At 38.4% G+C, this 288,358-nt stretch overlaps 1 protein-coding gene and 1 long non-coding RNA gene across 5 annotated transcripts; one reads left to right on the forward strand and one right to left on the reverse strand.

Moving 5' to 3' along the window:
* Positions 1–54,636: 54,636 nt before the first annotated feature.
* On the forward strand, positions 54,637–56,511 carry LOC140874986 (uncharacterized). Its single transcript, XR_012148301.1, has 3 exons — positions 54,637–54,881; positions 55,162–55,230; positions 56,323–56,511. It is a non-coding gene; the product is annotated as an uncharacterized lncRNA (long non-coding RNA).
* Positions 56,512–258,374: 201,863 nt separating this feature from the next.
* LOC140874941 (protein XRI1) lies at positions 258,375–262,114 on the reverse strand. 4 transcript variants are annotated; one of them, XM_073278443.1, is made up of 9 exons: positions 261,859–262,114; positions 261,127–261,182; positions 260,926–261,048; positions 260,532–260,650; positions 259,808–259,871; positions 259,606–259,708; positions 259,489–259,529; positions 259,277–259,360; positions 258,375–258,970 (listed from the first exon to the last, which is right to left on the reverse strand). In XM_073278443.1, exons 1-9 carry the CDS (start codon positions 261,876–261,878, stop codon positions 258,699–258,701), a joined length of 882 nt encoding a protein of 293 aa, XP_073134544.1. In that variant the 5' UTR covers positions 261,879–262,114; the 3' UTR covers positions 258,375–258,698. The 4 variants fall into 4 exon arrangements, with proteins under 4 accessions (XP_073134544.1, XP_073134542.1, XP_073134543.1 ...); XM_073278441.1 differs by having other exon boundaries at positions 260,532–260,656; XM_073278442.1 differs by having other exon boundaries at positions 259,489–259,526; positions 260,532–260,659.
* Between the last annotated feature and the right edge of the window lie 26,244 nt (positions 262,115–288,358).

The raw sequence follows: 288,358 nt of genomic DNA on the forward strand, positions 1-288,358 counted from the left end.
CTGGACACGAAGAATCAGCGTGCCCCAGCGCCTCATTTTGAGCGCTACAGCACTTCTCTGTAGCTCAGAAAAATAATTTTATTCAAAACATAAGCACCCCAACGCTGGTTTTCTAGAGCTCTAGCGCTATACGTCTTTTCGTGAGAAATAAAAACTCGAAATTTCAGCGCCCCAGTGCCAAAGAAGCAGCGCTCCAGCGCTGCACTATCTCAAAAATATGGAAACTTTTCTAGTCGGATGTTTAAGGAGATTTCTTGGCTTATTTTGGGGGAATCAAGGGTTTGCATCAGTTTTGGATGGCTAAAGGGGGCTAGAGACCAAGGAGAATGGAGAAGAGGAATTATTGGCACGAAGACGGAAGAAGCAACTTTCAGAGACGGAGAGGCATCATCTACCTTTGTTTTTATTCTGTTCTTTCTCCTAATTTTTTAATGATGTTCAAGAACATGCTTTGTTTCATTTTTATTTTTGTTATGAACTAATTCCTTTGTCTAGAGGGACGACGTAGCTTGACTTGAGACCGTATTTTTGATATTTTGATTGATATATTAGAATTCTTCTTTTGGTTTATTTGTGTTTTCCTGAATTGATTGCGTTCAATTAACTGATCCCTAGTTGAATTGTTATATTTATTTGAAATCTAGCATTCGAGAGAGGCAATTTTGAATAGGACCGTAGGAAAATACATCGTTGGTGTTTATAGAGTTCGAGAGGCCTATAACTCCATTGAAGCCATCGTAAGAATTATTGTGATGTTTACCGAATTTGATATCTAAACATTCTCATAGCTCTACATATGATTAAGATTTTATTAGTTGCAAATATTTATATAATATCATTTCATTCATTCTCTATGGGATCGACTTGGACTTAATTCCTATATTATAACTTGACATCTTACGCTTGCGAACGAAAATCACGCAACAAACCACAATTTTAATCACAAGCTACTGCTCTTCTCGAGTGGATACTTTCTATAGCAGATGAGTTGCATGCCTTGGAATGTAATGGAACTTGGAGTATTGTTTCTCTTCCTATTGGAAAAACTCCAATTGGTTGTATGTGGGTTTACAAGGTCAATTTTCAGGCATTTGGCACTTTACATTGTTACAAAACACGCCTTGTTGCAAAAGGTTATACAAAAAAGAGGGCATTGAATCTTGAGATGTTTTCTCCTTTGGCCAAGAAAGTCATTGTTAATGTTTTGTTGGTCTTGAGTGATGTCCATATTTGGTCCCTTGTCCATCTTGATGTAAATAATGCATTATTGGATGCTGATTTGATGGAAGAAGTCTACACATAATTACCTAAAGGGCACTTATGCCAGTAAGGGGAAGTCTCTACAACCAAATCATGTATGCAAATTATATAAATCTTTATATGGTCTCAAACAAGCATCCCAAAAATGGTTTGCAAAATTCTCATCTACTCTACTCGACTTGGGCTTTGTCAAATGCCAAGAAGATAGTTATTCATTCCTTTGTTGTTGTGGTGAAGCTAAAACTGAAATCTGAAAAATATAGGAGACCAAAATCGCAACGAGACAAACGTACGTGACCAAAAAAATAATTTTTACTTTACTTTATTTATTTAAAAATAATTAAAATATTAATTTATCTTTTGGATATAACATAAATTATTTATCAACTCGAATTTTTTCATCCCTGGAGTATTCATTATAATATTTTTCGTTTTAAAGGGTTAACTATTTTATTAAATCAAATCATTTCATATTTGTAAGCAAGTGATTCTGATATTTAAAATAATTATATTATACTACTATTCCATTGCACGCGTTGCGTGCTAATACAGCCTATTTTTTTTAATGAAAACAAAAAAATAAAAATAAATTATAAAATTTAAAATTTAAAAAATACAAAAAAATATAGAATTTTCCTAAAAAAATATCACAAAAATGCAATAGATATATCAATTTTATAAAATGGATGATATTTTTGTAAATAAAAAAAATAAAATGGTACAAAGCGAGTGTTATTTTGGTAAATAAAAAAATATCTATTGGCTTTAAACGAGGAAGCTACATGAAATGATCTTTGGGTCATCAAACAAGAGATCGGTGCTGATCAGCAGGAGGTTCGGGCCAAGAAGAAAAAGGCCTCAAAACCACTCAAGAGGAAGATTGTTTTTGAATCCGATGAATATGAGGATGTTATGGATGATTCTCCTCTGTACCAAGTTTTTTGTAGCCCTCACTTGCTCAGGGGAAGGTGTAGCTACTAAAACCAAGGGGAAAGCAAGCGAGAAGCCCAAGGAGAATAAGCTCAAATCATTTTCTGAAGTAATGTCGGAGAATTCGACGATTGGTTCCTATATAGAACATAAGTCCATTACTCCCAAATTCTAAAGGAAAATTTCTTGGCCAACCTGGCCAAATTGGAGAATAGAATGATGTTCACGCTTGCTGGAACAGATAGTATTGAGCAAACTTTGGGCAGGCGATGACTAATAGACTTTAACTCAGAGAAAGTCTGCTCTGTTACATTATTATGCAAAGGGAGTAAAACTTTGACAAATATAGAATGACTGCCCAGATGATTTTGAATCCTTAGAATGGCTCAAACACAATGTCACTTTGGATGCTCAAGTGGTGCATTACATGCGAGTGGAATTTGAATGCACACCCTCCCAACTAATGAATACGTGGATGCCTATGCACAAGAAGCTATGGAAATGTTTGCTTCCATGGGTGTCCAAGAATAAGGAAAAGAAGCTTAACCGGTCTTAATACCAGAGGAAGAAGCATTCTTAGGTCTTAGAGACAATGGTGGCAAGACCAAGAAATCATCTCTAGAACAACAAGATGACAAGGAGGATGTGCAAAAGCCTCCTCCCTCGACTGTTGCATCATCCTCATAGGCTGCTTCTCACACTGATCCAACCACCTCACTTACTGGCATCTCTTCAAGAACTCCACATCAGGTACCTCTCACTCCCATTTCTCTTAAATGGATACATGTACTGCCACTGAAACACCCCTTCCATAAGTACCATTGACCACGGTGGATGATGTGGTATAGTCTATGATGGATTTTAAGCTCTTTAAGGACCAGTCGACACGCATGGAAATAGACGATGGTACTGGTCTCAAGAGCCAATCTCCTTAGACAATTTTTGAAGAGCAGACGCCACACTAGTCTCCTCTCCCGACCATTCCAAAGATCACGCCTGCCACTCCACATGTCATTCCAGCCCCTAGTACTAAAGAAGCTACACCGCCTCGAGCTCAAATATCTTTAGAAGTCACTCCTCCTACTTCTTATCAATATCTTTCTCCTCCTCCAATGGTAGACACAGAGGAAACTAGAGATTCATCGCTTGTTCTCCTTACTAAAGAAGGCACATCTGGTGCTCAAGATATGGAACAGGATGCATATAGTCCCAGCTCTTGCTCTAGCTCTGACTTTTACAATGATGATTATAAACCAGATAACACATGCCAAACTACCTCTCAGGGTCAGACCATAGCCATATTAGATAAAGCACTGGATGAAGCTGCATATGATCACATGGAGACTTTCAAACACATCATTCTTTCTCTGGATTCTCATCTATCATCTACGAATGTAGGAGTATTTGAATCTTGAAAAGCTATCATGCAAAAAGTATCTGTTGTGCTTCAAGAGGTATAAGGGTTCATAAAGCAATTTAAGATTACCAACATGGAAATCAACAATTCAATCGTCATTATTTTAAGAAAATTGACTCAGACAGAACAACGCCTCGATGCCAATATGAATTCAAGTATGGATACTCTCCATGTAGCTTTGGGGGCTCAGATTGATGCTTGCATGGATACCATACAAGCAGCCCTTGGGACACAACTCAGTGAAATTCTTGAACATTTGTCCAAGGGTGATGCCAAACATGGGAAAGAAGAGTGTCGTCGGGTGGACTAAGCCAAGCATGCTCATGAAATGAGGATGGAAGAGGCGAGAAGAAAAAAATAAGCTAAGAGAAGACGAGGAGGAGGCTTTGGAGGCGGTGGTTGGTTTTGGAGATTGTTGTACTGTAGTGACCCGTATCCAGAATTAACGATTAATGAATAATTAATCATGTAATCATGTTTAGATTAAGTAAAACATGATTAAGGAAATTTCAAATGGGTTAAGGGAGTCCAGAAATGGATTCAGGACACTCGAAAATGGTCGGGAAGGTTCCAAGGGTTCAGATGGTTCGGAGGCTCCGAACCGGGTTAGGAGGCTCCGAACTGTATCGGAGGATCAGAACCAAAGATCGGAGGATCCGAATGGTTTCGGAGGATCTGAGCTCGGATCGGAGGCTCCGAAGATAATGCGCCATGGATGACATCATTGATGGGACTTCGGAGGATCCAAAGTCAGGATCGGAGGTGTAAGAGTGGGTGCCCAGTGAGCCAACTGTGTGGCTATGGGCTTTGTTGACTCTTTGTATAAACAATCTTTTGTTTAATATTATTTACACTTTTATGGCAATGACTTTATATTACTTCATATTGTTATATTGTGATATACTATTGTTGTTTTGATAAAGACCTTGAATATACTATAGTGTATGTAAGATGTGGTAGAACATGGAGATGTCTATCATGAAATACATCTTATAGTCACTGTATGTTCTAAAACCGTTCCTAGTCGATTGAGCCGTCCGATAATAAGGATAAGGATCGCTCGAGTTTGAGACTAGCATTTGCGATGCGGAGTACCACGTTTCATTGGTAGGGAACATGGAGATGTTCGAAGCATGCAAATGGATATTCATAGGATGAATAGTCGAACTACCCTATCCGGACTTTCCAAGTGGTTATCACTTATCGAGTGGATAAAGTCCGCGGTTTTGGTTGTACACCATTAGTCCTTACGACTTGAAACATCATGGAGACTCTATATGCTAGTACTGTGCTTTGACTCGTTTACCGACTCTGAGGGGGTCATCAGGTGTCGAGATTGGGTACAGTTACGACACATATAGGAGTCAATGCATTGTTGTCAAGGATTCACCACATACTTGCGAGTGTGGATATCCTATGCGATCTGAGGAGATATTAGTGTGACAAATCTCTGGCCAGAGTACTTGATGTGATTTAAGAAATGGTTTCTTAGTAGCACATGCGATGTCACTAATTTGATCTTCAAGATGTATTGCATAGTTATCGAATCTTGAGCGACTCTCGATATACCAATGGTTGTTGATTCGATCGGGATATATGGATGAAGGGACCGTACTGTACGCTAACCAAAATCTACTGGTTCTTGTAGGCACTATCAGTGATACCTAGGGAATCATGGGGCGATGTTGCTAGGCGCTTTACCATGATTCGTTGGGCAAGTCGGAAAGTGTTGTTCCGAGTCACAAGGAGTTGTGAGCCCACGGCTAGCTGTATCCCTGAACCATTGAGGGTCACACAGTGTAATGGAGTTTTAATCCCCGTTGAGATAGTTAAATTTAAAGAGTTAAATTTAATGAACTAAGGAGTTGGACTTCTTGAATAAGAGTAAGGGAGTAGGATTTCCTAAAATGACATAGGGATGGACATTTTTGGAAACCACTGAATTCGGATTCAGGAAAATTTATTTTGACTTTAAAATGTGCAGAAATGGTTTCTGTGCACATTGGTGAAATCAGTTCATCAATCGGAGTCACGATGAATTTTATATTAATTTCTGAACGAGTGGGCTTTGCTTGTCGGGCCCCAGCTTATGACTAATGGGCCCTAAGGTGTTAGTGGCCTGCATTATAAATAAGTTATTTCAGTACAGAAATTACACACAACAGGTCATAATTTTTGAGACAGAGCAAAAATCGAACCCTAGCCTCTCTCTCAACAAATCGGCCGAACCCTCCCCCTCTGCCCGAGAAAATTCCGGTCTGTGATTTTGAATCGCAGTAAGGAATAACGAATCAAATTCGTGTATTCTCTTCGCAGAAAACTTCTGATAGATTTTCTAGTGCAATCTATCAGAGGGATTAAACCTCTGTTCGTGGACCTGATTGAAGGCGTTCATCGGTTCCAGGGAGAGACAACAAGAGCAGAATTGTTCTGTTGGTGTCCATTAATCTCGTTGCGAGATTTGAGGTAAAATTTATTTAATTGTTATTTAAATTTTACACACACACGTAATTCAATCGATGAACGGTTGATACCCATACCATGGAAACGTTCCATGAAAAATTTTTAAACTTCCGCTGCACCGGGTATCAATCGTAATTGGTCTGGGAACTCGCCAGTTTTCCAACAGTGGTATCAGAGCCAGGTTGCTCAGATCAATCGATTGAATTAATCAATTGTACAAAATTTTTGAGTCTCGGTTTTTGAAACAAAATAAATATTTTTAATAAAAAAATTTTTTTTTCCGGGGGCGAAACCCGGGCAGCGATTGGATCGCTGCCCGGAAGGGGCAACGATGGTCGCTGCCCCCAGGGGCGGCGCAGGGCGGCGCACGGCGCTGCCCAGGGCAGCGCTGTGCGCTGCCCAGCGCAGCGCTGGGCGCTGCGCAGGGCAGCGCTCGGCGCCGCCCAGGGCGGCGCCAGGCGCCGCCAGGGCAGCAAGCGTTGCTGCCCTAAGGGGGCAGCTGGGCTGCCCCGGCCCGCGCCCCGGGTGCGGGCCAACCCGGGAGTGTCCCGGGTGGCCCGCGGGAAAAATTAATATTTTATTAAAAATTAATTTTAATATGTTAAAATTTTATTTTTGGTCCGGTCAAAAATTGTTTTTGATTGGTTCACGAGATTTCGGATCGAATTGTTCGAGTCCGTAAATTTTAAAATTGATTTTGGATAAATTTGAATTTTTAGAAAATTTTAATATTTTATCCGTAAATTGAATTTTGAAATCAATTATTTTGGTACAATTGATGATAAGATATGATCTTATGATATATTGAGTAAAATATGATTTTATTTGTAAAATTGGATTTTATAGATAAAATATGATTTTATTTGATATGGAGATAAAATATGATTTTATATGTGAAATGTGATTTTATATATAAAATATGATTTTATCTTGTTTAAATTTAAATTGCCACAGCATGTTATCCAATAAATTAATTTTGAATTAAATGTTATTGGATAAGGATGATCGATTGCCATGACCAATTTTGTAGGTGTATGTTAGGAATTTACATTTTGTCTTAATTGTTGTTGGTTTTATTAATGGGCCTGGTTTATGGCCCGATATGAATGTCATATGTAATAAAAGTGGGCTTGGTTTATAGCCCGTTCCCACCCCCTAAAAATGTATCCCCTACTTGTCATTGTTATTTATTGTAAATACATTAGATTTAGTGGGAGATCAAGATTTGAAGATGGTGGGCCCAGCAGACAATGAAGACTGAAGAAATGTAAATTGGAAGCATATGTAATAGGATTGCATTTGCATACTGCATATTACCTAGGATTGGACTAAGACCCGTGATTGGCAACCACGGGTCAATTAGAAATGGAATCGATCATCCTATATAATATGTGATATTATGATTGTATGCATGTTTAGACATAAATTGCGTGAATCCGGCAATGCATGCAATAAATTAAATATGATGAGACAAATATTTTTATAAATAAAATCCCTCATTTTAAATATGATTTAAAATTTATATCAAGATAAATAAAGGAAATTTAAATATTGTTTAAATGTTCCTACCTTCCATCAACGGTCAATGTATGTGATGCTACCCGCGGATACGGTCCGGCTCATATTATTGGGGGGGCCCGTCCGTCGGAAAGCTGTACATTGGATCGAAAAATGTTGTAAGTTGGGTGGAACTCCCATGGGATCGGCTCATATTATTGGGGGATCCACATGGCGACCGTCTATCACAACTTAATATTGATGGGTCATCTTGACATGTCACTTTAAACGGCGTCATATTATTGGGCCCTTATTGGACATGAGGTAAAAACATGGGGGTTGCTTTGGAAGCAATTGGGCTCTACCTTTTGAGAATTATGGTTGGCTGATATTATTCGGGACCATAAGTTTGTCAATTGGACTCCATGTTCTCACTAAGGAAAAAGTTTCCCGTTTTCACTAGAGGGTGGTGAAATCGTTAAAATAGTGGGAGTGAGATTCATAAAATTAAATTCGCCTATTTTATGTCTTAGTAAATTGTTAAACAATCATTGATATATGTCTGTTTTCCTTTTCAGTATTTCATACAATGAATTCGCGAAATCCTTTATTCTCGATCCTCGAACAAAACAAGCTGACTGGCGCCAACTATACGGAATGGTTCCGGAAGTTGAAGATTGTCTTAACTTCGGAGAAAATGCTCTACGTGTTAGAGAAAGCACCTCCGAAGGAAGCACCAGCTGACATAAGTCCGGAGGAATTGGCCAAACTTGATGCATGGTGTGACCATGACATCAAGACCAAATGCTATATGCAAGCCTCGATGTCTGATGAACTCCAGAGGCGATTTGAGGACACGGTGAATGCTGCTGACATTCACACGCAACTCAAGGAACTTTTTGGGGCTCAGTCGAGGGCTGAAAGGTTCTCTACTGTTAAGGAGTTGATGACGTGCCGCATGCGTGAAGGGACTTCGGTCCGTGATCATGGGGTACGAGTGATTTGGCTCATACAGAAGTTAGCGACCCTTGATTTGGTGTTGGAGCATGAACTCAATGTGGACTTGCTGCTTCTATCTCTTCCTTCTTCATTTGATGGATTCGTGATAAATTTTAATATGAACAAGATAGAGGCCACCCTTGAAGAGATGGTCAATATGCTCGTTACATATGAATCCACACTTAAGAAGGATAAGCCAGCTTTCTTGGTGGGCTCCTCATCTTCTGCTAAGAAGGGGCCAAGTATGAAGGGCAAGAAACGTTCTGCCCCACCCAAGAAAGTGGAACCCGAGAAGAAGCAAAAGACAAAGGCTTCAAACAATGGAAAATCCAAGGATGTTTGCCATTACTGCAAGAAGCCGGGTCATTGGAAGCGCAACTGCAAGGAGTATCTTGAGCAGTTAGGAACTGCAAAGGGTATGTTCTATATCGAAATAAACATGTCACTTAATACAACTTCTTGGGTATTGGATACCGGATGTGGATCTCACATTTGCAATGATTTGCAGGTGATGACAAGAAGTCGCAGGCTTAGAATGGGTGAGACCCAGCTGAGGCTCGGGAATGGTTCCAGAGTTGAAGCTACGGCCATTGGAGATGTTTGTTTGATTTTGCAGAATGGTTTTAAATTATTGTTGAGAGATGTTTTATTTGTGCCAGATTTAATTAAAAACATTATTTCTATTTCTATGCTTGATAGAGATGGTTATTCTTGTAATTTTGTGAATGGGATTTGCAATATTTACAAGAATGAATGTTTAATTGGAAATGGACAACTTGAAAACGATCTATACAATTTAAAACTAAAAGACGTTCCAGTAAATTGTATTGACAAACCGGCGACAACAAACAAAAGGAAAATCGATAGTCAAAACCCGGCAAACCTTTGGCACGCTAGACTAGGTCATATTTCCTCAAGGAGGATGAACAAGCTAGTGGGAGAGGGCATGTTTGATATGTCTGATATTAACTCTCTACCTACTTGTGAATCCTGCCTAAAAGGGAAAATGACTAAATCTCCTTTTAAGGGGAAGCCTGAGCGTAGTCAAAATCTGTTGGATTTGATCCATACAGATGTTTGTGGTCCATTTAGAGTAGGGACTCAACATGGCCACACCTACTTCATTACCTTTACTGATGATTATTCTAGGTATGGGTATTTATATTTAATGAAATATAAGTCTGAAGCATTTGAAAAGTTCAAAGAATTCAAGGCTGAAGTAGAAAACAAGCTAGGTAAAAGTATTAAAGCACTTCGATCGGATCGAGGTGGAGAATACTTGAGTACCGAGTTTTTGGACTATCTGAAAGAGAATGGGATTCTCTCTCAGTGGACTCCTCCTATGACACCACAGCTTAATGGTGTATCGGAGCGTCGTAATCGAACTTTGTTGGACATGGTTCGATCTATGATGAGCTTCACTGAGCTTCCACCTTCGTTTTGGGGCTATGCGCTTGAAACGGCGGTATTGTTGTTGAACAACGTCCACACTAAAGCAGTGGACAAAACACCATACGAGTTATGGAATGGCAAAGCTCCTAAGTATTCATACTTGAGGATTTGGGGATGTCCTGCTTACGTGAAGCGGACAGTGGGAGATAAGTTGGATAGTCGATCCAGCTTGTGTTATTTTGTGGGGTATCCGAAGAATTCAATCGGATATTATTTCTATTATCCTGCTGAAACAAAGGTGTTTGTTTCACGGAATGCCACCTTCTTGGAGAAGGAGTTCTTATTGGATAAGAAAGGCGAGATGATGGAACTCGAAGAAGTTCGAGAAGAACCCGAAATACAAAATAACGATCCCACACCTCAGGAACCATTGCTGGACACGCCTGCACCTAGAAGATCCGAGAGGACTTCTAGACCTCCAGTTCGATATGGTCTTCTTCTTGAAGAGGGTCAAGATGAACCCGACATTGGATGTGATCCAAGAAACTTCAAGGAAGCAATTTCTGATGCGGATTCGAATTTATGGCTTGAAGCTATGCAGTCAGAATTGGATTCGATGCATACAAACCAAGTTTGGTCTTTAGTAGATCCTCCCGATGGAATTGTTCCGATAGGGTGTAAATGGATCTACAAAAGAAAGCTTGGGCCTGATGGTAAGGTATTGACCTACAAGGCGCGATTGGTGGCTAAAGGTTATACTCAAAGGCAAGGAGTTGACTATGACGAAACCTTTTCACCAGTTGCAATGTTCAAGTCCATAAGAATCCTAATTGCCATAGCTGCATGGTATGACTATGAGATATGGCAGATGGATGTGAAGACTGCTTTTCTTAATGGAGACATTAAAGAAGAAATCTATATGAGGCAGCCTGAGGGGTTCACATCCATGGGAAGCGAGCATAAGGTATGCAAGCTTCAGAGATCAATTTATGGTCTAAAACAAGCATCAAGAAGTTGGAACCAGAAATTTGATGAAACAATAAAAGATTTTGGTTTCATCAAGAACCCGGAGGAACCTTGCGTGTACAAGAAAGTAGTTAAGGATGCGGTGACATTCTTAGTACTTTATGTTGATGACATCCTACTCATTGGGAATGATGTAGGGATGTTGCAGTCAACAAAGATATGGTTATCAGGTAGATTTTCGATGAAGGATTTGGGTGAGGCATCCTACATTCTTGGGATACAGATCTATAGGGATAGATCTAAGAGAATGATAGGACTCACTCAATCAACCTACATCGATACCATATTGAAACGGTTTTCAATGGATGGGTCCAAGAGAGGACATCTACCCATGTGTCATGGAGTTTCTCTATCCAAGTCTATGTGTCCCAAGACTGATGCAGAGATAGAGAATATGACACATGTACCATATGCGTCAGCTATAGGTAGTATCATGTATGGGATGATATCTACCAGACCGGATGTAGCATTTGCTCTGAGTGTCACGAGCAGATATCAGTCTAATCCTGGTCAGATGCATTGGAAAGCCGTGAAGGACATTCTTAAGTACTTGCGAAGGACTAAGAATATGTTCATGGTTTATGGAGGACGAGAACTCAAACTGGAAGGCTATACCGAATCTAGCTTCCAAAGTGATGTGGATGACTCGAAGTCAACCTCTGGATTTGTGTTCATGCTCAATGGCGGTGCTGTCTCTTGGAAGAGTTCCAAGCAGGACACCACAGCGGATTCCACCACTGAGGCTGAATACATTGCAGCATCAGCTGCTGCTAAAGAGGCCGTTTGGATGAGGAATTTCGTCCAAGAGTTGGGCGTCATTCCTGAATTTGTTGGTCCAGTCCCGGTGTACTGCGACAACACGGGTGCCGTTGCTCAAGCAAAGGAACCAAGGTCTCATCAAAGATCCAAACACGTACTGAGGAAATACCACATAATCCGGGAGATTGTGGAAAGAGGAGACATCAGTGTCGAACGAGTGGCCTCTGCAGACAATATCGCTGATCCACTTACTAAGCCTTTGCCAGGACCATTGTTTGACAAACATCGCGAAGCAATGGGTCTACGTAGTATGACTAGTTGGCTATAGGGCAAGTGGGAGATTGTAAGAGTGGGTGCCCAGTGAGCCAACTGTGTGGCTATGGGCTTTGTTGACTCTTTGTATAAACAATCTTTTGTTCAATATTATTTACACTTTTATGGCAATGACTTTATATTACTTCATATTGTTATATTGTGATATACTATTGTTGTTTTGATAAAGACCTTGAATATACTATAGTGTATGTAAGATGTGGTAGAACATGGAGATGTCTATCATGAAATACATCTTATAGTCACTGTATGTTCTAAAACCGTTCCTAGTCGATTGAGCCGTCCGATAATAAGGATAAGGATCGCTCGAGTTTGAGACTAGCATTTGCGATGCGGAGTACCACGTTTCATTGGTAGGGAACATGGAGATGTTCGAAGCATGAAAATGGATATTCATAGGATGAATAGTCGAACTACCCTATCCGGACTTTCCAAGTGGTTATCACTTATCGAGTGGATAAAGTCCGCGGTTTTGGTTGTACACCATTAGTCCTTACGACTTGAAACATCATGGAGACTCTATATGCTAGTACTGTGCTTTGACTCGTTTACCGACTCTGAGGGGGTCATCAGGTGTCGAGATTGGGTACAGTTACGACACATATAGGAGTCAATGCATTGTTGTCAAGGATTCACCACATACTTGCGAGTGTGGATATCCTATGCGATCTGAGGAGATATTAGTGTGACAAATCTCTGGCCAGAGTACTTGATGTGATTTAAGAAATGGTTTCTTAGTAGCACATGCGATGTCACTAATTTGATCTTCAAGATGTATTGCATAGTTATCGAATCTTGAGCGACTCTCGATATACCAATGGTTGTTGATTCGATCGGGATATATGGATGAAGGGACCGTACTGTACGCTAACCAAAATCTACTAGTTCTTGTAGGCACTATCAGTGATACCTAGGGAATCATGGGGCGATGTTGCTAGGCGCTTTACCATGATTCGTTGGGCAAGTCGGAAAGTGTTGTTCCGAGTCACAAGGAGTTGTGAGCCCACGGCTAGCTGTATCCCTGAACCATTGAGGGTCACACAGTGTAATGGAGTTTTAATCCCCGTTGAGATAGTTAAATTTAAAGAGTTAAATTTAATGAACTAAGGAGTTGGACTTCTTGAATAAGAGTAAGGGAGTAGGATTTCCTAAAATGACATAGGGATGGACATTTTTGGAAACCACTGAATTCGGATTCAGGAAAATTTATTTTGACTTTAAAATGTGCAGAAATGGTTTCTGTGCACATTGGTGAAATCAGTTCATCAATCGGAGTCACGATGAATTTTATATTAATTTCTGAACGAGTGGGCTTTGCTTGTCGGGCCCCAGCTTATGACTAATGGGCTCTAAGGTGTTAGTGGCCTGCATTATAAATAAGTTATTTCAGTACAGAAATTACACACAACAGGTCATAATTTTTGAGACAGAGCAAAAATCGAACCCTAGCCTCTCTCTCAACAAATCGGCCGAACCCTCCCCCTCTGCCCGAGAAAATTCCGGTCTGTGATTTTGAATCGCAGTAAGGAATAACGAATCAAATTCGTGTATTCTCTTCGCAGAAAACTTCTGATAGATTTTCTAGTGCAATCTATCAGAGGGATTAAACCTCTGTTCGTGGACCTGATTGAAGGCGTTCATCGGTTCCAGGGAGAGACAACAAGAGCAGAATTGTTCTGTTGGTGTCCATTAATCTCGTTGCGAGATTTGAGGTAAAATTTATTTAATTGTTATTTAAATTTTACACACACACGTAATTCAATCGATGAACGGTTGATACCCATACCATGGAAACGTTCCATGAAAAATTTTTAAACTTCCGCTGCACCGGGTATCAATCGTAATTGGTCTGGGAACTCGCCAGTTTTCCAACAGGAGGCTCCGAACGGGAACGGAGGCTCCGAAGTCAGGAACGAGGGATCCGAACCAGTTCGGAGGATCCGAAGTCGAGTTCGGACGGCCCGAACTTCGCCTATAAATAGACGTCCGAAATTTCATTTTCAACTCGCACCTCTCATTTTCCTCTCTCATTTCCTAGGCCTTCTAACTCAGATCTAGGGAGTTCTAGGCATCCTATTGGGAATCCGGAAGTGGCATAGCGATCCAGACATCGTAGCGGAGTTGTGGCCTAGTTTTGAAGCAATTGTCATCAGCGGGCTGGCGACGGACACAGGTATAGCTATGGTCTCCTTAAATTATTTAGGAGTATGCAATAGCTTAATTAAGGATTTTAGAGCTTAATTATTGATGCATGGGTATTTGCATTGTAGAGCTGATATAGGCTTGGAACCTAGAGTGGGACTGCTAGGAACTGCCTGTAGAAAGGTACGTAAGTACAGACTGAGATAGCCAGCGGGTTTTGCATGCTTATATGTTGCATTTGTGTGTCATATTATTATGCAGCATGTGCATATAATATTGTGCCTATCCATCTTATGAGATGAGCCATGTAGGGCCGCTCAGCCCTGTCTGGACTGGTGATGTCTAGTGCCCAGTGACTGACGGGTCATGGGTGATTAGCATCTGGGGGACACGGTTCACGTCCTATAGGAATGAGCAGTGTACACAGTGTTTGCTCCCCGGGTTGTACCACTCATGTCCTAGGCGCCATTACTGAGCAGTTGTATACAGTTATTCCAGATATTGATACCCTATCATTTGCATGCATCATATTTGTATGTTTTACCCAGTGCTTTCGTATTGAGCTTAGAGCTCACGTCCAATCTTTTCTGTGTATCTGTACACCCCATTCGACAGGGCAGGTGTAGGTGCAGGATTGAGCACCAGGATCTTGGAGTAGCCAGTGACCAGTGAAGACAACATGATTAGCTGTAGGTTTTGCCTTTAGGCTATTTATTCGATTTGGTTGTATAAATCGAATTGGTTTAACCGGTTGTATTCTGCCGGTCTGTTTTTATTTAAGTCTTCCGCAGCGATTTATTTAATGCATGTTTAATTATGCTCTTAACTCTGATTAGGTAGCGGATCCGGGTAGGGTCGCTACATTTATTGGTATCAAAGCGCATGCATGCAAGAGACTTGGGATATAGTAAAGAGACTTTGGGTTATCCTTATAGGATTGATTAGACCTTGGAAGAGGTGATGATGCGACAATTAGTTTTCCCAGAGACTATCATCATCGGCAGGATTTCTGAAGATTTGGCTTATGGGATGCCAGCAAGTGCGGACAGGAGAGATGGATCGTGTCCGAGTTTTCAAGATTTCTACTCAGGTGGATCCTAGTTTTGGATCGAGTACCGGATGCTAGAGGCAATGGCAGAGGATTGGTGTGGACTTACTTGATGCTTGCATCTGTACAGTCATTACCATGATGACACTACTCTAAAGATTCTCCACTAGTAGTTGGAGAGATTGTCAGATAGACCTTTACCAGGGAATGCCTCGAATGCCTAAGGCATGACAGGTTTCGAGCATGAGGTCTTTAACCTCATGCAGTACATGGTTTTGCCGGTATGCTGATATCGATGCTTTCGGTAGGCACACGGGAACGTGTTGGAATACAAGATATGAATACAAGAAGAACGTGTTGGAAAACTGGCGTTCAGATCAATCACGATTGATACCCGGTGCAGCGGAAGTTTAAAAATTTTATTATGGAACAATTCCATATTGTGGGTATCAACCGTTCAACGATTAAATTATAAGTGTGTGTAAAATTTAAATAACAATTATTAAAATTTTACCTTCAATCTCGAATCGAGATTAATGGACTCCAACAGATTTCTCTGCTCTTGTTGTCTCTCCCTGGAACCGATGAACTCCTTCAATCAGGTCCACGAATGGGGTTTAAATCTCTCTGATAGATTGCACTAGAAAATCTATCAGAAGTTTTTCTGAGAAGAGATTAAACGAATCTGATTCGTTATTCCTGACTGCAATTAAAAATCACAGACCGGAAATTCTCTGACAGAGCAAGGAGGGGTCGGCCGAAATTTAAGAGAGAGAGGCTAGGGTTTTTCGATTTCTGCTCTCAAAATTATGACCAGTTGTGTTGTAATTTCTGTACTGTAATAACTTATTTATAATGCAGGCCACTAACACCTTAGGGCCCATTAGTCATAAGTTGAAGCCCGACAAGCAAAGCCCGCATGTTCAGAAATTAATATAAAATTCATCGTGACTCCGATTGATAAACCGATTTTACCAATGTGCACAGAAACCATTTCTGCACATTTTAAAGTCAAGATAAATTTTCCTGAATCCGAATTCAGTGATTTCCAAAAATGTACATCCCTATGTCATTTTAGGAAATCCTACTCCCTTACTCTTATTTAAGAAGTCTAACTTCTTTATTCATTAAATTTAACTCTTTAAATTTAACTATCTCAACGGGGATTAAAACTCCATTACACTGTGTGACCCTCAATGGTTCAGGGATACAGCTAGCCGTGGGCTCACAACTCCTTGTGACTCGGAACAACGATTTCCGACTTGCCCAACGAATCATGGTAAAGCGCCTAGCAACATCGCCCCATGATTCCCTAGGTATCACTGATAGTGCCTACAAGAACCAGTAGATTTTGGTTAGCGTACAGTACGGTCCCTTCATCCATATATCCCGATCGAATCAACAACCATTGGTATATCGAGAGTCGCTCAAGATTCGATAACTATGCAATACATCTTGAAGATCAAATTAGTGACATCGCATGTGCTACTAAGAAACCATTTCTTAAATCACATCAAGTACTCTGGCCAGAGATTCGTCACACTAATATCTCCTCAGATCGCATAGGATATCCACACTCGCAAGTATGTGGTGAATCCTTGACAACAATGCATCGACTCCTATATGTGTTGTAACTGTACCCAATCCCGACACCTGATGACCCCCATAGAGTCGGTAAACGAGTCAAAGCACAGTACTAGCATATAGAGTCTCCATGATGTTTCAAGTAGTAAGGACTAATGGTGTACAACCAAAACCGCGGACTTTATCCACTCGATAAGTGATAACCACTTGGAAAGTCCGGATAGGGTAGTTCGATTATTCATCCTATGAATATCCATTTGCATGCTTCGAACATCTCCATGTTCCCTACCAATGAAACGTGGTACTCCGCATCGCAAATGCTAGTCTCAAACTCGAGCGATCCTTATCCTTATTATCGGACGGCTCAATTGACTAGGAACAGTTTAGAATATACAGTGACTATAAGATGTATTTCATGATAGACATCCCCATGTTCTACCACATCTTACATACACTATAGTATATTCAAGGTCTTTATCAAAACAACAATAGTATATCACAATATAACAATATGAAGAAAGATAAAGTCATTGCCATTAATAAAAGTGTAAATTACATTAAACAAAAGATCGTTTGTACAAAGAGTCATCAAAGCCCATAGCCACAAGTTGGCTCACTGGGCACCCACTCTTTCAGAACGCTGATGGTAGATCGTGAGCAGAAGGGGTCGACTGACATGCACTGACGCAGAGCATAGCTAGTTAGCTATCACGAGCCATTTCTCCGGAGTTCTTCATAGGAGGACATGTAGAGAGACTTGGTCGGGAGTATGCTTGTATTGATGCGTGTGTCGATTAGAAGCTTCATGCTCAAGAAACAAAGACTAGTACGATGATTTAAATACTGTATCGTTGTAGTTGTAAACAGTATTTCAGTTGTAATGAATTCTCATACTTTGGTTGTATCATTTCAAGTTCGATGGTACATTTCATTGTATTTTGAATACTGTATGTATTACATGAGATTGTAATAAAGAGAATTGTACATAACTTGAAATAAGTGATACTTGTTTTATTTATCCAGCAATTCGTGGATGATTGCATGATTGTGCGGAAGTTTGGATTGGGTTTAGTTGATTAGCGTTCAACTATTGCAGCTCATGGGATTTGAGTGGGCCAAATGTGACTGTTTTACTTACGGTTAGTCTAGGCGTTTTCCTAGGATTGACCTAGTTAGTCGGTGGGCTAAGTTAGTGCCAGCGATGAGTGGACTCATCTAGAGGCATTAGGCATATTGTTCGGTTTAGAACGTTGAACTTTGTTCTAGGTTGTTTCCTTAGAACAGGCTGTCAGACCTTCGTTAGGTTGAGACTTGAGATGATGGGTTTTCATCAGGGATACAAGGTCCAGTATATGCCGAGAGTTGGGGACTATGACCATGACTAGACTTTATGGGGCGCGACCCTATGCTAGTGTTACTTTGGGAGTCCTTGTCCTTCAGAGGGTACCTGGGAGCCTTTGTGCTTCAGGATTGGCCGTGGGAAGGCTACTCAGTCTAGGGATTTGGTAGCAGTCACGACAGGGTATGACCTTGGAATAAGATATCAGGTTTGATATCGATGGTTCGATATCGTCTGGTGTGCCAGAAATATAGTTTGAGTGTTCTGCTATGGGAACCAGTCTTGGAGGGATTTCCTTGACGAGTGTGTACCTTGAGTAGATAGGTATTAACCTTTAAGTTACTGCTAGACGTGCGGATCTTGTAGGTGGATGGATTCTACCAGCGATGGCTATGGGTTGTCAACAGAGTTGTGGTTAGAATTTCCCTGTGATAGGAATCATCCAAGAACTTGGATGGGATGCTGTTTTATGACTTCAACTCGAATACGAGGACTACTCTATGATGGTTGGCTTCATCAGTATTGGATTATATCAGACGTTGAGGATTGTACATGACTATTTAAGATGTGGGGAAGCATGGCCTATGACCGTGAAACCTTGGTGGTTGTCCAGGTGGGTTATTAAGGTAAGCTACCTTAGTCTTGAACTGTTGCACAATCTTAACAAGGGATATGATCAGGAGAGTGTTCGAAGATTGTGGAATCTTTGGGATTCTTTAGTTATTCTTCTTGGACTTGACGAGCCGTGGTGTTCATTCTAAATAAACGAGGTAAGGATAGTGAGTCCAGTGGTTGCGCTAAGTACTGTCTGATATTTTCAGAGGTTGAGCGTAGGATTTTTCCATGTGATGGAAATGGGCTTAGCTTATCTTGATGTTTGCCTTGGGTGAACAAGACAACGATTAGTAGTGCTAAGGTGGCACGGGATCTGTGCTAGTGACTACTAGTGGTTATTGGGTAACTCTGACAGAGTTAGGATGATTATGTTCAGAATACGAAACAGCGGTTAGTAGTGCTGAAAAGGCGTAGGACTTGTGCCAAGTAAACTACTTATGTACCGTGATCTGACACCGTTTGGAAATGGTTCTTTGTGGCAGCTGAGTCATGACCGAGCCATGTAGGTTTAGAAGATCAGTGGTGATATGGTCTGATCTGATAAGTGTGAGCTTAAGTAGATCGACGAATTCGATTGGTTGAGCCAATCAGGGTTGATCAGGATGTAGCAATTAAGAAATACTTGGATAGTATTTTGTTTAGTAAATGCTTATGGGATGAGTACTGAATACCATCTTAGAGAAATCGGAGATTTGAGTTATTTAGTCTCAATGATCGCCATAGATGAATCTTCTGGGATTGCTGTAATCGGGAACGATTGCAATTGACTTGTATGATCAAGTTAGGTGCTAACTTGACAGTGGAGACAAGCAAGGGAGTTGGTAGTTTCCAGTATAGTGCATTCTTGTTAAGAAGGAAGCTGATATTGATCCAATCAATTGCTTAGTGATAGCAATATGTCAGGAAAGGATTATGTTTTTGTTTCATGTGAGAGTTTTCCATTGAACAACAATAGTGAAGATTGGTTACCTGTAGTAGCCCGAACCCTAATTGAGTAATTAAAGGATTAATGCTAATTAATTCAATTAGGCATCGGACGGATCGGAAGCTCCGATCGGGATCGGAAGCTCCGATGAGGATCGGAGGCACCGATGATATTACGTCAGGCATGACGTGTGGTTGGATCGGAAGCTCCGATCAGGACCGGAGGCTCCGATCACCCTTATCCGGAGTCGTCAAGTGATATTTTGACACGTGGCAGATCAGGATCTTTGGAAGCTCCGATGGCAGGATCGGACGTTCCGATCGAGGTTCGGACGTTCCGATCAGGGATCGGAAGTTCCGATCGTTGTCTATAAATAGAAGGCCGAGACTTCACTTTCATTTGCCAATTCCGAGTTCTCCTTTCCTTTCTAGTCCTTTTAGAGCTGTTCTAGTCTTCTTAGGCTTGGTCCGGAGGTCGGAGAGGCGTTTGATAGTCGTAGCGGAGTTGTGCCCAAGTTCTGGAGGCATCGACATCAAAGGGCTAACGACGGACGAAGGTATAGCTTTTGCTTCCTATAAATATTTAGGAGTATGCAATAGCTTAGTTAAGGCTTTTAGAGCACTTTGATGATAGTGGTATCATTTGGCAGTGTAGAGCAGACTATAGGCGTGGACCTAGAGTTGGTAGAGCTTGCACTGTATTGAGGTACGAAAGTACTGTTCGAGATATCCTGACTAAGTATGCATGTATTATGTGACTGCATGATTTATATGCCATGATATTATGCTGCATTCATTTGCATCTTGCTGTATCTCCTTCGAGATGTCTGTTAGTAGGGTTGTACCCTATCCTGTTAGTGGATGGACTTCCATCGATTTGGGTCCAGCGTATCCACAGTTATCTCGGTATGGGAGCCACCTCCTGAAGCGACGGCACAGCGTGCTACATATCAGGGCCCGGTCTGTCTCTGTTATCTGATCCTTGACCTCGAGTCTATAGGGAGTTCACTTTGCATGCATGTATACTCATACTCTCGCACTGAGCGTTTTATGCTCACGTCTCGTACTCTGTATTTTTCTGGACACCCTATTCCATGGGGCAGGTTTGCGATTGGATGAGGAGGGTGGATCCAGAAGGGGCTAGTCAGTGGTTGGCCAGCTGGAGCTTCGTCTTGGTTTTATTACTGTTGTTTGGGTTTATACAACTATTCGATTTGGTTGTATATTATTGGATAATTACAGATTCCTTTACTTGGGATTGTATAATGTTATTGGATTCCGCAGTTTTATTCTGATATCTGTTTTATTAAGTTAATTGCATGCCTAAGTTCTGTTTAGTAGGTGATCTGGGTAAAGGTCACTACATTTATGGTATCAGAGAATGCAAAAGATTTCATGGGATTTAGTCTCATCTTGAGGTATTTTTGTAGATGTCAAATCGTGACGACCAGAGTTCTCATGGCAGTGTTGGTGGGCGTTGGGGTGATGCCGACCGGGAGCCTCGTCGAGAACGGCGTCATCGTCACCATGACGACGAGCGTTTCACTGTGCGTCGATTCTTAGCTATGGGTCCTAAGCCCTTAGTTGGAGGTGAGTCTCCGGAGGATGCGGAGAACTGGTTAGACCGCATGGAAACGACTTTTCAGACTTTCCAATGCATTGATGAGCAGAAGGTGGAGACCCTTGGCTATCTTCTGGATGGGCGTGCGCGTAGGTGGTGGAGGTTTACTTCTGCACCTTTTGTTACGGCGAGAGGAGTGGCCACCTGGGCCGAGTTCCGCACAGCTTTCCAAAAGCGGTATTTTCCTCCTGCACTCCGACAGTCGAAGGCAGGCGAGCTACTGAGTCTGCGACAGGGAGCCATGTCTATCGATGAGTATCAGCAGAGGTTCTTTGATCTGTTATCCTATTGCCCCGAGATTGCTGATAGCTCAGAGATGAAGTATAATCTGTTTCTTCAGGGCCTTAACCCTGAGATCCATGACCGTGTGGCGGTTGGTGACGACATGTCCTACGAGGGTTTGGTGAGCCGTTGTCACCAGGCGGAGGACAGCATTCGGCGGAACAGGTCTTTCTCTCAGTCGAGACCTGCTAGTTCTTTGGGTCCCCGTGCCCAAACTTTCAAGAAGTCTGGATCTTCTTCTTCCTCTGGTTCTGGAGGTTTTGTCCGTTACGGTAAGAAGGAGAAGTGTGATCACTGTGGAAAGAACCATCCATCCGACAAGTGCCGCAGAGCTTCTGGAGCTTGTTTCCGTTGTGGAGAGACTGGTCATATCCGGAGGGATTGTCCAATGTCTGGGGGAGGTGGTTCTGGTTCTGGTACAGGATCGGGTTCTCAGGCTACCGTACAGCAGAGGTCGCAGGGACAGTCTGCTGGGAGTTCTCATTTGAGGCCACGAGCTTCTGGCCAGGTGTTTGCCCTGAGACATGATCAGGCTGTGGAGGAGAATGAGAAAGTCATCGCAGGTACATTTATGCTTTATGGTATACCTGCTCTTGTACTTATTGACACTGGTGCATCTCATTCCTTCATTTCTGCACGTTTTGTTAAGAGGCATAAGTTACCATGCATTGCACTAGACGTAGTGATGTCTGTTTCTACTCCGACGGGCCAATTTTCTTTGGCTAAGCGTTTAGTGATGGGTTGCCCTTTAGAGTTCGAAGGGAACGTTCTGTTAGCGAATCTCATGGTCCTGGTGATGGACGACTTTGATTGCATTCTGGGAATAGATGTGCTGACTACCTGTCGAGCTTCAGTGGACTGCTATCAGAGATTAGTACGCTTTCATCCGGAAGGGAGTGAGAGTTGGTTTTTCTATGGTGAGGGAGCGCGACCCCCGATGCCTTTGGTATCAGCTTTGAGAGCCTGTCGAGCTCTAGAGTCTGGCGGGGAAGGCTACCTTATCTATGCAGTTGATTTGTCCGCTGAGAGTATTGGGATAGAGAGAATTCCTGTTGTGGATGAATTTCCAGATGTGTTTCCTAATGAGATTCCGGGTTTTCCTCCTGCTAGGGAAGTCGAGTTTGGCATAGAGTTGATGTCGGGTACTTCGCCTATTTCTAGAGCACCGTATCGTCTGGCACCGTCAGAGATGCGTGAGTTGAAGAATCAGCTACAGGATCTTTTAGACAAGGGGTACATTCGTCCTAGTGTATCTCCTTGGGGAGCTCCTGTTCTCTTCGTAAAGAAGAAGGATGGGTCGATGCGGCTGTGCATTGACTATCGGCAGCTGAATCGAGTCACTGTGAAGAACAAGTATCCGTTGCCTCGCATTGATGACTTGTTTGATCAGCTGCAGGGCACGTCAGTTTACTCCAAGATTGACTTGAGATCTGGGTATCATCAGTTGAGAGTCCGTGATCAGGACGTAGCCAAGACTGCATTCCGTACTCGCTATGGGCATTACGAGTTTCTAGTGATGCCATTTGGTTTGACCAATGCTCCGGCTATATTCATGGATTTGATGAACCGTGTCTTCAGGGAGTATTTGGACAAGTTTGTCGTGGTCTTCATTGACGACATCCTGGTTTATTCGCGTAATACGGAAGAGCATGTTTCTCACTTGCGGTTGGTACTGCAGACTCTTCGAGATGAGCAATTGTACGCCAAGCTGAGCAAGTGTGAGTTCTGGATGGATAGAGTGGTTTTTCTTGGCCATATCATATCCAGGGAGGGGATTTCTGTTGATCCAAGCAAGATTGAAGCGGTACTTAATTGGTCGCGTCCGACGACGGTTGCTGAGATCCGTAGTTTTCTGGGTCTAGCAGGGTATTATCGTCGCTTCATTCTGAACTTCTCTCAGTTAGCTCGACCGTTGACGCAGCTTACCCGCAAGGGTGTGGATTTTGAGTGGTCCTCCGAGTGTGAGGAGAATTTCCGTGAGCTTCGACGGCGGTTGACTTCTGCGCCAGTGTTGGCATTACCGTCAGGATCTGGAGGGTATGTAGTTTACACGGATGCTTCTCTTCAGGGGTTAGGTTGTGTCCTGACTCAAAATGGGCATGTGATCGCATACGCTTCTAGACAGCTGAAGCTTCACGAGGACAACTACCCAGTTCATGATTTGGAATTGGCAGCCATTGTGTTCGCTTTGAAAATCTGGCGTCATTATCTTTATGGCGAGAAATTTGAGATCTTCACCGACCATAAGAGTCTCAAGTATTTGTTCACTCAGGCAAAATTGAACATGAGACAGAGACGTTGGATGGATTTTCTTAAGGACTATGATTGCAAGATTAAGTAACATCCGGGAGCTGCTAATCTCACCGCTGATGCTTTGAGTCGCAAGGTGCGACTATCCGCACTTCAGACTTGTTCGATGTCTAGTGCGATCAGTGACTGTTGTACTTCAGGTTATACCTTCAAGCATAAGAAAGGTATGCAGAGTATCCAGATGTTTGCGATATTATCTGAGCCAGCTTTGTATTCGCGGATCCGAGATGCTCAGATGTCTGATTCTAAGACCCAGCGTTTAGCTCGTCTAGCTAACGAGGGTAGCTCGTCTGGATTTCATTATCAATCAGATGGTTTTCTCTGTTTGTCTGGTAGGCTTGTGATTCCACAGGATGAAGAGTTGCGAGAGGAGATTTTATCTCAGGCACATCGCACTAAGTTGAGTATTCATCCTGGGAGCAACAAGATGTACAAGGATCTACGTACTCGTTTCTGGTGGAAGGGAATGAAACGCAGTGTTTATCAGTTTGTTTTGAGATGTTTGGTGTGTCAACAAGTCAAGGCAGAGCACCGACGACCTGGAGGATTGCTTCACAGTCTGCCTATTCCTGAATGGAAATGGGAGTTTATCACTATGGACTTTGTGACCCATTTGCCGGTATCCCCGAGGAACTGTGATGCTATCTGGGTTGTGGTGGACCGACTCACCAAGTCAGCGCATTTCATTGCCTATAGCCGAGAGTACTATGTGGATCGCATGGCTCGGTTGTACATTCAGGAGATCGTTCGACTTCATGGAGTGCCTGTGAGCATTGTCAGCGATCGGGACCCCAGGTTTACTTCTAGGTTCTGGGGGAGTGTTCAGCGTGCGATGGGTACTACTCTCAGTTTGAGTACAGCCTATCATCCAGAGACTGATGGTCAGTCAGAGCGCACTATCCGTACGTTAGAGGATATGCTTAGAGCGTGCGTCATGGATTTTGGTTCAGCCTGGCAGGATCATTTGCCGTTGATCGAGTTCGCTTACAACAACAGCTATCATACTAGTATTGGGATGGCACCTTTTGAGGCGTTGTATGGGCGACGTTGTCGTACTCCACTCTTCTGGGAAGAAGTGGAGGAGAGACAGGCTGAAGGACCGGAGTTTATCCAGCAGGCGATAGACATTGTTGATCAGATCAAGAAACGGATTAAGACTGCACAGGATCGTCAGGCCAGCTATGCTAATATTAAGCGTAGGCCTTTGCAGTTCGAGGTCGGGGAGAAAGTGTTTCTGAGAGTGTCACCTTTCCGCAAGATTCTCAGATTTGGCCTTAAGGGCAAGTTGTCTCCCAGATTTATCGGTCCGTTTGAGATCTTAGAGAGCATTGGCGATTTGGCTTATCGACTAGCATTGCCACCGCATCTATCCAGTATTCACGACGTGTTCCACGTATCTCTGTTGCGAAGGTATGTGGCGGATGAATCTCATATTCTGCAGAGATCTGAGGTTCAGGTAGACAAGGATTTGACTTATGTTGAGAAACCTCTTCGCATCCTTGATTATAAGGATAAGGTTTTACGGAACAAAGTCATTCCTTTGGTTTTAGTTCAGTGGCAGCGCCGAGGCACTGAGGAAGCTACTTGGGAGCTTGAGGACAGGATGCGTAAAGACCATCCTGAGTTGTTTTGATTTCATTCTTTAAGTTGTATTCAGTTGCAAACTCTGTAAACGTTTGATTTGAATAAAGAATGTTTCTGATTCCTGTATTTGCATTCGGTACTTAAGATCTGATTTCGAGGACGAAATATCTTAAGTGGGGGAGAATGTAGTAGCCCGAACCCTAATTGAGTAATTAAAGGATTAATGCTAATTAATTCAATTAGGCATCGGACGGATCGGAAGCTCCGAAGGGACGATCGGAAGCTACGATCGGGATCGGAAGCTCCGATGATATTACGTCAGGCATGACATGTGGTTGGATCGGAAGCTCCGATCAGGACCGGAGGCTCCGATCACCCCTATCCGGAGTCGTCAAGTGATATTTTGACACGTGGCAGATCAGGATCTTCGGAAGCTCCGATGGCAGGATCGGACGTTCCGATCGAGGTTCGGACGTTCCGATCAGGGATCGGAAGTTCCGATCGTTGTCTATAAATAGAAGGCCGAGACTTCACTTTCATTTGCCAATTCCGAGTTCTCCTTTCCTTTCTAGTCTTTTTGGAGCTGTTCTAGTCTTCTTAGGCTTGGTCCGGAGGTCGGAGAGGCGTTCGATAGTCGTAGCGGAGTTGTGCCCAAGTTCTGGAGGCATCGACATCAAAGGGCTAACGACGGACGAAGGTATAGCTTTTGCTTCCTATAAATATTTAGGAGTATGCAATAGCTTAGTTAAGGCTTTTAGAGCACTTTGATGATAGTGGTATCATTTGACAGTGTAGAGCAGACTATAGGCGTGGACCTAGAGTTGGTAGAGCTTGCACTGTATTGAGGTACGAAAGTACTGTTCGAGATATCCTGACTGAGTATGCATGTATTATGTGACTGCATGATTTATATGCCATGATATTATGCTGCATTCATTTGCATCTTGCTGTATCTCCTTCGAGATGTCTGTTAGTAGGGTTGTACCCTATCCTATTAGTGGATGGACTTCCATCGATTTGGGTCCGGCGTATCCACAGTTATCTCGGTATGGGAGCCACCTCCTGAAGCGACGGCACAGCGTGCTACATACCAGGGCCCGGTCTGTCTCTGTTATCTGATCCTTGACCTCGAGTCTATAGGGAATTCACTTTGCATGCATGTATACTCATACTCTCGCACTGAGCATTTTATGCTCACGTCTCGTACTCTGTATTTTTCTGGACACCCTATTCCATGGGGCAGGTTTGCGATTGGACGAGGAGGGTGGATCCAGGAGGGGCTAGTCAGTGGTTGGCCAGCTGGAGCTTCGTCTAGGTTTTATTACTGTTGTTTGGGTTTATACAACTATTCGATTTGGTTGTATATTATTGGATAATTACAGATTCCTTTACTTGGGATTGTATAATGTTATTGGATTCCGCAGTTTTATTCTGATATCTGTTTTATTAAGTTAATTGCATGCCTAAGTTCTGTTTAGTAGGTGATCTGGGTAAGGGTCACTACATTACCAGACATTTCGGTTAAGTGAGGGCATCTATGTGTACCGTTGTGGTTGGATCCGACGAGTAGCTGGAAATGCTAATGGACATTAACAAGGAAACATCAGTTGTCTGATCTGTATGACATTAGCTAGGATCTGATCCTCGAGATCTAGCAGGATGTGTTACTAGTCTTATAGCGTGTGATGAACGATGTCTCTGAAATGACAGAGATAGTAGAATTTCAACTTAGTAGCCAACAAGATTGTTGTGGGAATTGAAGATTTTGCAAGATAGTAATGAAGCAACTTTGTTCTTTCCAGTCGACAAGCCACATCAGTGCGGACCATTCGTCAAGGATATTGTGCTTTAGCAATGGACGATATTCGGATGTGCGTCGAGTGGCAAGTTACTTCGAGCACAAGTATTTCCTAGGATTGACTAGGGAATCGACGAATTAGATCGTTCAGTGCTGAGACTGATGTGTTCGGCAAGGGAGCGATTTGACTATTGAGAATCCGTTGGGATTTAGTTCTAGGATCAGTATGTTCAACCTTGGGAGGTTGGTATGAGCTGATGGTATTATCAAAGACTCTGAGTTGATTTACACCAGGTGCAATGACTGTTGAGTTTCGAGACGGAATAGGAAGCATTTCCATATGTCTGTGCACTGTGGAAAGTCCCAGTCGAGCATATTGGTGGGAGCTTGCCTTAGTTTTGATGTGTGTGCAGTGATTGCGAGTATGTATAACTAACCAGAGGATGTCTATCGATTGAAATTCATGATGTGAATAACCTATGATCGAGATGATCTAGATCATCAGAGGCGTGATGACTTCCATTGCAATGTATGCGTGATTTCGCAGGCCAATGGCTAGGAGATAACGTAGCGTCATAAATTGCAAGTGATGATAGTTATCATCAGGGCACAGTGTTGAGGTTATACTAAGAAACGTGGACAGCAGAATGTACTAGACATGATAGTTTAAGTTCCCAGTATTCCTTGGGAAGCCGGTTGTGCTTCAGGGCGAGTGGGGAGGATAACAAGTCTAGGAAACATTGCGAGCAGTTACGTTGAAGTATAGACTTGAGCAACTAGATTCTCTTAAGGAGAATTTGGGCTTTGTTGTGTCGGCACAGTGTTGGAAATAGTGTTTCCTTACTAGAGGTGTTGAGCACCGAGAACTTTTGGAACCATTAGATGGTTAATTTGATTAGTGATTCGACGATTGCCGTAAGCCAGTCAAGTTATGACTTGGTCCTCGTTAGTATAAGATTTCCTTTGAGACGATAATCTTGATCAAGCGGGTATTGTATCCTTCGTGATCAGGGGGATCATGGTCAGAAGGGAAGACGTATCAGTGTTGTGGTACTCTAGCGCCAGAGGAGTTCGACTGTCGACCAGTAGCGCAGTAATTTTCAGCTGGGAAAATGTTAATGCGGTTCAGCATTAATGAAGCTTGCAAAGAATTCGACGGGAGTCTGAGTGTGTCGGAGGATATTTCGACCAGACACTCGAGCAAGGGTTTCTTGTACATTCTCGAGATTTAACCCTAGATTTCGAGGACGAAATATTTTAAGGGGGGGAGAATGTAGTGACCCGTATCCAGAATTAACGATTAATGAATAATTAATCATGTAATCATGTTTAGATTAAGTAAAGCATGATTAAGGAAATTTCAAATGGTTAACGGAGTCCAGAAATGGATTCAGGACACTCAAAAATGGTCGGGAAGGTTCCGAGGGTTCGGATGGTTCGGAGGCTCCGAACCAGGTTAGGAGGCTCCGAACTGGATCGGAGGATCCGAACCAAAGATCGGAGGATCCAAACGGGTTCGGAGGATCCGAGCTCGGATCGGAGGCTCCGAAGATAATGCGTCATGGATGACATCATTGATGGGACTTCGGAGGATCCGAAGTCAGGATCGGAGGATCCGAACGGGAACGAAGGCTCCGAAGTCAGAAACGGGGGATCCGAACCAGTTCGGAGGATCCGAAGTCGAGTTCGGACGGCCCGAACTCCGCCTATAAATAGAGGTCCGAAATTTCATTTTCAACTCGCACCTCTCCTTTTTCTCTCTCAATTCCTAGGCCTTCTAACTCAGATCTAGGGAGTTCTAGGCATCCTATTGGGAATCCGGAAGTGGCATAGCGATCCAGGCGTCGTAGCGGAGCTGTGGCCTAGTTTTGAGGCAATTTTCATCAGCGGGCTGACGACGGACGCAGGTATAGCTATGGTCTCCTTAAATTATTTAGGAGTATGCAATAGCTTAATTAAGGCTTTTAGAGCTTAATTATTGATGCATGGGTATTTGCATTGTAGAGCTGATATAGGCTTGGAACCTAGAGTGGGACTGCTAGGAACTGCCTGTAGAAAGGTACGTAAGTACAGACTGAGATAACCAGTGGGTTTTGCATGCTTATATGTTTCATTTGTGTGTCATATTATTATGCAGCATGTGCATATCATATTGTGCCTATCCAACTTATGAGATGAGCCATGTAGGGCCACTCAGCCCTGTCTGGACGGGTGATGTCTAGTGCCCAGTGACTGACGGGTCATGGGTGATTAGCATCTGGGGGACACGGTCCACATCCTATAGTAATGAGCAGTGTACACAGGGTTTGCTCCCCGGGTTGTACCACTCATGCCCAAGGCACCATTACTGAGCAGTTGTATACAGTTATCCCTGATATGGATACCCTATCATTTGCATGCATCATATTTGTATGTTTTACCCAGTGCTTTTGTATTGAGCTTAGAACTCACGTCCAGTCTTTTCTGTGTATCTGGATACCCCATTCGACGGGGCAGGTGTAGGTGCAGGATTGAGCACCAGGAGCTTGGAGTAGCCAGTGACCAGTGAAGACAGCACGATTAGCTGTAGGTTTGGCCTTTAGAATATTTATTCGATTTGGTTGTATAAATATAATTGGTTTAACCAGTTGTATTCTTCCGGTCTATTTTTATTTAAGTCTTCCGCAGCGATTTATTTAATGCATGTTTAATTATGCTCTTAACTCTGATTAGGTAGCGGATCCGGGTAGGGTCGCTACATTTACTTAGGTTTTTCTCTTTTTATCAGTAGGTGTAATAATTTTTTTTCCTCGCCTTTTTGTAATGAAATTCATTTTTCAATGAATTCACTGCCTCTATTTTCTCTCGCATATTTGATTTCTTTGAGCATAGGTTATGTCTCATCAAAAAGGGAGGAATTGTTAAATCTCTAAGTTTGGTGATTACAAACAATAAATCATTATTGTAGATCTTGCTGCCTTTTGTGTGTAAAACAGGTCGTCGACCGCTTGCTTTGTAGATCACTCGCCCGGTCTTGAGAATTCACTCGCCTGGTTACATGCAATATTCATCACTTTCCTGGTCTTACGAAGAAAATCACTTGGCTGGCCTGAAAGAGTGGGTGCCCGGTTAGCCAACTTGAGGCTAAGGACTTTTATAACTCTATGTATAAACAATCTTTGTTTAATATAATTTACATTCATTAATGGCATTTTCTTTGTCTTTCTTCATATTGTTATATTGTGATATACTATTTTTGTTTTGATAAAGACCTTGAATATACTATAGTGTAAGTAAGATGAGATAGTGAATAAAGAGAGATCACTATTATGAAATACATCTTATAGTCACTGTATATTCTAAACAGTTCTTAGTCAATTGAGCCGTCCGCTAATAAGGATAAGGATCGCTCGAGATTGAGACTAGCATTTGTGATGCCAAGTACCATGTTTCATTGGTAATGAACATGGAGATGTTCAAAGCATGCAAATGGATATTCATATGATGAATGATCGAACTACCCTATTCGGACTTTCCAAGTGGTTATTATTATTTGATTGGATAAGTCCGCGGTTTTGGTTGTACACCATTAGTCCTTACTACTTGAAACATCATTGAGACTCTATATGCTAGTACTGTACTTTGACTCGTTTACCGACTCTATTGGGGTCATCAGGTGTCGGGATTAGGTACAGTTACGACACATATAGGAGTCGATGCTTTGTTGTCAAGGATTCAACACATACTTGCGAATGTGGATATCCTATGCGATCTGAGGAGATATTAGTGTGCCGAATCTCTGGCCAGAGTACATGATGTGTTTTAGGTTACTCGGTTTTCCTAGTAACACATGCGATGTCACTATTTGATCTCCAAGATGTAATGCATAGTTATCGAATCTTGAACGACTCTCGATGCACCAATGGTTGTTGATTCGATCGGGATATATGGAAGAAGGGACCGTACTGTACGCTAACCAAAATCTATTGGTTCTTGTAGGCACTATCAGTGATACCTAGGGAATCATGGGGCGATGTTGCTAGACGCTCTTACCATGATTCGTTGGGCAAGTCAAAAATCGTTGTTCCGAGTCACAAGGAGTTGTGAGCCCACGACTAGCTATATCCTTGAACAATTGAGGGTCACACAAGTAATGGATTACTAAACCCCGTTGAGATAGTTAAATTTAAAGAGTTATATTTAAAGAAAGAGAATTTGTACTTCTTAATTAAAGGGAGTGGAATTTCCTAAAATGACATAGGGATGGACATTTTTGGAAATCACTGAATTCGGATTCAGATAAATTATCTTGACTTTAAAAGATGCAGAAATGGTTTCTGTGCACATTGGTAAAATCATTTTATCAATCGGAGTCACAATGAATTTTATATTAATTTCTATAATAACAGGCTTGGCTTGTTGGGCTTAAGTTATGGATTGTGGGCCCTAAGAAGTTAGAGTCCTAATACAATTATAACTTAATCTAGTCTAAAAATTATCTATAAATACATGTGTAGTGTTCGAAAATCATAAGCTTTCAGTCTTGCAATTTTCGAATTACACACATATATTTTCAAGAGGAATTTTCGAAAATCCTCTGCTCCTTTTTGAGATAATTCAGTCTGTAATTTTTGTGAAAAATTACATTCTGAATTGACAGATCAAATCTGTTTATTCTCTTCGATAAACATCTGATTGATTTCTAGTGCAATCAATCAGAGGGTTTTAGTTTTTTATTCGTGGACTTAATTCCGGAGGTTGATCGTGATAGTCATCGGTTCCCGGGATTTACAAGAAAAGCAGATTAAATTATGTTGAAGTCCATAATCAAGCCTTTGCTTGAATAGGTAAAATATTTAACTGTGTTTGTTATTTTACTTGCAACGATTTTAATCGTTAGGATTTGATACCCACGATATGGAATCGTTACATATCGAAAAATAAAATTTTTAAACTTCCGCTGCTCCGGGTATCACATCCGTGTAATCAGAGAACGCATGTTCCAACAGTGGTATCAGAGCCAGGTCGTAAACTTTGATCAAACGATTAAAATTAATCGATTGTACAAAATTTTTAGCCTCGGTTTTTGAAACAAAACGAAAAATTTTTAAAATCAAATTTGAAATGAAACAAGGCAATCGTCGCTGCCCACCTCCACGTGGGAAGCCCTGTCCCACGTGAAGGCGGGGCTGCTTGGGAATGTCCCGGGCAGTCCGAAAATTTAAAATTTTGATTTTTGGATTTTTTGAAATTTTTGAAATTTTGGTTTTTGGTCCGATCGAAAATTATTTTTGATTGGTCCACGAGGCATCGGATCAAATTGTTTGAGTCCGAAATTTTTAAAATTGATTTTTGGATAAATTAGAATTTTTGGAAAATTTATAAATTTTATCCGTTAAATTAGATTTTATAAAATTAATTATTTTGGTACAATTGATGATAAGATATGATCTTATAAAAGGATAAGATAAAATTTGATTTTATCTTTTTAATTATGATGCCATTGCATGTTATCCAATTATTTAATTATTAAATTAATTATTGGATAAAAGGATGATCGATTGCCATGACCAATTTGGTAGGTGTATGTTAGGTTATTTACATTTGGTTTTATTGTTGTTGGGTTTTATTAATGGGCTTGGTTTATAGCTCAATTTGAATTGTCATTTGTAATAAAAAGTGGGCCTGGTTTATGGCCCGTTCCCACCCTTAAATATGTATCCCCTACTTGTCATCGAAATTTATTGTAAATTTACTAGATTTAGTGGGAGATAAAGATTTGAAGACAAAGGTGGGCCCAGCAGACAATAAAGACTGAAGAAATGTAAATTGGAAGCTCAATGTAATAGGATTGCATTGCATACTTGCATATCACCTAGGATTGGACTTAGACTCGTGATTGGCAACCACGGGTCGATTAGTGATTGGGATCGATCATCCTTTAAATAATATATGATATTATTTTTGTATGCATGTTTAGACTAAATTGTATGAATCCCGCAAGCATACAAATATTGCATGATGAGACAATTTTCAAAAATTAAAAATCCCTCATTTTAAATATGATTTAAAATTGATATCAAGATAAACAAAAGAGAATTTAAATATTGTTTAAATGTTCCTACCTTCCATCAATGATCAATGTATGAGATGCTACCCGCGGGCACGGTCCGGCTCATATTATTGGGGGGGCCCGTTCGTCGGAAAGTTGTACATTGGATCGACACATGTTGTAAGTTGGGTGGAACTCCCATGGGATTGGCTCATATTATTGGGGATCCACATGGCGACCGTCCATCACAACTTAATATTGATGGGTCATCTTGACATGTCACATTAAATGGCGTCATATTATTGGGCCCTTATTGGACATGAGGTAAAAACATGGGGGTTGCTTTGGAAGCAATTGGGCTCTACCTTTTGAAAATTATGGTTGGCTGATATTATTCGGGACTATAGTTTGTCAATTGGACTCCATGTTCCCACTAAGGAAACAAGTTTCCCGTTTTCACTAGAGGGTAGTGAAATCGTTAAAATAGTGGGAGTGAAATTCATAAAATTAAATCTTGCCATATTTTATGTCTTAGTAGATTAATTAAATAATCACTGATTATTGTCTGTTTCTTTTCAGTATTTCATTACAATGAATTCGCGCAATCCACTATACTCAATTCTCGAACAAAACAAATTGACTGGCGCAAACTATACGGAAGGGTTCCGTAAATTAAAGATTGTTCTAAACTCGGAGAAAATTTTCTACGTGTTAGAAAAGAATCCTCCAAAGGAAGCACCGGCTAATATAAGTCCGGAAGAATTGGCAAAACTTGATCAATGGTGGGACCATGATATCAAGGCTAAATGCTATATGCAAGCTTCAATGTCTGATGAACTCCAGAGGCGATTTGAGGATGCTGTGAATGCTGCTGACATACACATGCACCTCAAGGAACTTTTTGGAGCTCAGTCAAGATCGGAGAGGTATGCCACCATCAAAGAGCTCATGACATGCCGCATGCGAGATGGAATTTCGGTCCGTGAGCATGGGGTACACATGATTGGGCTCATTGAAAAATTGGTAACACTCGATTTGACTTTGGAGCATGAACTAAACGCGGACTTGTTACTTCTTTCTCTTCATTCGTCGTTTGACGGATTTGTGGTGAACTTCAATATGAACAAGATAGAGGCCACCCTTGAAGAGATGGTCAATATACTTGTGTCTTATGAGGCCACATTAAAGAAGGATAAACCGGTACTCTTGGTTGGCTCCTCTTCTTACTTCAAGAAGGGGCCAAGTGAAAAGGGTAAGAAACGTTCTGCCCCACCCAAGAAAATTGTACCACAGAAGAAGGGCAAGACAAAAGCTTCAAACGTGAACATATCTGGAGATGTTTGCCATCACTGCAAGAAACCCGGTCATTGGAAACGTAACTGCAAGGAATACCTCAAGCAGTTGCAAACTGCAAAGGGTATGTTTTACATTGAAATAAATGTTTCACTTAATACTACTTCTTGGGTATTGGATACCGGATGGGGATCTCACATTTTCAATGATTTGCAGGTGATGACAAGAAGTCGTAAGCTTAGGATGGGTGAGACCCAGCTAAGGCTCGAAAATGGTTCCAGAGTTGAAGCCAAAGCAGTGGGAGATGTTTATTTAGTTTTGCAGAAAAATTTTAAGTTATTATTGAGAGATGTTTTATTTGTGCCAGATTTAGTTAAAAACATTATTTCTGTTTCTATGCTTGATAGAGATGATTTTTCTTGTAATTTTGTAAATGAGATTTGCAATATTTACAAGATTGAATGTTTGATTGGAAATGGACAACTTGAAAACGATCTATATAACTTAAAATTAAAAGACGTTTCAATTAATTATGTTGATAAACCGGTAACAACAAATAAAAGGAAAAACGATAGTCAAAACCCGGCAAACCTTTGGCATGCTAGGCTAGGTCATATTTCCTCAAGGAAGATGAACAAGCTAGTGGGAGAGGGCATGTTTGATATGTCTGATATTAAATCTCTACCTACTTGTGAGTCCTGTCTAAAAGGAAAAATGACTAAATCTCCTTTCAAAGGGAAGCCTGAGCGTAGTCAAAACCTGTTGGATTTGATCCATACAGATGTTTGTGGACCATTTAGTATTGGTACTAAATTTGGTCACACCTACTTCATTACCTTTACTGATGATTATTCTAGGTATGGGTATTTATATTTAATGAAATATAAGTCTGAATCATTTGAAAAGTTCAAAGAATTCAAGGCTGAAGTAGAAAACAAACAAGGTAGAAGTATTAAAGCACTTTGATCGGATCGAGGTGGAGAATACTTAAGTACCGAGTTTTTGAACTATCTAAAAGAGAATGAGATTCTCTCTCAGTGGACTCCTCCTATGACACCTCAGCTGAATGGTGTCTCGGAGCGTCGCAATCAAACTTTGTTGGACATGGTTCGATCTATGATGAGCTTCACTGAGCTCCCACCTTCGTTTTGGGGCTATGCGCTTGAAACGGCGGTATTGTTGTTGAACAATGTTCACACTAAAGCAGTAGATAAAACTCCATACGAGTTATGGAATGGCAAAGCTCCTAAGTATTCGTACTTGAGGATTTGGGGATGTCCTGCTTACGTGAAGCAGACAGTGGGAGATAAGTTGGATAGTCGATCCACCTTATGTTATTTTGTAGGATATCCGAAGAATTCAATCGGATATTATTTCTATCATCCTACTGAAACAAAAGTGTTTGTTTTGAGAAATGCCACCTTCATGGAGAAGGAGTTTTTATTAGATAAGAAAGGCAAGATGATGGAACTCGAAGAAATTCGAGAAGAACCTGAGATACAAAATAGCGATCCCACACCTCAAGAACCTTCAGTGGACACGCCTACATCTAGGAGATCCGAGAGGACTTCTAGACCTCATATTCGATATAGCCTTCTTCTTGAAGGGGATCAAAGTGAACCCGACATTGGATGTGATCCAAGAAACTTCAAGGAAGCAATTTCTGATGCGGATTCGGATTTATGGCTTGATGCTATGCAGTCGGAAATAGACTCGATGCATACAAACCAAGTTTGGTATTTAGTAGATCCTCCCGATGGAATTGTTCCAATAGGGTGTAAATGGATCTACAAGAGAAAACTTGGGCCTGATGGCAAGGTACTAACCTACAAGGCACGATTAGTAGCAAAAGGTTATACTCAAAGACAAGGAGTTGACTATGATGAAACCTTTTCACCAATCGCAATGTTCAAGTCTATAAGAATCCTTATTGCCATAGTTGCATGGTATGACTATGAGATATGGCAAATGGATGTAAAGACTGCATTTCTTAATGGAAACATTAAGGAAGAAATCTATATGATGCAACCCGAGGGATTCACATCCATGGGAAGCGAGCATAAGGTATGCAAGCTTCAGAGATCAATTTATGGTCTCAAACAAGCATCAAGAAGTTGGAACCAGAAATTTGATGAAACAATAAAGGACTTTGGTTTCATCAAAAACCCGGAGGAACCGTGCGTGTACAAGAAAGTAGTTAAGGATGCGGTGACGTTCTTAGTGCTTTATGTTGATGATATCCTACTCATTGGGAATGACGTAGGGATGTTGCAGTCAACAAAGATATGGTTATCAGGTAGATTCTCGATGAAGGATTTGGGTGAGGCCTCCTATATTCTAGGGATACAGATCTATAGAGATAGATCTAAGAGAATGATAGGACTCACTCAAGCAACCTACATCGACACCATATTGAAAAGGTTTTCTATGGATGAGTCCAAGAGAGGACATCTACCTATGTGTCATGGAGTTTCTCTATCCAAGTCTATGTGTCCCAAGACTGACGAAGAGATAGAGAAAATGACACACATACCATATGCGTCAGCCATAGGTAGTATTATGTATGGGATGATATCTACCAGAGCAGATGTAGTCTTTGCTCTGAGTGTCACAAGCAGATATCAAGCCAACCCTGGTCAAATGCATTGGAAAGCCGTGAAGGATATTCTTAAGTACTTGAGAAGGACTAAGAATATATTCATGGTTTATGGAGGAAGAGAATTGAAATTTGAAGGCTATACCGACTCTAGCTTCCAAAGCAATGTGGATGACTCTAAGTCAACCTCGGGATTTGTATTCATGCTCAATGGCGGTGCTGTCTCTTGGAAGAGTTCCAAACAGGACACCACAGCGGATTCCACCATTGAGGCAGAATACATTGCAGCATCAGCTGCTGCTAAAGAGGCCATTTGGATGAGGAATTTCATCCAAGAGTTGGGCGTAATTCCTAAAGCTGTTGGTCCAGTTCCGGTGTACTGCAACAACACTGGTGCCATTGCTCAGGCAAAGGAACCAAGGTCTCATCAAAGATCCAAACACGTACTGAGGAAATACCACATCATCCGGGAGATTGTGGAAAGAGGAGACATCACTGTCGAGAGAGTGGCCTCTACAGACAATATCGCTGATCCACTTACTAAGCCCTTGCCAGGACCATTGTTTGACAAACATCGCGAAGCAATGGGATTACGTAGTATGACTAGTTGGCTTTAGGGCAAGTGGGAGATTGAAAGAGTGGGTGCCCGGTTAGCCAACTTGAGGCTAAGGGCTTTTATGACTCTATGTATAAACAATCTTTGTTTAATATAATTTACATTCATTAATGGAATTTTCTTTGTCTTTCTTCATATTGTTATATTGTGATATACTATTGTTGTTTTTATAAAGACCTTGAATATACTATAGTGTAAGTAAGATGAGATAGTGAATAAAGAGAGATCACTATTATGAAACACATCTTATAGTCACTGTATATTCTAAATAGTTCCTAGTCAATTGAGCCGTCCGCTAATAAGGATAAGGATCGCTCGAGATTGAGACTAGCATTTGTGATGCCAAGTACCACGTTTCATTGGTAATGAACATGGAGATGTTCAAAGCATACAAATGGATATTCATATGATGAATGATCGAACTACCCTATTCTGACTTTCCAAGTGGTTATTATTATTTGAGTGGATAAGTCCGCGGTTTTGGTTGTACACCATTAGTCCTTACTACTTGAAACATCATTGAGACTCTATATGCTAGTACTGTATTTTGACTCGTTTATCGACTCTATTGGGGTCATTAGGTGTCGGGATTGGGTACAGTTACGACACATATATGAGTCGATGTTTTGTTCTTAAGGATTCACCACATACTTGCGAGTGTGGATATCCTATGCGATCTAAGGAGATATTAGTGTGACGAATCTCTGGCCAGAGTACATGATGTGTTTTAGGTTACTCGGTTTTCCTAGTAACACATGCAATGTCACTATTTGATCTCCAAGATGTAATGCATAGTTATCGAATCTCGAACGACTCTCTATGCACCAATGGTTGTTGATTCGATCGGGATATATGGATGAAGGGACCGTACTATACGCTAACCAAAATCTACTGGTTCTTGCAGGCACTATCAGTGATACCTAGGGAATCATGGGGCAATGTTGCTAGACGCTCTTACCATGATTCGTTGGGCAAGTCGGAAATCGTTGTTTCGAGTCACAAGGAGTTGTGAGCCCACGGCTAGCTGTATCCCTGAACCATTGAGGGTCACACAAGTAATAGATTACTAAACCTCGTTGAGATAGTTAAATTTAAAGAGTTAAATTTAATGAAAGAGAAGTTGGACTTCTTAATTAAAGGGAGTGAAATTTCCTAAAATGACATAGGGATGTGCATTTTTGGAAATCACTGAATTCGGATTCAGAAAAATTATCTTGACTTTAAAAGATGTAGAAATGGTTTTTGTGCACATTGGTAAAATCAGTTTATCAATCGGAGTCACGATGAATTTTATATTAATTTCTATAATAACAAGATTGGCTTGTTGGGCTTAAGTTATGGATTGTGGGCCCTAAGGAGTTAGAGTCCTAATATAATTATAACTTAATCTAGTCTAGAAATTATCTATAAATACATGCGTAGTGTTTGAAAATCATAAGCTTTCAGTCTTGCAATTTTCGAATTACACACATATATTTTCAAGAGGAATTTTCGAAAATCCTCTGCTCCTTTTTGAGATAATTCAGTCTGTAATTTTTGTGAAAAATTACATTCTGAATTGACAGATCAAATCTGTTTATTCTCTTTGATAAACATCTGATTGATTTCTAGTGAAATCAATCAGAGGGTTTTAGTTTTCTATTCGTGGACTTAATTCCGGAGGTTGATCGTGATAGTCATCGGTTCCCGGGATTTACAAGAAGAGCAGATTAAATTATGTTGGAGTCCATAATCAAGCCTTTGCTTGAATAGGCAAAATATTTAACTGTGTTTATTATTTTACTTGCAACAATTTTAATCGTTAGGATTTGATACCCACGATATGGAATCGTTCCATATCGAAAAATAAAATTTTTAAACTTCCGCTGCTCCGGGTATCACATCCGTGTGATCAGAGAACGCGTGTTCCAACATGGCCACCATAACAAGATCTACTCGTCTGGTCTAGATAATCCTCGCCCGCTCACTTTTCATGCATATCTTTTAAAACGGCATCATCAAGGAATATCCTCCGATTCAAGCTACAATTGTTCAGAACGGTATTTTTCTTTTTGGTAAAAGTATATCGTCAAGACATGAAAACACACCAAGAAATAAAAAAAAATCAGATTTTTTTCCCGAAATGATCACTGGTGAGCTTATGACCAATGACTTTATGCGACCATTCCCTTATTGATTTGGAAAGAGCCAAATCTCGCATTTATTAAAGCGTAATACATTTCAAGAGGTCAACATCAACAGTACATTTGCATTTATGATCTTAAAAAGAAAGTTGAATCTCTCCATGCAAAGAACACTATAACTAGAGATTTCTTGAAAACAGAATAATAACAGAAGTTCTATCATTGAAAACTTGAATAAATACATCCACATACTGTTCTAGCAATCTCACTTGAGCACTCACAAATGTCTTATCTACTTTTCTCATATCAACCCTAACTTATCAAGAAATTTATCATATCTTTAAGGATCATTCAAAGATTTTCAAGATCCTCGACTGTTTTAGACAGAAAGCTAGAGAAGAAGAGTTTGATAGTTTGGATTTATATATTCAAACAAAGCTTTGTTTGTGACAGTTTCATAAGAACTGTAATCTTATCTTGTGGTGTAGTAGGAGTTATGAGTTAGACATTGGATAAGTCCTAATATTGGAGTGGATGTATTGCAAGACGTTGTAATAACCAATATATTCTAGTGAATTCCTTTCTATGTGAAAGAAGAGGAGACGTAGAAGGATTCAACTTTCGAACTTCCATATCTATTTTATTCATGACATTCATTTACTATTATTTATTTTGTTGATTTACTTACCATTTAAGTATAAAAACTTCAATGAAGGTCTTTGAACTATTTCCGCAATTTTAAGTTGTTCAAGTGCCTTTAAAAAGTTGAGAGCTTTGGTCAAGTTGTGAAACACCTACTCGACCGCATTGCATTTTAATGAAAATTTTAAAGACTTTGTATCGACACTCCCTCTATACACTCAGTACTCGATCCTAAAAAATTCTACCACCATTAATAAATAGTTTGAAATAAGTTTGGTGAAACTTTAAATGATTTTATAAATATACCCTCAAATTTTATCTTTTAACCTCCACTCGAACTTATCCCCAACAATATCTCATTACTTATTCTTTATTGTTTATTAGCCACCATATACTTGATCAAATCGTCTAAATTCTTAAATTTTCTAATATTCTAGTTTTATTCAAATGGTTGTAACTATTAATATTTTAACTAAATCAAAATTTTATGAAATAAAAATTATTATACTTAATAATATATATATTGTTAGGATCGGTTGAGAGTGTAGAGGGGGGTGAATACACTTACAAATTTTTTCGAGTGAGCAGATTATGAATTAACTCAGTTTGCTTATTGAATTCCAAACTTATCTTGGTGTCTAATGCAAGTTGACAAACAATAAATGTGCGGAAATATGTCAAGAGTCAGATTCTAAACACTTAATCCTAAATATGTATGCAAGACTTATAGTATTTAGGTATACTGATTAAAAACACAGTGAGATGTTTATGGATGTGTTCGGAGATTTCAATTACTCCTACATCACCACTTCTTCCACCTCGGAAGGATATCATTAGAAGACTTTGAATTTTACAACACAATTGCAAAACCTCACTCCAAGACTAGGACTAACACACAACAGCCTCTCTCAGAATCCCTAGTTACAACTCAGTTTCAGTACTAGACTAATAAGATACAAGTGCTACAAACTCAATTTGAACTTGCACAAGAATGATCCTTGAATGATCAGAATAACTGTTTAAGTGTTGTGCTTTGAGTTTCTTGATCAGATTGCTTAACAGACTTGAAGGCTTGAATGTTCAAATTTTTGAGGGAGAAAAAGTTGTTCCTCAACTGATCAAGATGCCTATTTATAGGCTACGGAATCCAACGGTCATAATTTTGAAATTTCTCTGAAAGGATTTAAATTATTCCTGTTGTTTCTTCATTTTCACCAACATTCTTTGAACCCAACATCTTTTGGGATCACGGTGTTAAGTTTCAGTGGTGTCAGATTAAAAAAAAACTTTATCCAATCCAAGTCGCGATGGTATACTAATGTAGTATGTAAGGCGTTCAATCGATCAGTCTACTTCTTTGGTACTTGTCTTTGAAATATCAGTTTGGTAGCTCAACTTAATACCTTTCTTTATGATATCAGTCCGGTATCTGATGCGAAGGTTCAGTTGGGATCTTTTCTTCCAAGGAATCAGTTTGGCTATCTTAAAGTTGCGCTTTCTAGGTAAAAGCAGTTTAGTGCTTTTATTAATAAAGTTGATTTTTTCCTTGAAGACTCGGTTTGGCGCTTTTACTATATAAGAGTTGGTTTGAAGTAGTTTAGCTCTTCAGTTTGGCTTTTTTCAAGATATCAGTTTAGCTATTATAAACACCAAAACTTAATTCTCAACAATTTCTCCCCTTTTGGTGTTTATCAAAACTTAGATTAGGATAAGGTAAATTGATCTTGCAAATAAATTTAGATCAACTGATCATGAAATAGACTAAATAGATATCAAAAGACTGAACTGTTTTTCCTTTTTTTGATAAACATACAAAATCAAATATAGAGCAATGTGCGAATTGCTTTAATTAAGTAGATCCAAGTACAAGTGTAGATAAAATAATACAACAAAAGAAACTATCTTCGATCTGACAGAGGTCTTTGATGGTATTAACTGCGACTGGAATAATACTGACGAGTAGATTTACCTTGATGGCGTGGTGTCTATTGGGTGGCATGTACTGAAAAATGCAAAATATTTCTGGAGATGTGATTCAAGGATTCAATTTTTCTAGCAATCCCTTGAAAGTTGGTGTTCACTGATGTCTAGAGAGACTGAAAATGTGCTACTAAAGTATCAACTTTGGTCTCCAGAGACTCATCAGACTGTCGCAGTTGAGACAGTGATGAATTCACATGACTGAAGTTAAGAAATATCTTATCCAACAGTAAAAAATTCTCTTGAATTTTTACCAATTTAGCGGTAAGTGCATTTCAAAGAAAAATTATGTTTTTTCCTGTTTGATGTTGATTGACTTTAAGATCTTGAAGATCTTTCGAGAGAGTTGACAAAGATGCTATCATTTCTGCTAAGGCTTGAATCAATTCATCATCCATATCAGGTTTTGGCGATAGATCTTCTTCATGATCAATAGTGCTTCCTTGGACCAGAATTCTCAAGAAGTCAGTTCTTTGAGCTATGAACGGATACTTAACAATAGTGGTTACTTCATCAACCTTTTCTTTTCCTTTGTTTCGGCCTGAAGAGGGTCCTTCTGTAGAGTGAAAGAAAAATTGCACTAGCTGAGGGGCTGATTCAACTTCAAGATTTTCATCAACTTTAGTACTAGGGCTGGTACTGTTGGTTGCACGCAATGAGCCGGTAGACTGACTGGGAGGAGAAGCACATTCAAACTGATGAATTGCTGAATTGAAGAACAATGAAGGTATTGTCAAAATTTCTAGCTTGATCAGTGAATGTGGATAAGGAATGATGGCTAGGCTTTGTTCTTCAGTGTTTTCTTCTTCAAATGCTTCTAAATCCGGAGAGGGTATATCAAAAATTCGGAGAGGGTATATCAAAAATTCTCTTCTTCTTGTTGTTCCAGCAATTATTCTTCTTTCTCAATTTTCGGTTGTTCCACAACCTGTTCTTCTGATGCAAATTGTGAGACTACCTGATGAAAAACTTCTTCTAAGTTTATTAAAGGTAGCTCAAACAAAGTTAGATCAGTTTCTGGTTTGTGGAGTGGTTGTTCAAGGCAAGTGAAATCAGTTGAGTCTTGAACTTTGGCAACTTCTTTTTGTAGTTCTTCAAATACTTGATCAACTGTATACGCTGATGATTCAGTTGATTGACGATCTTTAGTAGCCTTTTTGCGACCAGATTTGGATTTAGATCGGGATTTATGTTTCATTTCAATATAAGGCTCTGGGATAACCAGTTCCTTATCTTCTTCCCAAACCTTAACTTTCATCAGTAAAGTAATTAAATCAGTGTCCAATAGAGTGAAAACTGATCTATCCTCATATGCAGTTCTAGTAATAGGATCATAATTCTTCTGGAGCTCGGCTAGAATTTTAGTTAACTTCTTGATCCTCATCAGTTAAAAGAATTATTGCCTTCTATTCAAGGCTTCTTGAATATCAACAGTTTTGACCACTCTTAGCACAATCTCTTCATAGCGGAAAATTTGGTTTAACTCTCCTTTCTTTTTCAGGTGACGAGCCAGAGTGGAGGTTCTATACTTATACCATTCATCATAAAGTGTATAGGTTCTTTGCTCGGCATACTCAAGGACTTCATCTATAGTTAGGTAATTTTGGAATTTAACTGCATTGGAAGGTCTATCTGCATCAGATGATGAAGCAATTAAAGATTGTAGTTGACCTTTTGAATGTTAAGACCAAAATGAGTGTACTCAATGATTTGAGTAGATGAAAGGCCTCACAATGGCCTTTCTAGAGGCAGAATTGTGGGAGGAGAAATAGTTTGAAGTGATTCTTGACGAACATTGACCAAATCCTCTTCATCAGTCTATGTTTCCTCTGAACTTTTAACAGTTTGAATTGGTTTGACTAGCATTGGTTGTTTTCCTTTAGGATCAGATTTTGCTTTAGTGTGTTGTTCCTTGAGTGTTTCATCTGAGAAACTTGGAACAACTGAAGCTGGGACGATTGTTGATTTTAGGGCCAGTGAGATGATCAGTTTGGTAGGAGAGATGACCGGTTTGGCTTTGGTAGTCCTTGCCTTTTTGGGCAGAGGCTTGATGATCTACTCACTATCAGTTTCCTCACTGTCATGGATGATTAATTTCCTCTTCTTTTTGGTTTTATTCTTGGCTGCAGTTTTGGGATTCTTAGGAAGGGCATCAGTTTACCCCTTGGATCAAAAATCAGCCAAGTATTGTGCATTCAATACTCGATACTTTTTTAGAGTGGATGTTTCTTGCAACTTAACTCCCAAGGCACCCAGAAATCTACTGATTTGAATAACATATCCAGATGATTGCTTTAATTCAGTCATCATATTGAAGAAGATTTTAAAAAGGATGCTCCCCCAATTTACCTGTATTTATTTGGCAATAGCAGTCATGACTCAAAATTTATATTAGTCAGTTTGGCAAAGGAACCTACTTTTGCAAGAAGTCTCTTAGCCACCACATCTGCTAGAAGTTGACATTCCATTTTTACTTCTCTTTTGAAGGCCGAGAGACTGATAGGGTTATCAGTGTTGGAGAAGACCTTCTGCATTTCTGTAAGATCAGTAGTAGAGATAGTTGAAAACTCAATAATCCCCTGTGTTGGTAGACTTAACATCTGAGAAAAAAAGGTTTCATTGATTTTGATTAAAGTCCCACCCACGGAGACTTAAAGAGTTCCTTCGTCGGTTTTAGGGCATTTGTGATACAGCGAAACAAGGTCCTTTTGATAAATATCCAAAGATTTGGATTCAAGAAAAGATCATAAAACAGAGTGCTCGATTTTTCGGCAGACTGAAGTGATGTCTGCATCATTCATATTATATAACAATTTGAAATCCACTATCAAAGCGTTGAGAAAGTACGCAGGAGGTGATATTGCCATGATAGTTGTTGAATCTGAAAAGGAGATAAAAGTGTGAGAGTGAGGAATCGTCGATAAAATGTTCTTAGGTTTTGAAGAAGATAAACTGAAATAAAGGTTATAAAAGAGATATATATGTATACATTAGTAAGGATATGTCTGCCAGCGTGTCAATTATAATTCAAAATTTAAACAAATGGTACAAATAACGCGGGAAAAAGTACATATATTTCCCTATACTACCAACAAATTACATCTATAAATATCCTTCAAAACGATCAGTAATCATTCTAAAATCAAAATTAGAAACTAGAGTATCAAATGGATAACATTGTTTCTCCTTTTGGTTTTGGTCAAGATCCTCTGAATTTTTGTGAGGCTTGCAAGGACAAGTATTTTGAGTGTGAGAAGAAGAAGATCGAAGACAAAGTTTGGGAGAAAGTGTTGTCGTTTTTGCTTAATATTGAGGAACTGAACATGTACAACAATTCTCTTTTTCCACCAAGAAAAGAGGAAGAGGCTGAAGAGTTGTCTATCAGGAAGGAAAAGTACATGATCAGGGCTAATGTGGAGGATCCATAGCTCATGTTTACGGATAGAAAAGTTCAATATCTGATGCTCCATAAATATTATCGAACACTTCTCGATATTGAAACCTCTGATGAGCTCATGGATCCTGCAGCAACACCTCTCCAAAAATGGGTGATGGAATGGATTCGACATATTTTCTTTAAGCTGTTGAATCCTAAGGATTTTTAATCGCATTCCTTATTATGTTATTAATGAAAATCTATCTTAAGTTTGATCTAAGTAACATTGCAATGTTAGGATAAACTGATCAAAATATAGAATATAATATGTAATGAGAAGAAGTAAACTGAGCTAATGTAAATAACATGTAAAAGTAAGTAAACTGATTTAATGTAAATAACATGTAAAGGTAGGTAAACTGATTAAATGTTATGACCCAAAAATATGATGTTGATTGTCAGTTCGAGTAAGTGAATACACATAAGGGACTCTTCACATTCCTAATCATTTTATCTTTATTTGTAAGTAACTCCTCGATAACCATGAGAAAACGTCATTAAAGGAAATATTTCTACAGAAATTGTATAAATCATAGCAAACGAAAAAAATGGAAGAACGGAAAATAGAGTATGAGATTTTTGTTGATCAAAAGTTAGAGCTACTGAAGGCAAAAGCCATTGCACTTCAAGCTCGCGGATCAAGGCTTATCTACCCTGAGGAGACTCATCAGTTGGAGAAGTACAAGCAGAGGCTTGTTAATGACAATCCTACGTATGTCTTGAGTAGATAGGGCATTCAACTACCGCTGCTAAAGAAGGAGTTGAAGATGGTGACCTTTTTGCCTCCTTTGAGGAGTTAGAGGAAGGCGAGATCAAAGAGTAGTGGATGAACTTCTGGAAATTTGCAGTTGAATGTGAAATAGAAGTTATAACCCATCATTTATAAATAAAATTTTTTATTCTGCTGCTATTTGTGTATTTATCATTTTCTTGCTTATGCATACATATAATAATATACGCGAAAAGTAGTAAAAATGACATATAACAAGTATATAAGCAAGTTTGATAGTTGTGTTTTTGTTGCATATTTCAATGTCATTTTGTTGTTGTTTTGCATTCGTTTACGTGTTTTAATTATATATTTTATTCGTATTGCATATTCTGTGTTTGCATGATGTGTGTCCCCATTTTGTGGTTAGGTTGTGTGTTTTAGCGGATGCATGGACGAACTTTGGAGCAATGGAAATGCTGGAATTATTTTGAAGAAAAGTGCTCGATCGATCTGCGATATTTAACCGATCGAGCGGAGTATGTCAATGTGGAGACAGTAGGCTATGGAAGTCTTGACCGATCGATCTGCAAGATCCTGCCGATCGAGCGGCGCGTGGAATTTACAAAACAGTAGGATGCAATATTTTTGCTCGCTCGATCGGAAGACTTTAACCGATCGAGCGAGCGTCGCTGTTCGGGAATAGAATTGTTAAATTTGGAAACTTTTTTATTTTGGACTCTAGCTTTTGTTAGGCTTTTATTCCGTTTTTCAGAGAGTTTTATGAGACTTTTGGCATCTTTCTTTGGCGGCTAGGTTTTGTATTACAACTTTCATCAAGATTTCTTCCTTTCTTTGAATTTTTCATGAATCGTTGTAGCTAAACTCTACTACTTGGTTGAGGAAGACAAACCCTTAATTTTATTTATTCATGAGATTCGATTTTCTTGTTTTAATCCTTATTGAGTATCAATAGTTGATCTGTTTTATTTCATGTTTGTATGTGAAATTTTCGGATTGGCCATCTTAGGATTTTGCTATGAAAACTATAACTAAATTAGAGTTCAAATCCGTAATTGTTTGAATCAATTAATTTGAGAAGCAACTACGTTTAATATTTTCTGCTGTTGAATTTGTTAAATCGTAGGAACAACTTTTGACTAGATTAAATACAATCGCTGGTATTTGTGTTGTCTAGATTCATCAGTTTTACTCATTTGAATGCTACCGTAAATTTAAATCTAGATCGCTGGAATCCAGGTTAATTTATTGGTAAGGGTTAATCTAGAACGCTGGTGTCTAATTAACTAAGATTAAAGTAAAACAGGAATTTGATTTTCAATGATAAATATTTGATAGGATTAATTGTTTTTAAGGAATCAATGATTGAATGAATGAATATCAAGGGTGTATTCGACCGATACCAAGGCTTGTATCTTATTGATTTCTTCAGTTTAATTCTCAATCTTGCATGATAGTGATAATATTTCTTTTTAATTGCTTGAATTTTCAGTTGTTAATTCCAAAACTCAAAAACCCCCTTTATTTTATTTAGAACACATTAAAATTCCCTTTCCTCATGGGAACGATCCTACTCACATTACTACATATTTTTTTGTCATTTGAGTGAGTTGGGTAATTTGGGCATGACGCGACTTAGCGCTAACAAATTTTGGCGCTGTTGCCGGGGAATCGGTGTTATTATATTGTGTTCTTTTTCGTTTATAATTAGTTTTATATTCTCACTCTCTTCTCATTTCTTTGTTTCTAATTCTCTCTCGTTCATGCTTTCAGGTGATTTTGCTGAAGAAGATTTCCTCTACGACCCGGAGATCGAAAGGACTTTGCACAGGTGAAGGAGAGAACTTCGTAGGCAACAAGAAGAGGAAGCTACTCGAACTGAATTTCCAGAAGAAGAAATGGCTGCTAATGCTAATCTGGGTCTTAGACAATTGGGCACTCGTGATCTCAATCAACAACCTTTATTCATTACTTTTCCTACCTTAGAAAATAATGCTACTTTTGAGCTTAAATCTGGATTGATTCACTTATTGCCTTCTTTTCATGGTCTTGCAGGCGAGGACCCTAATAAACACTTGATGGAATTCCATGTGGTTTTCACAAGCATGAAACCCCATGGAGTGACAGAGGAGCAGATTCAACTGAGGGGCTTTCCTTTCTCTTTGAAGAGTGCTGCTAAGGATTGACTATACTATCTACCCTCTTGTTCTATCACGACTTGGACGGAGATGAAAAGAATATTTCTGGAAAAATATTTCCCAGCCTCTAGAGCCGCAAACATCCGGAAAAAAATCTATGGAATCAAGCAATACTCAGGGGAATCACTGCATGAATACTGAGAGCGGTTCAAAAAGTTGTGTGCTATCTGTCCGCAACATCAGATAAGTTAAAATCAATTGATTCAATTTTTCTATGAAGGTTTGTTACCTAATGACAGGAGTATGCTAGACGCAGCCAGTGGAGTTGTTTTTGTGGATGAAACTCCGGTACAAGCGAGGAATCTGATAGAGAACATTGCTGCCAATTCTCAACAATTTGGCCCCATCAAGAATGATCATGTACCAAAGAAGAACAGTGAGGTAAATGTCTCTTCCCTTGAGCAACAATTAATTGAATTGACGTATCTTGTACGTCAGATGGATGTAGGGAATGAAAAAACTGCAAAGGAATGTGGTATGATCTGCGCTGCAATGGGACACGCCATTGATATGTGTCCAACACATCAAGAAGAATCAGTCGAACAGCTAAATGCCACTGACGGATTTCCTGGACCACCACAGTGGAAGTATGATCCATATTCCAACACATACAATCTGGGTTGGAAGGATCATCCAAATCTGAGATACGGAAACCCTCAGGCAAATCAACCTAAACCTCAAGCACCACTGCACAATCAAGTGTATAGGCCACCGTATCCTCCACAATAGCAGCGTCCACAGATTCCAGTGCCAGGTGAGTTTCTTGAAATCATAGTTAAGAATCTTGCAACTAATACTTTGTCTTTCCAACAGGAAACCCGAGCAAGCATCCAGAACTTGAACACCCAAATGGGGCAAGTCGCCACTGCAATCAACAAGTTGGAAGCACATAATTCCAACGTTTTACCATCACAAACAATTCTGAACCCCAGAGAGAACGCAAGTGCAATTACTCTAAGGAATGGGAAGGAATTGAAAATCAAGGAGAGAGAAGTTGAGTCTTCGCCCAAAGAGAAGCTGCAAGAAGAGCCAAAATTGACTGATGGCGAAGCAACCAAGGAAGAATCACCAAGAGGTAACTTTCCTCCCCTTTTTGAATATAAGCCTATTGCACCTTTTCCCTTGGCACTTAAGGAGTCTAAAAAAGATGAAGGGATAAAGGAATTTTATGAGACTTTTCGTAGATGTGAGGAGAATATTCCGTTGCTAGATGCTATTAAGAAGGTACCTCGATACGCAAAGTTTTTGAAAGAATTGTGCACAACAAAGAGGAAACAAACACTGAAGGGTTGTCAAAAGGTGGAGCTAGGTGAGAATGTATTTGTTGTGATCCAACGAAAATTACCCGAAAAATGCAAGGATCCAAGTATGTTTTCTATCCCATGCACGATAGGGAATGTTAGACTTGAAAATGTCATGTTAGATCTAGGAGCATCAATCAATGTTATGCCATATTCTATTTATGCATCCTTGAAACTTGGTCCATTGAATAAAACTGGAATTGTTATTCATTTAGCTGATAGGTCTAATGCATACCCTAGGGGAATAGTTGAAGATATGTTAGTTCAAGTAAATAACTTGGTATTTCCTGCAGATTTTTATGTTCTCGACATAGAAAACGGTGATCACAATAGTCCTATTCTGTTAGGAAGACCATTCTTGAAAACTTTCATGACTAAAATTGATGTTCATAGTGGCACACTCATTATGGAATTTGATGGAGAAGTTGTGAAGTTTAATATTTATGATGCCATGAAATTTCCTAACAGTGATGATTCTGTATATTCTGTTGATATTGTGGATTACTTGGAACAAGATTATTGTGAGAATGCAAGAAGAGATGAGCTAGAGGTGGCTATTGTTGCACCCATTCAGCAGGATGATGGAGTTGGATTCAGTGAAGAAGTGAAAGAGATTGAGAGAATTCTGAACAATGCCCCAGAAATACCTCAGTCAGGTAATGTCTCTTATTTATCTTTATCAATCTCTAATACTCGGCGCCTTCTATCTGTTTTGCAGGCGCCAGTGGTCGAACTGAAGACGCTTCCCAAACATCTCAAATATGTTTTCCTTGGAGAAGGAGAAACATTACCAGTCATCATCTCCAATAGTTTGGAAGCCGAACAAGAGGAACAATTGGTCAAAGTGCTAAAGGAGCACAAGACTGATTTTGGGTGGACCATAGAAGACATCAAGGGAATTAGCCTTTCTACATGCATGCATAGGATTCTGATGGAGGAAGGAGTGAATACCTCACGTCAGCCGCAAAGAAAGTTGAACCCACCTATTATGGAGGTGGTGAAGGCTGAAATTCTGAAACTTCTTGAGGTTGGAGTCATATACCCGATTTCTGACAGTCAATGGGTTAGCCCAGTCCAAGTGGTACCCAAGAAAATCGGAATTACTGTGGTGAAGAAAAAGGATGACGAATTGGTTCCCACCCGAATTAAAAATAGGTGGAGGGTTTGTATAGATTATAGGAAGTTAAATGCTGGAACCCGAAAGGACCACTTCCCTTTAACCTTTATTGATCAAATGATTGAACGTTTAGCATATCATCCTTATTATTGTTTTCTTGATGGCTATTATGGTTATTTTCAGATTGCTATTGCGCCAGAAATCAAGAGAAGACGACGTTTACTTGACCGTTTGGCACCTCTGCATATCGACGGATGCCCTTTGGACTTTGCAATGCACCGGCTTTTCCAATGGTGTATGATTAGTATATTTTCTGATTTCATTGAGCATAGCTTAGAAGTTTTTATGGATGATTTCACTGTCTATGGTGATTCATTCGAAAAATGTCTATCTAACTTTTCTCTTGCCCTTAAGAGGTGTGTCGAAACCAACCTAGTCCTAAATTCTGAAAAGTGTCATTTTATGGTTGGGCAAGGTGTTGTATTGGGTCATGTCATCTCATCTAAGGTAATTGAGGTAGACAAGGCTAAAATTGATATTATTCAGTCTCTCCCTTACCCCACATGTGTGCGGAAAGTGCGTTATTTTCTTGGTCATGGAGATTTCTACAGGAGATACATTCAGGACTTTGCCAAGATCGAATCTCCCATGTGCAAACTGTTGCAAAAAGATGTCCCGTTTGAGTTTGATGAACCATGAAAAATATCTTTTGACAAACTCAAAGACTCATTGACATCTGCACCAATAATCCAACCACAGGACTGGATCAAACCATTTGAGATCATGTGTGATGCCAACGACTATGCTGTGGGCGCGGTTTTGGGCCAAAAAGTTGGAAAAGCATCGCATGCTATCTACTACGGTTTGCGTATCTTGAACGATGCCCAACGGAACTACTCCACCAATGAAAAGGAGCTCTTGGCTGTTGTTTTTGCATTAGAAAAATTTCGCTCTTATTTACTTGGTGCTATAGTCATTGTTTATTCTGACCATGCAGCTCTTCGCTTTCTGATGGCGAAGAAGGAGGCAAAACCAAGGCTAATAAGGTGGATACTGCTTTTGAGCGAATTTGATGTGGAAATCAAGGACAAAAGAGGAACCGAGAATCGAGTCGCAGACCACTTGAGCCGTCTAGTTCAAATTGATGAGGAGTTGAGCTTGCGAGAAGAATTTCCTGATGAGCAACTGTTTTCAGCGAGCACAAAATTATCCTGGTATGCAAATATTGTCAATTGTTTAGTTACTAAAGATTTTCCCTCTGAATTTTCCAAGGCACAAAAGGACAAAGTGAGAAGTGATTCTAAGTATTTTGTGTGGGATGATCCATACTTGTGGAAATACTGCGCTGATCAAGTCATATGACGATGTGTACCGGCAAGCGAGGTAATACCTATTCTCACGTTTTGTCATTCTTATGTGTGTGGTGGCCATTTTGGAGCAAAAACACTAGTAGAATTTTTGCTTTTTACTTCGCTACTTTTTACTTCGGCAATTAGTAATTACGAAGTAAAATGTAACAATCAACTTCGGTAATAACACGAGCGAAGTAAAAATGAACCTTTTACTTCGGATTTTTAAAAACCCGGGCTTCACTAATAATTTTAAGTTGTATTTTACTTCGGTATATGATTTTTGATGAAGTAAAAAGAAAAAAAATAAAATTTTTAATTATAAATGCTGAAGTAAAAAAGATTAACAGGATCCTTCACTTAATTTCTCATACACCTTTATTTCCAACTTAATAAAAATCCCTCGTTAAAAAAAATCAAATGTGCGATCCCCTTTCTTCTTCAGCCTTCCACCACCGCCAATTTGCATCTCCAGCCATCCACGACCGCTGATAACCACTCGCCAACGCCATAATTCGATATCCCAAGGTCTGAATCCTTCTATTTTGGTATCAATTTGGGTTTTAAATGTTTTGGAAGATGTTTTAGTTTTCTTTACAAGAATTCGGGTTCCATTTTTTTAAATGAATTTGGGTTTTCCTGTTTTATTTGAGTTTGACATGTTTTGGAAGATTTTTCGTTCTTGTTGTTAGATCCAGAAAACTTCAAATATATATGCCAACGTTTCCCGTTTTTTTAACGTTAATTTGGGTTTCTCTTTTGATTTGATTTTTACATGTTTTGGAAGATGATTCCTTATTGGGGATATAGTCTTGGCACAAGATATGTTTAGAACTTGTTCTGGTTTGGTCTAGTTTTAATGTGCTCTGCATTTAAACCTGATCTCATCTTTTCTCCCTCTGCTTTCTTTCTGCTTTTGGTTGCTAAGCCCAATCGCCCACCTGTGTTGTATGTAGGAATACTTATATCCTTCAAAATGACAGACATCATCAACTGCAATTTGCAGACGATGACGTACACTAAATTTGTGAATATATAAGAATAAACATTGTACATAAATGTACGTCAGAGATATATAAAGCTTAGTACATTCCAATTTAGTAAATCACATACAAGTTTAAGTGTTGTTAAAAGGAAGTGAACAAAGATTCCGAGATATATTCTATTCTTGATTTCATAATTTCTGTATATTAAATTATATTCATCATCTATGATTAATATGTGGTTACTGCTATTGATCGCAATTGAACATAGTTTGTCAGCTGTGACAATCACAAAGTTGGATTGAAAGGAACAAAAAGTTAACAGATATACGTGGACTGTGAAGTGGCAAAATCACATTATATTACGATAATTGCACATAAACTTTACATCACATCTGACAATCCGATTCAAAGCAATTTTCCATTCAAATCTATTTTCCAGGCACGAAGTTGGTGGCATATGCCCATGCGTTCGGTCTAGTTTTTTACAAATCAATCGGTATGTTTTTTTTCCTACTTTTATGATGAGTTTGGCATACTTTCCACTGGTTTATGAAGTTGATTGCAGTGGACGTACATGATATTTGTGGAATATTTAATTTACTTTTTAAACTTCACTCTTGGTCAATTCGCACCATTTAGAGTTGGATTGCAGCTTTCATTATTCACTTTTAAACACCTTACAAGAATTTTTCCTTTGTTTCTTTGACCGTGTCAAGCCTTTGTAGAGTGTAATACTTAAACCTACAGCAGCACATGTTAGAAATATGAGAAAACTATTTTGTGATTTCTTTCCTCTCGTTTCATTAAATATCGTGAATTGCATTCCCCACTTATTTAGAAAGGCACCTCACTATGTCATGATTAAAATATTCAAAAATTTTGTGTATTTGTCAAAATGCCTCAAGGATTAATTGAGCTATCACATGCTCACAAATCCAATCTAGTTTGTAAGATTTGGCTCACTATTGCATCTTCAATTTGATTGTGATAAGCGCACATGTGTTCTTAGTCTCAAGATATGTAGAATTTGTGCTTGTACCATTATTTGTGATTCCATATTTTTTTTAATATGTTTTGCATGGATACAATCTAAATTTATAATTTTAATTTTCTACTGTCAAGGCAAAGAGCACTTGAAAACCAAAATGCAAACAGTACATGTAAGAAACATGCTTCTCTCTGAAGTTTGCTAATCCTCCACTTGGAAGATTTCTACTGCTCCTGCGCCTTAGTGTAAATGAAAGCAACACACCCAATAATGTCACTAAAATTAGTTTCTGGGCAAACTTTCTTTTCAATTTAAGGACCTTTTTCTGTAATTTAAACCTTTTGTATGCATCAAAGTGTCTTATTTATATATTAGTATTAGTATTTTGAGCACACGTACTATAAATTTTTTTAGAACTGAACAAATGTATTGATGATGACTTTATTATGCAGCTAGAGAAACTGAGCGACAAGCAATGTCAATCTAAATATCATCTTAAGTTCATCATAGAGGCCTGAAATGTATGAATCATTCTCTTTTCCTATCGATTCGGGTTTTAAATGTACTTTTTGGATGAGTATTATTTTTTTTAAAACCTGAAATCAGGTTCTGTTTTTTTTTTTTCGGGTTTCCTCTTTTGATTTTGGTTTTCCATGTTTCGTTATAGTTGTTCCCTCAAAGAAACTAAAAATATGCTAATGATTCTCAGATTAGTGGTTTGTGCTTAGATATGGTCATGTTCTTGAGGTTGTAATGACTATTACTGAATAATTCGCAGCAAAACAAGCTGACAAATTGCTTGCACTAGGCATATATTTAGGTTAACCCTTTGTTTAGTTTTTTTTTTTTATAAAAACTTTGTTCCTTTTTCTTTAGTTTGTTCACATCTTAATACTGACTTTTGTGCTGGACTAATATTGGCCTTTTATGCTTTTCAGTTCCTGATTTCATTAGTTTAGGTAAACATGAATGACGTCCCTTTGATCAACCCATACTTGATGCTTATCATTTATGATAAGAAAGATCTGAAGTTAATATTTTGGAGTAATTGCTGCACTTCAATTTATGTGACTGAGCCCCTGTGAGATTGGAGTTTTAGAAATGAGTATTTTGAGTGGTTATCGGCTGCTTGATTTATGGTGGTGGCAAATCTGTGGGTGGTTGAGCACATATGATATACTAATTGTTATTTTTATTACAAGTGGAAATTAAGTGGGTGTAATTACCAATATCATAGGTTGTTTGTTTGGTTATAAATTGTTGTTTAGCATTTTAATAATGATATATACTTGTTTTTGTTGCCTGGCATAAAAAATTCTAAAGATCCACAACATTAGTTAATTATCATCTAGCTATGAAGCCCTGCAGCAACTCGAGCAATTCTAGGGAGAAAATTTATATGTTCAGTAAAATCAAAGATAAAATTTCTAGGGAGCAAATGAAGCTCTCTATATTGAGGTTTCTAGATGAGTCAAATAGTACTTCAGATTGCAAATCATTACATTCTATATATGTATATTTTTTATTTTAAAAAAATGTCACCGTTATGTATATTTAATTATTTCATCTCACCACCATTATTTTTTTTTTCAATTTTGTCACGTGCACTGCAGATACTTGATATAACCAACAACTCAGCATTCTGAAGTTTTTCAGAGTTGTAAGAACTTCAACTGAGGTATGTTAATTGCATTTTTATATATTAACAGTTATTTCATTTGCATGTTAATTTATGTTATGTAGCTTTATTTTTCTACTTCCTTGGCAGAGGGATGCAAATTTCAGCATTTCTTTGTGTCTTAATTTTTTTCCAGCCTATTTATGTCAAAACTTTTAGAGATATATATTACAAAAAATAATTCTTGATGATACATTCTTAGTTTATAAAATCGAGATCATTTGGTATAAGTTTTGGGTTTATTTTTGAGGTAATATTGTTGTTTTGGTGCACCTTGGTTTGTGAAATTTGATGTTCTGCATAGAAATGTTTTGTAATTTAGACTTGGTGGCATATGTTTTTTGGATGCATTCGTGGAGGTTTTGTGGGATGTTTTGGCGTGGTTTTGAGGGCTATTTCAGGGCAGCTTTATGGCTTTTTGAGGGCTGTTTTCATCAAATAAATAATGTGCAGTAGTATATTCTTGTTCAGTTTTGCAAGGAACAAGGATACATGTGCAGTAGGATATTTTTGTAAAGACAGTTGCATCTTAAATGTTAGTGGGTTTGCAAGGAACATAGATACATGTACAGTAGGATATTTCTGTATCGTAAGACTTTATTCTAGATTTTGAATCTTTGGCATTCATTTCATACTAGTCCTCCAAAAATTTTGTTTGTTTAAATCTTTGCAGTTCTGAATGGAAGACATCAACAGACGTTACCTTGTTGTTAACATGGGAAGTAAGTTTGTGCTTGAGTTTTCTCAACTAATCTGATTGGACTGACATTGTCTTACCAGGACTGAGCATAAAATTCCTGTAGTTCTCTTGCATCATATGTATGTTACTATATTTTTGGAGAGACTGTGATGATTTTTCTGTCTTCAATATTTATCATACATTTTCTGCGGGCTTCTTTAATTCCTAGTGTACGGATATAGGACTGCAAATGGATTTCCCTCTATAACTCTGCAGTTGCAGCAGAAGAAAGCGAAAACGTTCATTTCTCTGAGTGCCCATGTTTTGTGATATCTGGAAACTCCCATGGCATCACAGCTAGAGAAATGTGGCAAGAAATAAAAGAGGTAGGTTTCCATAATTTGAAACATTTGCATGATCATATCGTTTTTGGTTGAATGATGGTTCAATACTATTCTTAATTTATATATGTTATACGTGACATACCTTAGGAGGAATGCTCCATAAAAAGATTAGTTATTTTGTGCATATTATTGATCTTCTTTTACTGTCAGTCAGACTCATTTATGCTGGTTCTGACTTCTAAATGGTCATGGATGGACTGATGTACTAGTTAGAAGCCTGAGAATATGCTTTCACTGAAGGTAACACTAAAGGACTGCAGAAAATTTTTTAGAAAATAAATTTATACAAAAAGGTAAGTTTTGAATGTAACACTTAGAAATTAGAGCCAAAGCATACATCTGTATCTTAATTTTTTCACTTGATACCAACCATCTTTGCTTTCTTGAATTTTATTCTGGTTGCTTATTGAACATTTCTATAAAATTTTCTGTCTTTTCTTGTCTTTGTTAAATATCTTAAAGCTAATGTAACATGAATATAAGATATTCATGCTGCCTAATACCAGATATTGATATGGATAAAACTACATCCATCGGAGAGATCTTAAGATGCCATATGTATCATGTGTGCAAGCATAAACATGTAATTTTTATGTGAAGGGCATCACACCAGTTACTGATCTAGTTGTTCTCTTTCGTCTTTCACTGTCTTCATTTTATCATATCATTGACAAACTTTTACTTATTTTCTTTCATTAGCATGGACCACCTAAAATCTAAATAAGTATCGGTGCGTTCAGAATCGGGTTCATAGATTGGGGCAAGCCATAACAGCTTCTCTCACTATTACTTGTTTCCTGAAAATCATTCTAATTGACATTGAGCTATATTTTTTTTACATTTTAGTTTGCAGGATCCATCAAGAACTAATATTACAGCCAAGATCAATTTGATGAAGTTAGAAGTGAATGGAGTGAATTCGTCTACTTCTGTGTAGGTGCCTAAATGTGTCATGCACGTTGAGATAATATTTTGTTTTGTCTCTGTGAATACACTAGTTTTGTGGAAATATTTGTGGATACATGCATATTTTCGGGTTATTTTTGGTAGATATACTTGTAAATTTATGGATGTTTGTCATTTTGGGATGGATAATTTATGAATTTTATTAGTCTATTTTAAGTTTCAAAAATATATTTATGTTGTGTTATTTTTGTATCTAAATTTTAATGTAGTGAAACATATGTTACTTCACTCAAATTAAATGGTGAAGTTAAATAAATAATTTACTTCGATAATTTCATTAATAGACGAAGTAGAAGAATGCATTTTAATACGGTAATATAGGAAATTAATGAAGTAAAAAATATTATTTCACTTTGTATATTATTGAAATTACTGAAGTAATAGACAATATTTAACTTCGAAAATTTGATTAAAAATCGAAGTAAAAGAATACATTTTACTTCGGTTATATACGAAATTAACGAAGTAATAGACAATATTTAACTTCATCCAAAACCAGAAGTAAAATCATAGTTTTTACTTCGGCAAATTTATTAATTGACGAAGTATAAGAATATATTTGACTTCGTAACTTATGAAATTAACGAAGTAAAATATATGTTTTTACTTCGGCACCGGTCCAATTCTGCCTCCAAAAAATGACCAAAGACTTCGGTAATTTAAGGTATAAGACTTCGGTGATTCAGCGAAGTAAAAAAATACCCTATTACTTCACGTGACACTACTTCGGTAATTAAGTGCCTACGACTTCGGTTATTAACCGAAGTCTTACGCGATTTTTCTACTAGTGAATGGACAGCAAGAAAGGTGTTAGATTGCGGATTTTTTTGGCCATCCTTATTTCAAGACGCTTGCGTTTTTTGTAAGTCATGCGCTAAATGCCAGAAGACAGGTAATATATCCCAACGTAAGGAGATGCCCTAGCAACCTATTTTAGTTTGTGAAATCTTTGATGTTTGGATCATCGACTTCATGAGAACTTTTCCAAGTTCATATGGCTATATATATATATATATATATATATTACTTGTTGTGGACTATGTCTCGAAATGGGTGGAAGCAAAGGCCACCCGTATTGATGATTCTAAAGTTGTTGCAGAGTTTATCAAGCACAATCTTTTCTCTAGGTTTGGGATTCCAAGAGCTATCATCAGTGATAGAGGAACGCACTTCTGCAACCGAACTGTGGCTAGTTTGCTTAAAAAGTACCATGTGACGCACAGGATCTCCACTGCATACCATCCACAATCCAATGGTCAAGCTGAAGTTTCAAACAGAGAGATCAAGTCCATCCTAGAAAATACCGTGAATCCTACAAGAAAGGACTGGAGCTTGCGCTTGGATGATGCTTTGTGGGCTTACAGAACCGCGTTCAAGACGCCAATTGCAATGTCCCCATATCGGCTGATATTTGAAAAACCATGCCATCTGCTATTCGAATTGGAGCATAGAGCCTACTGGGCTATAAAAAACTTTAACATGCAGATGGTTGAGAGTAGCGAGCATCGAAAGTTGCAGTTGCAAGAATTGGAAGAGATACGCAATGATGTTTATGCCAGTTCAAATATTTACAAGGACAAGACAAAGGTCTTCCACGACAAAATGATTTCTCGACGGGAATTCGAAGTCGGACAGAAAGTTCTGCTCTATCACTCACGAAATCTGTTATTTCAAGGTAAGTTGCGTTCACGTTGGAATGGTCCGTTTGTTGTCACTAATGTCTTTCCCCATGGTGTAGTCAAAATTCAGATCTTGGACACATCCAAAACATTCAAGGTGAATGGTCACCGACTTAAACACTACTATGAAGGGGTCCAAACAAATGCAGGAGGGGACGAGCATGATCTCACTCTAGATGCTCTGCCAAATGTCGAGTAAATCGCGGCATACAGTCGAGCTATAGACTAACTGTAAATTTAGCGCTGGATGGGAGGCAACCCAGTGTTCTTCATTTCCTTTCCCTTATTTTATTGTAGCATTTTTGTTGCCCCTTGCTTTATTTTTGTTTTTCAAAAAATAGAAAAATCCAAAACTATTTTGAATTTTTTTAGGCCCGCTCGATCGGTCAATCTTTACCGATCGAGCGGGGAGTTTATTTTGCTTGGGCAGAGAGTTGGTTATTTTTGCTCGCTCGATCGGTCACATCATACTGATTGAGCAAGAACGCTTTTATACGGAGGCAGTAAGTTTGGTTTTTTTGCCTAGCTCGAACGGTCACAACTTACTGATCGAGCGAGAGCACTTTTCTTGCGGGCTGACAGTTGGTTTATTTTTGCTCGCTCAATCGGTCACATCTTACCGATCGAGCGAGCCCTTTTATATGCGAATTAAATCGCGAGTTCTCTCTATTTCTCCCTCATTCTCCCCTTTTCTATTCTCCCAAATCCCTAAATCCCCAAAACCCTTCCTCTATATTTCTCTCATCCTCTTCCTCTTAATCTGCAGGGAATCAATCGGAGGTATCACCACTACGCTCCGCTCATCTCTTTCGGGCATCTTCTCTACCATCCGGTCTTCTCCCTCTCCGGAAATTGCTCACGCCGCCACCTCACACTTACGCCGCCTTGGTCCCTTTCTATCACCGCCCAGTAAAAAAAAGCGTCTCGACACTTCCGTATCATCCGTGCACCTCTACCGAACTTCATCTCCTCTGTTCGGCCGCCACAGCTCTAGGAATCTACCGGAATTTTGTCTGCACGCAAGGTGCTCGACGAATTGCTTCTACTCTTATTTGTGTCATCTTAGTACTTATTCATGGGCCTAAGCGAGCTAGAGTCACTGGAGAGTCATCCTTGCAAGGAGCAGCTAGGGCATCCAACACGTCCCGCAACCTCGTCGGGCACTTCGTAATTCAAGCGGCTCATGATCGCTACGATCACGCTAAGGTAAACCGCTCACCCATACCCGAGCGTGGATTTGAATTGGAATTTGGTGATAGTGAAATATTTTGATTTATTCAAGAACATGGTTGGGACAAATTTTTCAAGAAACCCCCTCCTGCTGTCATACCCATTGCCCGTGAATTTTATGCTAATGCAGCGGAGAGGACGAATAGTAAGGCGTTTGTCCGGGGGAAACTGGTTTTTTTTACTTCCCAGGAGTTGAAATCCTTGTTTGACATATCGGAGGTCGATGATTCTCTATATCAGAGCCTAAAACTCGACCCAGATTTGGAGGAGTTTCTTGGCCAACTGGCCTATCCTGGAGCTGCGTGGGTTGATCCTGTTTCTTCATTGAATTTTAAGGAGCGCTATTTGCATGTGGTTCCTGCTACATGGTATGCTTTTTCTGACTCGGCGTCTGATGCCGATCTTGCATTCTAGCGAAGTTAGTCTTGAGCGTGCTCTCCTCCTTTACGCTCTTGATATGGAGTGGCCAGTTAACGTGGGACGTGTAATCCATAGCAAGATCTGCCGGGGATTGCTTCCACCGCCATGGGTCTATACATTCCGATGGTCATCACTGCTTTGTGCATCTGCGCCGGGGTTTCAATTCGTTCCGATGAAGAGTGGTTGCCACCTAAGAGAGTGATCGACGCAGCCGCTATGGAGGCCAAGAGGGCTTATCGCATTAAGCACTTTGTGTGCGACGACCATTTTTATCATCCTCCGAAACCCATCTGACCACCTCAGCCACCTCTTCATTCTCAAGCCGATGCAATTCGTGAGCTTACCGCCTTCTCCCATCACCAATATGCATATAATAATGTGGCGGCTCACAACGCTCAAGCTATGGACTCTCTAATCCGAGGTATATCTATGAATCTGGGCATTGACACCTCCGCCATTCCTCCTGCTCTGCGATTCCCGCCGCCCTTTCCATTCCAGTATGTCGCTCCTGTTACTCAGCCCGAGCTTGACGAGGAGGAAGCCGCCGACCACTATACCAGGGGAGTTCTATTTTTAAATTTTTGGATTGCATTTGTTTCATTGTTGTTTGTGTCTGGTGTCTTGATGCATTGAGGGCAATGCTTTATTTAAGTGTGGGGGGCGCATTCATACTGTTGCATTTGTTTTGTTTTGTTATTGCATTTAATTCGTAATTTGTTGTGTCGTTGTTTGTGTGCCGTATGCAAGAGTTGAGGATGAGATTTTTAGCCTATGATGAGTAGTTGAGGAAAAAATGAAATTTTTTGAAAATTTTTGGCTCTTGATCAGATTGAGACACCGTAGGTTGATTGTTGAATATTCTTAAGCACGCATGTTTAACCGGTGAAGTGTAGTGATGTATTAGATATTGTGGATGTTTGTTGGACCATTGCACGACAATAGCTGTTTGTGGAACTTGATAGCTCTTGAGTCTTGATGATTTCTTTGATATGGCATATACACTCTTGGGCGCATCTTTTTGAATTTCTTATAAAGCATTATTGACAAATTATCTCCATCCGGGTTGCAAGCAAGATGATTGAAATCCTAATCGTCTTGTTTGTGGCTAAGTATGCGGATAAAATGGGGTTAAACTTTTGAAAAATTTTAAATACCAATTCCATCTGGTCTTGGAATGTGAATGAAATTCTATTCACTATTTCATAGCTAAGTTTGCGGACCTAATGGGATTGTAGTTCCATCCGGGCTATAGACGAGGGGATTGAAATTCGAATCCTATCTTAGTTATAGATAAGTATGCGGGTAATTATTGAGACTTTTGAATGTCGGGTGCAAAATCCGACGGTGCGTAAGTATATCTCAAGAGGGTTTTGTTGTGTTAAAGGATTGTTGAGAGAAGAGTTCTTGATTGTGAGACTTGCACTGAATTTTTTTGGGTCGGCAAATAGTCTTGACACTTTGTTTTTTGAAATTGCATGTAACTGGGGACACACGCGTTCGCATTCGACTGAAGGTGTATCGTTGACGATCGAGAGTGGTTGTGAACTTGTTTTTAGACGAGAATATTCTCTGAGGCTATGTTGTGCATGATCGTCCTTGCTTATGTGTTTGTTTTGTTTCATTTTGTTTTGCATGACTTACTCGAGGGCGAGTAAGGAGTAAGTGTGGGGGAATTTTATAGTTGTGTTTTTGTTGCATATTTCAATGTCATTTTTTGTTGTTTTGCATTTGTTTACGTGTTTTAATTATATATTTTGTTCGTATTGCATATTCTGTGTTTGCATGATGTGTGTCCCCGTTTTTTTGGTTAGGTTGTGTGTTTTAGCGGATGCATGGACGAACTTTGGAGCAATGGAAATGCTGGAATTATTTTGAAGAAAAGTGCTCGATCAATCTGCGATATTAAACCGATCGAGCGGAGTATGTCAATGTGGAGAAAGTAGGCTATGGAAATTTTGACTGATCGATCTGCAAGATCCTGTCGATCGAGCGGCGCGCGGAATTTACAAAACAGTAGGATGCAATATTTTTGCTCGCTCGATCGGCAGACTTTAACAAATCGAGCGAGCGTTGCTGTTCGGGAATAGAATTGTTAAATTTGGAAACTCTTTTATTTTGGAATCTAGCTTTTGTTAGGCTTTTATTCCATTATTCAGAGAGTTTTATGAGACTTTTGTCATCTTTCTTTGGCGGCTAGGTTTTGTATTACAACTTTCATCAAGATTTCTTCCTTTCTTTTAATTTTTCTTGAATTTTTCATGAATCATTGTAGCTAAACTCTACTAGTACTTGGTTGAGGAAGACAAGCCCTTGATTTTATTTATTAAATGAGATTCGATTGTCATGTTTTAATCCTTATTGAGTATCAATAGTTGATCTGTTTATTTCATGTTTGTATGTGAAATTTTTGGATTGGCCATCTTAGGATTTTGCTATGAAAACTATAGCTAAATTAGAATTCAAATCCGTAATTGTTTGAATCAACTAATTTGCGAAGAAACTACGTTTAATATTTTCTGTTGTTGAATTTTTAAAATCTTAGGAACAACTTTTGACTAGATTAAATACAATCGCTGGTATTTGTGTTATATAGATTTATTAGTTTTACTCGTTTGAATGCTACCTTAAATTTAAATCTAGATCGCTGGAATCCAGGTTAATGAAAGAGTGGGTGCCCGGTGAGCCAACTTGTGGCTAAAAGCTTTGATGACTCTATGTATAAACAATCTTTTGTTTAATATAATTTACACTTTTATAATGGCAATGACTTTATCTTTCTTCATATTGTTATATTGTGATATACTATTGTTGTTTTGATAAAGACCTTGAATATACTATAGTGTATGTAAGATGTGGTAGTACATGGGGATGACTATCATGAAACACATCATATAGTCACTGTATATTCTAAACAGTTCCTAGTCGATTGAGCCGTCCGTTAATAAGGATAAGGATCGCTCGAGATTGAGACTAGCATTTGCGATGCGAAGTACCACGTTTCATTGGTATGGAACATAGAGATGTTCAAAGCATGCAAATGGATATTCATACGATGAATGATCGAACTACCCTATCCGGACTTTCCAAGTGGTTATCACTTATCGAGTGGATAAAGTCCGCGGTTTTGGTTGTACACCATTAATCCTTACTACTTGAAACATCATTGAGACTCTATATGCTAGTACTGTACTTTGACTCGATTACCGACTCTATTGGGGTCATCAGGTGTCGGGATTGGGTACAGTTACGACACATATAGGAGTCGATGCTTTGTTGTCAAGGATTCACCACATACTTGCGAGTGTGGATATCCTATGCAATCTGAGGAGATATTAGTGTGACGAATCTCTGGACAGAGTACATGATGTGTTTTAAAAATGGTTTCTTAGTAGCACATACGATGTCACTATTTGATCTTCAAGATGTATTGCATAGTTATCGAATCTCGAACGACTCTCGATTTACCAATGGTTGTTGATTCGATCGGGATATATGGTTGAAGGGACCGTACTGTACGCTAACCAAAATCTATTGGTTCTTGCAGGCACTATCAGTGATACCTAGGGAATCATGGGGCGATGTTGCTAGGCGCTCTTACCATGATTCGATGGGCAAGTCAGAAATTGTTGTTCCAAGTCACAAGGAGTTGTGAGCCCACGGCTAGCTGTATCCCTGAACCATTGAGGGTCACACAAGTAATGGACTTTTAATCCTCGTTGAGATAGTTAAATTTAAAGAGTTAAATTTAATGAACAAAGAAGTGGGACTTCTTATTTAAGAGTAGAGGAGTAAGATTTCCTAAAATGACATAGGGATGGACATTTTTAGAAATCACTGAATTTGGATTCAGAAAATTTATCTTGACTTTAAAAGGTGCAGAAATGGTTTCTGTGCACATTGGTGAAATTGGTTTATCAATCTGAGTCACGATGAATTTTATATTAATTTTTGAACATGCGGGCTTTGCTTGTCAGGCTTGAACTTATGACTAATGGGCCCTAAACTGTTAGCAGCCCACATTATAAATAAGTTATTAGTACAGAAATTACACAACAGAGGTCACAATTTTCGAAAACCCTTGCTGTTTTTCTCTCTAAGTGGCCGCCCCCCTCTCCCTCTTTGCACGAAAATTCCAGCCTGTGAATTTTGAATTTGCAGTCTGGTTTAACGGATCAAATTCGTTAATTTTCTTCGTAGAAACTTCTGATAGATTTTCTAGTGCAATCTATCAGAGGGATTAAATTTCCGTTCGTGGACCTGATTGAAGAATTGTTTGTCCATCAGTTCCTGGGATATACAACAAGAGCAGAGTAATCTGTTGGTGTCCATAATCTCGATTCGAGATTGGAGGTAAAAATTTAAATTGTTATTTAATTTTTACACACACAATTTAATCGTAAAGTTTTGATACCCATTATGGAATCGTTCCATATAAAATTTTTTAAACTTCCGCTGCACTGGGTATCAATTCTGATTGATCTGATCACCGTTTCCAACAGTGTTATCAGAGCCAGGTTGCTCAGATCAAGCAATTAAATTAATCGATTGTACAAATATTTTTAAGCCTCGGTTTTTGAAACAAAATAAATTTTTAAAATAAAATTTTTTTCGGCCAAAATAAGGACAGCGATTGGATCGCTGCCCGGGGCAGCGATGGTCGTTGCCCGGCGCAGAGCTGGGCGCTGCGCAGGGCAGCGCACGGCGCTGCCCAATGGGCAGCGACGGGCTGCCCGGGATCGTTCCGGGTGGCCCGGGAAAATTTATTTTTAATTTTTTAATTAAAATTTTAATATGTTAAAATTCTATTTATGGTCCGATCGAAAATTGTTTTTGATTGGTCCACGAGGCGTCGGATCGAATTGTTCGAGTCCGAAAATTTTAAAATTGATTTTTGGATAAATTTGAATTTTTGGAAAATTTATAGATTTTATCCGTTAAATCAGATTTTATGAAATTAATTATTTTTGGTACAATTGATGATAAGATATGATCTTATGGAAATATTGAGTAAAATATGATTTTATGTATAAAATTGGATTTTATATGTAAAATATGATTTTATTTGATAAAAAGATAAAATATGATTTTGTATGTAAAATAAGATTTTATATATGGAATATGATTTTATCCTTTTAATTTAAATTTTCATTGCATGTTATCCAATAAATTAATTTTGAATTAAATATTATTGGAGAAGGATGATCGATTGCCATGACCAATTTTGTAGGTGTATGTTAGGAATTTACATTTGTTTTATTGTTGTTGGATTTATTAATGGGCCTGGTTTATGGCCCAATATGAATTGTCATATGTAATAAAAGTGGGCCTGGTTTATGACCCGTTCCCATCCCTTAAAATGTATCCCCTACTTGTCATAGTTATTTATTGTAAATACATTAGACTTAGTGGGAGATGAAGATTTGAAGATGGAGGTGGGCCCAGCAGACAATAAAGACAGAAGAAATGTAAATTGGAAGCTCAATGTAATAGGATTGCATTGCATACCTGCATATTACCTAGGATTGGACTTAGACTCGTGATTGGCAACCACGGGTCGATTAGAAATGGAATCGATCATCCTATATAATATATGATATTATCGTTGTATGCATGTTTTAGACTAAATTGTAAGAATCCCGCAAGCATACAAATTATAAATGATGAGAAAAATTTTCAAAATTAAAATCCCTCATTTTAAATATGATTTAAAATTGATATCAACATAAATAAAGGAAATTTAAATATTGTTTAAATGTTCCTACCTTCCATCAACGATCAATGTATGAGATGCTACCCGCGGATACGGTCCGGCTCATATTATTGGGGGGGTCCGTTCGTCGGAAAGCTGTACATTGCATCGACAAATGTTGTAAGTTGGGTGGAACTCCCATGGGATCGGCTCATATTATTGGGGGATCCACATGGCGACCGTCCATCACAACATAATATTGATGGGTCATCTTGACATGTCACAATAAACGGCGTCATATTATTGGGCCCTTATTGGACATGAGGTAAAAACGTGGAGGTTGCTTTGGAAGCAATTGGGCTCTTCCTTTTGAAAATTATGGTTGGCTGATATTATTCGGGACCATAGTTTGTCAATTGGACTCCATGTTCCCACTAAGGAAAACAGTTTCCCGTTTTCACTAGAGGGTAGTGAAATCGTTAAAATAGTGGGAGTGAGATTCATAAAATAAATTTCGCCTATTTTTTGTCTTAGTAAATTAATTAAACAATCACTGATAATTGTCTGTTTTTTTTCAGTATTTCATAAAGATGAATTCGCGCAATCCACTATTCTCTATTCTCGAACAAAATAAACTGACTGGCGCAAACTATACGGAATGGTTCCGTAAGTTGAAGATTGTATTGACCTCGGAGAAGATGCTCTACGTGTTAGAAAAATCTCCTCCAAAGGAAGCACCAGCTGAAATAAGTCCGGAAGAGTTGGCCAAACTTGATACATGGTGGGACCATGATATCAAGGCCAAATGCTATATGCAAGCCTCGATGTCTGATGAACTCCAGAGGCGATTTGAGGACACCGTGAATGTTGCTGACATTCACGTACAACTCAAGGAACTTTTTGGGGCTCAATCGAGAGCTGAAAGGTCCGCTACTGTAAAAGAGCTAATGACGTGTCGCATGCGTGAAGGGACTTCGGTCCGTGATCATGGGGTACGAGTGATTTGGCTCATTCAGAAGTTGGTAACGCTTGATTTGGTGTTGGAACATGAACTCAACGTGGACTTATTACTTCTCTCTCTTCCTTCATCATTTGAAGATTTTGTGGTGAATTTCAATATGAACAAGATAGAGGCCTCCCTTGAAGAGATGGTCAATATGCTTGTAACATATGAAGCCACTTTAAAGAAGGATAAACCAGTTCTCTTGGTGGGCTCCTCTTCTTCTGCTAAGAAGGGGCCAAGTACAAAGGGTAAGAAACGTTCTGCCCCACCCAAGAAAACCGGACCCGAGAAGAAGAACAAGACAAAGGCTTCAAACATGGAAAAGTCCAAGGATGTTTGCCATCACTGCAAGAAACCCGGTCATTGGAAACGTAACTGCAAGGAATATCTAGAGCAGTTGCGAACTGCGAAGGGTATGTTCTATATTGAAATAAATGTTTCACTTAATACTACTTCTTGGGTATTGGATACCGGATGTGGATCTCATATTTGCAATGATTTGCAGGTGATGACAAGAAGTCGCAAGCTTAGAATGGGTAAAACCCAGCTGAGGCTCGGAAATGGTTCTAGAGTTGAAGCTAAAGCTATGGGAGATGTTTATTTAATTTTGCAAAACGATTTTAAGTTACTTTTGAGAGATGTTTTATTTGTTCCAGATTTGATTAAAAACATTATTTCTGTTTCTATGCTTGATAGAGATGGTTTTTCTTGTAATTTTGTGAATGGGATTTGAAATATTTACAAGAATGAATGTTTGATTGGAAATGGACAACTTGAAAACGATCTATATAACTTAAAATTAAAAGACGTTCCAATAAATTATGTTGATAAACCGGTAACAACGAACAAAAGGAAAATCGATAGTCAAAACCCGGCAAACATTTGGCATGCTAGGCTAGGTCATATTTCCTCAAGGAGGATGAACAAGCTAGTGGGAGAGGGCATGTTTGATATGTCTGATATTAACTCTCTACCTACTTGTGAGTCCTGCCTGAAAGGAAAAATGACTAAATCTCCTTTTAAGGGTAAACCTGAGCGTAGTCAAAATCTGTTGGATTTGATCCATACAGATGTTTGTGGTACATTTAGAATTGGTACTCAATATGGCCACACCTACTTCATTACCTTTACTGATGATTATTCTAGGTATGGGTATTTTATATTTAATGAAATATAAGTTTGAAGCAATTGAAAAGTTCAAAGAATTCAAGGCTGAAGTAGAAAACAAGCTAGGTAAAAGTATTAAAGCTCTTCGATCGGATCGAGGTGGAGAATACTTAAGTATCGAGTTTTTGGACTATCTGAAAGAGAATGGGATTCTCTCTCAGTGGACTCCTCCTATGACACCTCAGCTAAATGGTGTATCGGAGCGTTGTAATCGAACTTTGTTGGACATGGTTCGATCCATGATGAGCTTCACTGAGCTTCCACCTTCGTTTTGGGGCTACGCGCTTGAAACGGTGGTGTTGTTGTTGAACAACGTCCACACCAAAGCAGTGGACAAAACACCATACGAGTTATGGAATGGCAAAGCTCTTAAGTATTCGTACTTGAGGATTTGGGGATGTCCTGCTTACGTGAAGCAGACAGTGGGAGATAAGTTGGATAGTCGATCCACCTTATGTTATTTTGTAGGGTATCCGAAGAATTCAATCGGATATTATTTCTATCATCCTACTGAAACAAAAGTGTTTGTTTCAAGGAATGACACCTTCTTGGAGAAGGAGTTCTTATTGGATAAGAAAGGCGAGATGATGGAACTCGAAGAAATTCGAGAAGAACCCGAAATACAAAATAATGATCCCATACCTCAAGAATCTTCAGAGGACATGCCTATACTTAGAAGATCCGAGAGGACTTCTAGACCTCCTATTCGATATGGTCTTCTTCTTGAAGGGGATCAAGATGAACCCGACGTTGGATGTGATCCAAGAAACTTCAAGGAAGCAATTTCTGATGCGGATTCAAATTTATGGCTTGAAGCTATGCAGTCGGAAATAGATTCGATGCATACAAACCAAGTTTGGTATTTAGTAGATCCTCCCGATGGAATTGTTCCAATAGGGTCTAAATGGATCTACAAGAGAAAGCTTGGGCCTGATGGTAAGGTATTGACCTACAAGGCATGATTGGTGGCGAAAGGTTATACTCAAAGACAAGGAGTTGACTATGATGAAACCTTTTCACCAGTTGCAATGTTCAAGTCCATAAGAATCCTTATTGCCATAGTTGTTTGGTATGACTATGAGATATGGCAAATGGATGTGAAGACTGCATTTCTTAATGAAAACATTAAGGAAGAGATCTATATGACGCAGCCTGAGGGATACACATCCATGGGAAGCGAGCATAAGGTATGCAAGCTTCAGAGATCGATCTATGGTCTCAAACAAGCATCAAGAAGTTGGAACCAGAAATTTGATGAAACAATAAAGGATTTTGGTTTCATCAAAACCCGGAGGAACCGTGCGTGTACAAGAAAGTAGTTAAGGATGCTGTGACATTCTTAGTACTTTATGTTGATGACATCCTACTCATTGGGAATGATGTAGGGATGTTGCAGTCAAAAAAGATATGGTTATCAGGTAGATTCTCGATGAAGGATTTGGGTGAGGCATCCTATATTCTAGGGATACAGATCTATAGAGATAGATCTAAGAGAATGATAGGACTCACTCAATCAACTTACATCGAAACCATATTGAAAAGGTTTTCAATGGATGGGTCCAAGAGAGGACATCTACCTATGTGTCATGGAGTTTCTCTATCCAAGTTCATGTGTCCCAAGACTGATGAAGAGATAGAGAAAATGACACATGTACCATATGCGTCAGCCATAGGTAGTATCATGTATGGGATGATATCTACCAGACCGGATGTAGCATTTGCTCTGAGTGTCACGAGCAGATATCAAGCTAATCCCGGTCAAATGCATTGGAAAGCCGTGAAGGACATTCTTAAGTACTTACGAAGGACTAAGAATATGTTCATGGTATATGGAGGAAGAGAACTGAAATTGGAAGGCTATACCGACTCTAGCTTCCAAAGTGACATGGATGACTCGAAGTCAACCTCTGGATTTGTGTTCATGCTCAATGGCGGTGCTGTCTCTTGGAAGAGTTCCAAGCAGGACACCACTGCGGATTCCACCACTGAGGCAGAATACATTGCGGCATCAGCTGCTTCTAAAGAGGCCGTTTGGATGAGGAATTTCGTCCAAGAGTTGGGCGTCATTCCTGAAGTTGTTGGTCCAGTCCCGGTGTACTGTGACAACACAGGTGCCGTTGCTCAGCAAAAAGGAACCAAGGTCTCATCAGAAATCCAAACACATACTGAGGAAATACCACATCATCCGGGAGATCGTGGAAAGAGGAGACATCACTGTCGAGAGAGTGGCCTCTGCAGACAATATCGCTGATCCACTTACTAAGCCCTTGCCAGGACCATTATTTGACAAACATCGCAAGGCAATGGGTCTACGTAGTATGACTAGTTGGCTTTAGGGCAAGTGGGAGATTGAAAGAGTGGGTGCCCGGTGAGCCAACTTGTGGCTAAGGGCTTTGATGACTCTATGTATAAACAATATTTTGTTTAATATAATTTACACTTTTATAATGGCAATGACTTTATCTTTCTTCATATTGTTATATTGTGATATACTATTGTTGTTTTGATAAAGACCTTGAATATACTATAGTGTATGTAAGATGTGGTAGTACATGGGGATGACTATCATGAAACACATCATATAGTCACTGTATATTCTAAACAGTTTCTAGTCGATTGAGCCGTCCGTTAATAAGGATAAGGATCGCTCGAGATTGAGACTAGCATTTGCGATGCCGAGTACCACGTTTCATTGGTATGGAACATAGAGATGTTCAAAGCATGCAAATGGATATTCATACGATGAATGATCGAACTACCCTATCCGAACTTTCCAAGTGGTTATCACTTATCGAGTGGACAAAGTCCGCGGTTTTGGTTGTACACAATTAGTCCTTACTACTTGAAACATCATTGAGACTCTATATGCTATTACTGTACTTTGACTCGTTTACCAACACTATTGGGGTCATCAGGTGTCGGGATTGGGTACAGTTATGACACATATAGGAGTCGATGCTTTGTTGTCAAGGATTCACCACATACTTGCGAGTATGGATATCCTATGCAATCTGAGGAGATATTAGTGTGACGAATCTCTGACCAGAGTACATGATGTGTTTTAAGAAATGGTTTCTTAGTAGCACATGCGATGTCACTATTTGATCTTCAAGATGTATTGCATAGTTATCGAATCTCGAACGACTCTCGATTTACCAATGGTTGTTGATTCGATCGGGATATATGGTTGAAGGGACCGTACTGTACGCTAACCAAAATCTATTGGTTATTGCAGGCACTATCAGTGATACCTAGGGAATCATGTGGCGATGTTGCTAGGCGCTCTTACCATGATTCGATGGGCAAGTCGGAAATTGTTGTTCCGAGTCACAAGGAGTTGTGAGCCCACGGCTAGCTGTATCCCTGAACCATTGAGGGTCACACAAGTAATGGATTTTTAATCCCCGTTGAGATAGTTAAATTTAAAGAGTTAAATTTAATGAACAAAGAAGTGGGACTTCTTATTTAAGAGTAGAGGAGTAAGATTTCCTAAAATGACATAGGGATGGTCATTATTAGAAATCACTGAATTCGGATTCAGAAAATTTATCTTGACTTTAAAAGGTGCAGAAATGGTTTCTGTGCACATTGGTGAAATTGGTTTATCAATCTGAGTCACGGTGAATTTTATATTAATTTCTGAACATGCGGGCTTTGCTTGTCAGGCTTGAACTTATGACTAATGGGCCCTAAGCTGTTAGCAGCCCACATTATAAATAAGTTATTGCAGTACAGAAATTACACAACAGAGGTCACAATTTTCGAAAACCCTTACTGTTTTTCTCTCTAAGTGGCCGCCCCCCTCTCCCTCTCTGCACGAGAATTCCAGCCTGTGAATTTTGAATTTGCAGTCTGGTTTAACGGATCAAATTCGTTAATTCTCTTCGTAGAAACTTCTGATAGATTTTCTAGTGCAATCTATCAGAGGGATTAAATTTCCGTTCGTGGACCTGATTGAAGAATTGTTCGTCCATCAGTTCCTGGGATATACAACAAGAGCAGAGTAATCTGTTGGTGTCCATAATCTCGATTCGAGATTGGAGGTAAAAATTTAAATTGTTATTTAATTTTTACACACACAATTTAATCGTAAAGTTTTGATACCCATTATGGAATCGTTCCATATAAAATTTTTTAAACTTCCGCTACACCGGGTATCAATTTTGATTGATCTGATCACCGTTTCCAACAGTTAATTTATTGGTAAGGGTTAATCTAGAACGCTGGTGTCTAATTAACTAAGATTAAGGTAAAACAGGAATTTTATTTTCAATGATGAATATTTGATAGGATTAATTATTTTTAAGGAATCAATAATTGAATGAAGAAATATCAAGGGTGTAGTCGACCGATACCAAGGTTTGTCTCTTATTGATTTCTTCAGTTTAATTCTCAATCTTGAATGATAGTGATAATATTTCTTTTTAATTTCTTGAATTTTCAGTAGTTAATTCCAAAACTCAAAAACCCCCTTTATTTTATTTAGAACACATTAAAATTATCTTTCCTCATGGGAACGATCCCTACTCACACTACTACATATTCTTGGTCATCTGAGTGAGTTGGGTAATTTGGGCGTGGCGCGACTTAGCACTACCAAAGTTCCCCCTTAAATCATGCTTTATCTGAAAATAAACTGAGGCAAAATCAATTTAAATCTTTGTTAATAAAGTAAATTTTAAAAGGACACAACAATATTTAAACAAATTCAGAAATCTTGAGTATTTAGTTTACCACCCGAAAGGAAATAGGTAAACTGATGACTGAACGATCATTCTAGGGTTTAAGCATTCGCCCAGTCTACCTTGTGCCATAATGATGAAAATTGTAAGATACCAATCAAAAACTAGATTTCTTCCTTTGTTAATTTATGATAAATCAATATGGCCTAAAATATTTCTAAAGTAAAAAACTTAGTCTCAGGAAGTGGTTTGGTGAAGATGTCTGCAACTTGTTGTTCCGTTGAGAAGTGTTCCAGAAGGATGTTCTTCTTGAGTGCATGATCTCGGATGAAATGATGTCTAACGTTGATATGTTTAGTTTATGAATGAAGAATGGGATTGTAGGAAATCGCGATTGTGCTGGTGTTATCACAGAACATTGGCAATTCTTTTGCTTCGATCCCATAATCCCTCAACTGTTGCATCCAGAGCATTTGAGCACAACAACTTCCTGCAGCTAGATACTCTTCTTCTGTCTTAGAGGTTGCATTGGATGTTTGCTTTTTGTTGCACCAAGAAATCAGTCTATCTCCCAAGAATTGACATGATCCACTTGTGCTTTTTCTGTCCAATTTGCACCCTGCATAATCTGCATCTGAATATCCAACTAGATCGAAAGAGTTATCCTTAGCATATCATAACCCAACATTTTGAGTTCCCTTAAGATATTTCAATATACTCTTGGCAGCTATATAATGGGATTGCTTTCGATCTGATTAAAACATAGCACAAAGGCAAATAGCAAATACCATATCAGGTCTACTGGCTGTTAGATAAAATAGTGACCCTATTAGAACTCGATACATGATTGACCCAACTGACGTTCCCCCTTAATCTTTATCAAGATTAATTGATGAGCTCATGGGATTAGTTGCAGCTTAGCAATTTTGCATCCCGAACTTTTTGATAAGCTCTTTGGTGTATTTTGTTTGACTTATGAATATTCTATTCTCCAATTTTCTAACTTGTAAACCGTGAAAGAAATTCAGTTTACCCATCATGCTCATTTCAAACTTTTAATGCATTAGCTTAGAAAATCTCTTGCACAGTTTGGGTTTAGTTGACCTAAAAATAATATCATCAACATAAATTTTAACAAGGAGTGTGTGATCATCTTTTGAAAATTTGAACAAAGTCGTATCAACTGTTCCTATAGTGAAGTCATGTTCAATAAGAAATTTTGTTAGAGTATCATACAAAAATCTGGGAGCCTGTTTCACTCCGTATAGAGCTTTATTTAGATGGTATACATGGTCCTGAAACTGATGATTTACAAATCTTGGGGGTTGCTCAACGAAGGCTTCCTCTTGAAGATTTCCATTAAGGAAGACACTCTTAACGCCCATTTGGTATACTTTGAAGTCTTTGAAGGATGCATAGGCAAGGAAGATCCTTATTGCTTTCAGTCTAGCTACTGGCGCATAAGTTTCATCGTAATAAATTCCTTCCTCTTGCCTATATCCTTGAGCAACTAGTCTTGTTTTGTTCTTGATAATTGTTCCATATTTATTTAGATTATTTCTAAATACCCATCGAGTTCTTATAAGAGCTTGATGAGATGGTCTTGGAACAAAATCCCAGACTAAGTTTCTGGTAAACTGATTTAGCGCTCTTATTGAATTGCTTCAATCCAACAACTTTAAGTAAATGCATCATCAATTTTCTTTGGCTATGTTTGTGATATGAAGGCCGCATGAAGAAACTTTTTGATCATTTTTCCTTTTGTTCTAAGTAGTGCAATTGGATTCCCTATCACCAGATTTGGTGGATGTTTCTTTGACCATTTAAGATTGGGTCCAAGTTGTCCTTCAGGATCCAGTGTTTCTCTTTGAGATGGATTCTTTATGTATCCTTGATCATCCACTGTATTATCATTGTGAGACTGATCTTCCTGAATATCTTACTGATAATTTTCATCTCTCTCAACTGGTTGAGTTAGTTGATCTTCAAATGCTTGTTCAACTTGGATGTTCTCAACTGCAGGATCTACTAATTCAGGTTCTGAAGTTTGAATAGATCTTTTGATTATAGATTAATCATCTTCACTATCATCTTTCAGTTGTATCTCTTGAAAACGTTCAGTCAGTTGTTTGACATTTGTTGTTCTTTAGATAGACACTGTTACATCAAAGATAACATGAACAGATTCTTCAACATTAAGAGTTCTTTTATTAAATACTCTGTAAGCTTTACAAATAGAATAATATCCACAAAACAAATCCTCATCTGACTTTGCATCAAATGCAGTCAGATGATTTTTACCGTTGTTGTGAATGTAGAACTTACAACCAAATACTTTGAAGTAGGATACATTAGGTTGTTTACCATTCCAGATCTCATATGGAGTTTTCAAATATTTCTTACATATCATCGATCTGTTCTGAGTATAGCAAGCAGTGTTCACAGCTTATGCCCAAAATTTTTGAGACACCCTAGAACCAGCTACCATTGTTCTTGTAGCTTTTTTTAGAGTTCGATTTTTCCTTTCGGCAAAATTCATGTTTGATTCATGATGCTCTGAAAATGAAGACAAAGTTTGATTGACAAATTCAGTTCCTCTGTCACTCCCGATTCTGTCAATCTTGTTTGATTTTTCATTAAAAATTCTTTTGAAAATATTGATCAGTTGGGGAGCAGTTTGGTCTTTAGATTTTAAGAAAATGACCCAAGTAAACGTGAATAGTCATCAAAAATGACAAGAGTATACTTCATTCCCCCTAAACTTGTTACTATTATAGGACCAAACAAGTCCATGTGTAACAATTCCAAGCATCGGGTGGAAGAGTTATAACCCTTGTTTTTAAAAGATGACTTTACTTGTTTCCGAAACGGACAAGCTGAGCAAACTTTGTCTTTTGAAGAATTGATTTTAGGAAGTCCTGCTACTAGTTATAGCTTCTTCAAACTGGCAATGGCCTTGAAGTTAAGGTAATCCAATCTCTTGTGCCATAACCAGTTGTGCTTAGATTTGAAAGCCACAAGGCAAACTGGTTTGCTAGACTGATCATTCCAACATACTTTATACGTGTTCTCACACCTGTTTACTGTTAAGATAATATCACCAGAAACATCCTTGACAAGGCATGAGTGTTTTTGGAATTCAACTAAATGTTTATAATCACACAATTTGCTGATGCTTATCAAATTATATTTCAAATTCTCAACTAGTAAGACATCCTTAATGATGATGTTACCGTGGATAATCTTACCCTTACCCACGGTCCTACCCTGTGAGTTATTGCCAAAAGTAATTGTAGTTCCATTGCATTTAGTCAGTTCAAATAGCAGTTTGGCATTTCCCGTCATATGTCTCCAAATTTTCTTCAACACCTGTTGCCTGCAGTCACAGGGTTGAATAATTTTGGTACTCATACTATTTGGGTCCATGAGGGATTAATCTTTTAGGAACCCAAATCTGGATTACTTTCACCAGTTTACCAGTTTCAGTGTTCCTATAGGTTTGTGCTAAATTTTGTGCTCTAGGTCATGGAGAGTGGTATGCTTGTGACACAAAATGTTGTTTTTCCTTTCCCAACTTGTTGAGTTGCCGGTATCGCTCCTGAACAGGACGTTGATTATGATACTGGTTTCGATTTTCTCTCATAGGATTCGGTTGAACCCTATTAATCGGATCAGGACTTTTAGTAGTTTAAACCTTAACTTCCTCAGGAGTGAAACCGATAACAAACATATTCATGTTCATTTGCTCAACTGACTCCAACTTTTTAAGATAGGTTTATCATGGATTTCTCCATGTTCATTTCTCATACATGCTCGTACAAAGTATATAAACTTGCCTTTGCACATGTTTAGTTTGGGTAGACTTCTCGGTTCACCAATGCTCTCAGTTTTACCAAACCCTAGACCGCTTTTGTCATTTGTGGGTTTTTGTAAACTTTGCATCTCTGTCAGCATGCTTGAAGACTTATTCCCTAAACTTATCAAATCATTTAATCTTTGATTTTCAATTGTAATATTCATGTAATCCATCTTAAGTTTCTCATTCTCAGTCTCGAGCTTAGCAATCTATGTTTCAAGATTGATTTTCCCAACTGACTGTTCCCAGTTGGGCTCAGTTGAGGTGTCTTGCAGATTCTCTTGATTTGCTTTGATTTCATCGAATGCTATGGAAAGTTTGTGGTACTCATTTTCCATTTCATGAAGTGCTGTGATAAGATCTTCTCTTGTAAATTTATCGGAGCTAAAATAGAATACCTGTTCACTTGTAGATGCCTATTCATGATCATTGGCCATTAAGCAAGTCACTTCTTCTTCTTCTTCATCGCTAGAGCTAGAAGAGTTGTTCGATTCATCTGATTCGCTGTCAGTTTATGCCCATTTGGCTTTACTTTCCTCAGCAACAAGTGCTTCATGCTTCTTCTTGAATGAGTGCCTGGAATCTCTTGAGCACTTCTTCTTTTCAAACTTTTTCTTCCCTTTCTCAGTTGATCTTCTTTCATCTTTCTTTGGCTTTGGAAAATCTTCTATGAAGTGCCCTGTTTTTCCATAGTTGAAGCAAGTTCTTGGCTCCTCTGCTGAATCTTTCTTCTGCGAGTTTCTTCTATAGGATCCTTCCAGATTTTTCCTCATAAACTTTCCATACTTTCTTACAAATAGTGACATAGCATCACTACTTATTTGTTCTGATGTATTTTCTGTTTGTACTAGAGATTCCACTTTAATTGCTGCTAGAGCTTTTGTCAGTTGGGATATGGACTGATCCTCTTCTATAGTCTTTAAATCAAACTCATAAGCTTTGAGGTCATCAAATAGGTCATGCAATTCAAGTTTATTCAGGTCTTTTGACTCTCTCATAGCCATAGTTTTCACATCCCATTATTTAAGAAGACCTCGAATAACTTTAAATATGATCTCTCGGTTTAGGTAAGTCTTTCCCAAATCAATTAGTTTGATCACAATACTACTGACTCTTTCATAAAATTCTGTCATGGATTCTCCGGGCTTCATTTTGATGTTGTCAAATTTTTGTGATGCCACAGATAATTTATTCTCTTTCGTCCGCTCATTTCCTTCACAAAATTGAATAAGCTTTTCCCAAATTTCCTTCCCTGTTTTGCACATCTTGATCTTGCTGAAGGTATTTTTATCAAGAGTCTTATACAAGATATCATTGTCCATATTGTCAAGATTGACTTTCTTTTTATCTTCTGCAGTTCATTCAATCCTTGGTTTCTCAATGTATTTTGGTCCACAACTGCAGATAGCTATAGCAGTGTTGACTTTGGTGATGGTGAGAGGTCCATCAGTGATGACAAACCACATGTCATCATCTAGATCTGATAGATGAGCTTTCATACGTATCTTCCAATCATCAATGTCCTATTTAGAGAACATAGTAATTTTGCTGAATGAAGACATCTTTAGATAGTGTTCAGAGGCAAGATAAGAACCTCTCTGATACAACTTTTTAGGATCCGTTGAGAGTGTAGAGAGGGGGTGAATACACTTACAAAAATTTTCGAGTGACTTAAATGTGAATTCAATCAGTTTGATGATTGAATTATAAAATTATCTTGGTGTCTAATGCAAGTTGACAAACAATAAATGTGCAAAAAAATGAGAAGAGGCAGATTCTAAAAACTTAGTCCTAAATATGTATGCAAGACTGATAGTATGTAGGTAGACTGATAAAAGAAATAGTGAGATATTTATGGATGTTCGGAGATTTCAATTACTCCTACGTCACCCCTTCTTCCATCTCGGAAGGATATCACTAGAAGACTTTGAATTTTACAACACAATTTCAAAACCCCACTCCAAGACTAGGACTTACACACAACAGCATATCTCAGAAATCCTAGTTACAACTCAATTTCAGTCCTAGACTGATAAGATACAAGTGTTATAAACTCGACTTGAACTTGCACAAAAATGATCCTTGAATGATCAGAATAACTGTTTAAGTGTTATGCATCGAGTTTCTTGATCAGATTGCTTAACAGACTTGAAGGCTTGAATGTTCAAATTTTCTCGGGAGAAAAAGTTGTTCCTAAACTGATCAAGATGACTATTTATAGGCTTTGGAATCCAACAGTCATAATTTTGAAATGTCTTTAAAAGGATTTAAATTATTCCCGTTGCTTCGTCATTTTCACCGACATTTTTTGAACCCAACATCTTGTGGGATCGCGGAATTATGCTGCAGGGGTGTCAGAGTACGGAAAAATTTATCCAATCTAATGTAGTATGTAAGGCGTTCTGTAGTGACCCGCAACGTGATCACCTACTAATCAGAAGTTTAAGCATGCATTTAACTTAATCAAATAAATCATCAGAAATAACAGCAAAAATCTTAAACAACAAATAAAATATTTCTTACAACAATATCAAATAAACCAGTGTATTAACCCAAATACACGAGAAACAAAAGCCTAGACAATAACCCTGCTGGTCCACAATTGCCTAAGCTCTCCTGGAACCACCCGCCTCATCCAGCCGTAGACCTTTCCTATGGAATAGGGTGTCCAGATACAACAAAGTACGGGACGTGAGCATGAAAATATCAGTACGAGAGTATGAGTATACGGTATTATATGTGCATGTATGAAAGTGAATTTGATAGCAAGACACTCAGGTCAAGAAACAAGCTCATAGAACGGGCCCAGGGTATATAGCATGTTGCGCCGTCATCTTAGGAGGTGGCTCATATACCCAGTGGATAATGGTGACCTGATACTAGTACATGTGTCCAACCATCAAGGTGACCTGACACAAGACTTATGTATCCAACCATCCACAAACTCGTAGGGTGATCACCCTACTATAGGATATCTCAAGGATATGGAAATCAATATGCTCATGTATGCTACATACAGTCATGAAATGTTGTATATAAAGGCATATAAAACATGAAATCACATAATCCATGCAAACACATAATATATGCATATTCATCTGGATAGCTCGAATAAATATTTCCGTACCTCATAAACTAGCAAGCTAGACCAGCACTATGTCCAAGCCTATCGTCCGTACTACAATGCAAAGTACTCATGCATTATAATCTTATTCTAAAATCCTTAACTAATCTATAGCATACTCTCTATTTACTATAAGGATCCAAAGCTATACATGCGTCCGTCGTCAGTCCGCTGATGAAGACTGCCCCAGAACTTGGGCACCTTTCCGCTGGAACCCCGAAACACCTTGCTAACCTCCGGACCAAGCCTAGGAAGGCTAGAATTACCTCCAAAACACCTAAACCTAGGCAGAAATTGAGAGAGAAGACTTTATTTTGGTGTGAAAATGTGGCCCTCGGAACCCCTATTTATATGCGGAGAATGTTGAGTCCGTTCTAGGAATGTTGCGTCCATTCTCCACCTGTCCTGCCATGCGCCGATCCAATTACATGCAAACCGCACATCTCTCCCTAACCTGGAACGTTGCGTTTGTTGTTAGTTCGTTGCGTCCGTTCTCACTACTGAAATCATCTTGCTGATCTCATCAAGGACACCTCTACAGCTCTCGTTCCAATTATATGCAAACCGCACATCTATCCCTGACCTAGAACGTTGCGTCCATTGGTAGTTCGTTGCAACCATTCTCACTGCTGACATCATCTTGCTGATCTCATCAAGGACACCTGTACATATCTTAGATATTTACGTCCGTTCTTGGATCGTTGCGTCCGTTCTAGATCGGACGCAACGTTCTGATTCGGATGCAATGTTCTCGTTTGGCTGTTTCTGGACTGTCTGAGAACCCCGGGACCTTTCCTACAATTTATGGACGTTCCAGATCTGATTTTCCAGTTATTTTCACCAAATAATTACTCCTTAAACATTTTTTGACACTTTTAAAATTATATGTCATTTTCTAACATGTTTAAATCACTTAATCTTGTAAAATGGAACCGGGCTACTACATTCTCCCCATACTTAATATATTTCGTCGTCGAAAAATCTTAAGTACTAAATGCAGTAAAATACTGAATAAACATCCTTTATTCAAACTGATTCATTTTACAAGATACAATTTGAAAATAAAACAATTCAAAATAACTTTGGATAATCTGTTCGCATACGACTCTCAAGTTTCCAAGTGGCCTCCTCAGTGCCTTGGAGCACCCACTGAACTAGAACAAGAGGAATGGTCATGTTGCTTAACACCTTATCCTTATGACCTATGACACGCAAAGGTCTCTCTACGTATGTCAAATCTGTATCCAACTTTACTTCAGACGGTTGTAAGATATGACAATCATCTGTCGCATACCGTCGTAACAGTGAAACATGTAACACATCGTGGATACTTGACAAATATGGTGATAATGCCAACATGTAAGCAAAATCTCCAACACTTTCTAGTATTTCAAATGGACCAATGAACCTAGGAGATAGCTTACCCTTGAGACCGAATCTCAAAATCCTGCGAAATGGTGAGACTTTCAGGAATACTTTCTCACCCACCTCAAACTGCAAAGGTCTGCGCTTGACATTCGCATAGCTAGCATGTCGATCTTGCACAATCTTAATTCTCTTCTTGACATGTCCAACAATATCAACAGCCTGCTGAACTAACTCTGGTCCCTAAACCTGTCGCTCTCCCACATCCTCCCAAAACAGTGCAGTAGGACACCATCGCCCATACAACGCCTCAAACGAAGACATCCAAATACTTCGATGGTAACTGTTGTTGTACGCAAAATCAATCAATGGAAACTGATCTTGCCAAGCTGGACCAAAATCCATAGAACATGCTCGCAACATGTCTTCAAGAGTACGAATCGTGCGCTATGACTGCCCGTCAGTCTTTGGGTGATAAGCTGTAATCAAACTGAGAGTAGTACCCATAGCGCAGTGAAGACTCCCCCAGAACCTGGAAGTAAACCTGGGGTCGTGATTGCTGACTATGCTCACAGGAACTCCGTGCAATCGAACAATCTCCTAGATGTACAAACGTGACATCCTATCAAAATTGTAGTCCCGATTATAAGGAATGAAATGTGTAGACTTGGTTATTAGGTCAACCACAACCCATATAGCATCACAATTCCTCGAGCTCACCGGTAAATGGGTCACGAATTCCATCGCGATCAACTCCCATTTCTGCTCAGGAATAGGTAAACTGTGAAGCAGCCCTCTAGGTCGTCGGTGTTCTGCCTTGACCTGATGACACACCAAATATAACAAAATATACTGATGCACACTCCTCTTCATTCCCTTCCACCAGAACCTAGTATGCAAATCCTTGTACATCTTGTTTCTTTCTGGATGAATACTCAACTTGGAACGATGAGCCTGGCATAAAATCTCCTCCCTCAGAGTATCATCTTTCGGAATAACAATACGGCCAGACAAATAGAGAAAACCATCTGACTGATAGTGGAATCCATACGTACTATCTTCTTTGGCTAAACGAACCAAACACTGGGTCTTAGGATCAGACGTCTGAGCATCTTTAATCCGAGAATACAAAGCAGGCTCAGATAAGATAGCAAACATCTGGATACTCTGCATACCTTTCTTATGCTTGAAGGTATACCCTCAATAACAACAATTTTCAATTGCACTTGCCACAGAACAATTTTGAAATGCAGACACTCGCACCTTGCGACTCAAAGCATCAGCAGTGAGATTAGCAGTTCCTGTATGGTACTTGATTTCACAATCATAATCCTTAAGCAAATCCATCCAACGTCTCTATCTCATGTTCAACTCCGCCTGAGTGAACAAATACTTGAGACTCTTGTAGTCTGTGAAGATCTCAAATCTCTTGCCATAGAGATAATGAAGCCAGATCTTCAATGCAAATACAATAGCTGCTAACTCAATATCATGCACTGGGTTGTTATTCTCGTGAACTTTCAATTGTCTAGAGGCGTATGCAATCACATGTCTGTTCTGAGTCACGACACATCCCAGTCCCTGAAGAGAAGCATCTGTGTATACCACATATCATCCAGATCCAGAAGGTAAAGCCAACACAGGCGCAGAAGTTAACCTTCTACGAAGCTCACATAAATTCTCTTCACATTCTGAGGACCACTCAAAACTCATGCCCTTCCGAGTAAGTTGTGTCAAGGGTCGAGCTAGCTGCGAGAAATTTGCGATAAATCGACGATAATATCCTGCTATACCCAGAAAACTACGGATCTAAGATACCGTTGTCAGACGCGACCAATTCATTACAACCTCATTCTTGCTCGGATCCACAGAAATTTCATCCCTGGATATAATGTGGGCAAGAAATATCACCCGATCCAGCCAGAACTCAAACTTACTCAACTTAGCGTACAACTGTCTATCCCTCAAAGTTTGCAACACCAGCCTAAAATGATACGCGTGCTCATTCACATCATGTGAATAAATCAAGATATCATCAATGAACACGATGAAAAACTTGTCCAAAAATTCTCGGAATACTCGATTCATCAGATCCATGAATACAGTCGGTGCATTAGTCAACCCAAATGGCATTACTAAAACTCATAATGCCCATACCTGGTCCTGAATGCCGTCTTGGCTATATCCTGATCTCGAACTCTCATCTGATGATATCCAAATCTCAAATCAATCTTTGAGTAGACCGAAGTACCCTGCAACTAATCAAACAGATCATTTATACGAGGCAAAGGATACTTATTCTTGATTGTTACATTGTTCAACAAGCGATAGTCAATGCACAGACGCATAGACTCATCCTTATTTTTCACGAACAGAACAGGTGCTCCCCAGGGAGAATTATTGGTACGAATATAACCTTTGTCCAATTGATCCTGAATCTGCTGCTTCAACTCACGCATCTCTTACGGAGCCAGACAATACGGTGCTCGAGAAATAGGAAAATTTCCTGGATTTAACTCTATGTCGAACTCAACTTCACGCACTGGAGGAAATCTTGGAATCCCATCTGGAAATACATCTGGGAATTCATTCACAATTGGGATACTCTCAATACCAACATTACCAGCGGATGTGACCGCTTAATTTGGTGTTTACTAGCAAGTGCACTAGGTCAAGTAATAGTAAAGTGGACAAAGAGTCCAAGTATCGATCCCATAGAGACTGCTGTCAATTCTCAAGAATTAATTATTTTACTTAATCTAGACAAAAATAATAAATAAGGATGCAACGAATTAAATAAAAATTTAATTGCTAAAAATAATAAGAATTAAAATAACTAAAAGATAAATATAATTAAATTAAGAAAACCAAGACACACACAGGTACCGAACAAATCATATAACGTGTAGCCGATTTAGGACTCAGATTTAATCTTAGATTACGGGAATTCTGCTAACTTGTTCAAAGGTCTATTTCGAGAACAATCAAACCTACTCAAATATTGACGGATTAATCTTTCGTAATTCTAATCAAATTTTAATGCATTAAATATTTGTGAAAATTCAGTTTTCACCTAAAACCGCACACTGAAACCGAATTCTATTTCTAGTCGGTTTTACCATGTGTTGATTATTAAAGTGATCAAAATAAATACCTCCTCTGTCGACTTGGAATCAATTAACATGTAAGCAAACAGTTGATCAGACTATCCACAAGACAAATATGAATCTAACAACCAATAAAATAAAATCAAGTCTGAAAAATCCCAAATAAACATCCAAGTTTTCTACATGAATTTGTCTGGCTAAATCACGCCGTCTTGGTTGAAAAAAAACTACTCAATAATTGAAATTATAATTCAAAAATAGAAAGAAAAAGAAAAACTCTGATGACGATGAAGCAGATCTCCAATCTCCAAGCCTAGCCGCCTCTTTCTCTGCGTTGTGCGTGCGATCTATCTCTTCTAAAATCTGCTCTTTTATGTTATATATATATATATATATATATATGGCGTTGAAAATCACATAAAATAAAGCCCGTAAAATAAGAGATTTAATTTACAAAATTCTATTTTTTTTCCTTTTCTGCATGTCGGGCTCGCTCGAGCGCAATAAGAGTGCACTCGAGCGGGCAACTTTCTGCCCCAAACTATTTTTTTCTCGCGACATGCACGAACCCCGTGCCAGGTTCGTGCCAGGGTCCGTGCATGTGTCTTTTTCAGCGCGCAGTTTTCTTGAAAAATCATGTCTTGAGTTCTAGTCGTCGGATCGAGCCAAAATTTAGACAGTAACTTTAAAACATCTTGAACTTGATTTTGAACATTTGAGATCGGATTTTGATATTTCTAAAATAAAATATGATTTTTGTATCATGGCTGCTCCGTAATTCATTCTTCAAAAATTCACTTTCCTACAAAATTAACCCGGAGAGTGAAATGCCCATGTAAGCAATAAATCACATAAAAACACACATAAAACAATATGAGTGCGCACAAAATAGATATAAAAATATCACGAAATAATGCATACAAAATTCACTCATCAACACCCCCATACTTAAATTTTGCTCGCCCTCGAGCAAGACATGCAAAAACTGTAAGACCCGGGGTTATTTAATTTAATCCAGGATTATTTAATTTAATCCGAGATTATTTAATTTTAATCCGAATATATTAATTTGGGAATATTTAGAGTTTGGATTTAAATTATAATATTCTTAAATTATTTAGGATTGAAATTGAATTAAAAGAGGGTCGAGGACTGAATTGCAATTTCTGAGGTTTCTAGGGACTAAAGTGCAAATAGGCTGAATTTATCCATATCTTATTTGATTACTCAGCATGTAAACGTGTAAGTGTGATAGTTCCTTCAGATTTTCAGAAGCAAGAGCCGAGATCTTCCCTTTTCTTTAGAATTTTGACTTTCAAATCTTTGTAACTTTTGCTCCGGTTATCCGATTTCGATTCCGAAGATAGTTCTGGATTCCTTGCAACGAAGGCTTCGATTTTACGTAAGTCTTTATGTATTTCATCATGTTTTGAGAATCAAGATATGGCAGAGATCAGTACGTTTTCATATAATCATGTTCTTGAGGTGTTGTATCGTTTATTTTCAATTCGAATCGATGAACGACTATCGATTGTGTTCTTATGATTTCCAGCTTATGATTCGAGTTACATACCTACTGATATATGGAATTATAATGATATGTTGCTGGTCTTTATAAGTTATATGTTGATATGAGTTGAGAAATGATTTCGATATTTCGTCGGTTATCGATTTTCAATCGCTACGTTGATGGATTATGTTTTGAGACTGTTTTGTTGGCCTATGATTGAGTTGAGGATCTTGTGATTGTATACTGATGCTTGTTGATCATAATCGTTACATTTCAGATTAGTTTCAAGCTCGATCAACTCAAGAAGTCCGACTTTGAACCGAAGAAGTTTGTTTGAGGTTTGAAGTGATTGTATTGAAGTTATATTGATGAGTTGGATCAGATTTTGGATTGATTATCTTGAATGAAGCTTGATAAGAATGTTCTGATTGTTATATTTCAGATTTGAAGTATCTACAATTCAAGAAGAACGAGAAATGTATAAGACGACATCGCAAGTCAGGGATATGTAACTCGAGAATGAAGCTTCTTGAGTTGTCCTGCCAAAATCACATACTTGTTTATCGTTTTGATTATATTATGATGTTGTCGATCCATCACAAGTAGTGGATCTTATTTGATATGATATGATTTGAGGTACGAATTGATTCTTATGTCAGGGTCGGAGGCGACCTTATTTACTGGTCCGAAGGGACGACGATAGATGGATATCCATGTCAAGATCGTATACGAATCTTGATGGCAAAGAGTGTGATAGGAATCAATTCTTTATATATGCGTTTACTCTACTCTCGAGTTGAAATGTTTAGAGTCGATATGTTTTATTTTAACGCATATATATGTTGATTATACTGAGATTTCATTCTCATCGGATGTTTCCGGCTGTTTTCTTGTTTTGTATGTGCGCATGACGACGGATGGGGCAGGAGCTGGCCAAAGTCGATGAGGGTAGCTCATGAGAGAGTCTAGATATGTGGACTCGGGTTGTTGTTAGGGAAATGATGTATATTAAGTCTAGAAAGCATGTTAGAAAATACTCTAGTTGTTGTTCTTGAGGAATTGATGAACACTTTGTATAATTTCATGCTTTTGGTTGGATTCAAACCTCTAGTTTGATGTATGAGCTTGTTATAAACATGTTTAGATCGTGTTCTACATATATTTACATGGTTTGGGACATCAATATGTTGGATTGGAAGGGTTGAAAGGATCAAATTTTGCTGTAAAAAACCAGAGCAAAAGGTTGCCCAATGTTGTGCTCGGTCTGCTCTTTTTAGCGGACCGAGCGCTGCCTATTTTTCCCAAACCCGAGAGTTGGGTTAGGGGGGGCGAACGGTCTGCTCTTTTTAACCTACCCCGCGCACCCCCCTTTGAAATTTTTTTTTTTTGATCTTATTCTTTCCTTTGTTAGTTAATGATGTTTAACTAATAATTGCCCTAAAAATGAGATTAGCAACCCGAGGCTTCACAACAGGTGGTATCAAAGCTTAAGTTTCTCGGATTAAGAATAGATGAGCGGGGTAGATCGAGTCTTCTATTCTGATTTATTTATTCTTGAATCATGTTTATTATTTGAAATGATTTACAACTTTAAAAATTGCATGCTATATGTTATCTGATATGATTGGAAGCATGTTAGACTGCAACTGAATCATAACTCGATCTCTTGAGAAGGCATTGTGTGCTTATCAGAGGCGGACTGAAACAGAATTGTGTTATGATATGATGATGAGTTGTACACTAATCTGTTTGATTATCAGATATGCCTCCTCGACCAGCACCGACTACTAGACAGACATTGGCAGTGAAACAGCCAGAACAGACCAATTCTGCACAGGTACCAGTAACAACACCTAAATTAGGACAGGGTAGTACGTCTGTTGATACGATGAGTGGTGATGCCAATCCGATGGAAATACTGCTGAAACGATTTCAATCATTCAAACCACCGACGTTACAAGGAACTGAGAACTCTATTGATTGTGAGAATTGGCTTGAGGATATTGAGAAGTTATTTGAATCCCTTGACTATACAGATGATCATCGTGTGAGACTGGTGATTCATTAACTACATGGCCTTGCAAAGATTTGGTGGATAGCGACGAAGAGAGGGTTTGAAAATCAAGGTACTGTTATTGTTTCGAACTGCTTTTTATTAACGGTTCTTTCCTGTTTCTTATCGAAAGGACAAAGGAACAGAGTTTGCGAGTTTGCAACAGGGTCAGTTAAATATTGAAGAATATGTTGCAAAGTTCACTAGCCTTTTGAAGTTTGCTCCACATATTGCTGCCAGTGATGAAGCTCAAGCCGATCAATTTATAAATGGCTTGAATCCAGATATGTTCACTCTTGTAAATTCGGGAAGACCGAATACCTTTGTCGATGCTCTGAATCGTGCAAAGGGGGCTGAAGCAGGAATACTGAGGCAACGAGGAGCACAGTTTGTACCACAACCGATGAGACAACCGCAAGAGCAACCACAGATTCCACCACCACCTCGATTTGATGCTGGAGGTAGTAGTAGTGGTAAGAAAAATTTCTTTAAAGGCAAAAGCAAACAGTTTAAACATCCAGGTGGTAGTTCTTCTAGTTCAAGTGGATCCCGACAGTTTAAAGCTGGACAGAAATTTGATGTGTATTGTACCAAGTGTGGAGGAAGTCATACCAGTGATCAATGCCGATGAGTTTTTGGTACTTGTCACATTTGCAATCAGACAGGTCATTTTGCACGAGTCTGCCCACAGCGTGGCTCTGGAGGTGCACAGGGTATTGGATCATCGAGACCAGTGGCCCAATCAGGATCTTCAGTGCATTCATTTCAACCACAACCAGCAGCACAAGGTAGAGGAGGAGGAGGTCAGTCAGTGAATCAACCTCCAAGGCAACATGCGCGAGTGTTTGCATTGACTGAGGAGCAAGCACAAGCCGCGCTTGATGATGTTATTGAAGGTAACTTCTCTATTTATGGTTATCCTACTTATGTGTTAGTCGATGCAGGTGCCTCACACACATTTATATCTGAGCAATTTTTTGCATTACATGAATTTCCTGTTGACCTTTTAGCTACTGTAGTATCTATATCTTCACCGTTGGGAAAAGGTATAGTATCTGTAAATTCTGTCAGAAATTGTGTGCTACAGTACGAAGGTAGTGAGATTGAGCTGGACTGTATTGTTCTTGGTTTATCTGATTTTTATTGTATTATCGGTATCGATATGCTAACCAAGTACAGAGCTACAGTTGACTGTTTCCTGAAGATTGTAAGATTCAGACCTGATATGGCTGATGAGTGGAAATTCTATGGTAAGGGTTCACGAGCCAGAATTCCTTTGATATCTGTTCTTTCTATGACTGACTTATTACAGAAAGGGGCAGAAGGATTTCTTATCTACGCAATTGATGTACTGAAGACTATCCTGGAATTGGCTGACTTGCCATTGGTTAGTGAATTCGCTGATGTCTTTCCTGACGAGATTCCGGGATTGCCTCCGTTTCGAGAGGTAGACTTCAGTATAAAATTGATGCCAGGTACACAACCGATATCAAAAGCACCTTACCGTATGGCACCAATTGAATTGAAAGAACTAAAAGAACAGCTTGAAGATCTGTTAGCCAAAGGTTATATAAGACCGAGTGTTTCTCCTTGAGGCGCTCCGGTTTTGTTTGTTAGAAAGAAAGACGGAACGATGAGATTATGTATTGACTACCGGCAATTGAATAAAGCAATGGTAAAGAATCGATATCCTTTACCTCGTATAGATGATTTATTTGATCAATTGCAGTGTTCGTCAGTATATTCGAAGATTGATTTACGATCTGGCTATCATCAATTGAGGGTAAGAGATGAAGATATCCCTAAGACTGCATTTAGAACCAGGTATGGCCATTACAAATTTATAGTCATGCCTTTTGGTCTAACGAATGAACCAGCAGTATTTATGGGACTGATGAATAGAGTATTTCAAAAGTATCTAGATGACTTTGTGATCATATTTATCGATGATATTTTGATTTACTCTAAGAATTTGTGTGATCATGCTGACCACTTGAGAACAGTTTTGAAGATGTTAAGAGAGGAGAAACTGTATGCGAAGCTATCCAAATGTGAGTTTTGGTTGAAACAGGTGGTATTTCTGGGTCATATTATATCAGGAGATGGTATTGCAGTCGATCCGAGTAATGTTGAAGCTGTGATCAGTTGGCAGAGACCAATATCTGTGCCAGAAATCAGAAGTTTTATGGGCTTGGCAGGATATTATCGTGGATTTATCCAAGACTTCTCGTCTATTGCAAAGCCTATTACATAGCTTACTCAGAAGAATACACCATTTGTGTGGTCTAAAGCGTGTGAAACTAGTTTTCTTGAATTGAAAAAAAGGTTGACCACAACACCGGTCTTGATAATTCCTTCAGGTACTGGTGATTTTATTGTTTATTGTGATGCTTCTCACCGAGGATTAGGATGTATTTTGATGCAGAGAGGACATGTTGTTGCATATGCTTCACGACAACTGAAACCACATGAAGTTAGATATCCAATTCATGATCTTGAATTGGCAGCCATTGTCTTTGCACTGAAGATCTCGCGACATTATCTGTATGGAAAAAAGTTTGAAATCTTTTCTGATCACAAAAGTTTGAAGTATCTGTTCTCACAGTCTGAACTGAACATGAGACAACGAAGATGGCTCGATTTATTGAAAGATTTCGACTGTTAAATCAAATAGTATCCAGGAAAGTCGAATGCAGCAGCTGATGCCCTAAGTAGAAAGGTATGTCCTTTATCCTTGTCTACTATAGGTGTATATAAATTGATTTAAGATTGTTGTGTTTTTGGCTATATATTTGAGACAGATAGAAGGCCGATGAGAATTTATGCTATCAGTGTTGAGCCGGAATTATTGATTCGAGTCAAAGAAGCACAGAAATCTGATTTGAATGTAGAGAAGTCGATTGACATGATTAGATCAGGACACCAGTCAGAGTACAAGGTTAGTGATGATGATATACTGTATGTGAATCACCGAATTTTTGTTCCCGATCTTTTAGATTTGAGTCAGAATATTTTGACAAAAGCCCATTGTAGTCGATTCAGTATTCACCCTGGAGGCAGAAAAATGTACAATGATTTGAAAAATCAGTACTGGTGGAAACAAATGAAGTCTGATGTGACTCAATTTGTATCAAAATGTCTGAATTGCCAACAGGTGAAGGCTAAGAGGAAGAAACCAGGTGGCTTATTACAGAGTTTGTCTATTCCTGAATGGAAATGGGATCACATTTCAATGGATTTTGTGACGAAGTTACCACGATCATCCCGAGGTTGCGATGCTATTTAGGTGATCATTGACAGGTTGACGAAATCTGCATGTTTTATTCCATACCGAATGACTTATCGTCATGATCAAATGGCAGATCTCTATATTCAAGAAGTGGTAAGACTACACGGTGTGCCAAAATCGATTGTATCTGATCGAGATCCTAGATTTACTTCGCACTTTTGGCATAGCCTACAGGAAGCTCTAGGTACGCGTTTACATTTGAGTACCGCCTATCATCCTCAAACTGATGGTCAATCTGAACGAACTATTCAAACTCTTGAGGATATTCTTAGAGCTGTGATACTTGATTTTGGTGTTACATGGCAAGATTCTATACCACTTGTGGAATTCTCTTATAACAACAGTTATCAGACGAGTATAGAGGTGGCTCCATTTGAAGCATTGTATGGGAAGAAGTGTCGTTCGCCATTGTATTGGGATGATGTGTCAGAGGTGCCTGAGTTGGGACCGGATATTATTAGACATATGACTGAGAAGGTGAAGTTGATTCAGCAGAGAATGAAAACAGCGCAGCACAGACAGACTAGATATGCGAATGTTCGACGTCGGCCATTATCTTTTGAATAGGGAGATAGAGTGTTCTTGAAGATCTCACCGTTCAGGGGCATAGTACGATTTGGAAAGCGAGGAAAGTTATCTCCACGATTTATTGGGCCTTATGAGATACTCGAGAAGATAGGCAATCTTGCTTATCAACTCGCTCTTCCTCCATCTTTATCTGAATACATGATGTATTTCATGTATCTATGCTGAGGAAATATATATCTGATGCGTCGCATATTATTCGATCTGATGAAGCTGAATTGGATGAAACCCTTAGCTACTTTGAACAACTGATTCAGATACTTGATAGGAAAGAAAAGAAACTCCTAACGAAGACCATTCTATTGGTGAAGATTCAATGGAGTCGGCACGGAGTTGAAGAAGCGACATGGGAAGTTGAAGATGACATGAGACAGAGATTTCCTTATCTATTCCACTGATGTGAGTTCTTATTCAGTTTTCTGTTATTATTTCTTCTTATGAGTATACCGACTGCATATCTATACTTTTTATGAATTCGAGGACGAACTCATATCTTAGTGGGGGAGAAATGTAAGACCCCGGATTATTTAATTTAATCCAAGATTATTTAATTTTAATCCGAGTATTTTAATTTGGGAATATTTAGAGTTTTGATTTAAATTCTAATATTCTTAAATTATTTAGGATTTAAATTGAATTAAAAAAGGGTCGAGGACTGAATTGCAATTTCTGAGGTTTCTAGGGACTAAAGTGAAAATAGGCTGAATTTATCCAAATCTTATTTGATTACTCAGCATGTAAACGTGTAAGTGTGATAGTTCCTTTAGATTTTCAGAAGCAAGAGCCGAGATCTTCCCTTTTCTTCAGAATTTTGACTTTCAAATCTTTGTAACTTTTGCTCCGGTTATCCGATTTCGATTCCGAAGATAGTTCTGGAATCCTTGCGACAAAGGCTTCGATTTTACGTAAGTATTTATGTATTTCATCATGTTTTGAGAATCAAGATATGGCAGAGATCAGTACATTTGCATATAATCATGTTCTTGAGGTGTTGTATCGTTTATTTTCAAACTGAATCGACGAACGGCTATCGATTGTGTTCTTATGATTTCCAGCTTATGATTCGAGTTACATACCTGCTGATATGTGGAATTATAATGATATGTTTCAGGTCTTTATAAGTTATATGTTGATATGAGTTGAGAAATGATTTTGATATTTCGTCGGTTATCAATTTTCAATCGCTACATTGATTGATTATGTTTTGAAACTATTTTGTTGGCCTATGATTGAGCTGAGGATCTTGTGATTGTATACCGATGCTTGTTGATCATAATCGTTACATTTCAAATTAGTTTCAAGCTCGATCAACTTAAGAAGTCCGACTTTGAACCGAAGAAGTTTGCTTGAGGTTTGAAGTGATTGTATTGAAGTTACATTGATGAGTTGGATTAGATTTTGGATTGATTATCTTGAATGAAGCTTGATAAGAATGTTCTGATTGTTATATTTCAGATTTGAAGTATCTAAAATTCAAGAAGAACGAGAAAGGTATAAGACGACATCGCAAGTCAGGAATATGTAACTCGAGAATGAAGCTTCTTGAGTTGTCCTGCCAAAATCACATACTTGTTTATCGTTTTGATTATATTATGATGTTGTCGATCCATCACATGTAGTGGATCTTATTTGATATGATATGATTTGAGGTACGAATTGATTCTTATGATAGGGTCGGAGGCGACCTTATTTTCTAGTCCGAAGGGACGACGATAGATGGATATCCATGTCAAGATCGTATACGAATTTTGATGGCAAAGAGTGTGATAGGAATCAATTCTTTATATATGCGTTTACTCTACTCTCGAGTTGAAATGTTTAGAGTCGATATGTTTTATTTTAACGCATATATATGTTGATTTTACTGAGATTGTATTCTCACCGGATGTTTTCGGCTGTTGTCTTGTTTTGTATGTGTGCATGACGACAGATGGGGCAGGAGCTGGCCAAAGTCAACGAGGGTAGCTCATGAGAGAGTCCAGATATGTGGACTCGGGTTGTTGTTGGTGAAATAATGTATATTAAGTCTAGAAAGCATGCTATAAAACACTCTAGTTGTTGTTCTTGAAGAATTGATGAACACTTTGTATAATTTCATGCTTTTGGTTGGATTCAAACCTCTAGTTTGATATATGAGCTTGTTATAAACATGTTTAGATCGTGTTCTAAATATATTTACATGTTTTGGGACATAAATATGTTTGATTGGAAGGGTTGAAAGGATCAAATTTTTCTTTAAAAAACCAGAGCAAAAGGCTGCCCAGTGTTGTTCTCGGTCTGCTCTTTTTAGCGGACCGAGCGCTGCCTATTTTTCCAAAACCCGAGAGTTGGGTTAGGGGAAGCGAACGGTCTGCTCTTTTTAACCGACCCCGCGCACCCCCCTTTGTAAAAAAAAATTGTTTGATCTTATTCCTTCCTTTGTTAGTTAATGATGTTTAATTACTAATTGCCCTAAGAATGAGATTATCAACTCGAGGCTTCACAAAAACAATACGCAAACACAAACATAAGGACGAGTCATGGAAAATACAGCCTCCGATAAGTTCCAACACCAACAAAACAAAATCACAAAAAATTTCTCTCGATTTTCCATAATACAACTTCAGTTTAATGTGAACGTGTGTGTGTGTCATGTTATTTCAGCTACATGCAACTTAAAAAGAATCCGCTATACGACTGCTTAGCGACCTATGACAAATCAATGCAAGTGTCACAATCAAGTGTTCCTTCCTCCCAATAATCTCTAACAAAAACACAACTCTCTTGAGATAGATTACGCACCTCCGGATTTTGCACCCGATTTTCTAAGCCCCAATAATTACCCGCGAACTTAGCTATAACTAAGATAGGATTAGAATTTCATGTTGGAACATGCGTTCTCTGATCACACGGATGTGATACCCGGAGCAGCGGAAGTTTAAAATTTTATTTTTCGATACGGAACGATTCCATATAGTGGGTATCAAATCCTTACGATTAAAATTGTTGCAAGTAAAATAATAAACACAGTTAACTTTTTTACCTATTCAAGCTAAAGCTTGATTATGGACTCCAACAGAATTCAATCTGCTCTTCTTGTAAATCCCGGGAACCGATGACTATCACGATCAACCTCCGGAATTAAGTCCACGAATAGAAAACAAAAACCCTCTGATTTATTGCACTAGAAATCAATCAGATGTTTATCGAAGAGAATAAACAGATTTGATATGTCAATTCAGAAAGTGATTTTCAGAAAAATCACAGACCGAATTTTTCTCAAAAGGGAGTAGAGGATTTTTGAAAAATCCCCTTGAAAATATTTTGTGTAATTCAAAAATCTCAAGGATGGAATGCATTCAATTTTCGAACACTACACCTATATTTATAGATAATTTCTAGACTAGATTAGGTTATAATTATATTAGGACTCTAACTCCTTAGGGCCCATAATCCATAACTTAAGCCCAACAAGCCAAGCCTGTTATTATAGAAATTAATATAAAATTCATCACGACTCTGATTGATAAACTGATTTCACCAATGTGCACAGAAACCATTTCTGCATCTTTTAAAGTCAAGATAATTTTTCTGAATCCGAATTCAGTGATTTCCAAAAATCCCCATCCATATGTCATTTTAGGAAATTCCACTCCCTTTATTTAAGAAGTCCAACTTCTCTTTCACTAAATTTAACTCTTTAAATTTAACGATCTCAACGGGGTTTAGTAATCCATTACTTGTGTGACCCTCAATGGTTCAGGGATACAGCTAGCCGTGGGCTCACAATTCCTTGTGACTCGGAACAACAATTTCCGACTTACCCATCGAATCATGGTAAGAGCTCCTAGCAACATCGCCCCATGATTCCCTAGGTATCACTGATAGTACCTGCAAGAACCAGTAGATTTTGGTTAGCGTACAGTACGGTCCCTTCATCCATATATCCCGATCGAATCAACAGTCATTGGTACATCGAGAGTCGTTCGAGATTCGACAACTATGCAATGCATCTTGAAGATCAAATAGTGACATCGCATGTGCTACTAGGAAACCATTTCTTAAAGCACATCATGTACTCTGGCCAGAGATTTGTCACACTAATATCTCCTCAGATCGCATAGGATATCCACACTCGTAAGTATGTGGTGAATCCTTGACAACAAAGCATCGACTCCTATATGTGTCGTAACTGTACCCAATCCCGACACCTGATGACCCCAATAGAGTCGGTAAACGAGTCAAAGTACAGTACTAGCATATAGAGTCTCAATGATGTTTCAAGTAGTAAGGACTAATGGTGTACAACCAAAACCGCGGACTTTATCCACTCGATAAGTGATAACCATTTGGAAAGTCCGAATAGGGTAGTTCGATCATTCATCATATGAATATTCATTTTCATGCTTTGAACATCTCCATGTCCATTACCAATAAAACGTGGTACTTGGCATCACAAATGCTAGTCTCAATCTCGAGCGATCCTTATCCTTATTAGCGGACGGCTCAATTGACTAGGAACTGTTTAGAATATACATTGACTATAAGATGTGTTTCATAATAGTGATCTCTCTTTATTCACTATCTCATCTTACTTACACTATAGTATATTCAAGGTCTTTATCAAAACAACAATAGTATATCACAATATAACAATATGAAGAAAGACAAAGAAAATGCCATTAATGAATGTAAATTATATTAAACAAAGATTGTTTATACATAGTCATAAAAGCCCTTAGCCACAAGTTGGCTAACCGGGCACCCACTCTTTCAATCTCCCACTTGCCCTAAAACCAACTAGCCATACTACGTAATCCCATTGCTTCGCGATGTTTGTCAAACAATGATCCTGGCAAGGGCTTAGTAAGTGGATCAGCGATATTATCTGTAGAGGCCACTCTCTCGATAGTGATGTCTCCTCTTTCCACAATCTCCCGGATGATGTGGTATTTCCTCATTACGTGTTTGGATCTTTGATGAGACCTTGGTTCCTTTGCCTGAGCAACGACACCAGTGTTGTCGCAGTACACCGGAACTGGACCAACAGCTTCAGGAATTACGCCCAACTCTTGGACGAAATTTCTCATCAAAACGGCCTATTTAGCAGCAGATGATGCTGCAATGTATTCTGCATCAGTGGTGGAATCTACAGTGGTGTCCTTCTTGGAACTCTTCCAAGAGACAGCACCACCATTGAGCATGAATACAAATTCAAAGGTTGACTTCGAGTCATCCACGTCGCTTTGGAAGCTAGAGTCGGTATATGTAGTGACCTAACCCGGATCCACTATCTAATCAGAGTTATAGTAAAAGAGCACGCAATAAAAGCTTAAAACATAAAGTGCGGATAATTAAAATACAACAAATCCAATCGGCAGAATACAATTGACGCTATCACAAGTGTATAAGTACTGTTATACAACCAAATCGAAGGTTCAGGGTAAATAAATCCCTACTCTCTACAACCTCGCACTCTCCAAAGCTCAATCATGCTGAGAGCCGCCTGGACCGTTCAGCCTCAAACCTGGCCCGCCACAAGGTACACAATACCCAAACACAGGGGCGTGAGCTAGAACGCTCAATACGAAGCAATGATATAAATACAATATGCGCACACAGATGATTTAAAACTCAAGTGAAAACACTTGCTCATGGCGCCGAGAATATACAGTACCGGCTAGAGAGCTACTCCGCGGGGTACTCGTATATTCCATATCAGGGCTGAGCCAACCCCATCCTGACCCGAATCCAAAACAGGATACAAGTCCCATATGGAAACTGTCATACCTGACTCGAGTCCAAAATGAGATCATCGTTCCCTATGGAGACTGTCAATGAATCACATCTCTCCGGATGCAGTCACACGTAAAAATCATGTATGTGCTAAGGCGGTAAAACATGCTAAAACATGATAAAACATATAGCACATACTCATGCAACATATAAGCAAATATATCATGCCGGCTATCTCGTTCAGTACTTACGTACCTCTAACACTACTGGTCAAACCTAGCTCCACTGACCTAGACTCCAAGCCTACTAGTCCAGTCTACTGCTACTACAATGCAAATATCCATGCATCAAGAATTAAGATCTAAAAGCCTTAATTAAGCTATTGCATACTCCTAAATAATTTTAGGATGCCAAATTATACCTTCGTCCGTCGTCAGCCCGCTGGTGTAGAATCGTCTCAAAACCTAGGCACACCTTCGCTACGACGCCGAGATCGCTAGGCAACTTCTGGATTCCCAATAGGATGCCTAGAACTCCGTAGATCTAAGTAAGAAGGTTCAAAAACCAGAGGAAAGGAGGGGAAATCGGTGCACAGAATGAGGGCTCGGACCCCTTATTTATAGACGGCGATCGGAGCCTCCGAACCTGGTTTGGAACGTCCGAACTCGATCGGAACCTCCGATCGGACCTTCAGAGCGTCCGATCGCTCAATATTACGTCAGCCATGATGTCATCTTGCTGATTTAAGCGATGATGTGTGTCCTGGTCCAGATCGGAGCCTCCAAACTTGCCGACGGAGCGTCCGAACTTGATCGGAGCCTCCGATCCTGGCACGGAGCTTCCGATCCTCCTTCGGATCGTCCGAACTCCTCTTCGGACCGTCCGATCCTGCTGAACCAATTCAACTAATTCGAGTGCTCTGAATCCATTTATGAAGTCCGTTATCCCAATAGGAACTTACTTAATCATGTTTTACTTAATCTAAACATGATCACGTGATTAATTACTCATTTAATCACTAATCAGAAATTCGGGTTACTACATTCTCCCCTACTTAAGAAATTTCATCCTCGAAATTTAAGTCTTAGAGGAAAACATAAATAGCCAACCAAATGTTCTTTATTACAACTGAACAAATATAAACTCGATACACAGAAGTACAAAATCTCAAAATAACTCGGGGTGCTCGGCTAACATCCGGCTTTCCAACTCCCAAGTAGCTTCCTATGTACCTCTGCGCTGCCACTGTACCATAACCAATGGTATGCGCTTGTTACGAAGTACCTTGTCCTTTCTATCAAGAATCCGTAGGGGTTTCTCCACATACGATAAATCCCGATCTACCTTTACCTCAGTCGGATGCAAAATATGCGACTCGTCCGCCACATACTGCCTCAACAAGGACACGTGAAACACATCGTGGATCTCCGCAAGATCAGGTGGCAAGGCCAGACGATAAGCAACATCCCCAACCTTTTCGAGAATCTCGAAAGGACCAATAAATCTAGGTGCCAGCTTACCCTTGCGGCCAACCTCATCACCTTCCGAAAAGGTGACACACGCAAGAAAACATACTCTCCTACCTCAAAATGAAGTGGTCTGCGGTGAGTGTTCGCGTAGCTAGCCTGTCGATCCTGGGCTGCCTTAACCCTACGTTGGATCAACTCTACTGCATCAATCATGTGCTGAATCATCTGAGGACCCTCAACCTGACGCTCGCCAACCTCGTCCCAAAACAAAGGTGTACGACAACGGTGTCCATAAAGAGCCTCAAATGGTGCCATGCCAATGCTGCGATGGAAACTATTGTTGTAGGCGAACTCCACCAAGGGTAAATGATTATGCCACGCTGGACCAAAATCCATCACTGCCGCGCGAAGCATAACCTCTAGAGTGTGAATAGTACGCTCCGACTGTCCGTCCGTCTTTGGATGATAAGCCGTACTCAAGCTCAAAGTAGTACCAAGGGCTCGCTGGAAACTACCCCAAAATCTCAAGGTGAATCTCGGATCTCTATCGCTGACAATGCTCAAAGGAATCTCATGCAATCGAACAATCTCCCGCACATACAATTGCGCCATCCTATCAAAAGTGTAATCGCGGTTATAGGGAAGAAAATGCGCTGACTTCAACAACCGATCCACGACAACCCAAATAGCATCACAATTCCTGGAAGACATAGGCAAGTGGGTGACAAAGTCCATCGTCACATGCTCCCACTTCCATTCAGGAATCTCTAAGCTATGAAGTAACCCTCCGGGTCGTCTAAACTCTGCCTTGACTTGTTGACACACAAGGCATCGGGATACAAACTGATAAACGCTGCGCTTCATCCCTTTCCACCAAAATTGAGTGCGAAGATCCTTATACATTTTCATGCTGCCTGGATGTACAGAAAATTGACTGCGGTGAGCTTGCGATAAGATCTCATCCCTCAAAGTAGAATCCTCGGGTACCACAACTCGACCAGAAAGACACAACAGACCGTCTCCTTGCAGATGAAAACCAGAAGTATTATCACCTTCAGCTAGGCGGGCCAACTTTTGAGTCTTCAGATCAGAATTCTGAGCTTCCCGGATTCGTCTGTATAGCGCTGGCTCTGCAAGCATAGAAGAAACACAAATCCCTTGCTGTTCTTTCTTATGACAGAATGTGAATCCTAAAGAACAACACTCCTCCACTGCCTTCGAAACTGAACTGTTATGAAGGGAACTCACATAAATCTTGCGACTAAGCGCATCAGCAACGGGATTAGAAGAACCTGGATGGTACTTGATCTCACAATCGTAATCCTTCTACAGATCCATCCAACGACGCTGCCGCATGTTCAACTCAGCCTGAGTGAACAGATATTTCAAACTCTTATGATCGGTGAAGATCTCAAATCGTTCTCCGTACAAATAATGACGCCATATCTTAAGAGCAAAGACAATGACTGCAAGCTCTAAATCATGTACGGGATAGTTCTCCTCGTGAATCTTCAACTGTCTGGAGGCATAAGCAATCACGTGGCCATTCTGAGTCAACACACACCCCAAACCCTGGAGAGAAGCATCAGTGAAGACTACAAAACCACCTGATCCAGACGGTAAGGCAAGAACTGGAGCTGTCGTCAGACGACGTCTCAACTCACGAAAACTATCTTCACAAGCATCAGACCAAACGAAATTAACGTCTTTCTTCGTCAACTGAGTCAAAGGCTTAGCTATCTAAGAGAAATTCTCCACAAAACGACGATAGTATCCTGCTAAACCAAGGAAACTACGAATCGCAGAAGCTGTAGTCGGACATGACCAATTCAAAATAGCCTCTATCTTGCTAGGATCCACAGATACGCCCTCATGAGAAATGACATGACCAAGGAACACAACTCGGTCTATCTAGAAGTCACACTTACTCAGCTTCACGTACAACTGTCTCTCCCTCAAGACCTGCAGTACAGTATAAAGATGGTAGGCATGCTCATCCATGCTGCGAGAGTACACCAAAATGTCATCGATGAACACCACCACGAACTTATCCAGAAAGTCGCGGAAAACTCGGTTCATCAGATCCATAAAAATAGCTGGAGCATTCGTCAAACCAAACGGCATCACTAGAAACTCATAGTGTCCATACCGCGTACGAAATGCTGTCTTAGGAACGTCCTCTTGTCGAACTCACAACTGATGATACCCAGACCGAAGATCAATCTTCGAATAGACAGAAGTACCCTGCAACTGATCAAAGAGATCGTCTATTCACGGAAGAGGATACTTATTCTTCACTGTCACTTGATTCAATTGGCGGTAGTCGATACACAACCGCATCGAACCATCCTTCTTCTTGACAAACAGTACTGGGGCTCCCCATGGCGAAACGCTAGGTCTAATATAACCCTTATCAATAAGATCTTGCAATTGCTTCTTCAACTCTTTCATTTCTGACGGTGCCAATCGGTAAGGAGTCCTGGAAATCGGTGCAGTCCCTAGCACTAACTCAATGCCAAACTCAATCTCCCTAACTGGTGGCAAACCTGGAATATCCTCCGGAAACACATCTGGAAAGTCACGAACCACTGGTATCTCTTGGATATCTGACTCTCCTAAGGATGCGTCAATGGCGTAGATAAGGTAGCCTTCCCCGCCAGACTCTAACGCACGCCGGGCCTTCAAAGCTTAAACCACTGGCATCGGGGGTCGCGCTCCCTCACCATAGAAATACGATGACTCGTCATCCTCTAGACGAAACTGGAAAAACCTCTGATAGCAATCCACTATCGCTCGGTAGGTAGTCAATAGATCTATCCCAATGATTCAATCGAAATCCTCCATCGCTAGAATCATTAGGTTCGCACTAAGCTGATGTCCCTCGAAATCCAAAACACTACCCACAACTAGACGCTTGGCTAAAACCTCGCTACCCATAGGAGTAGAAACCACTAATAACAAGTCTAGAGGAATATATGACAACTTATACTTCTTAGCAAAATGTGCTGAGACAAAAGAATGCGATGCACCGGTATCAATTAAAACGTATGCAGGAAAACCACATAAACTACAGATACCTGCAATCATCCGATCGCTGTCAGCCTCTGCCTGCTCCTGGTTAAGCGCAAAGACCTGACCCTGGGTACGTGGCCTCAAAGAAGAATGACCCCGAGAAGGAGTCTGAGTAGGCTGTCTCTGAGACTGCTGCGGCTGTTGGCGCTGCTGCGAATATTGCTGCTGGAAAGGTGGCTGCTGGTACTGAGGTGGCTGAACAGATGCCTGAGAACCTCCGAAACCACTCGCTGCCCCAATCAGCATAGGACAATATCTCTTCATGTGACCCTCCTGGCCAAACTGGAAACATGCAGTGGCCGATCGACCACACTGCCCTGGCGGATGTCTGCGTCGATACTGAATACACCGGTTCGGTCTCTGTCCACCAAAACGATGCACTCCACCAGATCAAGAGGAAGAAGAAAAAGTACCTCCTGGCTTCTTGAAGGATTGTCCTCTCGGACCCAAAGGACTAGAGCTCGCTGGCCTGGAAGAAGAAGAATAAAGTCCCCTGTTCCTCCGAATACTGTCCTCGGCCTGGCGACAACGGTCCACCAAATCATCGTAAGTCCCATCGCCACCCACAGCAACCATTCGATGAATGTCAGGATTCAAACCCTGAAGGAAATGATCAAACTTTGCCATAGAACTATCAGCAATATGAGGACAAAAAGGTAGCATATCAAAGAACTTCTGCTGGTATTCCTCGATTGTCATCGTCCCCTGTCGCAAACTCAACAACTCACTGGCTTTCGCCTGACGAAGAGCTGGAGGAAAATAAAATCTCTGATAAGCAGTACGGAACTCAACCCAAGTAGCTGCACCTCTAGCTGCTATGAACGGTGCGGAAGTATATCTCCACCACTTCCTCTCTCTGCCCTCAAGCATAAAGGCAAGAATCTCCATCCTATCCTCAGCCGTGCAACGGAATTCCTGGAAGCACTGCTCCATCCTCTCCATCCAATCCTCCGCCTCTTCAGCTGTCTCACCACCCGTCAAAGTCTTTGGGCTAACTTCTTTGAATCTACGCATGCTCACTCGTCTGCGCTCCTCGGGCTGTCCCCGACGTCTACGATCGTCCGGATCGCCCCAACGACCGCCGTCTACGCTACCGTGACTTTCGTCGTAATCTGCCATCTGTTACATAAGAACAGATAATTACTTAATCCGCTTTACGATATTCCCAGTGCAATGCGTCGCTCTGATACCAAAAATGTAGTGACCCAACCCGAATCCACTATCTAATCAGAGTTATAGTAAAAGCGCACACAATAAAACCTTAAAGCATAAAGTGCGGATAATTAAAATACAACAAATCCAATCGGCAGAATACAACCGACGCTATCAGAAGTGTATAAGTACTGTTATACAACCAAATCGAAGGTTCAGGGTAAATAAATCCCTACCCTCTACAACCTCGCACTGTCCAAAGCTCAATCCTGCTGAGAGCCGCCTGGACCGTCCAGCCTCAAACCTGCCCCACCACAAGGTACACAATACCCAAACACAGGGGCGTGAGCTAGAACGCTCAATACGAAGCAATGATATAAATACAATATGCGCACACAGATGATTTAAAACTCAAGTGAAAACACTTGCTCATGGCGCCGAAAATATACAGTACCGGCTAGAGAGCTACTCCGCGGGGTACTCGTATATTCCATATCAGGGCTGAGCCAACCCCATCCTGACCCGAATCCAAAACAGGATACAAGTCCCATATGGAAACTGTCATACCTGACTCGAGTCCAAAATGAGATCATCGTTCCCTATGGAGACTATCAATGACTCACATCTCTCCGGATGCAGTCACACGTAAAAATCATGTATGTGCTAAGACGGTAAAACATGCTAAAACATGATAAAACATATAGCACATACTCATGCAAAATATAAGCAAATATATCATGCCGGCTATCTCGGTCAGTACTTACGTACCTCTAACACTACTGGTCAAACCTAGCTCCACTGACCTAGACTCCAAGCCTACTAGTCCAGTCTACTGCTACTACAATGCAAATATCCATGCATCAACAATTAAGCTCTAAAAGCCTTAATTAAGTATTGCATACTCCTAAATATTTTTAGGATGCCAAATTATACCTTCATCCGTCGTCAGCCCGCTGGTGTAGAATCATCTCAAAACCTAGGCACACCTTCGCTACGACGCCGAGAACGCTAGGAAACTTCCGGATTCCCAATAGGATGCCTAGAACTCCGTAGATCTAAGTAAGAAGGTTCGAAAACCAGAGGAAAGGAGGGGAAATTGGTGCACAGAATGAGGGCTCGGACCCCTTATTTATAGACGGCGATCGGAGCCTCCGAACCTGGTTCGGAACGTCCAAACTCGATCGGAACCTCCGAATATCGCACCTTCGGAGCGTCCGATCGCTCAATATTACATCAGCCATGATGTCACCTTGCTGACATAAGCGATGCCGTGTGTCCTGGTCTAGATCGGAGCCTCCGAACTTGCCGACGGAGAGTCCGAACTTGATCGGAGCCTCCGATCCTGGCACGGAGCTTCCGATCCTCCTTCGGATCGTACAAACTCCTCTTCGGACCGTCCGATCCTGCTGAACCAATTCAACTAATTCAAGTGCTCTGAATCCATTTCTGAAGTCCGTTATCCCAACAGGAACTTACTTAATCATGTTTTACTTAATCTAAACATGATCACGTTATTAATTACTCATTTAATCACTAATCAGAAATGCGGGTTACTAAAGTATAGCCTTCCAATTTCAATTCTCTTCCTCCATAAACCATGAATATATTCTTAGTCCTTCTCAAGTACTTAAGAATATCCTTCACGGCTTTCCAATGCATTTGACCGGGATTGGCCTGATATCTGCTCGTGACACTCAGAGCAAAGGCTACATCCGATCTGGTAGATATCATCCCATACATAATACTACCTATGGCTGATGCATATGGTATGTGTATCATTTTCTCTATCTCTTCGTTAGTCTTGGGACACATAGACTTGGATAGAGAAACTCCATGACACATAGGTAGATGTCCTCTTTTGGACTCATCCATAGAAAACCTTTTCAATATGGTGTCGATGTAGGTTGCTTGAGTGAGTCCTATCATTCTCTTAGATCTATCTCTATAGATATGTATCCCTAGAATATAGGAGGCCTCACCCAAATCCTTCATCGAGAATATACCTGATAACCATATCTTTGTTGACTGCAACATCCCTACGTCATTCCCAATGAGTAGGATGTCATCAACATAAAGCACTAAGAACGTCACCGCATTCTTAACTACTTTCTTGTACACGCACGATTCCTCCGGGTTTTTGATGAAACCAAAGTCCTTTATTGTTTCATCAAATTTCTGGTTCCAACTTCTTGATGCTTGTTTGAGACCATAAATTGATCTCTGAAGCTTGCATATCTTATGCTCGCTTCCCATGGATGTGAATCCCTCGGGCTGCATCATATAGATTTCTTCTTTAATGTTTCCATTAAGAAATGCAGTCTTCACATCCATTTGTCATTTCTCGTAGTCATACCATGCTGCTATGGCAATAAGGATTCTAATGGACTTGAACATTGCGACTGGTGAAAAGGTTTCATCATAGTCAACTCCTTGTCTTTGAGTATAACCTTTTGCTACCAATCGTGCCTTGTAGGTTAATACCTTGCCATCAGGCCCAAGTTTTCTCTTGTAGATCCATTTACACCCTATTGGAACAATTCCATCGGGAGGATCTACTAAAGACCAAACTTGGTTTGTATGCATCGAGTCTATTTCCGACTGCATAGCATCAAGCCATAAATTCGAATCCACATCAGAAACTGCTTCCTTGAAGTTTCTTTGATCACATCCAATGTCAGGTTCACTTTGATCTGTTGGAAAACGCGGCTCTCAGATCAATCACGATTGATACCCGGTGCAGCGGAAGTTTAAAAATTTTATTATGGAACAATTCCATAGTGTGGGTATCAACTGTTTAACGATTAAATTATTAGTGTGTGTAAAATTAAATAACAATTATTAAATTTTACCTTCAATCTCGAAGCGAGATTATTGGACACCACACAGATTTCTCTGCGCTTCTTGTATCTCCCTGGAACTGATGAACAAGCTTTCCTTCAATCAGGTCCACGAATAGAGGTTTAATCCCTCTGATAGATTGCACTAGAAAATCTATCAGAAGTTTTCTACGAAGAGAATAAACGAATTTGATTCGCTATTCCACACTGCAATTCAAAATCACAGACCGGAATTTCTCACGCAGAGAAGGGAGGGGGCGGCCGAATTTGAGAGAGAGGAGGCTAGGGTTTTCGAAAAAACTGTCTCAAATTATGACCTGTTGTGTTTAATTTCTGTACTGTAATAACTTATTTATAATGCAGGCCACTAACACCTTAGGGCCCATTAGTCATAAGTTGAGGCCCGACAAGCAAAGCCCGCATGTTCAGAAATTAATATAAAATTCATCGTGACTCCGATTGATAAACCGATTTTACCAATGTGCACAGAAACCATTTCTGCACATTTTAAAGTCAAGATAAATTTTCCTGAATCCGAATTCAGTGATTTCCAAAAATGTACATCCCTATGTCATTTTAGGAAATCCTACTCCCTTACTCTTATTTAAGAAGTCCAACTTCTTTATTCATTAAATTTAACTCTTTAAATTTAACTATCTCAACGGGGATTAAAAACTCCATTACACTGTGTGACCCTCAATGGTTCAGGGATACAGCTAGCCGTGGGCTCACAACTCCTTGTGACTCGGAACAATGATTTCCGACTTGCCCAACGAATCATGGTAAAGCGCCTAGCAACATCGCCCCATGATTCCCTAGGTATCACTGATAGTGCCTACAAGAACCAGTAGATTTTGGTTAGCGTACAGTACGGTCCCTTCATCCATATATCCCGATCGAATCAACAACCATTGGTATATCGAGAGTCGCTCAAGATTCGATAACTATGCAATACATCTTGAAGATCAAATTAGTGACATCGCATGTGCTACTAAGAAACCATTTCTTAAATCACATCAAGTACTCGGGCCAGAGATTCGTCACACTAATATCTCCTCAGATCGCATAGGATATCCACACTCGCAAGTATGTGGTGAATCCTTGACAACAATGCATCGACTCCTATATGTGTTGTAACTGTACCCAATCCCGACACCTGATGACCCCCATAGAGTCGGTAAACGATTCAAAGCACAGTACTAGCATATAGAGTCTCCATGATGTTTCAAGTAGTAAGGACTAATGTTGTACAACCAAAACCGCGGACTTTATCTACTCGATAAGTGATAACCACTTGGAAAGTCCGGATAGGGTAGTTCGATTATTCATCCTATGAATATCCATTTGCATGCTTCGAAAATCTCCATGTTCCCTACCAATGAAACGTGGTACTCCGCATCGCAAATGCTAGTCTCAAACTCGAGCGATCCTTATCCTTATTCTCGGACGGCTCAATCGACTAGGAACAGTTTAGAATATACAGTGACTATAAGATGTATTTCATGATAGACATCCCCATGTTCTACCACATCTTACATACACTATAGTATATTCAAGGTCTTTATCAAAACAACAATAGTATATCACAATATAACAATATGAAGAAAGATAAAGTCATTGCCATTAATAAAAGTGTAAATTATATTAAACAAAAGATCGTTTGTACAAAGAGTCATCAAAGCCCATAGCCACAAGTTGGCTCACTGGGCACCCACTCTTTCAATCTCCCACTTGCCCTATAGCCAACTAGTCATACTACGTAGACCCATTGCTTCGCGATGTTGGTCAAACAATGGTCCTGACAAGGGCTTAGTAAGCGGATCAGCGATATTGTCTGCAGAGGCCGCTCGTTCGACAGTGATGTCTCCTCTTTCCACAATCTCCCGGATGATGTGGTATTTCCTCAGTACGTGTTTGGATCTTTGATGAGACCTTGGTTCCTTTGCTTGAGCAACGGCACCCGTGTTGTCACAGTACACCGGGACTGGACCAACAAATTCAGGAATGACGCCCAACTCTTGGACGAACTTCCTCATCCAAACGGCCTCTTTAGCAGCAGCTGATGCTGCAATGTATTCAGCCTCAGTGGTGGAATCCGCTGTGGTGTCCTGCTTGGAACTCTTCCAAGAGACAGCACCGCCATTGAGCATGAACACAAATCCAGAGGTTGACTTCGAGTCATCCACGTCACTTTGGAAGCTAGAGTCGGTATAGCCTTCCAATTTCAGTTCTCGTCCTCCATATACCATGAACATATTCTTAGTCCTTCGTAAGTACTTAAGAATGTCCTTCACGGCTTTCCAATGCATTTGACCGGGATTAGCTTGATATCTGCTCGTGACACTCAGAGCAAATGCCACATCCGGTCTGGTAGATATCATCCCATACATGATACTACCTATAGCTGACGCATATGGTACATGTGTCATATTCTCTATCTCTTCATCAGTCTTGGGACACATAGACTTGGATAGAGAAACTCCATGACACATGGGTAGATGTCCTCTATTGGACCCATCCATTGAAAATCGTTTCAATATGGTGTCGATGTAGGTTGATTGAGTGAGTCCTATCATTCTCTTAGATCTATCTCTATAGATCTGTATCCCAAGAATGTAGGATGCCTCACCCAAATCCTTCATCGAGAATCTACCTGATAACCATATCTTTGTTGACTGCAACATCCCTACATCATTCCCAATGAGTAGGATGTCATCAACATAAAGTACTAAGAATGTCACAGCATCCTTAACTACTTTCTTGTACACGCACGGTTCCTCCGGGTTCTTGATGAAACCAAAATCTTTTATTGTTTCATCAAATTTTTGGTTCCAACTTCTTGATGCTTGTTTTAGACCATAAATTGATCTCTGAAGCTTGCATACCTTATGCTCGCTTCCCATGGATGTGAACCCCTCAGGCTGCCTCATATAGATTTCTTCCTTAATGTCTCCATTAAGAAAAGCAGTCTTCACATCCATTTGCCATATCTCATAGTCATACCATGCAGCTATGGCAATAAGGATTCTTATGGACTTGAACATTGCAACTGGTGAAAAGGTTTCATCATAGTCAACTCCTTGTCTTTGAGTGTAACCTTTCGCCACCAATCGCGCCTTGTAGGTCAATAACTTACCATCAGGCCCAAGCTTTCTCTTGTAGATCCATTTACACCCTATTGGAACAATTCCATCAGGAGGATCTACTAAAGACCAAACTTGGTTTGTATGCATCGAATCCAATTCAGACTGCATAGCTTCAAGCCATAAATTTGAATCCGCATCAGAAATTGCTTCCTTGAAGTTTCTTGGATCACATCCAATGTCGGGTTCATCTTGATCCCCTTCAAGAAGAAGACCATATCGAACAGGAGGTCTAGAAGTCCTCTCGGATCTTCTAGGTTCAGGCGTGTCCAGTAATGGTTCCTGAGGCGTAGGATCATTATTTTGTATTTCGGGTTCTTCTCGAACTTCTTCGAGTTCCATCATCTCGCCTTTCTTATCCAATAAGAACTCCTTCTCCAAGAAGGCGGCATTCCTAGAAACAAACACCTTTGTTTCAGCAGGATAATAGAAATAATATCCGATTGAATTCTTCGGATACCCTACAAAATAACATAAGCTGGATCGACTATCCAACTTATCTCCCACTGTCCGCTTCACGTAAGCAGGACATCCCCAAATCCTCAAGTACGAATACTTAGGAGCTTTGCCATTCCATAACTCGTATGGTGTTTTGTCCACTACTTTAGTGTGGACGTTGTTCAACAACAATACCGCCGTTTCAAGCGCATAGCCCCAAAACGAAGGTGGAAGCTCAGTGAAGCTCATCATGGATCGAACCATGTCCAACAAAGTTCGATTACGACGCTCCGATACACCATTCAGCTGTGGTGTCATAGGAGGAGTCCACTGAGAGAGAATCCCATTCTCTTTTAGATAGTTCAAAAACTCGGTACTTAAGTATTCTCCACCTCGATCCGATCGAAGTGCTTTAATACTTTTACCTAGCTTGTTTTCTACTTCAGCCTTGAATTCTTTGAACTTTTCAAATGCTTCAGACTTATATTTCATTAAATATAAATACCCATACCTTGAATAATCGTCAGTAAAGGTAATGAAGTAGGTGTGGCCATATTGAGTCCCAACTCTAAATGGTCCACAAACATCTGTATGGATCAAATCCAACAGATTTTGACTACGCTCAGGTATCCCCTTAAAAGGAGATTTAGTCATTTTCCCTTTTAGGCAGGATTCACAAGTAGGTAGAGAGTTAATATCAGACATATCAAACATGCCCTCTCCCACTAGCATGTTCATCCTCCTTGAGGAAATATGACCTAGTCTAGCGTGCCAAAGGTTTTCCGGGTTTTGACTATCGATTTTCCTTTTGTTTGTTGTCGCCGGTTTATCAATATAATTTATTGGAACGTCTTTTAGTTTTAAGTTGTATAGATCGTTTTCAAGTTGTCCATTTCCAATCAAACATTCATTCTTGTAAATATTGCAAATCCCATTCACAAAATTGCAAGAATAACCATCTCTATCTAGCATAGAAACAGAAATAATGTTTTTAATTAAATCCGGAACAAATAAAACATCTCTTAAAAATAACTTAAAACCGTTCTGCAAAATTAAACAAACATCTCCAATGGCTGTAGCTTCAACTCTGGAACCATTCCCGAGCCTCAGCTGGGTCTCACCCATTCTAAGCCTGCGACTTCTTGTCATCACCTGCAAATCATTGCAAATGTGAGATCCACATCCGGTATCCAATACCCAAGAAGTAGTATTAAGTGAAATGTTTATTTCAATATAGAACATACCCTTTGCAGTTCCCAACTGCTCTAGATATTCCTTGCAGTTGCGCTTCCAATGACCGGGCTTCTTGCAGTAATGGCAAACATCCTTGGATTTTCCATTGTTTGAAGCCTTTGTCTTGTGCTTCTTCTCAGGCTCGACTTTCTTGGGTGGGGCAGAACGTTTCTTGCCCTTCATACTTGGCCCCTTCTTAGCAGAAGATGAGGAGCCCACCAAGAAAGCTGGCTTATCCTTCTTAAGTGTGGATTCATATGTCACAAGCATATTGACCATCTCTTCAAGGGTGGCCTCTATCTTGTTCATATTAAAATTTACCACAAATCCGTCAAACGAAGAAGGAAGAGACAGAAGTAGTAAATCCACGTTGAGTTCATGCTCCAACACCAAATCAAGGGTCGCTAACTTTTGTATGAGCCAAATCACTCGTACCCCATGATCACGGACCGAAGTCCCTTCACGCATGCAACACGTCATTAGCTCCTTAACAGTAGCGAACCTTTCAGCCCTCGATTGAGCCCCAAAAAGTTCCTTGAGTTGAGCGTGAATGTCAGCAGCATTCACGGTGTCCTCAAATCGCCTCTGGAGTTCATCAGACATTGAGGCTTGCATATAGCATTTGGTCTTGATGTCATGGTCCCACCATGCATCAAGTTTGGCCAATTCCTCCGGACTTACGTCAGCTGGTGCTTCCTTCGGAGGTGATTTCTCTAACACGTAGAGCATCTTCTCCGAAGTCAAGACAATCTTCAACTTCCGGAACCATTCCGTATAGTTTGCGCCAGTTAACTTGTTTTGTTCGAGGATCGAGAATAAAGGATTACGCAAATTCATCGTATGAAATACTGAAAAGAAAAACAGACATATATCAATGATTGTTTAAGCAATTTACTAAGACATAAAATAGGCGAAATTTAATTTTATGAATCTCACTCCCACTATTTTAACAATTTCACTACCCTCTAGTGAAAGCGGGAAAATTTTTCCTTAGTGAGAACATGGAGTCCAATTGACAAACTTATGGTCCCGAATAATATCAGCCAACCATAATTCTCAAAAGGTAGAGCCCAATTGCTTCCAAAGCAACCCCCATATTTTTACCTCATGTCCAATAAGGGCCCAATAATATGACGCCGTTTAAAGTGACATGTCAAGATGACCCATCAATATTAAGTTGTGATGGACGATCGCCATGTGGATACCCCAATAATATGAGCCGATCCCATGGGAGTTCCACCCAACTTACAACATGTGTCGATCCAATGAACAGCTTTCCGACGGACGGACCCCCCCAATAATATGAGCCGGACCGTATCCGCGGGTAGCATCACATACATTGACCGTTGATGGAAGGTAGGAACATTTAAACAAATTTAAATTTCCTTTATTTATCTTGATATCAATTTTAAATCACATTTAAAATGAGGGATTTTTAATTATGAAAATTTGTCTCATCATTTTTCAATTTATTGTATGCTTGCCGGATTCATACAATTATGTCTAAAACATGCATACAATCATAATATCATATATTATATATAGGATGATCGATTCCATTTCTAATTGACTCGTGGTTGCCAATCACGAGTCTTAGTCCAATCCTAGGTAATATGCAGTATGCAATGCAATCCTATTACATTAGCTTCCAATTTACATTTCTTCGTCTTTATTGTCTGCTGGGCCCACCATCTTCAAATCTTGATCTCCCACTAAATCTAATGTATTTACAATAAATAGCAATGACAAGTAGGGGATACATTTTAGGGGTGGGAACGGGCCATAAACCAAGCCCACTTTTATTACATATGACATTCATATTGGGCCATAAACCAGGCCCATTAATAAAACCAACAACAATAAAACAAATGTAAATACATAACATACACCTACAAAATTGGTCATGGCAATCGATCATCCTTATCCAATAACATTTAATTCAAAATTAATTTATTGGATATCATGCATATGGCAATTTAAATTTAAACAGGATAAAATCATATTTTACCTTTTATTAAATAAAATCATATTTTATCTACAGAATCTAATTTTATAGATAAAATCATATTTTACTTAATATATACATAAGATCAAATCTTATCATCAATTGTACCACAAATAATTGATTTCAAAATTCAATTTAAGGATAAAATATTAAAATTTTCCAAAAATTCAAATTTATCCAAAAATCAATTTTAAAATTTTCGGACTCGAACAATTCGATCCGATGCCTCGTGAACCAATCAAAAACAATTTTTGACCGGACCAAAAATAAAATTTTAACACATTAAAATTAATTTAAATAAAAAATAATTTTTCCCCGCGGGCCGCCCGGGACACTCCCGGACCGGCCCGCACCCGTGGGCGCGGGCCGGGGCAGCCCGGCTGCCCCTTTAGGGCAGCGACAATCGCTGCCCTGGCGGCGCCTGGCACCGACCCTGGGCGGCGCCGAGCGTCGCCCCTGGGCGGCGCCGTGCGCCGCCCTGGGCAGCGCCGAGCGCTGCCCTGCGCAGCGCTCTGCCCTGCGCTGCCCTGCGCAGCGCTCTGCCCTGCGCTGCCCTGGGCAGCGCCGAGCGCTGCCCTGGAGGCGCTGAGCGCCGCCCCTGGGCGGCGACGTGCGCCGCCGTGGGCGGCGCGGTGCGCCCCCTTTGGGCGGCGCCGTGCGCCGCCCGGTGCAGCGACCGTCGCTGCCCCACCGGGCAGCGATCCAATCGCTGCCCGGGTTTTGCCCGAAATTTTTTTTTTTTTTATTTAAAATATTTATTTTGTTTTTTAAAAACCAAGACTCAAAAATTTTGTACAATCGATTAATTTAATCGTTTGATCTGAGCAACCTGGCTCTGATACCACTGTTGGAAAACGCGGCTCTCAGATCAATCACGATTGATACCCGGTGCAGCGGAAGTTTAAAAATTTTATTATGGAACAATTCCATAGTGTGGGTATCAACTGTTTAACGATTAAATTATTAGTGTGTGTAAAATTAAATAACAATTATTAAATTTTACCTTCAATCTCGAAGCGAGATTATTGGACACCACACAGATTTCTCTGCGCTTCTTGTATCTCCCTGGAACTGATGAACAAGCTTTCCTTCAATCAGGTCCACGAATAGAGGTTTAATCCCTCTGATAGATTGCACTAGAAAATCTATCAGAAGTTTTCTACGAAGAGAATAAACGAATTTGATTCGCTATTCTAGACTGCAATTCAAAATCACAGACCGGAATTTCTCACGCAGAGAAGGGAGGGGGCGGCCGAATTTGAGAGAGAGGAGGCTAGGGTTTTTGAAAAAACTGTCTCAAATTATGACCTGTTGTGTTTAATTTCTGTACTGTAATAACTTATTTATAATGCAGGCCACTAACACCTTAGGGCCCATTAGTCATAAGTTGAGGCCCGACAAGCAAAGCCCGCATGTTCAGAAATTAATATAAAATTCATCGTGACTCCGATTGATAAACCGATTTTACCAATGTGCACAGAAACCATTTCTGCACATTTTAAAGTCAAGATAAATTTTCCTGAATCCGAATTCAGTGATTTCCAAAAATGTACATCCCTATGTCATTTTAGGAAATCCTACTCCCTTACTCTTATTTAAGAAGTCTAACTTCTTTATTCTTTAAATTTAACTATCTCAACGGGGATTAAAAACTCCATTACACTGTGTGACCCTCAATGGTTCAGGGATACAGCTAGCCGTGGGCTCACAACTCCTTGTGACTCGGAACAACGATTTCCGACTTGCCCAACGAATCATGGTAAAGCGCCTAGCAACATCGCCCCATGATTCCCTAGGTATCACTGATAGTGCCTACAAGAACCAGTAGATTTTGGTTAGCGTACAGTACGGTCCCTTCATCCATATATCCCGATCGAATCAACAACCATTGGTATATCGAGAGTCGCTCAAGATTCGATAACTATGCAATACATCTTGAAGATCAAATTAGTGACATCGCATGTGCTACTAAGAAACCATTTCTTAAATCACATCAAGTACTCTGGCCAGAGATTCGTCACACTAATATCTCCTCAGATCGCATAGGATATCCACACTCGCAAGTATGTGGTGAATCCTTGACAACAATGCATCGACTCCTATATGTGTTGTAACTGTACCCAATCCCGACACCTGATGACCCCCATAGAGTCGGTAAACGAGTCAAAGCACAGTACTAGCATATAGAGTCTCCATGATGTTTCAAGTAGTAAGGACTAATGGTGTACAACCAAAACCGCGGACTTTATCCACTCGATAAGTGATAACCACTTGGAAAGTCCGGATAGGGTAGTTCGATTATTCATCCTATGAATATCCATTTGCATGCTTCGAACATCTCCATGTTCCCTACCAATGAAACGTGGTACTCCGCATCGCAAATGCTAGTCTCAAACTCGAGCGATCCTTATCCTTATTCTCGGACGGCTTAATCGACTAGGAACAGTTTAGAATATACAGTGACTATAAGATGTATTTCATGATAGACATCCCCATGTTCTACCACATCTTACATACACTATAGTATATTCAAGGTCTTTATCAAAACAACAATAGTATATCACAATATAACAATATGAAGAAAGATAAAGTCATTGCCATTAATAAAAGTGTAAATTATATTAAACAAAAGATCGTTTGTACAAAGAGTCATCAAAGCCCATAGCCACAAGTTGGCTCACTGGGCACCCACTCTTTCATGATCCCCTTCAAGAAGAAGACCATATCGAATAGGAGGTCTAGAAGTCCTCTCGGATCTCCTAGATGTAGGCGTGTCCACTGAAGGTTCTTGAGGTGTGGGATCATTATTTTGTATCTCAGGTTCTTCTCGAAACAAACACTTTTGTTTCAGTAGGTGGCATTCCTCGAAACAAACACTTTTGTTTCAGTAGGATGATAGAAATAATATCCGATTGAATTCTTTGAATATCCTACAAAATAACATAAGGTGGATCGACTATCCAACTTATCTCCCACTGTCTGCTTCACGTAAACAGGACATCCCCAAATCCTCAAGTACGAATACTTAGGAGCTTTGCCATTCCATAACTCGTATGGAGTTTTATTCACTGCTTTGGTGTGAACATTGTTCAACAACAACACCGCTGTTTCAAGTGCATAGCCCCAAAACGAAGGAGGGAGCTCAGTGAAGCTCATCATAGATCGAATCATGTCCAACAAATTTTGATTACGATGCTCCGAGACACCATTTAGCTGAGGTTTCATAGGATGAGTCCATTGAGATAGAATCTCATTCTCTTTTAGATAGCTCAAAAACTCGGTACTTAAGTATTCTCCACCTCGATACGATCGAAGTGCTTTAATACTTCTACCTTGTTTGTTTTCTACTTCAGCCTTGAATTCTTTGAACTTTTCAAATGATTCAGACTTATATTTCATTAAATATAAATACCCATACCTAGAATAATCATCAGTAAAGGTAATGAAGTAGGTGTGACCAAATTTAGTACCGATACTAAATGGTCCGCAAACATCTGTATGGAATGAGATTTAGTCATTTTTCCTTTTAGGCAGGACTCACAAGTAGGTAGAGAGTTAATATCATACATATCAAACATGCCCTCTCCCACTAGCTTGTTCATCCTCCTTGAGGAAATATGACCTAGCCTAGCATGCCAAAGGTTTTCCGGGTTTTGACTATCATTTTTCCTTTTATTTTTTGTTACCGGTTTATCAACATAATTAATTGGAACGTCTTTTAATTTTAAGTTATATAGATCGTTTTCAAGTTGTCCATTTCCAATCAAACATTCATTATTGTAAATATTGACAAATCCCATTTACAAAATTACAAGAAAAACCATCTCTATCAAACATAGAAACATAAATAATGTTTTTAACTAAATCTGGCACAAATAAAACATCTCTCAAAAATAACTTAAAATTGTTCTGCAAAACTAAATAAACGTCTCCCACTGCTTTGGCTTCAACTCTGGAACCATTTCCGAGCCTCAGCTGGGTCTCACCCATCCTAAACTTACGACTTCTTGTCACCTGCAAACCATTGCAAATGTGAGATCCACATCCGGTATCCAATACCCAAGAAGTAGTATTAAGTGAAACATTTATTTCAATTTAAAACATACCCTTTGCAGTTCGCAACTGCTCGAGGTATTCCTTGCAGTTACGTTTCCAATGACCGGGTTTCTTGCAGTGATGGCAAACATCTCCAGATATGTTCACGTTTGAAGCTTTTGTCTTGGCCTTCTTTTGTGGTACAATTTTCTTGGGTGGGGCAGAACGTTTCTTACCCTTTCCACTTGGCCCTTCTTGGAGTAAGAAGAGGAGACAACCAAAAGTACCGGTTTATCCTTCTTTAATGTGGCCTCATAAGACACAAGCATATTGACCATCTCTTCAAGGGTGGCCTCTATCAAACGATGAAGGAAGGGAAAGAAGTAACAAGTCCGCGTTTAGTTCATGCTCCAAAGTCAAATCGAGTGTTACCAATTTTTCAATGAGCCCAATCATGTGTACCTCATGCTCACGGACCGAAGTCCTATCTCGCATGCGGCATGTCATGAGCTCTTTGACGGTGGCATACCTCTCCGACCTTGACTGAGCTCCAAAAAGTTCCTTGATGTGCATGTGTATGTCAGCAGCATTCACGGAATCCTCAAATTGCCTCTGGAGTTCATCAGACATTGAAGCTTGCATATAGCATTTGGCTTTGATATCATGGTCCCACCATTGATCAAGTTTTGCCAATTATTCCGGACTTATATTAGCCGGTGCTTCCTTTGGAGGATTCTTTTCTAACACGTAGAAAATTTTCTCCGAGTTTAGAACAATATTTAATTTACGGAACCATTCCGTATAGTTTGCGCCAGTCAATTTGTTTTGTTCGAGAATTGAGTATAGTGGATTTCGCGAATTCATTGTAATGAAATACTGAAAAGAAACAGACAATAATCAGTGATTGTTTAATTAATTTACTAAGACATAAAATATGGCGAGATTTAATTTTATGAATTTCACTCCCACTATTTTAACGATTTCACTACCCTCTAGTGAAAACGGAAAATTTGGTTCCTTAGTGGGAAAATGAAGTCCAATTGACAAATTATAGTCCCGAATAATATCAGCCAACCATAATTTTCAAAAGGTAGAGCCCAATTGCTTCCAAAGCAACCCCCATGTTTTTACCTCATGTCCAATAAGGGCCCAATAATATGACGCCATTTAATGTGACATGTCAAGATGACCCATCAATATTAAGTTGTGATGGACGGTCGCCATGTGGATCCCCAATAATATGAACCAATCCCATGGGAGTTCCACCCAACTTACACATGTGTCGATCCAATGTACAGCTTTCCGACGAATGGGAACCCCCAATAATATGAGCCGGACCGTGCCCGCGGGTAGCATCTCATACATTGATCGTTGATGGAAGGTAGGAACATTTAAACAATATTTAAATTCCCTTTTGTTTATCTTGATATCAATTTTAAATCATATTTAAAATGAGGGATTTTTAATTTTAAAAATTGTCTCATCATGCAATATTTGTATGCTTGCGGGATTCATACAATTTAGTCTAAACATGCATACAACAATAATATCATATATTATTTAAAAGATGATCGATCCCAATCACTAATCGACCCGTGGTTGCCAATCACGAGTCTAAGTCTAATCCTAGGTGATATGCAAGTATGCAATGCAATCCTAGGTAATTTCAGTCTTGCAATTTTCGAATTACATTGAGCTTCCAATTTACATTTCTTCGGTCTTTATTGTCTGCTGAGCCCACCTTTGTCTTGAAATCTTTATCTCCCACTAAGTCTAATAAATTTACAATAAATTTCGATGATAAGTAGGGGATACATATTTAAGGGTGGGAACGGGCCATAAACCATGACCCACTTTTTATTACAAACGACAATTCAAATTGTGTCATAAACCAAGCCCATTAATAAAACCCAACAACAATAAAACCAAATATAAACAACCTAACATACACCTATAATGTTGGTCATGACAATCGATCATCCTTTTATCCAATAATTAATTCAACAATTAAATAATTGGATAACATTCAATGACATCACAATTAAAAAGATAAAATCAAATTTTATCTTATCCTTTCATAAGATCATATCTTATCATCAATTGTACAAAAATAATTAATTTTATAAAATCTAATTTAACGGATAAAATTTATAAATTTTCCAAAAATTCAAATTTATCCAAAAATTAATTTTAAAAATTTCGGACTCAAACAATTTGATTTGATGCCTCGTGGACCAATCAAAAACAATTTTCGATCGGACCAAAAACTAAAATTTCAAAAATTTCAAAAATTCCAAAAAATCAAATTTTAAAATTTTCGAACTGCCCGGGACATTCCCGGGCAGCCCCGCCTCCACGTGGGACAGGGCTGCCCACGTGGAGGTGGGCAGCTTGTCGCTGCCCGATTGCCTTGTTTCCTTTCAAATTTAATTTTTAAAAATTTTTCGTTTTGTTTCAAAAACCGAGGCTAAAAATTTTGTACAATCGATTAATTTTAATCGTTTGATCAAAGTTTACGACCTGTCTCTGATACCACTGTTGGAACACGCATTTTCTGATCACATGGATGTGAAACCCGGAGCAGCGAAAGTTTAAAAATTTTATTTTTTGATATGGAACGATTCCATATCGTGGGTATCAAATCCTAACGATTAAAATTGTTGCAAGTAAAATAATAAACACAGTTAACTATTTTACCTATTCAAGCTAAAGCTTGATTATGGACTCCAACAGAATTCAATCTGCTCTTCTTGTAAATCCCGGGAACCGATGACTATCACGATCAACCTCCGAAATTAAGTCCACGAATAGAAAACTAAAACCCTCTGATTGATTGCACTAGAAATCAATCAGATGTTTATCGAAGAGAATAAACAGATTTGATCTGTCAATTCAGAAAGTGATTTTCAGAAAAATCACAGACCGAATTTTTCTCAAAAGGGAGTAGAGGATTTTCGAAAAATCCCCTTGAAAATATTTTGTGTAATTCAAAAATCTCAAGGATGGAATGCATTCAATTTTCGAACACTACACCTATATTTATAGATAATTTCTAGACTAGATTAAGTTATAATTATATTAGGACTCTAACTCCTTCGGGCCCATAATCCATAACTTAAGCCCAACAAGCCAAGCCTGTTATTATAGAAATTAATATAAAATTCATCATGACTCCGATTGATAAACTGATTTCACCAATGTGCAAAAAAACCATTTCTGCATCTTTTAAAGTGAAGATAATTTTTCTGAATCCGAATTCAGTGATTTCCAAAAATGCCCATCCATATGTCATTTTAGGATATTCCACTCCTTTTATTTAAGAAGTCCAACTTCTCTTTCATTAAATTTAACTCTTTAAATTTAACTATCTCAACGGGGTTTAGTAATCCATTACTTGTGTGACCCTCAATGGTTCAGGGATACAGCTAGCCGTGGGCTCACAACTCCTTGTGACTCGGAACAACAATTTCCGACTTACCCATCGAATCATGGTAAGAGCGCCTAGCAACATCGCCCCATGATTCCCTAGGTATCACTGATAGTACCTGCAAGAACCAGTAGATTTTGGTTAGCATACAGTACGGTCCCTTCATCCATATATCCCGATCGAATCAACAACCATTGGTACATCGAGAGTCGTTCGAGATTCGACAACTATGCAATGCATCTTGAAGATCAAATAGTGACATCGCATGTGCTACTAGGAAACCATTTCTTAAAGCACATCATGTACTCTGGCCAGAGATTTGTCACACTAATATCTCCTCAGATCGCATAGGATATCCACACTCGCAAGTTTGTGGTGAATCCTTGACAACAAAGCATCAACTCCTATATGTGTCGTAACTGTACCCAATCCCGACACCTGATGACCCCAATAGAGTCGGTAAACGAGTCAAAGTACAGTACTAGCATATAGAGTCTCAATGATATTTCAAGTAGTAAGGACTAATGGTGTACAACCAAAACCGCGGACTTTATCCACTCGATAAGTGATAACCACTTGGAAAGTCCGAATAGGGTAGTTCGATCATTCATCATATGAATATCCATTTGCATGCTTTGAACATCTCCATGTCCATTACCAATGAAACGTGGTACTTGGCATCACAAATGCTACTCTCAATCTCGAGCGATCCTTATCCTTATTAGCAGACGGCTCAATTGACTAGGAACTGTTTAGAATATACAGTGACTATAAGATGTATTTCATAATAGTGATCTCTCTTTATTCACTATCTCATCTTACTTACACTATAGTATATTCAAGGTCTTTATCAAAACAATAATAGTATATCACAATATAACAATATGAAGAAAGACAAAGAAAATGCCATTAATGAATGTAAATTATATTAAACAAAGATTGTTTATACATAGAGTCATAAAAGCCATTAGCCACAAGTTGGCTAACTGGGCACCCACTCTTTCATTTCAATCCCCTCATCTATATCCCGGATGGAGCTACAATCCCATTAAGCCCGCAAACTTAGCCATGGATCAGTGATTAGGATTTCAATCACTCTCCAGGCCCTGATGGAATTGTAATTATTTCAAAAATTTTAAATTTTTAACCCCATTGAATCCGCATACTTAGTCAAGAATAAGGAATTAGGGTTTCAATTTCTCGTCTAAGACCCTAATGGAGTTAAATTTTTAAAAAAAATGGTCATAAAAAATTTTAAAAAGTGCGCTCAAGATCGTACGTGCAATGTCATAAAAATCATTGGAACTCAAAAAACACTATCAAGATCAACAAACACCTATTGTCGTGCAATGGTCAAACAGACACAAACATCATCAATGATATCGCTACACTTCACCGGTCTAACATGCGTGCTTAAAAATATTCACTACACAACCTACGGTTCTCATGTACAATCAAGAGCAAAAAAATTTCAAAAATCCATTTTTTTTTTCAAATAAACTTCATCATCATTGGATATTATGACTCATCCTACTCATGCAAGACAAAACAAACAACGACAAAAATGAACGAGATGCAACACAAACACAAAAAATTACTAATGCAACACAAACACAACAAACAATGCAATAAACTAGTCTAACCCCCCCATACTTATCCAAAGCATTGCCCTCAATGCTTCAGAAACAATGAACAGAATGCATGAACAAACACACAAATGCAAGATGAACAAAAACATAATGAAAACAAAAAATAACACTCCCCTGGTTTATGTTTTGTCATCTTCCTCCATTTGTAAAACTCCAACAGCATCTTCGTAGCGGGGCCACATACTGCACATATAAAGGCGACGAGTAAGGCGGTGGATTAGCAAAAGATAATAAAAAGAAAAATAACAATAAAAAATAAAGAAAAGAGAACACTCGGTTGTCTCCCAGTCAGCGCTAAAATTATAGTCTATAGCCCGACTATGCAGAAGCCACCATCAAAGAGCGGATGCCGCCCATAGTAAGAATCATACGACTCTACGTATGGGTCTTTATTTTCTTCGCCCTCAAGCTTGGCGTGATATTGAATTTGTAAGCTTGTCGATCTTGCAATACTTGTCATGAACTGAAAATTTTGGAAAGAGATTCCGACTCTAGGTTGAAGCTCATAGAGGATGGAATACTGTGGATTTGGCTTCAATGGAAAGAAAAGATCTTCAAGTGGTGTACATGTAAATTCCATTGACGAAGTCAAATCTTTCTCCTTGGAAATTTCTTCCTCCTCCACTATCACTTTTGGCTCTTCGTCACATGAAGATTCTTAAAAAAAATATTTTTTCTTGCTCTGGCTCAATTATTGCTTCAGGATCACATGCCCATGATAACTGATCAACACAACTTTCTTCAGTATTTTGGATAATCTCAGAAGATGGTTCTAAAATGCGCGCAATATGTTCATCCAAAAGACTCAAAGAGTTGATGCGGCTTTCCAAGAACTGATTTATCTCTGTCTGTTGTCACACAATGTTCTCCAACTGAGCCACATAATCTTCAGAACTCCCTATACACTCTTCTTGATACTCAGGTGATTGGTTCGAATGCCAATGGTAGTCAAAATCTGCCATATCATTTAACAAGTGCATAGCACTATCGTAATCTCTGTGAAACAAGTGACTGCCAGTTGAAAAAGCTCCATAATCTAACAAACTCCTTGTTGTCGCATCCAAACCACCATAAAAAACTTGAACTAGAGTGTAGTTTGAAAAATCATGGCATCGAAATATGTTCGTCAAATCATTGAATCTCCCCCAAGCAGCATAGAAAGGCTCCGAGTATTGCTGGCCAAACCTTGTGAACACCTGTCGATGATCCATCTCCAAGTACCTCACAAGTAAGAGAAAATAAAATTAAAATAAAAAATCGAACAAATGCAAGAAAAAAAAATGTCTAGTCTCAAGCAAATAATCTATCCTAATATTAAGCAAACAGTCCCCGGCAACGGCGCCAAAAACTTGACTGCATAATTCGGTGTTTACTAGAAAGTGCACTAGGTCAAGTAATAGGAAAGTGGACAAAGATTCCAAGTATCGATCACATAGAGACTTGAAAGAGTGGGTGTCCGGTTAGCCAACTTGTGGCTAAGGGCTTTTATGACTCTATGTAAAACAATCTTTTGTTTAATATAATTTACACTTTTATAATGGCATTGACTTTATCTTTCTTCATATTGTTATATTATGATATAGTATTATTGTTTTGATAAAGACCTTGAATATACTATAGTGTATGTAAGATGTGGTAGCACATGGGGATGGCTATCATGAAACACATCTTATAGTCACTGTATATTCTAAACTGTTCCTAGTCAATTGAGCCGTCCGCAAATAAGGATAAGGATCGCTCGAGATTGAGACTAGCATTTGCGATGCCGAGTACCACGTTTCATTGGTATGGAACATAGAGATGTTCAAAGCATGCAAATGGATATTCATAATCGAACTACCCTATTCGGACTTTTCAAGTGGTTATCACTTACCGAGTGGATAAAGTCCGCGGTTTTGGTTGTATACCATTAGTCCTTATTACTTGAAACATCATTGAGACTCTATATGCTAGTACTGTACTTTGACTCATTTACCGACTCTATTGGGGTCATCAGGTGTCGGGATTGGGTACAGTTACGACACATATAGGAGTCGATGCTTTGTTGTCAAGGATTCACCACATACTTGCGAGTGTGGATATCCTATGCGATCTGAGGAGATATTAGTGTGACGAATCTCTGGCCAGAGTACATGATGTGTTTTAGGTTAATGGGTTTTCCTAGTAACACATGCGATGTCACTATTTGATCTCCAAGATGTAATGCATAGTTATCGAATCTCGAACGACTCTTGATATACCAATGGTTATTGATTCGATCGGGATATATGGATGAAGGGACCATACTGTACGCTAACCAAAATCTACTGGTTCTTGCAGGCACTATCAGTAATACCTAGGGAATCATGGGGCGATGTTGCTAGGCGCTCTTACCATGATTCGATGGGTAAGTCGGAAATTGTTGTTCCGAGTCACAAGGAGTTGTGAGCCCACGGCTAGCTGTATTCCTGAACCATTGAGGGTTACACAAGTAATGGATTACTAAAACCCCAGTAGAGATAGTTAAATTTAAAGAGTTAAATTTAATGAAAGAGAAGTTGGACTTCTTAACTAAAGGGAGTGGGATTTCCTAAAGAGACATAGGGATGGACATTTTGGAAATCACTGAATTCGGATTCAGAAAAATTATCTTGACTCTAAAAGATGTAGAAATGGTTTCTGTGCACATTGGTAAAATCAGTTTATCAATCGGAGTCACGATGAATTTTATATTAATTTCTATAACAGTAGGCTTGGCTTGTTGGGCTTAAGTTATGGATTGTGGGCTTTAAGGAGTTAGAGTCCTGATACAATTATAACTAGAAATTATCAATAAATAGAGGTGTTGGGTTCGAAAATTACACACATTGAATACTGAAATTTTCGAAATTCACTCTATACTATTCAAGAGGATTTTTCAAAAATTCCTCTGTCCCTTTGGAGAAAATTCGGCTTGTGATTTTTGTGAAAAATTACAAATCGAATTAATAGATCATATCTGTTTATTCTCTACGTAAAACTTCTGTTTGATTTCTAGTGCAGTCAATCAGAGGGTTTCTGTTTTTCATTCGTGGACCTAATTCCGGAGTTAGATCGTGACTGTCATCGGTTCCCGGGATTTACAAGAAGAGCAGATTAAATTCTGTTGGAGTCCACGATCAAGCCTTTGCTTGACGAGGTAAAAATTTAACTGTGTTTTATTTTTACTTGAACAAATTTAATCGTAAAAGTTTTGATAACCATATATGGAATCGTTCCATATAATAAAATAAAAATTTTAAACTTCCGCTGCACCGGGTATCAATTCTTAATTGATCTGAACACCGTTTTCCAACAGTGGTATCAGAGCCAGATTGCTCAGATCAAACGATTAAATTAATCGATTGTACAAAATTTTTAAGCCTCGGTTTATGAAACAAAACGAAAATTTAAAATTGAGTTTTAATGGGCAAATCGGGCAGCGATTGGATCGCTGCCCAAGGGTAGCGAGTCCATCGCTGCCAAAGGGGCAGCGACGGGCTGCCCATCCCGGGCCCCCTTTTGGGGCGCGGGCTGCCCGGGATTGTCCCGGGCAGCCCGGAAAAATTATTTTTAATTTTTAATTAAAATTTTAATTTTTAAAATTCTAGTTTTTAAAATTGATTTTTGAATTAAATTTTATAAAATTAATTATTTTGGTACAATTGATGATAAGATATGATCTTATGGATGGATAAGATAAAATATGATTTTATCTTTTAAATTATGATGCCTTTGCATGTTTATCCAATTATTTAATTATTGAATTAATTAATGGATAAAGGATGATCGATTGCCATGACAAATGTTTTAGGTGATGTTAGGTGATTTACATTTGTCTTATTGTTGTTGGTGTTTATTTATGGGCTTGGTTTATAGCCCAAATATGATTGTCATATATAATAAAAGTGGCCTGGTTTATGGCTCGTTCCCACCCCTAAAAATGTATCCCATATTTGTCATCGAAATTTATTGTAAATTTATTAGACTTAGTGGGAGACAAAGATTTGAAGAAATGGTGGGCCCAGCAGACAATGAAGACCGAAGAAATGTAAATTGGAAGCTCAATGTAATAGGATTGCATTGCATACTTGCATATCACCTAGGATTGGACTTAGACTCGTGATTGGCAACCACGGGTCGATTAGTTAATGGAATCGATCATCCTTAAATAATATATGATATTATTGATGTATGCATGTTTAGACTAAATTGTATGAATCCCGCAAGCATACATAAATTGCATGATGAGACAAATTTTCAAAATTAAAAATCCCTCATTTTAAATATGATTTAAAATTGATATCAAGATTAATAAAAAGGGAATTTAAATATTGTTTAAATATTTCTACCTTCCATCAACGATCAATGTATGAGATGCTACCCACGGATACGGTCCGGCTCATATTATTAGGGGGGCCCGTTCGTCGGAAAACTGTACATTGGATCGACACATGTTGTAAGTTGGGTGGAACTCCCATGGGATTGGCTCATATTATTGGGGATCCACATGGCGACCGTCCATCACAACTTAATATTGATGGGTTATCTTGACATGTCACAATAAACGGCGTCATATTATTGGGCCCTTATTGGACATGAGGTAAAAATATGGGGGTTACTTTGAAAGTAATTGGGCTCTACCTTTTGAAAATTATGGTTGGCTGATATTATTCGGGATCATAATTTGTCAATTGGACTCCATGTTCTCACTAAGGAAAACAGTTTCCCGTTTTCACTAGAGGGTAGTGAAATCGTTAAAATAGTGGGAGTGTAATTCATAAAATAAAAATTCGCCATATTTTATGCTTTAGTAAATTAATTAAACAATCATTGATTATTGTCTGTTTCCTTTTCATTATACTATTACAATGACTTCTCGCAATCCACTGTTTTCAATTCTCGAACAAAACAAATTGACTGGCGCAAACTATACGGAATGGTTCCGTAAGTTGAAAATTATTCTTACTTCGGAAAAAGCTTTCTACGTGTTAGAGAAGCCACCGCCGAAGGAAGCCCCGGCTATTACAAGTCCGAAAGAGTTGGCCAAACTTGATTTATGGTGGGACCATGATATCAAGGCCAAATGCTACATGCAGGCTTCGATGTCTGATGAGCTTCAAAGGAGATTCGAGGATACCGTGAATGTTGATGACATTCACAAGAACCTCAAGGAACTCTTTGGAGCTCAGTCAAGGTCGAAGAGGTATGCCACCGTCAGAGAGCTCATGACAAGCCGCATGCGAGATGGGACTTCGGTCCGTGAGCATGGGGTGCGCATGATTGGGCTCATTCAAAAGTTGGTAACACTCGACTTGACTTTGGAGCATGAACTTAGCGCGGACTTGTTGCTTCTATCACTTCCTTCATCGTTTGATGGTTTTGTGATGAACTTCAATATGAACAAGATAGAGGCCACCCTTGAAGAGATGGTCAATATGCTTGTCACATATGAAGCCACACTAAAGAAGGATAAACCGGTACTCTTGGTTGGCTCCTCTTTTAACTCTAAGAAAGAACCAAGTGGAAAGGATAAGAAACGTTCTGCCCCGCCCAAGAAGATTGTACCAAATAAGAAGGGAAAGGCCAAGGTTTCAAATGGGATAAAAGATGAAAACGTTTGCCATTACTACAAGAAACCCGGTCATTGGAAACGTAACTGCAAGGAATACCTCGAACAGTTGCGAACTGCAAAGGGTATGTTTTACATTGAAATAAATGTTTCGCTTAATACTTCTTCTTGGGTATTGGATACCGGATGTGGATCTAACATTTGCAATGATTTGCAGGTGATGACAAGAAGTCGTAAGCTAAGGATGGGTGAGACCCAGCTAAGGCTCGGGAATGGTTCTAGAGTCGAAGCCAAAGCTATAAGAGACATTCATTTAGTTTTGCAGAACAATTTTAAGTTATTTTTTAGAGATGTTTTATATGTTCCGGATTTGGTCAAAAACATTATATCTATTTCTAAGCTTGATAGAGATGGTTTTTCTTGCAATTTTGTGAATGAGATTTGCAATATTTACAAGAATGAATGTTTGATTGGAAATGGACAACTTGAAAACGATCTATATAGCTTAAAATTAAAAGACGTTCCAATTAATTATGTTGATAAACCGCTAACAACAATTAAAAGGAAGGACGATAGTCAAAACCCGGCAAACCTTTGGCATGCTAGGCTAGGTCATATTTTCTCAAGGAGGATGAACAAGCTAGTGGGAGAGGGCATGTTTGATATGTCTGATATTAACTCTTTACCTACTTTTGAATCCTGCCTAAAGGGAAAAATGACTAAATCTCCTTTCAAAGGGAAACCTGAGCATAGTCAAAATCTGTTGGATTTGATTCATACAGATGTTTGCGGTCCATTTAGGATTGGTACTAAATGTGGCAAAACCTACTTCATTACCTTTACTGATGATCATTCTAGGTATGGGTATTTATATTTAATGAAATATAAGTCTGAAGCATTTGAAAGGTTCAAAGAATTCATGGCTGAAGTAGAAAACAAACTAGGTAAAAGTATTAAGGAACTTCGATCGGATCGAGGTGGAGAATACTTAAGTAACGAGTTTTTGGACTATCTAAAAGAGAATGGGATTCTCTCTCAGTGGACTCCTGCTATGACACCTCAGCTTAATGGTGTTTCGGAGCGTCGCAATCGAACTTTGTTGGACATGGTTCGATCCATGATGAGCTTCACTGAGCTCCCACCTTCGTTTTGGGGCTACGCGCTTGAAACGGCGGTATTGTTGTTAAACAACGTCCACACTAAAGCAGTAAATAAAATACCATACGAGTTATGGAATGGCAAATCTCCTAAGTATTCTTACTTGAGGATTTGGGGATGTCCTGCTTACGTGAAGCAGACAGTGGGAGATAAGTTGGATAGTCGATCCACCTTATGTAATTTTCTAGGGTATCCGAAGAATTCAATTGGATATTATTTCTATCATCCTGCTGAAACAAAAGTGTTTGTTTCAAGGAATGCCACCTTCTTGGAGAAGGAGATCTTATTGGATAAGAAAGGCAAGATGATGGAACTCGAAGAAATTCGAGAAGAACCCGAGATACAAAATAGTGATCCTACACCTCAAGAATCATCACAAGACACGCCTATTACTAGGAGATCCGAGAGGACTTCTAGGCCTCCTATTAGATATGGTCTTCTTTTTGAAGGGGATCAAAGTGAACCCGACATTGGATGTGATCCAAGAAACTTCAAGGAAGCAATTTTTGATGCGGATTCGAATTTATGGCTTGAAGCTATGAAATCAGAAATAGACTCGATGCATTCTAACCAAGTTTGGTCTTTAGTAGATCCTCCCGATTGAATTGTTCAAATTGGGTGCAAATGGATCTACAAGAGAAAGCTTGGGCCTGATGGAAAGGTATTGACCTACAAGGCACGATTGGTGGCAAAAGGTTATACTCAAAGACAAGGAGTTGACTATGATGAAACTTTTTCACCAGTCGCAATGTTCAAGTCCATAAGAATCCTTATTGCCATAGCAGCATGGTATGACTATGAGATATGGCAAATGGATGTAAAGACTGCATTTCTTAATGGAAACATTAAGGAAGAGATCTATATGATGCAGCCTGAGGGATACACATCCATGGGAAGCGAGCATAAGGTGTGCAAGCTTCAGAGATCAATCTATGGTCTCAAACAAGCATCAAGAAGTTGGAATCAAAAATTTGATGAAACGATAAAGGATTTTGGTTTTATCAAGAACCCGGAGGAACCATGCGTGTACAAGAAAGTAGTTAAGAATGCGGTAAAATTCTTAGTACTTTATGTTGATGACATCCTACTCATGGGGAATGATGTAGGGATGTTGCAGTCAACAAAGATATGGTTATCAGGTAGATTCTCGATGAAGGATTTAGGTGAGGCATCCTATATTCTAGGAATTCAGATCTATAGAGATAGATCTAAAAGAATGATAGGACTCACTCAATCAACCTACATCGACACCATATTGAAAAGGTTTTCTATGGATGAGTCCAAAAGAGGACATCTACCTATGTGTCATGGAGTTTCTCTATCCAAGTCTATGTGTCCCAAGACTGACGAAAAGATAGAGAAGATGACACACGTGCCATATGCGTCAGCCATAGGTAGTATCATGTATGGGATGATATCTACCAGACCGGATGTGGCCTATGCTCTGAGCGTCACGAGCAGATACCAAGCCAATCCCAGTCAAATGCATTGGAAAGCCGTGAAGGATATTCTTAAGTACTTGTGAAGGACTAAGAATTTATTCATGGTTTATGGAGGGAGAGAATTGAAGTTGGAAGGCTATACCGACTCTAGCTTCCAATGTGACGTGGATGACTTGTAATCAACCTCTGGATTTGTATTCGTGCTCAATGGCGGTGCTGTATCTTGTAAGAGTTCCAAGCAGTACACCACAGCGGATTCCACCACTGAGGCAGAATACATTGCAGCATCAGCTGCTGCTAAAGAGGCGGTTTGGATAAGGAAATTCATCCAAGAGTTGGGTGTAATTCCTGAAGCTGTTGGTCCAGTCCCGGTGTACTGTGACAACACAGGTGCCGTTGCTCAGCAAAAAGGAACCAAGGTCTCATCAGAAGTCCAAACACGTACTGAGGAAATACCACATCATCCGGGAGATCGTGGAAAGAGGAGACATCAGTGTCGAGAGAGTGGCCTCTACAGACAATATCGCTGATCCGCTTACTAATCCCTTGCCTGGACCATTGTTTGACAAACATGGCGAAGCAATGGGATTACGTAGTATGACTAGTTGGCTTTAGGGCAAGTGGGAGATTGAAAGAGTGGGTGCCCGGTTAGCCAACTTGTGGCTAAGGGCTTTTATGACTCTATGTAAAACAATCTTTTGTTTAATATTATTTACACTTTTATAATGGCATTGACTTTATCTTTCTTCATATTGTTATATTATGATATACTATTGTTGTTTTGATAAAGACCTTGAATATACTATAGTGTATGTAAAATGTGGTAGCACATGGGGATGGCTATCATGAAACACATCTTATAGTCACTGTATATTCTAAACTGTTCCTAGTAAATTGAGCCGTCCGCAAATAAGGATAAGGATCGCTCGAGATTGAGACTAGCATTTGCGATGCCGAGTACCACGTTTCATTGGTATGGAACATAGAGATGTTCAAAGCATGCAAATGGATATTCATATGATGAATGATCGAACTACCCTATTCGGACTTTCCAAGTGGTTATCACTTATCGAGTGGATAAAGTCCGCGGTTTTGGTTGTACACCATTAGTCCTTATTACTTGAAATATCATTGAGACTCTATATGCTAGTACTGTACTTTGACTTATTTACCGACTCTATTGGGGTCATCAGGTGTCGGGATTGGGTACAGTTATGACACATATAGGAGTCGATGCTTTGTTGTCAAGGATTCACCACATACTTGCGAGTGTGGATATCCTATGCTATCTGAGGAGATATTAGTGTGACGAATCTCTGGCCAGAGTACATGATGTGTTTTAGGTTAATGGGTTTTCCTAGTAACACATGCGATGTCACTATTTGATCTCCAAGATGTAATGCATAGTTATCGAATCTCGAACGACTCTCGATATACCAATGGTTGTTGATTAGATTGGGATATATGGATGAAGGGACCGTACTGTACGCTAACCAAAATCTACTGGTTCTTGCAGGCACTATCAGTAATACCTAGGAAATCATGGGGCGATGTTGCTAGACGCTCTTACCATGATTCGATGGGGAAGTCGGAAATTGTTGTTCCGAGTCACAAGGAGTTGTGAGCCCACGGCTAGCTGTATTCCTGAACCATTGAGGGTTACACAAGTAATGGATTACTAAAACCCCGTAGAGATAGTTAAATTTAAAGAGTTAAATTTAATGAAAGAGAAGTTGGACTTCTTAACTAAAGGGAGTGGGATTTCCTAAAGAGACATAGGGATGGACATTTTGGAAATCACTGAATTCGGATTCAGAAAAATTATCTTGACTCTAAAAGATGCAGAAATGGTTTCTGTGCACATTGGTAAAATTAGTTTATCAATCGGAGTCACGATGAATTTTATATTAATTTCTATAACAGCAGGCTTGGCTTGTTGGGCTTAAGTTATGGATTGTGGGCTTTAAGGAGTTAGAGTCCTGATACAATTATAACTAGAAATTATCAATAAATAGAGGTGTTGGGTTCGAAAATTACACACATTGAATACTGCAATTTTCGAAATTCACTCTATACTATTCAAGAGGATTTTTCAAAAATTCCTCTGTCCCTTTGGAGAAAATTCGGCTTCTGATTTTTGTGAAAAATTACAAATCGAATTAACAGATCATATCTGTTTATTCTCTACGTAAAACTTCTGATTGATTTTTAGTGCAGTCAATCAGAGGGTTTCTGTTTTTCATTCGTGGACCTAATTCCGGAGTTAGATCGTGAATGTCATCGGTTCCCGGGATTTACAAGAAGAGCAGATTAAATTCTGTTGGAGTCCACGATCAAGCCTTTGCTTGACGAGGTAAAAATTTAACTGTGTTTTATTTTTACTTGAACAAATTTAATCGTAAAAGTTTTGATACCCATATATGGAATCGTTCCATATAATAAAATAAAAATTTTAAAATTCCGCTGCACCGGGTATCAATTCTTAATTGATCTGAACACCGTTTTCCAACAAGACTGCTGTCAATTCTCAAAAATTAATTATTTTACTTAATCTAGAAAAAAATAATAAAGAAGGATGCAACGAATTAGATAAAAATTTAATTGCTAAAAATAATAAGAATTAAAATAACTGAAAGATAAACATAATTAAATTAATACAACCAAGACACACGCAGGTACCGAACAAATCATGTAACATGTAGCTAATTTAGGACTCAGATTTAATCTTAGATTATGGGGTTTCTCCTAACTTGGTCAAAGGTATATTTCTAAAACAATCAAACCTACTCAAATATTGACGGATTAATCTTTCGTAATTCTAATTAAATTTGAATGCATTAAATATTTGTGAAAATTCAGTTTTCACCTAAAACCGTACACTGAAAACGAATTCTATTTCTAGTCGGTTTTACCATGTGTTGATTATTAAAGTGATCAAAATCAATATCTCCTCTGTCGACTTGGAATCAATTAACATGCAAGCAAATAGTTGATCAGACTATCCACAAGACAAATATGAATCTAACAATCAATAAAATAAAATCAAGTCTGAAAAATCCCAAATAAACATCCAAGTTTTCTACATGAATTTGTCCGGCCCAATCACGCCGTCTTGGTTGAAAAGAAACTACTCAATAATTGAAATTATAATTCAAAAATAAAAAGAAAAAGAAAAACTCTGATTAAAATGGAGCAGATCTCCAATCTCCAAGCCTAGCCGCCTCCTTCTCTACGTTGTGCGTGCGATCTCTCTCCTCTAAAATCTGCTCTTTTATGTTCTATATATATGGAGTTGAAAAGCCCATAAAATAAAGCCAGCAAAATAAGTTATTTAATTTCCAAAATTCTATTTTTTTTCCTTTTCTGCACTGCGCTCGAGCGAGCAACTTTTTTCCCCAAACTATTTTTTTCTTGCGACATGCACGGACCCCGCGCCAGGTCAGTGCCTGGGTCCGTGCATGTGTCTTTTCCAGCGCGCAGTTTTCTTGAAAAAAATCATATCTTGAGTTCTAGTCGTTGGATGGAGCCGAAATTTGGACATCAACTTTAAAACATCTTGAACTTAATGTTGAACTGTTGAGATCGTATTTGGAAATATCTAAAATAAAATATGATTTTTGAATCATGGCTGCTCTGTAATTCATTCTTCAAAAATCCATTTTTCTACAAAATTAACCCGGAGAGTGAAATGCACATGTAAGCAATAAATCACATAAAAACACACATAAAACAATATGAGTGCACACAAAATAGATATAAAAATATCACGAAATAATTCATACAAAATGCACTCATCAAGATGTATCAACTGCATAGATGAGGTTGCCTTCCGCGCCAGATTCAAAAGCTCGACAAGCTTTCAAAGATGATACCAAGGGCATTTGAGGTCGCGCTACGTCACCATAGAAGAACCAACTATCATCACCAATCGGATGAAATCTTACCAATATCTGGTAGCAATTTACTGAAGCTCGATATGTAGTCAACACATCAATTCCCAGAATGCAATAGAAATCCTCCATTGCTAATATCATAAGATTCACGAAGACATTCCCTTCAAACTCTAAAGGGCAGCCCAACACTAGACGCTTAGCCGACGTAGGCTGACCCATCGGAGTAGAGACAATAACCACTGTGTCTAGTGAGATGTATGGCAACTTATACTTCTTAACAAAACGTGCAGAAATGAAAGAATGAGATGCACCAGTGTCAATGAATGCAAAAGCTGGTATATCAAATAACAGGAACGTACCCGCTATAACTTTCTCATTTTCATCCACTGCCTGATCATGCCTCAGGGCAAACACTTGGCTAGAAGCATGAGGTTTCAGATTAGAACCCCCTGTCGATTGTCCCTGTGGTCTCTTTTGCACCGAAGCCTGAGAACCAGAACCTAAGACAGAACCATCTCCCCCGGCCTGTGGACAATCCTTCTTCAGGTTGCCAATCTCTCCGCATCGGAAACATGCCCCAGAAACCTTCCGCCACCTGTTAGCAGGATGATTCCCACCACAATGTCTGGAAAAACCCTGATTCTTCCTGCCAAAGCGCATAACATCTCCAGATCCTAAGGAAGAAGAAGTACAACCAGACTTCTTGAAAGACTGAGCACGGGGACCCAAAGAACTCACGGGTCTAGAGGAAAGGAAGGATCTGTTATGGCGGATGTTGTCCTCTACCTAGTGACATCGACTCACTAGTCCCTTGTAAGTCATGTCATCTTCCACAGCAGCTCGGTCATGAATCTCCGGATTAAGGCCCTGAAGGAACAGATTATTCGCCTCCATGCTATCAGAAATCTGGGGGCAATAAGACAGAAACTCAAAGAACTTCAATTAGTACTCGTCGATCGACATCTATCCCTGACACAAACCCAACAACTTGCTTGCCTTCGCCTGTCGGAGAGCAGGAGGAAAATACAGCTTATGGAAAGCTGTGCGGAACTCATCCCAGGTAGCAACTCCTCGGGCTGCAATAAAAGCTGCAGAAGAAGAATCCCACCACTTGCGAGCTCGTCCTTCTACTAGGAAATCAAAAGTCTCCATCCGCTGCTCTTCATTACATCGGAACTCCCGGAAACAGACCTCCATATGCCGCAACCAATTCTCCGCATCCTCCGATGACTCACCTCTGACCAAGGGTTTCGGACCCATCTTCAAAAACCTATGCATGCTGAAATTCCTGCGATCATCATGGCGATGGTGATGAAAACCTCGACGATGCTCTCGATCGTCCTGATCACCCCAGCGTCCACCTATGCTGCCATGGCTACTCTCGTCACCATGACCCGCCATCTACACGATTATTAAAGGTTAAACCCAATTCCAACAATCTAGATCCCAAGATTACTATGCATGCTCTGATATCATAAATGTAGTGACTCGAACCGTGATCACCTACTAATCAGAAGCTTAAGCATGCATTTAACTTAATCAAATAAATCATCAAAAATAACAGCGAAAATCTTAAACAACAAATAAAATATTATTTACAACCATATCGAATAAACCAGTGTATTAACCCAAATACATCAGAAACAAAGCCTAGACAATAACCATGTTGGTCCTCCATCACCTACGCTCTCCTGGAACCACCCGCCTCATCCAGTCACAGACCTGACCCATGGAATATGGTGTCCAGATACAACAAAGTACGGGACGTGAGCATGAAAAGCTCTGTAAGAGAGTATGAGTATACGGTATTATATGTGCATGTATGAAAGTAAACTGGGTACCAAGACACTCAGGTCAAGAAAAAAGCTCATTGACCGGGCCCAGGGTATATAGCACGATGCGCCGTCGCTTCAAGAGGTGGCTCATATACCCAGTGGATAATGGTGACCTGATACTAGTACATGTGTCCAACCATCAAGGTGACCTGACACAAGACTTATGTATCCAACCATCCACAAACTCGTAGGGTGAGCTCCCTACTACAGGATATCTCAAGGATATGGAAATCAATATGCTCATGTATGCTACGTACAGTCATGAGATGTTGTATATAAAGGCATATAAAACATTCAATCACATAATCCATGCAAACACATAATATATGCATACTCATCTGGATATCTCGAATAAATACTTCCGTACCTCATAAACTAGGCAAGCTAGACCAGCACTATGTCCAAGCCTATCATCCGTACTACAATGCAAAGTACTCATGCATTATAATCTTATCCTAAAAGCCTTAACTAATCTATAGCATACTCTCTATTTACTGTAAGGAGCCAAAGCTATACCTACGTCCGTCGTCAGCCCGCTGATGACGACTGCCTCAGAACTTGGGCATCTTTCCGCTGGAACCCCGAAGCCCCTTGCTAACCTCCGTACCAAGCCTAGGAAGGCTATAATTACCTCCAAACCACCTAAAACTAGGCTGAAACCAAGAGAGAAAACTTGATTTTGGTGTGAAAATATGGCCCTCGGAACCCCTATTTATAGGCGGAGAACGTTGCATCCGTTCTGGGAACGTTGCGTCCGTTCTCCACCTATTCTGCCACGCGTCGATCCAATTATATGCAAACCGCACATCTGTCCCTGACCTGGAATGTTGCGTCCGTTGGTAGTTCGTTGTGTCCGTTCTCACTGTTGACATCATCTTGCTGTTCTCATCAAGGACACCTATACAGCTCTCGATCCAATTATATGCAAACCGCACATCTGTCCCTGACCTGGAACGTTGCGTCCGTTGGTAGTTCGTTGCGTCCGTTCTCACTGCTAATGTCATCTTGCTGATCTTATCAAGGACACCTGTACAGCTCTCAGATCGTTGCGTCCGTTCTTGGATCGATGCGTCCGTTTTGGATCGGACGCAACATTCTAGTTCTGATGCAACGTTCTCGTTTGGCTGTTTTTGGACTGTCTGAGACCCCCCGGGACCTTTCCTACCATTTTTGGACGTTTCAGATATGATTTTCCAGTTATTTTCACCGAATAATGACTCCTTAAACATGTTTTGACACTTTTAAAATTATATGTCATTTTCTAACATTTTTAAATCACTTAATCTTGTAAAATGGAGCCGGGCTACTACATGTTCAATCGATCAGTCTACTTATTTGGTACGTATCTTTGCAATATCAATTTGATAGCTCAGTTTAATACCTTTCTTTATGACATCAGTCTGGTATCTCATGCGAAGGTTTAGTTTGGCACTTTTTCTTCGAAAGAACCAGTTTGGCTATCTTAAAGTTGCGCTTTTTTTGGTAAAAGAAGTTTAGCGCTTTTCTTAATAAAGTCGCTCTTTTCTTTAAACACTCGGTTTGGCATTTTTACTTTATAAGAGTTTGTTTGAATCATTTTAGCTCTTCAGTTTGGCTTCTTTCGAGATATCATTTTATCTCATATAAACACCAAAACTTAATTCTCAATATATATATATATATATATATACATACTAGGCATAATTGTTGCACGTGACAAAGCTATGAAATTGATATTTCATAATAATAATTATATCATATGTTAAAAGAAGGGCAACTTGGAAATAACTTCCCAAGCCAAACATAAGTTTCATTTTACTCCCTATATTATTTTTTTTTTTGAAAATGCCCTTGTCTTTATTTTTAATCATTATTATCTCTTGAATTATCAAATGTGGAATCCGATTCCAAATTTGATTCACTTGATTCATCAAGGTAATAAATATTTTCATCATCGGATGAAAATTTAATTGTTTATACTGGATAAAATCCAATAGTATATAATTCTTCAAGAAGTTTAACTTTGTTTTTCTTTTTGTTCTGTTTTGGACATTCATTTGCATAATGTCCTTCTTCATTGCACAACCAACATGTGCAATTATTTCTTTTACCTTTTGGGCAAGGTTTTTTTTAGTTATCAAACTTTTTATAGAATTTTCTTCTATAAGGTTTTCTGAAGAAATTCTTTTTGACTTTTTTTTCTTATAAGGAATGAATTTTCTATTAAACGGTTTATAAGGTTTATTAGTTTTCATTTGTTTGTGTCTTTTGTGTGGCATGTTTGTTTTACAACTATATTATTTTACTGTGAATTCCATTTTATCACACAAAGTATATTGTTTTGTTTGTAGGATTTGGAGATTTTTTTATTTAGTGTTATTTCATGACATTTCTTTCTTATTATATCTTTGATAAATTTAATAGCTCCTCCCAATGTTTTGGCGTAAGAGCTAGGAAAGAATTCATCTTTATTGTTTATTGGTATATTAGGTATTTTATTAAAAATAATATATTTATAATGTTCCTTTTTATCAGCGTATATTAACTGATAATATTTTGTTTCATTATCACAGATAAATTCTTCCAGATAACATAAATTTCATAATTTGATATTATCCAGGATAAAAATTGCTCTATTTTGTTCTATATTTTTTGCTACTAAATTAGCATCGTTATTAGAAACTCCTAAAACTTCTTGGTATAGGGCATTGATAGTTGTGTTTGTGGTGTATATTTTAATGTCATTCAGTTGTTGTTTTGCATTCGTTTATGTGTTTTAATTACGAATTTTGTTCGTATTTCATATTTTGTGTCTACATGATCTGTTTCCCGGTTTGTTTTGTAGGTTGTGCATTTTGGAGGACGTATGGATGGAACCTTGGAGCAAGGGAAATGCTGCAAAGATTTTGATGAAAATTTGACCGCTCAATCTGCAAACTTATACCGATCGAGCGGTCATGTGAAGAAACAGAAGCAGATTCAGAAGAAAATTTGGCCGCTCGATCGGTTAACTTTTACCGATCGAGCGAGCGGGTCTATTCGGAAAGAGGAATTTTTTATTTTGGAAACTCTTTTATTTTGGACTCTAGCCTTTTATTAGGTCTTTTATTCCATTTTGTTGAGATTATTATCAGATTTTGAAGGTTTAGAACTCCAAGTATTCCTTGGCGGCTAGGTTTTGTTCTATCTTCTCTTAAGATTTCTTCTTTTCTTTTGATTATTCTTCAGTTTTTCATGAATCTTTGTAGTTAAACGTTAGAACTTAGTTGAGGAATACGAACCCTTGATTTTGTTTATTCATGAGATTTTGATTTTCAGTGTTTGATTATTATCGAGTATCAAAAGTTGTTCTGATTTATTTTATGCTTGTATGTGAGATTTTTGGATTGATCACCCTAGGATTTTGCTATACAATCTACTGCTAAATTAGAATTCAAATCCGTAATTGTTTGAACTTTTTAATTTTTGAAGCAACTGCGTTTAATATTTTCCGCTGGTGAATTTGTTAAATCGTAGGAACAACAATTGACTAGATTAAATACAATCGTTGGTATTTTTGTTGTCTAGATTCATCAGTTTTACTCATTTGAATGCTACCTTAAATTTAAATCTAGATCGCTGGTATCCGGGTTGATTTATTTGTAAGGGTTAATCTAGAACGCTGGTGTCTAATTAACTAAGATTAAGGTGAAACAATAATTTAATTTTCAATGATGAATATTTGATAGGATTAATTATTTTTAGGTAATCGATGATTGAATGAATGATATCATGGGTGTAGTCGACCGATACCAAGGCTTGTTTCTCATTGATTTCTTCGTTATAATTTAATCTTGCATGATAGTTGATAGAAATCCATTAAATATTTCTTTTAAATTTTTAGTAGTTAATTCCAAACTCAAAACCCTCTTTCTTTTATTTTAGAACACATTAAATTTCTCTTTCCTTGTGGGAACGATCCCTACTCAAACTACTACATATTTTGTTTATCTGATTGAGTCGGATAATTTGGCCGTGACATGATTAAGCGCTACCAGACATCAATGAATAATTCGAAATATCGATGTCCTGCCATTCCTTGTGTTATATTAGTAATTACCAGGTTTTCAGCCCAAGTTCTTACTGCTCCTACCAATGTCATTTTTATCATTCCATGAGTTAATACTTGTACGTTCTCACTTTTATCTATTAATGGTGTTAATTGGATTTGTACTAATAGTTTATTTGTCCAATGATCTATTCTTGACTTTTTTTTTTTAGTAGTACAACATCCTAAATCTAGAATGTTTTGTTTTACAAATCCTAATGTTTTTTTTATTCTCTAAGAATATCTCTAACATCTTTATATGTTCTAGAATATTGGTCTTTATTGTATTCAAATCCTTCATTTTTGGTTCCACTACCACTGCCCCTACATTCATTCGTAGAGTTAATTGTGGTCTAGAATCATCTTCTGATTCTGATTCAGAAATATCCATATCTCTATATTGTTCTGATTCCTGATGCTAATGATACAGTTCTTCTGTATTTATTCCTACTTGTTCATAATCAGATTGATCTGTTTCACTAAACATCTCCATACTTAGTTTTTCTATACATGAGAGGATTTCTATACCACTAGCGGGCGATGCACATGCGTTGCGTGTGTTAATAATCAAAACACATCGAAACCAAATTAAAACATATACACAATTTTTCATTCCATTATTATCCTCCTTATTGATTTATTACGAATACTGTTATGTCCTTATAGCATAAAAATATCTAAAAATAAAATCACACATGATGACATGATGAAGTTATATTGCATGAGAACATGATAAAAAATTCTCTTGGAAAAAAATCAGAAAAAAATACAATGAGCTACAAAAATAAAACAAATTATACTATTTCCATGAAAATTTAAATTTTCAAGTTTATGATTTTCTAAATTGATCTCATGAGACCTAAAAAACTAAAACAAAAACAAAAGGATAAGTTGTTTGATTCTTAAAAGAGAATTCACAAAAATCACAGGAATATAATTACACATAAATCAACCACGAAAATAAAATAAACAAATCAAATTCTTGGGAAAAAATCATTTGTTGTCTCGCAAAATCCTATATGTCTTGTCACCTGCTCAAAAGAGCAGTAGACTCAATTTATTTATTTAATAGTAAAAAGAATTGTTGAAAATTGAATTACGATTAACATTTAAATAGAAAAATGAGAAATTAGTGATACATTCGATAAGAATTCAGTTTAACCATGAGATTTTAAAGCTATATTACCACATATAATCCATGAACAAAATGTCCTTCAATTGCAACTTTTACTTGTAAACTTCAAATTTCGCTCAAAAAGTCCAACTGCTGTAACATGTTTGACATTAAAATCAACTCAATAGACCTTGAATCAATATTCTAAATTATATGATCACTAATTCCAAGTCATGAATACATCATCGTATTTTTTTAACATATCTTCTTGTCACATATAAATTTACTCATGGTTTCATGAAGAATACAAATAGCTCATAAAACTCAATTTAATCCAAAGCAACAACAAAGAACCATGGCTTACAAAATTGATGACAACACAAATAAGTATTAATATTAAAATCTTTAACCCCACGAGACGTTGGAAACCAACAATGATACTATCCTAGTTGAAATTGTACAAATATTTGAATGACATCTATTATTAATTTTTCAAGTGAATGTTGAGTTCCTTAATTATGGAACTAAAGGTAACTAATTAAGCATGCTATGTAGAGGCAAACCAAGACCATAAATAAATATCGGAGAACTTCTCCCTCAACTAAATTCAGATTCTCTCATACTAAAAATCCCCCATTCCGATGAAAATTTGTACCTAAGTGAAAAAGAATTTCGTGACAGAAAGAATACCTTGTAATTATGATATCAATCATAATAAACGTCTTCAATTTCCATGTTTCCGGGAAAAAAGGTTCGAGAAACCAAATTAAAATTCCATGGAAGGTAATTTCATACCCAAACTGTCAAGAATTAAAACCTGACAAAAGAGACTTAAAATTTAGAATCCAAATCACAAATCAACAACGAAAAAACTATTCCGCTTAAAGTAGAATACATACACTGTTCCGTTCCAGTTGAATCCATTGACGTCATTAATATTCACTCTCTTGGTTCCCCTGTTTATGGTGCTGTGCATTTGCATTGAGGAACTATGCTTTAAAGGTAAATAGTGAGCAATCGAGAAGTTAAAGAAGAGGTGGGGAAGGTTGTTAAGATGAGAATTTTACTGGCTTTTGCAATAGAGAGATGCTTGAAGTGCTACAATTCTACGAAAGCTCTCTCTGGCAATTCGTCGAGCAGGTGGCGTTCTTCATCCAAAAAAATATTTGCTTGATGTGCAGAAACCGTTTACAAAACCACCTGAACTCAGAAAGCACAGAGGTAATAAAAATAGAAACTGAACACGAATCATGAGATCAAACAACAAACATATTCTCAGAAAATAATACATGAAATTGACGACGTGTGTGATGTTTTTTCGGAACAGAAGAAGCAGCAGCAACCATGCTTGATTTGCGAGCGTTATGTTTCAAAGAATGTGGTTTTGTTTCAAAGAATCGATTTTGCGTGCGTTTGGTTTGGTTTTAGAGAGAACAATGTTTTGACGTGGGAAGATTAGAAGAACGTGGGTTGAATTAAAAAGAAAAATGGGTGCAGGGGTATTTTTGGATAATGATAAAACAGACCAAGACACCACAATTTTTATAGGGTGTGTAGACTTAATAAATAGTAAAAGATGATTCAATTTTAAATGGTGGTTCTTCTTCCAATTTCCCTTTTCCTTTATCTTTTGGAAGAACTTCCTTAAGATAGTTTAATATTTCCTTATTATGTTTTCCTTGTTTTATTATTGATTAAGTCGTAGCTAAATCGATATATTCTTTGAATTTTTTTTTTAATTCTTGTATTGTTAGATTAATCTTGTTAATTTTGTTTCCTAATTCTTATAGTTCGTTTTCTAATTTTATTATGGATGTCATTATGATGAAGTTGATTCATTAACAATAGCTTGTTTGATTTTAAAAATATTTTGGTTCATAATTCCAATTTTCTCGAGTATATCTTCATCATTTTTAGCAAATGATAATGATCTTCTTGGTAATGAATGTTTTGTTATTTGGAGATCATCTGAACTCCATCTTTTATGAAAACTTATTTCTTCAATGAATGTTTTTCGAGGGTGTTCAATTCTTGTAATATTAACAAATATTCTTTCAACGGAAATGGTTGGTTTCGTTGAAGTTATTCCTGTTTGAGAATTATTACTCATTGCTAAACCAACAACATAATTTATATTCATTGGATGATTTCCTGTTAACATAAGATTATTTCTATAAAAGTAATAATCTAGTGTTAAAACATCATTTATGTTTTTATCAAAAAAAGATATATTGTATTGTGGATAAATACAAAATTTCATCTTTTTGTAACATAAATTTCCCATGATTTTTCCAAGGATGGAATCCTCAAAATCACGTATTCTTTTGTCACGAACTGTGATTTCAATTAGTGTATCTATTCTTTCTCGGTAGTGAGCTGATACAATTATTTCAATTCCTCCGATATAAACATATTTCAGTTCAGATCATTCTTTTTCACTGGCTTTTGCCATGATGGTATCAACATGCATCTTGAGTTGTTAATAACTTCAGATTGTTAGACTTATGTTCATTATTTATTTTATATGATCGTTCTTTCGTACGAATCGAGTAATAAATTAAATTCTTTTTGGGATTAATAAGATTTGAAATCTTACTTAATATTCCAGGTTGATTTATTAAATTTTCTTGAAAATCTTGTTTTTTGTATCTCAGCAAATTTATTTTGATTGAATATAATATTCAAATTATATTCCTGATTTTCTTCACTTTCTTCGATCTGAAGATTTTGTGGGTTTATTAAATCTTTTTGTTCAGTCATTTGTTATTTTAACAAATATATGAGCTTTTTATTATCATTAAATCTTTTAATAGATCTTCAATTGCTTCGATTTGATCTATTAGGCGTTGATAATCTTCAAAATTATCAATTGTTGACTTTAATGATTTTAGATGTAGTAATAATTCTTTGTTAATATCTATTTTGTAATTTATATTTTGAGAATATAAATTAAAGATATTTGTTTTATATCTTTTCTTTAAATTCTATTTTGTATGAATTATTATATTTTGTACTTTATAATTTAGGAGAGGATTTCTAAACGAAAGTATGTTGAATTCATTTTGCAATTGAAATTTCTATCTTCGTCTTCTATAATTCAATCTTTGTTAAATTTAGTTTTAAACCGGGCACTGATACCAGGTTGCGGAATACACTTTTATACTTATTTTATTCATTATTTTCATTATTTTCATCTAGTAAAACTCCATTATATATTTCTTGTATACTATGTTCAACAAATCGAACATTTATATAGTTTCCCAAAATGAATAATCGTTAATTTATTGTATTCATTTCATTATAGATCTGAATGTATACTAGATCTTTATTTTCTAAGGTTTTAATTTTATTTTTCAAATCTCGAAACTTTTTATTTAAAATGTGTATTTCTTGCTTGAGAGTTATTCCAAGCATGATAAAGTTTCAAATAAATTTTTAATTTAAGGGCAGCAGGAGGTTCAGGAAGGTTACCTTGATTGATTAATTTTTGGTTTTGAGTAGAGGCCAAATCCTTGCTTTTCCTTAACGATCACTTGATCAGATGGTACTTGCCATGCGGATCTCCGGGTTTACTCTCACCATGAATCTTCAATGGTTGACTTCCAACCTTTTCCTCCTTACGCCCTGCTTGTTTATTTATTTGCCATAAGGCTAAATTTTGTTTCTGATTTTTAAGTTTCCTAGTTTTTGATAGTTTTCATATGTCTTGTATGAAGCAGATTGTAAGAAACTTAAGAAAAGAGATGGAGACTCAAACTTCACGTGTCATTTCTACAATAATCATATCCCTTTTATAGAAGGAGAGATCAAAGAGTACAAAGATAAAACAAAACAAAAAGGGACCACCCCTGACTCTGCATAATTTAAAATACAACATAATGGAAGACAATTCATTTATCGTCTGAATGGATGCCTTTACACGTGGTGTGGTCCACGATTGTAAGTTTATTACATTGAGTCATTGTCTGTATCACTAGTGGCTTCGGACCACTTCTTTATTGGTTTTCCTTCTTTGACAGCTGTTTCTTCTGTCTTTTCTTCTGTCTTTAGGCAATGTCCACATTTGTGAGTGGAAAGCATTGTTCCTAATTTCTTGCATAGCACCTGTTGAGTTTCTCTGGTCATGTCAACTCTTGCTTCATAGATCGGAGCTTCAATTTCCTATATTTTCAAGAAATCAAGGAGCTGGTACAGTTCGTAGGGGAGAAAGTAAAGAGTTTAAAACCTACCAATGTTGTGTGTGTGCCTTCAGCCAAAAATTTCCATGAAAATCTTGCCGCTCAGTAGACGATGTGAAGTGAAGAGACAAAGATGAGGATGAATTCTGCTATGAGAAATTAGGGCGTGGCGCAACAAATTGGAAAAAGTGGAAAAAACATAAACGAAATGAGACTTAGATATGTTTTGTAGTTGGGCTCTTGGGCTAAATTTAAATAAATGGGGTTATATTATATCTAAATCCCAACATAAATAAGAACCCATCCAAAGTAAAGTTAAGGGCATAATATTTTTTTAATTATATATATTAAAAAATTGGTTTAATCGGTTAACCGATATATTTTTAAAAAAATCGAAACCAAACCGACTAAACCGATCAGACCGATATTTTAAAAAAATAAAACCGACCAACCGATTAAAGCGAACCGAATTTCTGATTTTTTCCGTTCGGTCGGTTTTTTCGGTTTGACCGATATTTTGCTCACCCCTAAAGTCACATAAATAAATTATTGAAATAGAAAAACACATTAATTATTTAATAATGAGAAAAAGGGTAGTCAATTAAATTTACAAATAAACTCACATATTTATATATGTGTAATAATAGTACTAGATAATAGAGTAATAGATAGATAATAGATATAGTTGTTAACACACGCATCGTGTGTTAATCCATGACAATTGTTAGTAAATCTATCAGGAAATATTAAAAAGTAAAGTAAATTTAAAAATCTTGATCCAAACACACTATTTTACAACATACATATTTCTACAAATATTATTTAATTAATATCATCTATATGGTAGAACACGTTTATATAATCAAATCTTAATTCTAACAACATCGTAAAAATAAAAAATGATATAACTTCATAAAACTTACGTCAAAACGTAGCACTCAAATCCATGATCGCAAATATATGATCAATCAAAAATTCTATCGGGCGGGTCGATTTTTATCGGAGCTTGAAAGAATAAAAAATTGTTTGAAACCCTCTTTTCCTTCTCTCTCGGTTTCCTACTGAAGTTGGGCTGATAAATCTGATCACTTTGCTACAAAGTACACGTATAAAGTGCCACTTTCAAGAAAATTTCATTTTGGCCCCTGAACTTTGGCCTCTTTGCAAACTAGTCCCCGGACAAGCGATTTAATTCAATTTCAATTCTAAATAATTTAAGAATAGTAGAATTTAATTTTAAACTCTAAATATTCTCAAATTAAATATTCTCGAATTAAAATTAAATAATTTCGGACCTTATCGCATTTTAGTCCTTGAACTACTCAATATTTGAAATTTGGTCCTTGCTCGGATTTCATCCTCAAATTAAATCCTTGCTATTTTGCATATTGGAATATACATCTTAAATTTCATAAATATTTAATTCAAATATTTTTATCTATTAATATAAGAATTTCGGATATTAAAATCTTAAAACCCGAAAATCCTCAAATTAAATATTTTCGACCCGAAATTGAATATCAATTTCTTACAGTCTTCAAATTCATATTTTCTCAAATCCGGAATTTAAATCTCAAATCCCGTAATTAAGTATTTAATATTTTCGGGCTTTACAATTCCTCCCCTCTAAGGAATGATTTCGTCCTCGAAATCGCATTCAATATTATTGTTGAATCTTCTAAACTCTATAGCTGACTGAAGTAATACTTACTTCAATTCTGTGATCTTTAGATATCTGTTCTTATAACTTATCTTATTCTTCTTTCTGATTGTTTCTGCCATCATGTCTATTCTATTGTTCTGTAATCACAGAAGAAACTTATATCTGAGCTACTCGTTCTCTTGATCAAAATCTGCATATGATATTCTTCTTAGCTCAAAATCTTATTGGTTCTGCTTTATCTGACTGAATACATACGCATACATATTCTAGCTGATATTCTTCAGCTTAGGCATATGGATCACATTTCGTATATCTAACAATTCTGGATTGAGTATTAATCAATAAGATAGATTGAATACTCACAAGGATCAGTCATTGAATCACTTTTAAAATCTATTTATGAATTGAATAGTGCTCTGAGACGAATTTTCTTGCTGATCATTCTGTTCACAGATCAAAATCTGTATCTGTTATTCTTCTGCTATCTTTGTTGATTCTGCTTTGTTCTTGTTCTGTTCGAATAAATCTTCACATTCTCAATCTTTTCTTGAATCATATCTGATCTGATAGCTGATATTCTGATCGGATAAATAAAACACTGTCTCTATATCTATCAGCTAGCTGTCACAGGAATTATAGTAATTAAGTGGCAAATAATCAATCAACTAGTACCGAATCTAGTACTATAGTTCTGAGTATATCCTCGAAACTCTGGATAGTCACATCTGACAGTCCATCGATCAAAGAATGATATAATGAAATCTCATACAACCAAGCACTCGGAACATCTGACAATCAGTTCAACAATCTAGAAAACAAATCTAAAGTCTCTATCTCGACAATAGATGTCAATAATTCCTGTAATCTGATCATATTGCTAACTTCTTAACAGGTATCTCTGTATGTCTATATCATGTTTAATACAACATATGCTTGAATCTGTCGAAATATACTACAATTTAAATCGCAAAATCATGACGATTTGAGTAGATTCAAACTAAAATCTTTCGAAAAGTTGATATTCTTTCAGCTCTTATGTAACTAATCTTTTACATAAACTACTTGGGTTCTTCTTTTCTGCTTTTTTTTAATGGAAATTTAATATTGGTAATGTCAATTCGGTCGTATATGCTTTCATTTTCTTTCACCAATACTACTTTCCAAGTCATTCATACATTTTCCCAACAACTAGATGAATATAAAATCTGTTGTAGTATGCCTCTTTCAGAATCTGATATTCAATTTCTAGAATATCTGGCATAATCAAACGATTATTCACTGCAAAAGACATCTATTCTGATCTTCTATCTTATCTCATATCTTAATCTAGCATTCTCAATCGAATTTTTATTGCTTGATTTAATCTCAATGTTGGTTTTATCTTTCCAAACCAATCGAGTTTAGCTTGGATTGCAACAATTCTTATTATTGAGTCTCTGTCTAGAAACTCAAGTACAAAAATTAAAGATCTGTACTCACTTAATCAAGCATTCATCTAATTTCTTCTTTCTATTTCCCAAGTGAATGGCAAATCATGCAATCAACCCATAAATCTTTCTGGTACTCTGAATCTGAGTGTCAATCAGTTACGAGCCAAATAATTCAAGATATAATGAATATACACATCAAATAATCAACGATTCTCAACATTTCAAATCAAAGGAACTCGCTCAAGTCAAGGTCATCCAAAATCAATTATTCTGAATGATAAAATCTGCACAGTGAAAACAACTCACTTGCATATCAAAACTTAAAGCAAGTAAAGCAAATCAGACTATAGCAAAGGAATAAGAGTCAATCAAGATCGATCGAGGTCGAATACAAAAACCTCAGAATCGATATCAAGAAATTCAAGAATCGTGATTTCTATGATGAAATAGCTTCAACAAAATCAAAGAACAGCTCAACTGTAACTGATTTTTCTTATTTTCTATTGATATGAGTTTATCTATTACTTCTCAATTGACAATAGTCGAATATCATCTTTTTGACTTAACTTATTGCTGTAGAATTAATACTCATTATTTCGGTACTAGGATAATGCTTCTCTACTTAATATTTTAGCTGTTTCTGGAGTTCTTCAGCTCAAGTAGTGCTTTTCTATACGAGTGTCATAAGATCTTCGTACTAGACACCACTCTCTATAGAACTCTTTTCATTTCGTAGAAAGGTCGGAATATTTCATCTGATTATTTCTGTACATTCTAACCACTGACATATCTGTCAATTCTTTGTTAGTTCTATACTACTTCAGTACATCAACTAAAATTCTTCCGACATTCTTCTACTTTAATCTTGATATAACCAGTACCGAAATAAAAGAAAGCTTACTAGCTGAAACTCATATCATAAATCTCTAGTCATTTCTATTGCTTAATAATTGAACGGATTCAATCAGCTATTAATTGGTACCTAGTTATTTCATTAATACCATTAACGCATCTTAGCTTAGTACCCCACAGTTTATAAGATCAAATTCAATCTTATTTACTCAAATATGTATTTCATCTTCTCTATCTAATCGTTCAAATGTGTTTTATCTACTCAAAGGCAAAAATATAGCAAATACAATTACTAGAGGCTCAACAGATCACGATTGTAGCATAACAAATCACTTATCTATGAATGTATGCAATACAATCACTAAATACGCATGTTAAATAAAATTTGTTTACTTACCTGCAATATGATTATCTGTTACAACTTGAGCTCAATCTTTTGTACTTGCTTATTGCCTATGAGATTATCTATCATTCAAATTTTCTCTTGATCTGTTTCAGCTAAGGGAGCTATTCTTATCTACTGGATTTTAGGCTGAATTGATCTTTGCTGTTGTTGTCACTATCTCTTCTTCCTAGCTATACTGCTATGGAATTTGTAGTGACGGTGATTATAATAGTTTTCTCAACTACAGAGACATGAATAAAATTCCACTCTGCCTCATACAACCGGTTCGTGGTTTCTTTATTCTGTTACTGGCTTCAATCAATTCAAGTTGTTATTCTTCTGTTCTCCAAATTCTATTTTTCTATCTTCTCTATCAAATACAGAAAGAAACAATTCTGTTTACTTACCTGCCAAAAACTTTCAGTACGTTTTCTCTTCAGCAAGCTCTTTGGTAAACTTCACCAACTTCTTGCTAAGCCATGGAGTTGATATAACATCAGTCTGGTTCTATGTTCATCTGAATATTCTTCTCTTGAACAACTGATCCAGCTCATCAAATCAACCCCTTTCTAGACATAACATATTTTATATCTTTCTGAGTTGATGAATAATAGTTCTAGAGTTGTTCAACTAACATACTTCTTAATACAAGCATCGTATCTAGCGGTTCACAAAGGTACCACAATACTGCCCTGTTATGTCTGAGGTTCTCATTCTGTATGCAAAATCTGTCTTACTCTAGAACAAAAGCAATATATAATGTAGAGATTATGAAATACAATTCAGTATAACATACATATAATCTCATGCTTCTGAATAGAACACATACTTGCAAATTCTCATGCTTTTCAAATAATACATGCTTGCAACGAATTCACTTATTCTAATGAATTCAATAAATCAGGCATACATAGCAGCATATAAGCATGTAATTCTCATCTCAGTAAAGCAAGCAGTGTTCAATTAAAACAAATCATATTCGCATACAATTATTTAAAGAAAGTAAAGCATAATCATGCAATACTATAAATGCATGCGACTCAATCTATCCCGCTCAACTTCTATCTTAGTCCAAGACTTTATGCTCTGATACCACCTATTGTGGGGACCTCGGATGCTAATCTTAATTCTTAATCACATTCAATATCAATCTGATACTTAAGTACACATGATTACAATAAGCAATCTGATGAACTAAAAATATAATCTATTTAATGAAAACAAAAATTAAACCAGGACATTTGGCGACGCAAAACCATACATTTAGCGACGCAAAAACCTGTCGCTGAATAAATTTTTTTTTAACTAAGGGCCTCGCTCGAGCGATCCCTTGGAGCGCTCGAGCGAGCCAGGGCCTGGCCTAACCTCACTCGAGCGAGCCCTGTACTACCCGAAGCTGCTAAAACTGATCTTTATGTTGTCCTTAGCTATTTCAATCTTGATTTCAACATGTAGCCATCCCAAATCAAGTCTAAGATAGTCTATATACAAGAAACAAAGTAGATCATGGTTCTTAAATTATAAACCTCTTATACATGTGTTCAAAGTACAATATAATAAACGATCAAGTCTAGATCTAAGTTCTCAAACCATGTTAATGCTTCAAGAACACAAGGTGGATAGCACAATCTACTTCTTAAACCCGAGTCACCACGTGCTAATTCTCTCAATCTCGAGCTATCCAAGCCACATCTGACTCGCTCATGCCCAAATCTGATGCAATGCACACATACAAACAAAACAACAGCCGGAAAACTCCGGTGAGAATAAATCTCAGTATGAAAGACATGCATATACGTCATGTAAGCATATTGAATCTATATGCCATAATAATCTTAAGTCACAAAACATGTAATAACATGTAAATCAAAGAATCATAACCGATTCGTAAATTCTTATAGCATATCTGTTCATCTTTAGCAATCTCATACCAAGCATACAAACACATTCACATCTTGAAAGGCATATAATAACATGCTAGAATTTACAACCACATATTCTAAACCATAAAATTTCTAGGTTAATGCATAAATGCAATGCATGTTTAAAGGAATAGGCTATCAAATCTGATACAAGGACTGCTTGGTTCTTGGGATCCCGAGGAAATTAAATCTTTAACCGACCACCTACTTACCCAATCGAGGTGACGTTAAAGATCTCAATTCCCCTGACTTTGCTGCAACTATAGTGAGTCATCTAGCTCTGGAAGTAAGTCTACATTCCATGTCACTCAACTATAGCCCTCCAAACGTCATCTGCACTCTAGGTCATTCGGCCCTCTGCGCTTAACAAGGTAGGGTTCAAGATGAATGCAACATAATCTGTATGCATTAAATATATTAGAACATCTTGAACAATCAAATTAAATAATCAAGCCAATCAATAACAAACAACAAATCACATAAAAGCATATAAACAAATAAGTATGTGATTTTAGGAAACTCGATAATCATAAGCGATCTCGAGTTATTCTTCTCATATTATTTAATGTCTATTCATACCTTTGACCGTGATTCAACCATCTTGAATCGTTGCAAAGTCTTGCAAATTCTGATCAATCCAAGCTTGCCAAATCTGTCATCAAATGATGTTATTTTCAATCGGTGCTACTTGAAGATGTTCTTGATTCAACTTCAACACTTCAAGTCATTCGAACTTGACTCGTCAATTCGACTTCTATAATAATCGATTCAAACTCGTTATAATATATTCAAGTCTGAAATGAAGTGTGTAACAATATCATATCAGTTCTCAAACTCATTTCAATTCATCAAGGCTTAAACACTTGAAATGTTGATCAAATGATCAAAATTCCAATCGACGACGCCGTAATTCGAAAGCGACTATTACAATAACTTAATCATCATCTAAACATTGATATATAACTCATATCATTATGATTTCATTGCTGCAAATTCGAACTCAGCCGCATGTATTTCCAACATTCATCAAACACAAACCGACGGCGTAACGGTTCAAATTCGGTATTTCCAAAAGCTTAAACATCATTTATACTATGATCTAAACACTATATCATCATCAATTCAGCAACTTAAAAACGTGACCAGCAGCTCACATTTTCAAAAAATATTCGATAAATCAACAACATGTTGAAATGGCGATCTTCTCTCGATTCGTCTTAGATATGCTATCGTCCTATATGGTAGAACACGTTTATATAATCAAATATTAATTCTAACAACATCGTAAAAATAAAAAATGGTAGAACTTTATAAAACTTACGTCAAAACGTAGCACTCGAATCCGTGATCGCAAATATATGATCAATCGAAAATTCTACTGGGCGGATCGATTTTTATCAAAGCTTGGAAGAATCAAAAATGGTTTGGAACCATCCTTTCCTTCTGTCTCGGTTTCCTACTGAATTTAGGCTGATAAATCTGATAAATTTGCTACAAAGTACACGTATAAAGGGCCACTTGCAAGGAAATTGCATTTTGGCCCCTGAACTTTGGCTTATTTGCAAACTAGTCCCCGGACAAGCGATTTAATTCAATTTCAATTCTAAATAATTTAAGAATAGTAGAATTTAATTCTAAAGTCTAAATATTCTCAAATTAAATATATTCGGATTAAAATTAAATAATTTCGGACCTTATCGCATTTTAGTCCTTGAACTACTCAATATTTGCAATTTGGTCCTTGCTCGGATTTCATTCTCAAATTAAATCCTTGTTATTTCTCATATTGGAATTTACATCTTAAACTCCATAAATATTTAATTCAAATATTTTTATCTTTTAATATAAGAATTCCGGATATTAAAATCTTAAACCCCGAAAATCCTCAAATTAAATATTTTCGACCCGAAATTAAATATCTAATTTCTTACAGTCTTCAAATTCATATTTTCTCAAATTCGGAATTTAAATCTCAAATCCCGTAATTAAGTCTTTAATATTTTCGGTGTTGATGATTCTAAGCCATGACCACACACTGATTCAATATAGGGATTTATCTGATCTGGCAGCCAAAGATCACCCCAAATTTTGTTTGACAACCCGATCCAATACGCTTTCTGGCCACTTTCTTGATCAGCTCTTTTGTAGACAACAAACTCCTCCATACATACCTAGGATTGTTCCCAGTTTTAGCATCCAGGAAATGTCATTGTGGATAGTAGCAGGCTTTGAGCACTCGGGAAACCAAGGCCCGAAGGGTTGGTCAATAGTTTCCAGTTTTGCTTAGCAAGAAGAGCTCTATTATATTCCTGAAGCTTTCGGAATCCTAACCCTCCTTCCTCCTTTCGAATACAAAGTTTATTCCAGCTCTTCCAATGTATGCCTCTTCCATTATTACTCAATTTACCCCACCAAAAGAAGTTCATCATGATTTCTAGCTCAGTGCACAGTAAAAATAGAAGAGCAAAAACACTCATAACTTATGTCGAAAGGGCTTGAACTATTGAATTTATCAATATCTCTTTTTCGGCTCGAGATAATAATTTGTTTCTCCATCCTTGCATTCTACTCCATGCTTTCCCTTTAACAAATGAAAAAATTTCAGATTTTTTCCTACCAATGAGTGATGGGAGGCCCCAGTAGTGTCCATCATTTGTAGTGTATCCTACTTCCAAATTTTCGCATATAATATTTTTCAAATGAGGAGACACGTTAGCACTGAAATAAATTGAGGATTTAACAAAATTCACCTTCTGGACTGAAGCTACTTTCTAAATACGGAGACACTCTTTTACTATATTGCATTCTTCCATAGTAGCCCTGAAAAAGAGAAAACTGTCATCCGCAAAGAAAAGGTGGGATATTGGGGGGGGGGGGGGGGGGGCTGATCTTTCCACTTGGATTCCATGTAAATGCCCTCGTTGTTTTTCAAAATCCAATCGTGATGAAAGGCCTTCTGCGCAAATCAAAAACAAATAAGGCGATAATGGATCTCCTTGGCGTAACCCATGCTGAAGCACTATAGGGCCAATCTCGTTGCCTTGTGAACAACCATATATTTAACTGTTGAGATACAGAGCTGTTGGAAAACTGGCGAGTTCCCAGACCAATTACGATTGATACCCGGTGCAGCGGAAGTTTAAAAATTTTTCATGGAACGTTTCCATGGTATGGGTATCAACCGTTCATCGATTGAATTACGTGTGTGTGTAAAATTTAAATAACAATTAAATAAATTTTACCTCAAATCTCGCAACGAGATTAATGGACACCAACAGAACAATTCTGCTCTTGTTGTCTCTCCCTGGAACCGATGAACGCCTTCAATCAGGTCCACGAACAGAGGTTTAATCCCTCTGATAGATTGCACTAGAAAATCTATCAGAAGTTTTCTGCGAAGAGAATACACGAATTTGATTCGTTATTCCTTACTGCGATTCAAAATCACAGACCGGAATTTTCTCTGACAGAGTGGGAGGGTGATCGGCCGAATTGAGAGAGAAATAGGGGCTAGGGTTTTCGAAATTTTGTCTCTCAAAATTATGACCTATTGTGTGTAATTTCTGTACTGAAATAACTTATTTATAATGCAGGCCACTAACACCTTAGGGCCCATTAGTCATAAGCTGGGGCCCGACAAGCAAAGCCCACTCGTTCAGAAATTAATATAAAATTCATCGTGACTCCGATTGATGAAACGATTTCACCAATGTGCACAGAAACCATTTCTGCACGTTTTAAAGTCAAAATAAATTTTCCTGAATCCGAATTCAGTGGTTTCCAAAAATGTCCATCCCTATGTCATTTTAGGAAATCCTACTCCCTTACTCTTATTTAAGAAGTCCAACTCCTTAGTTCATTAAATTTAACTCTTTAAATTTAACTATCTCAACGGGGATTAAAACTCCATTACACTGTGTGACCCTCAATGGTTCAGGGATACAGCTAGCCGTGGGCTCACAACTCCTTGTGACTCGGAACAACACTTTCCGACTTGCCCAACGAATCATGGTAAAGCGCCTAGCAACATCGCCCCATGATTCCCTAGGTATCACTGATAGTGCCTACAAGAACCAGTAGATTTTGGTTAGCGTACAGTACGGTCCCTTCATCCAAATATCCCGATCGAATCAACAACCATTGGTATATCGAGAGTCGCTCAAGATTCGATAACTATGCAATACATCTTGAAGATCAAATTAGTGACATCGCATGTGCTACTAAGAAACCATTTCTTAAATCACATCAAGTACTCTGGCCAGAGATTTGTCACACTAATATCTCCTCAGATCGCATAGGATATCCACACTCGCAAGTATGTGGTGAATCCTTGACAACAATGCATTGACTCCTATATGTGTCGTAACTGTACCCAATCTCGACACCTGATGACCCCCTTAGAGTCGGTAAACGAGTCAAAGCACAGTACTAGCATATAGAGTCTCCATGATGTTTCAAGTCGTAAGGACTAATGGTGTACAACCAAAACCGCGGACTTTATCCACTCGATAAGTGATAACCACTTGGAAAGTCCGGATAGGGTAGTTCGACTATTCATCCTATGAATATCCATTTGCATGCTTCGAACATCTCCATGTTCCCTACCAATGAAACGTGGTACTCCGCATCGCAAATGCTAGTCTCAAACTCGAGCGATCCTTATCCTTATTATCGGACGGCTCAATCGACTAGGAACGGTTTTAGAACATACAGTGACTATAAGATGTATTTCATGATAGACATCTCCATGTTCTACCACATCTTACATACACTATAGTATATTCAAGGTCTTTATCAAAACAACAATAGTATATCACAATATAACAATATGAAGTAATATAAAGTCATTGCCATAAAAGTGTAAATAATATTAAACAAAAGATTGTTTATACAAAGAGTCAACAAAGCCCATAGCCACACAGTTGGCTCACTGGGCACCCACTCTTACAAGAGCATGATCAAATCAACTCATATTTGATGGAAGCCAAACTTCAACATCATGATTTTCAATAAACTCCATTCAACCCTGTCAAAGTCTTTGGACATATCAATTTTAAGTGTTGCCTCCCCTCGCTTTCCTTGTCTTTTATGTTTATGATAATGCCCAATCTCAAAAGACACAATAATATTATCAGTAATATTCCTCCCTGAAGTAAACGCACTTTGTTGTTCTGAAATAATAGATTCAAGCACCTTCTTCAATCTGTTGGCTACCATTTTTGACATAATCTTATATAAAATATTACACAATAAAATGGGGCGAAGATCAGATAAAACTTCAGGCCTTTTCTTCTTAGGGATCAACACAATTGATGTATCATTTAGATGATCTGGTAGATAACAATTATTAAGGAAGTCTAAACAAGCTGCAATGACATCCGTACCTATGATATCCCAAAACTTCTGATAAAAACCGGGGTTCATACCATCTGGACCATGTGATTTATCAAGATGCATTGATTTAATGGCAGCGCGAACTTCATCATCCTCAAAAGGGTGCAAGAGAAACTGGTTTTGTTCGTCACTGATCTTAAAAGAAACCCGGATATTGAGATTTTGTTCAGTACCTCCATTTGTTGTAAATAAATCCTGAAAATAATTCCGAATAAACTCGCTGAGTCCATCTCCCAAGAACAAAGTCTGCCATTGTCATCTTTAAGTTGCAAAATAATATTCTTGCGATGACGGGACGATGCATAACTATGAAAGAGCTTAGTATTACCATCTCCCCCTTGAATCCAAAAAATTTTGGCTCGTTGTTTCCAAAATGCTTCCTCTTGAGCCAATAATTATTTTAACTTATGCTTTAATTTGGATATTTGATGATCAACACTAGTAGTACGCATCTTCTTCAAATTTCTAATTTGTTCTCGACACTGATGAATTAAAGTCTTAAAACGGAGCCTCACCTTATCCCCTCAAACCTGCAACTCATTCCCACACTCAAGAATGCGATGTTGAATATCCATCCCTACAAATTTGTCCTATCCTTGTCTAACAACATCACGACATTCAGGTTCAAAATTCCAAGAATTTTCAAAACGAAACCTTTTTCTGCGAGAAGAAACGACATCAATGAGATTTAATAAAATGACACTGTGATCAGAACTTACCACCTCCATGTTTTGTACTTCAGCGTTACTAAAAAGGTTAATCCAAGAGGAATTTGCCATTGCACGATCTAACCTCTCTTCCGCAAAATTCTGAATTCCTCTAATTTTTTTCCCAGGTAAACAAATGCCCCTTCATTCCTAAGTCCAGTAATCCACAATCCTCCACTGCTTCATGAAAACCATTAATAAGCAAAGTGGGATGGGAAAGTCTCCCTCGTTTCTCTGACTGTGATAAAATATCATTAAAATCACTAAGACAGCACCAAGGAAGATATTATCGTCGGGAGAGTGTACACAATACATTCCATGACAATTGTCTGTGATTTCTATCTGGGTAACCGTATAGCAAGTCAAATGCCATTCTTCCATCCTGGGGATCGTTACTGCTACATCTATGAAATTTGAAGAATAAGCCAATAACCTGGCCATAGAATTTTCTTCCCAAAGTAACGCTAGACCACCCCCGTTGTTCTGACCTGGAACCATAAAGAGGCCTTCAAAATCAATTTTAGACTTATCTATTTTAACTTCCATTAAAAACACAAAATTGAACTTGACTTTGGACACAAGGTCCAATAACTCTTTAAATGTCCATGGGTTGCCCAACCCACGATAGTTCTAACTTAGGTTAGTCATAATGCCCGACGGGCCTGGACTCCAGGGCCCGTCTCGAAAGAGATTTTTTGGTATTGAAGCATAAAAAGATCTGATAGGCTTAGAAGCCCACTTGGCGAAGTGTCCGCCACAATTTCCTCATCCACTCGCCTCCTTTTTGGGTCTACCAAAATTAAAAACTCTTTATCTGTAAGGTAACGTTTGGTACATGAGATGAAAGTTGGATGAGACACAAATTTTTATTCATCCCATGTTTCTCTCATTTTTTTATTAACTCAATGATATCTCATGACCCGGTAAAACATTAGATGTAGGCTTGATGACAAATACATCTTAACTCATGGTATTAGTGGAGGATGAGTGTCATATAAGTGAAATTGACAATGGTAATTAAGAAAACAAATACAATAATTCTACAAAATAAAAAAAACATACAAAACAACATATTATTCATATCTATGTCTTGCTTATCCATATCTAATCATGTTTTTATTCATCTATCGTACATCCCATCCATGATACCAAACGGTATCTAATAGTTTATTGGAGCACGCAAAGACAATCTTCTACAGTAACTTTATCTTTCCTTTTCAAAACACTGTTCATTCCCCCTTGCTCAGATTGCATTACTGTTTGAGTTTGCATATCTTCGCATTTCCAGCTTCCATACTTAGTAATCGGAAATTCATCGGCCGATGAAGCCAAAGTTGACTGAGATTTATTGACTTTTTTGGGCGGGGAATTAGAACGAAGCCACCTCTCTCCCACCGTATTTGGTAGTCTTCTGACGTAGCTCTAAGCCAAATTCCAAATAACTTTACTACGGATTTATTCGGATAATCAAGAAATTTATTCAAAGAACTTTCCGAATGGACAATGATGCCGCAAAAGAAGCAAAACGAAGAAACTAGCTAGCACATGAAAGAAAGCTAGAATAATGCCGATACGAAAAGAAACTTCTAAATCAAGAAGATCAACCCCTTATTTTCTCTCTTTATCCGTCATTTTCCTGACTCTAGTTATATTCAAAGTCATATTATTGTTATTATATATTTAATGTGAATTTTTGTTCGTGTTTCCAAAAAAGATGGCTTTTTGTCAAATCATGAAACAAAATTAAAAAAAAAATCAAGAGAAATTATAAAAATTAACACAAAAAATTGTATGAGATCGTTTTATTATATGGATCTCCGACCCAACCCGATTATAAAAATATATTATTTTAATGTCGATAGTACTATTTTTTATTGCAAATATGAATCGGATAGACTCATCTCACGGATATAAATCCGTGAAACAATTCTCACAAGAGACCTACTATAAAATTAATAGTGTAACCAAACTTTTTGGTTAAAAATTGATACCACTTGTGATGTAGTAGCCCAGTTCCAATTTACAAGATTAATTGGTTAATTATATTTTATTAACAAGAGCACAAGTTAAGATCAAGAACACATGAAATGAGTAGCTCGGGTCGGTCAAGAGTAGCTCGGGTCGGTCATGGTTGTTCAACAATAGCTCGGGCATTGAGCAAGAGTTCGGGCATTGAGCTAGAGCTCGGGCTTGGAGCTAGGGCTCGGGAATGTGTTTGTTCTTGGCTCGGGTCGGGGCTTAGGGTGCTCAAGAAATTGATGTGCAAGGCCAGGGCAGTGTTCGGTCATGGGAAGAACACATGGTATTCAGGTCGGGAATGGACACGTGGCTGGAGCTAAAACATGATTAGTGTCCTGCTAGGTGTCATGAACTCGATTGACACCTGTCCCGGCTCATCCTCTATAAATAGGAGTCGAGGGTTCGGTCATTTTACACCATTTCATCTCACTTCTTAGTTCTACTCGGACCAAGGAGTAGCTCGGGAGCTCGAGAAAGAGTAGCTCGGGAGTTCGGGAAGGAGTAGCTCGGGGCTTGACCAGGAGCAGTTCAGGTCGGGCTTGAAGGGAGAGGTCAGGTCGGGTCAGTCTTGAGACCAGGTCGGGTCGGGACTTGAACCTAAGGCAGCTAGGGGTTTTCTTCCAGCTTAGTTCAAACTTCGGTGTTAGGTACGATAGTACTGTTCGAGATATCCTAACTGAGTATGCATGTATTATGTGACTGCATGATTTATATGTCATTGATTTATGCTGCATTCATCTGCATATTGAGCTATCTCCTTCGAGATGTATATTAGTAGGGTTGTACCCTATCCTGTTAGTGGATGGACTTCCATCGATTTGGGTCCGGCATATCCACTGGTATATTTGTATGGGAGCCACCTCCTGAAGCGACGGCACAGCGTGGTACATACCAGGGCCCGGTCTGTCTCTGTTATCTGATCTTTGACCTTGAGTTATAGGGAGTTTACTTTGTATTCATGTATACTCATACTCTCGTACTGAGCGTTTAATGCTCACGTCTCGTACTTTGTGTTTCTGGACACCCTATTCCATGGGGCAGGTTTGCGATTGGACGAGGCGGGTGGTTCCAGGAGGGGCTAGGCAGCGGTTGGTCAGCTAGAGCTTCGCTTAGGTTTTTATTTCTGTTGTTATCGGATTGATACAGCTTTTTGATATGGTTGTATAATCTAATTGGATTTTTACAGATTCCTTGCCTTGGGATTGTAGTATTTTTAATGTTTCCGCAGTTTATTTTGATATCTGTTTAATTAAGTTAATTGCATGCCTAAGTTCTGTTTAGTAGGTGATCCAGGTAAGGGTCACTACATTTATGGTATCAGAGCATGCATAGTTTTCTTGGGATTTAGATTCTGCATAAGATAACCGTGAGGTAATTTGTGTAGATGGCAGATCGTGACGATCAGAGCAGCCATGGCAGTGTAGGTGGACGCTGGGGAGACGATGACCGAGAGCGTCTTCGTGAGCGCCATCATCGTCGCCATGATGATCAGCGTTTTAGCGTACGCCGATTTCTTCCGATGGGTCCTAAGCCCTTGGTTAGAGGTGAGTCTCCAAAGGATGCGGAGACTGGTTAGACCGCATGGAGATGACTTTTCAGACGTTCCATTGCACTGAGGAGCAGAATATGGAGACGCTGGGAAATCTTTTGGAAGGGCGAGCCCGAAAGTGGTGGAGGTTCACTTCTGCACCGTTCGTCACGGCGAGAGGGGTTGCTACTTGGTCTGAGTTCCGCATAGCTTTTCAGAAGCTGTATTTTCCTCATGCACTCCGTCCGGCGAAGGCAGGTGAATTACTGAGTCTGCGATAGGGTGCCATGTCTATTGACGAGTACCAGCAAAAGTTCTTTGATCTTCTATCCTATTGCCCCGAGATTACTGACATGTAGCGACCCGACCCGACCCGAATCCACTACCTAATCAGAGTTAAGAGCATAATTAAGCATGCATTGAAGCAAATTGCTGCGGAAGACTAAATACAAGTAGACCGGCAGAATACAACCGGCTAATCAAACTTGATTTATACAACCCAATCAAATTACTTTAAATAAAAACCTACAGCTAATCCTGCTGTCTTCAAGGTCACTGGCTACTCCAGGCTCCTGGAGCTCAATCCTGCACCTATACCTTCCCCATCGAATAGGGTATCCAGATACACAGAAAATACTGTACGTGAGCTCTAAGCTCAATACGAAAGCATGGATAAACATACAAATATGATGCATGCAAATGACTGGGTATCCATATCTGGGATAACTGTATACAAATTGCTCAAACTGGATATAAGCTCGTCACATCGGGGTAGCTAACCACTGTGTGCGACCACTCATTCCCGAATCCCGGGCGCGGACCGCGGAGTCCTCGAGGTATCAGTACCTAAGGGTACTCGATATCAAACGTCCTAACAGGGCTGAGCAACCCTAACTGGCTCATCTCGAAAGATATACAGATGTACAGGCACAAGATGATATGCACATGCCGCATAACAATAATAACATGCAAACACATAAATGCAACATATAAGCATGCATATCCGCTGGCAATCTCAGTCAGTACTTACGTACCTTTCTAAGGCAGTCCTAGTAGTCCCACTCTAGGTTCCAAGCCTATCATCAAGTCTACAATGCAAATACCCATGCATCATTCAATAAGCGCTAAAAGCCTTAACTAAGCTATTGCATACTCCTAAATAATTAAAGGAGACCATAGCTATACCTGCGTCCGTCGTCAGCCCACTGATGGCGACTATCCCGCAACTAGGGCACTCCCCTGCTGCGAATCCACAGCCTCGAACACGGCTCTACAACACGAGCGCTGCTCCGCTACTATGTCAGACACTGTCTGACTATACTAACATATGTTCCCTACTCCAACTCTAAAATAAGAGTACCCAAAGCCCTAAAATAGAGCCACGAGGGCAAAGGATAGAATTCGGAATTGGCAAGAAATGAATGCATCGGACCTTATATTTATAGGCATCGATCGGAACCTCCGATCCTCGATCGGAACGTCCGATCCTGCCATCGGAGCTTCCGAACATCCTTATCAGCCACATGTCAAAATCTTACTGGTTGACTTCGGATAGGGCGATCGGAGCTTCCGATCCCGATCGGAGTTTCCGATCCTGCCACACGTCATGCATGACATAATATCGATCGGAGCTTCCGATCCTGCATCGGAGCTTCCGATCTCACCTTCGGGGCTTCCGATCCATCAGATACCAAATTGGTTTAATTAACATAATTAATCTCTTAATTACCAATTTCGGTTACGGGGTACTAAATTCTCCCCCACTTAAGATATTTCGTCCTCAAAAATAGATCTTAAGTACCGAATGCAATACAAGATACAGAAACATTCCTTATTCAAATCGAACGTTACAACCGAATACAACTCAAAACTAAAATCAAAACAACTCAGGATGGTCTTCACGCATCCTTTCTTCAAGCTCCCAAGTAGCTTCCTCAGTACCTCGGCGCTGCCACTGAACTAAAACCAAAGGAATGACTTTGTTCCGTAAAACCTTATCCTTATAATCCAGGATACGAATAGGTTTCTCAGCATAGGTCAAATCCTTGCTCACTTGAACCTCAGACCGCTGCAAAATATGAGACTCATCCGCCACATACCGTCGCAACGGTGATACATGGAACACGTTGTGAATACTGAAAAGATGCGGTGGCAAAGCTAGTCGATACGCGAAATCGCCAATATTCTCTAAGATCTCAAACGGACCGATAAACCTGGAAGACAACTTTCCTTTAAGACTAAATCTGAGAATCTTACGAAAAAGTGACATTCTCAGAAATACTGTCTCCCCCACTTCTTTCTAGAATAATGGAGTATGACAAGTCGCCCGTACAATGCCTCAACAGGTGTCCTCCAAGGTATGGATAGCGCTCTCCATCTGACCATCTATCTCTGGGTGATATTCAGTATTTAAGCTGAAAGCAGTGCTCGTAGCACGCTGGACACTCCCCCAGAATATGGAAGTAAACCTGGGTCTCGATCGCTGACAATGCCCACCGGAATCCATGAAGTAGAACGATCTTTTGGATGTATAACCGAGCCTTATGATCAATAGAGTGCTCTCGACTGCTCTTCGAATACCCACCGTTCCTACGAACCTTAGCAGTGATAGTTCCTCGTCAAGTATACCACTTGATACCGACTATCCCTCTTGCTAGAATCAGTTCGTACTAACGAGAAGACCAGATACAACCAACCTGTATCTCCACTGGTCTAACACTGACATCAAATCCCAGAGGTAACCGCAAGTGTTAACCAATCGATTCCCACTTGACGTCCTGCCACAGATAACAACCAATCCCGAAAGTTCCTAGCATCGACAGACTTACACTCCGTACTTATTTTCTTCGATGCTGATTAATATTCTCAAAGAATGTCACCGCTATCATGCTGAACACATAGATGGGACCGCAACATCTACAACATTAGTAGTCTAGATTAAATATCACCACTATCTTGTCACTCTAGATATCCATTGAATTCGCAACACTGGTTATCCAACCATAGATATCAATCCCAAGTCACACTTGACTTGCTACCAAGATGAACAAAACTAGTTCACCTCAACCCTTCGCGCAATCCATGACACATGCGGTAAACCAACGAATTTACCCAATAGATCTCGGTCGATCCCAACACCTCAATGTCATAGCACATCAGAACGTACTGGGAAATCACTGACAACAATCTCACTAGACTCTGAACACAGTCTCAGCTGTCGTATCATCCCACGAACAAACAACTGATATCGGCCTGCTAATGCTCATTGAATTCCGCAACACTCGTCGAATCATAATTTAACGAAAATCCTCCGAGAAAACTGCTGAAAATTCCTAAACAAGTATTCGGCTAACAGTTCCCAAAACTATAATCCAATAGCATGGAACAATTCTATTTCCAAAACTGGGTCAACCATTGCTAATACCAAGCAATGTTCAGATCAATTATGTCTTTTCTTACCACTAATAACTTTACCCGAGTTATCGAACTAGCCATGACTTACCAAAGTCAAAACATGCAATCACCTCCCGTGATTTATCGAACTTGAAAGTCCAAACGACTGCACTCCGAAAATCTCAACCACCCGAGAATCCTGAATGCAAATAATTTTCTTACTGTTCCAAGACATTTACTTAAAGGATCCAAACTCATAAGCACAACGGCTTATAGTATCGTCCCAAGTATCTCTCGGTTCATGATATCTTAATTACTGATCTGCTCAACCAATCGACCTCGTCGATAAGTTACGACTATCACACAACTTGTCAGTACCAACCAAATTATGGCAACCATTCGCCAGGTCTTGATCATTTGAAATCTCACATGGCTCGATCAATAATCATGATCTCACGGCCATACGTCCGCATATCCCCAAATACTTGGAATCAAAAGAATCACAGCTGATTCAACTCACCTATCTCTGACAAAGTCAGACAATAGCTATTAGTAGTCTCCAGTACCAATCTTGCATCGATACTGACTCACTACCAACTGTCGCGAAACTTGCTCCTGATAACTATATCTCTTGCTAAGACTGCAAAAAATCGAGACTGAGGTTACTTGCCGCGGTGTCCCTAAAATCACCACCAAGTGTATACTGGCATAAATCACACTATCCTCATGCCTCAAATAGTCATGTACAATCCTTAGCATCGGATATAATCTATCACTGAAGGAAACCATTAATGCTGAAAACTACTCATCTCCGAGTCAAATGTTTCAGGAATTTCACAAACCAAAACTCCTGGATAGTCCCTATCACAAGAGCATCCAAACCCCGACTAGATCCACTAGTCTAGCAGTATCCAATAGACTAAAACTATATGTTCAGAGTACGTACTCGTCAAGGAAAATCCCTCCAAGACTGGTCCTTGTGACAAAACTGCAAACCAATATCTCTGGCGACAGTCAGACGATATCTAAACCGCTGACACCTAACCAGGAATCCAATCCAATGTCATACCCCATCGTGACTATTACTAAAACTCTAGACTAAGTAGCCTTCCCACTGCCAAATCCTGAAGCACGAAGGCTTCCAGACATTTTCCGATGTACGAAAGACTCCCAGAGTAACACTGGCATAGGGTCGCGCTCCATCATGTCTAGTCATGGTCATAGTCCACAACTCTCGGCATATACCTGACTTGGTATCCCGATGAAATCCCATCATCACGAAGTCTCAACCTATGCAGGTCAATCAGACTACCATCCTAAGGAAACAACTTAGAACAAAAACTCAAAATTCCAAACAAGATCGATATTTTCATGCTCCCAGATGAATTACCTCATCAATGGCACTAACTCAGTCAAATGACTAATTAGGTCAGCCCTAGGAAGACACCTAGACTAACCCCATGTCAATCTGTTACCGTTGACTTACTCAAAATCCATGAGCTATCCTAGTTGATTAGTCAACTAATTCCAAGCCAAACTCAGTAACATTACTTGTAATCAAACACGAATCTTTGAACATGTATCATTACTTCAAGTTATGTACAATTTCCTTTATTACAATCCCATGTAATACATACAGTATTCAAAATACAACAAAATGTACATCCAATAACTTGAACTGATACAACCAATTTCTGATGATTCATTACAACTGAAATACTGTTTACAAATACATCAATACAGTATTTAAAGTCGTCGAACTTGTCTTCACTCCTTGAGCATGAAGCTTTCAATCGACACACGCATCGATACAAGCATACTTCCTTCCAAGTCTCTCAACATGTCCTGCAGCGAAGATCTTCGGAGAAATGGCACGTGATAGCTAACCAGCTATGCTCTGCGTCAGTGCATGTCAGTCGACTTCTTCTGCTCGCGATCTACCATCAGCGTTCTTCTTGTATCTAAATCATGCTTTTGAACATGAAGTATTCCGTATGCCTACCAAAAGCATCGATACAAGCATACCGGCAAAACCATGTTCTGCACGAGGTTAAAGACCTCACTCTTGAAACATGTCATGTTTAGGCACTCGAGGCATTCTCTGGTGAAGGTCTATCTGACAATCTCTCCAACTACGAGTGGAGAATCTTCAAGGACTGGAACCACATGGATTACTAAACACCATTCGTTCCAAAAAGCCCTCAGAGGTATCTGACGCGATATAACCGATCTTCTCTTCCAGTCTTCCCTGGCTGGAATCCATATGTTCTTCGATCAACATCCCAATGCATCGAATGATGAACCGTCCACAGCAGTCAGTCTATCTATCGATATGCTACTACTGGTGTTCTCGTCACTGTTGCATTCCTTATAGTAAAAACTTCTGCCGCAAAACTTAGCACTGAAGAACCAAATCTTCTTTCGCTAGCCTCAATCAATCCTACAAGGATAATCAAGAAGTATTATTATCAATTTCCTAAGTCCCTTGCATGCAGTGCTCTTATACCATAAATGTAGCGACCCGACCCGAATCCACTACCTAATCAGAGTTAAGAGAATAATTAAGCATGCATTGAAGAAAATTGCTGCGAAAGACTAAATACAAGTAGACCGGCAGAATACAACCGGCTAATCAAACTTGATTTATACAACCCAATCGAATTACTTTAAATAAAAACCTACAGCTAATCCTGCTGTCTTCAAGGTCACTGGCTACTCCAGGCTCCTGGTGCTCAATCCTGCACCTATACCTGCCCCATCGAATAGGGTATCCAGATACACAGAAAATACTGGACGTGAGCTCTAAGCTCAATACGAAAGCACGGATAAACATACAAATATGATGCATGCAAATGACCGGGTATCCATATCTGGGATAACTGTATACAAACTGCTCAAACTGGAGCCTGGGATATAAGCTCGTCACATCGGGGTAGCTAACCACTGTGTGCGACCACTCATTCCCGAATCCCGGACGCGGACCGCGGAGTCCTCGAGGTATCAGTACCTAAGGGTACTCGATATCAAACGTCCTAACAGGGCTGAGCAACCCTAACTGGCTCATCTCGAAAGATATACAGATGTACATGCACAAGATGATATGCACATGCCGCATAACAATAATAACATGCAAACACATAAATGCAACATATAAGCATGCATATCCACTGGCAATCTCAGTCAGTACTTACGTACCTTTCTAAGGCAGTCCTAGTAGTCCCACTCTAGGTTCCAAGCCTATCATCAAGTCTACAATGCAAATACCCATGCATCATTCAATAAGCGCTAAAAGCCTTAACTAAGCTATTGCATACTCCTAAATAATTAAAGGAGACCATAGTTATACCTGCGTCCGTCGTCAGCCCACTGATGGCGACTATCCCGCAACTAGGGCACTCCCCTGCTGCGAATCCACAGCCTCGAACACGGCTCTACAACACGAGCGCTGCTCCGCTACTATGTCAGAAACTGTCTGACTATACTAACATATGTTCCCTACTCCAACTCTAAAATAAGAGTACCCAAAGCCCTAAAATAGAGCCACGAGGGCGAAGGAGAGAATTCGGAATTGGCAAGAAATGAATGCATCGGACCTTATATTTATAGGCATTGATCGGAACTTCAGATCCTTGATCAGAACGTCCGATCCTGCCATCGGAGCTTCCGAACATCCTTATCTGCCACATGTCAAAATCTTACTGGTTGACTTCGGATAGGGCGATTGGAGCTTCCGATCCCGATCGGAGTTTCCGATCCTGCCACACGTCATGCATGACGTAATATCGATCGGAGCTTCCGATCTCACCTTCGGAGCTTCCGATCCTTCAGATACCAAATTGGTTTAATTAACATAATTAATCTCTTAATTACCAATTTTGGTTACGGGGTACTACATGACAGCTTGGAGATGAATTATAACCTGCTCCTTCAGGGTCTTAACCCTGAGATTCATGACCGTGTGGCGGTTGGAGATGACATGTCTTAAGAGGGTTTGGTGAGCCGTTGTCATCAGGCAGAGGACAGCATTCGGAGGAACTGGTCTTTCTCTCAGTCTAGACCTGCTAGTTCTTTGGGTCCTCGTGCTCAGTCTTTCAAGAAGTCTGGATCTAATTCTTCTTCCTCTGGTTCCGCTGGTGTTATCCATTTTGGGAAGAAGGAGAAGTGTGATCATTGTGGGAAGAACCATCCGTCAGACAAGTGTCGTAGAGTTTCTGGAGCTTGTTTCCGTTGTAGAGAGGTGGGTCATCTCCGGAGAGATTATCCACTATCTGGGGGAGGCGGTTCTGGTTTTGGATCAGGTTCTCAGGCCACCGTTCAGCAGAGGTCACAGGGACAGCCTGCTGGAAGTTCTTACATGAGGCCGCGGGCTTCTGGCCAGGTGTTTGCCTTGAGGCATGACCAGGCCATGGAGGAGAATGAAAAGGTCATTGCAGGTACATTTCTGTTATATGGTTTACCTGCTCTTGTACTCATTGACACTGGTGCATATCATTCCTTCATTTCTGCACGTTTTGTTAAGAGGCATAAGTTACCTTACATTGCACTAGACGTAGTACTTTCTGTTTCTACTCCGACGGGTCAGTCTGCTTTGGCCAAGCGTCTAGTGATGGGTTGCCCTTTTGAATTCGAGGGTAACATTCTGATTGCGAATCTCATGGTTCTTGCGATGGACGACTTTGATTGCATTCTAGGAATAGATATGTTGACTACCTATCGAGCTTCAGTGGACTGCTATCAGAGATTAGTATGCTTTCATCCAGAGGGGAGTGATAGCTAGTTTTTCTATGGTGAGGGAGCGCGACCCCCGATGCCTTTGGTATCTACTTTGAGAGCCTGTCGAGCTCTAGAGTCTGGCGGGGAAGGTTACCTCATCTATGCAGTTGATTTGTCCACTGAAGCGTAAGGATAGAGAGCATTCCGGTCGTGAATGAATTTCCAGATGTATTTCCAGATGAGATTCCGGGTTTACCTCCTGTTAGGGAAGTCGAGTTTGGCATAGAGTTGATGCCAAGTACTTCACCTATTTCTCGAGCACCATATCGTCTGGCTCCATCAGAGATGCGTGAGTTGAAGAATCAGCTACAGGATCTTTTGGACAAGGGGTATATTCGTCCTAGTGCATCTCCTTGGGGAGCTCCTGTTCTCTTCGTGAAGAAGAAGGATGGGTCGATACGACTGTGCATTGACTATCGTCAGTTGAACCGAGTTACTGTGAAGAACAAGTATCCTTTGCCTCGTATCGATGACTTGTTTGATCAGTTGCAGGGTACTTCAGTCTATTCCAAGATTGACTTGAGATCTGGGTATCATCAGATGAGAGTTCGAGATCAGGACGTAGCCAAGACAGCATTCCGTAATCGCTATGGGCATTACGAGTTTCTAGTGATGCCATTTGGTTTGACTAATGCGCCGGCTATATTTATGGATCTGATGAACCGTGTCTTCAGGGAGTACTTGGATAAGTTTGTCGTGGTCTTCATTGACGACATTCTGGTGTATTCGCGTAATGAGGACGAGCATGTTTCTCACTTATGGGTAGTACTGCAGACTCTTCGGGACGAGCAGTTGTACGCCAAGTTGAGTAAGTGCGAATTTTGGATGGATCGAGTGGTCTTTCTTGGCCATATCATATCCAGGGAAGGGATTTCTGTCGATCCGAGCAAGATTGAGGCTGTGCTTAATTGGTCACGTCCGACGACAGTTGCTGAGATCCGTAGTTTTCTGGGTCTAGCAGGGTATTATCGTCGTTTCATTCTGAATTTCTCTCAGTTAGCTCGACCTTTGACGCAGCTTACCCGCAAGGGTGTGGATTTCGAGTGGTCCTCCGAGTACGAGGATAACTTCTGTGAGCTTCGACGGCGGTTGACTTCTGCGCCAGTGTTGGCATTGCCGTCAGGATCTGAAGGGTATGTGGTGTACACTGATGCTTCTATTCAGAGGTTAGGTTGTGTCCTGTCTCAGAATGGGCATGTGATCACATACGCTTCTAGACAGCTGAAGCTTCACGAGGATAATTATCCGGTTCATGATTTGGAGTTGGCAGCGATTGTGTTTGCTTTGAGGATCTGGCGTCATTATCTGTATGGCGAAAAATTTGAGATCTTCACCGACCACAAGAGTCTCAAGTATTTGTTCACTCAGGCAGAGTTGAACATGAGGCAGAGATGTTGGATGGACTTGCTTAAAGACTATGATTGCGAGATTAAGTATCATCTGGGAGCTGCTAATCTCACTGTTGATGCCTTGAGTCACAAGGTGCGTCTTTCCGCACTGCAGACTTGTTCGATGTCTAGTGCGATCGAGGATTGTTGTTCTTCAATGTAGTAACCCAGAACTCATTTTAAGATAATAATATGTTAAACATGATTAAGGGTTGGTAATTAACCAATTCTGGGATTTAATCGGACTTCAGAAGCAAGAAACGAAATTTCATTGTCTGAGCCAGTTCGGACGATCTGAAGAGGACTTCGGACGGCCCGAACTTGATCACCGGGGGCTCCGAAGGTGAGCTTGTTGACTTCAGAGTTAAGGCTGGTTCAGAAGATCCAAACTCAAGTTCGGACGGCCCGAACTTGCATCAATGAATTTTGACAAGTGTCGGACTTAGAGCACTTCGGACGACCCGAAGTAGATATCGGACAATCCGAACTCAGGTTCGGAGGGCCCGAACTCGTCCGAAACTTTTCCTATAAATAGGGCCATTCGGACGAGAAATTAGATATAAATCAAGTATTCCGAGTGTTCAGTTATATAGTGTGAGTTATACACTTGAGGGCCCTATCGGTTATAATAGAGGTTCTGGAATAACCAAGGAGTGGTTATAGTCATCCGGGACTAGCGACTCCAAAGGGCTATCTACGGACGAAGGTATGGTCCGGGAATCTATTTAAGTTTTGGGAGTACTTATTAGCTTAGTTAAGGCTTATAGAATTTATGTAGTGATACGGTGAACTTTTGAATATAGGCTTGGAACCTAGGATCCTACTATACTTGAACTATCCTCGAGGTACGTACACATCGACTGAGATTGCCAGCGAGTATACATGTTTATATGTTTATGTACTGAGCGTTGGCGCTCACGTCCTAGTTGTTATCTTGGACACCCTATTCCATGGGGCAGGTCGCAGGATGGACGGAGCTGGTGGTTCAAGGCAGGATTAGGGAGCAGGGCTTGAGGAGTTAATTATACAGCAGGATTCGATATAGCTGTATAATGTTTACTTTTAAGTATTTCGATATGGTTGTATCACTACTGATGAATAAGATTAATACTTTTATACTAAGCTGATATGTAATTTATGGTTATGTTTCCGCACGTTTTACTCTGTTAAGTTATTTTGTTATATTAAGTTTAATGCATGCTATTAGTTGCCAGTTAGTAGGTGATACCATGCAGGGTCACTACATTTTTGGTATCAGAGCATGCTTAGATTATGGGATTAGTACTTGGGATTAAGAATTAGTTTTGAGTAATTCTTGCGCATTTGGGATTTTAATGTGCAATTCTTTTCAGGATATGGCTGACGAGAGTCACGGTAGTGTTGGCCAGGGAGGTGGTCATCATCATCGTCATCACCGCCATCATGATGATCAACATCGTCATCATGAGGGTAGACGTCGCTACTCTATCAATAAATTCATGCAAGTAGGACCGAAACCTTTGGTGGGAGGCGAGAATCCTGAACAAGCAAGAAGTTGGATGTCTAAACTCGACAGTACTTTTCGTGCTTTCGATTGTACTGAGGATCAGAAATTGAAAGTTCTAGAATTTGTTCTAGAGGATCGAGCACGTACTGAGAGAGGACAGGTGACTTGGGGAGATTTTTGTCAGCAGTTTCAGAAACTGTATTTTCCTCCAGCTGTTCGCCAAGCACGATCGATGGAGTTGCTTACTCTAAGGCAAGGATCAATGACTATTGATCAATATCAGCAACGATTTCTTGATCTGCTACCTTTCAGTCCTCATATTAATGAGAGTGATGCATCAAAGTATAATCTCTTTCTACAAGGCCTGAACCAAGATATCTACTCACAGGTTGTTGTCTGTGATGACCCAGTATTTTATGAGACTTTGGTGAACCATTTCCGTCTTGTGGAGACCAGCAATAGGCGGGCACAGTTGTTGATGCCAGCACAGCTTAGTGGATCATTTGAGCCTAGAGCTCAATCTGTTGTGCAATTTGGACCTACGTCTTCTTCTACTCCTACTACTTCATCTGGATCTCGTGGTTCACGAGGTATGTTCCGTTTTGGGAAGAAGAAGAAGAAGGAGGAGTTTTGTAGTCACTGTGGAGGGAAGCATCCTGCAGCTTCATGTCGGAGAGCTATTGGTGCTTGTTATATTTGCGATCAGCAGGGACATCTGCGGAGAGATTGTCCTCAGCGCATGGTTTCTGCTAGTGGATCGGGATCACATGTTGGATCTCAGGCTTCTACTTTTCCACGACATCAGCCAGCACCACAGAGTTCTTCTGGTTACCGTCCCTAGACTCAAGGGCAGGTATTTGCTCTGTCTCAAGAACAGGCTACTGAGGGAAGCGATCGCATGTTGGCAGGTACCTTTCTGTTATATGGTATTCCTGCACTTGTTTTAATTGATACTGGAGCATCGCATTACATTATTTCTAGTCGCTTTGTTAAGAGACATAGATTACCTTATGTATCATTAGATATGGATTTAGTTGTATCTACTCCGCTGGAGCAGGAGATAGTAACTAAGTGTCTAGTGATGGGTTGCTTTCTAGAGTTTGAGGGTAATGTATTGTCAGCTAATTTGATGATATTAGCGATGGAAGATTTTGACTGTATTTTGGGAATAGATATACTGACTTTGTATCATGCTACTGTGGATTGTTATCAGCGTCTGGTACAGTTTCATCCTGCTGAGGGTGATAGCTGGTATTTTTATGTTGAGGGTGCGCGACCTCCGATACCACTTGTTTCGACTCTGAAGGCATGTCATGTCTTGGAGTCAGGTGGGGAGGGCTACCTTATCTATGCAGTTGATATGTCCATGAGTAGTACGGGTATTGATCAGTTACCGGTAGCCAGTGAGTTTCCTGATGTATTCCCTGATGAGATTCCTGGTTTTCCTCCGGTGCGAGAGGTTGAATTTGGTATTGATTTAGGACAAGGAACTACGCCTATATCCCGAGCGCCTTATCGTCTAGCACCATCAGAGATGAGGGAATTTAAATAGCAGTTACAGGATCTGCTTGATAAGGGATATATTCGTCCGAGTATTTCTCCGTGGGGAGCACCTATTTTGTTCGTCAAGAAGAAAGATGGATCGATGGGATTGTGTATTGATTACAGGCAGTTGAATCGTGTCAGCATCAAGAATAAGTATCCGTTTCCATGGATTGATGATCTGTTTGATCAACTACAGGGTACTTCTGTTTACTCCAAGATAGATCTGAGATCTGGATACCACCAGATGCGGGTACGAGACTCAGATATATCTACGACTGCTTTTAGGACCAGATACGGGCATTATGAATTTCTGGTGATGACATTCGGTTTGACGAATGCACCAACAGTCTTTATGAATCTGATGAATCAGGTATTTCGAGAATATCTGGATAGATTTTTCATCGTCTTCATTGATGATATTCTTGTCTATTCTCATGACAAGAATGAGCATGCACAGCATTTGAGGATTGTTTTACAGACGTTACGAGATAAGCAGCTGTATGCGAAATTGAGAAAGTGTGAATTCTGGCTTGATCGGGTAGTGTTTCTCGGTCATGTGATTTCTAATGAAGGGATATCTGTTGATCCTAGTAAGATAGAGGCAGTGCTGAACTGGTCTCGTCCGACGACGGTTGCTGAGATTCGTAGTTTCTTGGGTCTAGCTGGATATTACCGTCGGTTCATCGAGAATTTTGCAGAGTTGGCAAGGCCTTTGACACAGATTACACGAAAAAATGTTGCCTTCATATGGTCCTCGGATTGTGAGGAGTCATTTCACGAGCTGCGTGGACGTCTTACTACAGCACCTGTGCTAGCTCTACCTTCTGGATCAGGAGGTTTTGTTGTCTATACTGATGCCTCTGGTCAGGGGTTAGGATGTGTTTTGACACAACATGGACATGTTATTGCCTATGTTTCTCGACAGTTGAAGACGCATGAGAGTAATTATCCAGTACATGATCTCGAGTTAGCCGCCATTGTATTTGCACTCAAGATTTGGAGGCATTATCTTTATGGCGAGAAATTTGAGATATTCACGGATCACAAGAGTTTGAATTATTTATTCACTCAGGCGGAGTTGAATATGCGACAGAGACGCTGGATGGATCTTTTGAAGGATTATGATTGTGAAATCAAATATCATCCAGGTTCTGTTAATCTTACTGCTGATTCCTTGAGTCGGCAGGTGAGACTTTCTGCACTTTAGACTAGTGAAGTATCTCATATGATTCAAGAGTGATGTTCATTGAGTTTTACGCTCAAGCACAAGAAAGGGAGAAATGGGATTCGATTGTATACTATTTTGTCTGAGCCAGCATTGTATTCTCGGATCAGAGATGCTCAGATATCTGATGTTAAGACTCAGCGTTTGGCACGTTTAGCCAATGGAGTTAATACATCTGGATTTCATTTTCAGGCAGATGGTTTATTGTGCTTATCTAATCGAGTGGTTGTACCTAATGTTGCAGAGCTCAGGAACGATATTCTATCTCAAGCTCACAGGAGTCGATTATCAGTTCATCCTGGAAGCATGAAAATGTATAAGGACTTGCGAACTAGATTCTGGTGGAAGGGGATGAAGCGTAGTGTGTATCAATTGGTTTCAAGATGTTTGGTTTGTCAACAGGTCAAGGCTGAACACCGACGACCAGGTGGATTAATGCAGAATCTTGAGATTCCCAAATGGAAGTGGGAGCACGTAACTATGGATTTTGTTACCCACTTACCTATGACTTCACGTCAGTGTGATGCTATCTGGGTCGTTGTTGACCATTTGACGAAATCAGCACACTTTATTCCTTACAACTGGGAGTATTCTTATGATCGCATGGCACGCTTATATGTCCAGGAGATAGTACAATTGCATGGGATTCCAGTGAGCATAATCAGTGATAGAGATCCGCGATTTACCTCACGATTTTGGGGTAGTTTTCAGCAAGCGTTGGGTACCACTCTGAGTTTAAGTACTGCATATCATCTGGAGACTGACGGACAGTCAGAGCGGACGATTCGTACATTGGAGGATATGCTACGTTCTTCTGTCATGGACTTTGGCTTATCTTGGCAGGATCAGTTACCTTTGATCGAATTTGCCTACAATAACAGTTATCATCGTAGTATTGATATGGCACCTTTCGAGGCATTGTACGGTCGACGGTGTCGTACTCCGTTATTCTGGGATGAAGTCGGGGAACGACAAGTCGAGGGTCCTGACTTGGTGCAGCAGATTGTAGACAAGGTAGATTTGATCAAGCATAGGATCAAAGTTGCTCAAGATAGACAAGCCAGTTATGCTAATATTCATCGCAGGCCACTTCAGTTTGAGCCTGGTGAATATATATTTCTACGAGTGTCACCTTTCAGGAAGGTGATGAGATTCGGCGTGAAAGGCAAGTTGTCTCCTCGTTTTATTGGACCTTTCCAGATACTGGAGAAGATCGGAGATGTTGCATATCGTTTGGCTTTACCGCCAAATCTTTCCAGTATACATAATGTTTTTCATGTGTCGTTACTTCGACAGTATATAGCTGATGAATCTCATGGGATTCAGTCTACTGATATTCAGCTAGAACCAGATCTGTCTTTTGTTGAATGACCAATCCGTATCTTAGACAGAAAGGAGAAAGTTCTTCGGAACAAGACTATACCACTTGTGATGGTACAGTGGCAGCGCAGAGGCGTTGAAGAAGCAACTTGGGAAACTGAAAGTCGTATGCAAGCAGAATATCCTGAGTTGTTTGCTTTGTATTTTTTATTACCAGTTGTTGTAATAAAACGTGGTTTGATATTTCATATTGTTATCTTGATTTGTCTTTAGATGTTATTTCGCAGACGAAATATCTAAATTTGGGGAGAATGTAGTAATCCAGAACTCATTTTAAGATAATAATATGTTAAACATGATTAAGGGTTGGTAATTAATCAATTCCGGGATTTAATCGGACTTCAGAAGCAAGAAACAAAATTTCATTGTCTGAGCCAGTTCGGATGATCCAAAGAGGACTTCGGATGGCCCGAACTTGATCACCGGGGGCTCCGAAGGTGAGCTTGTTAACTTCGGAGTTAAGGCTGGTTCGGACGTGAAAGAGTGGGTGCCCGGTGAGCCAACTTGTGGCTAAGGGCTTTTATGACTCTATGTATAAACAATCTTTTGTTTAATATAATTTACACTTTTATAATGGCGTTTACTTTATCTTTTATCATATTATTATGTTGTGACATACTATAAGATGTTTAGATGAAGACCTTGAATATACTATAGTGTATGTAAGATGTGGTGGCACATGGGGATGGCTATCATGAAACACATCTTATAGTCACTGTATATTCTAAATTGTTCCTAGTCGATTGAGCCGTCCGATAATAAGGATACGGATCGCTCGAGTTTGAGACTAGCATTTGCCATGCAGAGTACCACGTTTCATTGGTAGGGAACATAGAGATGTTCGAAGCATGCAAATGGATATTCATATGATGAATGATCGAACTACCCTATCCGGACTTTCCAAGTGGTTATCACTTATCGAGTGGATAAAGTCCGCGGTTTTGGTTGTACACCATTAGTCCTTACTACTTGAAACATCATTGAGACTCTATATGCTAGTACTGTACTTTGACTCGTTTACCGACTCTATTGGGGTCATCAGGTGTCGGGATTGGGTACAGTTACGACACATATAGGAGTCGATGCTTTGTTTTCAAGGATTCACCACATACTTGCTAGTGTGGATATCCTATGCAATCTCAGGAGATATTAGTGTGACGAATCTCTGGCCAGAGTACATGATGTGTTTTAAGAAATGGTTTCTTAGTAGCACATGCGATGTCACTATTTGATCTTCAAGATGCATTGCATAGTTATCGAATCTCGAACGACTCTCGATTTACCAATGGTTGTTGATTCGATCGGGATATATGGATGAAGGGACCGTACTGTACGCTAACCAAAATCTATTGGTTCTTGCAGGCACTATCGGTGATACCTAGGGAATCATGGGGCGATGTTGCTAGGCGCTCTTACCATGATTCGATGGGCAAGTCGGAAATTGTTGTTCCGAGTCACAAGGAGTTGTGAGCCCACGGCTAGCTGTATCCCTGAACCATTGAGGGTCACACAAGTAATGGATTTTTAATCCCCGTTGAGATAGTTAAATTTAAAGAGTTAAATTTAATGAACAAAGAAGTAGGACTTCTTATATCACAGTAGAAGAGTATGATTTCCTAAAATGACATAGGGATGGGCATTTTTGGAAATCACTGAATTCGGATTCAGAAAATTTATCTTGACTCTAAAAGATGCAGAAATGGTTTCTGTGTACATTGGTGAAATTGGTTTATCAATCTGAGTCACGATGAATTTTATATTAATTTCTGAACATGCGGGCTTTGCTTGTCAGGTATGAACTTATGACTAATGGGCCCTAAGCTGTTAGCAGCCCACATTATAAATAAGTTATTGCAGTACAGAAATTAGACAATAGAGGTCACAATTTTCGAAAACCCTAGCTGTTTTTCTCTCTAGTGGCCGGCCCCTTCTCTCTCTGCTCGGAAAAATCCAGCCTGTGAATTTTGAATTTGCAGTCTGGTTTAACGGATCAAATTCGTTAATTCTCTTCGTAGAAACTTCTGATAGATTTTCTAGTGCAATCTATCAGAGGGATTAAACTTCTGTTTGTGGACCTGATTGAAGAATTGTTCGTCCATCAGTTCCTGGGATATACAACAAGATCAGAGTAATCTGTTGGTGTCCATAATCTCGTTTCGAGATTCAAGGTAAAAATTTAATTGTTATTTAATTTTTACACGCACAATTTAATCGTAAAGTTTTGATACCCATGATATGGAATCGTTCCATATAAAATTTTAAAACTTCCGCTGCACCGGGTATCAATTCTGATTGATCTGAACACAGTTTTCCAACAGTGGTATCAGAGCCAGGTTGCTCAGATCAAGCGATTAAATTAATCAATTGTACAAGAATTTTTAAGCCTTGGTTTTTTTGAAACAAAATATTTTAAAAATTTAAAAATTAATGGGCAAACCCGGGGCAACGATTGTCGCTGCCCAAGGCAGTGATGGTCGCTGCCCGGCCCGAGCCCCTTTTGGGGCGCGGGCTGCCCGGGATCGTCCCGGGCGGCCCGAGAAAATTTATTTTTAATTTTTTAATTAACATTTTAATATGTTAAAATTCTATTTTTGGTCCGATCGAAAATTGTTTTTGATTGGTCCACGAGGCGTCGGATCGAATTGTTCGAGTCCGAAAATTTTAAAATTGATTTTGGATAAATTTGAATTTTTGGAAAATTTATAAATTTTATCCGTTAAATCAGATTTTATGAAATTAATTATTTTTGGTACAATTGATGATAAGATATGATCTTATGGAAATATTGAGTAAAATATGATTTTATGTATAAAATTGGATTTTATATGTAAAATATGATTTTATTTGATAAAAAGATAAAATATGATTTTGTATGTAAAATAAGATTTTATATATGGAATATGATTTTATCCTTTTAATTTAATTGCCATTGCATGTTATCCAATAAATTAATTTTGAATTAAATATTATTGGATAAGGATGATAGATTGCCATGACCAATTTTGTAGGTGTATGTTAGGGAATTTACATTTGTTTTTATTGTTGTTGGATTTATTAATGGGCCTAGTTTATGGCCCAATATGAATTGTCATATGTAATAAAAGTGGGTCTGGTTTATGGCCCGTTCCCACCCTTAAAATGTATCCCCTACTTGTCATAGTTATTTATTGTAAATACATTATACTTAGTGGGAGATGAAGATTTGAAGACGGAGGTGGGCCCAGCAGACAATAAAGACTGAAGAAATGTAAAATGGAAGCTCAAAGTAATAGGATTGCATTGCATACTTGCATATTACCTAGGATTGGACTTAGACTCGTGATTGGCAATCACGGGTCGATTAGAAATGGAATCGATCATCCTATATAATATATGATATTATCGTTGTATGCATGTTTTAGACTAAATTGTATGAATCCCGCAAGCATACAAATTTTAAATGATGAGACAAATTTTCAAAATTAAAATATCTCATTTTAAATATGATTTAAAATTGATATCAAGATAAATAAAGGAAATTTAAATATTGTTTAAATGTTCCTACCTTCCATCAACGATCAATGTATGAGATGCTACCCGCGGATACGGTCCGGCTCATATTATTGGGGGGGGCCCGTTCGTCGAAAAGCTGTACATTGGATCGACAAATGTTGTAAGTTGGGTGGAACTCCCATGGAATCGGCTCATATTATTGGGGGATCTACATGGCGACCGTCCATCACAACTTAATATTGATGGGTCATCTTGACATGTCACAATAAACGGCGTCATATTATTGGGCCCTTATTGGACATGAGGTAAAAACATGGGGGTTACTTTGGAAACAATTGGGCTCTACCTTTAGAAAATTATGGTTGGCTGATATTATTCGGGACTATGATTTGTCAATTGGACTCCATGTTCTCACTAAGGAAAAAGTTTTCCGTTTTTACTAGAGGGTGGTGAAATCGTTAAAATAGTGGGAGTGTGATTCATAAAATAAATTTCGCCTATTTTATGTCTTAGTAAATTAATTAAACAATCACTGATTATTGTCTGTTTCTTTTCAGTATTTCATTAAGATGAATTCGCGCAATCCACTATTCTCTATTCTCAAACAAAATAAACTGACTGGCGCAAACTATACGGAATGGTTCCGTAAGTTGAAGATTGTCTTGACCTCGGATAAGATGCTCTACGTGTTAGAAAAATCTCCTCCGAAGGAAGCACCAGCTGATATAAGTCCGGAAGAGTTGGTTAAACTTGATATATGTTGGGACCATGATATCAAGACCAAATGCTATATGCAAGCTTCGATGTCTGATGAACTCCAGAGGCGATTTGAGGATACCGTGAATGCTGCTGACATTCACGTGCAACTCAAGGAACTTTTTGGGGCTCAATCGAGAGCTAAAAGGTTCGCTACTGTAAAAGAGTTAATGACGTGTCGCATGCGTGAAGGGACTTCGGTCCGTGATCATGGGGTACGCGTGATTTGGCTCATACAGAAGTTGGTAACGCTTGATTTGGTATTGGAGCATGAACTCAATGTGGACTTATTACTTCTCTCTCTTCCTTCATCGTTTGACGGTTTTGTGGTGAATTTCAATATGAACAAGATAGAGGCCTCCCTTGAAGAGATGGTCAATATGCTTGTAACTTATGAAGCCACTTTAAAGAAGGATAAACCGGTTCTCTTGGTGGGCTCCTCTTCTTCTGCTAAGAATGGGCCAAGTAAAAAGGGTAAGAAACGTTCTGACCCATCCAAGAAAACCGGACCCGAGAAGAAGAACAAGACAAAGGCTTCAAACATGGAAAAGTCCAAGGATGTTTGCCATCACTGCAAGAAACCCGGTCATTGGAAACGTAACTGCAAGGAATATCTAGAGCAGTTGCGAACTGCGAAGGGTATGTTTTATATTGAAATAAATGTTTCACTTAATACAACTTCTTGGGTATTGGATACCGGATGTGGATCTCACATTTACAATGATTTGCAGGTGATGACAAGAAGTCGCAAGCTTAGAATGGGTGAGACCCAGCTGAGGCTCGGAAATGGTTCTAGAGCTGAAGCCAAAGTTGTGGGAGACGTTTATTTAATTTTGCAGAACGATTTTAAGTTACTTTTGAGAGATGTTTTATTTGTTCCAGATTTGATTAAAAACATTATTTCTGTTTCTATGCTTGATAGAGATGGTTTTTCTTGCAATTTTGTGAATGGGATTTGCAATATTTACAAGAATGAATGTTTGATTGGAAATGGACAACTTGAAAACGATCTATATAACTTAAAATTAAAAGAAGTTCCAATAAATTATGTTGATAAACCGGTAACAACGAACAAAAGGAAAATCGATAGTCAAAACCCGGCAAATCTTTGGCATGCTAGGCTAGGTCATATTTCCTCAAGGAGAATGAACAAGCTAGTGGGAGAGGGCATGTTTGATATGTCTGATATTAACTCTCTACCTACTTGTGACTCCTGCCTGAAAGGAAAAATGACTAAATCTCCATTCAAGGGGAAACCTGAGCGTAGTCAAAATCTGTTGAATTTGATCCATACAGATGTTTGTGGTCCATTTAGAATTGGTACTCAATTTGTCCACACCTACTTCATTACCTTTACTGATGATTATTCAAGGTATGGGTATTTATATTTAATGAAATATAAGTCTGAAGCATTTGAAAAATTCAAAGAATTCAAGGCTGAAGTAGAAAACAAGCTAGGTAAAAGTATTAAAGCACTTCGATTGGATCGAGGTGGAGAATACTTAAGTACCGAGTTTTTGGACTATCTGAAAGAGAATGGGATTCTCTCTCAGTGGACTCCTCCTATGACACCTCAACTGAATGGTGTATCGGAGCGTCGTAATCGAACTTTGTTGGACATGGTTCGATCCATGATGAGCTTCACTGAGCTTCCACCTTCGTTTTGGGGCTACGCGCTTGAAACGACGGTGTTGTTGTTGAACAACGTCCACACCAAAGCAGTGGATAAAACACCATACGAGTTATGGAATGGCAAAACTCCTAAGTATTCGTACTTGAGGATTTGGGGATGTCCAGCGTACGTGAAGCAGACAGTGGGAGATAAGTTGGATAGTCGATCCACCTTATGTTATTTTGTAGGGTATCCGAAGAATTCAATCGGATATTATTTCTATCATCCTACTGAAACAAAAGTGTTTGTTTCAAGGAATGCCACCTTATTGGAGAAGGAGTTCTTATTGGATAAGAAAGGCAAGATGATGGAACTCGAAGAAATTCGAGAAGAACCCGAAATACAAATTAACGATCCTACACCTCAAGAATCTTTAGAGGACACGCCTATACCTAGAAGATCCGAGAGGACTTCTAGACCTCCTATTCGATATGGTCTTCTTCTTGAAGGGGATCAAGATGAACCCGACGTTGGATGTGATCCAAGAAACTTCAAGGAAGCAACATCTGATGCGGATTCAAATTTATGGCTTGAAGCTATGCAGTCGGAAATAGATTCGATGCATACAAACCAAGTTTGGTCTTTAGTAGATCCTCCCGATGGAATTGTTCCAATAGGGTGTAAATGGATCTACAAGAGAAAGCTTGGGTCTGATGGTTAGGTATTGACTTACAAGGCACGATTGGTGGCGAAAGGTTATACTCAAAGACAAGGAGTTGACTATGATGAAACCTTTTCACCAGTTGCAATGTTCAAGTCCATAAGAATCCTTATTGCCATAGCTGCTTGGTATTACTATGAGATATGGCAAATGGATGTGAAGACTGCATTTCTGAATGGAAACATTAAGGAAGAGATCTATATGACGCAGCCTGAGGGATACACATCCCTGGGAAGCGAGCATAAGGTATGCAAGCTTCAGAGATCAATCTATGGTCTCAAACAAGCATCAAGAAGTTGGAACCAGAAATTTGATGAAACAATAAAGGATTTTGGTTTCATCAAGAACCCGGAGGAACCGTGCGTGTACAAAAAAGTAGTTAAGGATGCTGTGACATTCTTAGTACTTTATGTTGATGACATCCTACTCATTGGGAATGACGTAGGGATGTTGCAGTCAACAAAGATATGGTTATCAGGTAGATTCTCGATGAAGGATTTGGATGAGGCATCCTATATTCTAGGGATACAGATCTATAGAGATAGATCTAAGAGAATGATAGGACTCACTCAAGCAACCTACATCGAAACCATATTGAAAAGGTTTTCAATGGATGGGTCCAAGAGAGGACATCTACCTATGTGTCATGGAGTTTCTCTATCCAAGTCCATGTGTCCCAAGACTGATGAAGAGATAGAGAAAATGACACATGTACCATATGGGTCAGCCATAGGTAGTATCATGTATGGGATGATATCTACCAGATCGGATGTAGCATTTGCTCTGAGTGTCACGAGCAGATATCAAGCTAATCCCGGTCAAATGCATTGGAAAGCCGTGAAGGACATTCTTAAGTACTTACGAAGGACTAAGAATATGTTCATGGTATATGGAGGAAGAGAACTGAAATTGGAAGGCTATACCGACTCTAGCTTCCAAAGTGACGTGGATGACTCAAAGTCAACCTCTGGATTTGTGTTCATGCTCAATGGAGGTGTTGTCTCTTGGAAGAGTTCCAAGAAGGACACCACAGCGGATTCCACCACTGAGGCAGAATACATTGCGGCATCAGCTGCTGCTAAAGAGGCAGTTTGGATGAGGAATTTCGTCCAAGAGTTGGGCGTCATTCCTGAAGTTGTTGGTCCAGTCCCGGTGTACTGTGACAACACGGGTGCCGTTGCTCAGGCAAAGGAACCAAGGTCTCATCAAAGATCCAAACACGTACTGAGGAAATACCACATCATCCGGGAGATCGTGGAAAGAGGAGACATCACTGTCGAGAGAGTGGCCTCTGCAGACAATATCGCTGATCCACTTACTAAGCCCTTGCCAGGACCATTATTTGACAAACATCGCGAAGCAATGGGACTGCGTAGTATGACTAGTTGGCTTTAGGGCAAGTGGGAGATTGAAGGAGTGGGTGCCCGGTGAGCCAACTTGTGGCTAAGGGCTTTTATGACTCTATGTATAAACAATCTTTTGTTTAATATAATTTACACTTTTATAATGGCGTTTACTTTATCTTTTATCATATTATTATGTTGTGACATACTATAAGATGTTTAGATGAAGACCTTGAATATACTATAGTGTATGTAAGATGTGGTGGCACATGGGGATGGCTATCATGAAACACATCTTATAGTCACTGTATATTCTAAACAGTTCCTAGTCGATTGAGCCGTCCGAAAATAAGGATAAGGATCGCTCGAGTTTGAGACTAGCATTTGCGATGCAGAGTACCACGTTTTATTGGTAGGGAACATAGAGATGTTCGAAGCATGCAAATGGATATTCATATGATGAATGATCGAACTACCCTATCCGGACTTTCCAAGTGGTTATCACTTATCGAGTGGATAAAGTCCGCGGTTTTGGTTGTACACCATTAGTCCTTACTACTTGAAACATCATTGAGACTCTATATGCTAGTACTGTACTTTGACTCATTTACCGACTCTATTGGGGTCATCAGGTGTCGGGATTGGGTACAGTTACGACACATATAGGAGTCGATGCTTTGTTGTCAAGGATTCACCACTTACTTGCTAGTGTGGATATCCTATGCAATCTCAGGAGATATTAGTGTGACGAATCTCTGGCCAGAGTACATGATGTGTTTTAAGAAATGGTTTCTTAGTAGCACATGCGATGTCATTATTTGATCTTCAAGATGCATTGCATAGTTATCGAATCTCGAACGACTCTTGATTTACCAATGGTTGTTGATTCGATCGGGATATATGGATGAAGGGACCGTACTGTACGCTAACCAAAATCTATTGGTTCTTGCAGGCACTATCGGTGATACCTAGGGAATCATGGGGCGATGTTGCTAGGCGCTCTTACCATGATTCGATGGGCAAGTCGGAAATTGTTGTTCCGAGTCACAAGAAGTTGTGAGCCCACGGCTAGCTGTATCCCTGAACCATTGAGGGTCACACAAGTAATGGATTTTTAATCCCCGTTGAGATAGTTAAATTTAAAGAGTTAAATTTAATGAGCAAAGAAGTAGGACTTCTTATATCAGAGTAGAAGAGTAAGATTTCCTAAAATGACATAGAGATGGACATTTTTGGAAATCACTATATTCGGATTCAGAAAATTTATCTCGACTCTAAAAGATGCAGAAATGGTTTCTGTATACATTGGTGAAATTGGTTTATCAATCTGAGTCACGATGAGTTTTATATTAATTTCTGAACATGCGGGCTTTGCTTGTCAGGCTTGAACTTATGACTAATGAGCCCTAAGCTGTTAGCAGCCCACATTATAAATAAGTTATTGCAGTACAAAAATTAGACTACAGAGGTCACAATTTTCGAAAACCCTAGCTGTTTTTCTCTCTAGTGGTCGGCCCCTTCTCTCTCTGCTCGGAAAAATCCAGCCTGTGAATTTTGAATTTGTTGTCTGGTTTAACGGATCAAATTCGTTAATTCTCTTCGTAGAAACTTCTGATAGATTTTCTAGTGCAATCTATCAGAGGGATTAAACTTCTGTTCGTGGACCTGATTGAAGAATTGTTCGTCCATCAGTTCCTGGGATATACAACAAGAGCAGAGTAATCTGTTGGTGTCCATAATCTCGTTTCGAGATTCAAGGTAAAAATTTAATTGTTATTTAATTTTTACACGCACAATTTAATCGTAAAGTTTTGATACCCATGATATGGAATCGTTCCATATAAAATTTTAAAACTTCCGCTGCACCGGGTATCAATTCTGATTGATCTGAACACAGTTTTCCAACAGGACGGCCCGAACTTGTTTGTGCCAAGTAGGCAGGATTACTCAGCAATGAATTTTGACAAGTGTCGGACTTAGAGCACTTCGGATGACCCGAAGTAGAGATCGGACGATCCGAACTCGACGTGTCTCGCATGCAGACAGTGAGTTGGATCGGATGATCCGAACTCAGGTTTGGAGGGCCCGAACTCGTCCGAAACTTTTCCTATAAATAGGGCCATTCGGACGAGAAATTTGATATAAATCAAGTATTCCGAGTGTTCAGTTATATAGTGTGAGTTATACACTTGAGGGCCCTATCGGTTATAATAGAGGTTTTGGAATAACTAAGGAGTGGTTATAGTCATCTGGGACTAGCGACTCCAAAGGGCTATCTACGGACGAAGGTATGGTCCGGAAATCTATTTAAGTTTTGGGAGTACTTATTAGCTTAGTTAAGTCTTATAGAATTTATATAGTGATACTATGAACTTTTGAATATAGGCTTGGAACCTAGGATCCTACTATACTTGAACTAGCCTAGAGGTACGTACACATCGACTGAGATTTCCAGCAAGTATACATGTTTATATGTTGCATTTATTTGGCATTATTATATGGCATGATATATGATTTACCGCTTTCTATATTCATATGTCATGTGCATATACACGTTGAGCCTATACCTTGTTATACCTGACTATCGAGCCGATTAGCTCTATACTCGATAGTCTTTCACTAAGAGTACCGCGACGGCGGGGGCATTTATGTCTGTCTACTTTGGTGTACTAGACGAGTGTGGTTGCACCCAGAGGTTGATCCGTGCGGTGGCAGCACTCATGTGGCGCCGGTACTGAGCATGACTTTTCAGATGACCCTTTACCAGTCATCATGTTGCATGCATTATATACATATGTTTACTCATGTTTATGTACTGGGCGTTAGCGCTCACGTCCTAGTTGTTATCTTGGACACCCTATTCCATGGGGCAGGTCGCAGGATGGACGGAGCTGGTGGTTCAAGGCAGGATTAGGGAGCAGTCCTTGAGGAGTTAATTATACAGCAGGATTCGATATAGCTGTATAATGTTTACTTTTAAGTATTTCAATATGGTTGTATCACTACTGATGAATAAGCTTGACACTTTTATACTAAGCTGATATGTAATTTATGGTTATGTTTCAGCACGTTTTACTCTGTTAAGTTATTTTGCTGTATTAAGTTTAATGCATGCTATTAGTTGCCAGTTAGTAGGTGATACCATGCAGGGTCACTACATTCAGGGTATACCTTCAAGCACAAGAAAGGTATGCAGTGTATCAAGATGTTTGCAATTTTATCTGAGCCAGCTTTGTATTCGCGAATTCGAGATGCTCAGATGTCTGATTCGAAGACCCAACGTTTGGCTCGCCTAGCCAACGAGGGTAGTACGTCTGGATTTCACTATCAGTCAGATGGTTTTTTGTGTTTGTCTGGTAGGCTTGTGATTCCGGAGGATGAAGAGTTGCGAGATGATATTTTGTCTCAGGCGCATCGAACTAAGTTGAGTATTCATCCAGGGAGCAACAAGATGTACAAGGATGTACGTACTCGTTTTTGGTGGAAATGAATGAAATGCAGTGTGTATCAATATGTTTCGAGATGCTTGGTTTGTCAGCAGGTCAAGGCAGAACACCGATGACCTGGAGGTTTGCTTCACAGTCTGCCTATTCCTGAGTGGAAATGGGAGTTGATCACGATGGATTTTGTGACCCATTTGCCAATGACCTCGAGGAACTATGATGCTATCTGGGTAGTGGTAGACCGACTCACCAAGTCAGCACATTTCATTGCCTATAGCCGAGAGTATTCTATGGATCGTATGGCGCGGTTGTACAGTCAGGAGATCGTTCGACTTCATGGAGTGCCTGTGAGCATTGTCAGTGATCGAGACCCCAGGTTTACTTCTAGGTTCTGGGGGAGTGTTCAGAGTGCGATGGGTACTACTCTCAGTTTGAGTACTGCTTATCACCCGGAGACAGATGGTCAGTCAGAGCGCACTATCCATACTTTGGAGGATATGCTTCGAGCGTGGCCTATGAACTTTGGTTCAGCCTGGCAAGATCATTTGTATTTGATTGAGTTCGCGTACAACAACAGCTATCATACTAGTATTGGGATGGCACCTTTTGAGGCGTTGTACGGGCGACATTGTCGTACTCCACTCTTTTGGGAAGACGTGGGGGAGAGACAGGCTGAGGGACCGGAGTTTATCCAGCAAGCGGTAGACATTGTTGATCAGATCAAGAAACGGATTAAGACTGCACAGGATCGTCAGGCCAGCTATGCTAACACCAAGCGTAGGCCTTTGCAGTTCGATGTCGGGGAGAAAGTGTTTCTGAGAGTGTCACATTTTCGCAAAATTCTCAGATTTGGCCTTAAGGGCAAGTTGTCTCCCAGGTTTATCGGTCCATTTGAAATCTTGGAGAGCATTGGAAATTTGGCTTATCGACTAGCTTTGCCACCGCATCTTTCCAGTATTCACGAAGTGTTCCACGTATCTCTGTTGCGACGGTATGTGGCGGATGAGTCTCATATTCTGCAGCGGTCTGAGGTTCAGGTGAGCAAGGATTTGACCTATGTTGAGAAACCTATTCGTATCCTGGATCATAAGGATAAGGTTTTGCGAAACAAAGTCATTCCTCTGGTTTTAGTTCAGTGTAAGCATCGAGGCACTGAGGAAGCTACTTGGGAACCGAAGACTGGATGCGCACAGAATATCCTGAGTTGTTTTGATTTCATTTTTTAGTTGTATTCAATTGTAAACGTTTGATTAGAATAAAGAATGTTTCTGATTTCTGTATTACATTCAGTACTTAAGATCTTATTTCGAGGACGAAATATCTTAAGTAGGGGAGAATGTAGTAGCCCAGTTCCAATTTACAAGATTAATTGGTTAATTATATTTTATTAACAAGAGCACAAGTTAAGATCAAGAACACATGACATGAGTAGCTTGGGTCGGTCATGAGTAGCTCGGGTCGGTCATGGTTGTTCAACAATAGCTCGGGCATTGAGCAAGAGCTCGGGCATTGAGCTAGAGCTCGGGCTTGGAGCTAGGGCTCGGGAATGTGTTTGTTCTTGGCTTGGTTCGGTTCGGGGCTTAGGGTGCTCAAGAAAGTGATGTGCAAGGCCAGGGTAGTGTTCGGTCATGGGAAGAACACATGGTATTCAGGTCGGGAATGGACACGTGACTGGAGCTAAAACACGATTAGTGTCCTGCTAGGTGTCATGCACTCGATTGACACTTGTCCCGGCTCATCCTCTATAAATAGGAGCCGAGGGTTCGGTCATTTTACACCATTTCATCTCACTTCTTAGTTCTACTCAGACCAAGGAGTAGCTCAGGAGCTCGGGAAAGTATAGCTCGGGAGTTCGGGAAGGAGTAGCTCGGGGCTTGACCAGGAGCAGTTCAAGTCGGTCTTGACCAGGAGCAGTTCAGGTCGGGCTTGAAGGGAGAGGTCAGGTCGGGTCAGTCTTGAGACCAGGTCGGGTAGGGACTTGAACCTAAGGCAGCTAGGGGTTGTCTTCTTCCATCTTAGTTCAGACTTCGGTGTTAGGTACGATAGTACTGTTCGAGATATCCTGACTGAGTATGCATGTATTATGTGACTGCATGATTTATATGTCATTGATTTTTGCTGCATTCATCTGCATATTGAGCTATCTCCTTCGAGATGTATATTAGTAGGGTTGTACCCTATCCTGTTAGTGGATGGACTTCCATCGATTTGGGTCCGGCATATCCACTGGTATATTGGTATGGGAGCCACCTCCTGAAGCGACGGCACAGCGTGCTACATACCAGGGCCCGGTCTGTCTCTGTTATCTGATCTTTGACCTCGAGTTATAGGGAGTTCACTTTGTATGCATGTATACTCATACTCTCGTACTGAGCGTTTTATGCTTATGTCTAGTACTTTGTGTTTCTGGACACCTTATTCCATGGGGCAGGTTTGCGATTGGACGAGGCGGGTGGTTCCAGGAGGGGCTAGGTAGCGGTTGGTCAGCTGGAGCTTCGCTTAGGTTTTTATTTCTGTTCTTATCGGATTTATACAGCTTTTCGATATGGTTGTATAATCTAATTGGATTTTTACAGATTCCTTGCCTTGGGATTGTAGTATTTGTAATGTTTCCGCAGTTTATTCTGATATCTATTTAATTAAGTTAATTGCATGCATAAGTTCTGTTTAGTAGGTGATCCGGGTAAGGGTCACTACATGTGAAGGGTGCACTTGCAATTTAATAAAATTAAGAGGTGGAATGAAGTGTAAAATTGATTTACGTGCAAATCATGCGTGAATGTTTACTAGCTAGTATTTTATTTTGAATTATGACGTCTGAACATTTTATTTTGATTCAAAATTGAACTGTTTAAAACATTTTAATGAATCGAGACATTAAAATTTTGAATTTGAATAGATTAAAATGTGGTTGGATTTCAAAATTATTTCAAGAGTACGTAAATTCATGCCCTAACTATGTGGATATATGCACAAAAATTGCACAAATTCTATTTTATTTATTTGTTTCAAAAACAACATGAATACATGTAAACTCACATATATCACACATACACTTCAGGGGTGCACAAATGTACGTAGTTTTAATTTGTTAAGGCAATGTATCAAGTTCATCATACAACATACAAATGAGATATTGACCCTGGGTTGGAAGGAGGAGAAATGACAAACACATCATCTCTGCAGCGGAATTTCCGGTCGTTGCTCTATCATTTCATAATACAAAACAACGTTTTCTTGCATCCGACGAGGAAAAAATAAGCAAACCTCAATTTTCGGGGTTATAAATTTGTGGTACGTATAATGTCAAAAACAAATGTTATAACTCAAGATTTAATTTTTTAATTTTTCTTACGACGTGAGAAACTACAAATTAAACACTAACTTTCTGTGTACACCAGTCACCACATCATATCGTGCAAACTTTGTGCGACAAATGTGCTCGAGAAATTGTTGGTAGGGACAGCAAACTCATGAATGTTGGTCATACGTTCTTACTCCATAAACTCGAAAAACCATTGAGAAACTCAAGATTCAATATTGCTAACCTGTCTTATCATCTCCCACGTAGAAGGGTCGAAAAAGATGTAGCTACCTATTTCAAATGTCTCATTATTTACTGTAGGCACCGAGTTCTTGTTCCTCGTGAACCACATACAGATCTCTTTGTGGTAGTACCACCCTTTTTCATGCCTGCGAAGAAATTCAAAACTTTCGAGTCATTTCATTATGAACTAGGAAGAAAGAAATGTAAGAGAGTGATTGACTAAACTTATTAAAAACAATGAGATTATAAGTTGTCAGGTTTTCTTTTAAATAAGTTGATAAAGAGTTTGACCAAATTTATTTTAAAAAACTTAAAGATGTTTGGTATTATAAGATTTTTTTTAATGCCAAAATGATCAAAAAATGGTATAATACTAAAAAGGTTAAAAATATATTAAAAATTAAAATTTTGGAGATTTAAATTGCTTCGGTTAAATTTTGTCATAAGTGGGTGGAGGATTCTGTGAAAATTTATGAAAAGTAAAATTAAGGACATTTTGGAGAAGTGAAATCTTAAAATCCAATATTTTTTTCAAAAAGTAAGATCACTCCAAAATTTTTTAAATAGCTTATAAGTTGTCAAACAGCTTATTTTGATAGCTTATAAGTTGTTTAATTTGAAGAAAAAAAATTGTAAGCTCAGTCAAATACCCTCCAATGAAAAATTCTTACAGTTCATTTGCTGCGAAGAGTTGTGCCTGGTCTTTTGGCATGCTGCAAGATACATAGGAGACAAATCCACAAATATCAGCACCACTAAACCTAAATTTTACGTTAGTGAAAGGCCCGAATCGAAGTGCTTACCTGTAAAAAATATAAAACAACGTGGCAAGATGGAATTTCTTGAAGTGACTTTCGGTCTGCACGAATACGAGGCAAGAGTCAAGACATTAACTACTGATAACTTTAATTGAATATGTTTACCCTACTTAACCAATAAAAGGAAGAAAAAGAACACCTTTAACGGAGGAGGTTGTTTAGAATTGTAGCAATAAGGAATATCATACTTGGGTCCTTCCTTGACAGGATCATTAGACCAAGGAGACGCAAACTTCGGGTGAAGAGGCTCCAAAGAATTTAATTCGAGGCCAAGGGTGTGCGGATCAACTCCCATGGCAAGAGCGGTTTTGGCCGAATCGGAACATTTTATTATTTTTAACAATCCAAGCAACCCATAGTCATCTGGTTCAAGCAGAGAGCCTTGTGCTACCTCTTTAACTCTCAAGGAATTATAGAGGCGAGGTTGTTGTTGTTTGAAATGCTGATATTGCTACTTAATTAATATGCCCATAGAAGTACAAGAAATTTAAGATATGGGTAGATATTAACATTATCTCAAGGTAACGTCAACTCATGTACATTAACTTACAGGATATTGTGTTTGCACTACATGTTCTTTATGGCGATGTCTTGCGCTATAGTGAGCAACACCCTCCAAGTTAAAACCACCTATCATAATTCCAAAAAATAAAAACTGTTAGAATCTATTGTCCAAAACAATAAATTGTGTGTACCTTTTTAGCGAAAAATAAGGCACATGATTGTTGGATCTCTGACTCGATCTACAAGCAAGTAACTCCACTTGATCTACAAGCAAGTTCCTCGAAAAAATCCCACGAACAATAATTTATTCCTTTTCGGTCGTCGAAATATTACTAGAATATTTCGATCATGTGCACACCTTAAACCCTTGGAAATTCTGGCGATGTTCCAAGAATTATCACAGAGAGAATATATGTTTATGTGTATTATTCAACGTGAATAATGCGTGTCTACCAACTAGGAAGTACCTATATTTATAGGAGACCTAGTCTGGTATGATTAGAATTCTACTCCACCTCAAACTGTGGATGCACTTTGATATATCAAATATTCTATATCAAATAATATATTATGAGATAATATTATTTATATATCTAATCTTTTAATTATGGTATAATTAAAATACCAAACACGTTAAAAGATCACAATAATATCCAATAACTCCCACTCATACACATTTTGAGTAGATGAAGATCACTCGCTTCAACACATTCTCTTGTATTATGACACATTCTTTCATACAGGTAATAAAGTGTGCGACCGAGCGAAAAAAGGAACATATGAGCATAATTATATTAAGTCATCACCAAACTAATATAACCTTTGAACTCAAGAACTCGTTGTGTACCCCAAGTTACGTAGACGCACCTAATCAAGCACCTCTGATCCCTCAATATTAGAGCAAGCTTGACACTCTCGAGATTATTTATATAAATGTGCTCATGACTATATCAAACCTGGATTTTCGACTTAGTCGGCATGCCTATGAGCCATATTATATCAGTGTGTTACCAACTAAACTTTTCCTCGTCCACATGCCAATTAGCTTGGACTTGACCGCTTTCCTAGACATGCTCCGATAGGCCGAATCAACCATGACCATTAGATACATGCTAAAGTAGTGTCATCAAGCTTAGACCTCATGACATAGTCCAGAGTCCCCAAAGGGTAAAAATAATGTAAGGGCTCACAAAATGACGAAGCAGGGAACCATTCATCATTCACCATTTCTGGTCGTCTCAGAAAAGCACATGTAGTATGCATGCATGCTATGATGGAGCTCGTACTCAATTTAGGCATGTCACGCTCAAAACATCATACGAACCTTAGTCCAGTAACTACCAAGTGCACCTGACCTGCATGCCACGAGACCCGCGTCTTCAAGCAGTTCGCACGTTCAGCTATTAACAGACTTATATAAAGCTTGGACATACTTTATAATCGATCATGGCAGATCTCATCCTAGCCTCTATGCCAGGGCGACTATAAGAAGTACAACCTCTCACGTTGTTCCTAACGCTGAGGGATCGTTCGCACCATCACGTGTGATGCCCACTTGATCTCAAAGTCTCATCCCGCTGGCTATATCAGCGCCAGGGCGATTGCTCGTGTGAGTGAGCCAATCAAAGTCTAGTGACATTCACATATATATGAACACAGTACTTATAATAGTAGCTAGAATTTTAACAAAAATTCATTAATAATAATAAAAAAATGTTCATACAGGCCATAAAATCAAATTCTACGAAGTCCCATACTACTAACATGCTTAAGAAATAAATCTCTCGGCAAAGGCTTAGTGAAGGGATCAGCAACCATGTTGACTGTAGAAATATGCCTTAGAACAATTTGCCCTTGTGCAGCACTCTCCCTAATAAAGTGATATCTAGTATCAATGTGCTTCGTTCTACCATGATATTTGGGATCCTTCGTATATGCGAGAGCGGCAGTGTTATCGCAATGAATGATAACTGCATTGTCCACGTGCGCCGTCACTCGAAGACTCTGAAGAAATCTCCTCAACCAGATGGCTTCTTGTACTGCAGATGTGCAGGCTATGTACTCAGCTTACATAGTGGACAAAGCAATACAAGGCTGCTTCTTGCTACACCAAGTGATAGCCGCGCCTCCAAACAAAAATATATATCCAAAAGTGGATTTGCGCTCATCTTTGTCCGCTGCACCATCAGCATCGCTATATCCGACCAGTTTCAAACTACCAGCTTGGTAGCATAGCGCTAGGTCAATTGTCCCATTCAGATATCTAAGTATTCTCTTCACAGCCATCCAATGACCGGGACCAGGATTATATTGATATCTGCTCACCATTCCCACAGCAAAGGATAAGTTTGGTCGAGTACACATCATAGCATACATCAGACTTCCTACCGCACTTGCATATGGGACTTTAGACATGCGTTCTTTTTCTTCATCTGTCTTAGGGCATAAATCTTTGCTAAGAATGTGATTTTTCTCAATGGGAGTGTCAACAGGTTTAGCATTTTTCATACGAAAATGTTCTAGTACTCTCTTGATGTAAGTCTCTTGAGACATACTCAATGATCTCTTAGAACGATCTCGGCGTATAACTACACCAAGTATGTACTCTGCTTCCCCCATGTCCTTCATCTCAAAAGTTGAGGACAACCATTCTGTAGTGGAGATTATCATCTCCATGTCATTTCCTGCCAATAATATGTCGTCCACGTATAGTGAGAGTATTATAAAACTCTTTTTACTCTTCTTGACATACACGCAATGGTCCTCTTAGATCATCGTAAAATCTATCGAAGTGATAGCTTGATGGAATCGAGTATACCATTGCCTAGACGATTGTTTCAGGCCATAAATGGAACGCTTTAAGCGGCACACTTTGCGCTCTTGTCCCTTCTCCTGAAATCCTATGGGTTGATCCATATAAATTTCCTCATCTAGTTCTCCATTGAGAAATGCAGTATTTACGTCCATCTGAAATAATTCCAGATCTATTTGGGCGACTATGGCTAAAATGAGGCGAATCGAGGCAAATCTCACCACGGGCGAGAATGTCTCTTCATAATCTATACCCTCCTGTTGGGTATATCCTTTCGCCATAAGTCGAGCTTTGTATTTATCAATTGATCCATCAGCTCTACGTTTGACCTTGAGAACCCACTTGTTTCCAATGGTCTTACGTCCTGGCGATAGATCAACTAACTCCCAGACATGGTTCTTAGCCATTGAGCTAATTTCATCTTTCATAGCAGCCATCCACTCTTTCGCATTTGGTGAAGTAACAGCCGATTTGTAAGTGACCGGCTCATCATCATCTACAGAAGCACACATGAAAGATTCCCCTTCGATTTCAAATCGTCGACGGGGTACTGGTTCTCGTCTGCTTCGTCGAATTTGTAGATTCTGAGAGTCCCCTTCAGTTGGAATGCTCCCACTGAATTTAGGATCGCTTTCGCTTTCTCTGTCGACTACTGGTGAAGGGGTAAATATTCATCCTCGCCAGAGATCAGGACACCTACTTTGGGTTCCACTAACTCATATAGTTCAGTGTTCTCTTTTACTTCACTTATGGTGGGAAAATCCTCCTCAAGGAAATTCACATCTTGGGACTCAATTTCGGTCATTCCTCCATCAGGATGTTCACCATACATAACATAGCCCTTTGAGTGCTCGCTATATCTTATAAAGATATGTTTAACACCTCTAGGACCCAACTTCCCATACTTGTGAGAAGTGTTGTGAACAAAACTGGCTGACCCCCATGGGCGCAGGCCCTCTAAATTGGGCTTTCTGTCATGCCATAACTCGTAAGGTGTCGAAGAAACTGACTTTGAAGGCACACGATTTAAAACATAGGCAGCAGTCAAAATGGAATCTCCCCAAATGGATATTGGAAGATTCTCATGCGCCATCATGGATCCAGACATTTCCAGAAGTGTTCGATTCCTTCGCTCTGCAACTCCATTTTGTTGCGGTGTATATGGAGTCGTTAATTGTCTTATTATTCCTATTTCCTCACATAATTGTCTGAACTGGTCAGACAAATATTCTCGCCCTCTATCAGTACGTAAAATTTTGAGTTTTCTCTCCTTTTGGTTCTCAACCTCTGCCAAGAATCGCTTGAAATAGTCAAGCGCTTCCGACCAATGAGATAGGAGATATACTAATCCATAGCGTGAATAATCATCAATAAATGTGAGAAAGTAGAATGCACCATGTCGTGCCCTTACATTCATTGGTCTGCATATGTCTGAGTGGACTAACTCTAAAGGGTGAGAAGCCCTCACAGCCTTTCCAAAAGGCTTTCTGCATGCTTTGCCTACCAGACACGATTCGCACACCGGAAGGTTGATTTTAGCGAGATTGCCTAAAAGGCCTTCTCTAGCTAATCTTGTCATCCTTGTTTGTGCTATGTGTCCTAGTCTAGCATGCCATTTAACAGATTCAAAAACTAAATCAACAAAAGAATATATATAAGAAACGCAATCACTGGATAATTCTAAAATAAAAAATCCATTATTAAAAAAACCAATGCCATAAAGTTCTGTTGGAAAACGGTGTTCAGATCAATCAGAATTGATAACCGGTGCAGCGGAAGTTTTAAAATTTTACATGGAACGATTCCATATCATGGGTATCAAAACTTTACGATTAAATTGTGCGTGTAAAAATTAAATAACAATTAAATTTTTACCTTGAAATCTCGAAACGAGATTATGGACACCAACAGATAACTCTGCTCTTGTTGTATATCCCAGGAACTGATGGACGAACAATTCTTCAATCAAGTCCACGAACAGAAGTTTAATCCCTCTGATAGATTGCACTAGAAAATCTATCAGAAGTTTCTACGAAGATAATTAACGAATTTGATCCGTTAAACCAGACTGCAAATTCAAAATTCACAGGCTGGAATTTTTCGAGCAGAGAGGGGAGAGGGGGCGGCGGCCACTAGGGAGAAAAACCCTAGTGAATTTCAAAAAATATGCCTCTGTTATATAATTTCTGTACTGCAATAACTTATTTATAATGTGGGCTGCTAACAGCTTAGGGCCCATTAGTCATAAGTTCAAGCCTGACAAGCAAAGCCCGCATGTTCAGAAATTAATATAAAATTCATCGTGACTCAGATTGATAAACCAATTTCACCAATGTGCACAGAAACCATTTCTGCATCTTTTAAAGTCAAGATAAATTTTCTGAATCCGAATTCAGTGATTTCCAAAAATGCCCATCCCTATGTCATTTTAGGAAATCTTACTTTTCTACTCTGATATAAGAATTCCCACTTCTTTATTCACTAAATTTAACTCTTTAAATTTAATTATCTCAACGGGGATTAAAAATCCATTACTTGTGTGACCCTCAATGGTTCAGGGATACAGCTAGTCATGGGCTCACAACTCCTTGTGACTCGGAACAACAATTTCCGACTTGCCCATCGAATCATGGTAAGAGCGCCTAGCAACATCGCCCCATGATTCCCTAGGTATCACTGATAGTGCCTGCAAGAACCAATAGATTTTGGTTAGCGTACAGTACGGTCCCTTCATCCATATATCCCGATCGAATCAACAACCATTGGTAAATCGAGAGTCGTTCGAGATTCGATAACTATGCAATACATCTTGAAGATCAAATAGTGACATCGCATGTGCTACTAAGAAACCATTTCTTAAAACACATCATGTACTCTGGCCAGAGATTCGACACACTAATATCTCCTCAGATTGCATAGGATATCCACACTAGCAAGTATGTGGTGAATCCTTGACAACAAAGCATCGACTCCTATATGTGTCGTAACTGTACCCAATCCCGACACCTGATGACCCCAATAGAGTCGGTAAACGAGTCAAAGTACAGTACTAGCATATAGAGTCTCAATGATGTTTCAAGTAGTAAGGACTAATGGTGTACAACCAAAACCGCGGACTTTGTCCACTCGATAAGTGATAACCACTTGGAAAGTCCGAATAGGGTAGTTCGATCATTCATCGTATGAATATCCATTTGCATGCTTTGAACATCTCTATGTTCCATACCAATGAAACGTGGTACTCGGCATCGCCAATGCTAGTCTCAATCTCGAGCGATCCTTATCCTTATTAACGGACGGCTCAATCGATTAGGAACTGTTTAGAATATACAGTGACTATAAGATTTGTTTCATGATAGTCATCCCCATGTGCCACCACATCTTACATACACTATAGTATATTCAAGGTCTTCATCTAAACATCTTATAGTATGTTACAACATAATAATATGATAAAAGATAAAGTAAACGCCATTATAAAAGTGTAAATTATATTAAACAAAAGATTGTTTATACATAGAGTTATAAAAGCCCTTAGCTACAAGTTGGCTCACCGGGCACCCACTCTTTCAATCTCCCACTTGCCCTAAAGCCAACTAGTCATACTACGCAGTCCCATTGCTTCGCGATGTTTGTCAAATAATGGTCCTGGCAAGGGCTTAGTAAGTGGATCAGCGATATTGTCTGCAGAGGCCACTCTCTCGACAGTGATGTCTCCTCTTTCCACGATCTCCCGGATGATGTGGTATTTCCTCAGTACGTGTTTGGATCTTTGATGAGACCTTGGTTCCTTTGCCTGAGCAATGGCACCCGTGTTGTCACAGTACACCGGGACTGGACCAACAACTTCAGGAATGACGCCCAACTCTTGGACAAAATTCCTCATCCAAACGGCCTCTTTAGCAGCAGCTGATGCCGCAATGTATTCTGCCTCAGTGGTGGAATCCGCTGTGGTGTTCTGCTTGGAACTCTTCCAAGAGATAGCACCGCCATTGAGCATGAACACAAATCCAGAGGTTGACTTCGAGTCATCCACGTCACTTTGGAAGCTAGAGTCGGTATAGCCTTCCAATTTCAGTTCTCTTCCTCCATATACCATGAACATATTCTTAGTCCTTCGTAAGTACTTAAGAATGTCCTTCACGGCTTTCCAATGCATTTGACCGGGATTAGCTTGATATCTGCTCGTGACACTCAGAGCAAATGCTACATCCGATCTGGTAGATATCATCCCATACATGATACTACCTATGGCTGATGCATATGGTACATGTGTCATTTTCTCTATCTCTTCATCAGTCTTGGGACACATGGACTTGGATAGAGAAACTCCATGACACATAGGTAGATGTCCTCTCTTGGACCCATCCATTGAAAACCTTTTCAATATGGTTTCGATGTAAGTATCTTGAGTAAGTCCTATCATTCTCTTAGATCTATCTCTATAGATCTGTATCCCTAGAATATAGGATGTCTCACCCAAATCCTTCATCGAGAATCTACCTGATAACCATATCTTTGTTGACTGCAACATCCCTACATCATTCCCAATGAGTAAGATGTCATCAACATAAAGTACTAAGAATTTCACAGCATCCTTAACTACTTTCTTGTACACGCACGGTTTCTCCGGGTTCTTGATGAAACCAAAATCCTTTATTGTTTCATCAAATTTCTGGTTCCAACTTCTTGATGCTTGTTTGAGACCATAGATCGATCTCTGAAGCTTGCATACCTTATGCTCGCTTCCCATGGATGTGTATCCCTCAGGCTGCGTCATATAGATCTCTTCCTTAATATTTCCATTAAGAAATGCAGTCTTCACATCCATTTGCCATATCTCATAGTCATACCAAGCAGCTATGGCAATAAGGATTCTTATGGACTTCAACATTGCAACTGGTGAAAAGGTTTCATCATAGTCAACTCCTTGTCTTTGAGTATAACCTTTCGCCACCAATCGTGCCTTGTAGGTCAATACCTTACCATCAGGCCCAAGCTTTCTCTTGTAGATCCATTTACACCCTATTGGAACAATTCCATCGGGAGGATCTACTAAAGACCAAACTTGGTTTGTATGCATCGAATCTATTTCCGACTGCATAGCTTCAAGCCATAAATTTGAATCCGCATCAGAAATTGCTTCCTTGAAGTTTCTTGGATCACATCCAATGTCGGGTTCATCTTGATCCCCTTCAAGAAGAAGACCATATCGAATAGGAGGTCTAGAAGTCCTCTCGGATCTTCTAGGTATAGGCGTGTCCATCAATGGTTCCTGAGGTGTAGGATCATTATTTTGTATTTCGGGTTCTTCTCGAATTTCTTCGAGTTCCATCATCTTGCCTTTCTTATCCAATAAGAACTCCTTCTCCAAGAAGGTGGCATTCCTTGAAACAAACACTTTTGTTTCAGTAGGATGATAGAAATAATATCCGATTGAATTCTTCGGATACCCTACAAAATAACATAAGGTGGATCGACTATCCAACTTATCTCCCACTGTCTGCTTCACGTAAGCAGGACATCCCCAAATCCTCAAGTACGAATACTTAGGAGCTTTGCCATTCCATAACTCGTATGGTGTTTTATCCACTGCTTTGGTGTGGACGTTGTTCAACAACAATATCGCCGTTTCAAGCGCGTAGCCCCAAAATGATGGTGGGAGCTCAGTGAACCTCATCATGGATCGAACCATGTCCAACAAAGTTCGATTACGACGCTCCGATACACCATTCAGCTGAGGTGTCATAGGAGGAGTCCACTGAGAGAGAATCCCATTCTCTTTCAGATAGTCCAAAAACTCGGTACTTAAGTATTCTCCACCTCGATCCGATCGAAGTGCTTTAATACTTTTACCTAGCTTGTTTTCTACTTCAGCCTTGAATTCTTTGAACTTTTCAAATGCTTCAGACTTATATTTCATTAAATATAAATACCCATACCTAGAATAATCTGATAGTAAAGGTAATGAAGTAGGTGTGGCCAAATTGAGTATCAATTCTAAATGGACCACAAACATCTGTATGGATCAAATCCAACAGATTTTGACTACGCTCAGGTTTCCCCTTAAAAGGAGATTTAGTCATTTTTCCTTTCAGGCAGGACTCACAAGTAGGTAGAGAGTTAATATATAAAAAAAAACATGCCCTCTCCCACTAGCTTGTTCATCCTCCTTGAGGAAATATGACCTAACCTAGCATGCCAAAGGTTTGCCGGGTTTTGACTATCGATTTTCCTTTTATTTGTTGTTACCGGTTTATCAACATAATTTATTGGAACGTCTTTTAATTTTAAGTTATATAGATCGTTTTCAAGTTGTCTATTTCCAATCAAACATTCATTCTTGTAAATATTAAAAATCTCATTCACAAAATTGCAAGAAAAACCATCTCTATCAAGCATAGAAACAGAAATAATGTTTTTAATCAAATCTGGAACAAATAAAACATCTATCAAAAGTAACTTAAAATCGTTCTGCAAAATTAAATAAACGTCTCCCACAGCTTTGTCTTCAACTCTAGAACCATTTCCGAGCCTCAGCTGGGTCTCACCCATTCTAAGCTTGCGACTTCTTGTCATCACCTGCAAATCATTGCAAATGTGAGATCCACATCCGGTATCCAATACCCAAAAAGTTGTATTAAGTGAAACATTTATTTCAATATAAAACATACCCTTCGCAGTTCGCAACTGCTCTAGATATTCCTTGCAGTTACGTTTCCAATGACCGGGTTTCTTGCAGTGATAGCAAACATCCTTGGACTTTTCCATGTTTGAAGCCTTTGTCTTGTTCTTCTTCTCGGGTCCGGTTTTCTTGGATGGGGCAGAACGTTTCTTACACTTTGTACTTGGCCCCTTCTTAGGAGAAGAAGAGGAGCCCACCAAGAGAACTGGTTTATCCTTCTTTAAAGTGGCTTCATATGTTACAAGCATATTGACCATCTCTTCAAGGGAGGCCTCTATCTTGTTCATATTGAAATTCACCACAAAACCATCAAACGATGAAGGAAGAGAAAGAAGTAATAAGTCCACATTGAGTTCATGCTCCAATACCAAATCAAGCGTTACCAACTTCTGAATGAGCCAAATCACGCGTACCCCATGATCACGGACCGAAGTCCCTTCACGCATGCGACACGTCATTAGCTCTTTTACAGTAGCGAACCTTTCATCTCTCGATTGAGCCCCAAAAAGTTCCTTGAGTTGTACGTGAATGTCAGCAGCATTCACGGTGTCCTCAAATCGCCTCTGGAGTTCATCAGACATCGAAGCTTGCATATAGCATTTGGCCTTGATATCATGGTCCCACCATATATCAAGTTTGGCCAACTCTTCCGGACTTATATCAGCTGGTGCTTCCTTCGGAGGAGATTTTTCTAACACGTAGAGAATCTTCTCCGAGGTCAAGACAATCTTCAACTTACGGAACCATTCCGTATAGTTTGCGCCAGTCAGTTTATTTTGTTCGAGAATAGAGAATAGTGGATTGCGCGAATTCATCTTAATGAAATACTGAAAAGAAACAGACAATAATCAGTGATTATTTAATTAATTTACTAAGACATAAAATAGGCAAAATTTATTTTATGAATCTCACTCCCACTATTTTAACGATTTCACTACCCTCTAGTGAAAACGGGAAACTGTTTTTCTTAGTGGGAACATGGAGTCTAATTGACAAACTATGGTCCCGAATAATATCAGCCAACCAAATTTTTCAAAAGGTAGAGCTCAATTGCTTCCAAAGCAACCTCCACGTTTTTACCTCATGTCCAATAAGGGCCCAATAATATGACGCCGTTTATTGTGACATGTCAAGATGACCCATCAATATTAAGTTGTGATGGACGGTCGCCATGTGGATCCCCAATAATATGAGCCGATCCCATGGGAGTTCCACCCAACTTACAACATGTTTCGATCCAATGTACAGCTTTCCGACGAACGGGACCCCCCAATAATATGAGCCGGACCGTATCTGCGGGTAGCATCTCATACATTGATCGTTGATGGAAGGTAGGAACATTTAAACAATATTTAAATTTCCTTTATTTATCTTGATATCAATTTTAAATCATATTTAAAATGAGGGATTTTAATTTCGAAAATTTGTCTCATCATTTAAAATTTGTATGCTTGCGGGATTCATACAATTTAGTCTAAACAAGCATACAACAATAATATCATATATTATTTAGGATGATCGATTCCATTTCTAATCGACCCGTGGTTGCCAATCACGAGTCTAAGTCCAATCCTAGGTGATATGCAAGTATGCAATGCAATCCTATTACATTGTGCTTCCAATTTACATTTCTTCAGTCTTTATTGTCTGCTGGGCCCACCTCCGTTTTCAAATCTTCATCTCCCACTAAGTATAATGTATTTACAATAAATAACTATGACAAGTAGGGGATACATTTTAAGGGGTGGGAACGGGCCATAAACCAGGCCCACTTTTATTACATATGACAATTCATATTGGGCCATAAACCAGACCCATTAATAAATCCAACAACAATAAAAACAAATGTAAATTCCCTAACATACACCTACAAAATTGGTCATGGCAATCGATCATCCTTATCCAATAATATTTAATTCAAAATTAATTTATTGGATAACATGCAATGACAATTAAATTAAAAAGGATAAAATCATATTCCATATATAAAATCTTATTTTACATATAAAATCATATTTTATCTTTTTATCAAATAAAATCATATTTTACATATAAAATCCAATTTTATACATAAAATCATATTTTACTCAATATTTCCATAAAATCATATCTTATCATGTACCAAAAATAATTAATTTTATAAAATCTGATTTAACGAATAAACTCTATAAATTTTCCAAAAATTCAAATTTATCCAAAAATCAATTTTAAAATTTTCGGACTCGAACAATTTGATCCGACGCCTCATGGACCAATCAAAAATAATTTTCGATCGGACCAAAAATAGAATTTTAACATATTAAAATTTTAATTAAAAAATAAAAATAAATTTTTCCGGGCCGCCCGGGACGATCCCGGGCAGCCCGCGCCCCAAAAGGGGCTCGGGCCGGGCAGCCCGTCGCTGCCCGTGTTTTGCCCGTCGAAAAATTTAATTTTAAAATTTGTTTTGTTTCAAAAACCGAGGCTTAAAAATTTTTGTACAATTGATTAATTTAATCGCTTGATCTGAGCAACCTGTCTCTGATACCACTGTTGGAAAAAGGTGTTCAGATCAATCAGAATTGATACCCGGTGCAGCGGAAGTTTTAAAATTTTATATGGAACGATTCCATATCATGGGTATCAAAACTTTACGATTAAATTGTGCGTGTAAAAATTAAATAACAATTAAATTTTTACCTTGAAATCTCGAAACAAGATTATGGACACCAACAGATAACTCTGCTCTTGTTGTATATCCCAGGAACTGATGGACGAACAATTCTTCAATCAGGTCCACGAACAGAATTTTAATCCCTCTGATAGATTGCACTAGAAAATCTATCAGAAGTTTCTACGAAGAGAATTAACGAATTTGATCCGTTAAACCAGACTGCAAATTCAAAATTCACAGGCTGGAATTTTTCGAGCAGAGAGGGGAGAGGGGGCGGCGGCCACTAGGGAGAAAAACCCTAGTGAATTTCGAAAATTATGCCTCTGTTGTATAATTTCTGTACTGCAATAACTTTTTATAATGTGGGCTGCTAACAGCTTAGGGCCCATTAGTCATAAGTTCAAGCCTGACAAGCAAAGCCCGCATGTTCAGAAATTAATATAAAATTCATCGTGACTCAGATTGATAAACCAATTTCACCAATGTGCACAGAAACCATTTCCGCATCTTTTAAAGTCAAGATAAATTTTCTGAATCCGAATTCAGTTATTTCCAAAAATGTCCATTTTAGGAAATCTTACTCTTCTACTCTGATATAAGAAGCCCCACTTCTTTATTCACTAAATTTAGCTCTTTAAATTTAATTATCTCAACGGGGATTAAAAATCCATTACTTGTGTGACCCTCAATGGTTCAGGGATACAGCTAGCCGTGGGCTCACAACTCCTTGTGACTCGGAACAACAATTTCCGACTTGCCCATCGAATCATGGTAAGAGCGCCTAGCAACATCGCCCCATGATTCCCTAGGTATCACTGATAGTGCCTGCAAGAACCAATAGATTTTGGTTAGCGTACAGTACGGTCCCTTCATCCATATATCCCGATCGAATCAACAACCATTGGTAAATCGAGAGTCGTTCGAGATTCGATAACTATGCAATACATCTTGAAGATCAAATAGTGACATCGCATGTGCTACTAAGAAATCATTTCTTAAAACACATCATGTACTCTGTCCAGAGATTCGTCACACTAATATCTCCTCAGATTGTATAGGATATCCACACTAGCAAGTATGTGGTGAATCCTTGAAAACAAATCATCGACTCCTATATGTGTCGTAACTGTACCCAATCCCGACACCTGATGACCCCAATAGAGTCGGTAAACGAGTCAAAGTACAGTACTAGCATATAGAGTCTCAATGATGTTTCAAGTAGTAAGGACTAATGGTGTACAACCAAAACCGCGGACTTTATCCACTCGATAAGTGATAACCACTTGAAAAGTTCGGGTAGGGTAGTTCGATCATTCATCGTATGAATATCCATTTGCATGCTTTGAACATCTCTATGTTCCATACCAATGAAACGTGGTACTCGGCATCGCAAATGCTAGTCTCAATCTCGAGCGATCCTTATCCTTATTAACGGACGGCTCAATCGACTAGAAACTGTTTAGAATATACAGTGACTATAAGATGTGTTTCATGATAGTCATCCCCATGTGCCACCACATCTTACATACACTATAGTATATTCAAGGTCTTCATCTAAACATCTTATAGTATGTCACAACATAATAATATGATAAAAGATAAAGTAAACGCCATTATAAAAGTGTAAATTATATTAAACAAAAGATTGTTTATACATAGAGTCATAAAAGCCTTTAGCCACAAGTTGGCTCACCGGGCACCCACTCTTTCAAGTTCTGAACCAAAAAAAATAGACAATCTAGTTTTCTCAAAGATAAATGAAAAACCAAGCTCTAATAGTGCATTAACTGAAACTAGATTACATCGAAAACTATGTGCATATTGCACATCACTAAGGAGTAGCTCACGCCCGGTGCTAAGCTTGAGTCGATAATTACCAACTCCAAGAACCTCCTCTCGTGCGCCATTTCCCATAGCAATGTAGTGGCTACATGCTGGTACTCGATGATAATCTATAAACCCTTCTCTATCTCTTGTCTCATGTTTTGTTGCTCCGTTATCTACAATCCATCCATGGAGAGAATTAGCAATCATAATATGCGAGCAAACGAATAAGTTAAGAGAGTTAATTTTCAGATTTACCTTCTTCGGCTCAGTGCAGTCACGAGCGAAGTGGCCCAATCCTTTCCAGTTGTTGCATCTTGTCTTGCTTATATCTTTCTTTCCTCCCCTTTTACCTCGGTGACGCTTTTTAGTATTATCACCTTTTGGGCCCAAGTTTTGGCCTTTGCCATGGTTTTGTCTAGCAATCTTTTGCTTGGCCCACTGTTTGCCCTTTTGGGGCTTATTTTGGCTAGCATGTGCGACAAGAGCAGTAGCTTGAACACGTTCAGCTTCTCGACGGTCAGCCTCTAGCCTCAAGTGACTGGCGACGCTATCAAAAGTTTGAATTTGCTCATTGTGCGTAAGCACAAGTTTTACATGCCCCCAAGTCTGCTCAGGTAGCGACCTAAGGACGGCCAAAACTTGTTGTTCATCCGAGAGTACACATCCGGCATTCTGAAGTTCTCGAATCATATCCTTCATCGTATCAAGATGCTGGATCATCGAGTGCTTCGGGTCAAGTACGTATTGATTAAACTTGAGAGTCAAAGCCCTCAATCTAGTAGCGGGTGTCGTACCATACTTGACCTTCAATACCTCCCATAACTCCTTAGTCGTGGGATATTTCTCGAATTCTCTGATCAGGGTGTCTTGCATGCAGCTTAACATCGTAAAGCGCGCACTAGTATCCCGATCCAGCCATTTCTCGTACTCTTTCACATCCTGAAGGTACTGGGTTGATGGTCCAGTTTTTGGTTCAATCGGTTTAGACATAGAGGCGGTGAGATGATCTAGAGTTTTTTTTTTGTGTAGCAAATACTGTATTTTTCTATGCCACATAGCATAGTTCTGGCCATCTAGTTTGTCTTTAACATGAAAGTCAACGAAAGATACTGGGATATCCATTACTGCACAAAAATTTTACTAAGTACTTGTTCATATCAGATAAACTTTTATTTCAGATTCAAGTAAAATTATTATTTTCTTTAATTCATTAGGATCGAAAATTGCGCTTCAATTGATAGCTAGTAATCATCTCCCTCCGAATTAAAAAACCTAATAAAAATTACCAATCTTGAAATAAAATAGGTCCATGATGCATAAATAAACACATGATAACAATTTCACATATTGCATAGTGACACAAATGATTATTTCTAAACATTAATCTTTCTCAAATAAATTTAATGAGAAATATAATCATATGTTAATCGGATAAATCATTTCTAATTTACCAATTCTAATTTAACATAATCAAATACTTTAACATGACATGCAATAATAATGTCACAAAATAAATTTTCAATTATTATATTAATTCATTCGATATAATATTATTTATTTTATTTGTGCACTAAAATTATTGATGTGTAATATTTAATTTGTATCTTAACAAAATTATCCTTACGTCAGGGCCCAGTAAACAAATTGATTTGAATATGGCCCATATTGGGATTCATAATAACCGGGAGACTTTGAAAAATGACTTTGGTCAACCAATTTTTTTGATTTATGACATTTTTTCAAAAAAACTTTGCAAAATAACCTTCAAATACAAAGAAAATGCAAAAAACAAAACAAAGAAAAAAATTGAGAAGGTTATATTTTCAAATCATGGTCAAACGGAGGTTATTTAGTTAAATAAATCTCACAATAGCCCTAAAAAAAAAAAAGCAAGCTTTCGTGCCCATGAACTTGTGTTTCTGCCGCCAGCATTTTGCACCGCCACCATCGCGCCGCGTCGTGCGAATTACAATCGCACGATACTGCTGCGATTTCTGTGGCTTATCCCTCGCCAATATTTTTTTTTTTTAATTAGCAAATTCATTGGTTAGTGGAGACCTCCAGCCTCCTTGCTATTGCTAGGCTTCTCGGTCACCACCGCCTCGTGCTTCCTCGTTGATCATTCACCATAACAGCAGACTCGTGGAGACACGGCTCCTTGCTTGCAGAATGGTGTACGAATCGACGTTCCGAGACGGCGGCTCGGCTTTTGCTTTGGAATAAATCAAGGACTTGGACAGATATTTCAAGCAAATTTATAAACGATCATCGTAAATTAATTTACCGGCGAGATCGAGCCTAAAGCTTTGATACCACTGTTAGAATCTATTGTCCAAAACAATAAATTGTGTGTACCTTTTCAACGGAAAATAAGACACACGATTGTTGGATCTCTGACTCGATCTACAAGCAAGTAACTCCACTTGATCTACAAGCAAGTTCCTCGAACAAATTCCACGAACAATAATTTATTCCTTTTCGGTCGTCGAAATATTACTAGAATATTTCGATCACGTGCACATCTTAAACCCTTGAAAATTCTGGCGATGTTTCAAGAATTATCACAGAGAGAATATATGTTTATGTGTATTATTCAACGTGAATAATGCTTGTCTACCAACTAGGGAGTACCTATATTTATAGGAGACCTAGTATGATTAGAATTCTACTCCACCTCAAACTGTGGATGCACTTTGATATATCAAATATTCTATATCAAATAATATATTATGAGATAATATTATTGATATATCTAATCTTTTAATTATGGTATAATTAAAATACCAAACACGTTAAAAAATCACAATAATATCCAATAAAAACAAATAAAAGTTGCAACTTTCTATATTGCATCGCGATTTAAGTTGCAACTTTATCCATTCTTTTGCTAATATTTAATAGCATATATATTTTTTTGTCGCAAATTTAGCGACATATTTATGTATCAACTATATATTAAAATGTTGTGACAGAATCAAAATATTCGCCGGTACTATTTAATGACAAATAGTATAATTTTGTCACAATTAATTACAGAATTACATGTTCCGTCGTTACGTAGGTCCAGGAATCTAAATTCTTTGCGGATCGATATTTCGTACCTTTCGGTCGCTAAGTACTTTTAACGAGAGAAAAAAATGTAATTATTTTTTTTGTGGTGTGAGGAGTAGATTGTCCTTGTCGCTAAGTATAACGATGGAAAATTGTAATTATTATTTTTTTTGTGGTGTGGAGGAGTAGATTATTAAAGACATGATGGAGAGAGTTTCACTACTCACACCCGAAAATGAAAAAATAACAACAGGTGACGTTAGAAACACCAAGTTTATATTAAAGGTAAATGAACATGGACATTGTAGAAACCACCCGTGTCTAGACATTTTAGAACTATTTGAAAATATCCGGAGTGTTTTGTATCTTTCATGTATAATATAGAATATTTAATTGTTTATAAAGTTTGTGTACAGCAATTTGAAGTTGTAGATGAAATATTAGAATCATATCTTAGAAAATATTTTATAGAAAGTTTTGGAAGTTCGATTTTCAACGTCATATTGGAAATTTTTTGTGGCAATATCATCTGATCAACACTAAATGCATGGTACGTACTTAAATTTCAAAATTCGGCTTATAAAAATATCATATGAATTTTATATCAGAACTAAAGCCCCTTCATATACCAAAAAAAGGAGAAAATAATTTGGAGTGCCAAAATATTGATTATGTTGAAAAAACTAAAGTTATTGATTTGATTTAAACATGTATAGAAGGAAAAGCCATCCCATTATTATAGAAAAGAAATAATTTAAAAATTTTAGTTGTTCTTTAATTATAATTACCGGGTTGGCCTTGAGGGTCTAGAATAGTATCCATATAAGTGGTATAAGTCATTTATCCATATAAGTGGTATAAGTCATTAACACCAATATTAACATCATTTTCATCATTGTTTGGGTCATTTAGCAATCCTATATAACTAAAATGACCAGTCTCATCTTCTCATCGGTTTCGTGAAAGTTGCATGGGACCCTGGTATGAGAATTTCCGGGGATGGGAAACATACAAGGAGTTAAGAAATTCATATGTTTCTTGATCAATAGCATAATGAAATTGGTGAAGATATTTTGCAACATTTAGTTTTGCATAAGTGGTAGCAAATAAGGAACGTTTCAATGCAAACGTAACATTATGTAATATTGTGTTGCTAAGAGGACATGAAAGACTATATATAGATAAATTAGGTTATACATAGGATGACAATGAGTTGGGTCTAAACACGATCCCGTATTAAACCCTGTCCGGTGGTACAGATCTAGACCCGATCAAATAGGTCCACATCTAGTTAGGTCTGGGACGAATACCGGGTTTGGACTAACCCGTCGCATTGTCAATATCCTTAGTTATACACATAGAGCATGTGCTGCTAACTTCTCAATTTTTAAGTTTGATTCTACCCCTATGGTCGACTACTCAGGAAATCATAAATATATAATAAATGCATAGTATTTACCGGACAAGTTCACGCCAGAAGAAGAACTAGAGACAATGGCCAACCCAGTAGAGCTTGAACCGCTACCATCTTCCCTAACAAAACCACCAATAGAATTCACAATCTGCCTTGTATGTCCATGATTTGGAATCAAACGTGGGTTATTTGGAAACAATGGTGCCCCTGAAATCATAAATTTTGATCATGAAAACGTTGTAAATTCAATGCATTGCAAACAAGTTGCATTTGGAGTATAGGTTTGAAAAACTTATATACCCCTACTTCTTGTATTAATGCCCGAATGCCCATGTGAGATTCCAAGAGGTAGCTGCATCAGACAGTAAATTACAATTTATAAGGTTGTTTTAATAGATATTTGAAGAGATGTTCCTTTTGCAGTTTTAGATAATTAGTTACCTGGGAAGATTCATTGGAAATATGTGATGTGTTAGTCATACGCGACAAACGACCTTCTTGAATTTGTTGAATGCCACTTGGAAGATCGACAATATTTCTTGAACTTCTTGATTCAAATGTTCTAGGAAAATATGGATTAAAACTCTCGTCAACATTGTTGCAGTGAAGCTCTTTATTGTTTCTTGCAATATTAGTAAAAGAAAATTTTGTTAAATCAAGTATAACATCACGAGTAATGCTAGATGTATACCTCGGTGTACACCTTGGCTTACACCATTCCTTATTAATTATAAAACTTTCCTTGATCAACTAGATATTTATTTCTTATCATGGGTATTTTGCAATTAATGAGAGAAATTAAAAAAATTTTAAGTAGGGGTGTAAACCAAGGTGTATACTACAAGGTGTACATCTATCATTTTTCATAACATCATTCTTTAAAAAAGAAAAAAAAAAATTACTCAATAGAGAAACTTGGAATGTATACCACCAGACTCATTTGAAACAACACTAGATGGAAGAAATGGAGTAGAATAGGGAGTCATCTGAGATCTTCCAGTAATATCTGCCTGGTTTGAAATAGACTTGTTTGATGACGTATTTGGTGTCCACATTTTTCACTTAAATATAACTGCAGGATAATTTGAAAATAATTACAACATTAATAAATCATTTGGGTCTTTCAAAAAAATGTATTCCAAAATTCTTATGGCATATGCAACATATTGATTAATGAGTTTCCAACTATTTGATGGTGCGTGGATAAAAGGACATATAACAACTTATCAAGATCATCAAATTAAAAAAACAATTTAAAGACCATCTGTTTTTTTAGGAAAAATTGCATATATCGCCTTTGTGAAATCCCGGATTTGCTGATAACCCCTTATAAAAAAATTTTAAGCTAATAACCCCCTGTGATTCTAGATTTGTAGCAAACACACCATTTTCAGCTAAAAATGACGAAATATCCCTACATAAAATAAATGATAAATTAAAGAGTTCATAAAAGCCAAGGGTATTTTCGTCATTTTTTAACCAGGAGGGGTGTGTATGCTATAAATCTAAAATCACAGGGGGTTATTAACTTAAAAAATTTTAATAGGGGGTTATCAACAAACTCGAGATTTCACAAGGATGATATATGCAATTTTTTCTTTTTTTATTATTATTGTTAACCGTCGAATAAACTTGTTACTTTTTCTTTGGGCATGAAAATCCAAATATTCGTTTAAAAACCCACAAAACATAATCCAATTTTGTTTTTTTTAATACTTTCAAAACAAATTTTTTGCCTTTCTAATTAACTAGGTACAAAGATCTGACTGCTGATAAGGTAATTCTATTATAAAAATTGTTTGACAAATAATCAGATCTCTTCATTCAATTATTGCTCCTTTAAATCATTTAGTCAAATAAATCAAATCCAGAATCCGATCTTAAACCATGCGTGTTCACCTAGATGTTTAAAAAAAAACCCTAAAAACATAATGATTCGATCAAAAAACTCGATGAAAATCTGATCTACTAAATCTTTATCAGTTAAAAAAATGAACACAAGAAATAACAAAATACTTCATGCCATGCACCACCAGAAAACTGAAAAGAAAAAATGTTAGAATTTTCACAATAAAAACAAATTTAATTCGTGGAAAGAAACAAGTTCTCACTAATGTTAAGTAGCGAGCAGCTAGGAGTTGTTGCGAAGAAGGATGCTTTGTAGTAATTTGGTTGACTAGAAATGATACAGGACTCTCCTTTATATAGGAGCTAGCTAGGGAGGACTCTCTCTATTAAATTTAAAGTAGATATGCAAAATTTGCATAAAATTGTCTGTTGTAAATCCAAGCACAAGAAATCAATATATATCACAACCACGATGACAATTTACAGAGAATATCACGCAATCAATCAACAAGCAATTCCAGAAATAAGAACAAATACCAAACGAATAATAAATGCGCAACGATTTACTTGGTTCGGATTTGTTCAATCCTACATCCAACGATCTTGGGTAACACCCAAAGGAATTCACTAATAATCAATCAACCAAGAAGTGTTCTATACAATCCCTCGCAATAGGTATAACCCCAAGAAAAACTACACAGAAGAATAATAGCTTCTATACGCAAGAACAATGCGATCGATTCTCAGAAGTTCCAGCTCCAAGACAGGTAGCACTTCTATCAATGATCTTCGATCTTGCTCACAGCAGCAAGTTTCTCAATGTTCTTAGAAGGATTTAGAGTACTCCAATTTCAGATCTCAATCTTGAGTATTATCTCTGGAGATTAATCTTGCTATTTATCCAAGTTGTTAATCTAGGACCAAGACTAATTAAACTAACTCTACTAACCAACTAACCACCTTAGCTGATCCCGTTAGTCTAAGCTGTTGGATCATCTTGACTGCCTTTGACCAGATGATTTGCAACTAATGCTAAAGTCAACACTCTTTTCTACAAATCTCCACCTTTGACTGATTTGGTTGCTATCAAGTGAATCCAATGAGTTCCCACTTTAATCTAACTTAGATTACTCCACCAGTTTCAACAAGCTTAATGCATGAACGAGCTTGTTAACTGGTACAACCTTTGTCAAAATGTCAGCTGGATTAACTTGTGTGTCAATCTTCAGAACTTTAGCCAACCCTTTTGATATAATGTCCCTCACAAAATGTAACCTTACATCTATATGTTTTGTTTGTTCGTGAAATACCGAATTCTTCGATAGATGGATTGCACTTTGTGAATCACAAAATATAGAAATACTGCTCTGCTCAAAACCCATCTCTGTCACAAATCCAGAAATCCAAATTCCTTCTTTGATTGCTTCTATTAGGCTTATATATTCTGCCTCAGTAGTAGATAAGGCAACCACATTCTGTAAATTAGACTTCCAGCTCACTATGTTTCCTCCAAAAACAAACACATACCCTGAGATTGACCTTCGTTTATCCAAATCTGCTGCATAATCAGAGTCACAGTAGCCAGTGACTTCATAAGTGTTTGAAGCAGCAGGCTTTGAATAATGAAGCTTCAGCTGTTTTTATCCCTTTAAATACCTTAACAACCACTGAACTGCCTTCCAATGCTCCCTTCCAGGCTTACTCATGAACCTACTCACAAGACCCAAGCCATATGTTATATCTGGCCGAGTTGAAACCATCATATACATTATACTTCCTACTGCATTAGAATATGGCACATCCCTCATATGCAAGCTTTTTAGTTCCTCTTGATCTTTCTTCAAAGCCTGCAGCTTAAAATGCGCACCAATAGGAGTGCTTACCGATCTTGCGTCTGCCATATTAAATAATTCAAGTACCTTGTTTATATAATGTTCCTGAGATAAACTCAATGTCCTGGCCTGTCTTTCTCTTTGAATTTCATCTCCCAAAATCTGCTTTGCTGGACCCAGATCTTTCATTTCAAATACTTGATTAAGCTGGTGCTTTAGCTTCTGGATTTCTGTCAAATCTTTGCATGCTATAAGCATGTCATCAACATATATCAGCAAATAGATAAAGGACTGATCATGCAACCTTTTAAAGTAAACACAACTGTCAAATTTGGACCTTTCATAGCTTTGCTGAAGCATGAAATCATCAAAACACTTATACCATTGTCTTGGTGATTGTTTAAGCCCATAAAGAGACTTCTTCAGCAAGCAAACTTGTTCAGCTTTGAGATTAGCTTCAAACCCTCTTGGTTGTGCCATCAGAATCTCTTCTTCTAAGTTACCATGTAGAAAGGCTGTTTTGACATCTAATTGTTCAAGTTCAAGATCTTGCATAGCAGTGATGGCAAGTAGAATTCTGATTGAAGTGTGCTTCACTACAGGAGAGAATATCTCATGATAATCTATGCCTTCCACTTGAGAGAAACCTTTTGCAACTAATCTAGCCTTGTACCTATGCTTCTCAATGGGATTCCCGGTTTTCTCTTATAAATCCATTTGCATCCAATAACTCTTTTGTTGTCAGGTTTAGTAACCAAAGTCCATGTGTTGTTCTTAATCAAGGATTTATACTCCTCTTGCATAGCAATCTGCCACAGAGCACTGTCTTTACTTTTCATTGCCTCTTCATAAGATGTTGGCTCTTGCAACTCCACTAATTCAGCCATATTAAGAGCAAATGCAGTGAACTCAGATGATGCAAATCTGGAGGGCAGCCTGATTTCTCTTCTGATTCTATCTCTAGCTAATTTATAATCTTCTAGATTGGTTTCACATTCAATATCATGACCTTGTTCACCTTTACCAATAGACTTTTGAAGTTCATTTTGAGCTATGTCATAAGAGTCTTCAGGTGGACCTTGATATGCTCCACCTTCATCCTTATACTGTCCATTGTTGAATGTTTGATACTGATCTTCATCCTGAAAAGGCTGCTCAGCTTGTTTAGAGCTGGCTGCTGCTGGAACAGATTTATTAGCATAAAAGACCGACTCATTAAACACTACATCTCTGCTAATAATGCATTTTTGTTCATCTAAAAGCCATATTCTATATCCTTTTACACCAGTTGGGTATCCTAAGAAGATACCTTTCTTGGCTCTAGGACTTAATTTCCCCTGACTAGTATGAATATAAACAACACAACCAAAGGTCCTTAAATGCTTGTAACTTGGTTTAATGTTAGACCATTTATGATCAGGTACCATAAACTCAATAGCAGAAGAAGGTGACAAGTTTATAAGATGACAAGCTGTAGATGCTGCCTCTGCCCAGAACTTTTGAGGCAGTCCACTCTCACTTAGCATGCACCTTACTTTGTTCATTATTTTCCTATTCATGCGTTCAGCAACTCCATTTTGCTGTGGAGTGTAAGTACACGTCCTATGTCTAGCAATGCCATGTTTTGAACAATAATCATCAAAATCATGATTGCAAAACTCTAGGACATTGTCTGTCCTTAGAGTTTTAATTTTCTTTGATGATTGATTTTCTACTAAGGTTTTCCATTCTACAAACTTACTAAAAGCTTGGTTTTTAGACTTCAAAAAATAGATCCATACTTTTCTGGAAAAATCATCAATCAGAGAAATAAAGTACTGGCATTTGGATAGAGATTGTGTTACCTGAGGGGAGCCCCAGAGGTCAGCATGAATATAATCCAGTGATTATTTTGTGTTGTGAGTGGCTGTTTTAAACTTTAGCCTATGAGTTTTCCCAAGCACACAGCTTTCACAGAATTCCAAATTCTTAACTTCCTTCTGATCTAGGAAGCCCTGTTTACTGAGCTCTTGCAGTCCCTGTAGACTCATGTGACCAAGCCTCTGATGCCACAGTAGTGTATGATCTTGGTCAGATGTGATCACATTTACCTCGGATGATAATGTGTTTCCTTGAAGCACATAGAGACCCTATTTTAAGGTAGCTTTCATAATAACAAGAGAACCCTTTACTACTTTGAGAGTGCTACCTTGTGCTTTATAGCTCATACCCTTTTGGTCTAAGGTACCTAAAGATATTAGGTTCCTTTTCAACTCAGGGATGTACCTTACATCAGTTAGGATTTTAATAGAGCCATCCCACATTTTGAGTTTAACAGATCCACTGCCATTAATTTTGCAAGGCTGATTGTTCCCCAGCAACACATACCCTGTGTCTGTTTCTTGAAAGTCATGGAACCAATCTCTTCTAGGAGACATGTGGTACGTACATCCAGAGTCTAGGATCCATTCATCCTTTGGATCATCAGTGGAAACAGTCAACACTTCAGCTTCTTCATATCCTTGAAGTACATTTGCTGTTTCTGGATTTGGAGTGTCTTCCTGTCCTTGATTCATTTTTCTCAAGGGGTAGAACCTTCGAATATGACCTTCCTTTTTACAGGACCAGCATGTTCTTCTTGGCCTTGACTTGGATCTCCATCTGTTGGCAGATCCCTTCCTTTCTTGTGATCTACCTCTTACATTTAGTCCTTCTCCTGTAGGCTTAAGATGCCTTCCATTAGCCTTTAGATCAAGTTCTTTGGAATAGGCTGCACCAGTGACTTCTTCAAGAGTAAGAGTTTCCTTTCCATACTTTAGGGTATCTGTCAATTGGTCATAGTCCTTCGGCAGTGAGTTGAGTAAGAAAATATCTTGGTCCTCCTCATCTATTTTTACATCCATGTTTTCCAGGTCTGACAACAACTTTGTGAACTCATCTATGTTCTCATCAATAGACCTGTTTTCATTCATCTTGTAACTATAGAATCTCTGCTTCAGATATATCCTATTGGGCAGTGTTTTTGTCATGTAGAGTTGCTCCAATTTGAGCCACATATCAGCTGCCATTTTTTCCCTTACCACTTTTCTGAGAATTTGGTCACTTAGGCTGAGAACTATAGTGTTCCTAGCCTTTTTCAATATTTCAAGCATGTTTTCGGTTGTATCTGGAATCTTTGATTCTCCTTTCAGTGCTTCATCTAATCCTAAGTTTCCCAAGTGAGCTATCATCTTTTCCCTCCATAGATTGAAGTCGTTCTTTCCATCAAACTTTTCCACCTCAAACCTTGATGTGGGCATAGCTAAAGAGTATCCCCTGCTCGTAGACATTCTTTGATCGTTCACTCAAGATCTTTGAAGTTCTTGATGGAATTTCTTTGTAGCCGAGATAGATTAGAACACCTAGTCGGATCCTTAGGCCCCAAGATCTTAATCTTGAGGCTCTGATACCACTTGTTAGATCAATGGAATCCGGATATCTCCACAATGGTATGATATTGTTCACTTTGGGTATAAACCCTCATGGTTTTGTTTTTGGGAACCCACCCAAAAGGCCTCATACCAATGGAGATATCATTCCATTTATTAACCCATGATTATTTTCTTGATCTACCAATGTGGAACTTAGGTTGATATCCCAACAATCCTCCCCTCAAACGAAGTCACACCATTATTCACATGGTCCGGGCCTCCCCTCAATCCATTTCCAATCGAGGCTACTCCACTACACTGCGTTGAGGCACACGTCATACATGAATTCCCGGGAGCATCACCCCTCGAGAGCTTAACACGGATCTTACCGGGAGCCTCACCTCCTTCGTTTTTAATTCCGAGGATTCCACCCACATTGGTTCGATCAGACCATGGCTCTGATACAACTTGTTGTAAATCCAAGCACAAGAAATCAATATATATCACAACCACGATGACAATTCACAGCGAATATTACGCAATCAATCAACAAGAAATTCCAGAAATAAGAACAAATACCAAACGAATAATAAATGCGCAACGATTTACTTGGTTCGGATTTGTTCAATCCTACATCCAACGATCTTGGGTAACACCCAAAGGAATTCACTAATAATCAATCAACCAAGAAGTGTTCTATACAATCCCTCGCAATAGGTATAACCCCAAGAAAAACTACACAGAAGAATAATAGCTTCTATATGCAAGAACAATGCGATCGATTCTCAGAAGTTCCAGCTCCAAGACAGGTAGCACTTCTATCAATGATCTTCGATCTTGCTAACAGCAGCAAGTTTCTCAATGTTCTTCGAAGGATTTAGAGTACTCCAATTTCAGATCTCAATCTTGAGTGTTATCTCTGGAGATTAATCTTTCTATTTATCCAAGTTGTTAATCCAGGACCAAGACTAATTAAACTAACTCTACTAACCAACTAACCACCTTAGCTGATCCCGTTAGTCTAAGCCGTTGGATCATCTTGACTGCCTTTGACCAGATGATTTGCAACTAATGCTAAAGTCAACACTCTTTTCTACATTGTCTTTTTCTGTGTCTTGAAATTTAATAAAAATGTTCAAATTTTTCTATTTCACTCTCACATTAGAAAATTATTTTAAATATTATAAATATCCTATTCATTATTTTGAACATGCATGAGTCGTGTAAATTCAAACCATCTAGATAATATTATGCTATTTACAGATTGTGGAAGATCAAGAGAAAAAAATCAAAAATTTAATGCATGTAATCTTCACTGGCGATTCCTTATATTATTTAAAGCAAATAACTTTATAATTGTAATTAAAATTGAATTTATATTGTAGAATTCTTAATTTTTGACTTTATTTGTATAATTGTATCACATTCTGTTTAAATTTAAATAAATTAATATAAAACAAAACAGATCGTAAAATACTATAAATTATATATATATATATATATATATATATATATATAGAGAGAAATTTTCAGCTGCTCAACCATGTTTTCCCACTTGGTCTGCGACCACTAAAACTCGGTAGTGGGTTTTAGTGTTTTTTGTTTTTTTTCGCATCACTAAAACCCTTCGCAAACAAAGTGGAAAAACATTGTTGGGCAGCTGAAAATTTCTATATATATATATATATATATATATAAGTGGATCCATAAATTTTCTATATACAATTATTCTAGATTACATTGAGGGAAAAAATGTTGAAAAATATTACACTTTAATTTTTAAAATAAAAGATTTCTTTATTTATTAAGTAATAAAACATTTAAATTTTTATTAAAATCCAATTTTTATTTGACTTAAATTCAAACAAGCCACCTATAATTTTTAGTTTTGTCTACGTCCTTTGCATATATTATTATTTTAAAAAGAAAATAAAACATAACACAACAGATAAAAAATCAAACACAAACTTTGAATTAAATCATGTTTATTGTAACATAATTTACTGCATATAAAATTGGGGTTAGTCTATGTTATACCGGAAGTATTTCTCCTCTTATTTCAATATCATTAGATCACGTCAGACCCTTATATTTTTATGAAAATTGACATGTGTGTTGATGATTCAATGGTTATAATTTGACCACATAATAGCAGGATAAATACTCAAATGTAGCATAGAATAATCCATAAAATTGGATTTTGTAATGGCATGCATACGTAAATGAAGAGAATAAAGGTCAACGGTGATTATTGAAATCAATTTGCTTTGGTACCCGAAATGAAACATTACGAGGTTTGGTTTTGTTCTTTTTTAGTTGTGGTATATCTATATCTATACCAATTATAAAAGTGTGAAACAGAGTCAAAGTTTTTTATTGTGTATTTTCAACTTTGTCATTGGTTTGTACACACTTGATAAAATCTATGAGGATATTTTTGTAAAATCAATTATTATGATAATGTTAAAATTGACAAAGTGTGTGCATATTAGATATTTCACAAAACGTTTTAAAAAAAAATTCCACAAAAATCTTAATTAAAATTAAAATAATATTACAGTTCCCTATAAGATTAAAACACTAAAATACTTTGGTTAAGTTTGTAGATGGAATGAACATATTTTTTCAGCAAAAAAACTTATGTATTTTAATTTGAATAAAGACCTATTGAATTAAATAATTATATCATGAGTGTTAGGATCGAAATATGTGTAGAGGGGGGGTGAATACACAATTAAAAATTTTGCGGGTTCTTCGATCTGATTTGTAAGAATCAGACAGAAATTTTGTTGCTTAAAACTTTTGATCTGCTTGAAATATATGAACAAGTCAGGTGGAAGTAATCTTCCTCACAGATTGAATGCTTAATAATACTAATGCAGATGAAATGAAATAAGTGTAGTAAAGAGATAGGATTGTTTCTGGATGTTCGGAGATGAATTCTCCTACGTCACCCCTTCTTCTGTTGCCAGAAGGATTCCACTAGAAGACTTTGAATTATACAATCCCTTTGTACAAATTCAATCCAATCAATCCTTTGATAGGAACTCCTATCAATACTCTTACTCAAAGCAGAACAACTTTTCTACTTAGAGTTTACAAAGTGAAGCAACAAAGTATGCTTCGGTGATTTGATCTGGAAAGCTGTAGCTTTGATCTGGATCAATTTGAAGTGTTTCTTTGAGCTTGATCGATCTGTAGTGTGTTCTAACTCAGAGTATCGAGACTTTGATCTGATGAAGTGGGTATCTGAGTTAGTGTGTTTAGTGAAGGCTTTTTCGACTTTGATTTTGATTGCTTGTAATTTTTCACTCTTGGTCTCGTATGTTGAATCTTCGAAATGCTTGAGTATTTATAGTCTTCAAAAGTAGTCAGTGAGCCGCCAACAATTTCTGATATTGGGCCGCCAGCATATCTCAATAAATAGCTCACAAATCTTGACTTAAAGCGTAGGCCGATCAACGTTCAAAATCTTATTAAATGATTTTGTCATTTTCTCCAACGATATTAGCAATGGTTACTTCAGGGTGAGGCTTCGATCTGTGGAGTTTGATCTGTATCTTGATTTCATCACGGTACTTTGATCTGGTAACTTTCATATATTGAAATCTTTAACCTTTAATCTTTAACGAGTCCGATTAGTTTATTTACTTGGTTTTGTTTTGACTTTGTTATCACCGAAACTTTAGAGTTTGATCTCCAACAATTTTTCCCTTTTTGGTGATGTCAATAACCAAGTTAATATTCGGATAAAAAATATGATGAAGATGATAGATCGAAAATCTTTTCCAAAAGTCTTTGTCATAGATCAAATAATAATTTCAGACAAAATAAATGTCAAAAATTAATTTCTCAGAGGATTCCTTGACTTGATCTGCTGGACTTTTGCTTTTCTTCTGATCTGAAAATTTTTACTTTTTTCCCTTGCCTTTGGCTCTTGACGAGGTAACCTTTTTTCCCTTTTTGGCATTACCACCCTCAGATAAAAGGTCGAGAATAACCATGAGTTGGGTACCAAAGGTGTCATTAATCTGCTTGTTATGAGCTTCAGTGGAGGCAGTAAGGTTTTCAAGCTTCCCAAGAATATTGATATATTCGTTAATGTGTTGCTTTTGAATTTTCAAGACAGATTCACTGATGTTATTCACCATTGTCAGCACATGTCACTTGAAATCACGAAGTTCAGTAGAAGTTTGCATCTGATTAGCTTGAAATTCACCGACTATAGTAGATAGCTGAGTGAGTGAATTATTCAAGTGTTGATCTGGTCTGACATTAATCGGATGAGAGGAAGAAGGCTCAGTGGCGTCAGAAGAGGTAGAATCACAAATTTGAAGCAGTGAGTCAGTAGCAGCAGCAGGCTTAACAACAACATCTTTCATTGAGGCAGATGACTTATCTGGTAGTGAGATAGATATTTCGGAGAGAGTAGTAGATGGAAGATTCAACTTGTCCTGGAACATAATGGTAATTGGTCTGAAGATACTGTGAATTAGATCAGTCCGAACTATCTGAAAGATAGGTGGCAAATCCATAACCAAATGTTCAGATGAGCTATCCTTCTTAGAGATGACAGATAAGTCAAGACACCTTTCCTTTCTTGGAACAAATGGAACAAGAGTTGTATCCAGAGCAAGGTCAGAAATTGCTGATTTTTCGTGAGTGTCAAAGAGAACATCTTCAGTCATGGATACCTCTTCAGTAAGAGATTTATCTGGAACAGAGGTCTTGAGCGGTGGTTCCTGTGGAGCATGTTCCGTGGATGAAATGAGATTCTCAACAAGTTGTGCATCAAGAAGAGCGGACGCATGTCGCGGTATCTCAATTTCATCTTCATGAGAAAGAGGTTCCTGAGAGCTAGATTGCTCAGTCTATTGTGCATCCAAGAGCTGTCTCCTGAAGAATCTTCAATGTGAGATGTGGTTAATGGTTCTTGAGAAAAGAGGACCACATCTGATTGTTCTGCAGGGACAACTTCAATTATCATTGATTCTTCTGGAACAGAAGTATCCTTAGCTGATGAAATGTTTGGATTGATTGGTTCTGCAGAGAGAATAAGTTCATCTATCAGGGATTGTTCATCTGTATCAGACGGAGTAACCGAAGATGAATGTTGAACTCTGAATGGTGCTTCTGATGGAAATTCTTCTCTCATAAGTTGAGCATTTGCTGTCATCAGATTAGCATCGTTCTCCAGTTGGTTAAATGCGGCGGTCTTATCAAAGATATCCAGACTGGTTGGATTGAACTTGGCTCTCTATGTTCGAATGTGATTTCGAAGAGTGCTTTCCTGTAGCCTAAGTTGAACAAACTCTCTTCTGTTCAAGGCTCGAGACACAAATTTAGTTTCAGCCCATTCAAGGATTCTATTTTCAAGTGCTGCAATTCTGTCCAGTGTGTTCAATTCCTTGATGTTGGAGAAATGATCCTCAGTCCGATGAAAGACTCATTTGTCAAACAACTTCATTTTTATATATATCCACATTTTTGATAATGTGTTCAGCAGTCAGATCAATAATCCTTTGAATGTTTGACAGTAGATTTGGTACATCATTAGGCTGTTTGAAGAATTCGGACTGAAGTATAGAAATGTTAAGCTGAGTCACCGGCGAAACAACATTTTCCATCAAGGAGAGGGGAATAGCTGGAACTGGTGCAGGTGGAATAGGCAGTGGAATCCGAGGAGGAAGCCTGACTATTCTTCTTCTTTTCTGCGGATGAGGTGTGATAATAACAGCAGGAGTAACTTGATCTGATTCAGAAGTTTCGGACTCAAATGAATAGGTCAAAACTTTTCTCTTTGTTGTAGTCTTTCTCCTGGGAACTGTTCTCCTACGAGGCGAAGCTTCCTTTGTTGATGTGATGGCCAAAGACTTGGATTCATACTGGAGCGTTAAATCTTCAATGTCATCCGAGTGAGATGAACCACGCTTGAAAACAATCAGCTGCTTAGCTTTGTATACATCTATGGCTCTTTCTGTAGTACCTAAAATCCAAATCTACTAATTCGCATTTATTAAATTAAATAAATATTATGATTATTATTTTTTTTAAGTTTAATTGATTTAAATTCTTTATTTGAATTATGTGTTAATAGAATATCATTTACTTATTCAAATGATTTTATTGTGCAACTTATTTATTTTAAATATTTTAAAGGTATAAGCTTGCTTATTTAAATAATTTTAATTAATTGTTTAGTTTATTCATTTAAATGATTTTAAAATGTCTAGGTTATTTAGTTAAATTCTTTTATCTGTCCAAATCATTTTAAAGGTTTTTATACTGCTTGTGTATTTATTTAAATTAATTTTAAACGTTCGTCTAGTTGTTTAAATTATTTTAGTCGCTCTGCTATTGTTTAAATATTTCATTTATTGTAGTGACATCAAAATATTTAAAGTGTTGATTTTAATTCCTAAGATAGTGCCTAAAATTCTTTTTTTAATAATTATGATTTTAATTGCTTGAAATTAATTGCTTAAATTTCCTTTAAAAGTTTAAGTACTCAAATATTTTAAGTTATTTATTATTGAAATTTTTGAGACAGTGGCTTCCGGTTCCGGTGTATGGCAATGGCGGATTTTCGGCGATAAATTCCACGATTTTCTATTTTAAAAGTTTAGGAGGGAGGTAGGAGAAAAATTAGATGAGAGTTCTAAATTAGTAATTTCCGGGTATCAGAAAATCATTTTTCTTAATATTGCAATATTGGGCTTATTCTTTAACTTTTTCAAAAGTTAAAATTTTCATAAACCCGAATTAGTAAAACCCAATTTAATATTTTTAATTTGGGGTTTTTTTAAAACTTAGGAATTTTATTAGTGTAAGTTAGTAGGTAAAAGTTGTACTATAGATTTGTACTTTTAAAAGCAACACACACACATCTACTTTTAATTACTTATACCTATACATAAACACATATGTACACACAACACACTCCAGTATTAAAACCCATAAATCATTTTATTTTCAAACACTAACCCCTCAAACCACAAGTACTAGCCGATCCCCTCCCTCTTCCTCAACTCAAACCATCGGCTTCTTCATCTCCCTCAACTTCCGACCGCCGCCGCCTCCTTCCAGCCACTGTAGCCGAACAGAGTTCATGTGTAGGGTGCTTAGCTAGCTGTTGGTTCGAGTGTCCAGCCCCTTTCCCCTCTTTTGAATTCAAAATTTGTTGGGTAAAAATCAAGAAAGGCAAGTATATGCATTTTTTTGGCATTCTAGCTAGCTATTTACATTCTTGTGCTAAACCTTTATTAAATTTCAAAAAGCCTATGTTTATAAGGTATGTTGGTCACGGTTTAAGCTATATTTCAGTAGGGTTCTTGGTGATTTTCGAAATTTGATTGAGCATGGATGTTTATGTGATGCATGGTGATATGTGATTTGAAGGCATGATGGGTTTTGAATGTATTTTAGCATTTTCAAAAATTTCTGAAGTTACATGCCTAAAATTTAGAATGATTTGAAGTGTTTTTGAAGCATTATATTGATTGTCAAATGATGTTATTGATTGCTCAAGAGTTGAAGGCATTTCGGTGCTTTATCATGTCATTTTCGAATTTGTGGAGTGGAAGTGGGTTGAGTGCTGCCTATGTGCTTGAGAAAAGTCCTAAGACATGTCTTAAGGTGGGTTTGGTGATTTGGTAGGAGTTAGAGGCAAGGGAAAGGGCTTGGGATGGTTTCTTCCAAGTAGATTGGTTGTAAGGTGTTAATCTTCTTGGGCAGGGCAGTCTGATTTCTGGGCAGGGGAGGATCTGGACGAGGGCTGGGCATGGTTAGGGCTGGTCCTAGGTCTAGGTTATGATGTTTTGGTCGCGTCGGTATAAAATGGGCTTATTTCGGCTAAGTATTCAATAAGTTATGGATTTTTGAAGTTGAGGTGTCGCTGCAGAATTTTTGAAGTAAAAGTGGGCAGTCCGGAGTTGAGTTTTGATAGGATTACTCGGGTGGTCAAATGAGTTTACAAATTGGTCCATTGGTTAGTTGGTAGTGTTTGGAGAGTGTCGGTTTGAGCGGAGTCGAATTTGGTTAAGGGATGATAGAGTTAAGAGATTTTCGGTGCAATTGTTCGGGTTGTTGCCTCGAATGTGAGAATTTGAGTTAAGGTGGGGTTAGCACCTAAGGGCAGCCACTCACCCACCTTGCTCCCATATCTTTGAGTTGAGTTCCATTTCTTAAGTTTCATATTCGTGTGCGTGAGTTTCGTCTTTGAGCCAAACAATATTTTGAAAGGAAGTCGATACAAGTTCTTGCATGCTTAGTATTTTGAGTCGAGTCATGGAAGGAAAGAAAATAATTTTGAACAAAGTGAGTTGATTGTGACTGGACAGGGCAATGTGGGTTGAGGGATGCCTCACCCACTAGGCATAGACGTGTAGTAAGCGGCCGGGTTCATCTCGGCTCCCCTACCAAAGAGGAAAGTAAAGGGGAAAATCGCGTCGGGAGAAATCTCGGCGTCTTGCTGGCATAGTGCACTGCAGCCATGATCATGATTGAACTTGAGTCACAATTCGAGGATCTAAGTTCTAAAGCAAAATCAAAGTTAAAGTTTCAAGTATCAGTTGACTCGTCTCAATTTATTCAGTTTTATGTTATGCATGCATTTCAGTTAAGTCAAGAAAGTTCATAAGTTTCATGGCGCGAGTTGGTGTGAGTTCATACTTGCATGTTGTCTCATTTCCCCTTATTTCACGCACGTTTATAGTTTAAGTTTCAAAGTATATTATGTATTGTAGTTTGAGTATTGCAAGGAGTATTTTAAAACTCTTGTTATATCACTGTTTATACTTGTTGAGTCTTTAGACTCACTATGCTTGTTTGTTTGCCAGGTGAGGAGCAGTTTGTTGAGACCGAGGGGCAGGCTCCTCGAGGTTGAGGTCGCCGGTGGTGCGAGGCCCTAAGACCGTCTCTACTATGTTTCCGCTTTAGTTGATGATTGTAATAAAGAGTTTAAACTTATGTACTTTTGGTAATAGCCAGGATGTGTTTTCCCTGTGCTTAAGTTTTATTTGTTAAGCATGTTATTGCTATTTTGGCAACCGGGTGGTGGTTGCCTTTCCTTTTTGTACTTATGATTATCGCAGTGGTTATCTTTTTCCGCATTTATTGCTTTTGTTAGAATTGCTGTCTGTGACAGGGAGGTTTTGCTTACTTACAAACAAGTCATGGCAAAATTTTTTTAAAATCCGTATTTTCTTTTATTATTTAATTAAGTATAGAGGTGTGGGTCGTTTCAGTTGGTATCAGAGCACAGTCTTGGTTTGGGCTGAGCCTACTGCCGGTTGCCGAAACTCAAGGGATCTCGCCTCAAGGTCTGTAAGTTTTAATGAATTTTATATGGTTGTCGTAATTGATTTATTGCTTTAAATATTTTGATGTCATCTTTTTAAGAATATTTTCAAAATAGATGTTTAAATCCTTTAAATGTGTAATTTCAGTAAATAATTTTGTTTAAAAATTTTTGTTAGTAGTTTTAAAGTGTGTCATTCAAATGTTTATTTTTTTTAGCATGCGACTTCAATATAAACGGAGTTGGTGTACCAATATTCCTTGCAGTTTTGGACAGTACAGGAGAATTGTTTGATTTATTAGGCAGTGTTAACAATTCTTGATGAGATTGTAGGAGTTGGTTGAAAACATTAAACTTGCACATTAGGAAATATTAATTGATGGGTCCTTGTAGTAATTTACTCTCTTATGGATGGATTAGTCGGATAAAACTAAGTGTATAGTTTGCTTAGAGCAACTATGATTTTGGGAAATAGCGAGTCGGTTACTATGAGCCATTCAATTATGAGAACTAATATTTCGATCATTATTTTCTTATTCTTCATTTGTGCTTGTATCCATTGTAACATCTACTTTCGAATATCCGAAATTTCTTTGCACTTTTTTTGAGCATTTATGGATTCGTATGATATTAATTAGCGTTGAATTCTGCCACTTTGGCATTGGTTGAACTTCTTAGTAAAATTTTGATAAGGTTTCACACTTTTTTTGAAATTTTATTCGGTACTAGAGCCACATGTTGATGTGAGTAAGATTCATTGTCTTCCTTTTGGTAATCTACTCACGTTGTGTGACTGACATCTGATTTTAATTTGAGACCGTTGTTTTTTCTGATTATTGACTTGTGTGGACTTCTTTCGACTGAAGTCATACTGATTGCTCTTAATTGTGCTTGACATCATTTCATTACCCATGGATGAATGATTACGAGATCTGGATCTTGTTGGCCCATGTTCATTATTTATGGAGCCTCCATTATTATTCATTCACCCCTAGAATTGAACTATGAGTGAGTTGTTTTCACTTATCTAGTTTTTTATTTTCAGCTCGTTTGTTTGTAATTCTTGCATTATTTCATCTCACATTAAGCAGCATTACTTGTATGTCTGTTCTCTTTCATGATCCATCATGATGAGGATTTGGGTGGATCTTAATTTCAATTATTATTTCAAATTCTTGTGTAGAGAATTGGCTCGTGGCCGCCTAATAAGTGTTTAGGCCGTTTGAATTTAGTATTAGTACTAAGATAAAATCCTAAGTTATGGTTGTGATCCTAGGAGTGGCGACTATCAATTATATCTAGTTCTAGTGAGTAGACTGCTAGGTAGTAAATTAATTGAATGGGTTGTTTCAAATTTTAAACGTAACTGTTAAGAGTAAATAGACGATTTTTGTGAGCTGAATGGGTGAACAGTTGCGAGATAGGAAATAGAGTTGTCGCTAGAGACTTTTGGGTACTTTATATTAGCATTCTAAGGTTTTGTGAATGTCAACCGGTAAGACTAATGCACCAACTATGGGAATAGAATGCTGAATAGAACATTCAGGTAGTTTTCTGGATAAGTTATAGATTTATTTATTGGTAAAATACTGAGGTACTGGAGGATCAATTAGAAAGCCTTTTCGGCCGGGTTACAAACTATTCGAGGTGTCCAATTGTATATTAAGTTCTTGAAATATAAATTCAGGTTGCACATATAATAATTTGGGAATTCTTGAATTTTCAGACTTGCTGTCAAGTTGAACTAGGGATTTGAGACATGTCTTCAGGCGATATGTTAGAATTAATTGGTACTTAGAGACCGTCTAACCCAATAAGTGGATAATAACTCGTGGTATAATTTGACTTGAGGTGTAAATATGGATCTCTTAGTCATTGCGTCTAGGATAGAAAAGGTGGATTAATCCGTTGGAAGATTTTAACTAAGAATTAAACTTTCGGTAGAATCAAGAATGCCTAAGAGACGAAAGTATAAATTGGTGAATGGATAATTGGGATCTGTGTAGTTGCCTATTTGGATTCTTTATATTATTGGATAACATCTTGGAGATGAGCAACAATGGATTATATGGTTATATTTTCTTATCAAGGATTAATTTAGATTTATTTAGAGAAATGGGTCAATCAATCCTAAGTTGAGGAGAGTCATTTGTTTCACTTAAAGGTTAGCTGAACTAGAGTCATTGCTTAAGGGAATTTTAATCATCCATAGAGGCATTGTGGGATGTAGTAACTAATAAGGGATTGAGCATAGTCCAAGAGCATTAAGCAAATCATTGCTAATAAGAGGCATAGACCTTTAGAATTTCAAAATGGTTGTTAGGTTGTTTTTGAAGGTATAATTGTTCGGTTGTACTATTGAATTGGGTATATAAGAAAATTAACTCGATTTGTCGGTTCTTATGCAATTGTTGAGGAGATAGGTAATTTTTTTTATCATTCGAGCTGGCACAGAGTTGTTAGTGATACATGATGGGTTTCCTTTATCGATGTTGGGGAAATATGGGTAAGATTAATATCTTATTTCAAGGTCTAACGAGGTAGAATTGTATAGTCCCTTATTTATCCTATTTAGAAAATTTTAGTGTTTGGTTGCTAAGTATTCTGGGAACTTGTGGATTTCTCAAGAGTTCAAGTTCTGGATTATATGAGTTAAGTTTAACTGGTGAATAGACATTAAGCATAGTTTCGTGGTTATAAAGCTTCTAATTTATGGTAAAGATCGACATAAATTCTTTATTGGGTATACAGAACTTTAATGCTTAAAATTTGCGATCCAGGGTTTAAGGTTATCGAACCAAGGCAGGTATAAGATATTTTAGGACTTTAGGTGACGAATTAAAACTTTTAAAGTCACATGAGAGCACTGATTTGAAATCTCTCTTAGGAAGCAATCATTTGGGAACAAATAAGAATTGTGAATATGTATTGCAGTAAGAATTAGTCCGATTCTTGATAACATAGACACTAATAAGTATCAGAGTGTACATCGTAAGTTATTTAGCGTCAACTCATGTGGGTGCTTGGTAAGAAAAGTTAGTGCCAACAGGGTCTAATGTATCTGGACCTAGTTAGTAAATCCTAAATTTCGAGGACGAAATTCCATTTAAGGGGGAAGGAAATTTAGTACCTAAAATCCAATCTACTAATTCACATTTATTAAATTAAATAAATATTATGATTATTTTTTTTAAGGTTAATTGATTTAAATTCTTTATTTGAATTATGTGTTAATAGAATATCATTTACTTATTCAAATGATTTTATTGTGCAACTTATTTATTTTAAATATTTTAAAGGTATAAGCTTGCTTATTTAAATGATTTTAATTAATTGTTTAGTTTATATATTTAAATGATTTTAAAATTTCTAGCTTATTTAGTTAAATTCTTTTATCTGTCCAAATCATTTTAAAGATTTTTATACTGCTTGTGTATTTATTTAAATTAATTTTAAACGTTTGTCTAGTTGTTTAAATTATTTTAGTCGCTCTACTATTGTTTAAATATACCATTTATTGCAGTGACATCAAAATATTTAAAGTGTTGATTTTAATTCCTAAGATAGTGCCTAAAATTCTTTTTTTAATAATTATGATTTTAATTGCTTGGAATTAATTGCTTAAATTTCCTTTAAAAGTTTAAGTGCTCAAATATTTTAAGTTCTTTATTATTGAAATTTTTGAGACAGTGGCTTCCGGTTCCGGTGTATGGCAATGGCGGATTTTCGGCGGTAAATTCCAAGATTTGCTATTTTAAAATTTTAGGAGGGAGGTAGGAGGAAAATTAGATGAGAGTTCTAAAGTTAGTAATTTTCGGGTATCAGAAAATCATTTTTCTTAGTATTGCAATATTGGGCTTATTCTTTAATTTTTTCAAAAGTTAGAATTTTCATAAACCCGGATTAGTAAAACCCAATTTAATAATTTTAATTTGGGATTTTTTTAAAACTTTGAAATTTTATTAGTGTAAGTTAGTAGGTAAAAGTTGTACTATAGATTTGTACTTTTAAAAGCAACACACACACATCTACTTTTAATTACATACACCTATACATACACACATATGTACACACAACACACTCCAGTTTTAAAACCCATAAATCATTTTATTTGCAAACCTTAACCCCTCAAACCACAACTAGCCGATCCCCTCCCTCTTCATCAACTCAAACAATCGGCTTCTTAATCTCCCTCAACTTCCGGCCGTCGCCGCCTTCCAGCCACCGCAGCTGAATGGAGTTCATGTGTAGGGTGCTTAGCTAGCTTTTGGTTCGAGTGTCCACCCCCTTTCCCCTCTTTTGAATTCGAAATTTGTTGGGTAAAAATCAAGAAAGACAAGTATATGCATTTTTTTGGGCATTCTAGCAAGCTATTTACATTCTTGTGCTAAACCTTTATTAAATTTCGAAAAGCCTATGTTTATAAGGTATGTTGGTCACGGTTTAAGATAAATTTCAGTAGGGTTCTTGGTGATTTTCGAAATTTGATTGAGCATGGATGTTTATGTGATGCATGGTGATATGTGATTTGAAGGCATGATGGGTTTTGAATGTATTTTAGCATTTTCAAAAATTTCTGAAGTTACATGCCTAAAATTTCGAATTTTACGTAATTCTAGGGCAGTGTTTGAAGTGTGTTTGAAGCATTATATTGATTGTCAAATGATTTCATCGATTGCTAAAGAGTTGAAGGCATTTCGGTGCTTGATCATCTCATTTTCGAATTTGTGGAGTGGAAGTGGGTTGAGTGCTGCCTATGTGTTTGAGAAAAGTCCTAAGACATGTCTTAAGGTGGGTTTGGTGATTTGGTAGGAGTTAGAGGCAAGTGAAAGGACTTGGGATGGTTTCTTCCAAGTAGATTGGTTGTAAGGTGTTAATCTTCTTGGGCAGGGCAGTCTGATTTCGGGGCAGGGGAGGATCTGGACGAGGGCTGGGCATGGTTAGGGCTGGTCCTAGGTCTAGGTTATGATGTTGTGGTCGCGTCGGTATAAAATGGGCTTGTTTCGGCTAATTATTCAATAAGTTATGGATTTTTGAAAATGAGGTGTTGGTGCAGAATTTTTGAAGTAAAACTGGGCTGTCCGGAGTTGAGTTTTGATAGGATTGCTCGGGTGGTAAAATGAGTTTACAAATTGTTCCATTGGTTAGTTGGTAGTGTTTGGAGAGTGTCGGTTCAAGCGGAGTCGAATTTGGTTAAGGGATGATAGAGTTAAGAGATTTTCGGTGCAATTGTTCGGGTTGTTGCCTCGAATGTGAGAATTTGAGTTAAGGTAGGGTTAGCACCTAGGGGCAGCCACTCACCCACCTTGCTCCCATATCTTTGAGTTGAGTTTCATTTCTTAAGTTGCATATTCGTGTGCGTGAGTTTCGTCTTTGATCCAAACAATATTTTCCAAGGAAGTCGATACAAGTTCTTGCATGCTTTGTATTTTGAGTCGAGTCATGGAAGGAAAGAAAATATTTTTGAACAAAGTGAGTTGATTGTGACTGGACAGAGCAATGTGGGTTGAGGGATGCCTCACCCACTTGCCATAGACGAGTAGTAAGCGGCTGAGAGACATCCCAACTCCCCTACCAAAAGAGACATGTATTAAGTGGCCGGGTTCATCTCGGCTCCCCTACCAAAGATGAAAGTAAAGGGGCAAATCGCATCGGGAGAAATCTCGGCGTCTTGCCGGCATAGTGCACTGCAGCCATGATCATGATCGAACTTGAGTCACAATTCGAGGATCAAGTTCTAAAGTAAAATCAAAGTTAAAGTTTTAAGTATCAGTTGACTCGTCTCAATTTATTCAGTTTTATGTTATGCATGCATTTCAGTTAAGTCAAGAAAGTTCATAAGTTTCATGGCACGAGTTGGTGTGAGTTCATACTTGCATGTTGTCTCATTTCCCCTTATTTCACGCACGTTTAAAGTTTAAGTTTCAAATTATATTATGTATTGTAGTTTGAGTATTGCTAGGAGTATTTTAAAACCCTTGTTATATCACTGTTTATACTTGTTGAGTCTTTAGACTCACTATGCTTGTTTGTTTGCCAGGTGAGAAGCAGTTTGTTGAGACCGAGGGGCAGGCTCCTCGAGGTTGAGGTCGCCGGTGGTGCGAGGCCCTAAGACCGTCGCTACTATGTTTCCGCTTTAGTTGATGATTGTAATAAAGAGTTTAAACTTATGTACTTTTGGTAATAGACAGGATGTGTTTTCCATGTGCTTAAGTTTTATTTGTTAAGCATGTTATTGCTATTTTGGCAACCGGGTGGTGGTTTCGTTTCCTTTTCGTACTTATGATTATCGCAGTGGTTATCTTTTTCCGCATTTATTGCTTTTGTTAGAATTGCTGTCTGTGACAGGGAGGTTTTGCTTACTTACAAACAAGTCATGGCAAAAATTTTTTAAAATCCGTATTTTATTTTATTATTTAATTAAGGGTGTGGGTCGTTTCACTTTCATTTAAAGTCTTGTGCGGATGAAGTGCAGATGAGGATCCCAGATGAACATTCAGATCATTCAAGATATCTCCGATCTGAACTGCAAATCCTTGAGATTGTTCTATAGGTGCAGTTATCATAGCAGATAGAACATTGAACAGAACAACTGACCAATTTACGGTAATACCAGAAGAGATAGCAACCATAACATCAAATTTTTCAGAAGTAATTGCATCGAAAGAACCTATTTTGGCCAGAAGAGATTTGGCCACAATATCGTGTAGAATACTGAATTCCATCTTCAATTCCTTCTTCTTGCAAGGAATGCGGACTGGTTTGTTTGTCAAGGAGTACATGCTTTTCATCTGCTTCTTTGTTTCAGCAGAGATTGTTGAAAAATCAGTGATTCCCTGTCTTGGCAAATCGAATGAAGAAGTGAAGAGGGTAGATGTAATGCGGACAGATTCTCCACCAAGAGTTGCAGAGATGGAGTTATCTTCAAATTTGGTCGTCTGGAAGAACTTGGGTAGGGCTTGCTTGTAAAGCAATTTCCTTCCTTCGAGAAATTTCCGCAGCCCAGATGCTTCAATTGTTCTGAACATATCCACCATTCCTTGATCTGTTAGATCGAATATGGTGTGAAAATCGATGAGAAGAACGTTTTGGGTAATGGGCGTCATCTTGTTTCTGAAAAATCGAAGAATAAATGCGAGTAATATGTTCTTTTCGAAGAATGAGTAGGTTAGGGCTCAGAGAATGCGAAGTGTTTGAAGAGGCAATTTTTTCGATAAGTTTTAAGAAACTAAGCACGTGTCAGATGACGTAATCATTAATTCAAATTCAAAAAGAAACGCGGTGGAGATTTTTATGCACGCGGTAAAAAAAATAATATTTTAATAATTTATTGAGAATCCTAAGCGACAGAAATCCCTTATAAAAAGACCACTCGGATGTAACTTCCGAGTATCCTGTTTCATAATCAAACCATAAAATCAGATAAAGAAAATGAGTTCTCATCTGTCTGTCGAGGAGTTCAAGGAAGAACTTCAGGAATTCATCCTGAAGTGGGTGATGCGTCTCTGGTTCAAAGTGGAAGAAATCAGGATGTATCAGAAGGCGCCGTTTCCTCCATGCAAGCATGAGGATGTTTGCGAGCTTGAGGATCGCAAGGACAAGTACATGGAGTTGCTGGGTGCCATAAGCGTTGAGGAGATCCTCACGGATCAGGGTGTTTCCTTTCTGATGTACAGGAAGGAAGTGAAGGTCCTCACTCATCTGATCAATTCAGGTGAGTTCAATGGGAGGCGCTTTGATCCGGTCGTGCTGGAGTGGTTGAACGTGTGGCGTCTGGAGCTGATGTGAGAAAGAGGGTCTGGGGGCCAATGAGGAAAAATCTAGGAGATTAAGTTAGTATGATGAATGTAATGTAACACCTTTGTATTCTGCAATGAAGTATTATGATTATCTTCTATTTTTGTGTTTTGTGTGTGCAATTGAAACTTGTTAAAGTAAACACAATACTTAAGGAATCGTAACCAGTATTGAACTTTAAGAAAAAAACAAAAACAAACTATCCAGATGAAAGTTTAGATAAATGTTTCATCTTTAGTTGTTGAAAGATTATTTCCGAAGAATAATAAAATCAAGATTTTTAAAGCATGGTCAGAAAGTAATGATTCAAACAGGATTCTATCTGAAAGCAAATATGCATAGAATATCGTGACAAATAGTGATTGGACATAATGTGTTTGAAATGAAAAGAATGACTGTTCACTTTCTTGCATAGAAGAATTAAAGGCATTTAAATAAAGTCAATAGTTGTGAGAATCTCAAGAAGGATTATCACGATCTAGGCAGATCAAATTGAATTTCCCGTAATAAATGAGTAGAAGTTGATTGACGTTTAAAGAAGCTGAAGCGGCTGATGTCCTGTCATCTATTGATCTATCCCTATAAAAAGCAAAGTTACAAGGCACTAACAACATATAGTTTAAACCAGTAAGAGTAAATGGAAAGTGAGAATAATAACACCGTTGTTCCATTTGTTGAACAAGAGTATGAGATCCGGAAGGATTTATACAAGAGGAGGGTGTTTGAGCGAGGAATGAGAATGTGGAATTTCCTTGATTTCCTTTGCTGTCCTCGTCGTCCCAATCTTCCTCCGTTGACTCCTGCAATGCATCGTCGAAATTGTGCTAGGATGCAGTGGTGTAAGTTCATGCTGGGTACTCAAAATACTAGAGATGTCTTGAAGTCCTCTGGAGTTCGGCAAGTCATTCTCCTCACAGAGCGAGATGAAATGCAGAACATTTGCTTTGAGGATGACGTCTGCAATGGTCAAGGCTCCCTAAGTGCTTGGATGATCAACTGGAGCCGAGAGATGCGTAGTAGAATAAATCTTGCTCGAGTAGCTTATGAGGCAGATGAGTGAAATGTAATAAGTTTTATGTTTTTCATCTGTTAAATGTACTGAAACGAGCAGATATAAGAATTAAGCAGATATTCCCCCTAAACATGTGCTTAATTTAATCAATATCAATTACACCAAGAAAATTTCGAAAATAAGAAAACTTAGCCTCGGGTAATGGTTTGGTGAAAATATCTGCAACTTGCAAATCAGTTGAAACATGTTCCAGACGAACATATTTCTTTTGAACATGATCTCGGATGAAATGGTGACGTATATCAATGTGCTTTGTTCTGGAATGTAGAACCGGATTGTATGTGATAACAATTGCACTTGTATTATCAAAGAAGATTGGTGATTCAGATGAATCAACACCGTAATCTCTGAGTTGCTGTTGAATCCAGAGCAATTGTGCACAACAACTTCCAGCGGCTAAGTATTATGATTCTGCCGTAGATGTAGCAATAGATGTTTGTTTCTTACTGAACCAAGAAATAAGCCTGTCACCAAGAAATTGACAAGTCCCACTTGTGCTCTTACGATTAATTCTGCAACCTGCATAATCTGCATCTGAGTAACCAATTAGATTAAAACTAGAATCTTTTGGATACCATAATCCAATATTCTGAGTTCCCTTAAGATATTTTAGGATTCTCTTAGCTGCAATATAGTGAGATTGCTTCGGATCAGATTGAAATCTTGCACCTAGACCAACTGAGAACATTATATCTGGTCTGCTTGCTGTCAGATAAAGTAAAGATCCTATAAGTCCTCTGAATAGAGTTTGATCTACTTAAGGCCCAGCTTCATCTTTGTCCAGTTTGATTGAAGCACTCATTGGGGTACTAGCAGCAGAGCAATTCTCCATTCCAAATTTCTTCAGAAGTTCTTTTGTGTATTTGACCTGGTTAATGAATATTTCCTTTTCCATCTGTCTGACTTGCAATCCCAGAAATAATGTTAGTTCTCCCATCATACTCATCTCGAATTTGTCCTGCATCATCTTAGAAAACTTTTTGCATAATTTGGGGTTAGATGACCCAAATATGATATCATCCACATATATTTGTGCTAATAAAGTATGATCGCCTTTGACAAACTTAAAAAGAGTTTTATCTACGGAGCCAATAGTAAAACCATGATCATTAAGAAAAAGTGAAAGAGTATCATACCAAGCTCGTGGAGCTTATTTTAACCCATAAAGAGCTTTATCCAGTTTGAATACATGATCTGGATAAGTTTGACTTTCGAATCCTGGGGGTTGTTCTACAATCACTTCTTCTTGGAGAAGACCATTGAGAAATGCACTTTTAACATCCATCTGGAATACCTTAAAATCCTTGAAAGCAGCATAAGCAAGAAAAATTCGAATAGCTTCAAGTCTAGCTACAGGAGCAAAGGTTTCATCAAAATCAATGCCCTCTTCTTGTCTGTAACCTTGTGCTACTAATCGAGCCTTATTTCTTACTACATTACCACTTTCATTGAGTTTATTTTTAAATACCCATCTAGTTTCTATTATAGATTTATCTTAAGGTCTAGGAACTAAATGCCAGACAGAATTTATTTCGAATTAATTCAATTCATCTTGCATGGCTTCTATCCAATTACTGTCAAGAAGAGCTTCTTCTACTTTCTTAGGTTCTATATGAGAAATAAAAGCAGCATGCATTAACTCATTAATCATCTGACCTCTGGTTCTCAAAGGTGCAAATGGATTACCTATTACCAAGTTTGGTGGATGAGTCTTGGACCATCTGTAATTTGGACCAAGTTGATCTGTGTTCCCTTGTTGATCTTGATCATTGTGATGTTCTGTGTTTGTTGGAATCTCATTGTTAATTGGTGGTTCTTCTGGTATCTGTTCCTCAATTTGAACTGGTTCAAAAGGAATTATGATCTGAATCTCTTCTTCATCTTCTGAGTCAAGCTTTGCATCTTCTATTCTGTTACTGAGATAATTTAGGCTTGAAGATTCATTAGTAACAGATCTTTAATCAAAAACAACGTGTACTGATTCTTCAACTGTTAGAGATTTAATATTAAATACTCTATAAGCTTTACTAACAGATTAGTATCCAAGAAACAAACCAGCATCTGATCTGACATCGAGTGCAGTCAGATGAGTCTTACTATTGTTGTGAATGAAACATTTGCAACCAAATACCTTGAAGTATGATATCACTGGAACTTTACCATACCATATCTCATAAGGTGTTTTTCCGACTTTCTTATTAATCATTGATCTTTTCTGAGTATAACAAGCTGTATTTACAGCTTCTGCCCAAAATTTTTGTGACATACCTGAATCAGCAATTATTGTTCTGGCAGCTTCCTTTAGAGTTCTATTTCTCCTTTTTGCAACACCATTTTGTTGTGGTGTTCTAGCTGCAGAGTACTCATGCTTGATTCCATGATTTTCAAGATAAGTAGATAGAGTTTGATTTGTAAACTCGGTTCCTCTGTCACTTCTAATTTTATCAATCGTTTGTGATTTCTCATTTTGAAGTCTTAAAAGAAGTTTAATCAATTGGGTGGCAGCTTGATCTTTATATTTTAAAAATATCACCCAAGTAAATCTTGAGAAATCATCAACAATAACCAGGGTGTATTTCATTCCCCCTAAGCTCATTACTGGAATAGGACCAAAAAGATCCATGTGCAATAGTTCTAAGCTTTTGGAAGATGATTTACATCCTTTGTTTTTAAAAGTTGATCTGATCTTCTTACCTAGTTGGCAGGCAGAACAAATTTTATCTTTTAAAAACTCGATTTTAGGCAGACATGTAACCAATTCATGTTTACTCAGATTGTCTAAAGCTTTGAAGTTCAAGTGATTTAGTCTCTTGTTCCATAACCAATGTTGGTTCATCTTTGATGCTATCAGGCAGACTGAAGTGATTGGTTGATCCGACCAATTAACTTTATAAGTGTTTCCATTTCTTTCTCCTGTCATAATGATTAGTCCAGATTGATCTTTTACAGTGCAGGTGTGCTTTTGAAATTCCACACAATAATCATAGTCACACAATTGACTAATACTAATCAGATTATACTTTAAATTCTCTACGAGTAATACATCTTTAATGTGGATATTTCCATGAATAAGCTTACCCTTACCCATGGTTGTACCTTTATAATTATCGCCAAAGGTAATCTTAGGTCCTGGTCCTGGTCCTGGTCCTGGTCCTGGTGTATATTCAGATAGCATTCTTCTGTCTCCTGTCATATGCCTTGAACATCCATTATCCAGGTACCAGACTGTTTGCTTGATCAATTTGCCCTTGTTTTCCTATAGAAATAAAATAAAATAACTTTGGTCCCCATTCCTACTTGGGTCCACGTTGGATTAATCCCTTTGGAATCCATACTTGGATTATCCTCACAGTCTTTCCATGTTGTTGTCCTTTGGGAATTATAAATTTATCTGATGATTTTTGTGCATTGTGCTGTGTGTGCCAGGTGTTGTGATCATATCGATTATTCCTATTTGACTTCCAATACTTTCTATAAGAGTTGTTAGAATGTGGTTTATGTTGAGTTGGTGAAGTTCTTTGTCTTTCATAACCATTTTTAGACCAATTTGATCTAGGTCTAGTCCATCCTGACTTAGATCTGTCTGGCTCAACATATCCCAGCCCTATGTGTAAGAGTTTGCTCTGATGAGGTATTGAATATGTCATAGGAATCTCTGGTTCATATATCGTGCTGGATCTCACAAACTTCAGATACTTGGAGCTGTTATTTTCCAGAAACGATTGAGTGGTTGAAGTAGATGAACTTCCTTTATTTGTGTTGTAGCCTAAGCCGGATTTATCACCAGCTTGCTTTTGCATTTCTGTAAGTTTATCTAAGGATATCGATGCTTTATTCCAAGAGTTTACTAGATCTGTTAATCTCTGATTTTCAGATAAAGTTTCTTGCAGCTTACTTCTCATATCATTGTTCTCAGCCATTAACAAATTTATCTGAGCCTTTAGACTGTCTGATCCAGTATACTCATTTGAGTTACTTTGATCTGACTTATATGTTGTGCCCTTTCCATTTGTTCTGACTTCATCGAACTTGTGAGATAGTGTGCGATATTCAATAACCATCTCATTTAATGCATTAATAAGATCTTCCTTACTAAATTCATCATAAGTAAAGTCAAGTGCCTCTCCATCGTCTGGAATGTCAGAGTTATTAGCCATAAGGCATTTGACAGCTTCTTCTTCACTTTCACTTGACGATGTCTCTGAGTCAGATGAAGTGGAGTCTGATTCTGCCCATTTGCTATTGCTTTCATCTGCTAACAGTGCTTTTTGTTCTTTCTTTCTGTTAAATCTCTTTCTTTCTTCCCTTGAGTTCTTTTTGTATAATGTTCTCTTTTCATCCTTCTTAGGTTTGGTACAATCGGCTATAAAGTGTCCTTCTTTTCCACAGTTGTAACAAGCTCGATTTTCTTTAGCTGGTTCTTTTGATTTGAAGCTTGATCTGTTTGCTCTTTGGAAGTTATTGTGATTCTTCCTCATGAATCTTCCAAACTTTTTGACAAATAGTGACATTGCATCGCTACTGATTTGTTCTGCAGTCTTGGTTACAGGAGTTTAATCTGCTGCAGTGAGAGCTTTGGTAACTTGTGATGTTGATGTGTCTTCCTCAGTTCGAACTCCCAGCTCGAATTCATAAGCTTTAAGATCTGCAAATAGATCATGTAGTTCGTTCTTATTGAGATCTTTGGATTCCCTCATAGCTACTGTCTTTACATCTCATTCTCGTGGTAGAGCTCTCATGACTTTGAGTGCTACTTCACGATTGCTATAACTCCTTCCAAGTGCATTCAGCTCGATCATGATACTAATGAATCTTTCGTCAAATTCATTCATCGTTTCTCCTGGTTTCATCTTGATATTGTCAAACTTTTGAATGACCATCATGAGTTTGTTTTCTTTTGTTTGATCATTTCCTTCACATAATTGAGTGATCTTTTCCCATATTTCTTTGGCAGTAGTGCAACTTTTGATCTTGCTAAACATGTTTTTGTCCAGAGTTTTGTATAGAATGTCTCTGGCTACATTGTCAAGATTGGCTTTCCTTTTATCTTCAGAAGTCCATTCAGCTCGAGGCTTTTCTATCATCTGAGGAGCACCTTCAGTAATAGCAACAGCAGTGTTGACTTTCATAATCTTCATTGGTCCATCTGTTACAACGAACCACATATCATCATCCAGTGCTGATAGATGTGCCTGCATACGATTTTCCAGTCATCATAATCTTCTTTTGAAAACATAGGGATTTTACTGAACGATTTCATAGCTAGGGATGCCATAGAGAAGAGAAGATTCAGGTGATAAGCAAGAACCGCTCTGATACCACTTGTTAGGATCGAAATATGTGTAGAGGGGGGGGGGGGGGTGAATACACAATTAAAAATTTTGCGGGTTCTTCGATTTGATTTGTAAGAATCAGACAGAAGTTTTGTTGCTTAAAACTTTTGATCTGCTTGAAAGATCTGAACAAGTCAGGCGGAAGTAATCTTCCTCACAGATTGAATGCTTAATAATACTAATGCAGATGAAATGAAATAAGTGCAGTAAAGAGATAGGGTTGTTTCTGGATGTTCGGAGATGAATTCTCCTACGTCACCCCTTCTTCTGTTTTTAGAAGGATTCCACTAGAAGACTTTGACTTATACAATCCCTTTGTACAAATCCAATCCAATCAATCCTTTGATAGGAACTCCTATCAATACTCTTACTCGAAGCAGAACAACTTTTCTACTTAGAGTTTACAAAGTGAAGCAACAAAGTATGCTTCGGTGATTTGATCTGGAAAGCTGTAGCTTTGATCTGGATCGATTTGAAGAAATTCTTTGAGCTTGATCGATCTGTAGTGTGTTCTAACTCAGCGTATCGAGACTTTGATCTGATGAAGTGGATATCTGAGTTAGTGTGTTGAGTGAAGGCTTTTTCGACTTTGATTTTGATTGCTTGTAATTTTTTACTCTTGGTTTCATATGTTGAATCTTCGAAATGCTTGAGTATTTATAGTCTTCAAAAGTAGTCAGTGAGCCGCCAACAATTTCTGATATTGGGCCGCCAGCATATCTCAATAAATAGCTCACAAATCTTGACTTAAAGCGTAGGCCGGTCAACGTTCAAAATCTTATTAAATGATTTTGTCGTTTTCTCCAACGATCTTAGCAACGGTTACTTCAGGGTGAGGCTTCGATCTGGTTGATGACTATCTGACCTTGTTTCAATCGATCCGGTGTAATAAGATATATGTCTGTGGAGTTTGATCCGTATCTTGATTTCATCACGGTACTTTGATCTGGTAACTTTCGTATATTGAAATCTTTAACCTTTAATCTTTGACGAGTCCGATTAGTTTATTTATTTGGTTTTGTTTTGACTTTGTTATCACCGAAACTCTAGAGTTTGATCTCCAACAATGAGTTCATAAATATAAAAAAAATATAAGATTTGTAGACGTTATTAAAAGATATATATATTTATATAACAATTATAAAAGTGTGAACCAAGGTCAAGGTTTTTCAATTGTGTATTTTCAATGTTGTCATTGGTTTGCACACACTTGATATATTTTGTGAAGATAGATTTTTTCAACAAAAAATCTTATGTATTTTAATTTTTGTAAGGACCTATTGAGCTAAATAATTATATCATGTGTTCATAAATATATAAAAAAATTAGATTTGTAATTATTAAAATATATATTAATTAAATTACACATCTGTTTTGAAATAAATCAATTCAAGTGAGGTGAAGTTTTAATCCAAAATAATAAATAAAAAACAGATCAACACACACATATCATATAAGTAAAAGTCGAAATAAAAACAATGACAATTTTTCTCTTCATAAAAGCTAAAAACTATAACAATTATTTTATGATATGGTACTACAATTAACGAATGAATATTTTTACAAGAGTTGGAGATAGATAAACCAGTTGTGACTTTCTGTAACTTAAAAATACACGTTTTGAAACTAAAGTTTTTAAATTTTTGTAATAAATCTTTCCAAAAATAACCAACATTACTCAGTACTTTTTCTTATGACTAATAGTATGAAATGTTCGGTTCAAAACAACGAACGCGTTCACAAACCCGTATTGCATAGAAAAAGTGACAAATATATGGTATGAATATCTTTAATTTTTTTTAACAAAACTATAAGATTGATATTATTATTTTTAATTATTTAAGACTTAAATATATTTATATATGTTAATCAGTCAACTCTCGGTAGGGGTGTCAAAATTGAACCCAACCCGCCAACCCGACACGAGTCGACCCAAAAAATATTGGGTTTGAGTTGGGGTTTTTGGGTTTGGGTCGAATCGGGTTGACCTAAAAGCTAACCCGAAAAAATTAATCGGGTTTGGGTTGGGTTCGGGTCATCCCGAGTTGACCCGATGTCCCGAAATTTTTATTATTATAATTTTTATATTAAATTAAGAAATATTTGCTACATTTTTATGTGTTGTATGTTTGAAAAAAATTTATTGTATATTGACATTATAGATTTTTGTCATTTAATGTTTATTTTGTACAATTTTGATGTTTTAAAATAATATTTTATTTATTGTAGTAAGTATAATTTAAATTTTTTACAATTAGAATTTTAAATTTAAATTATATATAAGATTAAATTTTGATATTATGTGTTTAAATTAAATATTATTATTATTATTGGGTTTTTTTAATTTTAATTTAATTATTTTTCAAAAAAATTAAAAAATTAAAAAATAAATCGGGTTGGTTCGGGTTGATTGGGTTAGTCGGGTTCGGATTCGGGTTGGTCATTTTCGGGTTGAGTCGGGTTCGGGTCGAGAAATTTTTTAAAAATATTTTCTTCAACCCGACTCAAACCTACCCGACCCACCCGAATTGACACCCCTAAGTCTATCGGCTAGGTAATAACTTCGAAATAAAAGTCTAAAAGAATTATGGATGACACGTCTCACATCAAATTAAAGATCCTAAAAAAATTACCTTGATAAAAATTCTCAATCAGATTAATAATCTACAAAAGGTACATTACTATTTATTATTTCGGTTTATTTTAATCATTTCACGAGAAAAAAATTGAATATTTTATCATTGGAGAAAGTATTTATTAAATACATTTATAAAACATGAGATAGAAAATTACAAAATTCGGATTTAATTTGATTTAATGTATATTACTTATTAACAAATATATAACTAATTATACTAATTCAAGGCATATATACATAAGATTAAAAAAAATAAGAAAAATCCATGACACGAATTATGTAGTAATTTTTTAAGATCAATCAGCAAAACAATGAAAAACTCGAGCTGTAATAAATGGATGAACTTCAATATTAATATTGTGTCAAAGTAAAACTACATTTAAACATTATATTTATAAGTTTACATGAGTTATTGAAATGTATTATTTTAAAATGTTAATTTAAATATAAAAAAACGAGGATCATAAATGATGACACTGAAACTCCAACAGTTACATTGTTCGAAAAAATTTAAATGTTTTTTTATTGGTTGCAGTACTGTTGAATATTATATCGATTCGATTCATCAACAAGTTATATAAATAATTATTTTTCCTATAAATAATATATAATGATTAGCAATTATTAATAAATCTGATGTATGTATAGGACGACAACACTTCAATATACCACAAGTATTTAGATACAACAAATAAAGAATAATATGTATTTACTCTCAAAATATACAAAAGGGTTGAAATAAAAGATGGATGTTAACACTTGTAATTAAAAACATTCAAAATTCAATAAAAAATATTGAGGTGCAATAATTGTCCCTTCTTGGTAGAGCGATCGAACCATGACGCTTAAGCTGCTGTGCGGTTTAAAAGATTTGAGTTGCACCATTACCACCAACTATAACTTTTGGTAATGCGGCACACGCTCGATCCTACAATTGGTGTCAGAGCCAAGTTCATGGGTTCGATTCTCTTTGATTGCAAGGAGTGCAATTATTAGGAGAGAGATTTTTGAGATGCAATAATTGTCTCTGCTTGGTAGAACGATCGAACTATGATGCTTGGGCTGCTGTGCGGTTTAAAATATTTGAGTTGCACCATTATCACCAGCTATAATTTTTGATAAAGCGACAAGCTAGGGCTCAGTCATACAAAACATTATAGAAACAAAATCATTGCAAGTAAAAAGATATCATTAGATTTTGATAAGAAATTAAAAATAAAAAGATGATGTCTAACAAATACCAAAGAATAAAAAAATAATAGAAAAATGCAAATGATTGATGGAGACATCATTAAAAGAATTGTTATTAAAGATGTTTAGAATATTGATTCTTTTATAAAGAATAAAAAATAGATGGTAAATAAAAAAATCGTGATAGAGAGAAAATTCCAAAATATAAAAGAATCAAATTTTGACGCGGTAATTTAAATTAAAGTTTAGAATGCATTATCTATATTACAATTTTTTTTCATCATAAATCAATAATTACAAAATAAATAATCAACAAATAAGATAAAATTGTAAGAGTGGGTGCCCAGTGAGCCAACTGTGTGGCTATGGGCTTTGTTGACTCTTTGTATAAACAATCTTTTGTTTAATATTATTTACACTTTTATGGCAATGACTTTATATTACTTCATATTGTTATATTGTGATATACTATTGTTGTTTTGATAAAGACCTTGAATATACTATAGTGTATGTAAGATGTGGTAGAACATGGAGATGTCTATCATGAAATACATCTTATAGTCACTGTATGTTCTAAAACCGTTCCTAGTCGATTGAGCCGTCCGATAATAAGGATAAGGATCGCTCGAGTTTGAGACTAGCATTTGCGATGCGGAGTACCACGTTTCATTGGTAGGGAACATGGAGATGTTCGAAGCATGCAAATGGATATTCATAGGATGAATAGTCGAACTACCCTATCCGGACTTTCCAAGTGGTTATCACTTATCGAGTGGATAAAGTCCGCGGTTTTGGTTGTACACCATTAGTCCTTACGACTTGAAACATCATGGAGACTCTATATGCTAGTACTGTGCTTTGACTCGTTTACCGACTCTGAGGGGGTCATCAGGTGTCGAGATTGGGTACAGTTACGACACATATAGGAGTCAATGCATTGTTGTCAAGGATTCACCACATACTTGCGAGTGTGGATATCCTATGCGATCTGAGGAGATATTAGTGTGACAAATCTCTGGCCAGAGTACTTGATGTGATTTAAGAAATGGTTTCTTAGTAGCACATGCGATGTCACTAATTTGATCTTCAAGATGTATTGCATAGTTATCGAATCTTGAGCGACTCTCGATATACCAATGGTTGTTGATTCGATCGGGATATATGGATGAAGGGACCGTACTGTACGCTAACCAAAATCTACTGGTTCTTGTAGGCACTATCAGTGATACCTAGGGAATCATGGGGCGATGTTGCTAGGCGCTTTACCATGATTCGTTGGGCAAGTCGGAAAGTGTTGTTCCGAGTCACAAGGAGTTGTGAGCCCACGGCTAGCTGTATCCCTGAACCATTGAGGGTCACACAGTGTAATGGAGTTTTAATCCCCGTTGAGATAGTTAAATTTAAAGAGTTAAATTTAATGAACTAAGGAGTTGGACTTCTTGAATAAGAGTAAGGGAGTAGGATTTCCTAAAATGACATAGGGATGGACATTTTTGGAAACCACTGAATTCGGATTCAGGAAAATTTATTTTGACTTTAAAATGTGCAGAAATGGTTTCTGTGCACATTGGTGAAATCAGTTCATCAATCGGAGTCACGATGAATTTTATATTAATTTCTGAACGAGTGGGCTTTGCTTGTCGGGCCCCAGCTTATGACTAATGGGCCCTAAGGTGTTAGTGGCCTGCATTATAAATAAGTTATTTCAGTACAGAAATTACACACAACAGGTCATAATTTTTGAGACAGAGCAAAAATCGAACCCTAGCCTCTCTCTCAACAAATCGGCCGAACCCTCCCCCTCTGCCCGAGAAAATTCCGGTCTGTGATTTTGAATCGCAGTAAGGAATAACGAATCAAATTCGTGTATTCTCTTCGCAGAAAACTTCTGATAGATTTTCTAGTGCAATCTATCAGAGGGATTAAACCTCTGTTCGTGGACCTGATTGAAGGCGTTCATCGGTTCCAGGGAGAGACAACAAGAGCAGAATTGTTCTGTTGGTGTCCATTAATCTCGTTGCGAGATTTGAGGTAAAATTTATTTAATTGTTATTTAAATTTTACACACACACGTAATTCAATCGATGAACGGTTGATACCCATACCATGGAAACGTTCCATGAAAAATTTTTAAACTTCCGCTGCACCGGGTATCAATCGTAATTGGTCTGGGAACTCGCCAGTTTTCCAACAGTGGTATCAGAGCCAGGTTGCTCAGATCAATCGATTGAATTAATCAATTGTACAAAATTTTTGAGTCTCGGTTTTTGAAACAAAATAAATATTTTTAATAAAAAAATTTTTTTTTCCGGGGGCGAAACCCGGGCAGCGATTGGATCGCTGCCCGGAAGGGGCAGCGATGGTCGCTGCCCCCAGGGGCGGCGCACGGCGCCGCCCAGGGCAGCGCTGTGCGCTGCCCAGCGCAGCGCTGGGCGCTGCGCAGGGCAGCGCTCGGCGCCGCCAGGGCAGCAAGCGTTGCTGCCCTAAGGGGGCAGCTGGGCTGCCCCGGCCCGCGCCCCGGGTGCGGGCCAACCCGGGAGTGTCCCGGGTGGCCCGCGGGAAAAATTAATATTTTATTAAAAATTAATTTTAATATGTTAAAATTTTATTTTTGGTCCGGTCAAAAATTGTTTTTGATTGGTTCACGAGATTTCGGATCGAATTGTTCGAGTCCGTAAATTTTAAAATTGATTTTGGATAAATTTGAATTTTTAGAAAATTTTAATATTTTATCCGTAAATTGAATTTTGAAATCAATTATTTTGGTACAATTGATGATAAGATATGATCTTATGATATATTTAGTAAAATATGATTTTATTTGTAAAATTGGATTTTATAGATAAAATATGATTTTATTTGATATGGAGATAAAATATGATTTTATATGTGAAATGTGATTTTATATATAAAATATGATTTTATCTTGTTTAAATTTAAATTGCCACAGCATGTTATCCAATAAATTAATTTTGAATTAAATGTTATTGGATAAGGATGATCGATTGCCATGACCAATTTTGTAGGTGTATGTTAGGAATTTACATTTTGTCTTAATTGTTGTTGGTTTTATTAATGGGCCTGGTTTATGGCCCGATATGAATGTCATATGTAATAAAAGTGGGCTTGGTTTATAGCCCGTTCCCACCCCCTAAAAATGTATCCCCTACTTGTCATTGTTATTTATTGTAAATACATTAGATTTAGTGGGAGATCAAGATTTGAAGATGGTGGGCCCAGCAGACAATGAAGACTGAAGAAATGTAAATTGGAAGCATATGTAATAGGATTGCATTTGCATACTGCATATTACCTAGGATTGGACTAAGACCCGTGATTGGCAACCACGGGTCAATTAGAAATGGAATCGATCATCCTATATAATATGTGATATTATGATTGTATGCATGTTTAGACATAAATTGCGTGAATCCGGCAATGCATGCAATAAATTAAATATGATGAGACAAATATTTTTATAAATAAAATCCCTCATTTTAAATATGATTTAAAATTTATATCAAGATAAATAAAGGAAATTTAAATATTGTTTAAATGTTCCTACCTTCCATCAACGGTCAATGTATGTGATGCTACCCGCAGATACGGTCCGGCTCATATTATTGGGGGGGCCCGTCCGTCGGAAAGCTGTACATTGGATCGACAAATGTTGTAAGTTGGGTGGAACTCCCATGGGATCGGCTCATATTATTGGGGATCCACATGGCGACCGTCTATCACAACTTAATATTGATGGGTCATCTTGACATGTCACTTTAAACGGCGTCATATTATTGGACCCTTATTGGACATGAGGTAAAAACATGGGGGTTGCTTTGGAAGCAATTGGGCTCTACCTTTTGAGAATTATGGTTGGCTGATATTATTCGGGACCATAAGTTTGTCAATTGGACTCCATGTTCTCACTAAGGAAAAAGTTTCCCGTTTTCACTAGAGGGTGGTGAAATCGTTAAAATAGTGGGAGTGAGATTCATAAAATTAAATTCGCCTATTTTATGTCTTAGTAAATTGTTAAACAATCATTGATATATGTCTGTTTTCCTTTTCAGTATTTCATACAATGAATTCGCGAAATCCTTTATTCTCGATCCTCGAACAAAACAAGCTGACTGGCGCCAACTATACGGAATGGTTCCGGAAGTTGAAGATTGTCTTAACTTCGGAGAAAATGCTCTACGTGTTAGAGAAAGCACCTCCGAAGGAAGCACCAGCTGACATAAGTCCGGAGGAATTGGCCAAACTTGATGCATGGTGTGACCATGACATCAAGACCAAATGCTATATGCAAGCCTCGATGTCTGATGAACTCCAGAGGCGATTTGAGGACACGGTGAATGCTGCTGACATTCACACGCAACTCAAGGAACTTTTTGGGGCTCAGTCGAGGGCTGAAAGGTTCTCTACTGTTAAGGAGTTGATGACGTGCCGCATGCGTGAAGGGACTTCGGTCCATGATCATGGGGTACGAGTGATTTGGCTCATACAGAAGTTAGCGACCCTTGATTTGGTGTTGGAGCATGAACTCAATGTGGACTTGCTGCTTCTATCTCTTCCTTCTTCATTTGATGGATTCGTGATAAATTTTAATATGAACAAGATAGAGGCCACCCTTGAAGAGATGGTCAATATGCTCGTTACATATGAATCCACACTTAAGAAGGATAAGCCAGCTTTCTTGGTGGGCTCCTCATCTTCTGCTAAGAAGGGGCCAAGTATGAAGGGCAAGAAACGTTCTGCCCCACCCAAGAAAGTGGAACCCGAGAAGAAGCAAAAGACAAAGGCTTCAAACAATGGAAAATCCAAGGATGTTTGCCATTACTGCAAGAAGCCGGGTCATTGGAAGCGCAACTGCAAGGAGTATCTTGAGCAGTTAGGAACTGCAAAGGGTATGTTCTATATCGAAATAAACATGTCACTTAATACAACTTCTTGGGTATTGGATACCGGATGTGGATCTCACATTTGCAATGATTTGCAGGTGATGACAAGAAGTCGCAGGCTTAGAATGGGTGAGACCCAGCTGAGGCTCGGGAATGGTTCCAGAGTTGAAGCTACGGCCATTGGAGATGTTTGTTTGATTTTGCAGAATGGTTTTAAATTATTGTTGAGAGATGTTTTATTTGTGCCAGATTTAATTAAAAACATTATTTCTATTTCTATGCTTGATAGAGATGGTTATTCTTGTAATTTTGTGAATGGGATTTGCAATATTTACAAGAATGAATGTTTAATTGGAAATGGACAACTTGAAAACGATCTATACAATTTAAAACTAAAAGACGTTCCAGTAAATTGTATTGACAAACCGGCGACAACAAACAAAAGGAAAATCGATAGTCAAAACCCGGCAAACCTTTGGCACGCTAGACTAGGTCATATTTCCTCAAGGAGGATGAACAAGCTAGTGGGAGAGGGCATGTTTGATATGTCTGATATTAACTCTCTACCTACTTGTGAATCCTGCCTAAAAGGGAAAATGACTAAATCTCCTTTTAAGGGGAAGCCTGAGCGTAGTCAAAATCTGTTGGATTTGATCCATACAGATGTTTGTGGTCCATTTAGAGTAGGGACTCAACATGGCCACACCTACTTCATTACCTTTACTGATGATTATTCTAGGTATGGGTATTTATATTTAATGAAATATAAGTCTGAAGCATTTGAAAAGTTCAAAGAATTCAAGGCTGAAGTAGAAAACAAGCTAGGTAAAAGTATTAAAGCACTTCGATCGGATCGAGGTGGAGAATACTTGAGTACCGAGTTTTTGGACTATCTGAAAGAGAATGGGATTCTCTCTCAGTGGACTCCTCCTATGACACCACAGCTTAATGGTGTATCGGAGCGTCGTAATCGAACTTTGTTGGACATGGTTCGATCTATGATGAGCTTCACTGAGCTTCCACCTTCGTTTTGGGGCTATGCGCTTGAAACGGCGGTATTGTTGTTGAACAACGTCCACACTAAAGCAGTGGACAAAACACCATACGAGTTATGGAATGGCAAAGCTCCTAAGTATTCATACTTGAGGATTTGGGGATGTCCTGCTTACGTGAAGCGGACAGTGGGAGATAAGTTGGATAGTCGATCCAGCTTGTGTTATTTTGTGGGGTATCCGAAGAATTCAATCGGATATTATTTCTATTATCCTGCTGAAACAAAGGTGTTTGTTTCACGGAATGCCACCTTCTTGGAGAAGGAGTTCTTATTGGATAAGAAAGGCGAGATGATGGAACTCGAAGAAGTTCGAGAAGAACCCGAAATACAAAATAACGATCCCACACCTCAGGAACCATTGCTGGACACTCCTGCACCTAGAAGATCCGAGAGGACTTCTAGACCTCCAGTTCGATATGGTCTTCTTCTTGAAGAGGGTCAAGATGAACCCGACATTGGATGTGATCCAAGAAACTTCAAGGAAGCAATTTCTGATGCGGATTCGAATTTATGGCTTGAAGCTATGCAGTCAGAATTGGATTCGATGCATACAAACCAAGTTTGGTCTTTAGTAGATCCTCCCGATGGAATTGTTCCGATAGGGTGTAAATGGATCTACAAAAGAAAGCTTGGGCCTGATGGTAAGGTATTGACCTACAAGGCGCGATTGGTGGCTAAAGGTTATACTCAAAGGCAAGGAGTTGACTATGACGAAACCTTTTCACCAGTTGCAATGTTCAAGTCCATAAGAATCCTAATTGCCATAGCTGCATGGTATGACTATGAGATATGGCAGATGGATGTGAAGACTGCTTTTCTTAATGGAGACATTAAAGAAGAAATCTATATGAGGCAGCCTGAGGGGTTCACATCCATGGGAAGCGAGCATAAGGTATGCAAGCTTCAGAGATCAATTTATGGTCTAAAACAAGCATCAAGAAGTTGGAACCAGAAATTTGATGAAACAATAAAAGATTTTGGTTTAATCAAGAACCCGGAGGAACCTTGCGTGTACAAGAAAGTAGTTAAGGATGCGGTGACATTCTTAGTACTTTATGTTGATGACATCCTACTCATTGGGAATGATGTAGGGATGTTGCAGTCAACAAAGATATGGTTATCAGGTAGATTTTCGATGAAGGATTTGGGTGAGGCATCCTACATTCTTGGGATACAGATCTATAGGGATAGATCTAAGAGAATGATAGGACTCACTCAATCAACCTACATCGATACCATATTGAAACGGTTTTCAATGGATGGGTCCAAGAGAGGACATCTACCCATGTGTCATGGAGTTTCTCTATCCAAGTCTATGTGTCCCAAGACTGATGCAGAGATAGAGAATATGACACATGTACCATATGCGTCAGCTATAGGTAGTATCATGTATGGGATGATATCTACCAGACCGGATGTAGCATTTGCTCTGAGTGTCACGAGCAGATATCAGTCTAATCCTGGTCAGATGCATTGGAAAGCCGTGAAGGACATTCTTAAGTACTTGCGAAGGACTAAGAATATGTTCATGGTTTATGGAGGACGAGAACTCAAACTGGAAGGCTATACCGACTCTAGCTTCCAAAGTGATGTGGATGACTCGAAGTCAACCTCTGGATTTGTGTTCATGCTCAATGGCGGTGCTGTCTCTTGGAAGAGTTCCAAGCAGGACACCACAGCGGATTCCACCACTGAGGCTGAATACATTGCAGCATCAGCTGCTGCTAAAGAGGCCGTTTGGATGAGGAATTTCGTCCAAGAGTTGGGCGTCATTCCTGAATTTGTTGGTCCAGTCCCGGTGTACTGCGACAACACGGGTGCCGTTGCTCAAGCAAAGGAACCAAGGTCTCATCAAAGATCCAAACACGTACTGAGGAAATACCACATAATCCGGGAGATTGTGGAAAGAGGAGACATCAGTGTCGAACGAGTGGCCTCTGCAGACAATATCGCTGATCCACTTACTAAGCCTTTGCCAGGACCATTGTTTGACAAACATCGCGAAGCAATGGGTCTACGTAGTATGACTAGTTGGCTATAGGGCAAGTGGGAGATTGTAAGAGTGGGTGCCCAGTGAGCCAACTGTGTGGCTATGGGCTTTGTTGACTCTTTGTATAAACAATCTTTTGTTTAATATTATTTACACTTTTATGGCAATGACTTTATATTACTTCATATTGTTATATTGTGATATACTATTGTTGTTTTGATAAAGACCTTGAATATACTATAGTGTATGTAAGATGTGGTAGAACATGGAGATGTCTATCATGAAATACATCTTATAGTCACTGTATGTTCTAAAACCGTTCCTAGTCGATTGAGCCGTCCGATAATAAGGATAAGGATCGCTCGAGTTTGAGACTAGCATTTGCGATGCGGAGTACCACGTTTCATTGGTAGGGAACATGGAGATGTTCGAAGCATGCAAATGGATATTCATAGGATGAATAGTCGAACTACACTCTATCCGGACTTTCCAAGTGGTTATCACTTATCGAGTGGATAAAGTTCGCGGTTTTGGTTGTACACCATTAGTCCTTACGACTTGAAACATCATGGAGACTCTATATGCTAGTACTGTGCTTTGACTCGTTTATCGACTCTGAGGGGGTCATCAGGTGTCGAGATTGGGTACAGTTACGACACATATAGGAGTCAATGCATTGTTGTCAAGGATTCACCACATACTTGCGAGTGTGGATATCCTATGCGATCTGAGGAGATATTAGTGTGACAAATCTCTGGCCAGAGTACTTGATGTGATTTAAGAAATGGTTTCTTAGTAGCACATGCGATGCCACTAATTTGATCTTCAAGATGTATTGCATAGTTATCGAATCTTGAGCGACTCTCGATATACCAATGGTTGTTGATTCGATCGGGATATATGGATGAAGGGACCGTACTGTACGCTAACCAAAATCTACTGGTTCTTGTAGGCACTATCAGTGATACCTAGGGAATCATGGGGCGATGTTGCTAGGCGCTTTACCATGATTCGTTGGGCAAGTCGGAAAGTGTTGTTCCGAGTCACAAGGAGTTGTGAGCCCACGGCTAGCTGTATCCCTGAACCATTGAGGGTCACACAGTGTAATGGAGTTTTAATCCCCGTTGAGATAGTTAAATTTAAAGAGTTAAATTTAATGAACTAAGGAGTTGGACTTCTTGAATAAGAGTAAGGGAGTAGGATTTCCTAAAATGACATAGGGATGGACATTTTTGGAAACCACTGAATTCGGATTCAGGAAAATTTATTTTGACTTTAAAATGTGCAGAAATGGTTTCTGTGCACATTGGTGAAATCAGTTCATCAATCGGAGTCACGATGAATTTTATATTAATTTCTGAACGAGTGGGCTTTGCTTGTCGGGCCCCAGCTTATGACTAATGGGCCCTAAGGTGTTAGTGGCCTGCATTATAAATAAGTTATTTCAGTACAGAAATTACACACAACAGGTCATAATTTTTGAGACAGAGCAAAAATCGAACCCTAGCCTCTCTCTCAACAAATCGGCCGAACCCTCCCCCTCTGCCCGAGAAAATTCCGGTCTGTGATTTTGAATCGCAGTAAGGAATAACGAATCAAATTCGTGTATTCTCTTCGCAGAAAACTTCTGATAGATTTTCTAGTGCAATCTATCAGAGGGATTAAACCTCTGTTCGTGGACCTGATTGAAGGCGTTCATCGGTTCCAGGGAGAGACAACAAGAGCAGAATTGTTCTGTTGGTGTCCATTAATCTCGTTGCGAGATTTGAGGTAAAATTTATTTAATTGTTATTTAAATTTTACACACACACGTAATTCAATCGATGAACGGTTGATACCCATACCATGGAAACGTTCCATGAAAAATTTTTAAACTTCCGCTGCACCGGGTATCAATCGTAATTGGTCTGGGAACTCGCCAGTTTTCCAACAAAAAAATTATAAAATCAATATTTACTTTAATTTGATTCATGTATCTCACGTATTAACAAATACAAAATAAATCATATATTTTTCTAAATTTCTAGACATACATACATGAGATAAAAAAAAAAAAAAAAAGAGAGAATTACGAAGCATGTCATAATTGCTCAAAATTAATCAATAAAACAATGGAAAACCCGAGCTGTAATAATTGTATAAGTTTCAATATCAATATTGTGTCAATGTAAAACTACACTAAACAGTACAATATTTATCAGCTTACATGAGTTATTATTGATAGTGGTTTATTCTAAACTGTTAATGTATATTTATAATAATAATAACTATAAATGATAAAAACATTGAAACTCTAAGGGTTACATTGTTCGAAAATGCTGCAAATATTTTTATTAGTTGCAATGTACTGAAGAATATATTGATTTCATCACTATAATTGTTTTTTCTTTGAAAGAGTATATATTATTATCAATTATTAATAAAAATTATATTATCTTAAGAACGATAACATTTAATAAAGGGATGACAATAGATGTTGAACAAATATTGTTCGCATTCATTTTATAATAAATATTGTACATATTATATTACATTGAATTTTATTATTTACTAAAATACCATAAAAATAATTAATTAATTATACATTAATCTCTTCTTATCTCAACTCATTCATTTAACAATATTTGTCGATAATTAAATGTCTTCTCACGTGCACAACACGTGACTTTTACTAGTATAAATAAATAAATAAATATTTCTAATTTGGTTATTCTTTCCCTGTAAATTATTGTAAATATATGCCAAAATCATTTACATCATATAATAAAGGGAAAGTTAATTATAGCCAAGAAATTTAAATTAGTAATATAATAATGTGTCTAAGTATTTTTTATATTATAATAATTCTAAATAATGGATGCTATTATTATAATTATTTAATTATATGTTTTATATAAATTGATTGTAATTGTTTTTTAATTATGACATGGGAACCCACAACCGCTACTTTTGGTGCGCACTGGGTAAACCTCCGACTAACGCAATTGTCTGCAACTACTCTAGACAGGTAAATCACAATAGACAAGCCAAGTGCGACAGAATAGTTCAAGAAAGTATTTGTTTTACGTATCATGAGATTAATATGTCATAAATTATTGATTTATTATAGCAATGTGACCCTCATTGTAAATTGTTGATGTGTTAGTTGTGTCCCACATCGGTTGAGTAAATATCCGGGGAGTTTAATTATATAGAGAATGACAACTCTCCCCTTTTGAGCTAGCTTTTGGGGTTGAATTAGGTCCAAATCAACTTTCTTAACATGACAAATTATTATAAGGCGAATGAAATTGAAAGTATTTTAGAATCAAATATTTACCGTTTAATTAAAATATATGAATGATGATAATGTTACAACTTAAATTTTTAAACCGTAACACAACCAAAACGTTGTCAATCAATCTTTCAACAGAGATAATTATTACATCTGAGTAGTGCCTCTCCAGATAATCAATCCTTGCAATTCACGGAATTAAGAACACATGACATTGAGCCTTTTGTTATGCCCTCAAAATTGAGGTCAGTTTGCATAGAGAATTGTTTTAAACAATTTGAAGACTGATATCATTCATCGTGTTAAATAACCCACAAGATGATAATAGCATTAATCAGTTGTCCTTTTAAAAGACACCCTCAAATGCAAGAATGGAATTAACTTATCCCAATTTATCCGAGTTTCTACAAGAAATACCAAATAGATACAAGATTGTACATTTCAACAACAAATGAAGTTCTTTTTCAAGAGACAACGAAAGAGAACAGAGGATCAATAAGAGGTCAAGATCCTTGAAATACTGCACAATATCCTAGCGCCCTGAAAACAACCCCATTTCGGATTATGATGATCTCCGGCGGTTATAAACCTCATGTAGCTAAATGAGGTCACAGTTAGCTCTTGGTGATTCTCTCCGATTAGCAGCGAGAGGTACGTCTATTGATGTATGAGAATGTAGCAACTCGTGCTACCCTTTTGTTCTCATAATCGTTATGCTCCCTTTTCCACCTTCTGTGCGAATTTTAGTTCTCCCAACAACAGGTTTCCCAGAGAATGCTGACGTGAGACAAGAATCTGAAAGATCTTCGTTGCTCTGCAACAGTTTTGGAGGAGTGTGAATCTTCTGGTTTATATCCTTTAGAGTTATGTCTCCATGTACACCACATGGTTTGATGAAGGCAAACGGTTTAACAACAGAAGAGGCTCGTTTAGGAGGCGTACGCATGAATGATTTTCTACCTGTGAGGAAAAAGAAAAAATAGGTAGGTTTTGTGTACCAAAACAAGGTCTACAAACTTGTTTAGCAGATATTTTCATCTGTGATAGCAAATCAAAAATCTTTTCTCATTCTATGATAGAGCAGTCTATTCTTATGCTGAAAGTCAAAGCTAGCGACAAATATTCACTAAAATCTATTAAAGAAGCCACATTGCAATAACTAAGCCACATAGATAGCCGTAGGGACCATCGTTGCTCGACACTTATGACTGAAAAGATCTAAAAGGGAGTTGAATATAGGAAAATGAATACAAAAGAAACCATCACCTTTGAAAACAACATTTCCACGAGGGTAAACAGGATGGTTTTTGACAGCAATAGCATCATGCTCAGGAGGGGTGTCACAAATATCTGCAATATCAAAGTATAAATGCTTGAATATGATGATGACATGACAGGAAATTAAGGCTAACACCGAATAAATTATTGCACACGTAAGTAGATAATCGACAACTGTGAGTAACAATATTTTCATGTACCTGTTATGTCTATTTGAATATCAGAAGTTCCAGATGCACTGCTGTTAGTTCACATCAAGAAACTGGTCATAAGCCTTATTTTGCCTAAAACAAAAATTGAAGTTCCAGGAAACATACATATCTTCCATGTTGAAACTCATATCAACGTCATTAAAGCAATCAGCGATCCAGCCTTCGGATGATGGGTCCAAACACTCGCTACCATTCGCCGATGTGCGTTCTGAATATATAAGAGACATCACTCAAAATCTATTTCATCAATTTTGATCATTCTGTATCTCATCGTAAATAAACAATATATACTTTGCAAGAAACAAACCTGCAAATCCAGCAACCCACTCTGACATCTCTGACATGGCATCCTCGAGAGAATCATGTGTCTCCTGAACATGGAAAAGCAGAAGATTTGGTGTTTATTTATAAACAGGCAAGATTGCAATACAAAACTAACTGCTGAGATTAGGAGTTTCACAAATGGTTCTCAACATGGTATTTGAGTCAGAGGCCACAAGTTCAAAGTCCCTCATGCACAAAACTTCTTATATTTTTACTAAATCTTGGGTGCTTATTTCTAGGTCTTATTTGCTTGATGTGTGATCAACATGCACATAGCGTCATAAATTTTAATTCCGACATATTACGTAATCTTTGACTTACACTCGAAAGTGCATGTTAAATAATAAAACTACTACTACGTCGGACAGCTCTCTTGACCCTTTGCTTTGAGAAAATTGGTTTCTAACATGAGCTCCATAAACCTGATCTTTGAAACAAAAGAGCTTCAATTTAATTTGGTGAATGAGTGAGAACATGTAGACAAATGCTTTAAACTTTTAAACGAAACTTGGTTCAAGTATTGCAATTTTCTTCAACATTATCTCTTGCCAAATTGGATGAAAAAACTATTCAAAAAAGTATATATCCCATCCACAAATCAAAACACAGAAGATTTAAAGTCAAAAGGCCATGTGAATTGCATTCCACTTCATTAGGAAGATGAAATAGAACAAATTTTCAAGAGAAGAATATAATGTAGCAACCACCTTGGATCTTAAAAATGCCTCACTGCAAAATGGTGCATCTGAACCTTCAGATTCAAATTGTAGCATCCGGCGCCTTTTTACTTGAGAGGAAGGCTCATCGCATTGCTCCAACTCTTTCCCTGTAGCTTCTTAAGGTTTTTAATGAAATGTGTATAAGCTTTATCCACGACATGTGAAGTCATTTTGCAAGTTCATTATTTATAAATATCCAAGGTCACACCACATATAAGGTTGAGCGGAAGCAACAAAAGTACTGGAAAGTAAGAGAGAAAATAACACTTCAAGTTTGCAGAATGCAATGAAATGCCACAAAAGGAACAAAACTAGCTAAAAGGTTTCATCAGATACAGAGAAATATATTGAGGGATATGTCTAAGAAAGGAATATATCATACCACAACCAGCTACATGGTAAGCTAAATCCCTGCAAGCCTTCACAGGGGTAGTTTCATCATCGAACGCATAAGAGAGACTTTGTTCATTTTGGCTCACACCGTTCAATAAGCATTTCGATAATTCTGCTCAACATATCAAGAGAAGCTGAATTCAAAGCCTACAAACAATATGACTCAACTCAAAGCAGAGTTAAGACTCACCTATGCTGTTATGTTCGTCAATGCAAGCATACTGATCTTGCCAATCCCACATTTCACTGTTATCAATTCACAAAAAAAGGTTATATTACACTATATGCTTAAACACACACCAAGCCCCCGTATGACAAGAAAAATTTTAACTCCTACAAATCATAATAGGAGAGTGATAAAACAATCATGATGTAAGCTTGAATATATCAAGAATAGCAAAGGACTACATAAGAATGAAAAATTAACTAAAATTGATTTCCAAGCAAAAGATCCAATAACTACATAAATCCCAGTAAGAAAAAAGCTCAAAAAATGTCTCCATAACACTTCAAAAGATAAAAGAACAATTACATTCGTGAGAAAAGAATTTATTACCGGCAATTCGGAAAATTATTTTAAAAAATACAGAGAACAAACAAAATGATTCAATGAAGCAGGATACACAGCATATCTAACACCATCACTTTGATTTGCTACTTGCTTAAAGAAAAAAATTTTTTTTTAAATAAATCCCAACAAAGGTAAGCAAAACCAAAATCAAGAACAGGCATTTCAATTGCAGTAGCCCAGTAAAAATTTGAACCTTTAGAAAATGAACTGCATTTACAGAACCAGCCACCAAATAATAGTAACAATAATCAACACATTTAAAACAAACGAAACCAAATAAAATAAAATCATCCCATTAATAAAAACAGCCAAATCAAAACGAAAAGGTCCATCGAGATCCAAGAAGCTCACTTATCGTTGCTAAAATTCATTTTCTTTCTGGGTTTCGATCTTTCTTCCCTCTGCGACCAAAATGCGAAGAAAACGAAGAGAAATGTAGCCGTTATCGACGCACGTGTACGTATGTATGCACGTATATACACAATCCCAGCACAGTTACAGACAACCCATGATTTTACTTCACAGAATTCACGAATAGGAACAAAATCAATGCGAAAATCGATAGTGTAGTGCAAAAAAGCAAAACATCCCTAGAAATCTGCAAGTAGTGAAGTAGTGGGTTTGCTAAATATTTTGACGGGTCCTTGACAGTATTCGGATCTTTCAACCCAGATGCTTTAATTATTAAATTTGGTGAATGTTTTTATTTTATTAGAAAAATAATTTTAAAAAAAGATGGATAAATATTTATACCGTACAATTTAAGTGATTTAATTAATTATGCTCATTAAGTTAAGATTCTATACGATTTTGGTTATGATTCTGTAAGATTTCGGTTTGATTTCTTATTTTCGGAACCAAAATCCAACAAGACCTGGCCACGGGCCGGGTTCGGGTCGGCAATAGGCCAACCCTTAACCGGCCCGCCCGTGGCCGGTTTCGGGTCCGGTTAACCGGCGGTTTCGGGTCCGGTTCGACCTTTGTTTTTTTTAAAAAAAATAAAAAAAAAACTTGTAAAATTAAACTTTAAAAACTCTATCAAATATTTCATTATCTCAATAAAAAGCTAATACATATATTAAATAAAAATATATTATATTTCAATTTTTAACATCTTATAATATTACATTTATTCAATAAAAAATATATACGATTTCAACTTTCAACATTGTATATTAAAAACTCTATCTAGTTTAATAAAATATATATATATATTTATTAAATAAAAAATATATTGAATTTCAACTTTTCACAACTTATATTAAAAATTCTATATATAAATAAAAAATTTATTATATTTATTCAATAAAAATATATATTATATTTCAACATCTTATATTAAAAACTCTATTTATCTCAATTAAAAACTCTATTTATTTCAATTAAAAATATATTACATTTAAACTTTAAACATCTTGTATAAAAAATATTATTACATTTAATTATATTCAATCACAAAATATTAACAAATTAACACTTGGCCTAGTGGCAAGAATGAAGACCCAAAATCATTTGGTTTTGGGTTCAAATCTCACCCATGTATGAATATCAAATATATATTATTTAAAATAAAATTAAAATATTATTTTAAAAAGATAAATCCGCTGGGTCAACCCGGTGAACCCGCCGGGTCGGCGGTTTTCCAAAGGGAAAACGGGAGTGGCCGGTCCGGTCCCGGGTTGGACCCGTTGACCCGGTTAACCGGCCCGTTGACCACGGGCCGGTTCCGGTCCGGGTCCAACCCGGCCCTTGGCCAGGTCTAAATCCAACTATAAATTAGTAGTTTTGGCTACGTTTTTTTTTTGAGATGGTTCTGATTTCGATTTACATTGTCAAGAAAATCGAGATCGAGTTGAGTTATACATGTTAGATATTATTTACCATATTGATTGGCCGTAGAAGGTTTGTGTTTTTATAAGATTTGGTTCATGTAACATATTTATGTATGTTAAAGAAAATTATACCAAGATTGAAAATGAACTTAGATATATATTAACATAATCAGTTTTATTACTTAATTATTTGATTGGAAATCACTATATATAACATTCAATGCATTTTTTTATGATGTGGCAACCCACAGCTACTATTTTTTGGTGCGCACTGGGTAAACCCCCGGTTAAATAAGTTTTGTGTGACAGGCTAGTTCAAGAAGGTGTTGGTAGGGAGAATTGAACTCCTGACCTCTGGCCAAGAGTTTACCAACTCCACCAACTTAGACACACCCTTTGGGGCACTTTCAATGCATTTTATATTTAACATCTCACGGATCAATTTTGTGAAATGATCTTATATGAGTTTTTTTTTAGGGATGACAATTTTTCCCGCGGGTTCCGGGAAAACATAAAATTGAATAATAAATTTTTATTATTATATAATAAATTTACTAATATCATATATATAAATATTAAAATAAAAATTATTAATAATATATATTCTCGGGTATGAGAACGGGGATGAAGACTTGGTCCCCGCAAGAATGGAAACGGGAAATCTCCGATAAGAAATTACTGGGATCGGGGTGGGGATAGAAATGGGGTTTGAATTCGGGGACGGGGATGGAGAAGGCATCCCGTCCCCGCCCAACCCCATTGTCATTCCTAATTTTTTTTAGTATTATTATTTTTTTTTGTTACAAATATCAGTCAGTCGGATATACGATACAAATTATATAATAATTACTTATAAAAAATTAAAATCTAAATTATTGTAATTAAATTTTGTATTTTTCAATTCACCTTTAACATATATATATATGAGTTCTTTTATGGTGCCCAACACTATATGCCAACTTCATACCCACCATGTACAATAGATGAGTTGGCCGGTACAATAGATGAGTTGACTTGTGTATATATATATATATATATATATTGAAAGGAATTAATTATTCCTTGATATTTTTTTATGTTTTGAAAGATTTTAATAATGTGTTTTGCCTTTCTAGGATTGATAGTTAATATTGTATTTTCTATTTATATGTTTGATATATTTTAAACTAGGACTTGTTTTGATTTGAATTGAGATAATATAATATTCCTAGATTTAAAATATGGTTGATTGGGTTAATTATTTTTTAGGAGATATTGTGCACTTATCATAATATATCTCTATCTCCTAACTTATATTTGTTTCCTTATCATTGTAGATTCAAGTTTGAATTAATTATGAAAACAAGATCAAGCCTTTTTTGGAGATAAGTTGACACACTTAAATAAAAGAAGAGGACATAGAGATCAAACGGCTTGGAGAAAACAAGACAGAGCGTAGAAAAGAGAGATCAAGCCGTAGAAGAGAGATTTAAGCGTATAAAATAAAAGAGGGAGTGAGACGACCAAGAGAGCTTTGAGCGTACATTGTGAGAGACTTCAGCATACGCATAGAAGATCCGGAGAATCATAGAAAAGCTGAAGGACTCGTAGTAGCTCTGGTCGTTGTTTTTCGTAGATGCCTTTAAGGTTTGAGAGCATGTTGATTGAGGATTGAAGATCGAAGATTGAAAGTTTTTTGCTCTCGTGTTTTGGCATTTAGGGCCAACTCTATTCTCTTGTTTTTCTTGTCTATCTTTAGTAGAATTTTAAGAGTTGGTTTATGTAACGCCCCAAATCTATCTTAATTGAGCTTAATTGAGATAATCGAAGATTGCAGAGTTCGAGAGCCGACTTGTTTTTGATCAGTGTCTATTTTACAAATTTTGGATTTTTCAGGGACTAAAACGCAAATTTGGACTTTGTTAGATATTTAAGCAAGTGTTGACTCTTCTCCTTCACTCCATCTCTCCCCCATCGCCTTTTCCACCATTGAAGATGCCCCTTTTCACTTTCAAGCTCTCAGATTTCAGTCCGAGCTCGATCCGTTCGTTGAAATTTATTTTTGAAGGCAGATTAGCGATCACGGCAGTGAGAGCTCCGATATATCGTAAGTTTTTCTATGATCAGATTCGTTCTAGTTTTCGGATGTTGTTAGAATCGATTGAGTTGCTAGTATGTTGTTCTAGGCATAGTTCTGATCGTTTATTCTCAGTCGGTTTTGAATTAGGACGTTGTTCGGAATTGTTAGGAATTTTGGAAGTTTTTTCTAAAAATTGAGTTTTGAGATTTGTTGGGTTTGAACCTTTATTGTGGTTTTAGCATTGATATGAGTTGTTTGAGATGCTGTACTGCTGTCTGTATTTTTGGTTTGATCAGTTATTGTAGTAACCCAGAGTTCATTTTAAGATAATAATATGTTAAACATGATTAAGGGTTACTAATTAAACAAATCAGAGCATAAGTCAGGATCAAGAACACATGACATGAGAATGAGCTAGGGTTGATGGATTTGACCATGGGCTCGGGTCGGTCATGATTGAGTGGTTAGGGCTCGGTCATGTGTATGTATTTGGCTTGGGTATGGAGCTTGGATTGAGCTCGGGTCTTCCTTTGGGGGCTCAGGTCGGGCATGATGGGAACCAAAGGAGGGTTCGGCTATTAGGGGTTCATCCAAGAAAGGACATGGCTCGGGTCGGGACTTGGGTGCTCAAGAAAATGGAGGGCTTGGACTTAAGATCTCGGCCAAGAGAATGTGTAGCTCGGGTCGGGTCTAGGAGTTCAAGAAAGTGTTGTGCAAGGACAAGGTAGTGTTCGGTCATGGGAAGAGCACATTGTGTTCAGGACGGGAATGAACACTTGTCAACCAAAATCAGAGCATGTACAAGCCTGAACCCTCAAGGACAGGCAGGCAGGTGTGTGGATGCTTGCATGTGTGACTGCTGGCGCCTAAGCATGAGCTGTCAAAAATGGTAGTGACTCAGCTCAAGCATTTGATACGTGGCGTGCATATAGGAGCTCGAACGTCTCGACCTCAGCTTGAGAATCCCGAATACCCCAGATGTTTGTCTATAAATAGGAGCTGGAGGTTCACTTATTTTCATACCACTTCCATCTCACTTCATATTTGTGCTCGGGAAAGAGTAGCTCGGGATCTTGTGAAGGAAGAGCTCGGGGTTGGACCAAGAGAGCAGGTCGGGTCGGGCTTGAGACCAGGTCGGGTCGGGAGTTGACCTAGGACAGCTAGGGGTTGTCTTTTTCCAGCTTAGTTCAGACTTCGGTGTTAGGTACGTACACATTGACTGAGATTGCCAGCGAGTATACATGTTTATATGTTGCATTTATTTGGCATTATTATATGGTATGATATATGATTTACCGTTTTCCATATTCATATGTCATGTGCATATACACGTTGAGCCTATACCTTATTATACCTGATTATAGAGCCGCTCAGCTCTATACTCGATAGTCTGTCACTGAGAGTACCGCAACGGCGGGGACATATATGTCTGACTACTCTGGTGTAATAGACGAGTGTGGTTGCACCCAGAGGTTGATCCGTGCGGTGGCAGCACTCATGTGGCGCCGGTACTGAGCATGACTTTTCAGATGACTTTTTACTAGTCATCATGTTGCATGCATTATATACATATGTTTACTCATGTTTATGTACTGGGCGTTAGCGCTCACGTTCTATTTGTTATCTTGGACACCCTATTCCACGGGGTAGGTCGTAGGATGGACGGAGCTGGTAGTTTCAAGGCAGGACTAGGGAGCAGGAGCCTTGAGGAGTTAATTATACAGCATGATTCGATATAGCTGTATAATGTTTACTTTTAAGTTTTTCGATATGGTTGTATCACTACAGTATTAATCCTGGATATATTTTACTAAGCTGATATATAATTTGTGGATTATGTTTCCGCACGTTTTACTCTGTTAAGTATTTTGCTGTATTAAGTTTAATGCATGTTATTAGTTACCAGTTAGTAGGTGATTCTATGCAGGGTCACTACATTTTTTGGTATCAGAGCTTGAATAGATTTTGGGAATTAGTACTTGGGATTTACTCTAGTCTTAAGTAATAATTGCGCATTTGGGATTTTAATGTGCAATTCTTTTCAGGATATGGCTGACGAGAGTCACGGTTGTGTTGGCCAGGGATGTGGTCATCATCATCGTCACCATCGCCATCAGGATGATCGACATCGTCCTCATGAGGGTAGACGTCGTTACTCTATCAATAAGTTCATGCAAGTAGGACCGAAACCCTTGTTGGGAGGTGAAAATCCTGAACAGGCAAGAGGTTGGATGTCTAAACTCGAGAGTGCATTTCGATCTTTCGATTGCACTGAGGAGCAGAAACTGGAAGTTCTAGAATTCGTTCTAGAGGATCGAGCATGCTTATGGTGGGATGCCAAAGCTACTCAAGAACGTACTGAGAGAGGACAGGTGACTTGGGGGGATTTCTGTCATCAGTTTCAGAAACTGTATTTTCCTCCAGCAGTTCGACAGGCACGATCTATGGAGTTGCTGACTCTGAGGCAAGGATCAATGACTATTGATCAATATCATCAACGATTTCTTAATCTACTACCTTTTAGTCCTCATATCAATGACAGTGATGCGTCCAAGTATGATATCTTTCTGCAAGGCCTGAATCAAGATATCTACTCACAAGTTGTCGTATGTGATAATCCGACATCTTATGAGACTTTGGTGAACCGTTGCCGTCAAGTGAAGAACAGCAATAGGCGGGCACTGTTGATGATGCCAGGACAGCCTAGTGAATCTCTTGGGCCTAGGGCTCAATCTGTTGTGCAATCTAGATCTATGTCTTCTTCTGCTACTACTTCGTCTGGTTCTCGTGGTTCATGAGGTACTCTCCGTTTTGGGAAGAAGAAGAAAAGGAGGAGTTTTGCAGTCATTGTGGTGGGAAGCATCCTGCAGCTTCGTGTCGGAAAGCTACTGGTGCTTGTTATATTTCTGGTGAGCAAGGACATCTGTGGAGAGATTGTCCTCAGCGCATGGGTTCTGCTAGTGGATCGGGATCACAGGTTGGATCTCAGGCTTCTACTTTTCCACGTCAGCAGACAACACCACAGAGTTCTTCTGGTTACCGTCCACAGACTCAAGGGAAGGTTTTTGCTCTGTCTCAGGAGCAGGCTATTGAGGGAAGCGATCGCATGTTGGCAAGTACCTTTTTGTTATGTGGTATTCGTGCACTTGTTTTAATTGATACTGAAGCATCGTATTCATTTATTTCTAGTTGCTTTGTTAAGAGACATAGATTACCTTATGTATCATTAGATATGGATTTAGTTGTATCTACTCCGCAGGAGCAGGAGGTAGTAACTAAGCGTCTAGTGATGGGTTGCCTTCTAGAGTTTGAGGGTAATGTGTTATCGGCTAATTTGATGATATTAGCGATAGCAGATTTTGATTGTATTTTGGGAATAGATATGCTGACTTTGTATCACGCTACTGTGGATTGTTATCAAGGTCTGGTACAGTTTCATCCGGATGAGGGTGATAGCTGGTACTTTTATGGTGAGGGTGAAAGAGTGGGTGCCCGGTTAGCCAACTTGTGGTTAAGGGCTGTTATGACTCTATGTGTAAACAATCTTTTGTTTAATATAATTTACACTTTTTAATAATGGCATTTACTTTATCTTCCTTCATATTGATATATTATGATATACTATTGTTGTTTTGATAAAGACCTTGAATATACTATAGTGTATGTAAGATGTGGTAGTACATTGGGATGACTATCATGAAACACGTCTTATAGTCACTGTATATTCTAAACAGTTCCTAGTCGATTGAGCCGTCAGCAAATAAGGATAAGGATCGCTCGAGATTGAGACTAGCATTTGCGATGCCTAGTACCACGTTTCATTGGTATGGAACATAGAGATGTTCAAAGCATGCAAATGGATATTCATATGATGAATGATCGAACTACCCTATCCGGATTTTCCAAGTGGTTATCACTTATCGAGTGGATAAAGTCAGCGGTTTTGGTTGTACACCATTAGTCCTTATTACTTGAAACATCATTGAGACTCTATATGCTAGTACTGTGCTTTGACTCGTTTACCGACTCTATTAGGGTCATCAGGTGTCGGGATTGGGTATAGTTACGACACATATAGGAGTCGATGCTTTGTTGTCAAGGATTCACCGCACACTTGCGAGTGTGGATATCCTATGCAATCTGAGGAGATATTAGTGTGACGAATCTCTGGCCAGAGTACATGATGTGTTTTAGGTTACTTGGTTTCCTAGTAGCACATGCGATGTCACTATTTGATCTTCAAGATGCATTGCATAGTTATCGAATCTCGAACGACTCTCGTTGTACCAATGGTTGTTGATTCGATCGGGATATATGGATGAAGGGACCGTACTGTACGCTAACCAAAATCTATTGGTTCTTGCAGGCATTATCAGTGATACCTAGGGAATCATGGGGCGATGTTTCTAGGCGCTCTTACCATGATTCGATGGGCAAGTCGGAAATGGTTGTTCCGAGTCACAAGGAGTTGTGAGCCCACGGCTAGCTGTATCCCTGAACCATTGAGGGTCACACAAGTAATGAATTTCTAATCCCCGTTGAGATAATTAAATTTAAAGAGTTAAATTTAGTGAATAAAGAAGTGGGACTTCTTATTTAAGAATAGAGGGAGCAAAATTTCCTAAAATGACATAGTGATGGACATTTTTGGAAATCACTGAATTTGGATTCAGAAAATTTATCTTGACTTTAAAAGATGCAGAAATGGTTTCTGTGCACATTGGTGAAATTGGTTTATCAATCTGAGTCACGATGAATTTTATATTAATTTTTGAACATGCGGGCTTTGCTTGTCAGGCTTGAACTTATGACTAATGGGCCCTAAGCTGTTAGCAGCCCACATTATAAATAAGTTATTGCAGTGCAGAAATTATACACAATAGGTCAAAAATTTCGAAACCCTAGAGAGCATTCTCTCAAGGGATTCGGCCGACCCCTCCCCCTCTCTCACAGTGTTCGAAAATTCAGTCTGTGAATTTTTGAATTTGCAGACTGATTTAACAGATCATATCTATTCTATCTCATCGTAGAAACTTCTGATAGACTTTCTAGTGCAGTCTGTCAGAGGGATTAAATTTCTGTTCGTGGACCTGATTGAAGAATTGTTCGTTCATCAGTTCCTGGGATATACAACAAGAGCAGATTAATCTGTTGGTGTCCATAATCTCGCTTCGAGATTTTAAGGTAAAATTTATATGATTTAAATTTTATGTTATCAATTTTAATCGTAGGGATTTGATACCCATGATATGGAATCGTTCCATATAAAATTTTAAAACTTCCGCTGCACCGGGTATCACTTTCTTTTTTGATCCGGAGAACGACAGTGTTCCAACAGAGGGTGCGCGACCTCCGATGCCACTTGTATCGACTATGAAGGCATGTCATGTCTTGGAGTCAGGTGGGGAGGGCTACCTCATTTATGCAGTTGATATGTCCATGAGTAGTCCGGGTATCGATCAGCTACCGGTTGTCAGCGAGTTTTCTGATGTATTCCTTGATGAGATTCCTGGTTTTCCTCCGCTTCGAGAGGTTGAATTTGGTATTGATCTAGTACCAGGAACTACGCCTATATCCCGAGCACCTTATCGTCTAGCACCGTCAGAGATGAGGGAATTGAAACAGCAGATGCAGGATCTGCTTGATAAGGGATATATTCGTCCGAGTGTTTCTCCGTGGGGAGCACCTGTGTTATTTGTCAAGAAGAAGGATGGATTGATGCGATTATGTATTGATTACATGCAGCTTAATCGTGTCACCGTCAAGAATAAATATCCTTTGCCACGAATTGATGATCTGTTCGATCAATTACAGGGTACTTCTGTTTACTCCAAGATAGATATGAGATCTGGATACCATCAGATACGGGTACGAGACTCAGATATTTCTACGACTGCTTTTAGGACTAGATACGGGCATTATGAATTTTTGGTTATGCCATTCGGTTTGACGAATGCACCGGAAGTCTTTATGAATCTGATGAATTAGGTATTTCGAGAATATCTGGATAGATTTGTCATCGTCGTCATTGATGATATTCTTGTCTATTCTCATGACAAGGATGAGCATGCACAACATCTGAGAATTGTTTTACAGACGTTACGAGATAAGCAGCTGTATGCAAAATTGAGAAAGTGTGAATTCTGGCTTGATCGGGTAGTGTCTCTCGGTCATGTGATTTCTAGTAAAGGAATATCTGTTGATCCAAGTAAGATAGAGGCAGTGCTGAACTGATCTCGTCCAATGACGGTTGCTGAGATTCGAAGTTTCTTGGGTCTAGCGGGTTATTACCGTCGGTTCATCGAGATTTTTGCACAGTTGGCCAGGCCTTTGACACAGCTTACACGAAAAGATATTGCCTTCATATGGTCCTCGGATTGTGAGGAGTCATTTCACGAGCTACGTAGACGTCTTACTACTGCACCTGTGCTAGCTCTACCTTCTGGATCAGGAGGTTATGTTGTCTATACTGATGCCTCTGGTCAGGGGTTAGGATGTGTTCTTACACAGCATGGACATGTTATTGCCTATGCTTCTCGACAGTTGAAGACGCATGAGAATAATTATCCAGTACATGATCTCGAGTTAGCCGCCAATGTATTTGCACTCAAGATTTGGAGGCATTATCTTTATGGCAAGAAATTTGAGATATTCACGGATCACAAGAGTTTGAAGTATTTATTCACTCAGGCGGAGTTGAATATGCGACAGAGACGCTGGATGGATCTTTTGAAGGATTATGATTGTGAAATCAAATATCATCCAGGTTCTGCTAATCTTACTGCTGATGCCTTGAGTCGGCAGGTGAGACTTTCTGCACTTCAGACTAGTGAAATATCTCATTTGGTTCAAGAGTGCTTGTAGTGACCCGTATCTATAATTAGTGATTAATGAGTATATTAATCGTGTAATCATGTTTAGATTAAGTAAAACATGATTCAGGAAATCCCAAATGGGTTAACAAAGTCCAGAAATGGATTCAGGACACTCAAAATAGCCGGGGAAGGTCCCGAAGGTCTGGAGGGTTCGGAAGCTCCGAACCAAGTTCGGAGGATCCGAACTGGATCGGAGGATCCGAACTCAGGATCGGAGGCTCCGAAGTGGATTGGAAGCTCCATCGGTAAGATAGGGCGTTCCGATCGGGACCAGGGCACGTGTCATTGCTGACATCAGCAAGGTGACATCATGGCTGACGTAATATTGGGCGATCGGATGCTCCGAAGATGGGATCGGAGGATCCGATCGTGTTCGGATGTTCCGAACCGGGTTTGGAGGCTCCGAACTCCGTCTATATATAGGGGGCCGAGATTTCATTTCAAAGTGCACCTTTCCCTCTCTTCTCTCTGATTCCTAAGCCTTCTAACTCAGATCTAGGGAGTTCCAGACATCCTATTGGGAATCCGGAAGTGGCATAGCGATCCCGACGTCGAGACGAAGATGTGCCTAAGTTTTGAGGCAATTGTCATCAGCGGGCTGACGACGGACGCAGGTATAGCTATGGTCTTCTTAAATTATTTAGGAGTATGCAATAGCTTAGTTAAGGCTTTTAGAGCTTAAATATTGATGCATGGATATTTGCATTGTAGAGCTGATATAGGCTTGGAACCTAGAGTTGGACTGCTAGGAACTGCCTGTAGTAAGGTACGTAAGTACAGACTGAGATTGCCAGCGGGTTTTGCATGCTTATATGTTGCATTTGTGTGTCATATTATTATGCAGCATGTGCATATCATATTGTGCCTGCCCATCTTGTGAGATGAGCCATGTAGGGCCGCTCAGCCCTATCTGGACGGTTGATGTCTAGTGCTCAGTGACTGACGGGTCATGGGTGATTAGCATCTGAGGACACAGTCCACGTCCTATAGGAATGAGCAGTGTACACAGGGTTTGCTCCCCGGGTTGTACCACTCATGTCCTAGGCGCCATTACTGAGCAGTTATATACAGTTATCCCAGATATGGATACCCTATCATTTGCATGCATCATATTTGTATGTTTTACCCAGTGCTTTCGTATTGAGCTTAGAGCTCACGTCCAGTCTTTTCTGTGTATTTGGACATACCATTCGACGGCGCAGGTGTAGGTGCAGGATTGAGCACCAGGAGCTTGGAGTAGCCAGTGACCAGTGAAGACAGCAAGATTAGCTGTAGGTTTTGACTTTAGGCTATTTATTCGATTTGGTTGTATAAATCGAATTGGTTTAACCGGTTGTATTCTGCCGGTCTGTTTTATTTAAGTCTTCCGCAGCGATTTATTTAATGCATGTTTAATTATGCTCTTAACTCTGATTAGGTAGCGGATCTGGGTAGGGTCGCTACATTTATTGGTATCAGAGCATATGCATGCAAGAGACTTGGGATATAGTAAAGAGACTTTGGGTTATCCTTATAAGATTGATGAGACCTTGGAAGAGGTGATGATGCGGAGATTAAGTTGCCCAAATACTATCATCATCGGCAGGATTTCTGAAGATTTGGCTTATGGGATTCCAGCAAGTGCGGGCAGGAGTGATGGATCGTGTCCGAGTTTTCAAGATTTTTACACATGTGGATCCTAGCTTTGGATTGAGTACCGGATGTCAGAGGCAATGACAGAGCATTGGATGGGACGCACTTGATGCTTGCATCTGTATCGTCCATACCATGATGACTCTACTCTGAAGATTCTCCACTAGTAGTTGGAGAGATTGTCAGATAGACCTTTACCAGAGAATGCCTCGAGTTCCTAAAGCATGACAGGTTTCGAGCGTGAGGTCTTTAACCTCATGCAGTACATGGTTTTGCCGGTATGCTGGTATCAATGCATTCGGTAGGCATACAGGAAGCTTCATGTTCAGAAGCATGATATGAATACAAGAAGAACACTGATGGTAGATCGTGAGCAGAAGAGGTCGACTGACATGCACTGACGCAGAGCATAGCTGGTTAGCTATCACGAGCCATTTCTCCGGAGTTCTTTGTAGGAGGACATGTAGAGAGACTTGGTCGAGAGTATGCTTGTATCGATGCGTGTGTCGATTAGAAGCTTCATGCTCAAGAAACAAAGACTAGTACGATGATTTAAATACTGTATTGATGTAGTTGTAAACAGTATTTCAATTGTAAAGAATCATCATACTTTGGTTGTATCATTTCAAGTTCGATTGTACATTTCATTGTATTTTGAATACTGTATGTATTACATGGGATTGTAATTGAGAAATTGTACATAAATGGAAGCAATGATACATGTTTTATTTATCCAGCAATTCGTGAATGATTGCGAGTGATTTTGCTAGGATTGACATTGTTTTAGTTGATTAGTATTCAACTGCTGTAACTCATGGGATTTGAGTGGGCCGACTGTGACAGTGTGACTTGTGGTTAGTCTAGGCGTTTTCCTAGGATTGACCTAGTTAGTCAATGGACTAAAATAGTGCCAGCGATGAGTGGACTCATCTAGAGGCATTAGACATATTGTTCGGTTTAGAACATTTGGGCTTTGTTCTAGGTTGTTTCCTTAGAACAGGCTGTCTAACATTTGTTAGGTTGAGGCTTTTGATGATAGGTTTTCATCAGGGATACCAGGTCCAGTATATGCCGAGAGTTGTGGACTATGACCATGACTAGACGTGATGGGGCGCGACCCTATGCCAGTGTTACTCTGGGAGTCCTTGTACTTCAGAGGTTACCCGGGAGCCTTGTGCTTCACGATTGGCGGTGGGAAGGCTACTCAGTCTAGGGATTTGGTGACAGTCACGATGAGGTATGACCTTGGATTAGATATCAGGTTTGATATCGATGGTTTGATATCATCTGGTGTGCCAGAGTTATAGTTTGAGTTTTCTGCTGTGGAACCAGTCATGAAGGGATTTTCTTGACAAGTGTGTACTCTGAGCAGATAGGTTTTAACCTTTGGGTTACTGCTAAACGTGTGGATCTAGTAGGTGGACGGATTTCTACCAGCAATGACTAGGAGTTGTCATCGGAGTTGTGGTTAGAACTTCCTTGGATGGGATGCTGTTTTAAGACTTCAACTCGAATACGAGGACTACACCATGATGATTGGGGATATCATCTGACTAGTATCATATTAGAAATATGATTGGATTCTCCTGATATGAGACTTATTTAGGAGGGGAGAGTGAAGACTATCTGAGACGTTGACTCGGAGGTGAGTATTTCCAGCAATGTTAGTCTTTCATCAGTATTGGATTATATCAAACGTTGAGGATTGTACATGACTATTTAAGATGTGAGGGAAGCATGGCCTATGACCGTGAAACCTTGGTGGTTGTCCAGGTGGGTTATTGAGGTAAGCTACCTTAGTCTTCAACTGTTGCACAATCTTAACAAGGGATATGATCAGGAGAATGCCCGAAGATTGTGGAAATCTGTGGGATTCTTTAGTTATTATTCTTGGACTTGATGAGCCGTGGTGTTCATTCTGGATGAACGAAGCAAGGATAGTTAGTGCAGTGTTTGCGCTAAGTACTGTCTGATATTTTCAGAGATTGAGCGTAGGATTTCCATGGGATGGAAATGGGCTTAGTTTATCTTGATGTTTGCCTTGGGTGAACAAGACAACGATTGGTAGTGCTAAGGTGGCATGGGATCTGTGCTAGTGACTACTAGTGGTTATTGGGTAACTCTGTCAGAGTTGGGATAATTAAGTTCAGAATACGAAGCAGCGGTTAGTAGTGCTGAAAAGGCGCAGGACTTGTGCCAAGTAAAATACTTATGTACTGTGATCTAACACCATTTGGAAATGGTTCCTTGTGACCGCTAAGTCATGGTTATTGATCGAGCCATGTAGGTTGGATGATCAGTGGTGGTCTGATCTGATAAGTGCGAGCTTAAGTAGATCGACAAATTCGATTGGTTGAGCCAATCTGGGATGATCAGGATGTAGCAATTAAGAATACTTGGGATAATATTTTGTCGAGTAAATGCTTATGGGATGAGTACTGAATACTATCACAGAGAAATCGGAGATTTGAGTTATTTAGTCTCAATGATTGCCAGAGATGAATCTTCTGGGATTGCTGTAATCGGGAACGATTAAAAGTGGACTTGTATGATCAAGTTAGGTGCTAACTTGACAGTGGAGACAAGCAAGGGAGTTGGTAGTTTCCAGTATAGTGCATTTTTGTTAATAAGGAAGCTGATATTGATCCAATCAATTGCTTAGTGATAGCAATAGGTCAGGAAAGGATCATGTTGTTATTTCATGTGGGAATTGTCCATTAAACAACAATAGTGAAGAGTGTCAACCGGACATTTCGATGAAGTGTTCCTGCGAGGACATCTATGTATACCGTTGTGTTTGGATCCGACGAGTAGTTGGAAATTCTAATGGACATTAGCAAGGAAACATCAGTTGTCTGATCTGTGTGACATTAGCTAGGATCTGATCCTCGAGATCCAGCAGGTTGTGTCACTAATCTTTCAGCGAGTGATGTGCGATGTGTGACTGAGATAGTCAAGGATCTACTCAGTAGCCAACGAGGTTTGCCTTTGGGGTCGAAAAATTCGCAAGATCGTGACGGATCGAGTTATTTCTTTCGAGTTATTGAGTCACATCTATGCAGACTATTTGTTAAAGATATTGCGTTGCAGCAATAAACGACAATCAGAGACGCATTGTGTGGCAAGTTACTTCGAGCACAAGTATTTCCCAGGATTGACTAGGGAATCGACGAATTAGATCGTTCAGTGCTGAGACTGATGCGTTCGGCAAGGGAGCGATTTGACTATTGAGAATCCGTTGGGATTTAGTTCCAGAATCAGTATGTTCAACCTTGGGAGGTTGGTATGGGCTGATGGTATTATCAGAGACAGTGAGTTGAGTTATACCAGGTGCAATGACTATCGAGTTTTGAGACGGAATAGGAAGCGTTTCCATATGTCTGTGCACTATGGAATGTCCCAATCAAGCATATTGGTGGGAGCTTGCCTTACTCTTGATGAGCGCACGATGATTGCGAGTATGTATAACTATCAGGAGGACGTTTATCGATTGAATTCATGAGGTGAATAACCTACGATCGAGATGATAAAGATCATCAGAGGCGTGATGACTTCCATTGCAATGTATGCGTGATTTCGCAGGCCAATGGCTAGGAGATGACGTAGCGTCATAAATTACAAGTGATGATAGTTATCATTAGGGCACAGTGTTGAGGTTATACTAAGAAACGTGGACAGCAGAATGTACTAGACATGATGGTTTAAGTTCCCAGTATTTCTTGGGAAGCCGGTTGTGCTTCAGGGAGAGTGGGGAGGATAACCAGTCTAGGGAAAATTGTGAGCAGTTACGTTGGAGTATAGACTTGAGTCAACTGGATTATCTTAAAGAGAGATTCATGTTAGAATGTGTCAGCACAATGTTGGGATTAGTGTTTTCCTGACTAGAGGTGTTGAACACCGAGAAATTTTGGAACAATTAGATGGTTAGTTTTGATAAGTAATTCGACGAATGTCGTAAACCAGTCAGGTTATGAATTGGTCTTCGTCAGTATAAGATTTCCTTTGAGACGATAATCTCGATCAAGTGGGTGTTGGTATCTTTCGTGACCAGAGAGATCGGGGTCAGTTTGGAAGACGTATCAATGTTGTGATATGCGAGTGCTAGACGAGTTCGATTGTCGACCAGTAGCGCAGTAATTTTCAGCTGGGAAAATGTTAATGAGGCTCAACATTAATGGAGCTTGCAGAGAATTCGACGGGAGTCTGAGTGTGTCGGATGATATTTCGACCAGACACTCGATCAAGGGTTTCTTGTACGTTCTCGAGGTATTACCTTAGATTTCGAGGACGAAATATTTTAAGGTGGGGGATAATGTAGTGACCCGTATCCAGAATTAGTGATTAATGAGTATATTAATCATGTAATCATGTTTAGATTAAGTAAAACATGATTCAGGAAATCCCAAATGGGTTAACAAAGTCCAGAAATGGATTCAAGACACTCAAAATAGCCGGGGAAGGTCCCGAAGGTCTGGAGGGTTCGGAAGCTCCGAACCAAGTCAGGAGGCTCCGAACTGGATCGGAGGATCCGAACTCAGGATCGGAGGCTCCGAAGTGGATCGAAAGCTCCGTCGGTAAGATCAGACGTTCCGATCGGGACCAGGGCACGTGTCATCACTGACGTCAGTAAGGTGACGTCATGGCTGACGTAATATTGGGCGATCGGATGCTCCGAAGATGGGATCGGAGGATCCGATCGTGTTCGGACGTTGCGAACCGGGTTCGGAGGCTCCGAACTCCGTCTATATATAGGGGGCCGAGATTTCATTTCAAAGTGCACCTTTCCCTCTCTTCTCTCTGATTCCTAAGCCTTCTAACTCAGATCTAGGGAGTTCCAGGCATCCTATTGGGAATCCGGAAGTGGCATAGCGATCCCGACGTCGAGGCGAAGATGTGCCTAAGTTTTGAGGCAATTGTCATCAGCGGGCTGACGACGGACGCAAGTATAGCTATGGTCTCCTTAAATTATTTAGGAGTATGCAATAGCTTAGTTAAGGCTTTTAGAGCTTAAATATTGATGCATGGATATTTGCATTGTAGAGCTGATATAGGCTTGAAACCTAGAGTGGGACTGCTAGGAACTCCTGTAGTAAGGTACGTAAGTACAGACTGAGATTTCCAGCGGGTTTTGCATGCTTATATGTTTCATTTGTGTGTCATATTATTATGCAGCATATGCATATCATATTGTGCCTGTCCATCTTGTGAGATGAGCCATGTAGGGCCGCTCAGCCCTATTTGGACGGTTGATGTCTAGTGCTCAGTGACTGACGGGTCATGGGTGATTAGCATCTGGGGACACAGTCCACGTCCTATAGGAATGAGCAGTGTACACAGGGTTTGCTCCCCGGGTTGTACCACTCATGTCCTAGGCGCCATTACTGAGCAGTTATATACAGTTATCCCAGATATGGATACCCTATCATTTGCATGCATCATATTTGTATGTTTTACCCAGTGCTTTCGTATTGAGCTTAGAGCTCACGTCCAGTCTTTTCTGTGTATTTGGACATCCCATTCGACGGGGCAGGTGTAGGTGCAGGATTGAGCACCAGGAGCTTGGAGTAGCCAGTGACCAGTGAAGACAGCAGGATTAGCTGTAGGTTTTGACTTTAGGGTATTTATTCGATTTGGTTGTATAAATCGAATTGGTTTAACCGGTTGTATTCTGCCGGTCTGTTTTTATTTAAGTCTTCTGCAGCGATTTATTTAATGCATGTTTAATTATGCTCTTAACTCTGATTAGGTAGCGGATCCGGGTAGGGTCGCTACAATGAACTATCTTTGATAATCAATAATCATCAATCGAAATTGGTTCTAATATTCAATATTTCATAATCAAATACAACCCATTCGAATTCTAACATGATTTCAAAACATAAACTAGATTGGCATGCATTTCCAATTCTATTTCGAAGTCTCACTTCTAATCTTCATTCTCGTTCTATCCCTGTCGTCTCTGACTCGATCCTACCCCACCTGTTGCCAAGTACACATACAAAAAAAGACAAAAGCCGGATAATCCGGTGAGAATACAATTCCCAGTAAAAGGGACAACATGCTATACCAAATAAACATATCAAACATGATATGCATCAATTCACCTCGTATATCAACTTCAGATATAATTCAAGTAATTCATTCAAGTACTGAATTAAAATAATATGCATGTCTTTAAAACTTCTGGATTATCAAACTCAGATAATCAAATGGAATTCTTCTTTCTTTCTTTCTTCGGTTTGGGATCCCGAGGTTAAAATATCCAACAATCACACCGACTACCCTCTCGAGGTGGACGAGGCATATTTTAATCCTCTAGACTCCGGAGCATTATAGAGAGTGTTTCTCAACAATTGGTAAAAATCTGCTAACCAATGTCACTCAACTATAATCACCAGATCATCTAATTCAAAACGAATAATCATTCGGCTCAATATGAATGCATATGTCATCTCATGCATTCAATCATAAATTCAATAACCCATTCAAATAAGCATTCAATCATGATTTCAACTAAGCATTCAATCATGATTTCAAATAAGCATTCAATCATTCAAATATGTGATTTCTTTGGAACAATCGAATCCAGTCTAATTCGAGTTAATCGTTCCATTCAAGTCTAAGTCGTCTTTTACCTTATTCTCTTCGAAGGTACTTCAATCTGAAAATCAATAATAAGGATAATAATCAATATCCAATCAAATTCATTCAAAACACAATCAAACTTCTTTGATTGATAAAATAAGAAAATCGATACTGTACCGACTTCAGTCTTCCAAACTGACCAAAGCTGTTATCTCACAACTCTGCTGACTTCAATTCAATCTATCAGAAGAAGTCATAAGGATCAATATCGACATCAAAAGCTCAATCAAACTCGATACGATCAAAACATCGCAACGATATCCAAAACTCAAACTAACGGCATAACGACTATATTCTGACAAACCGGAAACGCAGACAGCATAATATCACTCAATAAACTCATTCCAATCAACAAACATCCATTCCCAATCAATCCCAACACATCTCAAAATCCCCAAATTTCATAAATAACTAGAAAATTCATATCAATTCCGATCGTCGTTAGATCTTCGAACCGTCTTAGATATACTATCACAGCTATCTCATAATCATCTTCTCCGAATATAAATCAATTCTAAAGAAATCAAAAAATTAAAATCTCATAGAATCGAATGAAACTTACTTCCAAACGGAGCACTCGTCGCTGTGATCGTAGATATCCAGTCAGAAATCAATTCTATCGGACGGATCGATCAAAAATGGAAATCCCAAAGCTTGGGAAAAGAAATGGGGCGGTTTCCATGGTGGGAGGCGAGATGGAGGAAGGGGATGAAGTGAAGAATGAGTCAAATGGGGCATAAATATCTAATAAATCCATTTATTGTATTTTAGTCCCTGAAAATTTCAAAAATTGCATTCTAGTCCCTGATCATAATCGAATCGGCCCTCGACTTCTAAAATCTCTGATTATCTCAAATAAAGTCCCTTAAGATAATTTTGGGGCGTTACAATGGGAGTAGTTCTTCTAGCTCCAGAGGATCGAAACAGTCTGGTTCCGGGCATAGTTCAGTATCTTCCGGTGTATCTTGCAATAATTGTGGAGATCAACACCTCAGTGAGCATTGTCTCGGAATTTCTGGATGCTGCAATATCTGCCATCTGCCAGGATACTTTGCTAGGAGATGTCCTCAATGTTATACCAGTGGATCTCAGTCGAGGAGTTCTTTTTGACTAATGATTCAACATGAGAGACAAGCTCGTGTAGTTCACTCATTTCAGCCACCGCACCAGAATCGACTTAGAGGCTCTTCGATCATGAATCAACCTCCGATTCAACAGACGTTGAATCTTGCTCTCAACGAGTATCCGCAAACTTGTGTTGCACCGATGATGACACAACAGGTAATCATTGAGTGTGATTTTATGCTCTTATTCTGATTGTTCTGTTACGCTCCCTACTTTCTTAACTGAGGATATTACTATGATGCACAATCTGCCTTTTGAGTTTTTCCATTCCGTAGTTGCTATTGTCTGAGGTATGGCCGCTTTGATTTTGTTGTAGTACCATTTGAATTGTAAACTCGTCTTCAGTGTTATAAATCCTTTGAACTGAATCTATCAGAGGTATCAGATGAATTTAGAATTCTTATTGATCTTATCGTGTCTGTACCGGAGAGTTGAAGATTATGAGTTCTATAATAGATTCTTCGAGAGATTCTTATTGTCGTGGAGCCGATTTCTCAGCTATCTCCAAAGAATGCAATTTTGTTTGAACCGAATCTTATGAGATCGGTTTGTTTAACTGGAAGATTTATTTTTATTTTATCTACTACAATTATTCTCTTTGATCGATGATTTTTTCACCTCTGGTTGGAGTGTTGATCCGTTCTTATTTTATCTATTATCGGTATTTCTCTTTGATTGACGATTGATGCAGTTCTGGTTTAGAGCTTGAAGCAGATATGAGAATTCGTTGAAGGAATTCAGATTGGGATAGCAGTTCGAGTTTCAGGTCAGCGCAGAGATCGTATGTTGTGAGTAAGTGATTCTGCTATGCCAGATGTTTCGGGGAAAACAAAGTATCTTGAGATTGGAACTTTGCAGTTATTCAATATTCTTTCAGACGACAGAATTATATTCAGAGGATTGAGGAATTGATCTTTTCGGAATAGATGCAAAAGAAGGTTTAAAGTATTACTACTGATAATCCGAACTGTCCACAGCTAGTAGCTGAGAGAGAGATCTGATTTCGGTTGTACTGTTTATTTATTTCAAAATAGAATTGGGAGCATTCGACAGGTGTTGTCGCTGAGCTACCAATCAGTCTGAGATGTTATCCGAGGATGTTGGAACCGTTTTTGATTTCAAGGACGAAATCTCTTTTTAGAGGTGGAGAATTGTAAAGCCACAAATCTATCTTAATTGAGCTTAATTGAGATAATCGAAGATTGCAGAGTTCGAGAGCCGACTTGTTTTTTATCAGGGTCTATTTTGCAAATTTTGGATTTTCCAGGGACTAAAACGCAAATTTGGACTTTGTTAGATATTTAAACAAGTGTTGACTCTTCTCCTTCACTCCATCTCTCCCCCATCGCCTTCTCCACCATTGAAGACACCCCTTTTAACTTTCAAGCTCTCAGATTTCAGTTCGAGCTCGATCCGTCTGTTGAAATTTATTTTTGAAGGCAGATTAGCAATCAAGGCAGCGAGAGCTCCGTTATATCGTAAGTTTTTCTACGATCAGATTCGTTCTATTTTTTTGGATGTTGTTAGAATCAATTGAGTTGCTAGTATGTTGTTCTTGGCAGAGTTCTGATCGTTTATTCGCAGTCGATTTTGAATTAGGACGTCGTTCGGAATTGTTAGGAATTTTGGAAGTTTTTTCTAAAAATTGAGTTTTGAGATTTGTTGGGTTTGAACCTTTTGAAAGAGTGGGTGCCCGGTGAGCCAACTTGTGGCTAAGGGCTTTGATGACTCTATGTATAAACAATCTTTTGTTTAATATAATTTACACTTTTATAATGGCAATGACTTTATCTTTCTTCATATTGTTATATTGTGATATACTATTGTTGTTTTGATAAAGACCTTGAATATACTATAGTGTATGTAAGATGTGGTAGTGCATAGGGATGACTATCATGAAAAACATCTTATAGTCACTGTATATTCTAAACAGTTCCTAGTCGATTGAGCCGTCCGTTAATAAGTATAAGGATCGCTCGAGATTGAGACTAGCATTTGCGATGCCGAGTACCACGTTTCATTGGTATGGAACATAGAGATGTTCAAAGCATGCAAATGGATATTCATACGATGAATGATCGAACTACCCTATCCGGATTTTCCAAGTGGTTATCACTTATCGAGTGGATAAAGTCCGCGGTTTTGGTTGTACACCATTAGTCCTTACTACTTGAAACATCATTGAGACTCTATATGCTAGTACTGTGCTTTGACTCGTTTACCGACTCTATTGGGATCATCAGGTATCGGGATTGGGTACAGTTACGACACATATAGGAGTCGATGCTTTGTTGTCAAGGATTCACCACACTTGCGAGTGTGGATATCCTATGCAATCTGAGGAGATATTAGTGTGACGAATCTTTGGCCAGAGTACATGATGTGTTTTAAGAAATGGTTTCTTAGTAGCACATGCGATGTCACTATTTGATCTTCAAGATGCATTGCATAGTTATCGAATCTCGAACGACTCTCGATTTACCAATGGTTGTTGATTCTATCGGGATATATGGATGAAGGGACCGTACTGTACACTAACCAAAATCTATTGGTTCTTGCGGGCACTATCAGTGATACCTAGGGAATCATGGGGCGATGTTGCTAGGCGCTCTTACCATGATTCGATGGGCAAGTCGGAAATTGTTGTTCCGAGTCACAAGGAGTTGTGAGCCCACGGCTAGCTGTATCCCTGAACCATTGAGGGTCACACAAGTAATGGATTTTTAATCCCCGTTGAGATAGTTAAATTTAAAGAGTTAAATTTAATGAACAAAGAAGTGGGACTTCTTATTTAAGAGTAGAGGGAGTAAGATTTCCTAAAATGACATAGGGATGGGCATTTTTGGAAATCACTGAATTCGGATTCATAAAATTTATCTTGACTTTAAAAGATGCAGAAATGGTTTCTGTGCACATTGGTGAAATTGGTTTATCAATCTGAGTCACGATGAATTTTATATTAATTTCTGAACATGCGGGCTTTGCTTGTCAGGATTGAACTTATGACTAATGGGCCCTAAGCTGTTAGCAGCCCACATTATAAATAAGTTATTGCAGTACAGAAATTACACAACAGAGGTCACAATTTTTGAAAACCCTAGCTGTTTTTCTCTCTAAGTGGCCGCCCCCCTCTCCCTCTCTGCTCGAAAATTCCAGCCTGTGAATTTTGAATTTGCAGTCTGGTTTAACGGATCAAATTCGTTAATTCTCTTCGTAGAACTTCTGATAGATTTTCTAGTGCAATCTATCAGAGGGATTCGAATTCTGTTCGTGGACCTGATTGAAGAATTGTTCGTCCATCAGTTCCTGGGATATACAACAAGAGCAGAGCAATCTGTTGGTGTCCATAATCTCGTTTCGAGATTGGAGGTAAAAATTTAATTGTGATTTAATTTTTACACGCACAATTTAATCGTAAAGTTTTGATACCCATTATGGAATCGTTCCATATAAAATTTTTAAACTTCCGCTGCACCGGGTATCAATTCTGATTGATCTGATCACCGTTCTCCAACAGTGGTATCAGAGCCAGGTTGCTCAGATCAAGCGATTAAATTAATCGATTGTACAAAAAATTTTAAGCCTCGGTTTTTGAAACAAAATAAATTTTTTAAAAATAAAATTTTTTTTTTTGGGCAAAACACGGGCAGCGATTGGATCGCTGCCCAGGGGGGGGGGGCAGCGAGGGTCGCTGCCCATGGGCGGCGACGTGATCGCTGCCCTAGAGGCAGCGACGGGCAGCCCGGGAGCGTCCCGGGCGGCCCGGGAAAAATTAATTTTTTATTTTAAATTATAATTTTAATATGTTAAAATTATATTTTTGGTCCGATCAAAAATTATTTTTGATTGGTCCACGAGGCGTCGGATTGAATTGTTCGAGTCCGAAAATTTTAAAATTGATTTTTGGATAAATTTGAATTTTTGGAAAATTTATAGATTTTATCCGTTAAATCAGATTTTATGAAATTAATTATTTTTGGTACAATTGATGATAAGATATGATCTTATGGAAACATTGAGTAAAATATGATTTTATATATAAAATTGGATTTTATATGTAAAATATGATTTTATTTGATAAAAAGATAAAATATGATTTTGTATGTAAAATAAGATTTTATATATGGAATATGATTTTATCCTTTTAATTTAATTGCCATTGCATGTTATCCAATAAATTAATTTTGAATTAAATATTATTGGATAAGGATGATCGATTGACATGACCAATTTTGTAGGTGTATGTTAGGAATTTACATTTATTTTTATTGTTGTTGGATTTATTAATGGGCCTGGTTTATGGCCCAATATGAATTGTCATATGTAATAAAAGAGGGTCTGGTTTATGGCCCATTCCCACCCCTTAAAATGTATCCCTACTTGTCATAGTTATTTATTGTAAATACATTAGACTTAGTGGGAGATGAAGATTTGAAGACGGAGGTGGGCCCAGCAGACAATAAAGACTGAAGAAATGTAAATTGGAAGCTCAATGTAATAGGATTGCATTGCATACCTGCATATTACCTAGGATTGGACTTAGACTCGTGATTGGCAACCACGGGTCGATTAGAAATGGAATCGATCATCCTATATAATATATGATATTATCGTTGTATGCATGTTTTAGACTAAATTGTATGAATCCCGCAAGCATACAAATTTTAAATGATGAGACAAATTTTCAAAATTAAAATCCCTCATTTTAAATATGATTTAAAATTGATATCAAGATAAATAAAGGAAATTTAAAATTGTTTAAATGTTCCTACCTTCCATCAACGATCAATGTATGAGATGCTACCCGCGGATACGGTCCGGCTCATATTATTGGGGGGGCCCGTTCGTCGGAAAGCTGTACATTGGATCGACAAATGTTGTAAGTTGGGTGGAACTCTCATGGGATCGGCTCATATTATTGGGGGATCCACATGGCGACCGTCCATCACAACTTAATATTGATGGGTCATCTTGACATGTCACAATAAACGGCGTCATATTATTGGGCCCTTATTGGACATGAGGTAAAAACGTGAAGGTTGCTTTGAAAGCAATTGGGCTCTACCTTTTGAAAATTATGGTTGACTGATATTATTCGGGACCTTAGTTTGTCAATTGGACTTCATGTTCCCACTAAGGAAAACAGTTTCCCGTTTTCACTAGAGGGTAGTGAAATCGTTAAAATAGTGGGAGTGAGATTCATAAAATAAATTTCGCCTATTTTATGTTTTAGTAAATTAATTAAACAATCACTGATAATTGTCTGTTTCTTTTCAGTATTTCATAAAGATGAATTCGCGCAATCCACTATTCTCTATTCTCGAACAAAATAAACTGACTGGCGCAAACTATACGGAATGGTTCCGTAAGTTGAAGATTGTCTTGACCTCGGAGAAGATGCTCTACGTGTTAGAAAAATCTCCTCCGAAGGAAGCACCAGCTGACATAAGTCCGGAAGAGTTGGCCAAACTTGATACATGGTGGGACCATGATATCAAGGCCAAATGCTATATGCAAGCCTCGATGTCTGATGAACTCCAGAGGCGATTTGAGGATACCGTGAATGCTGCTGACATTCACGTACAACTCAAGGAACTTTTTGGGGCTCAATCGAGAGCTGAAAGGTTCGCTACTGTAAAAGAGCTAATGACGTGTCGCATGCGTGAAGGGACTTCGGTCTGTGATCATGGGGTACGAGTGATTTGGCTCATACAGAAGTTGGTAACGCTTGATTTGGTGTTGGAGCATGAACTCAATGTGGACTTATTACTTCTCTCTCTTCCTTCTTCGTTTGACGGATTTGTGGTGAATTTCAATATGAACAAGATAGAGGCCTCCCTTGAAGAGATGGTCAATATGCTTGTAACATATGAAGCCACTTTAAAGAAGGATAAACCAGTTCTCTTGGTGGGCTCCTCTTCTTCAGCTAAGAAGGGGCCAAGTACAAAGGGTAAGAAACATTCTGCCCCACCCAAGAAAACCGGACCCGAGAAGAAGAACAAGACAAAGGCTTCAAACATGGAAAAGTCCAAGGATGTTTGCCATCACTGCAAGAAACCCGGTCATTGGAAACGTAACTGCAAGGAATATCTAGAGCAGTTGCGAACTGCAAAGGGTATGTTCTATATTGAAATAAATGTTTCACTTAATACTACTTCTTGGGTATTGGATACCGGATGTGGATCTCACATTTGCAATGATTTGCAGGTGATGACAAGAAGTCGCAAGCTTAGAATGGGTGAGACCCAGCTGAGGCTCGGAAATGGTTCTAGAGTTGAAGCTAAAGCTGTGGGAGATGTTTATTTAATTTTGCAGAACGATTTTAAGTTACTTTTGAGAGATGTTTTATTTGTTCCAGATTTGATTAAAAATATTATTTCTGTTTCTATGCTAGATAGAGATGGTTTTTCTTGCAATTTTGTGAATGAGATTTGCAATATTTACAAGAATGAATGTTTGATTGGAAATGGACAACTTGAAAACGATCTATATAACTTAAAATTAAAAGACGTTCCAATAAATTATGTTGATAAACCGGTAACAACAAACAAAAGGAAAATCGATAGTCAAAACCCGGCAAACCTTTGGCATGCTAGGCTAGGTCATATTTCCTCAAGGAGGATGAACAAGCTAGTGGGAGAGGGCATGTTTGATATGTCTGATATTAACTCTCTACCTACTTG

This window comes from Henckelia pumila, chromosome 1, assembly GCF_033568475.1.
Source record: "Henckelia pumila isolate YLH828 chromosome 1, ASM3356847v2, whole genome shotgun sequence".
In the NCBI taxonomy this organism is placed as follows: domain Eukaryota; kingdom Viridiplantae; phylum Streptophyta; class Magnoliopsida; order Lamiales; family Gesneriaceae; genus Henckelia; species Henckelia pumila.

Coding starts and splice junctions, on each gene's coding strand:
- LOC140874941 (XM_073278440.1), bottom strand. CDS start 261,878: ATGAATTTTAGCAACGATAA. Junction 260,660..260,925: donor TTACCATGTAGCTGGTTGTG/GTATGATATATT, acceptor AAAAACCTTAAG/AAGCTACAGGGAAAGAGTTG. Junction 259,872..260,531: donor AGGCATTTTTAAGATCCAAG/GTGGTTGCTACA, acceptor TTCCATGTTCAG/GAGACACATGATTCTCTCGA.